This window comes from Schistocerca americana, chromosome 1 (genome assembly GCF_021461395.2).
Source record: "Schistocerca americana isolate TAMUIC-IGC-003095 chromosome 1, iqSchAmer2.1, whole genome shotgun sequence".
NCBI classification, from domain to species: Eukaryota; Metazoa; Arthropoda; class Insecta; order Orthoptera; family Acrididae; genus Schistocerca; species Schistocerca americana.
In genome coordinates this window covers 68349704-68638061 of record NC_060119.1, presented here as the reverse complement: position 1 = coordinate 68638061, position 288358 = coordinate 68349704, and the positions used below count along the sequence as shown (strand labels likewise).

Sequence of the window (288358 nt, the reverse complement as noted above, 5' to 3'; positions counted from 1 at the left end):
CTTTATACACAGTAGGATCATGTTTCTGTTACATGAATTGGTTTGCTAATGTGCTGTATGTGTATCCGAACACATTACTGTGAGCTTTATGACAGTCTTTCATATGAATGCTAAATGTCAGTCATTGGAAGTTAATAGACGTATGTCTACACATCTTAAATTAAATTCAGCAAAACAGAATGTTTGTAATGGTTCTTTTCATGGTCACTACGAATATATCAAGTTCAAAAGAATATTCAAATGAGTGTGAAATCTTATGGGACTTAACTGCTAAGGTCATCAGTCCCTAAGCTTACACACTACTTAACCTAAAGTATCCTAAGGACAAAAAACAAACGCCCATGCCCGAGGGAGGACTCGAACCTCCGTCGGGACCAGCCGCACAGTCAATGATTGCAGTGCCTTAGACCGCTCGGCTAATCGCGCTCGGCCGATTATATCAAGTATTTAACAGAAAGTCTCTGCCTTAATCTCACACATTCGTAAAACTTTTTTGGTAATTCCAGTAATTAAGGGAAGCGTGTACAGTATTCGCCACGTTGTTTTCGAGACATAGCTCATCCACGTGCATTTGACATCTTTTTGATTGGAAAAGTATCATTGAAACACTATTCTCCACCCACAGAGCTGTTGTGGTATCCACAACATCTTTCGAGGTTAAAGCCTAGAACTCTTCATAGAATATATCCTAAACAAATCTATCCTAACCCCCTTAACCCCCACCAAAAACCGACGAAGGAGATCGGACGCATTGTGACCAAACAGTCGGCCGATCACACCAGGTTACCTCGGTACCACTGTGAGAGCAGCCTTAGTCGTACGTTCGGCCGATGACTGGCATGGAAACTGCACCTGCCGATTATATGGTGCTGTAGGAATCCTGATGCGGGATGTGCTGGAAGTATTGATACTCCTTCAGGCCCGATTTTACAAAAGCTGGTAGACGTAAGTCATGTAGTCGGCTGTGGGAGCGCCGCACTTTGCTACACCGTGTGGAAGACTGCAGGACGTCATGTTGCGCTGTACTGCTCCCAGATAAGAATCGGGTCGGTGGCTGGTTCACATATCCACCGACAGCTTTCAAAGGCCTAGGAGAAGCTAATACCGCAACAATAATCAATAAGTGGGGAATTCCCGGCAAAGCTACAGAAAACTAAAAAAAAATTTACTCGTTAGCTACGGTACCCACAAATTAACTAAACATACACTACTGGCCATTAAAATTGCAACACCAACGATAAATACAGATGATAAACGGGTATTCATTGGACTAATATATTATAGTTGAACTGACATGTGATTACATTTTCACTCAATTTCGGTGCATAGATCTTGAGTAATTAGTACCCAGAACAACCACCTCTAGCCGTAATAACAGCCTTGATACGGCTGGGCATTGAGTCAGACAGAGCTTGAATGACGTGTACAGGTACATCTGCCCATCCAGCTTCAACACGATACCTCAGTTCATCAGGAGTAGTGACTGGCGTATTGTGACGAGCCAGTAGCTCGGCCACCATTGACCAGACGTTTTCAGATGGTGATGGATCTGGAGAATGTGCTGGCCAGGGCAGCAGTCGAACATTTTCTGTATCCATAAAGGTCCGTACAGGATATGCAACATGCGGTCATGCATTATCCTGCTGAAATGTAGGATTTCGCAGGGATCGAATGATGGGTAGAGCCACGGGTCGTAACTCATCTGAAATGTAGCGTCCACTGTTCAAAGTGAGGTCAAAGCGAACAAGAGATGACCGAGACGTGTAACCAATGACAACCTATACCATCACACCGGATGATACGCGAGTATGGCGATGACGAATACACGCTTCCGATGTGCATTCACCGCGATGTCGCCAAACACAGATGCGACCATCATGATGCTGTAAACAGAACCTGGATTCATCACAAAAAATAACGTTTTGCTACTCGTGCACCCAGGTTCGTCATTGAGTACACCATCGCAGGCCTCCTGTCAGCGTCAAGGGTAACGGCAACCATGGTCTCCGAGCTGATGGTCATCTCGACTGCTAGTGATACAAGTCCGTTGGGATCCAGCACAGCTTTCCGTATTACCCTCCTGAACCCACCGATTCCATATTCTGCTAACAGTCATTGGATCTTGACCAACGCGAGCAGCAATGTCGCGATACGATAAGGCGCAATCGCGATAGGCTACAATCCGACCTTTATCAAAGTCACAAACGTAATGGTGCGCATTTCTCCTCCTTACACGAGGCCTCACAACAACATTTCACCAGGCAACGCCTTCAACTGCTGTTTGTGTATGAGAAATCGGTTGGAAACTTTCTTCATGTCAGCACGTTGTAGGTGTCGCCACCAGCGCCAACCTTGTGTGAATGCTCTGAAAAGCTAATCATTTGCATATCACAGCATCCTCTTCCTGTCGGTTAAATTTCGCATCTGTAGCACGTCATCCTCGTGGAGTAGCAATTTTAATGGCCAGTAGTGTATATATTCAATAACAGAAAATTTCTTGTAGTTACATGGCGTACAGCCATAGTCGTTGTAAACCTGCCGGTATAGGTAACTACGTTATTTGAATAATACCAATTTTATCAAGTTTTAATTCTCTTCAATGAAGAGGAGAAAGCGGGTTGGTAGAAAGATTAAAGGCTTCTATTAGCAGGAGAACTTGTTTAATCATGTGATGGAACAAGTAACAGTAGTCTACAGGGAATAGATAGGTGATCCAGTATTAGAACAGTATTAAAAAGATATTTGGCGCAAGGCATTGATAAAATTCCGATGAATTTCTAATCTCGTTGGCGGAACAGACAACTTTTCACGTTAATATGTAGATTGTATGTATTTGCGAAACGTCATCTACACAGTTCTGAAGCCACCACGAACCGACCAGTGCGAGAGTTATTGCAAAATCAGCTTAACACCTCTCGCACATCCACGAAGATTGCAAGAATAATATACATAATAATGGGAAATTATTTAAAATGTCGATCAGTTTGGATTTAGGAATTCTAAACGCACCAGAGAGACAGCTCTGACGTTGGAAATGATAATGGAAGCAGGAATTAAGAAAAATGAAGATACGTTCACAGAATTTGTCGATCTGGAAAAAGGGTTATGTGAACTGATGTAAGAAGTACGAAATTCCGAGAGAAGGAGGGTAAGATATACGGAATGACGAGTAATATATAATATGTGCAAGATCCTAGACGGAACAAGAGGATTGTAAGACCAAGAACGAAGGGCTCGGATTACTAAATATGCAAGACACGGACACAGTCTTTCGGCACTTTTGTACAGTTTACACGTCGAAGAAACAGATGGAATTGAAAGAAAGGTGCAAGGGTGGGATAAAAATTCAAGATGAAATGATATCAATGGTAAGATTCGCTGATGGCATTGCTATCCTCAGTGACAGTGAAGAAGATCTGCAGGATTGGTTGAATGGAATGAAGATTCTACTGAGTATGGACTGAGAGTAAACCGAAGAATGACGTAACTAATGCGAAGTAGCAGAAATTAGAACAGCGAGAAACTTAAGATACGAACTGATCACGAAGTAGTCGACGTTTCTGAATTTTGATAGATGCGCAGCAAAATTGCCCATGACCGACGGAGCAAGGAGGACACTGAGAATGTATGTTTGGAGCATAGCAGTGTATGGTGGTGAAACATGGACTATGGGAAACCAGAACAGATGAGAATCGAAACATTTGAGATTTGGTGCCAGAGACGAATGTCGAAAATTAAGTTAAGTGGGCTCATAAGATAATGAATAAAGACGTTCTCCGCAAAATCAGCGAGACCCATCAAAGGAGTAGGGAGATTGATGAATCAATAAAAGCATATGTTTCAAACGACCGAGGGAGAAGAATCTACTTTTCATACTACTGACTTTTCTTCTAATTTACTAAGTTGATTTTTTTTTCTAGCGTGAACAGGGTTAGTATTACGCAGCATAGGGATAATTCATTTTGAATATACGCAACAGCTTATGATTTTAAGGATAGTGTCGTTCTTGTTTCATTTGTATCTTGAGTTTTCCACATTAAGAAGGTTCTCCTTCTTGGTGAAATCTACGTTATACAATGAGTGGACGACTGATAAAACTGACGAATGAATGAAAGGACACATCCCAAATGAACTTACTTTTATATCCATCCACTTATTCACAAAAAATTTAAATCATATTGCCTGTGCGCGACTTAAATACCACAGTTATGTATCCATTTGTAGGATACTGGCAAAACCATTCTGTTTACAAGGTCTCACGTCTACTGTGATTAATGTCTCAACCGCAAACACTGATTTAGGTGTTGGTTCATGCTAAGGATAAAAAAGATTTTAAAATTACAGAATCGTCTGGCGAATAACAGAAGCTCTTCTTAAAAAAGAGAGTTTATTTACGTCTGCATAATAGTGTTTTGTTCGGCAGTCTACTTAAATATGTGACCATCCATGTCATAATGCAATTTATATCAAGTTTATGTTCTGTATAACAATAACACTTGGCTTTGTGAATTCTCAGTAGTCAGGTAATTGTGTTGAACGCATTGTTATCCCAGTACAAATAGGCAAAGAGTAAATACGCATGCGAAACAGCACTTTCGCAACTAGTAATACATGTTAACACATTTTTAACTCCCATGTAATCCATTATCTTACGCATGAAATATCCACAACTCATATTCAAGTAATGGCATCCTCAAATCATTCAAATTTCCACATATCTTTCAGTTGTACGCCATAAAAATAGACATGAAAGAACAGACAACAATGAAACAATGGGTGGGGAACAGGAAATGGAGACAAATAACCAGAAGCACGATACAATACGGACTCCCTGATCAGGGAGTCTCCATTGAAAAAACAACGTTGCAAAAAAAAAAAAAAAAAAAAAAAAAAAAGGACAGGCAAGAGGAAGCCAGCTTCGTTTGGAAGACGAGGTCCCTAAACAGTCTTTAGAAGCCAGCTGTGTTTACAACGTAGGATGGAGCTCCGACCGCGGGTGCAGTCTGTCGAAGCCATTAGTCTGAACTCAAAACAGACAAACGCTGCACTAGGTGTGTTTGTTCTGTTTGAGCCTGTTTTTCTTTAGTTCGGCTACAGATGAGGGAATTCCGAAAACATCATCCCTACTTACTTCGCTTTCCTGAAGCTAGCTACTGATAGTAGTTATACGGACTAACGAAAACATTGCAGATCAAGTCGTGTGTGAAAATATTCGTGCATTACCGAAGATTTAAGGTTCTGAACCATTCTCAGCTCACACAGGCACGACACAGAAGTCTTCAGAGATTTAACGCCATATCGTTAATATCTAAACATAAAGCATTTGTTGAAAAAATGTCATCATTTGTTTTCACTTTAAAAGTCGATCAGCGGCATATGAGAAATAACCAGGCTACATCACACCTGTGTCGATTCTCATGACAGTATGTCCTCCCGCATTTTCGAAATGAAGTGTGCAAAACGCGTGTATTTCCAATCATATCTGAAGAAACTTCCTGGCAGATTAAAACTGTGTGCCCGACCGAGACTCGAACTCGGGACCTTTGCCTTTCGCGGGCAAGTGCTCTACCATCTGAGCTACCGAAGCACGACTCATGCCCGGTACTCACAGCTTTACTTCTGCCAGTATCTCGTCCCCTACCTTCCAAACTTTACAGAAGCTCTCCTGCGAACCTTGCAGAACTAGCACTCTTGAAAGAAAGGATATAGCGGAGACATGGCTTAGCCACAGCCTGGGGAATGTTTCCAGAATGTGATTTTGACTCTGCAGCGGAGTGTGCGCTGATATGAAACTTCCTGGCAGATTAAAACTGTGTGCCCGACCGAGACTCGAACCTGGGACCTTTGCCTTTCGCGGGTCCCGAATTCGAGTCTCGGTCGGGCACACAGTTTTAATCTGCCAGGAAGTTTCATATCAGCGCACACTCCGCTGCAGAGTGAAAAGCTCATTCTGCATATCCGAAGAAGTAAATTTGGTTTTCATTGGTTATTTATCAAGCTACTTATTGTCACTGATGAATGATGCAGGCTTTTCTTCAGACACGCAAATTCTCGAATGGGACAAGGATGGGGAAAGGAACCATCTATGTTGCTTTCAAGGGATACATCCCTGCACTGGATCTGGATATACGTGTTTCACGGATACCACTTTTAAAATAAATCAATATAGACTGGTTGAGATCTGATACTCTGTCTTCTAGGACGCAGGTGTACTTCCTCAACAGCTACTGAACCACCGTCCGTCTGTATGGTAATATCATAAGTGGTATAAAACTACGATCTAGTGTCCGAAAGAACATGTAAACATCGAATTGTGTGTGTACATTATTTTATTCATCGCATGAAGAAATCGGTATCTCCATCGTCACCTGGTGCCACATAACATAAAATTCGAGCTTAGCGATAAGCAGATCATCCACGTAGCATTGATTAAAATGTTGTTCAAGCACCTTCCATTTGACCGTGGTCTTGGTCTCTTTCTTTGTATTGGAATTAGGGAAAAAATCTTTCTTTGTCGACGTATAATCCATTCGCTTGGCTTCGCGTAATGTCCACATCGGTTCCATTTTCATCACACTCATAATACCTTCGCTATGTTCTTTGTGGTGTGTAACAGCCCAGCTATATACATTTGTTTAGTTCCCAGCAAAATATTAATTTTAAAAATAAATGATGAAAGATATTAATGCCAAATTATTGCTGAGTGTTGGAACGCAAGTGGGGAGAAATCTGTAATTAATATTGGTGGAAAAATATTTCTTTCATATCGTCGTCAAAGAGTTCCACGCCACCATCCGGTTTCGAGCTCCGGGGAAGCCAGTAACGTGGATGAGGGGGCGAAACCGACTGAGGTGCTGAATAATCACGCCAGAGGCGTGCGTCTAAGACCCGCCAATGTCATAAAGAAAACTGCTGAATGGAAGTGTGTCATTTATGTGTTCTCTGTTTTAAAATTTAATATTCTTTTGAGCTGGATCACACTCAGAACTTTGTTCCCATAGTCAGATGCGTATTCTAGTTAATTATCATATTCAGGGAAATTTGACTTTCGGCCCCTAATAGCGGCGGATCATTCGAATGAAGCTATTTAAAAATTTCATTCTTAAAATTCAACCACAAGTTGTAAACTTTACTGTATTCCGAACTTATTGCAAAGGAGAACCGCAAGAAGTGAAATGCAGGAAGGAAAGAAATGGTTCCACAAGACGTTCATCTGAAGTTTACACGTGTATGTCTGCTAAAACTAGAGTTTGATGAAGCGACAAATTGCTTAGAAGCAATGGTAACGTGGCTTTTCAGAAGTCTTACAAAGACACCTGGACGGAAAGAAACTCCATTAAATACGTTTTGACCGAAATTTTCAAAGCAGCTATTCAAAAGCTAACTAAGCCTTCTTATGGACACCGTTTAGATATATGAAGCGACATGTTGAAACAAAATGTTTAAGAATGAAAATCAAGATGAGGCCAAGTAAGGAGCCAGTAGAAAATGAATTGGAAGTAACCATCAAAATTGTCAAGAAATCATGAGTACAGTGTAAAACATACAGGAGTGGTTGCAAAAATGTTGCTGATTTTCCCTGAAACATATACTTAAGAGCTGCGTATATTGTACCGTCCCTTAGTTTCTACCACTGCTACCTCTTCTACTATCCGACATTTAGTAAGGCGAGCGCCAGCTACGTACGTATTGGACCCAGAATATCAGCTGTGAGTTCTGTGTGTTGATGAACAGCTCGTCAGAAGGCAGCCCTGATTTTGCTGTAGGCTTCATCTAATTTTTTGTACACGTGGCGACTGGAATTACTGTTATAAGCTATGTGGCAACATAATGTTCTATTTGGTGATGAATATACATAAAATAGCCATAGTTTTCAGAGCCTTACGAGTCTGTATTTGTTGTAATTTTTCTGTAGAAAACTGACAAAGAGAAAATGGCAACGTGGCCTACAATGTCCCGCTACAATTTCTGTTGTGGATTGGCAGGAGAGCCAACCTGTATGAATAGAGGAAGCCGAAAGGCACGCGTTTTAGCTCACCCAGGCTGGCGTGAGGTCTGGAACAGGACAAGGAAATTAAAACTTAGAAAAACGGACGCAGATGGTGGAATTCTTAACTTTAATCCATTAATGTTGAAGGTAGCTCTTGTCTCTACATTATTTACAATTCCAATAGCAACTGATAATGGCGCATTGCTAGGTCGTAGCAAATGACGTAGCTGAAGGCTAGGCTAACTATCGTCTCGGCAAATGAGAGCGTATTTTGTCAATGAACCATCGCTAGCAAAGTCGGCTGTACAACTGGGGCGAGTGCTAGGACGTCTCTCTAGACCTGCCGTGTGGCGGCGCTCGGTCTGCAATCACTGATAGTGGCGACACGCGGGTCCGACGTATACTAACGGACCGCGGCCGATTTAAAGGCTGCCACCTAGCAAGTGTGGTGTCTGGCAGTGACACCACGATTTCCGATACTTGTACCGGTGCAATTTAAGAAAGTTGTTCGCGTAGTGAGCTTTAAAGAAACATTAGTGTAGCATAATGTTTATTAGTTTTATAAAACGTTCCTTATCCTAAGTTATTTATGAAATAATTACTCTGTATTACTATATGGCAACAGCAAGGCATTATTGAAAGTGGAGCGCAGGGAAATTCCTTTCACCTCTAACATTCTGTCTATATGGGGGTCGTGAATTGAATGAATGTTCAACTTTGTAAAATGTTCCTCAGCTAACAACGAAGAAGTATGCTGAAAACAAAAAAAAAGTGCGAGCGGGATATTATAATTTTTGGCAGCTGCAAAGCGTCTTCCAATGAAGTAGAAAACAAACAGGAAGAGCATATTCTTACATCTAGAGAGATAATGTTCGGATTAAGAATGTCTGACTTAAGAAAACTTGCGTTCAACATTTTAGAAGTAAACCGAGTGCACCATAAATTCAATGCAGATGAAGTGGTAAAAGCTGTCCATCCAAAATAGTGACGGCGAATCAGAGGGAAATGATGAAAGTTGCAAGTACAAGGTCTAACAAAGAAGCCTGTGACCTGACGAGCAGCCTATGCGAGAAAGGGATAAAAGCCAACAGAATCAAAGAAGAAGAAATGCCGAACTACAGCTCCACCTGTGAAAAGGAGGTGTTTTGGAGAATCTGCGAGGAAGCCACCACAGAACCTCATTCATGAAACAGAGAAATGGTGTAACGAATGTGTGTGAATTCCTAAGGACCAAACTGCTTAGGTCATCGGTCCATAGACTTACACGCAACTTAAACTAACTTATACTACGAACAACACACACACACACACCCATGCCCGAGGGAGGACTCGAACCTCCGACGGGAGGGGCCGCGCAGTCCGTGACATGGCGCCTTAGCGCGGCCACTCTGAGTGGTGAAAAGGTATAACGAGTTGTGGGAGGAAAATCGACTAAAATAAATGATGAGATGCACGAAATGCAAAATGTGCATTCTTGCAAAGTGTACTTCAGTGGAGACGGGAGGGAACTAGAAGTGGATGCGTAAAGTCTCCATCGCCAGGTCTTCTACTTCTGTCTTCAATTGAATTAGAAATCCCTTCACAAACTTTAGAGAAGTTAGGACATGTCGCACTGGGAACCGTCCTTCATACGGTGAAGAAAAAATGGTCTGAGAGAAGAAGGGTATGTGCTGGCAGCGGGTGGAAGGGGCAATTATGTGTGGAGGAGGAAAACCATTTACGAACAGGTGGCGAAGCAACCTTTCGGTATCTCCAAGCCAACAACTGCATACGACGTTACTCATGAATCACTGTAAAGAGAATAGTCCAGTTCGTGATTAACATCATTGTCTCACACATCGGCCACCTAAGATCTGGTCCCAATCAAATGCTCAGATATTTAGCGCCTGGCCTACCTCGCGTCGCGACTCAACGACAAGGTTATCGGGTTGCACACTGTACCATTCAATTTCCAACGAAGACAAACTCAGCTGATACCACTAACCATAAATTTAGTGAATAGAAGTACTAAATACAGTAAATAAAGTAACTGACGGTACCTGTCGCACAGCACATTTGAAAAACCCGTACGGAAAACTATACGGATGTGAAGCGCACAACTCTCCGACTCCTGATGTGGGACGATAATGTGTATGACAATGGGTTTGATTTGGCAACTGATAAATGGATTCTGATGGAGGCTGGACACCATTTATTGGTGAGCGTATACAGGGTGAGTCACCTAACATTACCGCTAGATATATTTCGTAAACCACATCAAATACTGACGAATCGATTCCACAGGCCGAACGTGAGGAGAGGGGCTAGTGTAATTCGTTAATACAAACCATAAAAAAAATGCACGAAAGTATGTTTTTTAACACAAACATAGGTTTTTTTTAAATGGACTCCCGTTAGTTTTGTTAGCACATCTGAACATATAAACAAATACGTAATCAGCGCCGTTTGTTGCATTGTAAAATGTTAATTACATCCGGAGATATTGTAAACTAAGGTTGACGCTTGAGTACCACTCCTCCGCTGTTCGAACGTGTGTATCGGAGAGCACCGACATACGTAGGGATCCAAAGGGAACGGTGATGGACCTTAGGTACAGAAGAGACTGGAACAGCACATTACGTCCACATGCTAACACCTTTTTATTGGTCTTTTTCAATGACGCACATGTACATTACCGTGAGGGGTGGGGTACGCGTACAAACGTGGTTTCCGTTTTCAATTACGGAGTGGAATAGAGTGTGTCCCGACATGTCAGGCCAATAGATGTTCAATGTGGTGGCCATCATTTGCTGCACACAATTGCAATCTCTTGCGTAATGCATGATGTACACACCGCAGTACATCTGGTGTAATGTCGCCGCAGGCTGCCACAATACGTTGTTTCATATCCTCTGGGGTTGTAGGCACATCACGGTACACATTCTCCTTTAACGTACCCCACAGAAACCAGTCCAGAGGTGTAAGATCGGTAGAACGGGCTGGCCAATTTATGCGTCTTCCACGTCCTATGAAACGCCTGTCGAACATCCTGTCAAGGGTCAGCCTAGTGTTAATTGCGGAATGTGCAGGTGCACCATCATGCTGATACCACATACGTCGACGCGTTTCCAGTGGGACATTTTCGAGCAACGTTGGCAGATCATTCTGTAGAAACGCGATGTATGTTGCAGCTGTTTGGGCCCCTACAATGAAGTGAGGACCAATGAGGTGGTCGCCAATGATTACGCACCATACATTTACAGTCCACGGTCGCTGTCGCTCTACCTGTCTGAGCCACCGAGGATTGTCCACGGACCAGTAATGCATGTTCCGTAGATTCACTGCCCCGTGGTTTGTGAAACCCGCTTCATCGGTAAACAGGTAGAACTGCAACGTATTCTCTGTTAATGCCCATTGACAGAATTGCACTCGATGATCAAAGTCATCACCATGTAATTGCTGATGTAGCGACACATGAAACGGGTGAATGCGGTGACGATGCAGTATGCGCATGACACTACTTTGACTCAGTCCACCGGCTCTCGCAATGTCCCGTGTACTCATGTTTGGGTTCATGGCAACAGCAGCTAACACACCAACTGCACCCGCTTCTGCTGTGACGGGCCTGTTACGGACCCGCTTGCGTGCAACGACCATACCTGTTACATACAGTTGACGGTAGATGTTTTGCAATGTGGGCACGTTGGATGCTCTCTGTCCGGGTACCGTTCTGCATACACCCTGCAGGCTTCAGCTGCATTTCGTCGACACTCGCCATAGATGAGTATCATCTCCGCCTTTTCAGAGTTCGAATACACCATGGTCACAGTTCCTACAACACTACACTATCAGAGACTTCTGGTAACGCGGTGTACTACAGTTGGTCTGCGTGTGGATACGAATGCAGAATAACAATAGCAGCAAACGCTACATGCGGAAATTGCGACAGCTAGACCAAACCACAACAGTGCACTACAGCCACACTTGTAAACACGGTCGTCATCGTAAACATGTCCCTGCAGATGCTGCTCGCCGACCGTGGCCCGTGTTTGTTACAACACGCAACTGAACGTCGGAGGTTTCAAGCGTCAACTTTAGGTTACAATATCTCCGGATGTAATTAACGTTTTACAATGCAACAAACGGCACTGATTACGTATTTGTTTATATGTTCAGATGTGCTAACAAAACGAACGGGGTTCCATTTAAAAATCGTAGGTTTGTGTTAAAAAACATACTTCCGTGCATTTTTGTATGGTTTGTATTAAACAATTACACTAGCCCTTCTCCTCACGTTCGGTCCGTGGAATCGGTTCGTCAGTATTTGATGTGGTTTACGAAATATATCCAGCGGTAACGTTAGGTGACTCACTCTGTATACTAAATAAAAATTTTTGAACTATATGAAACAAAAACGTAAGTTAGTTACAAGCTACGGTGTGCACACACTTTATTCAACATGTAATCGTCTCTACATATTCGGATTTAGGTTATTACATGTTTGATATTCCTACCATCATGGGCGACGATGTGGCGTGGACGAATAGCAAAATTCTGCATGACCCGCTGAACTGTCGGAAAATGTATGCCGTCGATGATCTCTTGAATGGCTGTTTTCAGCTAAGCAGTATTTATTGCTGTACACCATGTCTTTTATACAGCACCACGAAAAGGAGTCGTATGTGTGACATCCGGAGAATATGGCCACCAAACGAGTCCTATGCAAGTGACCTCTGGGTAACCCAGAGCTAGAATACGATTCCCAAAGTGCTCCTCAGGGAAATCAAACACTCTCCTGCTTCGGCAGGGTCGATCACTGTCTTGCATGAACCATATCTTGTCGAAATCTGGGTAACTTTGGATACTGGGGATGAAACCATCTTCCAACACCTTCACGTGACGTTCGGTGGTCACTGTGCCATCAGGGAGTATCGCACCGATTATTCCGTGACTGGACATTGCGCACCACTCTGGATAGTTACATTCGTCGAGGCTTGCAAAATATCTGTCAACTTCAGCTGTCAGTTCTTCTTTTGAAGAGACTTTCCGTTCAAAATTTGAGATTAGGGAAGAGATGAAAGTATGATGGTGTCAAATCAGCCTAATAAAGTTGGTGTGACCACAATTCGTATCTTATATCACGTATGTTCACCATGGCAACAGCATTTGTGTGAGGATGCTTACTGCCTTGATGAAATGCGACTTTCTTCTTCTCCAACCCTGCTTTTCTTTCACGTATCTTTGGCTGTAGTCAGTCCAGGAACTTATGACGGTTCTCTAATTTTTTTTCAATAGTCTCCTCTTACAGACATCTCCTTCCCTTCAGTGATACCTCTTCTGGGTTCCTGAAGCATTTCGATACTACTTACGTGGTGTTGGAACCTACCGGTTAGAAATCTAACAACCTGCCTCTGAATTGCTTCAGTATTTTCGTTTAACCCGACCTGGGGCTGATCCCAAATCATCTAATAGTACTCAACAACTGGTCGTACTAGTATCCTATATGTGGTCTCCTTTAAAAATGAGACACACTTCCCTAAAATTCTCACAACGAACGGAAGTCGACCACTCTTCTTCCCTACAACAATCCTTAGATGCTCATTCCATTTCATACTGCTGTGCAACGTTACGCCTAGATATTTAGTCGACATGACTGTGTAAAGAAGCACAATACTAATACTTATGGGCTTGTTATTCCTACTCATCTGCACTAACTTACTTTTTTTGACATTTATATCTAGCTGCCGTTCATCACATCAACTAGAAATTTTGTCTAAATCATTCAGTATCGTACTCCAAAGATGAAGTACGCTGGACAATAGTATTTTCGTAGGCAGAACTTTAAATTACACACAAACTGGCCGTTGAAATTGTAATGGCGTACGGACTAAATGCAATGGGGTATCCAGCCGTGTTGAATTCCGAACAATTTGACCATCCCTCCAGGGATTCTTACTTCAGTTCCCCGTTATTCTACCACTTTTATCGAACACATCATCCTGCGTCTGAATTGCTTCAATTTCGTGGTTCAATTCGTCCTAGAGGGTATCCCAAACACTTGAGCAGTACTCAAGAACGGGTAGCGCAAGTGTTCTATACGCGGTCACCTTTAAGCATGAACCAGATTTTCCTAAACTTCTCACAATAAACCGAAGTCTACCATTCGTCTTTCCTACTGCCGTCCTTACGTGCTCTTTCAGTTCCATGTCACTTTCAAACATCATGATCAATTATTTAATAGACGTGACACTACTAAAGCTGCATTCTAACAGTCCCGCTCATCTATATTAACATAATTTTTTCTATATTTAGAGCAATCTGCCATCATCAGAAATACTAGAATTGTTCTTCTGTCCACCCACGATCGCTTGACGACGTACACCACATCATCAACAAGCAGCCAGAAACCTCTCCTCAAACTATCTGTCTGTTCATTCATATATAAAGAATAAAAGAGGCCCTACGACATTTCCCTGGGAAACTTCTGACGGTACCCTTTTATCTGATCACTCGCCGCCGAGAACGACGCACACAGTTCTATTACTTCAGAAGTATTCGAAGTACTCAAGTATATGGGAGTCAATTTCATATGCTAGTGCCTTCGGTAAGAGTCTCCAGTGAGGCATCGTGTCAAACGGTTTTCGGAAATCTCGGAATACGGAGTCTTTCTGCTGCCCTTGATTCATAGTTTGCGGTTAGTTAATCTGTCTGAGAGCTAGGCAGCTTCAGCCTTAGTTGGAACGGAAGGATCCTCTGCAACAGACTGATGTGTATGGCTAGTCCGGGTATTGTGCCATGCGATTTCCATATTTTCGGTAAACTGAAAGACAAACTGGCGGAGTGGAGGAGGGGGGGGGGGGGGGTGGAGGGGGGACGGAGATGGCACAGACTTTCCAAATACGAGAACGCTCACGCAACGAATCTCGAATGACGGATTGGATGTCTAACGAAGAGTATCTGAACGATTAATATAGCGTTTCGATCGTCATTTACAGGGACCTTGGTGGCTATTTCGAAACATTGCGCCATGCTCCTGTGTAGTGCAGCATTTAATAAAAGTTAATATATCAAATGCCATTAAATCAATTTGGTGTGCCCACTATCAAAGCATTTGACGGTTAGAGTAACGTGACTTTCTGGTCTGCATCGTATCACCCCTTTTCTACCGCCTGTGCAATGTAGCACCCTGTAGTCAGGTAACACAGTTTCATAAGCACCAAATCACTCTGCTACATTTTCACCTACATCTACTTAGATACTCCGAAAGGCTCCGCACGGTACGTGACGGGCGATGCCTTGCACCACTACTGGTGATTTCCTTTCCTGCTCCACTCGCAAATAGAGCGAGGGAAAAACGACTGCTTGTATGCCTCCGTATGCGCCCTAATTTCTCATAACTTATCTTCGTGGTCGTTACGTGCAATGCATGTTGGTGACAGTAGAATATTTCGGCAGTCAGCTTCAAATGCCGGTTGTCTAAATTTTCTCAACAGTGTTTCTCGAAAAGAACGTCGCCCTCCTTCCAGGGATTCCCATCTGAGTTCCCGAGGCACCTCCGTAACACTTATGTGTTGTTATAACCTGGCAGTAACAAAATGTAGCAGCCCTTCTCTGAATTGCTTCGATGTCTTCCTTCACTCCGAACTGGTACGGATAACATACACTCGATCAGCACTTAAGCATAGGTCGCACGAGCGTCCTATATGCGGTCTCCTTCCAAGTTGAACCACTCCTTCGTAAAATTCTCCCAATAACACGGATTCGACCATGCGCCTTTCCTAACATAGTTCCTTCCACCTCAAATCACTTGGCAACGTTAGGCCCAAACATTTAATCTATTCGACCTTGTCAACTAGCAGCCGAGCGGTTCTAGGCGCTTCAGTCCGGAACGGCGCGACTGCTACGGTCGCAGGTTCGAATCCTGCCACGGGTATGGATGTGTATGATGTCGTTAGGTTAGTTAGGTTTAAGTAGTTCTAAGTTCTAGGGGACTGATGACCTTAGATGTTAAGTCCCATAGTTCTCAGAGCCCTATTTTCTGTGTCATCCAGGACACTAGTAATACTGTATCCGAACATCGCAGTTTTGTTCTTTCTACTCACCATCATGAAGTTACATTTTTCCGCATTTCGGTCTCGTTGCTATTCATCACACCAACTGGAAAACCTGTCTTTGTGTTTCCACAGTCACTCAACTCCGACACCTTACCGTACACGACGTAATCACCAGCAAACAACTGCTAACTGCTGCCCAACATGTCCGCTAAATCGTTTATATATGAGGGTGAGTCAAATGAAAACCTTAAATTTATAATAACAAATCGAAATATCGCTCCGTTATCCTGTAATTTGGTAAGCGTGCTACAAACAGCGTGCAGAATGGCATGTAGGTCGCAGCATAGTGCAGATGCTCACACACCGTCGTAGTATCAGTATAATGATGACCGCCCCACTTACGACTTGCACCAGGGAAGAACAGCGTTCTGTTATTTGATATTTGTGTAGTGAAGGTGTGAAAACTATTGAAATTCATCGATGAATGAAGATTCGGTACGGTGATGCATGTTTCTCACAGCAGCAGGTCTACGAATGGAGTAGGAAGTTCACAAATGGTGTGACTTCAGTGGAAGATGCTCCTCGTTCGGGTCAGGCACAACGAGTTGTGACGCCACAGAACATTGTAGCAGTTGAAGCCTTAGTGAATGAAAACCGCCGAGTGACACTGAATGACATTGCAGCATGTTCATAGATTAGTCACGGGGCAGCACACCATACTGTGCATGATTTTCTCCAGTTTTACAAAGCGTCTGCAAGATGGGTGCCATGACATCTGACTCCTGAAATGAGAGAACGACGTGTTGATGCTTGTGAAGTACTTCCTCAGCGCTTTGAACGAGTAGGTGATGCCTTCCTTGCACGAATCATCACTGGGGACGAAACTTGGGTTCACTTGCATTAACCGGAAACGAAGCTAGCGAGCAAGGAATGCCACCATTCCTCATCACCAAAACCAAAGAAGTTTCGAACAGAACCATTAGCAGTGAAGGATTTGTTGACTCTCTTTTGGGACGAAAAAGGCGTCATTTTAGAGCATTACATGCCTACAGGGACCACTGTCACCAGAGCATCATACACAGATCTCCTAAAAAATCATCTGATGCCTGCAATCAAATCAATGCGACATGGATTGCTGTCAGCAGGTGTCCTTTTGTAACATGACAATGCAAGGCCTCACACTGACCGTACAACAGTTGCAACAGTTACAGACCTTCATTTTGAGTGTCTTCCTCATCCACCATACTCACCAGAACTTGCCCCAAGTGATTTCCATATGTTTGGACCACTCAAAGACGTAATGGGAGGAAAGAAGTTCCGTTCTGATGAAGATGTACGCTACTAGGTGCATGAGTGGTTGCGCGGATTACTTAAAGAATTTTTTTGTAAAGGATTTTATGCACTTTGTAGTCGCTAGAGGACTTGCATTGAGCGTGCGGGAGATTATGTTGAAAAGTGATACAGCTTTGTACCACTTCTGCACAATAAATAATATTTTAAAAAATATTCAGTGTTTTCATTTGACTCACCCTCGTACATAAAGAACAATAGCGGTCCCAACACACCTTCCTGCGGCGCTGCTGACGATACACTTTTCTCTGATGAACAGTCGCTGTCGAGGAGAACATACTGGGTTCTATTATTTAGGAAGTCATCGAGCCACTGACGAACTTATTCCATATGCTTCTACCTTCGTTGTTGTCATGAGGCGTAATGAAGGCCTGCAGGCTGTGTAGTGCTGTAGCTGGCCCTTTCTCCTGAATCCCTTCCATCGAGGGAAAAAGAGAGGACATTCAGCACAGGAATATTAAATGTGAGTGCAGTAGTAAGCGCACAGTATCATGAGTTCTCAGTGTTTGTCTTTCACGATAGTAATTAAAATTACAAAGGGCTGTCAGACAGGGGTGGTCGAGAGCAAACGACAGGCCTCCCTAGCAAAGCGGGACGCGGAGGAGTGGAGCAGCGCTCGAACCTCGGCCGCACGCACGATAAACAGCGGAAGTAATACGTCGCGAGCGCGCAGGAAGCTTTCGGCAAACATTTGAGCTCCAGGCCCTCAAACAAAGGCGTGCCTGCCGCCTGGCCCCGGATACCGCCGTCCGCCGTCTTAAATGGATAGCTCCGTCGCCACGCCTGAGGGCGCTTCCCGAAGACTACGCGTTCACGTCAGTCAGCGACAGGTACTTTGGCAATGCGGGATGCTCTCAATGGCTACAGTAGGAGAGATACACGGAAATATTATAACAAAACCCAAACATATTTCGTCAGGGACACCATAGCTACTGTACAGATATTCCTGGATGGAAGGGGCCTGCCGGCCGGTGTGGCCGAGCGGTTCTAGGCACCTCAGTCTGGAACCGCGCGACCGCTACGGTCGCAGGTTCGAATCCTGCCTCGGGCATGGATGTGTGTGATGTCCTTAGGTTAGTTTAAGTAGTTCTAAGTTCTAGGGGACTGATGACCTCAGATGTTGAGTCCCATAGTGCTCAGAGCCATTTGAAAGGGGCCTAAGACTGAGGGTATCAGAGTAAAAGTAGAAACGCAGCAGTCACTTTCAAGTATATTCTTACGAAGTAAGAGACAGTTTAATCCTCTCATGGTGGCTCACATAGATATTAGTGGTAGTGAGGTATAGACACAGCTGAAACTAAGGAAGATGGGTCACTTGAATCTCTACAGCACTCTACAGGGTTTTTCCGTACGAGTGTGCGAATATTTAACAGGCTACAGGAATGTTGCCCTGAACACATTCAGGTAGGGATCTCGGTACCGGAGAAGCCAGCTTAAGGAGATAATAGGCTAAAAATCACATTACTGTATACCTTTTTATTTATTTGAGTTAAACACAAATACTGTCATTGACACAATGAACGTACCATTTGGGATGAATCTTACAAAATGTGCTGAAACTGACGGCCATCAACCTCAATGCAAAAATGTCATCGGCGAACAAGATTCTGACGCACCCTGACATATATTCCTGGTGTTTTTCGAATCACGTCACAGGCACCTACAATTCTGGGAACTAATTCCGTCTCCGTATCAATTGGGGTCTCATACACAAGTGGCTTTAGATACCCCCATAGGAAATGATCGAGGGGATTGAGGTCAGGTAACCTCGTAGGCCATGGAATAGGACCTAACCTTGCAATCTAGCGACCAGGAAATACTGTTCCTACATTGCTCCATCGTATTGTACTGTACGTATCTGAACAACCCTGAGTAATGAATGCGTGTCTCGTTGATTCCTAGCACGGTCTGTCGTGGGACAATGTAAATATAACAGAGCCACCTAATGGACAAGTAAAATGAACAAACCAGCATTATCACATCATCGTGATTAGGCTCATCCTCCTTGTTTCCATACAGGAAATAAAAAATGTACATGTAAATAAACAGAACAGTACGTATAAACTTGTACACATGTTAAATGTAAATAGGCTGGGAAACAGCACTGCTAGACAGAGCCGTAGACGTATCTCCCTAAGCTGGCTCCTCCGACCTCAGGTAAGCTGCCTCAAACTGTTCAGTGGAGTATTCTCTATGCACTGTTACATTTTTGCACGCTCTTATGGAAAGACCATGTATACAGAATGTAGAGCCGAGATAGCTTCCCTTTTCATCGCATTATGACGCAGATCTCTTGAAGGAAACTTGTGCCCAGTTACTGAAAGAAAGGATTACACATGTCGACAAAAAGGATAAAGGAATTGCTCACAGAATTATCGTTTAGTACACATTGTGACCCAAAATCCCGCAAACATTTGAAAATACACTAAATCCCAGGATAACATATGTAGCGAATGCACTAAATCCCGGGATAATATATGTAGCAAATGATACTAGACACACACACCTGAAATCACATGTCGTTTAATGGCAACCGAAAATAAATGTAAAATCCGGCCAATTGATGGCGCTGGACCGACAAAGCCAATTTCACACCACGTTGAAAGACTAGAAGGTCACCGTGTGCTGTGGATTTACCACATCAATCGTGATCGGACTCTTTTTCATCGACGAAATGCAGGGTATTGGTTTTCAAATAGCGTGGCAGGTAAAAGTATGCCAACTGACTGAATCGCATCATCCCTATCGTGTCTGATAAACACCTGCTGGAAGGAACGACTTTTATGCAGTATGGCGCTCCACCCTACATCGCAACACATGTGAGACATATCTAGCGCTCATCGTTTTCTTAGTCCGTGTAATTATTGGCTGTAGGATAACCTGAAGTACCGTAATCGACCGACCTCGACAACACCCGAAGGTAAGTTCTCGACATACCTACTGATGCGCTGTACAGTGCTTTTTACCACGTTGTCTCTCGACTACAGGTATTGTTAGTGAATGATGGCCGACATGTTAAGCACTTGTTATAAAGAACATCGTCTTTGCCACAAATCGGTTGTTATGCTAGTTATTGATCTTGTATCGACTTAAGTAACATCTATTGGTCACTTTGTGCACATGAGTGGTTCCTGCAAAAACCCATATCATTTCAAGACGGTATGTGTGAAATTTTTACGTCTCTACGTACACTATTTCGTAGACTATTCAATTTTCTAATGCAAATGGACTTCTGGGGCACTCCGTACTTATCAACCATCTGTTATAGAATGACCACCTGACATCCGTAATATTTCAGTTTTGCACATCTAGCACAGTAATTTCAATTCCTTCTGACGTGATTTAAATAAGCTCTATGCCATCTATAGCAAGACAGCAATATGCATTTCTTTCCCTTTGGATTTTCGGTTGTCTTTCTCTATATGCAGGTGTGGACATTGCCAAAGACTCAGTGTGGTACATCGGGACGTTAATACAGAAGCTTCTTAGCCATGCTCCGTCTCACGCCTTTAGTAGTCAGTTTAAAGAAGTTTAATTCAACGTTATTCCTGCGGTCAAAGAAAAAACGCAAACGTATTTAGAACATCGTTGAGAGCATTCTGGCCAAATGATGAATGCAAGCCTGAGAATAAGAAGGTAAAGAAAATATTTTCTTCCGCCGTTTATCTGCCTCAACTGATATCCCTCAGCATGACGCTTACAGACGTAGCTCTGAACAGTAACGGAATTAAAAAGAGCGGTGTTCTTTGGCTCGGAGAAAAATATGTTATCACATTCAAATTCAAGTGCATAAGTTTAATATTCATTCATACATCTCCTTGATTTAATCAATTCCTCTGAGTAGTGAGAGCTACGGTCGCTAATTCGAATCCTGCCTCGGGCATGGATGTGTGTGATGTCCTTAGGTTAGTTAGGTTTAAGTAGTTCTAAGTTCTCCGTGACTGATGACCTCAGCTGTTAAGTCCCATAGTGCTCAGAGCCATTTGAGTAGTGAGACATCCAGCATATTAGGTTGGTGCGTAAGTTTGCAGTGTTTTTGTTTTGCATGTAGGCATTCCGGTTGCTACGGGTTTATTTATAGATTGTCATTTCCTACATATTCTTCTCTTTGAGATCAGTAGTGGGATGGCAGCCATGGAGGCAGCCACAAGCATTTGTGCCGTGTATGAGCATAATGCCACTGGACCGAACACGGCAAGAAAATGGTTTTCTCGTTTTAAGGAGGATCGTTTTGGCATTGGTGACTATCTACGTACAGGAGAAACTTTGAGGTTTGGTAAAGATAATTGAAACGCCTTAATCCACAATGAACCAGACCAGTCTTTGCCACCCCATATGTAAAAGCAGCGGCCGAAACTCGCAGGCCTGCCCCATGTACCTATGAGTGTTCTCCTTGCTCTCTGAACTGACATCAGTAAAGCGACCTATTTGCTACCTCAGGTCGGTGAGCTTTCCTTCGTCCAGCTGCAGCCATAACTGCCCGACAAAACATTCTATCAAAGGTAAACCCACACACGTCACCTAAAATTACTCCGTTCAATTAGATACCAATGAACTCAGCCCTCAACCACTGTCGGCCCTCTTTAATAAGCGTCACATTGGCCACAGTGCCTTCCTAACTACATATAAGTGTCCTAATTGCATACGTCCACCTAATTTGAACAATTAAAGTGAAAGAAAGGCTTCCCAAAGAACTTGCTGTCTTCCAACCTCCAGTGAATTTTTATAATACAATGCTGATTGGGTGCCACAGCAGTTCTTCTCGTAATTTGAAAATCACGAGCACTTAGTATCACTTAGTCATGTGTATGAGCAGAAAATTTCCCCGTCCAACTCAAAATAATGAGTTGTTGTGATTTAACGAAACATAGACCATGTTAAATTATGGAAAAAATCGTAGCACTATAATTTGTACTTATACACTGAAATTACCTTGTCTCATATATTATGTATGCGTTCATTGACACACGTCACAATTCAACAATTATTGCCAACATTGATTATGCACTATGCTCTAGGCACTATAACCTGCTCCCTGTTATCACATAGCAGACGAACATTCTGTGATTTTGAATGCTATTTCGTATAAATTCAGTTTTCTTCCTAGTACATTTTTCGAGAATTTTGCAAAACGATAAAAAATTTTTAAAAATGAAAAATTGTATGCAAAGTGCTAGTATATACTTACAATTTTATTTAAATTTATTACGAACTTAGATAATGATAATAAATAAGATACATAATAAATAGTGGATTCGTTTGAAGTTGTAAGTAAAGTTGTATTTAATGGAAGAAGTAAGATATAACAATAAATTTGGCTTTCATATGACGTGGCAGTTCTTTCCTTTGTGCCTTCTATGCGTTTGGTAAACATCTGCTACATATATTGTCTTGTCTGTGGTAATAATTATTAATATGCTGATTAGTTAGATTTCAATGCGCTTCCGAACATAGGGTAAAAGTGAAGATTGAGAGTTGATTTAACATGCCATAGTCAAGTGCATTAGGTGCGAGTGCCAAATAAAACTTCGAGCCAGTGACACCTGATGGAGTATTTGTGGGACGCTCAAGAGGAACCTTACGAACAACACACAAAAAATATAAGAATGAATGTTTCTTAGACTAATAGCCATCCTTACATTAATCAACAGAAGTGAATTATGGTTCGCTTAGAAGCGGCAAGAATACCAGATCCAGGCAGCTGAACTGACATTAGTTAACGCTGTGCGTCGCTGTACTGGAATAGACAGTTCAAAAAACAGTAACTTTAGGATGAAAGTAAACATATTATGAGTAGTAAAATTGAAGACAGAAAAGAAAATGCAGTAAATTTTTCAGCAGAATGTACAGTGGCGATGTACCTTACAAAGTCATCAGCATCATCTTCCCCCCCCCCCCCCCCTAGCATTGGGCCTTTGTTTCTGTTTTGCATGTTACGGTACTCAGCGCCGCTCGGTCTTCCGCGACTTCTCCCAACTGTCTTAAATCTTCTTATCTGAATAGATAATCTCTCTCCACTAATTCTTTCTCAATATCCAGTCCAATTTGTTCTATTTTCTTGTATTTTACTGAGTATATTGTTCAGCACTTTATTCTAATTTTCGAATTTCTAAGTCTGCTGGCTCTTGTGCATCTCTTTAGTGCCCTTCTCTCAGAAACTTTATCTCTGTTGCTTTTATGCGACGCCGGCCGGTGTGGCCGTGCGGTTCTAGGCGCTTCAGACTGGAACCGCGCTGCTGCTACGGTCGCAGGTTCGAATCCTGCCTCGGGTGTGGATGTGTGTGATGTCCTTAGGTTAGTTAGGTCTAAGTAGTTCTAAGTTCTAGGGGACTAATGACCACAGATATTAAGTCCCGTAGTGATCCGAGCCATTTGAACCATTTTATGCGACTTTGTTGACTTTTACCTACAACCCACGACTAAAATCCATAAACAAGCATCGCAACTGCCTTAGTCTTATGAAATTCCAGTCTTATTTCTTCCTTCGTTTTCGTTTTTAGGTGTCTGTTTATTGTTGCACATATATTTCCAACCTTTGTTAACTTCCTCCCATGTTTTCGTCATATTCACATGTGACTTCAAAACTTAATAACTAAATTGTTTCACTTATTTCTTTGTTCTGTTGTTGATTCTGGTTTTTGTCTCTACAGGCCGTCCGAAGTGGCCGAGCAGTTCTAAGCGCTACAGTCTCGAACCGCACGACCTCTACGGTCACAGGTTTGAATCCTGTCTCAGGCGTGGATGTATGTGGTGTCCTTAGGTTGGTTATGTTTAAGTAGTTCTAAGTTCTAGGGGACTGAAGACCTTAGCTGTTAAGTCCCATAGTGCTCAGAGCCATTTGAACCATTTTTGAAAGCCGCTGATTTCGCCTTGTTTTCTGAAACACAAAACTTATTTAATGAATGTATTCCCCTTTGTAGGTCATCTTCATTATCCACCATCAGTATGGCATATAAAACGCATTTCAACGGGGAATTACTGTTAGTCTTAATTCCCTATTAACGATCTCCTTCCGTCTCGGAATTTCATAATTTAGAGAGGAAAAAACTGTTCCTTTTTTCATATTCCGTATTTGTAGCTATAAGCTATGTTCAATTGCGATTTACATCTAATGTTACAGACGTTTAAAGCGTTTGTTAGAAGTTGTGTACATTCCTTTTCCTCATAATTATCCACAGTTTAACTGTATCAACGTTATCGAATACCTTAATAAAATAAAGAAACTATAAAGTATAGCATTATACTCTCTCTGTAGTATCCTGCCAACTCGTTTGATATAGGGTGTCTGGGAATCTGTTTTGTCGAATCGCTACACAATTCAAGCAAATCATATTAATGGAGTTTATTACAGAAAGTTAAACCGACAAAACTTTGTGTATTCCCAAAAGAGGTGCCGCAAGCAAATGGTGACATGCAAAGAATCAACGTCCTTTGGTATATACAATTTCAATGCAAGCAAAACAAAACAGTTTATAAGTCACTGCTGAGACGCTGGTACGATGGCTCGTCTTCCACTCAGGCCGCTGCAGTCGAAGAGTCGTCCTAGTCAGCGTAATAGGGGCTGACATAGTCTCACAGCTCTCTCTGCTCCTCCATTCTTCAACGTCGTGCTGGCACTTGCCGTTACGCCGGAACCTTCCTCCCCCCAAAACGACGGAACGTCGTCTTGTAACTGAGCGCGACAACGGCGGGTGAGGGCTGACAGTGGGCTCTTCGCTGGACCGGATCCATTGGCTGCAGGGCACGTCAAGCTTCCGGTCGCACCCCACCATCCGGCCTGCGCCCTGGTGGAAACGTCACCCGGGAGACGACCAGAAGTGTAGGCGTCCACCTCCTGATCCAATAACCAGATGTAGAAGGAGTCGGCTGCTATGGTGTGGGCGGGCCCAGCTCCAACAGTAGGACGAGAGGAAGCGGAGGCGTGAAGGCTCCGTCTCCGTGAGGTCGTTCCGCGGTGTCGTGGTGACACCCTCTAGCGAATGATGTGGCCGCGTTGTCCTCCGGATCTATGAATCTGGGGGAAGAGACACAGAAGGATCACCGTCATGTCGGCGCTGCATTCAGTCTGGACCTGCAAGCTCCACGTCGACAGACGATCCCGCCTCCCGCCGACCGTCTGCTGCCACTAACCCTGTCAAATACAATATGATGCGGCCCGAAGCGATACTTGCGGTCTTCCTTAGGCGCCGCGTGCTGAGGAAGGTGGAGCAGGTGCAACAGTGTCTGATGGCGGTGACCGTGAAACAATTCCGCTGGCGATGGTCCATTCCGTGGGTGCGAACGATAGGAGAGAAACAGTTGCAGTGCTTGATATCTGGTGCGGCTATCTGGTGCTTGAAGATTCTGACAGAACATTCCACTTTGCAGTTTGGCTGTGGATGGAACGGCGCACTAGTTAGACGCTGTATGCCATTGCGTTCACAGAATGTTTCAAATTCATTTGACGTGAACTGAGGGTCACCGTCTGACTCTATGGCTTCAAGTGAACCGTCAAACCAAGAAATAGAGGCCTACACCTGAAATGTGCTACTTGACGTTGTCGAGTTCATTGGTACAGCAAAAGGAAACTTGCTATACGAGTCAACCACAATCAACCAGCGTCTGTTCCAAAAACATCCCGCAAAGTATGTATGCACACGCTGCCATGATAATTGCAACTCAGGCAGAAAGGGAACTTTTTAAGTGGAGCTGACTGATTTTCCACATGTGCGTGACAATGTGACGTCATTCGTTCTATTTGGGTGCCCATACCCTGCCCAGCACAGTGTCGACAAGCTAACTGTTTCGTACGAACAATCCTCAGTGTCCTTGGTGAAGTAAATGCTACACTTCTTTTTGCAAAGCTTTAGGGATCAATACAGGTGTCTGTTGACTGTCATTTTGAACAAGAATCACACATTTCTGTATGTCGAGGCTATGCAGACGTGTTATGTATCGGCGCACTTCAGAGATCTTTGTGGTATGAGACGAGGAAGGCCAAGATGTGCGGACGTATCTTAGCGAAATGTTCAAATCTGAATCAGCTTCAATGGCCTGTGCAATTTTCCTATGGTTCAGCGGAAAAGATTGAAGCAATTCAGATTGCTGAGCATCGATGTGACAACATGCTGCAGCAGAAGCGTCAAAGTCTGCATGAGCACCAATCGGAAGACGTCAAAGTGCGTCCGTATTACCATGTTGAGCTGTCGGACGATGACAATCTCGTACTGGTAATGAGACAACAACAAAGCCCATGTTTGCACTTTTTGGGCAATTCATACAGGAACCAGCTTGTCTGATGAAACAAGGACTGCAAAGGCTTGTGAATCGTTACCAAGCAGAATTTTCTGCCATATGAATAGTGGTGGAATTTGGTGACACCATACACAATAGCCAAAGCCTCTTTATCAGTTTGTGAATAGTTACCCTGAACTTTGGACAACACTTTTGATGCGAAAGCGACAGTCCTGTCTTTATCACAAATTCGGTGCCAAAGCACTGCAACGATTCCGTCAGAGGAAGTGTCAACTTGCTGCACAACCAGTTTGTCAAAATCCAAATAACTAAGCATCAATCACTGAGCATGAATCTGTAAGTTTTTGAAAATCTACTTCGCACTCATCCTTCCAAACAAGGGGGACATTCTTGCGACGCCAGCGATGCAATGGAGCTGCGATTTCTGCAGCATTCGGTATGCACTGAATATAATAGTACATCTTCCCTAAGACCGAATGCAGTTCTGTGATATTACGAGGAACGGGCCAATCTCGTATGGCTAACAAGTGCGACTGGAGAGGATGTTCACCTTTACTGTTTACGACATGACAAAGAAACTACAACTCAGGTTTAAATAAAATCACACTTGTCCAGTCTGCACATCAGTGCTGAATAAGATAACACACGAAACAAAGCACATAAATTTGCAATATGATCTTCAGGTGTACTACCTGCTACAATATCGTCCAAATAGTTTGATCAGTTTGACACTTGAGCGATCAGCTGTTCCAAATACCGATGGAAAGTCGCAGGTGTGGACGCACTGCCAAATGCCAAACGCAAATATTTAAACAAGCCCAAACAAGTATTCACTACACACACTTTTTGAGATTCTTCATCTAGCGGTATTTGAAGATACATGTCACGCATATCAATCCGTCCATGAGATCCGCTAATCGCGGCAGGCGGGGGAAGGGGTAAGTACGTCACAGACTGTGGGTTGACCATAGACTTAAAGTCAACATGGAGGCGAATGGGACCTGAAGGTTTGGGGGGGCTAAACTAGTAGACTTCCCCGCTGACTAACTTATATGGGCGCAATAGCTCTGCTATCTTGCGATAGTTTTCAGCATGCACTTTGTCCCATAATGCAATGGGAACAGTTCTGGTCCAGCAAAATTTCAACTGAGCATTGCCTTTCAGAGTAATATCTGCAACAAAACTGTTAGCCTTGCGTAGACCTTCAGAAAAGTGATTCGGAAATTCTTCCAGTATGCTAGCTACACTGTTTTTTGCATCGATTGCAGACATTGACAACACATTGTCCTGAATCTTAAAGCCAAACAAGTCCAATGAATCAAGACTAAATATGTCTCGTAATAGCGTGCTTGTATCACTGTAAAAGTCATCGTTCGCATATGCGAGCGATTGATGGCAGGCAAAGTATATTTTCCAAGAATGGGAATATCTTGTCTGTTATGAGCCATCTGGTATGTGCTAGTTTTAGACAGGCGTGGTGAGCCTAACATTTCATATGTGTGATGATTCAGCAGTGTAACAGAGGTACTCGTATCCAACAAAAATTTCACACGTTTCCCGCGAAGAAGCAAATGAACAAATTGTTTCTTCGCCTGGCGTAGCACTGAAGAAACTGGTCGCTTGCTAACTTTGCTAATGCTTCTTGCACACTTTGAATATACTTTATTAATGACATGGGCCTTGTGACTCGATTTTTTTGAGTGGGCCGAATTCTTATGTTTGTTCCATCGCAATCATATGTATTGTACTTGTCCTTTCCTACCACAAGCATAACAGTGTGATTGTTGGGAGGGGCAGTCTTCACGATTGTGCATTGAATAACACCGAGGGCAAGACTTAATGCTGTTCGCCTGTGTAGCCATCTCTTTAGCGAGCTGATGAAGCGGTGTGGAGAGATGTTAATGCGGTGTTGCGATGTAGCGAGCCCAAGCTGCCGCTGCCGAATGGGCTGGTTGCAAAGAAGGGACCTGAGAAACAGCTGGCTGTTCAATCGTACTGATCTAGCATTTGTGCTACTTGCTGAAATGACGGATCGGACAGCTTCAAAATATGTTCTCTGAGTTTGACATCAGTTATATTGTACATGATCGCATCACAAAACATCACATCTGAATACAAAGCACCAAAATCACAATTCAATTTGCATTTCCTCGCCATACCCTGAAAATCTGGTACCACTAGCGATTAGTTTGTTCTGTCCGGTTTTTGAAATTAAAGAATTGATACCCAGCTGCTACCACATAATTGTTAGTTACATAACCTACAATCTGGTCATACGAAAGTTCACTCGGAGTGGCGTTACGAAATAACTCATGTAGGAGGCAGAACACAGCACTTGCTACCATAAACCGGAGACAGGGAAGTTTCACAGTACCTGGTACGTTGTGAGCAATTACGTGAGCTTCAAACTGTTGCAACCAATCGACCCACTCCTCTTGTTGTTCATCAAACTGGCGAACATGTGGCAAAGCACTTGGAGCTGTTGGAGGCGGTGCTTGGTCTGTCTGGCATGCAGCGTTGGCCAGCAGCTGCTGCACCGTGTTCAGCAGTGCAGAAATTTGCTGGGTCTGGAACCGAGACATCTGCATTAGCTGTGCTAGATCTACTGCTTGCTGCTGTGGCGCATGAGCTAGACTGCGTTTGTGAAAACAGCCAATGGACCTGCGAACATCCTTCATAGCACGAACAAATAGCACATGCAAATTGCGCTGACAGCACTATTTTACCCAAATGATGAGAGTTGTGCCTTCCGAAAAATGCCACACTTCAAATACTAAACGAAGTGCCGCGCTGTGCCGTGTACTTCCGAGAAGGACCGAGAAAAACCGAGTCAGGCCGAGCTTCCACCTGCACACTTTCCACACACTCGAAACACGATCAGTTTGGTTCAAATGGATCTGAGCACTATGGGACCTAACATCGGAGGTCATCAGTCCCCTAGAACTTAGAACTACTTTAACCTAACTAACCTAAGGACATCACACACATCCATGCCCGAGGCAGGATTCGAACCTTTGACCGTAGCAGTCGCGCGGTTACGGACTGAAGCGCCTAGAACCGCTCGGCCACCGCGGCAAGTTGTCGCCGGGCCAAGTCTATCCTATCCTTTCTGAGTAATGTGCAGTATGGATACGACTGCTCGCTCTCTGTACGTGGTATCATATGATACACTTCTCTCCTTCTTCAGCCTTCCCCACTCATCTAAGTAGCTGCAGAAAGAAGCTGTCATAAAGCTATAATCCGTTCTGTGTGTTCTCCAATTTCACACCAAATATCGGTAATCGATGTATTGTTTAGATATTGACTGCAGAACTTAAGGAAAATAAACTGATTAATATTAAGAATACAGTTTCAGTTTGCATAGCGATTTTTATTGGTTCAAAAACCATGCCTTTTTCTGGGGTAGGCCATTATCAGGTTACCTGAAGTTACAGTAGAAAATGGGCATAATAAATAAGGAGGCATATTCCTATCCTGAACTACTTTAGGCATATATCTCTTCATGATTTTTCCCTTGAAAATATCATAGTTACGTAGTAATATTACCTGGCGATGACTTACCCATATGATACGCGTCGTGTTTGAGCCAATGAGGAACATTGTGCAACCTCAGAGTGTTGTTTAATATTAATCGAATTATAAGATTGCTGTACCACTGCGCCACAAAGAATTGGAATAAAATTTATTGAAATTAACTTGTTACAATGTAACCAGCGGTGTAATCCTTCATCTGCAAACTTGCTGACGTTTAACTGTCTGTTGTAATAATGATATGACACTTTCCAACATGTCCATGACATTCGCAAACGGGTAACGGTCGCGCAAGTGTCTGAATGGACAACAAAGATAATTAAGATAATGAGCTACGCGTTATTGTCACGGTTGTACCAAACAAAGCATCCAGGTAACTTCACATAAGACGGCATGTTACTGCATAACCTTACATTTAGATTTAACTTCACTATGAAAGTTTAAACTATTTCAGTAGCCCGACTTAGACTGTCATTTCTATTACACTACTGACAAACCGGAGACTATTGCTAACTAGAAACGACTGACGCGCATTTTCTGACGATGTCCTCTGTCATCGACCGCCGGCCTTCCCACGCCTTCTCGCGTTGTCAGCTCTAAGAACAGCGCAAAAAGCTGCTGCGGAAATATTCCAGTATTAGAGATTTTCAGCAGCAGTTACGCCAGTTATGAGGCAGACATGGGACTACTAAAATCCCGTTGACTTCATGATCTGTCCAAGGGCACGTATCTTGCATTTCTCATCGACGTAATGTGTGGAATGAGATCGCTGGCTCAGTTCGTTCCTTTAGGTTCACCACTTGGTGATATATTTATACTATTCTTACATTAGATAGACTCTGACATAAGGACGACTTTGTGGAAACAAGGTTTTTGATTGACAATGTAAGCACATACGATATCTTCGACAGGTTAATGGCGTTAAGTCTTTCACTGCGAGGAAGATTTCAACTTACGATAAAAAACGGCTTTGAAATGAAAATTTAGTGAAGGTGGTATCGGTAACATTTTCCTTGTCCCGATACGCTGTAATCTTCGATGACACGGTTTTGTCTTCCAATACAAAACGAATTGTTAATATGAAAGTTTGGAAGAAGGATCGAAAAGTATTTTCAAGTTATCCCCATGAGTCCTAGAAGTCTAGTAAATAAAAAATGGATATACGTTAACGTGGTGGTTTTAATATGTAAGGTCAACATGTGGCTGTTTCTTGCTACTTTCATTGCCTCACTGTATATCTTACTTTTCTTAATCGCTGTATATACCTTGCTATAGCCCACGAGATCTCGCCCTAACCAGTTTCATTCCCTTTTAGTAACACTTAGCTCAGTGACGGAGTCAGTATTAAATCTTTGGCGAGTCGGTTTTCTGCTCATCCAGTAGCATTGGCTTCAATTTTAGAGGAAAGTTACCCACGACTACTACTACCATTACTTCTAAACTAATCTCGTTCCTGCAGTAAGCTGGCGAGTCACATTCGAAGCTGTAAGGTGTTGAGAATGAATTTGCTGTCGTCTGACAGTGACCCACGTGTTAAGCAGACATTATCATGTACCAGGTACCTGGTAAGATTGATCCCATTTATATTCTGCGACGATGTGTGGTATTACTTGTGGGGTTAGCTGACAGTGGTGATTCGTATCGTTTCACGTGTAGGTACTCAATCACGTGTTCCGGCGCAGTGGAGTAGTTGCAGATAGGTTGCTGATTCGGAACTGCCTGGATGCTGGTTACAGCATTACGTGTTAACTTTATTTGGTTCTTTCTAGGATAAATTCAAGATATTATCTCTCCTGAAACGTTAAGCTTTACATGGATGAGCCAAAACATTATGACGACTTGCTTAATAGCGTGTTTATCAATCTTTGGAACGAAATACATCAGCGATTCAGCGTATCAGGGCTCCGGCACTTTGTTGGTAGGTTTGCGGAGGTATGTGCTATTAGATGCCTACGGAAAGGTAATTCGCGGAAAATAACGGGCTATGAATTTGCGTACGCGGTGATGGTGCTCGATAGCGACCCACATGGGTACCACCGGATTTACATCAGGTTAATTTGGTCACAGAAGCATCAACGTAAGTTCACTTTAATGCTCATCAGACCGGTGTAGCACCGTTCTGGCTCCAAGACACGAACAATTATATTGCTGAAAGATGACATCGCCGTCGGCAAAGACACAAGCAGATGGGATGCATGTGGTTTGTAACTGTCAGCGATTCTTGGATTACTACCACAGGTCCAATGCAAACGCAGGAGAATGTCTCCCACAGCATAATACTGCTCCCTTGAGCCTGCGTCCATAGAGCGCTTCGAAATTCGACCGGTCGTTCGCTTCTAAGACTGCGTTAGTGGAGGCGACCATCGACCTAGTGTGGCAAAAATGTGATTCTCCCGAAAAGCCACACGTTTCCATGGATCGATGGTCGAATCACGATGGTCTCGTGCAAAGTGCATTCGTAGTCGATGATGTCGGTGCGTCAACATGTGAACACTCAGAGATGGTCTGCTGCGGAGCTGTATGTTCAACAATGTACGATAAAGAGCGTGCACCGAAACACTTGCCCGTGCACCAGCACAGTGCTCTTTGGGCAGAGTTCTATCACACTTTATAGAACAGACAAGCCTGTGCACACAACGTTCAGTGTAGACTCGGGAGCGTTCAAGCAAATACCACCTAGAGGTAGTTTCACTGTCCATCTACACCTTTCCGTGGACGCTCACGATAGAAACACGTGGACATTCGACCATCTCCGCCAATTTCGAGATCCTCGTTCACAGGATCTGCATAATAATAATCTGTCCTTTGTCAAAGTAGCTTATCGCAATGGATTTCCCTATTTCCTGGCCACATCTTCGGAGATGATAACCCACCCGTCTCTGTTCCGCATACTTCCTTTTACTACTGCGTCACGTGCCCGTAACGCCTCCAGGCGGTAGCTTATGTCGCGGCCGGCAGTGGCCACAATTTTTTGGCTTATCGATGTTTTTCTCGATGATCTGTGTTGACAGATTTCGTGATTGATGTTTTCGTCTGCTTTTGAACCACAATACTTGGAATGGTTGACTAAAATATCCTTACGGAATTCTGAAGTTTGTTTTTGGATGCTTTTGAAAATAAACTGCTGTTTAAACTCAGTTTTCAAGGAATTACAATATTTTACCGAGAAAGTCATAATTTTTTTTATACAATCAATTTGAGTAAGCCATTGTAGTTGACTGCCGTCTTATGGTCTTCTCTCGCGTAAAGTAATTGCTAAAATTGCAATCACTGTGATGATTACAACTGCAGTTACCGATCCATAGCTGAGCTTGTTTGTTGGTTGGGTTACAATAGAACCTTTCCATCCTCTGACGGTACACTGAACAAATTCTGTAACGATGACCTTCATGATTCTTGAACAACAGGAGAGGAATAATACGCGCCTCTTCCTGATAAAGCGCAATGAACGCTAAACACGTAACACTCAGTTTGTGTGAATCTGTGTTTTTACTTGCGGTTGCTAAATAAGGGGGGAATCTTCTTCAAAAATTAACGTGAAACACCAAATAAGAATACACGATTCTAGCTCTACTCTGAAACTTAACAGTTTATGTAGTAATCAAGAAGCTCAGTCGTCTCATCAATACATCAGTCATAAGTCCGTTTAATAAATTGTTCGTAAATTTAAATTGTGTGCTTTATTTGGCGAACATCGACAAAGGTTAGTCAAAAGGTACTTCAAAAGAATTCTTAACTGTTTATGTTGATGTCTCCCGCTGTTACATCAAAATTCTTCTCTAAATTAAGATCTTGGGTGGCTGGACAACCCCTGCAATACTGAAGAAAAGTCGAGAGTGCAGTAAGCATATTGGTAGTTGTATGACGTTTTAATTTCAGTTATAAATACATTATCTGATTAAAAGTATCAGAACACCTGTCAGGGGACAGTAATATGCACGTGTCCAGTTTTCACCTTTATGATGAATGCGGACACTGTCAACGAGATGTTTGAGTATCGTTATAGGAATCGAAGTCCATTCCCCCTGAAGAGTCTAAGCCAGAGTAGGAGTGATGTTAGGATCTGGATCGAAGTCAACTTTCTTACTAATTCCAAAGCTGTTCCATAAATGGGTTCAGATATCTGAGTAGGACAGTCCATTTCAGAAATTTATTGTCCACAAATGACAGAGTGTGATGATAGATACAATATTTGTCTTCAAACTGTTCCTCTGCTGTACGCAGTTCACAACCCTGTATAATCTAATAATATAGTTCCGTATTAGCACTTTCCTAAGAAAAATAAAGGGACCACAACTTCAATACGAAATGCACCGCCATTGCGCACAGCACCTCCCCCGTAGTTCACTGTTCTCATTATACATGCAAACAAATGCCGATATCCTGGCATTCACCAACTCAAAACCCTACGATAGGATGTCCACTGTGTATAGACTGATTCATCACACTAAATCAGTCGTTTACTGTCCTCTATTGTACAATAACTCGCTCTTTACAACTGTTCAATTGTCGCTTAGCGTTGACTACAGATGTGCGTGGGTTACTATGGGCTTGCTCGAGCATTATAACGTATACTTATCAGCGCCATACCTACAGTCATTGTACTAGCTGGATTGCTGGTAATACTTTGGAACCCAAGACTGATTCCTTCAGCAGAACTGAAGCAATTTATTGCCAACATCCTCCGTAATGCTCGAATGTCAGTGTTGGTCGTTCCACGAGGTCTGCCTGTCTTTGTGTAGGCGTGGTTGTTTTTTTAGCGATCCCACTTCATCATCGTCTCATCAACAGTCGACTTGGAGAGCTTTAGACAGCCTGAAACGTCCCTGATGGATTTGTAATACAGGAGACATCCAATGATTGGTTCGTGTGCGAAGTTCTTGAGCTGTCTTGGACGATCCATTCGCCTGTTACTGGTTCTATATTGACAACACAATACTCCCCTCCTCCTTTTATATATGCGATCCCTCTCGCGTGACATCTAGCGATCAATTCTGCGTAAGAAAGGGGTGTCTGTATTTCTGATCAGACATTGGGTGGTCTGAGAAGGTAACGTTATTGATGCAGTGAAAAAGGCTCCAAACTCTGTCCGGTACGATTGCCGCGAATATTCCATGATACAAAATCCAAGTGCCCGAATATCGTGCGTTTCTTCAAAAATAATGCGGGCAACATTCCTGAGGAATCGTCTTTAAGGAAATAATTCTTTAGTTTTTCTGCTATCAAGAGGCCGCGAAAAGCTTTCGGCGCTGTGTACGTAACGACCTCATAGTGATACAGATAGCCTTAAACGAAACAACGGAAGACCATTCTTTGGCCACGTCATTGTTGGCAAAATCTACAGAGAAGAACAATCAAAGCCATTATTGACACATTGTAAAGAGTTGGAACGCACAAATCAACCATTTAACAGCAGCATGTTATAGAATTGGGGTCCTAAAACACCATTTTTTGGCGAAATTCGATAAGAAAAATTTCTCATTACTTACTGGGATGCTCAATCCTACTTATTGAAAGCGGCAACTATTCTACGCGTATCCTATCTTTATTTAATCCATATAACGTCTGTGGTCCATCCAAAGTATCGCTGAACAATACAGCGACATCTACCAAGAAGTAAACAAAATAATTTCATACACCAAGAATGTGTTTCTCTATAGAGAAATGCTGTCGAACGTGCGTTGCCGCGTGAGCTGACGAGGTGGGGAACATGATTTACAGCTTTCAGCTTTTATAATGAACAATTTCATGCCGTGAAACGTGTGATTGTTTCATTGCTGAGTATATCTTCAGTTTCAGTACGAGGAAGACAAAACATTTACACTAAATCGAAAAAAAAAAATACTCAAGCAGACATCCATATTATCTCCGGCTTCCCTGTCATTAGCAGTGAATGATTATGTTCTGTCGTCATGCCTTGACAGAAATTGTTAGAAATTGCTGACAATGTGAAATGTGAGCCGATTGACATAAGAGGCGATATTTGGCAGAGGTCAATAAATAAGACTGACGCTGGTTGGGCAAGAAATCCAGACCTCCCAAGTCCGCAGTATCTTCCTCAGTATCTCTCCGTAAATATTACATCTCCCAGAATTTGCACACTCAATGTCCTGTGATGAGAAGATATTATTTTCCTCCTACAAAAACTTAGTTTCTAATCGGCAGTATTCTATGGCTGCAGAGAATTTGGAGAAGCACCTGGTTGTCTGCTATGCTCCAAAACGAAAGGAAAAGTGAAAATTGACATTTTAGCAAACAGGTGTAACCGGAAACAGTTTTCTTTTATAATTTTCAATTCAATAGGATCCGCAGCTGCGATGAATTTTTTGCACGATTTCTTGAAGCCTTCAGCTGCCGTTTTCTTTATTTCATGTACGATTGTACAATTTCGGCCTTAGACTATGTCATATACGTCGTTGCTCCTATGACATCATATTACGCTCATAAATCAGTTCGAGGTGTTCACGCGATTTTAGGAGCACTTAAACCTCGAACTAATTTATGAGCGTAACATGATGTCATGAGATCAACGACGCATATGACATAATCTGTTACCAAAACATCATCCGTAAAATGCTTGAAAATGACCTAAGGCCGAAATTGTACAATCGTACAGGAAATAAAGGAAATGGCAGCTGAAGGCTTCAAAAGATCATAGAAAAAAAGTTTTCTTTTACTAGCGCAGTACAGACTTCCAAAATAAAAACAAACTTAATTGCTCATTTTAATGGAATATTTGTGCTTGTAGTTCCTTTAAATTCGTATTGACACAGTATAATAACCTATGGCATAACCCAGAAGTTCATTTCGATTGAAATAACTGTTTTACGTGAAGTATTTAAGAAAGCTTTCTCGTGATATTTTCTTACGTAATGTAATCATTTTCACTACATAAATACGTTGATATTATATAAAAATCTGGGTTTACTAATTACATTACGTAATATCTACTTTTGCTGTGCACGTTGAACAATCTGCATCATTAGACTTCACTGACAGCTGCCCAAAACGCAATACACACATGGGTCATTACTTGATTATTACAGAGATTACCATACACTTCTAAATTACTTGCTACCATTAGCGAAATCTAGTGAATGGTACACAGTCGACATAGAGGCAAGAAATCTGATATACAGTGTGGCTGTAATTAAAATTTCACTACTACAGAGTGCCCCCATGGATAACGAGTGATAGTATGACAGTGAAACTTTGTGAAAAGATGTGTAAGGACGTGAGGCAGAAAAATAACGAACAAGCGATTGAAAGGAACTAATTTTAACTCCGCGTGAGAAGGTAACATTTCTTAACTGCGTACCATATTTATGTTCTGGGTTCCTGAATGTGACGACCATCGGTATGAAAGACAGCATGGAACGGCACTAGAGACCGCTCTACCGCTGCCCGAGACATCTCAAGTGCGACGTCGCTATCTCCCACGCTATGCTCATCTGCAACCTCCATTGTTAGTGTTCCGTTGATAAAACCTGTAATTCAGGTTGCCTCGCAGCCAGAAATCACACATGTTCTAACGTTGTGATCTTGGTGGTCGTAATATGACCAATGATTCGGTTTTCTCCAAATGTAGGCCTACTACGAAATAACCCAGTGACCTCAAGAGCGATGTGAGGTGCATCAGAACACAAGATACCAAAGCGCCTCTCTCCCATACATCAGCGATGACATGATGGGGAAGCCGATCACAGTAATGTGTGCTGTGCAGGATGATGGACCAGCACCGGCACCCAAAGGTAAGTCATGATACCAGCACCAGTAACAACGCAAATCCTGCAGTGCACAGTTTGAACATATTTGCAGTTGAATACTCATATCGAGAATAGTCCCCCGTCTGCACTGGTTTTAGCAGCGATTGTTTAATCATAATCACCATGTACTTTGAACACACAGGGAACAACGATTCTGTTGTCAGAGAGAAAATGCGTTCTGTATGAATGATGTGAACAGATGGACAGGTTTTGTTGCGGTAAACCAGTTAATTCTAGTGTGAGAAGATTGTTACGTACATAAATGTAGCAGATGGGTAACGTTCATAATCTGCTGACAAATTAAAACGTTTGCTCACGCACGCTAATAGGCGGGTTTCACGCGACCTCTGGGGAACAGTAAATCAGAATGCGATTTCCATGTATCCAACAGCGGCGGTCCGTTAATTGCCTGTAAACTGACATCCAGGTTACAATGCATCGTGGCGGCCTTAGCTTGTGTGGAAATCTGTGACGAATAGTAGAATATACGGAGAAAAGGTACGAATTCCGATGACTTTACAGTTAACAAGACACCAACGTTGTAGTGTTTTCTATCATAGCCAGTCACCTATGATTCACATTTATAGTTATCTTCCTATGTACTCAGTAGCTTAAATGTGAAATTTATGTTGACTGCGGTGAAAAACAGGAAAATACGACTAGCGGAACCAGCTGGAAGAAGTGGGGAGGCACGTCCATCAGGAACCTTGTTGGGATTAGGATTGGTGGATTGGAGATGTTTCTTTTTTAATGTAGGTGATAAATATTATAGTAAGTAGCCTTAGAGTCTCTTCTGAGAACCTAGAGTTTGTAATTGTCATGAAAATAGTGCGCAATGAGAAAGATAATGATCAGGGGAAAATAAACACATGGAAATGTTCGAGTACATTGATGTTTGTTAAAATTTACAATACGAGGGAAGATGCAAATCAATAAAATTTTATTTCTTGTACGTGTAAAATATAGTACGAATAACCCATGACTAAATGTGTGAGTGCTTTGGGGCTATAGAGGATACGAAATTACACTTATTGAACTACAAGATTTCGCCACAAATGCGCCTCCATCCCGGCAAGAAAGTCGTGGTGCACAGTGGGCATGTATAATGAAGAGCGCCTAGACGAGTCTCCACTCTCTCTACCCAGCTACGTCGTAAAGAGAGAATATTTCGAAATGGAAACCGGCTCTTCCGTAGCCAACCTCTTAAACCAATGCCGTCAAAGTGCAATGTCATTCTCATGAGTCTTTAGCTTCCCCTAATTATAACAACAACGTACACGGTACAGAAACTAGGAAATAACATAATTAACGTAAGAAAGGTATGTAAACAGAAAAACAGAACTTACTGAAATCATCAAAACCTCTATTGCACTACAATTTTCTCTCAGTCTGCCTGTAGGGCTGGAAAGGTATTCTCCTCGGAGAGGCCATTTTCCCACCACGAGTACTGACCGCTTTTCAGTTTACAGGTAGACTATACCAGTCTCTCGGTTACGCATGACCAAATACAATGACGGGTAAAAGTAATTAGTGTGCACCTTTTTTCAACCTTTTTGAATACGCGACCGCTTTCCAAGTGAAAATCTTCTGGGACCACCAGAACCATAACAAAATTCTGTAAGCGATTTCAAAGGCAACATTTTAAATTTTCTTTCTGTTGATTCTAGACTGATCGAGAAATCAACAGCAATGTGAAAAGAGGTAGAAGTGCTCTACGGGCAGAGATATAATTATATTTTTCGTCGCCGTAGCGGCGTAGGGGTGAGAAGGGGTCAGCGGGGCATAGTCACGCGTTTTCGGTCACTACACTCAGTTGTCTGAGTACGCTAGTACGGAGGTGATTATTTTCTTCGCGCTTCGCTCTAAGAGAGCATAAAACGGAGGTTTCTTTTCTATTGCGGCTGGGATCCCATAAGCAAGGCTTTGCGAGACTTCAGGGGGTCGCGACCCACAGGTTGAAAAACACTAGTGTAGAGTAGTAAAATTTAGCCAATACACTTGTCTAGGTAACATATTTAAGTGATTAACGTTGCGAGATCAGAGGTTAATATCAGTGCGAGATACGCCATTGCAAATGCGAAATGCTGCTACATAAATGACCGGTGTAGCCACCAGAATGTTGAATACAGATAGGCCAAAGAGCTTCATTGTCTTGTACAGTAGCTGGATGTAACTTTGTGGGATGGAGTTCCAAGTATGTTGCACCTGGTCGGTCAGCACAGGGACGGTCAATGATTTGTGGATGACGCTTGAGTTATCGTCGGATGATATCCGGTATGTGCTCGATTGCAGACTGATCTGATGACCAAACATGCCAAGGGGGCATGTCGACTGTTTCATTAGTATAATGGTTTACAGCACCAGTAAGTGTACGAGCACCTGGAACGCTACTCTTGGATGTCAGCACAACGATTCGGATCACAAGACTGACGTAAATATTTGCAGTCAAGTTGCGTGGAATAACCTCGGGAGTGTTGTTGCTGTCATAAGAAATCGCACCCCGAACCATAACTGATGTGTCGACAGAAGTGCCGACACAGTGTTATTTTGAGGGGGCCGATAGTCACGCTATCTAACGCAGACGGGCGTGAAGTCTGGAACAGGATAACTATTGAATGGTAGCAAGAAAAGTACGTAGCTGGAATATACTTAACTTTATTATTCCTTGTGATACATCTCTCTTGACTATACAAATGCGACTCGTAAGATACATGCACTGTTACAATTGGCGCCTTGCTAGGTCGTAGCCATGGACTTAGCAGAAGGCTATTCTAACTGACTCTCGGCAAATGAGAGGAAGGCTTTGTCCGTATTGTCGCTAGCAATGTCGTCGTACAACTGGGGCGAGTGCTCTATCGTATCTCGAGACCTGTCTTGTGGTGGCGCTAGGTCTGCGATCTCACAGTGGCGACACGCGGGTCCGACATGTACTAAATGGACCGCGGCCGATTTAAGCTACCACCTAGCAAGTGTGGTGTCTGGCGGTGACACCACAATAACTACAGGTGTTGGTCCATTGTGTCTAGCAATCAGACAGGCTGGTCATATGCTCTAAAAAGGCCTCATTCTAAGCAACACACAACCATCACTGGCATCGAGGCAGAACCAGATTTCATCAGAAAACATCGTCATCTTGCCCTCCAGTGAGCTCTCGCTTGATACCACTGACGTCGCAAATGGCAGTGGTTTGGGGTCAATGGAATGCACGCTACAGGGCGTCTGGCTCGAAGCTGTCCTTCGAGTAACCGATGTGGAGAAGATCGTTGTGTCAATGCTGCTCGAATTGCAGCTGCAGATCCTGTGAGATGCGCCACAGCCCAATGCCGAAAACGACGGCCTTCCCTCCAGGAGTGCCACTTGGCCGTCTGAAGCCTGGTCTTCTTGGGACCGCACACTCTCGTGACCACCGCTGCCAGCAATCGTATACAGCGACTACAATCCTGCCAAGTCTTTCTACAAGAGGTAACAGCCAGCCTATCGTAGCCCTATTACACAACCTCATTCAAACTCAGTGTGGTGCAAATAATGACGCCTTTGTCGCCTTAGAGGCATTCTTGACTAACATCAACTCACCACGTCCAAAGGTAACTAACGATCATGACAGTTACAGCATACGTTTGTAGCAAATCTGACATGCATCCCCACAGTGGAGCTGCTAGCGCCACTCTTATATGACTGGCACGAAAACCGAATAACCTTAATCTTTCATATGTAGAAACTTGCCAGCTTTCATTTGTGTCGCACAACTCCTTTTTGGTGTTGCAATTCTCTTTCCGTCGATGTGTTTCATTTAGTGTAACGTATGGAGAATTACCACACCAGCACAGCAGTCAAACACTTTCTATCGATAAAGTTCAGGACAATGTTCACAGCCGCGCGGTCTTTCACTAATTATTGAAAAGTATTGTGCAGGCGACTTTCGGGGAAGGGCACAGCCAATCGCCTTAAAACGTCGATATCGTACCGCTTGCTGTCCGAATTACATGCGGTGTGAACCAGAGGTGAACCCAATGGCATCTCACACCATCCTGCGAATGTTGAGGCTCTGTGGTGATCCGAATGACAGCTTTCGCGTTCTGTACGACTTCATACGCAATGTTATGTAGACATGGGCAACAGAGTTGTGTGGCAGATGTCACCATAGAAAAGTTGAACAAGATCAGAAATGATTGGCGAACAAGTTAACACAGAAAAAAGAAGATATATTTAGCTTGTATTTCTCCTAGAATGCGACGACTCATTACAAATATTGCAGCAATAAATAAAGCCCAGCTCTCAACGAGGATGAAGCTCTCTGAACTAAAGCCTGGATAATGGTGTCGGCACCGCAACTAGGCAGCATCTGCGTAGCGTGACGTAGCGAAGTGGCTCCGAGTCCGGGTGGGTGTTTAACTGCCGGCAGCCATCCTACATCAGGGCTGCAGAGGGAGGTCGTGACGCGGAGCTGCTGGAGGTATGGCTCAGCAAGTATGATCCATTGGGTCTGCTGGATCCCGCAAGAACACTATCAGCGTCTGATGGAAACTTCCATTCCGCTGCCAACTTTGACGTCTGTCGGGTGGTATCGACAGTTGGTTCTCCTCGGAGCCTCCACACAACATTAAGTCCACCGTGATGCTGTGCTAACACTCTGGAACGGTCTGAAAAGACAGTATAAGTCCCACTTCTGTGTCCAACGGTTTGCGAAAAGACGGTGTAAGTCCCACTATTGTGTACAATGTTTTGCAAGCGACACACTCGGCCCGCCCTCTGCGTTGTTGTGTCAGAGAAGCCGCAACTATGATTGCCGTGTTGACCGGCCGTGAAATTCCCTAAATCGATGCGCCATCCATGTGAATACTTATCTTACTGCTAAAAAGCCCGTTCACATACTGACATACTCCACTCGGGCGCTAGTCTCATGGTGCTATTGACATCGTGCATCGCATTGTGTACGACCCTCCTGAGACCATTGATTCCGTATTGGCTTGACAGTAGCGAGTTTGTTAGTAATGCCATTAGAAACATTGCCGAACGATAGACCATCTTCTGGATACATTATGATTCCGCTGTGTCGACTTACGATATACTGTGCACGGTGGCGTTTCTTCTTCTTACAGGTGTCGTAATGCAGTCTTCTCACAGAGAACTAATATTCCGAATGATAAACTCGTTGCTTAATCTTTCGTAGTATGCAGAATATAGATGGCATTAACCCTATTTGGAATGCGGCGCTGACCTGAAATGTTAATCTTCTGCATATCTAGCCGTGCTGTAGGTTTCATACCAGACTGACGGTTGTATCATGCCGTTACCATGCTGTTGCAATTTTAATGGCCAGTTGTGCTCATTAGAGCCGAACATTGCTGAGAAAGAAATCACCACAGGTAGGATCAAGAACAAAGAAGTGATGGCCTACCACTGCGGAATTGAGATGTTTTTTAACATTTTCAAATGTTGAATAAAACAAATTTGCTGTAGATGCGAAAGGTTCTGTCCACAAATAGGTGAATCTCAGTCCGTCCTTTTCCTGCACTGTATCCTGCGAACTATGGATGAAGGGTAACAGGCACATTCCATTTCCCTAGACTTCAGGGAAGCGTTTGACACAGCGCTTCACTGCAGACTGTTAAAGAAGATCTGAGCATGTGAATGAGGTTCTCAAATATAAGAGTGGCTCGAAGACCATCTAAATCATAGAACCCAGTACGTTGTCCTGAACAGCAAGCGCTCTCCAGAAACCAGGGGGTTGGCAAGAGTGCCCTGGGAAGTGAGATAGGACCGGTCTTGATCTTTAAATACGTAACCGCTGACGGATAGGACGAGCAGCAATCTGCGACTAAATTTGGATGACCCTGCTCTGTACAGAAATGTATCGTCGTCGAGTGCCTGTAGGACGATATAAGATAATTTTGAGATAATTTCTATTTGGTGCGACCAATGCCAATTTCCTCTAAAAGTAGAAAAATATACGATAATGCAGATGAGTAGGATAAACAATCCCGTAATCTTCGACTACGGTATTAGTGGAGAGCTACTCAACACAGTCACATCGGTAAAATATGTAGTCCTAAACTTGCAAAGGGATATGAAGAGGAACGAATATGCAAGGACTGTAATAGTTAGAGGCGAAGGCTAGAATTCAAGGAGAGTTTAGTTTTTATCAATATAGGAGGCCGCGTAGAGAAAACTAATGAGATCAGATCTTGAATACAGCTCGAGTGTTTTGAATTCCCACCGGGTCCGAACAAAGGAAGATGTCGGAGCAATTGAGGTACGTCCTGCTGAAGTTTAAAAACGATAGGTTAGTTCGACGCACGAATATTACAGAAAACTCCTCGAAATCAAATAGGAATTGCCAGACAGAATAAAACTTTTTTTCGCGGTACAATATTGGGTATGTTTAAAGATCCTGCATTTGCAGCCGATTGTAGAATTATTCTAATGACACCAACGGACGTCTTGTTATGGATCGCAAAGACAAGATAAGAGAAAGGTAGTGCATCGGTCAAGACGTGTTTGTAATATCTGTATTGGGCAGTCGTTCTAGCAGAGGCTCTGGCCGGTCTACTTTTGTGCTGTGTAGATTTTTCCTGTGAGGTGGTGCACAAATAAATAACAGCGTGCACTTTAGATTGTGAATCCAGAAAAAACACCCCAGTTTTAATTTCTCATGTTTACATATCCTGTCTACCGTAATTACAAAAGCGTATATCTAGAGTGTTACTATTAATTCCTTGATCAGTTATTTAGATCTGACTGTCGTTTCTTAATTAACCAATTTCTGTTACTACACTGTTTTCCTAATACTATACAGCCTTACGTAGTGGGTAAAACATAGGGTTGTGCTTGTTGAGTTATTAGGTGGTGCATTGGCAACTTTTAACAGGTATCAGCCTTCTGTCCTACAGCACTGAGACTTTGGGGCACCTGTGACAAATAACGTCACGATTCTGGTGCCACTGAATCTCTTTAAGTGGTTATGAGCACTATGGGACTTAACATCTTAGATCATCAGTCCCCTAGAACTTAGAACTACTTAAATCTAACTAACCTAAGGACATCACACACATCCATGCCCGAGGCAGGATTCGAACCTGCGACCGTAGCAGTCGCGGGGTTCTAGACTGAAGCGCCTAGAACCGCTGAGCCACACCGGCCGGCTGAGTCTCTTTAGAAATACGTAATCACTACCTCAATCGAAGAGCAATATCTGAACAGTTTGTCCTCAGTCGAGGGTCAATGGCGGACGGTGGTTTTTTCATGGATCTTCGGACAGATTGCGAAGGTGGTAACTGGCCATACGGAACTCCTTTGACGTCTTAGCAACTAGTATGAGGTACTGCTTAGCGTTGATAAAACACCTGAGCCAAATCGGACTGCCTCTTCCGTTGGACAGCCGAAACCGGAAAGTTACAGATGTTGGGTTTGCTCCTCATTGAGAGTTCTAGCGTTAGACCAGTGGCAGAGCGGATTAGGAAAGTGCAGACATGGCTGGAGAGAAGGGTCTTCTTGTCGATGTGGCTAAGGCTCTACTAGTGGGTATGGAAAGCAGTGGGTGAAAACTGGTGCATATCAAATCTAATCTCGGCAGGAATGTCGCTTGACGTCTGACAAAATATTCGGTACCCTTGCAATGGTGGCTGATTTGGAGAAGTTGTCTTGGAACCACGCCTCACTATTTTCAGCATCGTGCCGAAAGTAAATGGTGGTTTGGAACCGAGTGTAAGGTCTAAGGTAGTCTCTCAGATCGATCAGCGACCATCGCGAGTACGAACTATTCTTCATCCGGTAATGGGTGGAGACCAGTAGAACTCCTCAGTGAGCGACAGGCGGTTGGCATGGGACGATAAACCAAAACTGGCATAAAATTTCTGTTGTTTAAACATAAGCAGAAACTACGTAACATCTCTACTTGACCATTTATTTTGGTGTAAATAGCGAAAAAATATTTTTGGCCAAAACTATACACAGCAAGGAATGATTTTCTAAGACATACAACTGGATAATTTAAGAAAACTGTCGTGTGGATGGGACATATAAAAAAATACAGGTTTCTTGAAATACAAATGTGCCTTTATAGTTGACAAACATTAATCTGTTTACACATTGTGGTTATAAGATAGTAACATTAATTCGTAAATGAAATATTCAACTTGTGGTCAGTTAAACGTGATTCCAGATTTATCTTCTTGTCAAAATTTTGGCAAAAATCTGTATCCGCTGATTTCCTTCCTATTTTAGACCCCTAAGACACTCTGAAAAGTTCTCCAAGATCGTAAGCTTTTAGAAACTCGATGTCAGCAATCTGCATACGCATGGTACCTCTTACATGCGCTACAGGCATTTCGCCTTAATTTCTTTCAAATGTTGGTTTGAAAAACTTACATTCAGGTGTCAAGATATCTCCTGACGCCCTACAGTGAGTTTAATCTTTCAGTGTATTTTTAGAAACACTAAAATGATCTGCAGAAGCCCTGACACCTACAGTAGGTGGGCTAGGCCGGTGTGGCCCCGAAGTACGGTTATCCAAGATGGCGGCTGTGACCTTATTTTGATGAAGCAAGAACATGGCGTCACGTGACGTCTGCTGATGACGCGATTGACATCATTCAAGTCGGCTCACGTGACGTCAGCTGATAACCCGATTACTGTTACACAAGATAGCAGCTTTTGGCAGGAAAGTGCTACCCCCAACCCCCACCCCCCACTCCCCACCCCCCGGCAGGAAGTATGAGTTTTGGAGGGAAGACAGGTCAATTGGCCTACCTCTACTACCTTAACAAAATGGCGGGAAAGAAAGGGAATTCGGGCTATCTCTACTAACGCAAGAAAATGGCGGGAAAGAAGGGCAGTTGGACTACCTCCAATAACCTAAGTCAGCTGACCGCCACCTCTTCCTAGGAACTGGCGGGAAAAGGACTCGGCCTGTGCTGGATACGACTCTTAATTTAAACAACTGGAGGCAGTGTCGCCATCACGCGTGTTCGCCATGGGTTTCTGGCACGTCATCCACCTGGAAAATTGGCAGGAATTTCGGATTTTTCCCTAAGAGCTTACTCCTGCAGCTGAGGGGAGTTAGTTTGGTGCTGCCGCCAATAGAGGTTGCTCATGATGTCATACAATTTGAATATAAGTTGTTTAAATTCGTTAAGTTATTTAAATTTATATCAACTTGTTTAAATTTACTCTCTACCTACAGCATTAGGTCGGTGTTATCATCACAAGAGGCAGAAATATCAGTGCTTGTTGAGCTGTCAGCAGTTAGCGAGAAGTTGGTGCCAGAAAGGGTGGTTTAAATACCTGTGTTACATGCCGTAATTCAGCCATGGAGTGCATCTGTAGCTTACTTCATGAAGAACTGAAGCGAGCATTAATACTTGAACATATCAAGAGGTAGAATACGGTCCTGCAAATAAATGCTTTCCATTACTGATGCATTACAGAATGCATGGAAATATCTGTCTCTGCTGGAATTGACTGTCATTTCTAAAACCTACGTATAAGCTCTCACCACATAAGAGACAAATACCTCTGATCCACCAGACCAAAGAACTGACCTAGTTCACGAGTTCACCACTACAGGGAGCCACGGTAGGTCATGTTTTTCTCAGCTGCAATTCTCCCCCAGCCTCCTCAGCCCCCTAGCGATCTGGAGGGGGAAAACTGCTGGAAGTGGGATCAGTCTGTAATGGGTTGCTGGAGAGAGGAATTTCTTTAACAATTTATTTAGGGACAGACGTCACGTAGTTTATTTATTACACTGATACAAAACACTGACCCTGCTGGCGGTCTGGGGGGGGGGGGGGGGGGGGGAATTGATGTGAAAAAGAATCAGCTAGTTCTGGGTTGCTGGAGAGAGAAACGAGTGTACTTTATTAATTTTTTGAACAATTTATTTAGCCGTGGATTTCACCTAATTTATTTATTACATTAATGGAAAACACTCACACTGATGTGTTTGAAGTCACAATATACAGTTTACAGACCGGGAAACTACTCGTAAATAATGAATTACCCTGATGTACAGAAACCCAAACAACTTGTAAATTACCGAAATAATCCAGCACACACCATACAGACGGGCAAACTACTCGCAGATCACCGAAATAATGCCTGCAAACACGCTCACACCGCATAACACCCGAAAATAATTCAGTGCAGAAACACTCAGTTTACGTAAAAAACGCAACTGATCAGCGACTCGAACCCTGGTTGTAATGGATGGAAAGCCTAAGTGCACGCCCTAACACATGGAAACCATCCATTTATGGGAGAGGAAACTTAGGGTAGTGTACTTAAGTTACTTTGCTCAGCAAACTATCTCAATTATCCAACCTAATTACTTAATTAATCACAAAGATCGGTCCTAATTTCACAACTATATGCATATCACTGCACAAGAAACGCTTAAAATCGCAAAAACTAACTATACAATACAACTAGTGTTACACTTCTGGGAAAAAAAGTTTCGCAATACCATTCCAAACTTACGCAAATATCCATTCTAATGACATAATTAATCACAAAGATTCACCCTTATTACACAACTATATGCATAGCACTGTGCAAGAATTGCAATATTCCGCAAGAACAGACAACTAGTCTTATCCAACTGGGAAAAAATTATCCCATTCGATATCAGCGCAGAAACATTCAAACTAGCTATAACCTAGGGGGAAAATCGTTCTACTGACTAGGTTCTAGTGTTGGACAGAGATGAGTTTAAAAAAGTGTATTACTTGCAAGCAAATAGCATCTATCCCTGTTTGAATTCAGAGTTCGTTACACATACATACTGAAAGTCGCTCTAACCAAAGCAAATACACGTTATCACAGCTGATGGGAAAAAAAGCATCATAGTAGTGTGGTAAATCGTCATCCTAAAAGACTGCATTCTCATCCGTATACGGTCGCAAACTACAGGGTGCAGCTACTATAGCGACAATCTTGCGCCCCCTGTGGCCCAACGATGACCAGTGCCCCAGTCGAAAGCCTTGCCAAAATGCCTTGCCGTCATGCTGGACGGTGCCTAGGCGAAAGTCATACAGAAAAAAAAGGATGTGCTCTCCAAATGTTGAGGTGACCGGATACAATAAGAGTAAAATGCCATACTACACCTGATCAGTGCATTTGGGATAGGTGTTGGCAGCTGTATTACATTTACAAGCAATTTTAGAACACAGGAGAGGTTATTTCATGATTGCATGGACAGAACCGACATAAAATCGATAGAATTGCGAAAAATAACGGGGAACAAGTATAAATTGATCGAAAGTACACCGAAATGCAGGGTAATTTAGCAAGTACTTGGATATCTTCTGGTTGGGGCAGAACAATTTGGACATGGTTCAAATGGCTCTGAGCACTCTTGGACTTAACTGCTGACGTCATCAACTACTTAAACCTAACTAACCGAAGGACAACACACACATCCATGCCCGAGGCAGGATTCGAACCTGTGACCGTAGCGGTCGCGCGTTTCCAGACTGTAACGCCTAGAACCGCTCAGCCACTCCGGCCGGCATTTGAACATGAGACCAAGTGTGCGGCAGCAAGAGGAATCTGAGAAAACGTCAGCATTAAAGTAAAGGGAATCAGGGAAGGAGTCAACTTTTTCTGTCGAGGCAGCGTTGTACTGTATGTCTGTTGAGGTAGCAGTGATACAGAGAGTTGAGTACTGTATTTGGCGCTTTTCAGGAAGACAGAGAACCATCCACCTCTAAACTTACAAGCATCTACATTAAAGGGTAACAGGGAGTGGACGGGGTTATCGATTGAGATGGAGCTGTAACTAGATGTGATTTAATGGTGGATTTATGATGCATTGTATAGAGAGAGAATTTGCTGCAGGTCTGTTATTCCACTGTTCTGTCAGGATGCACAGTGACATAGCCCCCCCCCCCTTTGACTTGTATACAGCCCCGTGTCCTATATATGATTTAAAGCACTGTGTACTTGCGATCGTTAACGGTAAACCTGTCGCTGATCAGAGGACTTCCATCTCATGTGTGATAAAACGTGACACATTCCTCTAAACAAACTATGATTTATGCGATGAACTCAATCCCCCTGTCTCATATTGTGTGAAAAATCAGCTTTATGACTAAGTTAGTGATAGGTGCTTGTGAAGCAATGCAATCCCTGTGTATACATTTACCTAACGTATGTGCTGTTTACAGAGTTAGTGGCGGGGTGTCTGATAATTTTCATACGTCAGACGCTGCTGCTATGCGTTTGTTTCCTTGTAAGAGCTATTCTCCGTCAGTAACCATCTTTTATATAGGGCTGATGCAGGCATAGCATAATTTCAGAACTCTGATCGGATGTGAACAGTGGATGGTATACATTTCTGGAAAGTTATATTATGCTCGTATCACACAGAGCCCATGTTTTAAGGATGTAGCTTTTTCCTTTTACGGTTCGATAGCATAGTTTATCGTAGGGAAACAGGGAAGACAGTGTATGTCATGTGCTGAAATATGTTTGTTACATTGGAATATTAGTAACGCTACGTTACGTAAAAGTGATAGGTCTCAAACTCAAGTGATCTAACATCATAGCCCGTTTTAAGTGCGGAACGTTGTAGCCTTAGGAGTGCATGTGTTAATCTTCTCTCCTACCAGTATCTTCCAGCTACTGATCGTAGACTCTGGAATAATCCTTTAAAACTGATAGCTTGGTTGAATTACGTAAAAATGCTTCAAACTCCATCCGTCTGGTGCTCCATCGCACATAAAATTCATCCATGTCTTGTTCTTCTTAACCATCTGCTATTACATCACAACACTTTCAAATCTGTTACTATACATCGGTAAGGAGTGATAACCTCCTCGACATTGGCACATCTCGAGAAATCTTGTGCACTTGGATGGGCAAGGACTCAGCAAGCTCCATTCATTCATGAGACGTGGAATGTAGTGGTCTACATATGGTCAGTTGCAGATTAAATTGGTAACGGTTCTGGATGGTGGGTTGGTCAATGACAGTCTGAGGGGGGTCTTTCAGTCTCTAATTCTACCCTAAGACTGCGAGAATGCTCTGTGGCTTCCATCACCGTACAGATAGCTCTATGCTCGAGGTTTATAAAATGTGTAGAGCACTGTCTGATACACGCTGATGAGGTATGTGATCGAGAATTAACAGTGACTGGACGCACTGCACAGTCATCTATCCACATTTGCATTGATACTCGAAAATGGAGAAGGGATGGTTTAGCTATGGTACTGAAATTGGGAAACATGCTGTCACATCATTAGTCGGTGTTGAGACAGTTTGCTTGTCACGGCATCTCAATAAAAACGCCATAGGTCACAGCAGTCTACCTCTCTTATTAAGTAACTTGTAAAACTCACGTATGTCGTTGGCGTTCTCATCCATATACAGTCACAAGGTACAGGATGGAGCTGCTACACTGACAGTCTCGCGGCCTGTGCCTGTGCCCAGTTGAAAGTCTCGCCGAAATGCCTCGTGACCAAACTGGCTGCCGGCAAGGCGAAAGTCCCAGCCAGCTGCCGCCTACACTGATACGATGACGCGCTTCGCCAATACAATAGCATGTATAGAAATAACAGTATGGCTTTCCCCCAACTGCATCCTGTTCGTCTGAAAGTATAGTGATGCAGCCATCCCTAATGGCTATGAGGCACCATTCGCACAGGCCTCAACCCCTCTCGTTCTGAGATGGAAAACACTTCGTTTGATGTCAGGTAGTAAACTCGAGCATCGACGGGACAAGAGCCACAGAATCATATACAACTCATCCACTTTTCTGCTCTCGATTATTTATTTAACATCAACTTGATTCCTATAACAAAGCAACTATTATAAAAAGAACACTCTCGACTTTAGTAAATGTCCATTTTCCACGAAAATAGACAAAGTCTAGTTTGATTTAGTTTTATGAGCAAAATCTGTATAGTTTTTTCATGTTCAACTAATAAACTTATCGCGTGTGCAAAGAAACTTATGTGGAAACTCGAAAAAGAAAATAGAGCAAATCGTTTATTCCACACACAAATACAGATGTCGGGGATGTAGCTGATTCCAATTAACAACCTATAATTTACAAAGTGGAATAAGGCCTTTCTCCAATCTAGAAAACCGACAAACGTGTCTTCCATGTGCTAGATGCACAAACCACAATCGATCTTCTCTCAACTAAATAAAGAAGTCAATTGCGAAGAAGCAGTCAACGAAACAATTTACACTGTAGGGAATAATGGCCCAGCGCAAACACACGTCCATATTGAATCTTGTCAAATATCCAGTTGATCACGAAAGCTGTCCAACACATACTAATTATTAGTTCGCCTAGAAGACTACACGGTTAAGTCAACTACATTTCCTCATTGCAATAGCCCTCTCCATTCGGACGGTCCCTGTCGTTAGTTGGAAATGTGAATCATTACCACCACAGACCACGCATATACATAATCATCTTATGAAATCGGACACATATATATTTGATTGCTGTACTTGCAATTAAAACGCGATTGCGGTTTCAGTTGAATGACATTGAGCGAAGTATCAAATATACACCCAGCAGACGGCTGTGGCTCTGGAAATAAAAATATCTGTACCATTTTTATGAGTTGACACACTTCTCCCTTCACCATGACAGTAATGCACTTCAAATCCACAGGTTCCTTACGACTGGACACAGTCATTTCCTTTGCAGATGTATGGACACAAACACATACTTCATGCTCAAGGTAAACTTGTCACACATCCCCTACCACCAAGTAAAATACTTCATTAATAACTGATTGCCGGTGAGACGAAAAAATACTGACCAAAAATGAAACATGGGTGGACATGTCTAATAAGTTTTCTGGCGAGTGGTACCACTGTGTCCTAGAAAGAGAGACGTAATCGTCTTACAAACAGCACAATGATAAAAAACACTACCATCACAAGCTATCTTTCTTCTAAAGGTGCATACACGTATCCATGTTAAAAGCTATACCCGATTGACAAATCGAGGTACAGCATTACCTCTGAATGAGGTGGCTTTTTGCCCAAACAAATACCATGACATTGGATATAGATGTTGATCACTGGGGTATATATGTAGTATCGGACCAGAAGTACTGTTACATGTCACCGACAGTGCAAGCGCATAATATATTTACCCAATTTAGAAAGTGATACAGCGAAGGAACGTGGTATTAAACCTGAATTTTCAGCTCCCTCATGCCACCGCCGTTAGATATTTCTCCAGTATTTGCAATGCATTCTGTCTCGATGCCATGTCAGAGGTTCAGTGATGTATCGACTGGGCTATAGGCGATGCTTAATTGAGAAGGATAACAAACAGTGGATGATGTGCTGATAGAGGTTGTAAGAAATGTACAGTAGCTTTTCAGATCTCTAGCGCTAAGGTGTCTGTTAGAAATGCTGTCTGGGATTTGGAAACAAGTCATCCCATTCAAGCACATACCTACGTAGAGTCCTATGGAGAAGTCCTTTATTGATTACAGCCAATAGTGAATCATATTTCTGGCACTCTCATGTCACCTTTCTCGAACCTATCTCCTACAGTAAAATACCAACCTCTTCTCAGGTTGCCCCCATGGATCTTGCAACTGCTGCCATTTCTCCAGCTTTACATATGTGATCGTTCCAATTTATGTCGGAATTGAGTAGGAGTCGGGAAAATATATCTGCCAGCTTCTGCAACCAATGCAGAAATAGGCTAAGCTGCGTTACTGTGACAGGCATGTGTTTTGACCATTCGATGGAAATAGCAACTGTGACAAGGAATTTTGCTACTGCACAGAGGTGGATCCCCAAAGTACATCTAAGTACCACAGATCCGAGTCCATTCACATATATCTTGAAGTGCAGTACTGTGATGGCGAACGGAGGAGTGTGTCAAGTCATAAGATGCTATCTTCGTTATTCTATACCATCCAACAGAGAAATATTACGACCTATAAAAGCTCCACTAACTTCATCCGATAGAGAATTCGATAAGATTTTTATCGCATCTCTCTCCTCCCATATATCGAAAACAAAAGCCTCATGCATGCAGGCATCGAGCACATCTGAAGATCCTATTAAATATACATGTATTGCAAATAGGTTTCTCCGGTTTGCCGCCGGATCGTATTGTGTAAATCGCACAATATATCTTCGATGCAACTGCTCGACATCATCAGGTGGTGGTAGCTGCTGCTGTCTCTGCTGCAAGGCGGGGCTGATGATAATCGCGCTGCGGCGTCGGAATTTATCATGCCAGGAGCAGGCAATACGCGTGCGCGGGAAGACGCTCATAGTTGGAGGAAGCGGCGCTCCTGGTGCCCCCTACTGGGAGCTGCAGAAAGGCCATCCGCGCGTGCGCTATGAGCAATGACTGTGCTGCCGGACGCTCGTGCGGTTAAAGTCTGAACTAAATCTCATCTACGCGTTGCGTCACTTGAGGAAACGGAAGTTCTTGTTTTCCCTGTTTTTGATTTAATGGCAGCCAGTGCTGGATTCCAGGCGGCGCTCAGTTGAAAACCTGCATCCCTGTTGATAAGATTGTCCGCCGTGCGAATAGGTATGGCCTCCTTAATAACACAGTCCCAGAAAGATGACGCTGGGGATACAATTTCCGTGTGTTCGTAAAGCATGCGATTTCCTGTGTCCAGGCAATGCTCCGCTACCGCTGATTTATCAGGTTGCCCCAGGCGTGTATGACGATGATGTTCGACGCGACGTTCTTGTACGGTTCGGCATGTCTGTCCAATATAAGATTTTCCACATTGGCATGGGATTTTGAACACGCCACGTTTTCTGAGGCCAAGGTCGTCCTTTACAGAGCACAATAGATTCCTCAGTTTTGCTGGTGGCCGAAAAACACACTTGACGTCGTGCTTTTTGAGGATTCTTTCTATTCTCGAAGACATGCCGCCAAAATAGAGCAATAACGCTATTGCAGTAGGTGCCTCCGCATCTTCATTTACATCCCTGCTTCGAGTTTGCTGAGAAGGGAATGCATGGCATATCTGCCTTTCGGAATAGCCATTCTGCTGGAATACCATTCTCAGGTGTTGTAGCCCACCAGCTAGGCTTTCGGCATCTGAGACTACATGTGCTCTGCGCACCAAAGAGCACAGGACGCTACCGCGTTGTGCAGGATGATGGCAACTTGTAGCCTGCTAATATAGCTCTGTATGAGTTGATTTGCGATGGACGCTGTGTCCCAGTGTACCGTCAGCTCTTCTTCTGACTAAGACGTCCAGCAATGGTAAGATGCCATCCTTTTCCACTTCCACAGTGAGCTGTATATTGGGATGTAGCGAGTTCAGATGTCGGAGAAACACAGGTAATGTCTCTACTCCGTGGGGCCACACCACAAAAGTATCGTCTACATACCGTCAAAAATTAGGAGGTTTGAGACTTGCCGACTGCAGTGTATTTTCCTCAAAGTCTTCCATAAGAGAGTTGGCCACCATGGGAGACAGAGGACTTGCTATGGCGACACCGTCCACTTGTTCAAAATACTGGTCATTAAATAAGAAATAAGTTGAGGTAAGCACATGTTTAAATAATGCCATAATGTCTTTCTCAAAATGGCTGCTGATAAGCTCTAACGAGTCCTGCAGAGGTACTTTCGTAAACAAAGATATAACGTCAAAACTAACTAAAATATCCGCCGCCTGTAACTTAAGTGTCTTCAGGCGTCGTACGAAGTCCTCTGAATTCCGGATATGGTGATCACACTTGCCTGTGAGAGGTCCCAACAGTGTAGTAAGATATTTGTCCATAAAATAAGTAGGATCCCCGGTGTTGCTGACTATTGGGCGAAGAGGTGTCCCATCCTTGTGAATCTTGGGTAGGCCGTACAGTCTTGGGGGAACTGCAGCCTGTTGGCGTAGGCCTTTGGTCACTTTAGAAGGAATAGAACTCTTCTTGAGAAGATCTAATGTTTTTCTCTGTATTTTGCCAGTCGGATCACCTCTTAGCTTGCGATAGGCAGGATCGTCAAGCAGTGCCTACATCTTGCTGTTGTATTCAACTCTTGAGAGAAGGACAGTGGCGTTGCCCTTGTCGGCAGGTAAAATGACGAAGTCTTAGTATGCTCTCAAGTCTCGCAGGGCCTTCCTTTCTGCTGAGCTGATGTTGTACTTGCTCGGTGGGGGTCGTGTTGAAATTCGGCAAGTGTCCCTCCCGATCTCTTCTGCAACGTCACTGGGAAGCTTCAAAATTGCCTGTTCTATGCCAGCTGTGACATCTCGGATTGGAACTGTCCGTGGTGTTGGTACACAGTTCAAACCTTTCTCGAGCACTGCAACAGCTGCGTCGTCCAGGATTCTGCCCGTGAGATTAAACACGGTGCGTCGACGTGGTGCATTCGCTTCTTGCTGTTGGGCCTCGAGACGAGAATACTCGGACATTTGGCGGACCTTGGCTTGTTGTATTGACCAGACTGCTAGCGCCCAGGTAGCGCTGTCTACCCAATCCCATGATAACGCTGAGAGTTTCGAAGAGATTTTCAGAGGCAGTGATAGCAGTTTTGTGGACACCATGTGCAGTTCCCGTCTTGTATAACGTACTCTCTCTCTCTCTCACTAGGGCTGCACTCGCCCGTCGTTTAATTTTTCTCTGTATTTTGCCAGTCGGATCCTCTCTTAGCCGCAATGTCAATATGATGTTTAAATTTAGCAAACGTCGGCAAAGCATAAAAAGTCACATCTACCTCTACCTCTTCCTCTACCTTAAATATCAATCCCTGTCTGACGGTGTAATTTCTTAACTCTAAAAATTGAAACTTGCGAGGAAAATTACACTGTTCACCAGCTTTAGCACTCAAAAGCAAAATAAAATTTACTTGTGGCAAAAAGCTAACAGCTACTAACCTCAAGTTGAAGCAAATGACAGAGTGATATCTACCCTTCAGTCCAAGCACTGCATGCGTACACTTTTTAACTACAAACCCGAGAAACACGTCGTGGCCAATACTTCCCACCAACACTTACTTACTGCCGTTCCCTAAAGCCAAGTGTGCACTACGCGAAGAAAGCGGTTACCCGCATAGCAGAGCAGGCGTAGCATGCATATGGGGGTTTGTGGGTAAACACTAGACCATCATACCATACCAACGAAAGCCAACGGCCTAAATGCAACACATTCGTTGGCCGAGATTTGCGTAGTGAATACGGGCGCCAAATAGGACCCAACGAAGCGGTTGGCCTCGGTAGTTCGGACTGACTGCGGTAACATCTAAGCATTCGGGTAGAGTTGGTAGTAAAAAAATGGTTCAAATGGCTCTGAGCACTATGGGACTCAACATCTTAGGTCATAAGTCCCCTAGAACTTAGAACTACTTGAACCTAACTAACCTAAGGACATCACACACACCCATGCCCGAGGCAGGATTCGAACCTACGACCGTAGCAGCCCCGAGTTGGTAGTAGGACAAACGTGCTAGTGTGTACGCTGTACGGGATTGTCGTTGGTTCGTAGCGATTTTCTGTGTCTGTAGGCCGGATATGTATTAATCGTGTCTACAAAACATAGGAGTATTGGTGGAATACTGAGATGCCTCTAAAGCTGATAATTGTAGCGGGGCCGGGAACGTTTATTGGATCATACGAACTGCGATTGCAAAAATAGATTGACAAGATGAAGCGCTTCCAGTAAAATAATTTAGTTGTGAGAAAATGGCTTGGACGTTGTAGACAAGGAAGTGGAATCTTTATGGATATCTTCTTACTGCAGGTACAGCTCTTCAAACGTGGTATCATCTTTGCAACTTTACGACCTTCACAATTAAATGAAAATTTTAAATTTCTAACCCTAATTTGCAAAATATGTGAAAAAAGTAGATCATATTCCATTTCAGTTTCAAGATCTGACACTAATTTTGTCCCATCACACTGCTCCCAAAATTTTAAAAGGAAGTCGTCCATCAGCGTCGTTTCTCCTTCGACGTCTTTCACTGATGATCAGCTTATTGCAGTAAAATAAATGCTGCACATGCGGCGACTTCTAAATCTTCTCCTTCCCTCACAATATTGCCCGGTAAAAACTTAGGAAACCGATACTTTACAACAAAATGGAGGAACCCCAACAGGTAATCAGAGCCATGTACGATCTGACAAGGCCGAATCCATTGCCCCCATCCCCTTGGTTGGTGAGGTTGACAGGCCGGATGCGGAAGTTTGAGCCGTTATAGGAAACCATCCTTACGGTCAATGAAAAATAGCATGCAATAATCGAAGACAGATCAACCATATTACTATCGGGAGATATGTTTTTTCTAGCAATTCAGCAATAGGAAATGTCGATGTAGCATGATCAAACGGCAAGAAAATCAGTATTGATATTCCTGAATTACTTTCAATTATTAAAGTTCAAAAAGCCGATGCAGGAACATAAAGAGTGGAGACATATATACATAGTGGAAAGATCTCTATTATACTAGTGAGGCGATTAAAATGCCGATTGTAAAATAATTTAGGTGAAAGTAAGGATCAAATATGTGTCAAATTCGTTAAAAGGTGGCTTTTGCAATCCATCTGCCTCAGGATCTGTAATGGGAGAATGATTACGATAAAAATGGCAGGAGTAGGTGGTTAGTAACTTTCCTTATCATTCTACCGTAATACGAGGCTATTTCAATTTTCCAGCTAAAGAATGGGGGACTCACGTACCTGAAACTGATGCGAGAGACAGGGATTCATATGTAACGGATAAGAACGCCTTATTTTCCGAAAGTTATTTCCATCGATTAGTTACGAAACCAAAGAGTGACGGCAACTTATTTGAGCTCTTGGTATCTGAAACACCAACAACTGCCGAAATAGTGAAGGACAAATGAGGGAAGCAGTGACTGAAAGACAGTTGTAACAGCAATGATTACAGGTATTCAAAGGAATGTTAAGAAGAGCACGAAAGTATTTGTACCTAAACCAGTGCGACAAGAAATGAATTGCAGATGTCCTGATCAGTCACTATAAATATTCACTTACGGTGTGGAAGATGCAAGCGCATTTTGGTGAAATTGAAAATCATTGTATAATGTGCCTAGATATATAGGATGATTTAGCTGCCCCTGAACACCGGTTTTATGCATTCCGCAACGCATTTAAAAACCTCGTGCGACGGTTTCATATTCTCTTGCTCGCTACGTGCAACTGTTAGTCCCACAGAAAAAATGAACAGGACCTTTTTGTAGGAAATTTAATGCAGTACTGGGATACGTTTTCGCTGGAGCCGCGGTTTCTGAGATATTCAAGAAAAACGCCCTTGAAAGTCTCGTCTCGAAGTTTTCCTTGAATAATTTGAATGCTACTGCCTCAGATAAAAGCGTATCCTAGTGCAAAATTTGACTATGTTAAGTTTCCTAGAAAAAGATCCCGTTCAATTTTTCTTTACGGCTAATAGCAGGGGCAGCTGAATCACCATCTATCCGTGCTGCGGAAGATTTTGAGTGATCAGAAAAATCCGCTGTGCTGCAAACCGGTGTTACAAAGTTGTTCCGAAAGGAAAGTTGGTTACACTACAGATTTAAACCTAGCACCACTAAGGGGGGAGGGGCAAAAATTGCCCGCAGTATTTGTTTTAATTGTGTAATATATATATTTGTTACAGTAAAGAAGTAAGAATTTAGGTAGTGTTATAGGCCCTTTGCTGTTCCTTATCTATATAAACTATTTGGGAGACAATTTGAGCAGCCGTCTTCGGTTATTTGCAGATGACGCTGTCGTTTATCGACTAATAAAGTCGTCAGAAGATCAAAACAAACTACAAAACGATTTAGAAGAAATATCGGAATGGTGCGAAAAGTGGCAGTTGACCTTAAATAACGAAAAGTGTGAGGTCATCCACATGAGTGCTAAATGGAACGCGTTAAACTTCTGTTACACGATAAATCAGTCTTATCTAAAAGCCGTAAATTCAACTAAATACCTAGGCATTACCATGACGAACAATTTAAATTGTAAGGAACACGTAGGGAATGTTGTCGGGAAGGCTAACCAAAGACTGTGTTTCATTGGCAGGACACTTAGAAGATGTAACAGACCTACTAAGGAGACTGCCTACACTACGCTTGTCCGTCCTCTTTTAGAATACTGTTGCGCGGTGTGGGATCTTTACCAGATAGGACTGACTGAGTACATCGAAAAAGTTCATAAAAAGGCAGCACGTTTTGTATTATCGCGAAATATGGGAGAGAGTGTCACAGAAATGATACAGGATTTGGGATGGAAATCATTAAAAGAAAGGCGTTTTTCGTTGCGACGGAATCTTCTCACGAAATACCAATCACCAACTTTCTCCTCCGAATGCGAAAATATTTTGTTGACACCGACTTACATAGGTATGAACGATCACAAAGATAAAATAAGGGAAATCAGAGCTCGTACGGAAAGATATAGGTGTTCGTTCTTTCCGCGCGCTATACGAGAATGGAATAATAGAGAATTGTGAAGGTGGTTCAATGAACCCTCTGCCAGGCACTTACATGTTATTTGCAGAGTATCCATGTTGATGTAGATGTAGACGTAGGTAGTTGTAGAAAAATAGCTAGAGTATGTGCTGTCATGGTTTTACAATTCTTGTGAATTATTTAAACCTGCCTATTATATTTAAGTGCAGGCAGTTTTTGCGCTCCTCCACCCTTAGACTACGGTGAGACTACTTTTATCACTAAAACATTTCTCAATATGGCAGAAGGAATTGCAGCTTCTAACTGTTGGTACCGTTCTACTGTGTTGGCATTGTTATTTTGAAATAAATCTCCTTTGTTGTTCGATCAGTTGTACATTACTCGCAGTTCTGATAAAGTGTCCCATCATCATCAGAGGTTCCTCACAGATGAAGAGATGTCCGCTATAATATATTAAGGAAGTGAAGATGATACATTTGTCACATACGACAGTGACACAGCAAGTAAAAATGAGTCAAGTTCACGGAGTTCATCCCCTGATGAACAGCATGCAGCTGCTTCCAGGATCATTGTTACAGCAAAAAGCGGTAGGGAATATATTACTGCGCCTCCAAGGAAGTACGCAGATCAGTACTAAATATAGTGAATTTTTGTGAAGCTTTGACTCGTGAAGGCTTGACTTCTAGTGTATCAGAAACTTTCAGAAAATTTATTACTCCCAAGATAATGATTATCGTGGACTATACAAATCAAGAAGCTTGTAATGAGAACTTGAAACTTATAACCATAGATGAAATGTACGCCTTCATTAGTATTTTGATACTCATGGGCACAAATAATGACATCAGACTGCCTCTTGAGGATTTATGGGGGGAAGTGCTGGGAAATAATATGTACGTAGCTACAATGAGTCGTATTCGATGTGGAGAACTTCTATCCCTGATTAGACTTGATGATAAAGAAACTAGAACTGAAAGACGAAAGCAAGATAAGTTTTGCCCACTTCGTGAAGATTTCGACAAAGTTGACGAAATGTGTGTGAAATTCTACATACACAGTGCAGGTCTAACAGTCGATGAAATGCTCTCCCTATTTCGAGATCGGTGCTCCTTAAACGTCTTTATGAAAGACGAGCCTGGGAAGTATGGCATATTGATTAGGATTTTATCAGATGCACATACCCGGTATGTTCTAAAAATGGAGGTCTATGCAGGGATGGACGAACGACCTACCAAGGAACGGAGTACAAAGGCAGTTGTTAGACGCCTAGTGAATCCACTGGCAGAAGTGGAAGAATTTTAACAACAGATCGTTATTACACATCCATAGACCTAGCCGAGGAGATTTACACTAATGACAAGTTAACTTTGCTGGGAACAACGAAGAGTAACAGAAAACACATACCAGAACAGCTAAAGGTACCGTTTGAACCATTTGAAAACAAGAAAGGAAAAACAATTATCATCCTCAGCATATAGATAGATTCGATGATAGCCAAAGCACCAGTGGGAGCAATGTAGAATTCTTTGGTAACAACAGGTCTAGATGTCAGTATAATTTTTGTTTGTCAGCAAACCTCGAGCTCTTAGATGACGCCTATCAACAGCTATAGGAATAGATACTGAATGCTAGTCACTTAGGACTATAGTTGTATTCCGTATATTTTATGTTGTTTCATTTAAAAATATTTTCACAATTCTGTTTTGTTTCTTCACTACTGTTCACATGAATGCACCGCAACATTATGTACCTAATATAAAGTATTGTATAAGGGTCGCTCAAAAGGAAACGAGCCGGAGGCATAATTACAGAAACCAGAATGACATTTTCACTCTGAGGCGGAGTGTGCGCTGATATGAAACTTCCTGGCAGATTAAAACTGTGTGCCGGACCGAGACTCGAGCTCGGGAACTTTGCCTTTCGCGGGCAAGTGCTCTACCATCTGAGCTACCCAAGCTCGACTCACGCCCCGTCCTCACAGCTTTACTTCTGCCAGCACCTCGCCTCCTACCTTCCAAACTTTACAGAAGCACTCCTGCGAATCTTGCAGAACTTGCACTCCTGAAAGAAAGGATATTGCGGAGACGTGGATTAGCCACAGCCTAGGGGATGTTTCCAGAATGAGAAAAGTTTGGGAGGTAGGAGGCGAGGTACTGGCAGAAGTAATGCTGTGAGAACGGGGCTTGAGTCGTGTTTGGGTAGGTCAGATGGTAAAGCACTTTCCCGCGAGAGGCAAAGGTCCCGAGTTCGAGTCTCCGTTCAGCACACAGTTTTGATCTGTCACTAAGTTCCAGTACCTGTATGTTAGAAGTTTTGACCCTGGCTGTTGAGACACTTGTCCCACTGTGACACAAAGCGGTGAATGGCAGTCTCATAAAATTCCCGGGGCTGCGATGTTAACCTATTTCACACGTACAGCTGGACGTCGTCATCCGAAGTCAATCGTTTTCCCCTCAGAGCCTTTTTATGAGGACCAAAAATGGTGTAATCACAGGGAGATTTTATGAGACAGCCATTCACCACCTTGTGTCGCACTGTGACAAGTGTCTCAACAGCCAGGGTCAGTACTTTCAACACACAGGAACTGGTTTCTGTAATTATACCTCCGGCTCGTTTCTTTTTGAACACCCCTTATATGTTATGATAGTCGAATATGGGAGACCTCTGTTAAGAGCTCTCAGATAACAGGTGCAATAAAGTAAACTGAGATTGAAAGTTACCGCATCGCTTTTTGCAAATCGGTTGTCAGGAGCCACATTAAAGTCTGCATCCAGATGCCTGTTCTGAAATTACTCGGCATTACAAGTGTCCGATTTTCATCACCGAACTACTGAGACAAGAAGTCCCTGTAATTTATTTCTCATAGCTGGGGCTCACAATCACCTAAAATTTTGTTTCATGGTCCGCTATTGTCTGAAAAATTATCTATTGGCACGATCTACTTCTACAGTTTCGGCCCTGTGGGCATTGTTAAGACGAAATAATTTTGCTTTAGTAGATGCCAAAATGTAAAACCCACGTGACATATATCGATGCCATATTCTTGCAAACGCTATAAATTAGTCCAGAACCCTATTTTAAATTCCATTGAAACCATTCTTGAAATACTAGTTTTGTATAATTTCAATACCATTAGTTGGGGTCACTTTGACCATTGAGGTAGCTGTACCACACCTAAAGAGACGCGCAACAGAATTTCGGTACATCTTGAAATTTCGCGAATACAACGGTGTACCTTTGGAGATTTTATGGTAGTCATTGTCCTGTTGGGCAGCCAGACAGGACATGCCGAATGCTACTTACTTGTGTGGAAGTCAATAGGGATAGCAAGTATCATTAGCTAGTGTAGAAATTGCACTTCATATACAAAATGTGGCTATAAAGTAAATACATCCATAGTGTGCCGCATGTTCAGTATGATAAAAGGAATGATGTCACCTCACCATATCGAGATGAGGCTAATGAAAATATCCGTAAAAGCAGTAAGCAAAGTTCCTGAGGCTTTCTGCTTGCTGTGTCCCACGACATCGGATTTCATCCAAGCGAAAGTGAATTAACGTGTGGTTATAAATCTGCAAGAAAGAACATGATTGTTACAACTTACTTCCGAGTATGGATGAGTGATTCTCAAAGATTTGCAATAGTGGCATTGTATTCATTTGTAACCAATTTCGTGGATATTATAAATGTGTTGACAATGAGGAAGATGTGAAGAAATGCATAATTCCACGCAGGCAGCTAGACACACCCTAGAAAATTCATGTCCTCGAATAGTATTTTGGTGTCTTCACGATAATATAGGTTCTGACAGTCATGGACGTAGCCAACGTTTTCGTAAAGACATCTCTGTGATGGAGAGACCTTGTGGGGGTTTAGAGTGAGGCGATGGTGGCTGACAAATGCTTCAGCAGAATGTTCAGCAAGAACACAAGTCAGTCGTAGTGGTGTTCTTCAGTCCGAAGACTGGTTTGATTCAGCGCTGCATACTTGTCTGCCGTGTGCTAGCCTCGTCATGTCAGCATTCCTTCTATAACTCATGTCCATTTGATCCTACTTACTGTGCTCAAGCTTTGGTCTCCCTCTGCAGTTCTTTCCTCAAATATTCTCTCTCACCAAGTTGACGAGCCCTCTGCCAGCATCAACCGAAACCTTATTTTAGCAAATTTGTGCCTTATACCTGTCACACTTCCCCAATTCGATTCAGTAGCTATCCCTTCATTCGTCATCTGAGCTATCCAGCAAATATTCAGTTCCGTGGCACCACATTCCAAAGTGTCCGATGCTCTTCATACTTGAAACGTTATCCTTCACCGTTTCCCTTGAATCCAAGTCTGCATTAAAGACAATATCTTGACGAAAGACTTCCTAACATTTACGAGGAGAACACAGCAAATGCCAACCATCCACCGATTTCCCAGAAGTTCGATCAGTGGAACCGGAGTAAAAATAAGCGAACACGTTTCTCGTTTTATTCGTAGATACTCGGCCGTTTCTGAAAAAAACGACAGTCGCTGTTTTTTAGGTATTTTAGAAATGGTTCATGTGGCTTTTACCGTGCAATATAGCCAGACCAAATGCTGGCTCCGTGGTGAGCGTAGTGGTTTTGTAATTTTGCGTCTCCTGTTCGAAACCAGATTATTGTTTTAATTTATTTTATTTTATGTTGTTTTATTGTTTCCATCTCTTTACCCTTGTCCGTAGAAGGTTACTAAACGAATGTTTTTTATCCAATTAAGGATACAAAGCCATTATATTTGTTATAAAATTACAACTGGATTTCAGCATAAGTAATACACACTTATTATATAATTTATTATATATGTTGAGTGATTACAGATATTTCATTCTCATATAAATGTTTATATTAATTCTTATATTTCTTTCATATGTCTACTCTTCAGGAATATTTGATGTATTCCCGTCGATACCGATCGTACAATCATTCAGAACAAACTTCTGAACATCACGAGAAGAGTATGTCACGTTTGCCACAGTGACATTTCTTCTCATGAACCACTCTCGGAAAAGAAACGTCGTAAACACTATTGAAGATTTCGCTCGTTGGCATAAATTCGCAGCAACCCATGCGTAAGGGATCACTTTTTCGGAAAGTGGTGCTTGCAGTTCATTTTGAATCAAGATACACGACAAAAAATACACCATATACGATTTCAAATAGATTTCTCACCTTTTAAATTGATTCACCTGACGTAAAAGGACAAAGTTATATCAATATACGCTAGAAAACACTTCTGTGGTAATCTTCTACTGACGTGGCTATATACATATAAACTAAAATGAAAGTAATAACCAGGTTTCGAACACAGGGCGCAAGACTAACAACCCACGACGCTAACCACTGTGTCGCCACTTCGTCTGCAAAGATAGCGCACTCGAAGACATAAAAAGTATCTTGAAAATACCTCGAAATCTTTGGCGTTTTTTCAGAAACGTTCGAATGTGTACGAATAAACTGAGACACGTGGTTTCTTAGTTCGACCCTCTTTCATCGAGCAAAGTTTCTGGGAAATCGGGTTATAGCACTTGCGTTGTCTCCTCGTTAGACGTATAGTCGTTGTTAAGAATATTCTCCTTTTCAGAAATCCTTTCTTGCTCTTACGCCATAGTCCCACAGCGATCGCAGGGTCGGCGAGGTTCAGCGGGTTTGGCAGTGTTAGTGTGAGGGATGGCCGGATGCTCTTTCTGCCGCCACGCCGTACCTCCCAGGACGGAATCAGTGTACCCCAGCTGTCAGCGTCTAGTGTAGATCGTGAAATAGTGCTGACGTCTTTCACATGTCTGCTACGCGTGTAGCTGAGGCGGAACGTGGGGACCAGCCCGGTATTCACCTAGCAGAATGTGGAAAACCGCCTAGAAACAACATCCAGGCTGGCCGGCACTCCTGCCCTCGTCGTTAATCCGCCGGGCGGATTCGATCCGGGGCCGGCGCGCCAACCTAGTCTAGGAAACAGCGCGTTAGCGCTCTCGGCTACCCTGGCGGGTCTCTCCTTTTCATAAATCCATTTCTTATTATTTCCAACATGCAGTTTATATGGTCACTACTTCGGCTGTTGCTATTCATTTTTCTGCCCAAATAGAAAAAAAATAGATCGCATGATTTAATTAATTTACTTTCCATTAAAAATGATTTACTTTTGTTGATGTTGATCACAAAACATCAAGCCGTTATCCTTACCGCTAAACTGCTCGTCCCGGTATTTCACCATAGCTGACGGAATTGTAGTGTCATTGGGAAACCTCACAGTTTTCATATCTGCCCTCAAACTTTATTTCTCCATCCAAATATCTCCATAGTTTCCTTTACCACTTACTCAATGTCTAGACTGAATAACATCGCTTGTCTCCAACTACGCAATTTAAACCAAAAATACTGTTAGAACCCCTCGAACTCTGGGGTTTGTCAGAACGACCGAGAGGTATAGTTTGGGAGAGAGGAGTGACTCATGCCGAAGAGTGCAGAATACATGGACAAAAGTGTCATTAACTTTGCAGCACCGAAGGTACAAAGCCAGGCATCTCGGTGATGGCGCCTAGCGGCATGCATGCATGGCTGAACGCCATTGCCGGTGTTAGAATCTGCTGTGGTGGCGTCCGGCCGCTCGTCCTTGCAGACGTACTACACACACCACAGCTAAGTGGCCGCTGCGAGAATTGGCCGCGCTGGTAGCTCAGGACACGGAACACTGCTCCCTCAAGGTCAACTCGCGGAGCACCGAAGGGAAACTGCCCTGATTACGGCAGCTCCGGCAATCTGCTCGAGGCAGCTCGGTGAGTGACCGCCGACAGCTCTGCGCCCGGGAGGACGCGAGTTCGCACCCTGGCCCTCCCCCTGTGGACAACAGCTTGCAGTCTGCCAGACGATGTTACCAGAGAGCGGAGGCCAACATCCCCTTCCCACTCGCACCTGTACAATTCCAAGGTGTGGCCCACCCCGCAACAGTTATGGTGCGTCAGTTCAGTGAAGTTTTAGGGGTCCAGTTGGCGGCCGATGTCTGTCACCAGAGACCGTCGTGGGTTGCCTGCAACTTGAATAATCATTCCCTCCAGATCTAGATGCAGGCAGAATGGCGACACGACTGTCCAATTTGAGCCTTCAGGCTTGCTTGTTTATACGCCTTTTCCCTACGCCTCTGACCTATTCATCTGGACGGTAGGAGTGGTGTGCTCTTTAGTAATTACGACGTCAGCTTTCCTCAGCACCCTTCAGGCCCTACACACAGGTCACTAGGCGCTGTCGTATCTACATCGTATGGGATCTTCAAACCATGTCACTGACTCGTACTGCCCTGATTACTTCACGCTTGTGTACAGTGCCGGCTGGGCCGTGCCTTCTCCCCTGACAGCGGTGTCGTAAACCTGCCTCACAGAATCGTTTGCTAAATATCAACAACGCCATCGTCTGCCATCCGACGCTAGATTCGGGCCCTTAACTATTGTCTTCCTGCCATAGCTGCACGAAATTTACACAAATTCTCCAAATCTGTGCCTGTACTTACCCGTGGCGAAACGATAACTTCACCTAACGAAGTATAATAAATAAGAGTAAATACAGGGCAGTCCATTGATCGTAACCGGGCCAACTCTCTCACGAAATAAGAGTCAAACTAACAAAATACAATGAACGAAACTTGTCCAGCTTGAAGAGGGAAACCAGATGGCGCTATTGTTTGCCCCTCTAGATGGCACTGCCACAGTTCAAACTGATATCAACTGCGTTTTCTTAAATAGGAACCCATATTATTATTACCTAATCATGTAGTACGTAAAGAAATATGAATGATTTAGTTGGACCACTTTTTTCGCTTTGTGATAGATGGCGCTGTAATCGTCACAGACTTATCGCTCACAGTTTTAGACGAACAGTTGGTAACGAGTAGGTTTTTTAAATTAAAATACAGAACGTAGGTACGTTTCAACGTTTTATTTCAGTTGTTCCAATGTGATACATGTACCTTTATGAACTTATCATTTCTGAGAACGCATGCTGTTACAGCGTGATTACCTGTAAGTACCACATTGTTGTTGTGGTTGTGGTCTTCAGTTCTGAGACTGGTTTGATGCAGCTCTCCATGCTACTCTATCCCGTGCAAGCTTCTTCATCTCCCAGTACTTACTGCAACCTACATCCTTCTGAATCTGCTTAGTGTATTCATCTCTTGGTCTCCCTCTACGATTTTTACCCTCCACGCTGCCCTCCAATGCTAAATTTGTGATCCCTTGATGCCTCAAAACATGTCCTACCAACCGATCCCTTCTTCTAGTTAAGTTGTGCCAGAAACTTCTATTCTCCCCAATCTTATTCAATATCTCCTCATTAGTTATATGATCTACCCATCTAATCTTCAGCATTATTCTGCAGCACCACATTTCGATAGCTTTTATTCTCTTCTTGTTCAAACTAGTTATCGTCCTTCTTTCACTTTCATGCATGGCTACGCTCCATACAAATACTTAAAGAAACGACTTCCTGACACTTAAATCAATACTCGATGTTAACAAATTTCTCTTCTTCTGAAACGATTTCCTTGCCATTGCAGTCTACGTTTTACAACATCTCTACTTCGACCATCATCATTTACTTTGCTCCCCAAGTAGCAAAACTCCTTCATACTTTAAGTGTCTCATTTCCTAATCTGATTCCCTCAGCATCACCCGACTTAATTCGACACCATTCCATTATCCTCGTTTTGCTTTTGTTGATGTTCATCTTATACACTCCTTTCATGACACTGTCTATTCCGTTCAACTGCTCTTCCAAGTCCTTTGCTGTCTCCGACAAAATTACAATGTCTTCGGCGAACGTCAAAGTTTTTATTTCTTCTCCATGGATTTTAATACTTATTCCAAATTTTTCTTTTGTTTATTTCACTGCTTGCTCAATATACAGATTGAATAACATCGGGGGTAGGCTACAATCCTGTCTCACTCCCTTCCCAACCACAGCTTCCATTTCATGCCCCCCCCCCACCCTCGACTCTTATAACTGCCATCTGGTTTCTGTACAAATTGTAAATAGCCTTTCGCTCCCTGTATTTTACCCCTGCCACCTTCAGAATTTGAAAGAGAGTATTACAGTCAACATTGTCAGAAGCTTTCTCTAAGCCTACAAATGCTAGAAACGTAGGTTTGCCTTTCCTTAATCTAGCTTCTAAGATAAGTCGTAGGGTCAGTATTGCCTCACGTGTTGCAATATTTCTACGGAATCCAATTTCATCTTCCCCGAGGTCGGCTTCTTGCTGTGCTGGTACTGCGAACGGCTGAAAGCAAGGGGAAACTAGGGCCGTAATTTTTCCCGAGGGCATGCAGCTTTAGTGTATGATTAAATGATGATGGCGTCCTCTTGGGTAAAATATTCCGGAGGTAAAATAGTCCCCCATTCGGATCTCCGGGCGGGGACTACTCAAGAGGACGTCGTTATCAGGAGAAAGAAAACTGGCGTTCTACGGATCGGAGCGTGGAATGTCAGCTCCCTTAATCGGGCAGGTACGTTAGAAAATTTAAAAAGGGAAATGGATAGGTTGAAGTTAGATATAGTGGGAATTAGTGAAGTTCGGTGGCAGGAGAAGCAAGACTTCTGGTCAGGTGAATACAGGGTTGTAAATACAAAGTCAAATAGGGGTAATGCAGGAGTCGGTTTAATAATGAATAAAAAAATAGGAGTGCGGGTATGCTACTACAAACAGCATAGTGTACGCATTATTGTGGCCAAGATAGACACGAAGCCCACGCCTACTACAGTAGTACAAGTTTATATGCCAACTAGCTCTGCAGATGACGAAGAAATTGAAGAAATGTATGATGAAAGAATAGAAATTATTCAGATAGTGAAGGGAGACGAAAATTTAATAGTCATGGTTGACTGGAATTCGGTAGTAGGAAAAGGGAGAGAAGGAAACATAGTAGGTGAATATGGATTGGAGCTAAGAAATGAAAGAGGAAGCCACCTGAAAGAATTTTGCACAGAGCACAACTTAATGATAGCTAACACTTGGTTCAACAATCATAGAAGAAGGTTGTATACATGGAAAAGCCTGGAGATACTGACAGGTTTCAGATAGATTACATAATGGTAAGACAGAGATTTCGGAACCAGGTTTTAAATTGTAAGACATTTCCAGGGGCAGATGTGGACTCTGATCACAATCTATTGGTTATAAACTGTAGATTAAAACTGAAGAAACTGCAAAAAGGTGGTAATTTAAGGAGATGGGACCTGGATAAACTGAAAGAACCAGAGGTTGTACAGAGATTCAGGGAGAGCATAAGGGAACAGTTGACAGGAATGGGGGAAATAAATACAGTAGAAGAAGAACGGGTAGCTTTGAGAGATGAAGTAGAGAAGGCAGCAGAGGACCTAGTAGGTAAAACGACGATGGCTAGTTGAAATCCTTGGGTAACAGAAGAAATACTGAATTTAATTGATGAAAGGAGAAAATATAAAAATGCAGTAAATGAAGCAATAAGGAATACAAACATCTCAAAAACGAGATCGACAGGAAGTGCAAAATGGCTAAGCAAGGATGGCTAGAGGACATATGTAAGGATGTAGAGGGTTATCTCACTTGGGGTAAGATAGATAGTGCCTACAGGAAAATTAATTAGACCTTTGGAGAAAAGAGGACCACTTGTATGAATATCAAGAGCTTAGATGGAAACCCAGTTCTAAGCAAAGAAGGGAAAGCAGAAAGGTGGAGGGAGTATATAGAGGGCCTATACAAGGGCGATGTACTTGAAGACATTATTATGGAAGTGGAAGAGGATGTAGATGAAGATGAAATGGGAGATACGATACTGGGTGAAGAGTTTGACAGATCACTGAAAGACCTGAGTCGAAACAAGGTCCCCGGAGTAGACAACATTCATTTAGAACTACTGCCGGCCTTGGGAGAGCCAGTCCTGACAACACTCGGCCATCTGGTGAGCAAGATGTATGATAGAGGCGAAGTACCCTCAGACGTCAAGAAGAATATAATAATTCCGATCCCAAAGAAAGCAGGTGTTGACCGATCTGAAAATTACCGAACAATCAGTTTAATAGATCACGGATGCAAAATACTGACGCGTATTCTTTACAGACGAATGGAAAAACTGCTTGACAATGTACTGACGTATGTTGTCAGGCGTTGTCTGTGAATCACGATGGCAAATATCCTTCAACTTAACCCACAGGAAGCAATCCGGGGACGTCAGATCCGGTGAACTTGCGGGCCATGGTATGCTGCTTCGACGACCAATCTACCTGTCCTGAAATATGCTATTCATCACCGTTTCAATCACGCGCGAACTATGTGCCGGAACCGCGCGACTGCTACGGTCGCAGTTTCGAACCCGGCCTCGGGCATGGATGTATATGATGTCCTTAGGTTAGTTAGGGTTAAGTAGTTCTAAGTTCTAGGGGACTCCTGACCTTAGATGTAAAGTCCCATAGTGCTCAGAGCCATTCGAACCATCCATCATGTTGGAAGTACATCGCCATTCTGTCATGCAGAGAAACATCTTGTAGTAACATTGATGGATCATTACGTACGAAATGAGCATATATTGCATCATTTAGAATGCCATCGATAAAATGGGGGCCAGTTATCCATCCTCCCATAATAACGCACCATACATTTACCCGCCAAGGTCGCTGATGTTCCACTTGTCGCTTCCGTCGTGGATTTTCCGTTGCCCAATAGTGCATATTATGTCGGTTTACGTTACCGCTGTTGGTGAACGACGCATCGTCGCTAAACAGAACGCGTGCAAAAAATCTGTCATCGTCCCGTAAGTTCTCTTGTACCCAGTGTCAGAACTGTAGACGACGTTCAAAGTCGTTGCCATTCAATTCCTGGTGCATAGAAATATGGTACGGGTGCAATCGATGTTGATGTAGCACTCTCAACACCGCCGTTTTCGAGATTAACGATTATCGCGCAGTTTGTCTGCTACTGATGTGCGGATTAGCGGCGACAGTAGCTAAAACACCTACTTGGGCATCATAATTTGTTGCAGGTCGTGGTTGACGTTTCACATGTGGCTGAACACTTCCTATTTCTTTAAATAATGTAACTATCCGGTGAACGGTCCGGGCACTTGGATGATGTCGTCCAGGATACCGAGCAGCATATATAGCACACGCCCGTTGAGCATTTTGACTACAATAGCTATACATCAACACGACATCAACCTTTCCGCAATTGGTAAACGATCCATTTCAACACGGGTAATGTATCACTAAGCAAATACCGTCCGCACTGGCGGAATGTTACTTGATACCATGTATTTATACGTTTGTGACTATTACAGCACCATCTATCACAAAGCGATAAAAGTGGTTCAACTACAACATTCATATTTCTTTACGTTCTACACTAATATGTAATAAAATTTGGGGTTCCTATTTGAAAAGAAACGCAGCTGATATCTGTTTGACCTATGGCAGCACCATCTAGAGGGCCACCCATAGCGCCATCTGGTTTCCCCCCTCAAGCTAGACGAGTTTTGTTCTTTGTAGTTTTTTCCTTTGATGCTCATTTCGTGAGATATTTGGCCCGGTTATAATCAATGGACCACCCTGTACATGAATATTGTGTTTGTGTGTTGTACCTGAAGAACTCCTTCCTATGTCTCATTTGACGTGAAATAATGTTACAGGTAAGTGAACCGCTGGTATCGAACATGTCAAAAATGATGGGGAGAAAAGACAAGTGTTTTGTTAACTATCAATAAACGTTTCATTTGCCTTAGAGAAAGACCTAGTTGCAACAACATTGAAAATGTTTAATTTTTTTATTTTAAGTACTAACAGCACATACGTAAATCCTCACTCAGCCTTCAATATATCTCCTCCCGCTGTACCAAAACAGAACATTGCAGCTGTACATTCAACAAGTATATGGAATAACTCCTGTAGAATTTGAAGCCATTTTGACTATTCCTCGACCGTGACTGTCTGAAGAAATATGTAAAGGATTTTTTTTAATTACTGCTACCAGTCACAAACTGCACGATCCGTTACAGCCATACGGATAAGATGCCTGCCATCTCGACTGCTAGTGATACGAGAGCGTTGGGATCCAGCACGGCGTTCCGTATTACGTATTTATTTAGCGACATGTTTCCAGGGAATGCGTCATCTTCAGGTTAAATGGCATTACAGAAACAAATTTGCGATAAGGTATTACTTATGCTACATAGTCTTTCCATAAATGCTGTGGTCATCCTGTGGAAGAAGAGAAAACTTACTAAGAGGCGATGTCACTTTGGAAGCTGGACTGATGTTTGCACGAGAATGTTTCGTAACGGTCACTCACTTCGTTCTTCTGGCGTGGAAGTCTCGTTTTGATGCGCTGAGGTGTTTCCATTTCCGTAGCCCTCTTGGCATTCTTGGTCACTGTTCACAAATTTTCCCTAACATAACAGTAACTTAGAAACACGATCACAAACAAATCTGTTGTGTAGTGGACATACAGCCGGTTTCGATTTGACTATTGATTTGTCGATCTATGTGGTGTCAGATGTTTGTATGTCTTCTGGACGTCTTGTTACCGTATTACAGATATAGGGTGACGAAATACATTACAAATTGATCACCTGTTACAATATTATTGAACACATCATGATATAAAAAATGGTTCAAATGGTTCTGAGCAAAATGTGAATAAACATCTGATGGCATCAGTCTACTAGAACTTACAATTACTTAAACCTAACTAACCTAAGGATATCACACGCATCCACGCCCGAGGCTGGATTCCAACCTGTGACCGTAGCGGTCGCGCGGTTCCAGACTAAAGCGCCTAGAACCGCTCTTCCACAGCGGCCGACCAAAATAAACTATTTATTTTACATATTTCTAAGCTACTGCTGCGGCTAGAGTTAAACGACTGTCATGTTATATATCTTTTATTCTAAGAGTACTGTAGTGAAATTGGAAAATAAATGTGAATTTGTGAATCCTGTAATTTCATTCAAAATGGTTCAAATGCCTCAGAGCACTATGCGGCTTAACTTCTGAGGTCATCAGTCGCCTAGAACTTAGAACTAATTAAACCTAACTAACCTAAGGACATCACACACATCCATGCCCGAGGCAGGATTGGAACCTGCGACCGTAGCGGTCGCTCGGCTCCAGACTGTAGCCCCCAGAACTGCCTGGCCACTCCGGCCGGCGTAATTTCATTCAGGATTTCGTTATTCCCCATATGGCCGAGGATGAATATTTCAATTTCTTCCAAGATATCCATTTTCCAGCTCTTTTCTAAATTATCTAGTACTCTGAGATCGCTGTCTATTGTAACACTGTGTCCTGTTTCATTGATATGTTTCGCTATAGCTGATTTATTCAGTTTTCCAAGTCTGAAACAGTCAATGTGTTCTTTACATCGGGTTTCAAAATTTCTTCCGTTTTGGGCAATGTAATATTTGTTGCAATGACTGCTTTTTATAAATTCCTGCTTTGTTAAGTTTCTCCGTGGGATGTGAGATGTCATGTACCCGTTTCTTTTTTAAGCTGTTGTTGGTGGCAAAGGTAATCCTGACGTATGTTTTTATAAACAGCTCGTTTATTTTGTCTATGACACCTAAATATGGTAACGTTGTGTACATGTGTCTTTGGATGTTGTGTGAGGAAGCTGTGTCACATTGTTTGTCACATAACAACACTGTAGAGAGGCTACGTAAGGACATACACCCTGCACGAGGCAACAGAAATGTGACGATAATGGCATGACAATACAAGCGACTTCACGATCCAGTCACATTAATGTTGTAACCATCGCCTATGTTCGTCGTGAACGTGCAATGAGTACTCACAGACGGCACGCCACAGCACTAGTAGTGGAGGGCATATAAAGCGTGTCGGGGAACACGATAAACAGTGCAGTCGTTGTATTAATCGCGAAACGGAGCGATTAATCTGACGTCATACATGGGCACGATCACTGGCTCTCGGGCGAAGGGTGGAAGCATTTCGGAAACGGATTAGATTGTAAACAGTTCACGTGGTGGTTAAAATATATTGCGCACGGCAAACTGGTGCTATCCAAAACTGGCGAAGAGATGACTCTGATCCACCACAGGCCATAAATGACAGGGGTGAAAGATGGCTCCGGAGATGTGTACGGCAGAAGGAACATGCAACTGTGCTCACCATATGTCCCCCCATATACGCATCCGATGGCGCCTAAGGGCTGAGGATGACAGGGAGGCCATTTGGTGCCGTTGGGCCTTCAAGATCTGTTCGGACGGTGTTTTTTTTTTTCTGTAAGACTAGTGTGACTATCCCAGTTTCTTATCCAACTGGTTCCTGTATTTAATTTCCTATAATACGGAGTTTGCGCTGTATTTATAATTGATGTTTTCCGTAGAGATACAATGCAGTGCCAAATGTAACTAGAATTCATTATTATCAAATTTTGATTCAAACGTTCCATAACGAGGTCCCAAACCGACCCATAATATTGATTATATGTGTTGTAATATCTGTATTTGTGAAATTTACACTCAAACTTGGTCAATGGGCGCTATATCGAAAGTAAACGTGTCGGTGTCCGCCAGTTTCATAAGGTCTTTTGTCGGGTTTGAGTAGAAAGAGCGCTGTGTTAGTGGGACGCAGAATATTTTGGTGATCGCGAGTTGAACACTTAGATATACTTCATAACTTTGGATTCGGTGGGAACTTACGAATACCAAGTCGCTTTCACCGACTGATTGTTTTGTGTTAACGCAAGCTATATCTTTGTTTGTAAGCAGCCGTGGACTAAAATGATTTTTCTGCATAGTTTATCTGATTTTAATTATGTGACGAACATTTCTTCACTTGTCGTGATGCGTTTACTGATAATGAACTTTAGATTGCGACGTGAATGCTAGTGAAGTGTTGCGCTGTCAAACTTTTAAGGTTTTGCTACTCGTTCTTCGTGAAATAGTATCCAGCTTGATGCACCTACAAGTGTCTGGAAATGCTCTGCTGACAGTATGTAACTGTATTTACTTCAGTGGTTTGAACACAGATCAATAAAAGGACGTTGGGATAAGTTTTATGCTACGATTTACGGTTAAAAGTAATGCTGTAGGACCAGCGCCTATTGGTTTCTGAGAACCGAAACTGAAATATTAGCTCTTGCATTGCCCACAGCAACCCATTTGTCCAATGAAAGAGACACCTAGTAGTTCAAATGCAGACATACAGCCAATCCTGTTGCAACGTCGCACATCTTACTACTTTGCGTAATGACATGGCAGTACACACAGAAGCTTTTTGATGAAATACTGTTCAGTTCCACAGTAGCAAACCGGAATAAGGTAATTGTCTAACTGAAGACAGACTTCAAAAACTAGGCGCGTGTTGCACATTAAACAAGAGCAGTGGCAGCTTCAGAGTTTCGTTGTGTGCAGTCAGCCGTGCCTGTCGCTCACAAAGCTCGTAACACCCTTTTCTAACTGCTAATAATGCTAATATACTTGGTCTCGACTTTCTGCTGTATGTCGCTCGAGTCGTTACACTCACCTGTTCACGTCCTTCTTTCAAACTTTCAAAAGTATCACCGACAGCTTGTTAGTACAGGCTCTTTCAACTACGCAGCCATTAACGCAGCTAACGAACGTAATCCTTTCTGCGAGTTTGGTACTCTCCACCTTGTTAGAACGGCCGTTTCGAAAATAGCCTCTGTAGGCGGAAGATGCAACTACGCAACAGACACACAGAACTGTGGCAATGTGCGAAGTATCAAAAAGATACAGTCTCAATTGCCACTGGGTTAGGGAGCCTGTTTGTAGCATTAGTAATTTCGAGTAGTCACAGGAAACCCCATTAGTTCTAAGCAACGGCAAGTTCTGAATTAGTGTTCAAAGACCAGGCACAATATGCACAATGGATAAGAAGACGCTCATAGTGTTTAATAAATGCTGACATCAATGTCTGCCGCCGTTCAAGCCTCATACCGCAGCCTCCAGGAATAACTCCAATGACTTCAATTCAGTGTCCATCTGTATCCTCCGTGATGGAAAAAATTATCTTCACAATCAACGCTTACAAGATTCATGTGCCATTATAGGACGATGCACCTGTAATTCCCACCTCTGTATTTCTATCTGACCACATACAATCAGCCTATCCAGTTAACTTACAGATTAAAATACTTCGGACTACCATTCCACCATAACTTAACAGGGAAACAGCAGATACTAACTATATTCTGAATCTGCTAAAACTACTAATCGCCAATTATATGTGTTGCATCCGTGTACCATATTAGATTTCTAAATTGGCTTAATCAGATCAATCCTCTCTCATGACCTACGGTTCCAAATCTTCGAAAGCCACGCACTCCGCTTCGCCAACCTTGTCTATCCACCACTTCTCGCTATAATCGTGTACGAACTTACCACATTCCCTTCTACTCTGTTGCACTGAACTTTCATGTATCTTACACATCTCAAAACTTTACTCCAATCTCTATATTAATCTTTTACCTACAAATCCTTAACCATAAGCCTACAAGTTTAAAGCTGGCACTCTTTCCTGAACTAATCGCAAGTGCTCATGCAGAGATGTTAGCACTGTTCATGTCCTGATAATTACCCACAAACAGGATATATAATTCATGGAAAACGCGGTCTGACTTTCCATTAAGCAATAACCTGCAAGCAAAACTTCCGCAAGGTGCTCTCTGGCTCTGAGCACTATGGGACTTAACATCTATGGTTGTCAGTCCCCTATAACTTAGAACTACTTAAACCTAACGAACCTAAGGACATCACAGAACACCCAGTCATCACGAGGCAGAGAAAATCCCTGACCCCGCCGGGAATCGAACCCGGGAACCCGGGCGCGAGAAGCGAGAACGCTACCGCACGACCACGAGCTGCGGACTGCGCAACGTGCAATGGCAGTCTACCTGGACCAAAAGTGAGATAAATGCAGCTCACAGATCCAATTCGTTTCAGTAACCATTTATAAACAGGTAATAAAGTGACAGTATAATTCCTACTGACCAAAATTACGTGTTCCACATATGTCATCTCCATTGTCGGATGGTCTCGAAGTGCAGTCTCGAGTGGCCGAGCGGTTCTAGGGGCTTCAGTCCGGAACTGCGCGACTGCTACGGTCGCAGGTTCGAATCCTGCCTCGGGCATGGATGTGTGTGATGTCCTTAGGTTAGTTAGGTTTCAGTAGTTCTAAGTTCTCGAGGACTGATGACCTCAGATGTTAAGTCCCATAGTGCTCAGAGCCATTTGACCCATATTTTTGCAGTCTCGAAGTGCAGCATCGGCATTAAACTTATTTTATATGCTGAAAAAAGGAACACTCCAGGGCACAATGGAATCCTTATGCAAAATACGGTGCATATTCAATAGATACGTTGTCCCATGCGACCAAGTTTTGAAATTCCAACATGGATGCGGTTACACATGACAGAATTAGCAAACCATGGAAAGAGGTAAAGGATAACGAATTTCCATCAACAAATTAAATTGGTCCCATATAACTGAAGAAGAAGTTAAGTATACAATTCAGCCATGGTGACTGTGAATACACATTCCGAATGGATTACGTTTAAGTCCCTTTAGTGCATAATGTTAGAGCCACGCCATATAATTAACACTCACCACAAAATAACATCATTTAAAGTTGGGAGAGCAGCCGATAATGTAACAGAGGCCTGTTACTGAAGTATATTCGGATCACCACAAGTAAAGCAACTCAAAAGGTGGAGAAAGACCCAGATTTAGCATCGCAAAATAGTCATGAATTTTTCAGAAACTAGTCGCTTTTTGAAGCTCATTCGTGTCAAAGTAACTGCAATGCGCCGACGATGCTCGCCAAACCTGCCATCCTGCGCATATAACGTATAAATGATTTCGTACTTGTTACTAGTGTGCTCCCCACGTAGAAGACGAGACGAGAAGCGCTGAATCCTTTGAGTTCCAAACAGCATGCTGGACACAACCGAATTTATACACATCTTGCGTTCCGATTGAACGATTGTGGACAAAATGGGAAGTGAAGACACCACCCAGTTGAAAACCCAACAAATAATCACAATCTGCCTACGCCAGGAATATCCCAAGTGCCACAGGGCATCTCTACGTCTCCATATGTGACCAAGTTGTACCGTGTGTGCAGGCAGGTGAGTAATATATGAAATGTATTCATAATTGTGAATGTAGACAACCTTCAGCTGAATAATGGAATGAAGAAAATGAAAATTTACGCCACATTAGGGCATGAACCTGATAATCCACTTTACACGAGCGGTCATCCTAACCCGTACGACTCTTAGCCAGAATCCCAGTTTCATACGTCATAGTTCATGTATCACAACCTGGACTCGTACACGTTGTAGTGAGAGAGGACGAGTCACTCTCGCACTATTCTCCATATTCAAGGGTACAATGTCATTTCTCACACAAGACATCATGCTTGTGAGACAACAGGCAGTTATCAGCACGATCAGGTATGGAGTGAGGTGTGTACATTGTTAATGCATGTAGTATCTTTATGGTGGCTCCTCTTCGAATACTATTTATCTGGACTTGAGAACAAGCAGGCAGTTTCGTCATTTAACAGTAAATCATGCCGTGAACATTTGGGGTTTGAAAGTCATGTGGGGCTATTAAGGAAACGAATATCTCGAAGCACTTACTGTGGACAGGACGCTGGACCGAAGAAATTCTCTCACAGTATGCAGACAATGGACTCGGTCTAAGAGGTGGAAAAACGGCCTACCTGGACCTACCTGTTAGGTGCCTCTTGCCAGAGCAGTTACCGGGGGTGCGAAGAGAAATCTAGGTCGCCCAGCCAACTTGTAACAACAGCGTTGTTCCACCTTTTGAGAGCGAGGATGGCAGCCATAAAAATTCATGAATTTCCATGTTCAGCTGGGAACGGGCACTATTGTGGGAGATGCCTGGTGGTGACATCCTTAGACCTGTAAAGTCTTTTGGGAAGCCTCAGGTCTTCAAAACAATTAGTGAAGTAATGCAGCATTTACAGTGGTTCTGTCCTGATCCATGTTTTCTCAGTTGAGCCAGGGCCCCTGGTCGGATACAAAGCAACATTCAGGCTGTCCAGACAATGATCTCTATTATAAAAGTGTATTTCACTTCAGAACCATATGGAAACTCGAAATAACACACGGTTTAAAATATCAGGAGCACGTCTACAACTCCTCATTTGCGTGTCAACGATTGGCTAATTGTCCTAAAAAGAGAAGGATATTGTTAACTTTAACTAGGGTTGGCCAACGAGTAAAGCAGACGAGTTAGAGGGGAGACATGGAGCTCATGGAGTCTTGTGTTTGGCACTAAACCCTTGTGGGGGCGGTTGTGCGAGTGCTCTTGGACAGTTTACTGAGGTTTGATGGGAAACGACGACGGGAGAAACTTGGTCTTCCGAATCAAACTCCAGGCTGTAGTGCGTTGTCTGATTCAAACTCTAGTCTGGAGAGGATTCTGGTTTTGACATTTGTTATGAGTGGATTGCACAAGGGATACCTGTCCTGAGCATGGATTCGCACTAGCACTGGACTTCACTGGGGAACCTGTGTTGAGGATTTAGCTCTACTAACAGTTTAGACGTTTTGGACAGCTCGCTGAGCCGAGGGCGATCTCGTTCATGACTTGTCTGCTACACTGATGTTTGATGTCCCTGTGCAGACTGCCGTGTAAGTGAGTAAAATTGGTACTCCGTATGACTGGTGAACGGAAGTATCACGCGCTGGAATCTGCCAAGATATTTGGGATCCATTAGACAGCAATTGCAATCCATCTGATTGCTGGCCATGACTTCGCATATATCATGCCCACAGTAAGGATTTACAGGCGCCGCACATAACTGCTCTGCAGAGGCTTGAACCGCGACTGTCACCTGAGACATTGCCACACATTGAGAAAATAGGTATTGTATAGCTGCTGCAGCTTGTTGGGGTAAGCACGATCACAAACTCGCCACTTGTTCTCAGTTGCACCAACGCAGTATAACTTCTGTATACAATATATCCATCAAGGTCTATTCATTGTTAGATGATTTAGGATAGCGTTAACCATATTTTGAGCTAGGGTCAATAGTCCAGCCATACAAACCCTAGTCTTTGCCAACTAGCCACCACACAGGTTCACTAACTATTCATTCCCTACTTGAGCTGTCACCGAGCGAGGTGGCGCAGTGGTTAGACACTGGACTCGCATTCGGGAGGACGACGGTTCAATCCCGCGTCCGGCCATCCTGATTTAGGTTTTCCGTGATTTCCCTAAATCGCTCCAGGCAAATGCCGGGATGGTTCCTTTCAAAGGGCACGGCCGACTTCCTTCCCCGTCCTTCCCTAACCCGATGAGACCGATGACCTCGCTGTCTGGTCTCCTTCCCCGAAACAACCAACCAACCAACCAACTTGAGCTGTCATGGATCATATTTTATTTTTGGCATCTCGCGTAACATGTGTTCTTGTCCAGTTTTTAATCAACTAACTTGTACTATAATTTTTATAAAAGATCAATCCTATGTTGATATATTAATCACCCATCTATAGCCGACAAAAATAGGGGCAAGGTCACCATTTCATTAATGGTATTCCAGCATTCAAGTTCATGTAGTTTCTGGTAGCTGTGATAACCTCTAATGCAGGATATCAACAACAAACACAATTAAAAGCCAAAAATCAATTTAACAGATGCATGGCATAGGTGTTCAAGTGGAAAGTTTACTAGTCAAAGTGACTGCTGTCAGTGTGATAATTCAAATCATCTTTCACCTTCCAAAACGCACTGGAAGTCCAGTGTAGTCTTGGAATTTGGCGATCTTGATGGGATCCTGAATTGATGGCATCTTCTGTGACTGTCAGATGCCATTTCCATTACTAGACATCCGTATCTGCATGCTGAAATTCAGTTATTGCACTAAGGTAAATTAGATTTGCATAATCACAAGAATTTCTGGCACTTAATATCTTGGTAATTTGTAAATTTTGTATGTTGTTGGTTTTTGTTGTGATTTCTGTGTCAGTTGTTGATCGTTTCCGATGGAAAATAGCATTGTGTTAACATGTGTCATTTATCATATATCAGGGTTCTTTGTATTTGGTATGTGTTGTCAGCAGATTAGAATTAGTGGCCGGCCAGAGTGAATTTTAGGATAGAATTCTGTGGCACTGATACAAAGAGCAATTGAAATCTCTCGGGAGTAGAAAGCTGAATGCATGCTCACTAGAAGCAAGACAAGTTTGTTCCAAAGTAGAGGGAATATTCGAAACTCGTCACAAGTGGATCAATGTCTGACCGACACTATTGCTTAGGAGAACGTTACGGAGAATACTCAGTCGCATGTAGTAGCTGACCTTGCGCATATGTCGAACGCAGAATTTCCTGATCATGACAAGGAGTGCGAAGCTGAAACTGCAGCAGAGTTCCAGGTAGAATCTGCAGGCACGGCAAGACGTATCGCCAGTGGGAGTGTCAGATCAGATTCACGAACAGTGCGTCACAGAGAGATGGGATCGCTTCGTCTAGTCCTGGAGGTATTAGTGGAGGATCTCAATTTGAGGCCGTCATGAAATGCATGCAGGAAGCGGAGAAGAAGAAGCAGGAGAGAGAGAGAGGAAATAGCCACGAGGGAGATGAAGAAATTAGTCACTAACGAGATGCAGAACATAGGGATGGTAACTGAACAGCTTGTTCGAAGTATAGAGCAGGTGAAGAAGTAAGTCGCGGGTGTTAAAGAACAGGTAGAATGCGTCGAGAAAACATCGACAGAGATGCCAGAGGTCGCGAAAAAGGCAAAACGCGATGCTAGGGTAACAAATTTATTAACCCAAGGTCCACGCAAGAATGGTTTTTTAGCTAAAGAACAAGTATAACACGCTACAGCCGAGATATGCAAACAGAAGAGGTTCTCGCCACACTTTAAAAACGCAGAAGAAGGATTGTACAGAAAACACAAGAAAAGCGAGATCAAAATGCGCATCGAGTGGATTGAGAGCAAACAGGTAGAAATATCTGACGTGAAACTAGAGCAGACTTGGATCACTTCACAGCAAAATGTGCAGCATAAGACGTGCAGGAAACACGTCAGCGCGTTGCGTTGCGCAGTTAGAAACACGGCCCGGCCGGAGTGGCCGAATGGTTCTAGGCGCTACAGTCTGGAACCGCGTGACCGCTGCGGTCTCAGGTTCGAATTCTGCTTCGGGCATGGATGTGTGTGATGTCCTTTGGTTAGTTAGGTTTAAGTAGTTCTAAGTTCTAGGGGACTGATGACCACAGCACTTAAGTCCCATAGTGCTCAGAGCCATTTAAACCATTTTTAGAATCACGATCTGTTATAGTAGCACCCCCATGAACGTAGAAGGAGAGAAGCGCATGTATTACGACATGTCGGTACGAAATATGAGGCTATATCACCGGCACAAATTCGAATGCGGCAAGAGAGCACGCCTGCAGTCATAGGGCGCACGACAGAGCGCGCGCTGTCGGAGACGCAAAGTATGGCAGAAAGCGAACCAGAACACAATTGTGTACGTCTTCGGCGTACGGAAACATTACTCCGTGAACCTGACGTACAACAGGCGCCGTTTATAGTGCTCAAGGATCGTTTGGACACCGATTTATAACGCGTGTCCAGAACAAATGAGGGAAAATACGTTCGCAGGAAATGTCGAAGCAAATATTTCGCATCCATTCAAAATTTGCAAGTCTACAAAGAGGATAATAATACATTACATCAAGAAAATTGGGTAGCCCAGTAGGATAAAGTGCTACCGGCATCGTGGCCCCTGAAATACGAGCTCGAATTTATCTGCGCAACATATGCGCAGTGTTGTTGACAGCTGTCACTTATATAAAGAGTTCAGGAACGCGTTCATCAACACAGATTCGTCGCAAGATACGCAGGAAAGAATCAAGCAGGAGATTATCCTCGGCAATGACTTAGAAGTCTCAGGATTATGTTGTCCGATAAAGTTTTTTCAGTCGCTAAGAAACGATTTTCGGACCACCCTCAAAGTTCCAAGGAAATTGTGAGTCACTGTTACTGGTACTTCGCTACCAACAACCCTTCATCGGAAGATACAAAGATTCCACTGAATCCTTCAAGAGCTCGCTGCGCCATTTAAGACTATGGAAACGAGATACAAAACGCAGGAGACAGAAACCGAAACAATGACCGCATTTGACAAGGCTTATCAGAAAGAAACGACCACAGACGAAATGGGCGTGGTTATCGATTACTAGTAACAACTCGAACTGTAGAGGGGTAGCCGTCTACATGGGAGAACAGGAACAGAAGGGGCAATTACGACGGTATTTACAACGCACAGCAAAAAGGTAACCGGAGAGGACATCGAAGGCCAAACCACTTGCAGTGAGATACTGGTGAACCACAGCAACAAAGAAACAATTGGGTAAACAATAGTCGATGGCAGCAAAACAACCAGCAAGATCATGATAAACAGATTAGGCCACCAACCCGTCACAGGGGAAACGAAACAGAAGTTTATATCGAAACTGATGCTCGTCTGCTGTAGAAAGAACTGAAAACAAGGGCACAGGAACAATCACGACCAGCAACGTCAACATGTTAGAATATGAAGACTTAAGAGAGCTCTTGAATGAGCAAGAAGAGTCATGACATGACCGGACCTACATTCACGTCACCATGGGCCACATCGATCTGGCTGGAATTGTGGCGAAGTCGGAATCTGCGCACAGGCAATGGAATGCGAATCACGCCGGCCAGCGCTCACGCTGAAGGAAATGAAAATCACTGCCGCACAGAGAGGAAAGCACACGGAGATGTTGATACAAACGAGGTTGATGTTCGGCTACAAACGGCATATTCGGCAGGGATTTCCTGAAACAACCTCAGCCCTTACTGGGCGTAAGACGAGGAGAGCTCACATTGTAAACAGACGTTGTCAGGAAAATTACATTTTCTGGTCATGCAATATGGACGCAAATTCCTGCCGATTGCCACAACCTAAATTACACCACAAAATGGAAAGAAGATAGTAATCAGTTGTGTTGTGATGAGTGTTGTCGCACTCCGCAAGAAGTTGAACAAACTCGTAGGGAGATGCACAAAGCGATTGATAACATATAAGGGAATCTAAAAAAAAATGCCAATCAATGACAGGAAAGACCTGGTACAAATATTTCTTGAAAACGCCGATATATTCCTGCTGACAACGGGAGCTATCCGTAATTTTGAACATGCATTCCGAGTCCATGGAGACACGAAATTCTTCGTACCGTCCTACGACATCTCCCCTTGGCCTACTGTCACAAAGTGTTCTGAGAGATCAAGAGGATGCTAGACGATGACATCATTGAACCAACAACGTCCACGTACAACAAACCCCTCACGACAGTTGGAGGGTCCGATGTTTCAATCCGTTTGGAGCTGGATCCACGCCAAGTTTCAACCATCACAGACCCGAGAAACTGGAGGATCTCCTACAAAACATCCAAGGTGTAGTAGTATTTTCGTCCCTCGACTTACGGTCCAGTTTCTGAGAAATTAAATTCCACCCAGATTGCAGGAAGTAAATCGCATTCCTCGCCTTCGCGTAGATATTACCAACGCAAACGGTTACCATTCTAGGTAAATGTGTCCTTACCCGCCTTCGTCAGGAAACTTGATTCTGCCTTAAAATATTTCGTGAAACAAAGGATCACCACTTACATACACGATCCCTTAATCGGTCAACCGACGTGGAAGGGACACAATGCAGTATTAAGGGAAATGCTACAGATCAAGGAATGCGGCGAAATCGTATATTAGGACCCCACGAGTAGTTTCTTGTACATATATCATCACCACGGACAAGATAGAGGCGATAGCAAAATCTGCAAAGCAACCCTGACTAAGAAACATCTCCGTACCTTTCTCGGAGTCGCCAATTTCTACAACAAATTCATTCACGTGAAGAAACTAGCAACACCACGATTATGTCAGCTAACCTGGAAGAAGGCGCGATGGGACTGGGACGATGTGTGAGAAGAATTACAGTCCCTCAATACTGCGCTGGTCGCACGCCAGCCTCGCAAATGAATCTGCATGGTAACGGACAGCTCATACTCTGGTCTGGGCTTACTAATCTTCCGAGGATTTTAGCAAGAGGGGAACATAGTGCATATGACCATTGAATTTGGAAGCTGTGTCCTCAGCAAATGCGAGAGAAACTACTGGGTAAAAGAGTTGAAAGACTGGCGGTCGTGGTTGGTTTCGAAGAATTTCTAGTGTTTCTGTAAGGGAGAAAATCAAGAGTCTTCACAGATCACAAAGCCTTGGATTCCCTACGCGAGTAGAAGTTTCGAAATAAGAAGTTAATTGGATGGAGTACGATTTTACTATTATGAACATTCCACATGAGAAGTACAGCACCGTGGGTTCGCTGCCACTTTCACCTGTGGGATTGGTAAGAAATGGTGCAAACTCACTAGAAGAAAAACACTACAGGCTGTATTCTATTAAAAACGTGGCGTTTGAGAATTAAGTCACCACGAGCCTAAAGGATATCGTCAGGGAACAAGACATGGACCCAGCTGTGCTTGCTCCGAAGAAAAGGTTAAAGGATAGGATGGAAACTAAGGTCAGGCAATTCCACCTATTGGAGCGGGGAATATTGTTCTTCCACAGTGAAGGTGAAGGAGCACGCTGGTGAGCATGCATTCCTTGTGCACAAGGATATCTGGTACACTCACCTTAGCTATGCTCATTTTGGAGCCAGGATATTCTACCTGAAATTACGTACATTGTGCCACTTTAAAAATGTGGACAAACGAATTCGGAAGATTTTGGCAGTGTGCAAAACCTGTCAGAAATCAAAACATGATACGGTGACAATGCAGGTAGCTCTGCATCCCGTAATTCCAACCAAACTAAAACACCTGTCTCTGCAGCCGATTTAATGGGCCTTTTGTGCGCGGAGGTAGAGGATATAGTTACATCCTGGCAGTAGTGGAACTGACATCCTAGTATGTCACCTTAAACCCTCTGAATAATGCAACAGAACAAACAGTGCGCAGAGTCTTGTGCAAAGATTTCCTCATATATAAATGCTACGTAGAAAAGATTATCTCCGGCCATGGAGCTCAATACCGGTCAGAGAAATGGAATTCTATAATAAAGAAACACGGGATTAAACCGTTATACACATTCCTGAGGCGTCCCCAATCGTCCCCAGCAGAAAGGATAACCAAGGAAAACTTGGCCATACACTCTGCACGAAACGACATGGCACCTGAGAGGTTTTGCCACACGCTTTTTCAGGATGTGATGAATGAGTTGACACATGGAATAACTAAGATAGAATCAGTTGTGCCACAAATTCTACCCTGGCTGCAGTGGACGTGTTCGAATCTGCAGGATGACTCACATGAACACACGGGAACTCGAAACCTTGAAATCAAGGCTGTGGCTGTCTCTGAGCGCTATGGGACTTAACATCTATGGTCATCAGTCCCCTAGAACTTAGAACTACTTAAACCTAACTAACCTAAGGACATCACACAACACCCAGTCATCACGAGGCTTCAAATCAAGGAAATCTCTGGGTATTCACCACACCTGTCATGTGAAACCATTTACAGAATAGGAGTTTATAGTAGTTAGGTTACAATCAATTTCTACGTAGATCTTTAGGAGATCAGCTAATTTTAGATGATGCCGTGTAGCGTGGTCTACATTATACGTTTATAGAATTTCTAAAAGTTATGTACTTGTAATTGTCCTTGACTAGCTTATGGCATGGATCCTTGAGGTACGTGGTTGTTACACTGTTCTATGACCACGTGCATTGCCTGGTGAAAAACAAAGTCAGGATTGTATAGAAACCCGTCGTAAGTTCCAGCTCTTCATATTAACTGACACATTTCTATGGCATGATAACCTCTGCATGTTGACTGAACTGAGCCCAGGGCCCAACCTGCATTAATCTTTGTAACAAACTTCCATTCTGTCTTCCAACCACAACAGTGTGGTCTATTATCACGCTCCAAAAGTATAAGAATATTAATCAAGAAATGACTCCATTATGAACATCAAAGTCAGTTAATAGTCCTCACAGTACTGTCTTCCATAACATCAGTGTACCCCTTTCCCACGGTATCTTATGCACTACTCAAGAGGCTGGTGTACGTTGCTTCCCACTTGATTGCGGCCCTGGCACTGCACACACATTGGGTGCGTGGAGACGCTACGTTTTTTGGGATTCTGGGTCATCGCCAGTCATAGGATGAGGCCTTTCTCGAGATGTTTTGCTGGAGCGTAGAGAGGGCCATAGGCAATGCCCACGATGAGGAATGAGCATAAACAGTGCGAGTCACAGTGGTATGGCGTACCTTGGGTTCAGGAAGAGGAGGGTAGCGCGAGAAGGGGACCACTGGTGACGATAAAGAGTGATCTACACCGGAGAATTAAATTTACCTTTTTGTATTTTATTGCAGCACCGATTCAACAATTGGAAATTGGAGTCGTAACATGCAGAGCAACAAGTGAGTGGGAACCAATGTCTCAGATGTGTGAAAGCAGGAGCATGTGTCAGGAGACAGAGCATGTATGCAGACAAATGGGAGTGTGGTTTCAGACCACTTCGGCATTTTGCGACCACCCTGCTGGAAGTACCAAAAATAGGAGGATTTTACATAGCATAGTCATAATCTATGAGCAGGGAGGATTTAGAGGTAAAGTTGACAGGAGTTGGGTAAGGAGAATAATTTAATAGTAAGTGCTGCGTGGAAAGAGTATGTTGGGCAAGAGTGGATGCAGTGCCAGCCTGTCATAGGGGTAAAGCACGATGGGAAATGGTACTAACACAGCTCTCACACACAGACCAGAGACACTGCACGTCATATATTTAGGAAAAGTATAAATGCTAAGGATGTCACATTTAGTCTGTACAATAACACATTCACCTTCCTTTGAACCTTTTTGTTATTATCACAATTGTACAGGGGCTCACAATTTATTTGTTCTGGCTTATTATTGGGCTTTTATCTTAGATACAAGAAACCATGTACGTACAACTTCGTAAAACATTGGCACTGAAACGTACTACGAGGAATGCCAGGTTTTTAGAACTGTCAAACCCACTATAGACGCAGTGTGTGGGGCATCACGAAGCAATACCCAGCGACCGTCGACGGCGACCACGTGGCAGCCTGAAGGAGAACGCCTACCAAGTGGAGGGCCCGCAGTCAGCTCTGAATGAGAACTGGGACAGCTGGAAGACTGCCTGCCGCCTTAGCAGCCCAGCGTAAGTGGAAATAGTTGGGAGCTACGCCACGTGCCGTGGCTGCTGTAAACCAGTCAGCCCCAGGTGGCTTTGAATGGAAGCGGTCCTCTGGACAAGGGTAGTCCCCCATGATGCCACGTCATTTGCTTGTCAGCGTGGCGGACGGGTTGATCGCCGAGTAAATGACAGCCGACTGCAGTCACACACTGAGTGGTTATGAATGGGACTGCTGGACTGAAGGGCTCATCCCTGACGTCACGACACGCCATCGAAGGACCCCCAGACGATCTGGCGCCACAAAAAAGCCCATAGGCTTCCCCAGGCGCACACATCCCCTCTACAAATGGCTTGAAGAGACAGGTGGGCACAATCCAGACGAGTTGTGCCTACAGACATGTAACATAATGCAGGCAGGCACCGTCAGTGAGAGACACCAGGAGACGGGTTGCACGCCAACGCTGTCCCACCATCTAATCCAATTGGAGATAGAACTCTTTCAGCTACTGGATCAAGAGGTGAGACTGGTGCTGAGATGTCACCACCTGAATTTGAGATGCTGGCCTCCATGCAACCACACACGTGTCTCATTCCGTATCACCAAATGTCCTGTCGGTTGTGCCAGATACAGTGCCAGACTACCAGTCGCCACAAGGTCGAGGTGTTGCCAACAACCAGGTCGAGATTTTCCCAACAGCCCAGCTGCCTCGCTGATGTTGCCATGGACCAGAAGGGGGGGGGCAGAACCATCCGCTGCTGCTCCTACATCAAGTGCTGAGTGAGGTGAGCCCTCACTTTATCAGAAACTTGCTGCACATCGCTGCTTCAGCCAGTCCACTAAGCATTTGTGTGTTTAGAGCGTTGTTCTATCTGTGTGCCGTTGTAGATGTAACATGTGTCCCCAGGTAGCCATGTGGAAGGAGCGACTGGATGAATCACGTTCAGACATTCGTGTAATCCAGGACATTCTCTTGTAAGACTACTTTTTAACTGCTAACTCATTGTAGATAATATGTCAAGCGTTAGCTTAGTAACTTAAAGAGAGTGATTTTCAAAGGTGTTAGAGGCAGAAGAAACAATATTACACTGCCCTAGGAAATAGGCACAGCAGATGACATATGTCATTTATTTGGTTAGATTTCGAGTATGAGTGTGTTTCTTAAGCTATAGTTATTGTCCATTTATGTATCAAGGATGACTGAAGCCTTCGGTACGTCTGCGCACTGATAAATCACTGAGGCACAGAACGGTGCAAAATCCACGGAATCGTAGAGTGATTCGGGACATTAGTCGTTTATGACCTCAGAAATGGTATGAGTGAATAATAAAATAGAAAATCTGGTGTGAAGCGTTATAACCGCTTAGTATTGGTCTATCTGAAGGCTGTTGTGTAGCAGCGACCCTTGCTCCACATTCATTCTGAATTCAGAAATGTTCATCTGTGCGTCTTGCACGCATGCGGCTATGTGCGACGGAGTGACCCCTGAGATGAATGAGGTCAAAATAGGTTGTTTTTTTTGTTTGGTCTAGGTTGGGAAAGTCGCTCTCAACACTAATGTCATTTTCGTGATTCTGAATATTATTCGATGATTTCCTCTGTTTCATGTCACAAATGACTTTCCGAAGGGAGAAACTACACATGTGGAATCCATACATGGTGGGAGGCAGTGAAAGAGAATGAGTCACTATTCTCCATATTCAAGGGTTCAATATAATGTTGATCTTTCACCTAAGACATAGTGTTAGTGAGATGACAGTAAGTTATCAGCATGAGCAGGTGTTGATGGAAGCATGTACGTAGTCAGTGCATATGGAACTTTTAGTATGGCTCTCCCTCGAATTATATTTTTCTGGATTTTAGAACAAGTGGGCAGTTTCGTCATTTAACAGTAAACCTTGCAGTGAACTTGTGGGGCTTGAAAGCCACGTGTAGTTATTAGGAAAAGAAGCGTCACGAAGCATTTACTGGGGACAGAATGCTGCGCCCAATAATTTATCTCACGGTGTGCAGACAATGCTTTGAGTCGAAGAGGCAGAAAAACGGTCTATCTGGCCTTCTGCCACAGCAAGGGCTGGGGGTGCAAGAGAAATCCAGGTCGCCCAGCCAACACGTTATGACAGCATGATAACCGCCCTTTCTGAACAGGGATGGCAGTCATAAAAATTCGCGAGTTTCTTTGTTCACCATGGAACGAACGCTATTCAGGCCACGTGGTGTCACTCCTTGGCCTTTTCGGAAGCCTCAGGCCTTTAAAAAGATTTTAGAAGGAATGCGACATTAATGACGGCTCTGAAACAATTTATGTTAGGACACGAAAGCAACTCTCAGAGCTTAGGCAGGGCTCCTGGTCGGACACCCAGTAATATTCAGGTTATCCTGATTCTAATTTCCATGATAAATGTGTTGTTCACTTTAGAGTTATACGGAAACTCGAAATAACACATTGCCTGAACTGTCCCTGAAAAAAAAAAAGTAGGGAGCACAATGTCTCCTGCATTCTTCGCGGGAATTTGCAAATTAGGATTTGGTCAATGCTCCTGAAAAGAGAAGAATATTGTTACCTTTGATTAGGACTGACCGATGAGTAGAGCAGATGAGTTAGAGGAGAGACATGGAGCTCGTGGAGTCTTGTGATGGGCACGAATCCATTTTGAGGTCAGTTGCGTGATTGATCTCGGACAGTTTACCAAGGTTTGCTTGGAATTGAGGGCAGGAGATATTTGATCTTCCGATTGAGAATCCAGACAGCAGTGAGTCTTCTAATTCAGACTCCGGTCTGTCCTGTCTTTTGTTATGAGTCGGTTGCACCAGTGACCCTTGTTCTGAGTGTGACTTCGTATTAGCACTGGTCCTGACTGGGGAGCCTGTGGTGAGGACTAAGCTGTCAGTTAGGACCCCCGTCGTCTCGGACAGGACAGCTCGCTGAGCCGACGGCAGTCTTATTCGTTACAGGTCTTCCACTCTGACTTTTTATCTGCTTGTGCGAATTGCCGCGAAAGTGAGCAAAACTGGTTCATGGTATGATGAGCAAACAGGAGAATCAGACGTTGGAATCTGCTAAGATTTCAGGGCTCTATGAGAGAGTATTTGTGATCCATCTAACTGGTCGCGCATTGTGAGTTTGCATATTTCGTGTCTGCGATAGGGAATTACAGGCGTCCCACATCGCTGCTCTGCAAACGCTGGAACGACTACCGTCACCTGAGACAGTGTTGTACACAGGGAAAAGATCTACTATGTACCTGCTCCATCTTGTTAGGGGAAGCAAGATCACAATCTCGCCAATTGTTCTCAGCTGCTCGAACGCACCATAACTTCCGTGTAGAATAAATCCATCATGGTCTATTCAGAGTTAGATAATTTCAGATTGTGTAATTCATATTTTGAGCCAGAATAAATATTTCAGTCAGACAGGCCTTGGTCTTTGGCAACCAGTCACCTTGCAGGGTTGTTAACAGTTTGATGCATATTTGTGCTGCCATCAGATCATGTACTATTTTAGTCATCATGCTAAACATGTTTTTTCTCCAGTTTTTAATCAAAAAACTTGTGGTATAACTGTTGTAAAACAACAGTCCCGTGTTGATATATTAATTACCCATCTACAACTGACAAAAAAGAATGAAAGGGTCACCATTTCATTAATACTATTTCAGCCTTCAAGTTCATTTAGGTTCTGATAACAGTGATAACATCTAATACAGGCTGTCAACATCAGCCACAGTTGAAAGGCAAAAGTCAATTTGGCATACGCATGGGGCAGGTATTCAAGTGGTAGGTTTACCTGAGTGATAACTCAGAGTCGAATGTAGCCTTCCAAAACGTGCCCCAAGAGCAGTGTAGCCTGGCAGTATAATTACTGTGCAGGGGGAGGACGTTTCCATTGAAATTATATACGATATTGCAAGGCCTGTGTTGTTAAGAAATACGATACAATGTTCCTTCAGACACGCTTGCAGCAGCGGACCGTTGATACATGGACAGACGCTCCTAACGCAACGGCCGCCTTTCTACTTTATAGACAACCTATATCGACGAAACTTTAACGGCCTCCCTACACGTGACAGTGAAATCCTCGTAGAGATTTACCGTTTCGTGTTCCAGCTTAAACACATTACTCCTCCTCCCATTCATGTCAGGGTGCACCCCACCCTCTCCCGCCCCGCCAACCCCCTTCCCTTCGACATCCTCTCTTATACTGCAAATATCTGGTGGCGGGTCCTCCACTCCAGATGTTCCATCTCACGTCCTTCCTTCCCAAATCACTCATCCTCGAACAAACCTCTTCACCTTCTGTACAGTTCCTGTAGGGAAGAATGGTTTACCTGGAGGATGTTATACGAAGGAACCCAAGACGTATGACATAAGGTTGTGTTTCGTGCAACATTTGCAAATATTACGGGTTCAGAATTTTGTGGTGATAAATTTCTATACATTTTTGAACTATTTTTTATAAAATGTAGACGGTTAAACCATACTTTGTCAGCCGTGCGCCAAATTGTACCTAGAAGCAGAAGTACGATGCATGTTCAGAAAGTAAGTGTACCGAGACCGTAAGGGTCTTTGGTTTTTGTTGTTTCAAGTTGATGACACTGACTGGTAGAAGGAGTCCCCCGACTATAGCGTTCAGTTGCATGAAAGATGTTGACAACAAAATTCCACCAAGTGAGAGCCACCGAGTGTGATCCAGGTCCTACTCGCTGAATTTTTTTCGCTAACCAAAACCGTTTACGGCGAAGGTGTCATGAACCGAACGAGTTTGTTCAAATGGTGCAGGGCGTCTAGTTGAGGCAGATCAAAGGTTCATGACGAGGAGAGGGGTAGAATACCTTCCATTTTGACTGATGACTAGGCGCAAAAAATCGAGATAACTGTTCGTGAAGACCACTGATTGACAGTGGACGAAATTACTGCAATATTTCGCTGAGCTCCCTTACATGAGACAATCACATAAGTCTGGGATGCCGAGAACTACACGCAAAACGGGTCCCTAAACAGCTGTCAGAGCAGCACAAGGAAAATCAGTTCAGTAGCTCCCGTTAGTTTAATGAACTATTTGATTTGGAAGGAGAAGGTTTTCTGAGCTCTGTTGTGATTGGAGATGAAACATAGGTGGCTCATTACAAACTTGAGACAAAAACACAGTCATTACAGTGTCCTCACAGTATAGTGACACAAATTACCCTTCTGTCAAAAAAATAATAATAACATAAAATAAAAAATAAAAAAATAAACAATTTCGAGCAAAAAATCATAACCTCAATGTCTTGGGGCCCAAAAGTCATAATTTTTGTCAAATGTCTGCCTCGTAGGGAGGTCATCAACGCACAAAAATATTGTGAGACCCGAAAAAAGACCCAAAATCTGTGTTAAAAAAACCTTAGCCACTAAATAGCTATTGGATTCATTTTGTTGCTAAGTTTTGAACCACCCCTCGAAACCTCCTGACTTGGAGCCTTCAGACATTATGTTTACACTTCCCTGAAAGCACGCATGAGTGCAATTAAATTTTCAACCGACAAGCAGATGCAGAACGAGGTTCTGAAAGTGAGGAAGTGGCTAGCGAGAGAGTTCTTCGAGGAAATCATAAAAAGACTTGTACCACGGTTCATCACATGCAGTGTACGGGAGGGCGACTATGTGGGAAAATAGTCAGCAAGTGTATCAAAAGTATCGGGGAATTCTTTTCTAAAAAAATACAAAATGTAGATGTCTTATGGAACATGTGATATTTTCCAGTGAACTGAGTAGCTTTAATGTGTTAATAGTTCTATCTGTCTAGAACATGGAAATTTGTGTCGGTACCCAAAATCCACTACTAAAATGTGTATGTAACTGTCAACTGACTTTTGATAATACTTTTACTTACTGATCACTGGTGTGTACTAGAGTAGCAATGTAACAAACGGACAAGTGAATACAGTACTGAGAGGGTTTAATCGACTGCAGCCCTTTGGAACTTCAATAGAATGTTTATTCCTGTGTTCATGACCGTGTTGTACCTTGGAACATGTTTTCACATTTGAAGAAACCTTCATAGACAGCAGTAATTTCTGCAGCACATAAAAACTTAATGCCATCGTTTAAAAATGGAATACAAAATATTAAATTTCTCCTTCGTGCCCGGCTAGAGGCGAAAGCCCGGAAAGTTCATCAAGGTACTATACTTATTTCATAGAGTTTCTTAAGATCAATATTTTTATACCCTGAGCTGCCAACAGTCATGGGATAGCGATATGCTAACGTACAGATGGCGGAAGTATCGCGCACACAATATATAAAAGGGCAGTGCAGTGGCGGAACTGTCATTTAAACACTGGCAATTCATGTGGAAACGTTTCCGATCAGAGTTAACAGACATTGGACGCGGAATCGTAGTTGGAGCTAGAGGCATGCGACAGTTCATTTAGGAAATTGTTAAGGAATTCAATATTCCGAGATCGACAGTGTGAAGAGTGTGCAAATTTCGGGCACTACCTCTCACCACGGACAGCAAAGTGGTCGACGGCCTTCACTTAACGAAGGAATGCAGCGGGGTTTGCGTAGTGTCCTCAGTGGTATCACGCAGCCAACATCGCTTGAAATAACCGCAGAAACCAATCTGGCAAGTACGACGTTACGTAGTGCGCTGAAATGTGGCGTTAAAGGGCTATGGCAGTAGACGACCGACCCGAGTGCCTTTGCTAGCAGCACGACAACGCCTTCCCTCGGGTCGTGACCGTATCAGTTGGACCACAGACGACCGGAAAATGGTCGCCCCGTCAGATAACTGCCGATTTCAGTTGGCAAGAGCTGATGGTAGGTTTTAAGTGTGGCGCAGATCCTACGAAGCCATAGACCCAAATAGTATAAGCTGTTGGTAGTTTCATAATGGTGCGGGTGTGTTTACATGGGATGTACTGGGTTCTCTGATCCAACTAAACCGATCACCGACTGGAAACGGCTACATTTGGCTACTTGGAGACCATTTTCAACCATTCATGGACTTCGTGTTACCTAAAAACTAAGAATTTTTATGGATGACAATGCACCATTTCGTAGTGCCACAATTGTTCGCAATCGGGTTGAAGAACATTCTGGACAACTCGAGCGAATAGTTTGGTCGCCCAGATCTGCCGACATGAATCCCATCGAACATTTATGGGACATAATCTAGACGTCAGTTTGTGCACATAATCTTGCACTGGCAACACTTTCGCTATTATGGACGGCTAAAGATCCACCATACTGAAGTATTTCTGCAGGGGACTTCTAATGACTTGCTGAGTCCGTGCCACGTCGAGTGTCTGCACTACGTTGGGCAAAAGGAGTTCCGTCACGATATTACGACGTATCCCACGACTTTTGCCACCCCAGTGCATACCATTAACGTCATCGTAGAAGAGCGGCAATGAACAGGGAACAGCCTACCTTCAGCCTCATGTGCGAGAGAATATAAAAGGAACTATATCTGTAAAAAATAAGAAAAAAAACAACATACCATATTTAAACAGAAAATCGTGATTTACAAAATTTACTACATTCACCTAGCCAGAACATGACTGGCTCTCTGGATTCCGTGATTGTGATACAAAATTTCAGGACTTTTGAACTCCAAATGAATCAGATGCTCACGGAAGACTTAGGTTCAGAAACGGTTTATTCGAGACGTATAGGAGTATACGAGAAAGTTTCACATTTATATCTGGCCTACTGACGCTGGCAGAACTCAAAACGGATCTATTTCTAACGATTTCATTTATGGGTACAGTTTGCAGAAGGCGTTTAATCCCTGACAGTTCTTCAAACAAAGAATCTTAAACTCTATGCAAGCATGACAACGACACACCAAGTTTTGTACTCCACGTTAGAGCAATCCCAGTGCAGTTACAACACTGGCGACGGCAGTGAGAATAGAAGATTGTACTCAGCCTCGACTGTTGTTCCGTACACAGGAATTTTCTCATGAACCCTACAAGGAAAACTGCAGCAGGATCAGAGCAAGTGAATGAGATGTCTACCGAGCGTGTCCGCCACGTTAGGCAGGTTGCGTAACCGACTCGCTAGGCGGTGAGCGGGCAGTGCGGCACCGTGTTTTCGATTTTTTTCAAACTGTTGCATCCTTGAGCCACCGGTCCGCGATGTACGCTCCCCGGTTACAGAGATCGAGGATCACATTTTATTAATAATTATAATACAAAGTAATATCACCAGTAAGAGTTACATTTTCTGCAAGTACACCAAGTCCTTTCATCCATACATGTATTTTCTCATCGTTACTAACTTCCCTACACGAGCGTGTATACAACGTAAATGGCATACTACTATAAAGATACCTAGGTCTACTTTGAGTCTAAGTCGGTTATCAGCACCTTCCGTAACCAAAGTCAGCCGTTGTCTATATAAGAAGGCAGTGCACGATAGCGGAATCATTCTGCTGTGAGCTATATCTGCAACAGCATTGAAGGACTATGCCTCGTCGACGTATGTATCGTCAACGCCGCCACCGCATGCTTGTCTACTAACATATTCTTAGCCTGGAGAATAAACTGGGAGGAAATGGAACTGCTCAGGCTGTTATATTGGATGGACCTATATTCTACGATGGCTAGGATAAACCAACCACTACCAGAATTTCCAATAGCGACATCCAGAGTAAAATTAACCCTGCAGCCACGGAAGAATATAGGTCCATTCAATATAACAGCCTGGTAGTTACACCACTTCCTCCTAGTTTATTATCCAGATACGAATACGTTTGTAGACAGGCATGCGGTGGTGGCATTGACGATACATACGTCGACGAGGCATAGTGCTTCAATACTGTTGCAGATAGAGCTCACAGCGGAATGATTCTGCTAGCGTGCACTGCCCGCTTGTATAGACAACGGCTGACTTTGGTTACGTAACGTGCAGATAACGGACTTAGACTCAAAGTAGACCTAGGTATCTTTATAGTAGTATGCCATTTACGTTGTATACGCACTTGTGTAGATAAGTTAGTATTTACGAGAAAATACATGTATGGATGAAAGGACTTTGTGTACTTGCAGAAAATGTAACTCTTACTGGTGATATTACTTTCTATTATAATTATTAATAAAGTCTGATCCTCAATCTCTGTAACTGCGGAGAGTACATCGCGAACCGGCGGATCAAGATGCAACAAAAATGGTTCAAATGGCTTTGAGCACTATGACCTAAGATATTGAGTCCCATAATGCTCAGAGCCATTTGAACCATTTGAACCCTGAGCACTGAGGTCATCAGTCCCCTAGAACTTAGAACTACTTAAACGTAACTCACCTAAGGACATCACACACATCCATGCCCGAGGCTGGATTCGAACCTGCGACCGTAGCGGTCGCGTGGTTCCAGGCTGAAGCGCCTAGAACCGCTCGGCCACAACGGCCGGTCAAGATGCAACAGTTTGAAAAAGCAGTGTGGCACTGCCCGCTCAGCGCCTAGCGAGTCGGTGACGCAACCCGCCCGACTTGGCTCGGCGCCAGGCCGGCGCACCAGGGTATTTGCGCTGTTAGTAAGACTACAGCGCGCGTACGGGATAACGCCTGCCGGTTAGTGCCTTACAGCTATTTATGAAATTAAAATAATTTCGTTAATGGAATCACTGTGGCTTCTGTACCGTAGAATCAGATGTTAATGCTCAGAATCAAAGATTTTAGATATAGTTACTTACCTAAAAATTACGAACCTAACGAGATGGAGACTCTGATTTGTCGAAGCAATTTATTTTCCTAACTGAAACTTTATCGAAGCCTTCCTGTTTTTACTCCTGAAAACTTCATTCCAACCATTAGGCCCTAATAAGTCCAAGGCGGGGAAAAGCTGTTCAATTCTGTCTCCGCATAACAGTCGTGGGATCTCCACGAAGGAGAGCAACACTATCACTGAATAATGAGTTGCAGTCTCAGTAGGCCAGTTTCCTGCTTCGTGGAAATCAGACACATACAACTAGGTTTCACCTTCTTATACGAGGTGTGTACAACCAAACCAGTACCAATTCAAATGATCTTTCTTAATAACAGTTCCATAGTACAACCTTTCCTCTTACAAAATCTACCCTATTTTGTGGCTTCATTGTGATGCCTATTATTATGATATCTATGTCCACACGTAGTTTGTTTCATGCGAATTCGAGGTCTGACGCATCTCACGATACACTAAGGATACAAATGTCCTGGGATACCTCCTAAAATCGTGTTGGACGTCATTCTGCCCTGCGTAGGGAGCACTCGACCTGATATGGTCTCAACATGTCGTACAGAAATTCTGAGCCATCTTGCTCTACAGCAGTCAATAATTGCGAAAGCGTTGTCAGCGCATAGTGTTGTGCACAAACTGACCTCCCCACTATGTCCTGTAGTGTATGGTGAGATCATGTTGGGCGATCTGGATGACCAAATCATTCGTTCGAATTGTTCAGAAAGTAATTCAGAACAGTAGCTTGCAATTGTGGCTCAGTGGAATGGCGCATTGTCATCAACAAAAATTCCATCGTTGTTTGGTCTCCAAGTAGCCGAACATAACCGATTCCAGTCAATAATCGGTTCGTTTGAAACAGAGGGCCCAGTCTACTTCATGTAAACACAGCCCACACCATTATGCAGACACCACCAGCTCGCACAGTGCCATGTTGACAACTCAGGTCCATGTTTTCGTAGGGGACGGTAAAACTCGAACCCTGCCACCCTCTGGGCGCTGCAGTCCGGAACCGCGGGACTGCTACGGTCGCAGGTTCGAATCCGGCCTCGGGCATGGATGTGTGTGATGTCCTTCGGTTAGTTACGTTTAAGTAGTTCTAAGTTCTAGGGGACTGATGACCTAAGATATTGAGTCCCATAATGCTCAGAGCCATTTGAACCATTTGAACCCTGCCACCCACGCGTACCAACTAAGATCTGGACTCTCCAGGATCCAACCGTTATGGTCACGAGCCCAGGAGAGGAGCTGGAGTCGATATTGTTCTGTTAGTAATCGCACTCTCTTCGATCTTCTGCTGCCATACTCCATTAACGCCAAATTTCGCCGCACTTTCCTAACGGATACGTTCGTCGTACGTCCCACATTGATTTCTGCGGTTATTTCAAGCAATGCCGCTTGTCTGTTAGCGCTGACAGCTCTAAGGGAACGCCGCTGTTCTCAGTCGTTAAGTGAAGGCCGTCTCCCACTGCGTCGTCAAATGGAGAGAGTTAATGCCTGAAATTTGATTTTCTTGCCACATTCTTGACACTGTGGAGGATTGGGTTGGGTTGTTTTGGGGGGAGGAGACCAGACAGCGAGGTCATGTGTCTCATAGGATTAGGGAAGGAAGAGGAAGGAAGTCGGCAGTTCCCTTTCGTAGGAACCATCCCGGCATTTGCCTGGAACGATTTAGGGGAACCACGGAAAACCTAAAGCAGCATTGCCGGACGCAGGATTTAACCGTCGTCCTCCCGAATGCGGGTCCAGTGTGCCAACCACTGCACCACCTCGCTCGATTTGTCACTGTGAATCTAGTAATATTGAATTCGCTAACGATTTCCGAAATGGACTGTCCCATGCAGCTAAATCAAGCTACCAGTGTGCATTCGAAGTCTATTAATTCCCGTCGTGGGGCCATAATCAAGACGGGAAACTTTTCACATGAATCATCTGCGTACAAATGGCAGTCCGCCAACGCACTGCCGTTTCATATCTTGTGTGCGTGACACTACCGTCATCTGTATTTGTCCATATCGCTGACCCTCGAGTTTTGTCACCACACTGTATGTATCCAGGGTATAAAGGGTATAAGGGCATGTATTTCTGTTGGTGACAAAGAACAGTGTAGTGAACATTACATCTGTATTTACGTCAATTAGAGACTATTCATTACAACATTCATATGTCAGTTTTTTAGGTTCGTTAGTACCTCTAAGCACATATGAAAAAATCAAGCCATTCATGCTCATTTTCCTCTGGGCAGCAGGTCAGGTGTTAAAGGGTGGACGCGTTGGCGCAGAAACGTTTATTGTTTACTGACAGGCGTAATCCAACTAGAGGTGCCATTACGACTGTGCAGAAAACGTCACGTAGCAAATTATATGACGTGTTCCTGGGAAGAAAGACGCAGAGAAAAAAGAACAAACGCACTCCCGTGTCTACGTATTAAGGTACCACATGCAGAACTGTCTGCATTTATATCCGTTCTACATCTGCATCTGCATGGATACTCTACAAATCAAACTTAAGTGGCTGGCAGAGGGTTCATCGAACCACCTTCACAGTAACTTTCTGTTATTCCATTCTCGAACGGCACGCGGGAAAGACCAATACTTATATCCTTTTGAGCGAGCTCTGATTTCCCTTATTTTATAATCATGATCGTTTCTCCGTACGTAAGCTGGCGTCAACAAAATATTTACGCCTTCGGAGGAGACAACTGGTGATGGAAATTTCGTGAAAAGATCCCGGTGGAACGAGATACTCATTCGTTTTAATAATGCCCGCCCCAAATCCTGTATCATGTGCTTGACACATTCTCCCGTATTTCTCGATGATACAAAATGTGCTGCTCTTCTTTGAACTTTCTCGATACACGCAGTTAATCCTATGTGGCAGTATTCCACACCGCACAGGGGGGACGGACAAGCGCAGTGTAGGCAGTCTCCTTAGTCGATTTGTTGCATCTTGTAAGAGCTCTGACAATAAAATGCTGTCTTTGGTTCGCCTTCCACATAACATTTTCTATGTGCTCTTTCTTGTTTAAATTTTTCATAGATTCCTAGGTATTTAGTTGAATTTACGGCCTTTAGATTTGATTCATTTATCATGCAACCGAAGTTTAGGGAATTGCTTTTAGCACACATGTGAATGACCTCACACTTTTCATAATTTGGGGTCAGTGGCCATAAGGATATCTTTCGTAAATCGTTTTGCAATTTATTTTGATCTTCTGATGGCTTTACTAAACCATAAACGACAGCAACATCTACAAACAACCTAAGATATGAAACTTCCTGGCAGATCAGATTAAAACTGTGTGCCCGACCGAGACTCGAACTCGGGACCTTTGCCTTTCGTGGGCAAGTGCTCTACCATCTGAGCTACCGAAGCACGGCTCACGCCCGGTCCTCACTGCTTTACTTCTGCCAGTATCTAGCTCAGATAGCTGCTCAGATTGTGTCATAAATGCTTTATACAGATAAGGCACAAGAGATGGCCTATAACACTACCATGGGTAACACACGAAGTCACATCTGTTTCACTAGACGACTTTCCATCAATTACTATGAAATGTGGCCCATCTGACAAGAAATCACGAATCCTCATACATAACTTACACAATATTCCTCAAGCAAGCAATTCTAATACAAGCTGCGTGTGAGGTACAGTGTCAAAAGCCTTCTGGAAATCTACAATTGCAGAATCCTTCTGAAATCCCTAGTCAATAGCACTCAATACTTCGCGTGAGTAAACAGCTGGGTGTATATCACCGTCATAATATGTACTCGAATCTATCCTAAGATATACATGTTATACCATGAACATGATTAAAAGCGTTAGGTAGATCAATTTATTTTGTTTTGCATGTGTACATTAAATATACAGGTACTGGCAGATGGACATGATGCATTTTGGTAGGTTTCTATGCTGTGGTGTGTATTACGGCATGTTAAATATAAATTACATTGTATGGAATCGGAAAACATGTCTGTCTTTTGATGCAGTGCGTGTGCTAGTGGGGATCTGGATAAGAAGAGAATCGAAGCAATTATGATGTGGAGTTAAAGAAGTGTGCTGCAGATTTAGTGGATGGAAAGGATATGCAAGTTTGTTCCTTTCAATCGGCGGGTAAAGAAGCACTTTGAAAACTCTAACACAGAAGAAGGGGCATTAGACAAGATATGAATTAAGACGTTAAACGTTCATGGAGATACAGGTAAACGTAGTTAATGACATTAAACCACTCGGCAGTGCGATGACTTCGCAAAACATTTAGAATGAAACGTTTAGAACACATACCATATTTATACCTTAGTCACATCTAGCATACACAAACAAGTTAATGTATAGAAATGTTCTGAAAGAGACAACACTGCAGCATACGTTTCCCATTTTAAAGTAATAAATAATATGCTTCATTGTTTAACAAAGAAACAAGTCATAGGAGGAGGGGAATTTAGACAAGATTACCAGGTTATGAGAAAACTGGTCTTTTGTCACACCAGAATCTATTATTGATACCAGAGGTATCTTCTCTTCGGTGACGAAGGGAAACTGCAGTAAGATGGAAGTCTACAACGACGGACGAATGTGTAGCTCACAGGGTTCTCGATGAATACGTGCGGGTTTTTTCACCATGACCACCGTCAGCAAATGTAACTCATTCTGCACACGATAACAAAGGCGCCTTTGTTTCACTGTCGTTTCGCACCTGCCGATAGACTTCCGGCGCATTCAGAGTCAGAAGTTACGCTCATTAACGGGAGAGCTGCTCGTTAATTTTATGCCACACGGAGACACGACCCGCGGGGTCCTCCCGGTTCTCTGTGCCCATTCCCCGGCGAACGCAGTAGGCCGACGGAGAGATGGTGACGCAGGACGTATCGATCTGGAGCATGATACGGCTGCACCCGCCCCCGCCCCCCACCTCACCACCCCGCTATCCCACCCCTGTCCACACTCTCTGTCCACCACCCGCAGAGCTTCCGTTTGCTCGGTGAGGCGGCAAAACGCTGCTGGTGGTGGCTGCAGCTGGGTGGCTAACTGGGGCAGAAGTGACGTAACACATCTGACGAACAAGTCCTAGCAGATATCAGTAACATCGTTGGTACTGGGCACAAGTACATTCTGAGGCGAATAGCAAGCAGGATGCATGCAATCATATGTGACGACTAGTTTGGCCTTAGAAAAGGCGTAAGCACCCAAGAAGCAATAATCGGCTTCCGATTAATTCTTGAGAAAAGAGTAAGGATGGGTCAAGGCACAAATAATGCTTTCATCGACTTAGACAAAGCATTTGACAGGGCAGAGAGTTGGATGGTAGCTTTTTAAGATTCTTGGAGAGATTGGTATAACATATAAGGACAGAAAAATAACGCAGAGACTGTATAGAGGAGAAGTAGCTGCGATAAATTGTGGAGAATACCAAGGAAGAGTTACTACTAAGCAGGATGCACGACATGTAATCACAGAATTCGACTTAAGAGATGAGAAATGTGCTAATTTTGAGATGGATTGTGTATATTGGTTGTGTTCAGAGTGTTCTACGGCACAGACTGTAGTTCAACGAACTTCGCACTACGCGCGCTTGAGATTTAACGTATCTGTGGCAACGACTGAAAGGACTGCGAGAATACACCCTGTGTAGGCGATGCCACTCTTTGCTGATACAGCATCCTTAACACTTTGTTACTAACACATTTAACTATGGCTTGACAGACTGGAATAGAAAGACGTGCTATCGGAGGGGGATCTGATTGTATTCTTGCACGGCAGCCATTACGAAATTAGTTGGAGAATTAAGTTTATTTAAATGCTCAGGCTCAATAAAAATGCGAAAGTGGTTGTCTTGTTAAAGAGAACTATCGTATAAATAGTTATTCAAATGTGAGCAATTTCATCATTCTAACAACAGTGGAAATTTTTGATTCACGTTTAGATATATGCAGGATTAGACATTCGTCTCTGTGGCTTTGCGAGTGTTAGTTCGAACCTATACTCTTCCCGGGTTCGTCGCAACAGGCCATATTTGCATTAGAAGTGTAATTTACTACTTTCTCCCCCAAACATTGAGAAGACGACATTCATTCGACTCTGCTTTGCTACGAGTGTAAGTGTCTACGCATGTCTAAAGTGAGGAATAAACTTAAATATGCTTTTCAGGAGAGCGGCGTGCAACAGCAGCGGTGCAGAGTTTTGAGGCTACAGCTTGGTAGCGCTACCATTTGATGATTAGGGTAACTGTACGGACCTGCCACATACAAGTAAACATAGGCACAGCTGGACGCTGGTGAAAGCTTAGATCCACTCCTAATCAAGGCCAAAAACTTTTTGTGAACTACATTAAGATTTAACTTAACATTCAAGTAACATTCATTCCAACTGTAAAATCTGAAGTTTAATGTACCTTAAAATAAATCACAGTTTAAATTTCTCTCCCTTCATTTTTCTGTCGTCGAACAATTACATCAACAAGAAGCTAATACAAAGCAGAACTGCTCGCTGTCTGCTGTTTTGTTCAATGGATATATTCAGAGAGCAATAGATAAAGCTAGGGAGAAAATAGAAGCTGATGTAGGAATTAAAATTCATGGTAACAAAATAAATCTGTCGACATCTAATGATATCACAGTGTTAAGTGAAAACGGAGAAAAATTAGAAGTGTTTCTGGACCACATGGATACCACAGTTAGCTCTTTCTGTAATATTAAAATTAATAATCGGAAAACAAAAATATTTGCGGTCAGCACACATTAACACCTTTGGACGGTGCCCAATGCCATGAGTGGCTGGAGACCGTCGATTCCTGTTCCTGCACGGGGAGTAAAACTACATCAGACTGATGGTCAAGAAAGGTCGTTGGAAGTCAAATACATCATGCAAAAGCTGCTTTTAACAAGAGAAGAAAGCCTTTCACATGCATCTCCATAGACAACCATGCTAGGAAAAACGTCAGAAAGACGATTGGAGTGTGTTGCTGTACGAAAGTGATACATGGACTCTCGGAGTAGCATAAGAACATAAAATAAAAGTCTTCCTGATACGGAGCTACCGCAGACTGTTCAAGGTCTCCTGGATAGACATTATGTGAAAGGACGAGGTGCTCGACAGAGTCGAGGAAGAGAAGCCTTGTCTGCTGGAGGTAGTCGGACAACGAGGGACACACTGGCCGGCCATCTCGTGAGATGTGATGCCACCGTTGAAAGTACCAGTAAGGGGACAGTAGAAGAGGCAGACCGAGACTGGAATACATCAAGCAGCAGCTGCACCACCTATACCGCTCTCAAGAGGAGGGCCGAGGACTGTAATGCATGGCGAACTGGTGCTAACCGTCCTGGTGGTTAAAGACCTAAGAAGAAGAAGAAGCTAGAAAAAAAATGAGACGGTCAGACCTTTGATTATATCACACTGACGTGCATTACTTAAAGAGTTGGTATGTCAAAAATTATGAGAGCCGTTTTTTTCAGAAAATGAGTTTGCAGTGCTACTGTGTTCTCAGTACTCCGATGCATATCCGTAGAGTTGCTCCAAGTGCTATATCATGGAGAAATTGTTTCACACTTTCGTTACCAGATAGCACACGCTCTTTGCGGCAATCCGTGCTTCCCTCTGCAGTTTGAAGTTCCGTGCATCAAGGTCTTTTCCACTTAATTGAAGCACAGTTCGTCTGGTAAGCAAAGGGCATGTAAGCTTTTGTTTCTACTAATAAACCATCGTTGTGACGGAAACTGCTAATTCACATTTCAAAGATAGAAAAATACAACTGATGAACTGAACAGACGAAAATAACAAGAGTCTGGAAAGCTCCATTAAAAGAGTAAGCCAAGAGACAGTGTTCTCGATGAACAGTCACCAAACAATTAGGTTAGTAAGTCTTATTAATGTTTCAGAAATATAAGTTTCTTGCATTTATTTCTGTCAGTTAATATGTTGAAACTAGTACTCGTGATGTCACATTCAATCTTTGAATTCAGTTCTTATTGTGAACTAACACCTGGTACGTTGAGACAGAGGAATAGAAAAGTGTAAATGTGTTCTATAGAAAAAACCTGGGTGACATACAACATGTAGTACTTTACATGAAAGAGGAGCCACATTTATTCGGCTGTGAAACAGGAAGGCTTATTGATGATGTGGTCGTTCCTTTCTCAACAGCACAGGGAGCTCTACAGTAAACTTTGAAAATTTTTTTCCGAAGAATGTAACTGTATGAGAAACATAAACCAGTTTTAAGACATGTTTTTCCTTGAAAGAAATTTTTTTCAACTCCGGAACAAGAGTTAAGGGATACGAAAATTTTTCTTCTAGATTTGAAATTCCTGCTCTAGCTCTGTGCTTATGTTACTACAAATAAAGCGTAGCTCATCAGTACTGATGGTGTTTGAAAGTAAAACTTCTTATTGGCTCTTAGAACTAGTCAGTTCCCTAGTACGTCATACTGGAAGTTAATCGTAAATTACTTATTTCATAACTCTTGTTCTCATTTTTTGCAGTGATGGCATGAGCAGCATTATCTGGTTTCCCCTGAATAAATTCTTAACTTTTTGAGAGACTTTATATCTTTAGGATAAGAGTAGGTTATGCGCCAACAAAGATACATCGTTTGTTGTATCTCTTGACAAATACGACACTTTTGCAGTTAGAACACCTCACATTCCTACTTTTCAGTTGTTATTTAACGTTTGAAACCGTTGGACAGTCACCAGTATTTGTACTGTAATGGTTTTTTTGTCGAGTAACCAGCTTTCTGCCTGTTTTGATGCGACCTACCACGAATTCCTCTCCTGTGCCAACCTTTCCACCTCAGAGTAGCAATTGCAACCGGCGTCATCAACCATTTCATGGATCTACTCCAATCTCTGTCTTCCTCTACAGTTTTTACTCTTTACAGCTCCTTCTGCTTCCATGAAGTTATTCCCTGATGTCTTAACAGATGTCCTGTCATCACGTCCTTTCTTCTTGTCGGTGTTTTCCATATATTCCGTTCGTCATCGATTTTGCAGAGAATCTCCTCATTACTTATCTTATCCGTTCACATAATGTTCAGCATTTGTCTCTGTTGTGTAAGACTTCGTATACAATGACGTGGATACGTGAGCCACAGAGTGGTGGAGCAAGTCTCATCGTAGGAAAGCTAGGCAGGAGGAGAAATGGTTAGTGAACAATATAACACAACAAAGAGAAGATTTACTTAATTTGTAGTTCTCCAAGCGAACGAAGACTGATGACAAATGATGCTGAAGGAAACAGAGTCCAGCTATTTCAGTGTCAACAGAAAGAGAGCCTCTGAAGAAAATCACGAATTATGGTATCGATGCGTAGTGGCTAATAGTGCAAGTGGGCTGGGTCGCTGTCACTGGCCATCTATATCGTGGCAGCAGGAGGCGCTCGTAATCCAGAGCCGCTGGAGTCGTGGATTACTGGGGGTGTTCCATCGTGTCCATCAGATCGCACACGAACGCTGTCGGCGTCAGACGCAAACTTGCTATTCCTCTACGAACGCCGGTAGGGTGGCATCGATGCGTGATGCCACAGTGTGTAGCACCTCACCTAAAATGCTTCTATTCTCTTCTGTTCCGGTTATCCCTCAGTCCAAGTTTCACTAACATAAAAAATCTGTGCTCCAAACGTACATTACCAGAAAATTCTTTCTCATATTAAAGCCTATGTTCAATATTAGTAGACACCTCTTGGCCAGGAATGTACTTTTTGTCAGAGCTAATCTACGTTTTATGTCATCCTTACTCCAATGATCGTGTGTTATTTTGCTGTCTTGCACGCACGATTCCTTAGTTTTGTTTACTTCGTGATCCCCAATTCTGATGTTTAGTTTCTCACTGTTCTCAAATCTGCTACTACTTCTCATTACTGTCAATTATTCTTAATCTATATTCTGTACTAATTAGACTATTCATTCCTGGTTTTGGTTCTCCAGTCTTAGTGCTTCGCCATGGTTCTTGTACCTATCACACATCACACACAGTTGCCTATAGCTTATCCCTATATTTCTTAGAATTTCAAACATCTTGTACCATTTTCTTTGTCGAACTTTATTTCCAGGTCAACAGATAAGACTTTTCTTCAGTCTTGATTTTGTTTTCAACGCTTACGTCAGAACAGCCTCTCTGGTGACTTTACTTACCTTAAAGCCAAACTGATTAGCGTCTAACACATCCTCAAATATTTTTTCAATTCTTCTGTATATAATCTTTTGCACCATCTTGGGGGATGTCTGAGCGTTAAGCTGACTGTGCGATAAATCTCGCACTTAGCGGCTCTCGCTATCTTCAGAATTGTGTGTATCGTGTTTCTTCCGAAACTCTGATGGTATATCGCAAGTCTTATACATTATTCACATCAGCGTGAATAGTCGTTTCATCGCCACTTTCCCCAATGACATCAGAAATTCGTGGAATGTTATCTGTCCCTTCTGCCTTATTTTATATTAACTCGTCCAAGGCTCTTTTAAATTCTGATTCTAATGGTGGACACACATCTTCCCTATCAACTTTTGTGTCTTCGTTAATCCCATCGCCAGGCAAGTCCTTCCTCTCATAGAAGTCTTTAATGTACTCTTTCCACCTACCCACTCTCTCATCTGCATTTAATAGAGGAATCTCCACAGCTCTCTTAAAGTACAGCCCTTCCTGTTAATTTCACTGAACGCTGTTTTGACTTTCCTGTATGCCGAGTCCGTCCTTCCGAAAATCGTTTCTCTTTCGATTTCTTCACATTTTCCGTGCAGCCATTTCGCCTTAGCTTCCATGAACATCTTATTCATTTTATTCCAAAGTGATTAGTATTTCTATATTCCTGACTTTCCCGCACATTTTTGTGTTTCGTTCTTTCGTCGATCAGATGAAGTATTTCCTCAGTTACCTATAGTTTCCTCACAGTTATCTTTCTTCTACCCATATTTTTCTTTCCCACTTTTAGAGATGTCCATTTCTGTTCAGCTGAACTGCCAATTGAGCTATTCATTATTGTAGTATCTATAGCCTTAGAGGATTTCAAGCGTGTTGGTGCATCCGTATCCCACTTCTTTGTGCAGTGAATCTTCCTGATTAGTCTCTTAAATTTCAGCCTGCTCTTCACCATTACTAAATTGTGGTCGGAGTCTATATCTGCTCCTGATACACCTTACAATCCAATATGTGATCTAAGAATTTCTGCCTGGCCATGATGTAATCTAACTGGAATCGAACTGCATCTTTCGGCTTTTACCGTGTGCAGCTCTTACACATGTGGGTCTTGAAAAGAGATTCCTGTGTTAGTAGCAGAAATTATTCCAGAACTGAAAAAGTCCTTCTCCTCCCTCATCCATGTTACCAAACCCATATTTTTCCGTAACCCCGGCTTTTACTCCCTCCTCTAAAACCGTGTTGCAATCCCCATCGCCATTAGATTTTCAATGCCTTTGCGTATCGAATTACCATTTCAATATATACTCTCTCTATGTCTTTATCCCCTGCCTGCGACGTCGGTATGTATACCTGAACTCTGGTTGTTGGCGTTGATTTGCTACCGATTCTGATGAGAACTACCCTATCACCCAACTGTATACAGTACTTCACTCTCTTCCCTTCTTTCCTTTTCATGAATCCCACTCCTGTTATACCATTTTATGCTGCTGTTGATATTACCCTACACTCGTTTGTCCAGATATCATTGTTTTCTTTCCATTTCATTTTACTGGCACCCAATGTATTTTGATTGAGCCTCAGCTATTTCCTTTTCAGATTTTCTAGCTTCCCTACCACGTTAAAACTCCTCACATTCCACACCATGACTTACAGTATCTTACCATTTCATTCGATATTTAGTATTATTCTCTTGGTCACGTCCACCCACGCAGTTCCCTCCCGGTGATTAGAAGGGGGGGACTAGTCCAGAATCTTTTGCCAATGGAGGGATCATCTTGACACTTTTCCAATTACAGGCCACATGTGCTGTGGGTACACGTTAGGTGCCTTTGATGCAGTGGTTTCCACTGCTTTCTGCATCCTCATACCGTTGATCATGGCTGATTCTTTAGCCTTTTACGGACAGTTGCCCACACCAAGGCAACAGAGTGCCTTGAAGCTCTGTGTGTTTCTCCGCCCCCTCTGAGAAGACCTTTGGCATTATGTGGGTGACTTCTTACGCCGTAAATCGTCGGCCGCCAAAGGTGATGTGTTTCATTCAAAATTTAAGCGGTGGCTGGCTTCGACTCCAGAACCGTGGACGTTTTTATTAGTAGGCGGAACGCTACCCCTATATCAACGGTGCCATATTATGGTACATTGACAATAGGTAAAGATAGCGCTCTGGTGTAGACGCCTGCGAGACGCAGAACGGATGCCTTATCATCCTTCCCCTTATAACGTCATTTCGAGTCCATGAGGAGGACTACATGGTAAGCACAACCGTCTCTGGATGCTGTCATCTTTATAGTCCTAGGAACCGCTACCTCTCTTTGAAGAAGCTGCTCGGCTATCCCCACGTGGCTGCCTTCACATCGTTCCATTTCTCACACAAAGAAAAAACCCGCGGCGGTACGGAGAATGTAAACCTTTTCCTCTCGTTAGTCACGCCCATTGACACCTCAGCTACTAAATCGAAAGTTACCGTAATTACATCTGTGCAAAGTAGTACCGACTGAGGTGTGGTTCCTTTTAAGTGTGACGATTAATGTTTAGTATAGTAATGTATGTACTTACAGATGGGGTGGGATTTCCTAGAGATAGCATAGTAAATTATCAGAACACATACGTGTGAGCAGATGCAATTATAGAGGTGACTTATCAGTATCGGTTCAGTATCAACGTATGGGCAGCGGTTGTCGGTGACAGATTCACACTTCACCAAACAAATTAACGGATGAGGCTGTGTTTCGCCTCTTTCTGCGCTATGAATTACCAAAGTTATTGGAGAACGTTAACTTTGCAGAAAGACAACCATGGCGGGACACAAGGACATTTTCTGTTGATCTCGTTACTTTACGTCATAGCAATGTTTCATAAGCTACTCATTGGCGGAGGAGGTCCAAAAGCGTAGTATCCCCATTCAGCGGACTTCAATTATGTTTCCGTCTACGTGGGCAGTTAAAGTTATTGGTGTATGCTCAACTCTTCGACAACGTGCAGTATAGAAGAGCCTGTGGGAAGTGCATATGATGCAGTAGAAATGGAGCCAGGTGTATATGAAACAATACGCGATTCACTGCGAAGAAAGAGTGAAGTTACGTGTCAGGATGTGTAATAACCTCACGCGGAATTGCCTGTACAATATTGTGTACATGTGAGTGGCAGACACACAGGAATGAGTGGACAGAGTAGGGCATATCATAAAGTATTAGTTACTATACATAAGGTTATAATAACATGTCTTCTAGTTTGATCAGTGCTGCCTCCTGTAGGAATGTGTGACACTGTTTTAAATTCCCGTGTATGCAATAAAATAAATAAAGGGAAACCTGAACTAACGTCTACAACAAATTGAATCCAGCGAAGTCCACCTGTAAAAGATCATCCAGGGTTCCAATTAAAATCCCTAAGTGATGGTCCAGAACCATACGTGGCACCGTCTATACCACCCTACGATAGACTTACTCTATCAAGAGCTTCGTGTAATATCATCAGATCTTGCTATCCCTCAACTAATGCCGTTGAGTTTGCGATATCTGCCGGCCGGAGTGTCCAAGCGGTTCTAGGCGCTTCAGTCTGGAACCGCGCGACCGCAACGGTCGCAGGTTCGAATCCTGCCTTGGGCATGGATGTTTGTGATGTCCTTAGGTTAGTTAGGTTTAAGTAGTTCTACGTTCTAGGGGACTGATGACCTCAGATGTTAAGTCCCATAGTGCTCAGAGCCATTTGAACCATTTTTAAAAAAAAAATTATTTTTATTTCTATTTATTTATTTATTTATTTATTTATTTATTTTTTTTTTTTTTTTTTTGCGACATCTGAAGCGAAGGTTAGTAGAGCTGAGAGGTTGAACAGACAGATTTTCGATTAAAAAGAAGCGTTTCTTGTGTGGAGCCGGCAACCCCGATTTCCTAGTACAGTACCCAGAGAATTGAAATATTTATGGCGCTACTGTAAGCTGGCTGTTTGTGCGGAGATATTGGTTTATCTGCGTTACAGCTCGCAAGCGACTGACATCTGGTTGCTTAGCACGGGAAGTCATTGAGAAGACATGGACAGAAGAGTAACAAATACAGTGCGCATGACGTGTCAAAACATCTACTTCCTGTAAACTATTGACCCACGCGACTGTGTTATACTCAGCTGATGAATAAACCAAGGCCGCTGCTGTAGAGTTCCCTATGTCTGAGTGAGCACCGTACAAAGTACAGGTTATTTTGATGGTAACAAAAATCGAAATCGCGAACGCTTCCAGCGCTCACTGTACATCTCTGGTTGTTGAATCTAGCTGCGCTTCACAGACTGTCAAAGAATATCATCAAATACATCTAATGTTCATTGTAGAATCCTCCCACGTGTACGTAATAACTAAATTTTCTCTATGATATTATTTTGCTTCCTTAACGTGACAGTCATATGTCATACACTTTTCCCGCTATTATGCGGGCATAAATAATTATAAGTTGGGCACAGGGGAAATTCGAAAAATAATTTACTTAAAAGGATATTGGGTATTTGCGAACGCTCAATATTTTTAATGCATACTTCCACAGCCGTATAAATATCCTGAATGTAGTCATTTTCCGTGCGTTTTCGCTTCAATATAGCTACTACGTTTTCATATTTCAATGTGATACTTAGGCCACCAAAGTGACAGAACACCTATAATATTGTATTTTCTCCATTTTACATACACACTTCACATCTGGGAAGTTGAGCCTGTACCAGCTATGGTTGTCAGAATCTTTCGTTAGGGATTCCTTTATATGTTCACGTCACCCAGATTCGTGAGTAGAATATAACATGGAGTAAGCATGTACCAATATACATACATCAAAAAAAGTTTTGCATCACCTCGGATCCCAGAGTTCCGGAACCTGTTCAGATAATTGGAATAGAGATCAACACAAATATCCAGAACGAGATTTGCACTCTGTAGCGGAGTGTGCGCTAGTATGACACTTTATGAAACTTCCTGAGAGGTTAAAACTGTGTGCCGGACCGAGACTCAAACTCGGGACCTTTGCGTTTCGCGAGCAAGGGCTCTACCAACTGAGCTACACAAGCACGACTCACGCCCCGTCCTCACAGCTTTACTTCTGCCAGAACCTCGTCTCCTACCTTCCAAAACTTTACAGAAGCTCTCCTGCGAACCTTGCAGAACTAGCACTCATGAAAGAAAGGATATTGCGGAGACATGGCTTAGCCACAGCCTGGGGGATGTTTCCAGAATGAGATTTTCACTCTGCAGCGGAGTGTGCGCTACTTTGGAAGGTAGGAGACGAGGTACTGGGAAAGTAAAGCTGTGAGGAGGGGCCATGAGTCGTGCTTGGGTAGCTCAGTTGGTAGAGCAATTGCCCGCGAAATTCAAATGTCCCGAGTATGAGTCTTCGTCCGGCCCACAGTTTTAATCGGCCAGGTCGTTTCAACATGAACATCGTTTCCGCCCTTTCTATTGCTCATGAAAACCACACACTGCATGTTATACCACCATACAGTGAGGTCAGCAGAGGTGGTGGTCCAGATTGCTGTACATTCCGGTACCTCTAGTACCCAGTAGCACGTCCTCTTGCATTGATGCATGCCTGTTTTCATCTTGGCACACTATCCATTAGTTCATGAAGACACTGTTGGTTCTCAACGTCGATTCGCCGTAGATCCCTCAGAGTGGCTGGTGGATCACGTCGCTCATAAACAGCCCTTTTCAATGTATCTAATTCATGTTGGATGGGTTTCACGTCTGGAGAACATGCTGGTCACTCTAGTCGAGCAATGTCGTTAACCTGAATGAACTCATTCTTTGTCGTCCATGAAGACTAACGTCCCGCCAATATGCTGCCGATATGGTAGCACTATCGGTCATAGGGTGGCCTTCCATGACCACCAGCGGAGTACGTCGGCCCCACATAATGGTACCCCAAAGCACCAGGGAGCCTCCACCTCGCTGCACTCACTGGACAGTGTGTCTAAGGCATTCAGCCTGTCCGGGTTGCCTCCAAACACGTTTCCAACGATTGTCTAGTTGAAGGTGTATGCGACACTCATCGCGAAGAGAACATGATGCCAATCCTAAGCGGTCCATTCGGATTGAAGTTGGACTCATCTGTACCGTGCTGTATGGTGTCGTGGTTGTAAAGATGGTCCTCGCCGTGGACGTCGGGAGTGAAGTTGCGCATCATGCAGCCTATTGCGCAGCAGTTTGAGTCATAACACGACGTGCGGTGGCTCCACGAAAAGCGTTATTCAACATGGTGGTGTTGCTGTCAGAGTTCCTCCGAGCCATAATCCGTAGGTAGCGGTCATCCACTGCAGTAGTGGCCCTTTGCCGGCCAGAGACAGGTGTGTCTTCGCCAGTTCCTGTCTTCCTCTATCTGCTCCATAACCGAGCATCATCGCTTTGGTTCACTGCGAGAATCCTGGACACTTTCCTTGTTGAGGGCCCTTCCTGACACAAAGTAATAATGCGGACGCGATCTAACCGCGGTATAGACCATCTAGGAATTGTTGAACTACAGGCGTACGGTCCGTGTACCTCCTTCCTGGTGAAATGACTTAAACTCAGTGGATGTCGGATCCCCTCCGTGTAATAGGTGCTGCTCATGCATAGTTTTTTACATCTTTGGTCGGGTGTAGTAACGTCTCTGAACAGTCAAAGCGACTGCGTCTGTGATACAGTATCCACAGTCAACGTATATCTTCAGGAGTTCTGGGGACTGAGGTGATACAGAACCTTTTTTATGTGTGTATAACAAAATCCTTTGATAAATTCGCTAAAAGGGAATAGTATCGGCAAGGGGAAATACTGACTAACATGACCAACAAGAGCGGCATGGAAGAAAGATGGAAAACGTACTTCTCACAACTATTCGACTGCAACGATCCCCACAGTCTTACTTTAAATTTGAAGAACCTGTCACAGTTGATGTACGAGCTTGTGCTGGAAAGTAGTGGCTCAGTATTTTTATGTGAAAGCTCTGAAAGATTTCGTAAATAAAATAAGCGTTATTGACATCCTACATCTTTATTTTTCATGTCTACGCATTTCAACTCCCTGCTGCTAGACGACTCCGTATTGTAGCTTGTGACATGGCGGTGTGTGCGGAACAGCAAATTGTAATCAAGATTCGCATCTGAAGTGTTCGACCACACGTGGAGCAGTTTACCAGTGTCAGACCACCCTTCAGCGCAACGACAGCTTGTGATATTTCTGGCTTTGGAGCCATTACATTCCTTCCCGAGATTCACTCAATAGATTGGCTGAAGTTACAGAAGATTACGCAAGGCATGAGGGATGGATTGGAGGGAAGGCAACAGATGGTAAAGAGGGTAATGGTTCCGTGAGAAATTGCCGCAGTTTAAGCAGGGGGGCAATCTGATTGGCTGCCAACGCAGGTCCCAGGGCACTAAATTCTTACATTCACTTATTAATATCTGACGATGTGTAATTCTGATTTTATTGTCTGTCATGTTGAATTAACTCTGAATACCAAGCTGTAAACTACTTACCTCAGTATCAATTTTTAAAATAATTGTTGTTAACATTACAATGACGATATTCAGACTAAGCACTTGGCGCACATTAAGCTCCCTCAAAAAGTGTGCCCCGATCGATGCGCGCTGCCTGTTCAGTCTTCTGTGGGGTACCGCCAAGCGCCGATTACGTCAGCATTTCCCCTCACACGTCTCCGGCCACCGTAAAGACCGGCCTTATCATTTAGAGTTTAGTTCACCATTTTCAGCAACTGGTTTTGAAGAACGCTGATTTGAAGAAATAGGACACTAGCTGCTCTCAAAGTTGTTCTTTTACACATCTGGTGTTCTATTTCTTCACATTGGAAATCTTGTTCTTCCATTCAAATTGTACCCCTAATTGCAATCGGACTCCTTCTTTTGTGCCACATATACTTGCTTCACACAGTCAAAGAGGAAGATTGGATCTATTCAAAGCTCAAAAAGTAGTAAGACCCCTTCACACAGTGAAAGTAAAATTATGTACTACTACAATTGCAAAAGAACAACAGCAAATGTGTAGAAAAAATTAGTGTATGTATATATAATAGAAACATCGGCACTCGATATTGTCATTTTGATATCGATGTATCGGAGAAGATCGCACTATATATAGATATATATATATATATATATATATATATATATATATATCTATATATAGTGCGATCTTCTCCGATACATCGATATCAAAATGACAATATCGAGTGCCGATGTTTCTATTATATATACATACACTAATTTTTTCTACACATTTGCTGTTGTTCTTTTGCAATTGTAGTAGTACATAATTTTACTTTCACTGTGTGAAGGGGTCTTACTACTTTTTGAGCTTTGAATAGATCCAATCTTCCTCTTTGACTGTGTGAAGCAAGTATATGTGGCACAAAAGAAGGAGTCCGATTGCAATTAGGGGTACAATTTGAATGGAAGAACAAGATTTCCAATGTGAAGAAATAGAACACCAGATGTGTAAAAGAACAACTTTGAGAGCAGCTAGTGTCCTATTTCTTCAAATCAGCGTTCTTCAAAACCAGTTGCTGAAAATGGTGAACAAAACTCTAAATGATACGGCCGGTCTTTACGGTGGCCGGAGACGTGTGAGGGGAAATGCTGACGTAATCGGCGCTTGGCGGTATCCCACAGAAGACTGAACAGGCAGCGCGCATCGATCGGGGCACACTTATATATATATATCGATATTTTATCAACAGCCCTAGACTGAAACAATGGGTTGAACGGTACGTTTGGCGATACAGGTCGCACAAATAAAATCCCCGATGCGTGGAATACAATACTGTATTCAAATAAAGCAGAGCAGAGAAGTTCAGGGTAACAGCGTATACGATTTTTGTAAACATGTTTTGTACAAAACTTAATACAATAGGACTGCGACTAATTGCTGAATAAAATGTGAAACGAGCGACATTGTAATGGAACAAAGCGTCTTAGGAGTTTATGGCTTTATCTGTTTTTTGGGTTGACAATAAAAAACGCCACTAGAATCCCTTATCATAACTTTTCATATCATTTAGTAGAATCAAGAGCCTTATTCATCTCCTCAATTATCTTACAACCTCAATTCAAGAACAACAAATTCTCGACCTCAGCTCTATCACTGCACTGGGACAACCACATCTATACACAATATTACGTAGGTGAAGTGTAAGAGTAGCTGTGATTTCTACCTTGAAGTGGCAGAACACGACTAAGTCCCTCGCATAGCCTGCATTTCCACTGCAAAAAGAGGCCGTTTTATGTTATTCGTGGTTACATGGAGGAGGTTAATGAATAAATAATTAATGTAGAGAAGGAGTTTTGATTCGGACACAAACTAAAATCATTGTATGGGACACATAACTCAGTTTGTATTTTGCCTGATGGGAACTGTGAAAACCCTTCCTTTACATCTATACTCATTTCTCACTTCACAAACCCATTTTCTTACATACATGACATCACATGACATCCCTTGTGATGATGTTTTTGAAGACTATGTTCCTTGTAGGAAGTTTTATCAGAGAAGTGAGGCTATAAAACCTGTTAGTAAGGACAGTGCACTATCGAAAAGACAACTGTGAACAGTGTTAGAACACTGTATGACTACGTTGATTCTTGAACTGTGATTGAATTGTATCTGAACTGTACGTGATCCTTGAGCTGGGTCCACACTGTCACGAACTAGTCTTAGGAAGTGCTACGCAATGCTGAGTATCGTATAAGTAGAACCTAAGGGCTCCACATTAGCGAGCGCAAAGCAGCGTTAAGTAGAAATACTGTGCGAGGTTCTTGTGTTGCGTGAGGATCACTGCTCATCTCATGGGGCTAAGAGATGACGCTACGCAGGAGGCAGCACAAAGAGGCTACTTTGGAAGCAGCCGAGCACAACGGGCGCGAAATGCACACGTCAGCGGAGTCGCGCGAACAGGCGATTCAGCGGTCCTGAAAGCTGTATGTCATGCCTGTTTCAGCAGCAGAGTTTCATGGCAGTAGAATGCACAATAACGCAGATTAATGTTACGCATGGTCAACGTAGTTTAATGTACGCAGTGGAGAGTAAAAAACACTAAATGGTCTACAAGCGTTTGCAGGTATAGTCTAATAATTGCTGTATTTAGAAACGCCTATACAAAATTTGTAAATTTCCTCAACTTTAAATTAGCTGGCGAAGGGGAGGGATGACATGATCTTAGATATAGGAAAGTGGGGCAAATTAATTATGATTCAGATAAGGTACAAGAATTTCAAATTGATATTATTGCCTACGGACTTTCAGGTAAGCAAATAATTATACATCTTAAAGGAAATGTAGGTTCTGTTTTAAGTAAGTGCTTTGAAAATGAAAATTATGTCCTGCTTGACCACAATGAAGTAGTAAATTGGAATGAAGGTGACAGAGAAATAGGAAATGGCGTCGACATTTCAAATGAGCCTGCAGTAAAATCGGTTTGATTAAGGCATGCTACTGCATCAGCTGGTACATTGCCAAATGTAAATGACTGCAAAGGTAATAATGTTGAGGAACAAACCAGGCTTTATAAGCAGAAGTAAGGTCACTATTAGAATCACTAATGCAATCATTTACAACAGAAATCACAAAGAAGCTATATGCAGGGCATGAACCAACTAATTAGAAGCTAGATGAAAGGCAGAGTGAGTTCAATAAAAGCTTTAAGGCAAGGTTACGATATCAATAGCATACGAGGATAAAATTATCAAAGAGATATTTACACGAAGAAAAGGATGTTTTAGGAATTTAAGTGAGTATAGAGAAAAAATAAATGATAGAATAAGTGAGCACGTGGACATATATATATGACGAAACAAATGTAGTTGTAACTAACACGAAGCTTTACATCGTGAGGTTTTGAAACAGGTGGCACACCAAATGAGATCTGTAACCATTCTGACAGAAATAAATAGTGTAAGTACACCAGCACTGTGTCTGTAACTGGGAAACAATGTAAACTTAACAGTTGTTAGCGTAGAGTCAGTTCGAAAAGACGAAATGTAGGTATGTGAATACTGCAGCTTTGGACACGAAAACTAATGAAGCTGTCGAATCAGTAATTCAAGTTAGTGAACTCAGTACTATTCTACATGCACCTTGGGAGGTATTGACTGATTCAGTGTCCAAGGAATCATCCCAGTGTAACCGTAATATTTCCAACGTAGAGTCCGTTTGTAAAGACAGTGCAGTTGTCATTCAAATAAATCCGAGAGGATTCGCAAGACATGCAAAGAATTTTAGAAAAGTAAATAACAAAATTGTGACAATTAACGTAACTAAACTTACCAGAAGAATTAAACCGAAAGTTAAACCACAGTGTGACTGGGGAGAGAGAATAAGTAGCATTAGTCAAAATGGCGTAGCAGATTGCGTCACTGTAGACAATGGTTGCACCCTGTCAACGGAATGGCACTTACAGTCACTGACTAACCTTCACGCGGCTGTTGGAGCTAAGAATTACGATTACGCGGACACAACAAGAAACTTTCCAGTGGGTTACGTGTTAGTTTAAAGTCACAGAAGTTAAAAAAGTGCACACAATTTTGCTTGCAACAAATAAAGTATGAACACCGACCTCAGAGGGAATTTCATCCTTTGCAACGCTAGGTGACCCACGATCACCAGGCACTCGAGTTATTGGCAATGTTATTTAATTTTCTTTTCATAATGCCTATCTTCCTCTTCATCCATTGAGAACTAGATCCATCACATTTATCTTTCTTCTCTATATAAACGAAAAATAAGTTCTAACATATGGGAGAAGTTTACAGAGTAGGAAGGTAACGGGTATTAAGTAAAGATTAAAACAAACTGATGTCATGTAACATGTTATTTCTTGACTGGGAGTCATCAGGTGAACAAAAGAGTTATGTTTTTTTTTATTCCAGTTCCTGATCACAATATAAAGTCCGTCGACGATGACCGGTTTGAGCCAGTAATGATCATCATCAGATCTGTTGACTCAAACGGGTCATCGTCGAAGGATTTGATACTGTGATCAAAGAGTGGAATAAAAAAAAAGAGTAACAATACCTGGATCACTGTTTACAGTCGCGACTATGTCTCAGCTGGGGAAGAAAAATTGTATTTGATGATATTATGCCAAAATCTGACACTGATTGACAATGAGAAGATACACGTAGTATTTAAACCAATCTGTGTAGCCAAACTGCATTTAACTGCAGTTAGAGAAAACAGCAGCAAAACGAGTCGTGTTAGGAGAGATTTTGATAAAGATTACGTGTAAGTCAGCCAACTATGTGAGAATTATGGAATTCTTAGGAGGTTTACGGCGATGTGTGATTTCCGCCAGTATTTAAGGATATGTTTCCATAAATACAAAATACGGAGTTAACAATAAGGCCACATATGAGGTTGTATACGGTACATAAAGAATTCACTAATGTGCCACTCATACAGGAATGTAACGCACATTACAAAGGTCATGACTATTCAACAAAAGAATTAACTCGATGAGAGACAATTCACTTAGCCTCATGAGAAGCATCGCCCTTTCATAAAGAAAGCTTTTATTGCCACTAAAGTAATATAATGAGGAAAAATACTATGAGAAAATAGGCTATGTGCGCACTCACGGAAAAATACTTAATTTATAAACTCTGTTCTAAATTATAACGCTTAGAAAAATTTCCACTGCTAGTCACAACAAAAGATTGTTTGTTTGTCACACGACTGGTTTCCGGCTTGTGCCCATCCTCAGTTGTTCATACATTCGCGTACATGTTTATGTTGCTGGAGATCACCGGATAAATACAAAAAAAAATTTACTGGTAGCTAACCAGATACAAGTAGGACAATTGTAAGTGGCAAGGCAGCATTTGTCGACAATACAGGGTGATTCAAAAAGAATACCACAACTTTAAAAATGTGTATTTAATGAAAGAAACATAATATAACCTTCTGTTATACATCATTACAAAGAGTATTTAAAAAGGTTTTTTTTCAGTCAAAAAAAGTTCAGAGGTGTTCAATATGGCCCCCTCCAGACACACGAGCAATATCAACCCGATACTCCAACTCGTTCCACACTCTCTGTAGCATATCAGGCGTAACAGTTTGGATAGCTGCTGTTATTTCTCGTTTCAAATCATCAATGGTGGCTGGGAGAGGTGACCGAAACACCATATCCTTAACATACCCCCATAAGAAAAAATCGCAGGGGGTAAGATCAGGGCTTCTTGGAGGCCAGTGATGAAGTGCTGTGTCACGGGCTGCCTGGCGGCCGATCCATCGCCTCGGGTAGTTGACGTTCAGGTAGTTACGGACAGATAAGTGCTAATGTTGTGGCGCTCCATCCTGCTGAAATATGAATTCTTGTGCTTCTTGTTCGAGCTGAGGGAACAGCCAATTCTCTAACATCTCCAGATACTGTAGTCCAGTTACAGTAGCACCTTCGAAGAAAAAGGGACCAAAAACTTTATTGGCTGAAATGGCGAACAAATGTACAACTAAATGAAACTTTATAGCCCCCTTAATTCGCCGACAGATAGTGTTTAGCTCTGCCTTTTGTCGTTGCAGAGTTTTAAATTCCTAACGTTGTGGTATTCTTTTTGAATCACCTTGTATATCTGTACTTACATAAAGATAAAGCACCATTGTTATAATTCCTCTGTGGTGAAAGTTTTTCGATTTAGTTCCAGAATTGTTACCATTTTCGCGGCCATATCTCAGTTTTATAATGTTAAGCTTCGTATTTCACTATTACGACGTGCACTTTTGAAATACATTGTGTTTACATACAATCATGTGGGCTATGGTCAAAGGGATAAAGATGAGAAAAATTTGCAGCGTACGAGACCGTTACGGCGCGTCTGAGTCTTGTTTCAGTCTTTACGTTTTACGCATTTTCCGTCCAATTCCAATACCTACGTTATTTAAACGTAAGTTTCATCAAATACATGTAAATTAACACAAGTTAATAGTCATTTTGATGAAAAATTCACACCTTCTTCGTGCCACCCTGCTGTTTGCCCTGCGGGTTTGTTAGCAATGCTCGACTATAGGTGATAAACACGGAAATATTTCCTCTGGATATCTGTGTTATGGTTCTCTGATCGATTCCTATTACAGGAGCTGAACTTTAGGAACTCTCATTGTTTATTCCCTCATCACCGTTTGTTTTCATTATTTTACTAGACGCAAGTATCCGGCTGTTAAGCTGTATTAATATTTGATGGCCAGTATAACATTCAACATGAATAGTATATCTTTATCGTCCTAGGTTACAGGATAGCGAATATAAAGTTTGCCATTGCCTTCACTTTCAGTTTCTCATGCTGTGGAGGCTTTAAATAAGGGCATTAGTCTGGCCACAGCGCAGCCGCTTGCCTAATGTACAAACACTGTGTCGCCTTAAGTTGGGGCGAACTTTTGGCGGATTTGCAACCAGACCCCGGGGGGAAGGGCTGATAAGGCCGTAGAGCGAGTAGCCAAGTTTGGGGTCAGTCGGAGGTCGCGGCACTTAGCCAAGTCCAGGGCGCTCTTCAAATGGCTAACTGCCCGCAACTAGTCTAGATACTGTACGGCGAAGTACGCAAACTAATAAGATCCCCCTCTAGTTTCTGATCTCCCTTCTCCCAAGAGAAGTCCTTCTCAGTCTCGTAAACAATGGCACTACAGAATACCAGCGGGGGCTGCGAGAGTAGTAATGCAAGGGCTAATATGAGCAATAAATTGTTTAATTTGATCTCTGTAAAATAAGTTCACGCGATGCAACAGAAATATACTGTAATATGATGATTCGAAGTAAACGCAATTGTCGACACCCTTACTCTCTTACGGCGTAATACACAACAGGCGTCAAACAGGTAGAAGTAGGGCCCTATTAAAAGGTTAGCCAGTTGTTAAGCACAACCCATCCGTCATGTAAGGAAATAAATTTCACTGACGATTTGTAAATTACTTATATTTAGGGTATCTATTTTTATTTAGCTAATATTATGAAATACATCTGTTAAAAGAAACACATACGACGGCAAAAATAAATAAATACAAAAGACGGCTCGCAAATAGGGAATTAAACGGGTGGAACTGAAAACTTTAGATGTGATGTATATGCAGATACGAATAAATAATTACAATTTCGGAAAAATCGGATGATTTATTCACAAGAAAGATCTGCACAAACTGAGCAATTCAATAACGCGTTAGTCCCCTTCTGGCCCTTATGCAAGCAATTATTGACACTTCTACTGAGTAGTATTGCTCCAGATCTCTCCAGTTGGGACGTTAGATTGTCAGTATACTGAGCTGGTGGGATGGCCCTGCCCATAATGCGGCAAACGTTCTCAATTTGGAACAAGATACGGCAAACATTCTGCCCAAGTTAATGCTTTCGAAAGCAGGAATTCAAGCAGTAAAAATTCTCTTTGTGTGCAGGCGAGCACTATTTGCTGAAATTTACAGGGTGACAATTATTTAACTACACGAAAATTAGGAAATTAATTACAAACTACGGCCTGCACACACTTTATTCAGCAAGTAAACATCATAAAATATATTCGTATTTACGTTATGACATGTTCAATGCACCTGCCACCATTGGCGATGATGTGATGCAGACGAATTCCGAAATTGTGCATGACCCGAGGATGATGACCTCCTGAATGGCTGTTTTCAGGTCAGCAAGGGATTGGGGTTTTTTCTGTACACACTGTCTTTAATATAACGCTATAAAAAGGAGACGCATGTGTTCAGATCCGGAGAATACGGCGGCCAATGGAGGCCAACGCCAGTGGCCTCTGGGTACCCCAGAGCCAGGATACGGCCCCAGGACGTCAAACACCCTCCTTCTTCGATGGGGTTGAGCTCCATCTTGCATGAACCACGTCTTGTCAATATCATACTCACTTTGGATAATGGGGATGAAATCATCTTCCAAAACCTTCACGTACCGTTCGGTAGTCACCGTAGCATCAAGGGATATCGCACCGATTACTCCGTGACTGGACATTGCACACAGCACAGTCATCCACTGAGGGTGAAGAGACTTCTCGAACCAGAAATGCGTATCCTCAGTCCCCCAAATGCGCCAATTTTGCTTGTTGACCAACCCATCCAAACGAAATATGGCCTCGTTGCTAAAGTAAACCGTACGAATTCCGATCACCGCCCGCGGCCAACAGTGGAGGTTTAACGTCCTAACGCAACCTTTTTAATAGCTATGACTGTTTTATTTCATATAGGCTACTATAATTCCTAATAACTTCCATATTCAGGGATGCTGCAACGCCCTTGTGATCACTGATTCCCTGTTCTGCACTTACAGAGTCGAAAAGTTCGGGTCTGTTTGTTATCTGTAGGTCCAAGATGTTACCTCCACGAGTCGGTTCTCTGTTTAATTGCTCGAGGTAATTTTCGGATAGTGCACTCAGTATAATGTCACTCGATGCTCTGTCCCTACCACCCGTCCTAAACATTTGAGTGTCCCAGTCTATATCTGGTAAATTGAAATCTCCACCTAAGACTATAACATGCTGAGAAAATTTATGTGAAATGTATTCCAAATTTCCTCTCCGTTGTTCTGCCACTAATGCTGTTGAGTCGGGAGGTCGGTAAAAGGAGCCTATTATTAACCTAGCTCGGTTGTTGAGTGTACCCTCCACCCATAATAACTCACAGGAACTATCCACTTCTACTTCACTACAGGACAAACTACTACTAACAGCGACGAACACTCCACCACCGGTTGCATGCAATCTATCCTTTCTAAACACCGTCTGTACCTTTGTAAAAGTTTCGGCAGAATTTATCTCTGGCTTCAGCCAGCTTTCTGTACCTATAACGATTTCAGCTTCGGTGCTTTCTATCAGCGCTCGAAGTTCCGGTACTTTACCAATGCAGCTTCGACAGTTTACAAATACAATACCGATTGCTGCTTGGCCCCCGCATGTCCTGACTTTTCCCAGCACCCTTTGAGGCTGCTGCCCTCTCTGTACTTGCCCAAGGCCATCTAACCTAAAAAACCGCCCAGTCAACGCCACACAACCCCTGCCACCCGTGTAGCCGCTTGCTGCGTGTAGTGGACTCCTGACCTATCCAGCGGAACCCGAAACCCCACCACCCTATGGCGCAAGTCGAGGAATCTGCAGCCCACACGGTCGCAGAACCGTCTCAGCCTCTGATTCAGACCCTCCACTCGGCTCTGTACCAAAGGTCCGCAGTCAGTGCTGTCGACGATGCTGCAGATGGTGAGCTCTGCTTTCATCCTGTTTGTCTGGCCGTATGGCAGGCGATAATCAGATTGATATCCCACCGCTGTATGGAGCGTCTTCAGACACATCTTCGCATGTAATCGGGGTTCAATTCGAAGCGCGACTCTCATCACTTAAGACAATTCTACTCTAGTCAATAAGATTCTAGGCCGAATAAGTCTCGGAAGACGCCCAGGCGGCGGTGGAATACCAACCTCACGGTAGCCCGCCATATGGCACGAGACCCAGGAGTGGTCGTCTGGGGTGCCATTTCATTTCATAGGAGGCCCGCTTTGGTTGTCGTCAGCGGCACACTTAGAACACAACCGTACATCGATAATATTCTACGGTTCGTCGTGTTGTGAATGTATAGCTATTCTGGGCTTACATTTCAACAAGATAATGACCGTCGCCATACGACGACTGTTTCTACCGCTTGCGATAGTGTCTGCCAAAGTTTGTGGGACAAATGTTGCATGGGACAACGGGGGCAATAATATGGCCTTGGCTTTTTGTTGCTAGGTGGAGTCGCTTCAGAGATATGAAGGTCAACATTGCTCTTTTAAATGGGATGCTATAGTTTGGTACTTATTTTCTGACAGCGGCTATCAAGACGAATCCAGTGATGTGTAACAGTAAGGTCTTTGAAGGTCAACGAAGATCAGTAAGGTGGCATGAACGTCCATTTACAGAAGGTGTTCGAAGTGGTGGCCATTGGTATAAATGCAGTGCTGCAATCTTGCTATCAAGGATTCAGTGGTATTCCGTATCACTACGGCACTTCTCTCTCCTATATCGTGCAAATAGTAAATATTCGCCGAATATGGCGTATCCATCCAAGGTGCCAGTGACATGTAAACACCATTCGACGGCTTCTCAATACACACTAATTGGAACGGTAAGACTAGTATCGCCGAACCAAGCAAGTGTGAATGAAGTACTCCTTCGAAGAACAAGTCGATATGCTTCACATTTACGGAGAATGCTAACGAAATTCAGTGAGAGCTAGAGATTTATACGCTGAAAGATATTCTCGACGTAATCACCCTACACGTCGTACATTTATAAATGTCTATGATAAACTTAGAACAACTGGATCTTTAATGAATCGGAAACATATCTGACAAAAGGAAGTTACTAACGAAGTAACGGAAATTGGTACTCTTGGCGTTGTGGCTCGAGATCCTTGTGTTAGTTCCCGTCGAATTGCTAGGGAATCAGGCTAGAACCAGAGTAGTGTTGTTCGTGTTCTGCATCGCAATGAATATCATCCATGCGCTATCACTCTTTACCAAGAATTAACTGGTACGGATTGTGTGCGTCGCATTGAATTCTGCCGACTGGCTGAACTTCGGATTCAGAGGGATGACGCATTTACTAATTTGATTTTATTTACTGACGAGACTACATTCACGAACTATGGAAATGTTAATTTGCGTAACATTCATTATTGGGCAACTGAAAATCCATGTTGGCTGCGGCAAGTTGCACACCAAAACCCGTGGTCGATGAATGTATGGTGTGGCATTCTAGAGGACTGATTTATAGGCCCCTATTTCATCGAAGGGAATTTTAATGGTAGGAAGTACACCACATTCCTGCAAGAAACCTAACGAACAAGGAACGGAATGTGGTATCAACTGAATGGGTGTCCGGAACATTTTTCGTTGGTGGCTAGAAATGAGTTCCAGAGACAGTTACCAAATCGTTGGATTGGACGCGGAGGAGATCTATCGTGGCCGGCTCGTTTGCCAGATTTGACGTCTCTGGATTTTTTCTTGTGGGGATTCGCTAAATACATTGTTTATAAAGACGTTCCAACTACACCTGAAGATATGCGAGAGAGGATTGTCAGAGCATGTGCTTCGATAAGTGCCCACGTGATAAGGAGTACCACTCAATCCATGATAAGAAGAGCGCAGCACTGCTTTGATTCGAATGGTCATCAGTTCGAACACCTTCTGTAAATGGACGTTCATGCCACCTTTGTGACCTCCCCTGACTTTCATAGAGCTTACTGTAGCCCATCATTGGATTCGTCTCGATAGCCTCTATAAGAAAATAAGTACCAAACCATAGCAGCCCATTTAAAAAAACAAAGTTGTTCTTCATATCACTGAAGCAACCCCACCTAGCAACAAAACCAACGAAATATTATGGCCCCTCTTGTCCCATGCAACTTTTGTCCCACAAAGCTTTCAGTTCTTACCATACTTTCGGAGTTATTGTTGGTGGGAATAGTTAATGACTCACCCTGTATAACTAAGTGACCCAGAGCTGCTCTTCTCTCTTCGGAGTTGTCTACTCTCCGTTGTCGTCCGGTCATTGGCGGATTATACTCGGCCGGCTATTGGCCGCGGCGAAGTCCGTATCTTCATCATCAGCGCCGCCAGTGGCGCTGGTGGAACTCGCGCAAGTGGCGAATCTCTATAGCACTGGCGCCTGCTCGCATGCTGTGATGCTTTTGCTCTCGCTGTGTCTTGTTCGGACGGCACAGCAGAGTTGATGCATAGTACCTGAACTACTTCGTTTTACTGCAGAGATTGTCTTTTTCGCCTCATGTCGCAGGTTAGCATCTGGAACGAAAGAAGATCGTAACAGATAACGTGTGAAAGTGAGCCTGAGCATCAACTAAAATGAGATGAACGTAATGTACAGCGGACACACAGAATAACAAACAGGTGGAGTTAACACAGAAGTAACTGTGTGTTTTATTGCGTTGTTGTTTGCATGGCAGTTGAAGACAGCGACTGTTTAAGCGAAAAAATATACAAACAGGAGACTACATTAGTAAAGCTGACAAAAGATCTAAGATATGGTTCAGGGAATAGACTCCTACATCCTCGTAGGGGACTGAACCTTCTGTAGCCATTTTCTTCCCAAACGTTTACGTGTAGGCCTGTTTCAAACTAACTGCTGCCTTCGTATGTTGCTGATGCCACTACAGTGAATACGCCCACACCTGGAGACATTCACCTCATATGTGCCAGTGAGGCAGCACACAATCTCTTAAGCACGAAGGAGCCACTGCGAGCCCATTACAACGAAGCAGTTACTGGTTACGGAAGGATGGAGAACTATGTCGTCCGTGTCCATTCAAATAACAAGCAATCACTAAAGCACCAGTAAATTTAAATCTAGCCACACCCAAGAGTGAAATATTATTTGAAACTTTCGCTGCATTGTACTATGAAGAAAATAGCGGCGCTATCACAGGTATACATTCTAATCATTTTCTGTGCAAAATATGCAACTGTTAAACATGAACAATTAACATCAGTTGCTACGTTTTATAACAGGGTGGATTACTTCAGTACAAATGTCCCTCTGGACTATTTATTTGTTTCGAAAAGTATTTTACAAGCAAAGAGTATTTACATACCAAAGTAAGACTACTACGCCTAACACACCTACAACAATACTCCATCGTTGCAAAAGAGGAAAGGAAAATTGGTTAGAACTTCAGCCACCAACTGTAAACTTATACTTTCGGTCAGAATATACAGTATATGAGAACCTGTTATTCAGGAGCTGTACGGTGGTCGAATTAAAACACGATATATGTGTCCAATGTTTTAGAACCTATTGTAGTACCGAAAAACTTTTAGGCAGCCACGAGTGCACTATCTGCCACAATGTTCGCTATTCTAGTATTTATTAATCCTCGTTGTGAATGCTATATAGCTTTCCAAGTGCCGGTAATTGTAAATATGTGATATGCAGTCACAGGGGATCACCTACGAGGCGCCATGATGTGATGGTAAGATTTGTCCAAGCTGAACTCCGACAGTTGCAGGCAAATGCGCCAGTGCTGGTCCACATTGCTTTCAGCATAATGAAATTCGTCACATGCAGTATTGAGTAATCTCCATGAAAGGTAGCGTGGCAGGAGTCAGAGAGGAGGCTTGCTCCCCGAACTGCTGCATCTTTCGTCAATAGTCTGTTTCCTGTGGGCGCCATACGAAACAGTTGTCTACATAAACTTTGCTATTTACCACGCCATATCTGAGTCCCCCCCCCCCCCCCTCTCTCTTTCTGTCCGTCTGTCTGTCTCTCTCTCTCTTTCTCTTTCAATGTCGTCAAAGCAATATTTGACGTTTAATGCCATGCGAGTGGGTTTATTGCCATCTTAGGAAATGTAGTGCAGTGTTGCCAGTACTGCCTGTATCTATAAATGCCAATGCTGACCTTAATGGGCTTCGTAGATATTATCGATAAACGTTATCTTTGGCTACACCGTAAACATTCCTTTATAATCGTGACACATCTGTTCAGATCATCGCGAAACATATGCAACTGCTCACAGTTGAAACAATAGAATTTATTTTGTAAGTTGACTCTGCTGTAATTCGTATCGACCACAACACCAGTGGCTACTATTCAATTAGTGATATGCCGATAACGTTATTCCTATGAACGGATGTTTATTTAGTGATTGTGACGGTGGGTAGTGGTAAGGTTTCGGACTATTTATGTATCTCTAAAGACGTCTACAGAAAGGAAGCAGTTACAGAACAAACGGGAATCGAACCAAGATTCTATTAGTAGCTAAGCAAACCGTAATTGCGTAAAAGGAAACGGATGCCAGCCTAATTAGACAAAATTATACCCAGTATTACCATGGTTCATAAAGGAAGTTAACTTCTGGGACTGACTTTGCTTGATGTTGAACTTCTGTTTTCCTGATAATGTACAAGACAGCAGCACAGTTTAACCAATAATGTACCAGGAATTTGATCTGAACTTCACAGGAGGAGTATTAACACGTTTAGGGAACAAGGGCTCTCAATGGCGTTTACTACCTGTATATTAAAGCAGGAAGATAAAGATAATTATACGTAAATGTTATTAACGGCGGAGCACTTTAATTTGGGTAAGAGGATCTTTTGTCAGTTTAATTATAGGAAATTACTACTATTGAAATAGTTATGAAGTAATTGAATTTTTTATACTGATTATTATTTGCATTCACAAGAAACATTAATTTGCTTTATTATTAAGCTCAAATATGACACGTAATACCTCGATCTAATACACTCAGTGTCTCAGATCGAGGCTAAACACTACAGTCACAACGAAATATGGGAAACGCTGTTAACCACGTAGCACATGAAGTTGTAACACTACTATTTCAGTAACATAAATCTTTGAACTGAATACTTCAAATCTCCTCTTAGTAATTTTACTTTGATGAAACTTGAACTGTCCATTTATGAAACCTTTGAGGAGTAGTTCAGAACTTATGCTTACTAAACAATTATTTACTTCACAACCGCACAGTCTATTAACTTTTGTTAAAGAAGATAATTGCTTTTCTCTTCAGTAAAATAGGATACTAGGATTTAAGGTAGTACTTGGGATAAGACCATCTCTAGGTAAACGACAACGGGAAAATTACGGTGACTTAACACAAAGTTTATAGAATACAAAACTGTTATCGAAAACTAAACCACATATTTGGTCCATGCACTTACAGAGGACGACTGAAAATTTGAGATAAAGGTGGTGGCAGTGTCGATCTCCTGCGCTATTCAACAAGAGGCGTCAAAAATATCCTTGGCTCTTCCTGTGCAGCAAGCCCTGAAAATTCTCTTCTTAGCGACGGATTGTCAGAGTGTAGAGCTAATCAAAGTATTCCATGCATAATAAGCAGAACTACTTCCGCATCCGAGGCAGTATCATAAAATGTAAAAGTTCTTCTCGGCTGTTTCAGTTCACAAGATGCACACGCGTTGCCTGCTACCCATCAACTGACTCACGCAACACAGGAACTCAAACTTCGACCTCCAGATCCACCACTTCCATTCCCGGCTAGCCAGTTACGTTGCGGAGGGACTTGTCTCCTGGTTCTACGCGATTACAAACCTAATTTAAATTGTTCAAATGGTTCTAAGCACTATGGTACTTAAAATCTACTCTTTTACAAAGAGTACTGTACTGCATTGGCTCCTTACTTAGCTTGCATCTATCGCGAATCTCTTGCCCAACGTAAAGTACCAAGCGACTGGAAAAAAGCGCAGGTGACACCTGTATACAGGGTGTTACAAAAAGGTAAGGCCAAACTTTCAGGAAACATTCCTCACACACAAATAAAGAAAAGATGTTATGTGGACATGTGTCCGGAAACGCTTAATTTCCATGTTAGAGCTCATTTTAGTTTCGTCAGTAGGTGCTATACTTCCTCGATTCACCGCCAGTTGGCCCAACTGAAGGAAGGTAATGTTGACTTCGGTGCTTGTGTTGACATGCGACTCATAGCTCTACAGTACTAGCATCTAGCACCTCAGTACGTAAATCAACAGGTTAGTGCTCATCACGAACGTGGTTTTGCAGTCAGTGCAATGTTTACAAATGCGGAGTTGGCAGATGCCCATTTGATGTATGGATTAGCACGGGGCAATAGCCTTGGCGCGGTACGTTTGTATCGAGACAGATTTCCAGGACGAAGGTGTCCCGACAGGAAGACGTTCGAAGCAATTGATCGGTGTCTTAGGGAGCACGGAACATTCCAGCCTATGACTCGCGACTGGGCTAGACCTAGAACGACGAGGACACCTGCAATGGACGAGCCAATTCTTCGTGCAGTTGACGATAACCCTAATGTCAGCGTCAGAGAAGTTGCTGCTGTACAAGGTAACGTTGACCACGTCACAGTATGGAGAGTGCTACAGCTTGTGCAGGCTATCAGCAGCTGATTGGCCTCCACGGGTACACTTCTGCGAATGGTTCATCCAACAATGTGTCAATTCTCATTTCAGTGCAAATGTTCTCTTTACTGATGAGGCTTCATTCCAAAATGATAAAATTGTAAATTTTCACAATCAACATGTGTGGGCTGACGAGAATCCGCACGCAATTGTGCAATCACGTCATCAACACAGATTTTCTGTGAACGTTTGGGCAGGAATTGTTGGTGATGTCTTGATTGGGCCCCATGTTCGTCCACCTACGCTCAATGGAGCACGTTATCATGATTTCATACGGGATACTCTACCTGTGTTGCTAGAGCACGTGCCTTTACAGGTACGACACAACATGTGGTTCATGCACGATGGAGCTCCTGCCCATTTCAGTCGAAGTGTTCGTACGCTTCTCAACAACAGATTCGGTGACCGATGGATTGGTAGAGGCGGACCAATTCCATGGCCTCCACGCTCTTCCGACCTCAACCCTCTTGAATCTCATTTATGGGGGCATTTGAAAGCTCCTATCTCTGCAACCCCGGTACCAAATGTAGAGACTCTTCATGCTCGTATTGTGGACGGCTGTGATGCAATACGCCATTCTCCAGGGCTGCATAAGTGCATCAAGGATTCAATGCGACGGAGGGTGGATGCATGTATCCTCGCTAACGGAGGACATTTTGAACATTTCCTGTAACAAACTGTTTGAAGTCATGCTGGTACGTTCTGTTGCTGTGTGTTTCCATTCCATGATTAATGTGATTTGAAGAGAAGTAATAAAATGAGCTCTAACTTGGAAAGTAAGCGTTTCCGGACACATGTTCACATAACATATTTTCTTTCTTTGTGTGTGAGGAACGTTTCCTGAAAGTTTGGCCGTACCTTTTTGTAACACCCTGTATAAGAAGGGTAGAAGGACAGAATCTCAAAATTACAGACCAATATCCTTAACATCGGTTTGTTGCAGGATTCTCGAACATATTCTCTGTTCGAATATACTGAATTTCCTTGAGACAGAGAATTTGCTGTCCATTCATGAGCACGGCTTTAGAAAGCATCCCTCCTGCGAAACGGAACTCGTCCTTTTTTCACATGATATCTTGCGAACTATGGATGAAGGGTGTCAGACGGATGCCATATTTCTTTACTTCCGGAAGGCGTTTGACTCGGTGCCCCACTGCAGACTCCTAACTAAGGTACAAGCATATGGGATTGGTTCCCAAGTATGTGAGTGGCTCGAAGACTTCTTAAGTAATAGAACCCATAAACGTTGTCCTCGATGGTGAGTGTTCATCGGAGGTGAGGGTATCATCTAGAGTGCCCCAGGGAAGTGTGGTACGTCCGCTGTTGTTTTCTGTCTACTAAATGAGCTTTTGGATAGGGTGGATAGCAATGTGCGGCTGTTTGCTGATGATGCTGTGGTGTACGGGAAGGTGTCGTCGTTGAGTGCCTGTAGGGGGATACAAGATGACTTGGAAAGGATTTGTGATTGGTGCAAAGAATGGCAGCTAACTCTAAATATAGATAAATGTAAATTAATGCAGATGAATAGGAAAAAGAATCATGTAATTTTGAATACTCCATTAGTAGTGTAGCGCATGACACAGTCACGTCGATTAAATATTTGAGCGTAACATTGCAGAGCGATATGAGGTGGGACAAGCATGTAATGGCAGTTGTAGGGAAGGCGTATGGTCGTCTTCGGTTCACTGTTAAAATTTTGGGATGATGTGGTTCATCTGTAAGGGAGACCGCTTATAAAACACTAATACGACCTATTCTTGAGTACTGCTCGAGCGTTTGGGATCCCTATCAGTTCGGATTGAGGGAGGACATGGAAGCAATTCAGAGGCGGGCTGCCAGTTTTTTTTATTGGTAGGTTTTATCATCACCCAAGTGTTTATCTATCATCTCCGTAACGCTTTCGCGATTACTAAATGATCCTGTAACGAAGCGCGCTTCTCTCCGTGGGATCTTCTCTATCTCTTCTATCAACCCTGTCTGGTCAGGATCCCACACCGGTGAGCAGTATTCAAGCAGTGGGCGAACAAGTCTACTATAACTGATAACAGTGGTTCACTACTAAAATGCTTCTCTCAGAAAACAGTTCCGAATAACATTTATCAGATCAAGTTACACTGTTCCATTTGCCAGTAATTAGTATTTTCTGTTGATTGTGTTACTGGAACGCCTTACTACGAGTTATTTGAAAATCGGAAAGGTCAGTGCTACCACCAGTGCTTTGTTCAACTAGTGTCATTCCGCCTAGATTCCCCAATATTTGCTTCTCCAGACATAAATTACGCTCCTTAATAGCAGCTGTATTAAATGTAATACTACATATTAATCCCGCACCTGTCAAACCAGTGCTTTTTTGATGTTCAGTAACTGAAACGGCATGCCACATTCAGTCTCATTTTCAGTCAGTAACGACGAAAGCGGCAGTATTACCTCATTACCTGAAGACTATTGGATTACATGGTCTCAGAGCACTTCCCTAAAATGACCAAAACTTAAACAGAAACGACATGAGTAGTTTTTAAGCAGTTCTTCCAATGGAAATAAGAGAACGATCCATTTTTATAGATGAGTAACCGTCATCCTCTAGCAGTATTGGGTATTCCCACTCTGTGGGCGAACAAATTGCTCGTGTCATCACTGGGTCTCGTCCTTGGCGTTTGGTATTGGAGCTACTTACGTAGTGTCCTACTCCCACCCATAGAATTAACACACCAGACCAATTTAGTTTAATATATTTGGACATCATGTGCTATGTCTTCTACATGCCTTTTTTTTCTTGACGTATTCACTTCTCCTTTTGTTTCGTCCAAATAACGCCAAACAGAGGATGTAGGAATGTAATTTGTGCATTGTTTATTCTGGGCTTTTCGATTTGACGAAGTGTTCCAAAGTGATTCTCATTTGAAAGGACTAACATTGACGTCCTTTTATGAAACGTGACTTGCCTTTCAATCCATGTGTTCAATTTGTTGCACGTCGATACTGCCTCTATGCATCAGTTTGTTTTCCAACGGAGCAATAAAGCTACCTAAATTTAAAAGTGTCTTGTATGTTGTATGGTTTTGTTATTAATTGATACTCTTGAATAATTTATTGTTACACCTATTGCATTTGTTTTACCGTCTCCAATTTTCTAACTGTAGTTTGAGAGATTCTCCTGAATTTAATACACAGGTCTTTGTAAATCTTCTTCATTTTTAGCCATTACAATTGTTAAAGCACATTACTGACTATCAGTAAAATGAAAACGAGACAAGTTGGAAAAAGTAGGTAAACTATTTAATATTTTAAAAATAATTGCATTACTATCAATACAGTGTGTTCATAAATGAATATAGGGGTTTTCACGTTTTATAATAGTTATTTGTAGACTTAGAGAAACCTTTTGACAATGTTGGCTGGAGTACTCTCTTCAAATTCTGAAGGTAGCAGGGGTAAAATGCAGGCAGCGAAAGGCTGTTTACAATTTGCACAGAAGCCAGATGGCAGTTACAAGAGTCGAGGGACTTGAAAGAGAAGCAGTGCTTGGGAAGGGATGAGACACGGTTGTAACCTCTCCCCGATTTTATTCAATCTGTATATTGAGCAAGCTGTCAAAGAAACAAAATAAAAATTCGGAGTAGGTATTAAAATCCGTGGAGAAGAAATAAAAACTTTGAGGTTCGCCGATGACATTGTAATTCTGTCAGAGACAGCAAAGGACTTAGAAGAGCAGTTGAACGGAATGGATAGTGTCTTGAAAGGCGGATATAAGATGAACATCAACAAATGCAAATCGACAATAATGGAATGTAGTCGAATTAAGTCGGGTGATGCTGAGGGAATTAGATTAGGAAATAAAACAGTTAAAGGAGTTTTGCTATTTGGGGATCAAAATAACTGATGATGGACGAAGTAGAGGGGATATAAAATGTAGACTGGCAATGGCAAGGAAAGCGTTTCTGAAGAAGAGAAATTTGTTAACATCGAGTATAGATTTAAGTGTCAGGAAGTCGTTTCTGAAAGTATTTGTATGGAGTGTAATCAAGTATGGAAGTGAAACATGGACGATAACTAGTTTGGACAAAAAGAGAATACAAGCTCTCGAAATGTGGTGTTACAGAAGAATGCTGAAGATTAGATGGGTAGATCACATAACCAATCAGAAGGTACAGAATAGAATTGTGGAGAAAAGTAGTTTGTGGCACAACGTGACTAGAAGAAGGGATCGGTTGGTAGGACATGTTCTGAGGCATCAAGGGATCGCCAATTTTGTATTGGAAGACAGCGTGGAGGGTAAAAATTGTAGAGGGAGACTAAGAGATGAATACACTAAACAGATACAGAAGGATGTAGCTTGCAGAAGGTACTGGGAGATGAAGAAGCTTGCATAGGATTGAGTAGCATGGAGAGCTGCATAAAACCAGTCTCAGGACTGAAGACCACAACAACAACAACTACAATAGTTATTGCATTAAACTTACAGTTATAAACGATGTGTCAAATGAAAGAGCAACTCAAACAGATGTGTTTTGCAGCAATGCGCATGCGCAGCGTGCAATGTTGCCGCCGCAATCCACTAGACAGCGGTAGTTGTGAAGATGGCGACTAGTGAACAGAAAGCGTTTTGTGTGCTGCAGTTTGCAAACACCGAATCTGTTGTTACTGTGCAACTAGCGTTCCGGCTGAAGTTCGGTTGTGATCCTCCAAGTGATAATGACATTCGTAAATGGTATAATCGGTTTGAAGTTACTGGCTGCGGTTGTAAAGGGAAGAGCACAGGACGACCAAGAGTTAGTGAACAGACTGTTGAGCGCGTGAGAGAGACATTCAGTCGTAGCCCGAAGAAATCAGTCCTGCAGGCAAGTCGTGAATTACAGGTTCCAGTGTCGACTGTTTGGAAAGTTTTCAAATGGTTCAAATGGCTCTGAGCACTATGCGACGTAACTTCTGAGGTCATCAGTCGCCTAGAACTTAGAACTAATTAAACCTAAGGATATCACACGCATCCATGCCCGAGGCAGGATTCGAACCTGCGACCGTAGCAGTCGCCCGGTTCCAGACTGTAGCGCCTAGAACCACTCCGGTCGGCTGGAAAGTTTTAAGAAGACACTTACAACTACGTTCTTACTGTTTACAGTTACTACAGACTCTGAAGCCGGCAGACCATGGATTATGTGCCAACTTCGCAAACGAAATATTGTTTCATGATGATGAATATTTTCTGGATCATGTTGTCTTCAGTGATGAATCGAAGACAACATGTTAACACAATGTGCGCATCTGGGGCTCAGAAAATCCTCACGATGTGGTAAAAATGCAACGAGATTCCCCTAAAGCTTTTTTGCCGTATCCAGGCAGGAAGTTTATGGGCCTTTCCTTGTTGGTGAACCTACCGTATGTGGCTCTTCTTACCTCCGATGCACTATACCAATGGCTCTTCACTCAGTTGGAAGAAGATGAGCCAGAGAACCTCATTTTCCAGCAAGATGGCGCGCCACATCAGTGGCATAGCGAAGTACGCGATTTGTTCAACTTGCCTCTACCCAAGCGCTGGATAGGCCTCAAGGGGCCCAATGACAGGGTTTGCTTTGCATGGCCTCCACGTTCACCCGACGTAACACCATGTGATTTTATCCTTTGGTGTTTCATCAAGGATCGTGTGTATGTGACTCCGCTACCAGCAGACCTCCCTGAATTCTGAAACTGGATTGAAGTAGCTGTTGCTGCAATCACTGTAGACTCGTTTGGGAGAAACTCGGCTTTAGAGTTGACGTATGCCGTGTGACAAATGGTGCTCATACTCAACATTTATAAGGATATTGGTAAAACTGTTTGAGTTGCTCTTTCATTTCACATAGTATTAGAAAGCGTTAACGCCCAGATACTCATTTATAAACACCCTGTACATCTATCCGACTGTGAGACATGATTGTATTGTATTGTATTGTTTGTTAATCGGGGACCTAGAAACGACGGATAGGATCCGTCCTAGCCGCAGCCACAGTGCTCCACAACCCCACGACGACTACCGCAGTCCACTTCACCCCTCCGCCGCCCCACACCGATCCCAGGGTTATTGTGCGGTTTGGCCCCCGGTGGACCTCCCAGGGAACATCTCACACCAGACGAATGTAACCCTCATGTTTGCGTTTTAGAGTAACGGAGGTGTACATGTACGTTGAGAACTTGTTCGCGCAGCAGTCGCCGACATAGTGCAACGTAGGCGGAATAAGAGAAACCAGCCCGCATTCGCCAAGGCAGATGGAAAACCGCCTAAAACCCATGCAAAGACTGGCTGGTTCACCGGACCTCGACACTAATCTGCCGGACGGATTCGTGCCGGGGACCAGGCGATCCTCCCCGCCCGGAAAGCCGTGCGTTAGAGCGCACGGATAACCGGGCGGGCGTCAGACATGATAGTCACTGCCTTAATGGAGTAATGTTTGTTGTTGCCTACGGAGCGGTGACTGTACCCAAGTGTGTATCTTTTCGTCCGCAGCAAATCTACAGCTGTGAATGTCTTCAAAAATAAGGAAATCGCACGGCGGGAGATCGGGACTTCATGGAGAATGTGTCACCCCAAGCAAAACTTCGTCAGCGTAGTCGAAAAAACGTTAGCAAACATGTGGGTGGTCCTATATCCTCAATACAGTCCCGATCAGTCCCCATGCGAATTCCATATTTTTCGACGCTTGGAGAAAAATATTCCTGAACGTCGATTTGCTTCGAACGAAGTGGTGCACGTCTCGGTACAATAGTGGTTCTATAAGAAACTACAGACATTTTTCCGTGAAGGCACTGACCGTCTTGTCTCGCAAGGAGGAAGCGTAATGGGGCTTACTTAATGAACAGTTTAGTTACTTCTTCCAGCTGTCTCGTTTTCATTTCCTCAGCGACGTGTTTTTCCAACTTTTGGTTGTCCTCATTCCATTCTAGGAACAGTTAGACAATATAATTTTATTTATTGTTTATCTTATACGTCTAGTACCGTAGAACCAGATTGAGGAGCAAATTTCCAAAGTCATGGATTTTGTCAGTACATGAAATTATAACATAAAGTAATAACATAAAATAAAATGATTATGAACCCAAAAAGGCAAGCCATATGTTTAAGTAAATGCAGTCAACAATATAACAGAGGAATCAGCTTAATTTGTCAAGGAAATCGTCGACAGAATAGAAGGAGTGACCCATGAGGAAACTCCTCAGTTTCGATTTGAAAACGCGTGGGTTACTGCTAAGATTCTTGAATTTTTGTGGTAGCTTACTAAAAATGTATGCAGCAGTATACTGTTCTCCTTTCCACACAAGAGTCAAAGAAGTGCGATCCAAATATAGATTGGATATTTGCCTAGAATTAACTGAGTGAAATACGTTATTTGTTACCAAGAAACGGCAGTAAAGAATATATATACTGAGAAGCCAATGTCAGAATACCTAGATTAGTGAACAGGCATCGGCAAGAGGTTCTCGAACTTAAATCACTCATTGCCCAAACTGTCCCTTGCTGACCCAAAAATATTCTTTGAGAATGGAGGAAATATAAAACCATACGACATAAGCGAATGAAAATGTGTCAACTAATTTTTGACTAGAATGATCACTTACTTCAGATACCGTTCGAACAGTAAAAATGGCAGCATTAAGTCTTAGAGCAAAATCCTGAACGTGGGATTTCCTCGACAGTTTACTATCTATCTCAACACCTAGAAATTAGTTCAGTTTCACTAATGATATGCCCATGCCGTGAAATTAAAACGCCGGGTTTTGTTGAATTCTGCGTCAGAAACTCAACAAACTGCGTCTTACTGTGATTAAGCGTTAGTTTATTTTCTACAAGCCGTGACCTTGTATCATGAACTGCACTATTTGAGAGAGAGGCAATGTTGCACACAACATCCTTTACTGCCAAGCTAGTGTCACCAGCAAACAAATATTTTAGAATTACCTTTAATGCTTCGCACCACACTCACACCCTACATCACGGACCTTTTCCTTTCTGTTGTTAAGGTAAGAGGTGGTGAACCTATTGTGAGCTGTTTCCCATAAGAGAGCAATGTTTTGTGATCAACACAATCGAACGATATACTTAAATAAAATACTATAACAAGCGTTCGGGAGTATTTTCTTTAATCCATCCAGTTCCCCACAGAGAAAACAGAATATAGCATTTTCAGTTGTTAAACCTCTTCTAAAACCAAACTGTAGGTTTAAAGCAAATTATCAAGCATAAAATGATAAATTATCCTTATATGTACAACGCTTTTAATAACATCAGTAAACACTGATGGTATAAAAATAGGTCGAAAATGGTCTGCATTATCCCCTTTTCCATTTCTATAAGGCGGCTTTACTACTGAGTACATTAATCGTTCAGAAAACACTCTTAAAGGAAACAATAAGTATAATAAATTACACTACTGGCTATTAAAATTGCTACACCACGAGGATGACGTGCTACAGACGCGAAATTTAACCGACAGGAAGAAGAAGCTGTAATATGCAGATGATTCGCTTTTCAGAGCATTCACACAAGGTTGGCGCCGGTGGCGACACCTACAACGTGCTGATATGGGGAAAGTTTCCAACCGATTTCTCATACACAAACAGCAGTTGACCGGCGTTGCCTGCCGAAACGTTGTTGTGATGCCTCGTGTAAGGAGGAGAAATGCGTACCATCACGTTTCCGACTTTGATAAAGGTCGGATTGTAGCCTATCACGATTGCGGTTTATCGTATGGCGACATTGCTGCTCGCGTTGGTCGAGATCCAATGACTGTTAGCAGAATATGGATTCGGTGGGTTCAGGGGGGTAATACGGAACGCCGTGCTGGATCACAACGGCCTCGTATGACTAGCAGTCGAGATGATAGGCATCTTATCCGCATGGCTGTAACGGTTCGTGCAGCCACGTCTCGATCCCTCAGTCAACAGATGGGGACGTTTGCAAGACGACAACCATCTGCACGAACAGTTGGACGACTTTGGCAGCAGGATGGACTATCAGCTCGGAGACCATGGTTGCGGTTACCGTTGACGCTGCATCACAGACATGACCGCCTGCGATGGTGTACTCAACGACGAATCTGGGTGCACGAACATCAAAACGCCATTTTTTCGGATGAATCCATGTTCTGTTTACAGCATAATGATGGTCGCATCCGTGTTTGGCGACATGGCGGTGAACGCACGTTTGAAGCGTGTACTCGTCACTGCCATACTGGCGTATAACCCGGCGTGATGGTATGGGATGCCATTGATTACACGTTTCGGTCACCTCTTGTTCGCTTTGACGGCACTTTGAACAGTGGATCTTACATTTCGAATGTGTTACGACCCGTGGCTCTAGCCTTCATTCGATCCCTGTGAAACTCTACATTTCAGTAGGATAATGCACGACCGCATGCTGCAGGTCCTGTAAGGGCCTTTCTGGATACAGAAAATTTTCAACTGCTGCCCTGGCCAGCACATTCTCCTGATTTCTCACCAATTCAAACGTCTGGTCAATGGAGGCCGAGCAACTCGCTCGTCACAATACGTCAGTCACTACTCTTGACGAACTGTCGTGTCGTGTTGAAGCTGCATGGGCAGCTGTACCTGTACACGCCATCCAAGCTCTGTTTGACTCAATTCACAGGTGTATCAAGCCAAAGTTATATGTGTGAGTGTGGGCAACATGGATACCCGCAAGGCCCACGAGAAAGACAGGCCGCAGCGCGTACCTCACGAAAGTAGTCCTGAACTCACTCGCTCACTCAGCTCAGCAGACAAAATGAGTTTCTAAACCTTTTAACTCGCAGTTGGGCGTGTAAGTACTAACGAGAATAGCTTCTTCCACTGGAATCTGCTATTATGAAGTCGTACTGATTAACAGTACTACAGCCAAATTTAATTTAAGAGCTATACTCGATATAAATGGTATATTGGCTTGTTTATAGCATTTAGTCTCTTCTGCTTAACAGTACTCATAACTCGCTGGAGGTGGTGCCATATACAACTGATAATCATTTTAACACGATTTTATTTTATTGTACGTCAGTACAGCCATAACAGTTTATAAGTAGGCCCATGGAATTCCAATCATTATTGGACTAATAACAGTAAGATTTTTTTAATAGCGGATTCCAGTAGAGATTCTATTTTCGTTGGTACGGACACGCTTAGTTACGAGTTAACAGATGTAGAAACGTAGTTTGTCCGCCGATTTGAGCGACCGAATGAGCCATGGACTACTTTCGTGACATACGCGCCGTGGCCAGTTTTTCTCGTAGGCCTCGGGATCCACCGAACAACACTAAAATGTGGCTCACACGCACACGTAAGTCCAATGTCCGAAATCGATGACATAGGGCAAGCTATCAGGGACGCAGATAACTGGAGCATGCTTAAGCGCATCACTGATGAAATACCTAGAGCATTACACTAGATTTGCAAGCAGCAACGACCATATACAAGGTCACGATCGGAAACACAATAAACACGACAACATACTGCTTGGGACAAAAGAGATTCAAACACTGATACGGATACAGATGAACATATAGACACAGATGATGACATGAACACTCCAATACAACCAGATACGTATATAGCATAGTAGTAGATCACATGACTGCAACAATATTACAAGCAATACAAACATGGAGTTTATAGATAACTTGGTTGTAAGGATAAAACAAAGAATTTTCCTGTTTGTACAAGTAAGATCAATATTGTATCATTATTTTCAAATATGTAAATGCGTAAATTGTGAAATGTATAAGCTGCAAACTGTAAAACTTGTGAAGTTTATAAACTTGAGCATAAACGTTCATATGCGGTATAACAACACGTAAATACACAAACACAAGCTCAAAACATAGATAAGAATTGCCCTTTGGCGAGACAGGCCTCGAGGTCACCTCCCGAGGCTCCGCTCCCACTTACGGCGGTGTTATGTGGAGGAAGCAATTCTGTAGTAACAAATAGTACTGTCATAACATATACACAACTCACGTAGGGCTAATATCACAACACACATACATATAGTAGTAACTATTGTAGAACGGAGCATGCTAATTTAGGTGAGACTGGCTCGAATTGTGAACCAAAGACCTCCCACTCGAAACAGCCAGGTAGAGGGACCTCTCTTGCTATCTAAATATTTACTTTCGTGTATTACTTTCTTCTTTAGAATTCGGTGATTTTTACCAGTTGTACTTCAAGTATCTTGTGTTTCCTAGTTTAGCATCTTTAATTAACAATTTAATTATATAAAAACGGAAAGGTCCTAAAATTCTGAAAACTGTCTATTTTTAAATAACAAACGACCCACTATTATTGCCAAGGTGTTGGCACACTGTGTAATGTTAACAAATAAAAAACCCGACCAGTTCGATCTTAGTTTTTATATTTTTCTGTGCTGCGAACATCAGCATTTCTCTTAGAAACAAGTAAAATAGGGATTTTATTATTCAGTTCATATACATTTATGAGCAATATCCCGTGTAGGATAGTGCTACGAACTCCTTTTATAAAATGAAATCTGGCACTCGGGTGTGAGAAAGTGAATGCTCCAAATGGGTTTGCTTTCAGAGTGTTTCAGTTCTTGCGCTGCAGATATCAGCTGCAGAAAACAATGAACTCTGAAGTAGGTAAGAAATATTTATTTTGGGAAAAGTATAAAAAACCAATTAACATACTCAATGGGGTTCAGTACCATTTGGGTTCTGTCTTCAGAGCTGCTTAACTTTTGATCGTCTCAGCTTATATTTCCACCCTATTCATTTTTTTATCTTTCTGGTGTTATTACCTGACATATTATTAACCGTATCATGTTGTTGTTGTTGTGGTCTTCAGTCCTGAGACTGGTTTGATGCAGCTCGCCATGCTACTCTATCCTGTGCAGGCTTCTTCATCTCCCAGTACTTACTGCAACCTACATCCTTCCGAATCTGCTTAGTGTATTCATCCCTTGGTCTCCCTCTACGATTTTTACCCTCCACGCTGCCCTCCAATGCTAAATTTGTGATCCCTTGATGCCTCAGAACATGTCCTACCAGCCGGTCCCTTCATTTTGTCAAGTTGTGCCACAAACTCCTCTTCTCCCCAATTCTATTCAATACCTCCTCATTAGTTATGTGATCTACCCATCTAATCTTCAGCATTCTTCTGTAGCACCACATTTCGAAAGCTTCTATTCTCTTCTTGTCCAAATTAGTTATCATCCATGTTTCACTTCTATACATGGCTACACTCCATACAAATACTTTCAGAAACGACTTCCTGACACTTAAATCTATACTCGATGTTAACAAATTGCTCTTCTTCAGAAACGATTTCCTTGTCATTGCCAGTCTACATTATATCCTCTCTACTTCGACCATCATCAGTTATTTTACTCCTTAAATAACAAAACTCCTTTACTACTTTAAGTGTCTCATTTCCTAATCTAATTCCCTCAGCATCACCCGATTTAATTTGACTACATTCCATTATCCTCGTTTTGCTTTTGTTGATGTTCATCTTATATCCTCCTTTCAAGACACTGTCCATTCCGTTCAACTGCTCTTCCAAGTCCTTTGCTGTCTCTGACAGAATTGCAATGTCATCGGCAAACCTCAAAGTTTTTATTTCTTCTCCATGAATTTTAATACATACTCCGCATTTTACTTTTGTTTCATTTACTGCTTGCTCAATATACAGATTGAATAACATCGGGGAGAGGCTACAACCCTGTCTCACTCCCTTCCCAACCACTGCTTTCCTTTCATGCCCCTCGACTCTTATAACTGCCATGTGGCTACTGTACAAATTGTAAACAGCCTTACGCTCCCTGTATTATACCCCTGCCACCTTCAGAATTTGAAAGAGAGTATTCCAGTTAACATTGTCAAAAGCTTTCTCTAAGTCTACAAATGCTAGAAACGTAGGTTTGCCTTTTGTTAATCTTTCATCTAAGATAAGTCGAAAGGTAAGTATTGCCTCACGTGTTCCAACATTGCTACGGAATCCAAACTGATATTCCCCGAGGTCCGCTTCTACCAATTTTTCCATTCGTCTCTAAAGAATTCGCGTTAATATTTTGGAGCTGTGACTTATTAAACTGATAGTTCGGTAATTTTCACATCTGTCAACACCTGCTTTCTTTGGGATTGGAATTATTATATTCCTCTTGAAGTCTGAGGGTATTTCGCCTGTCTCATACATCTTGCTCACCAGATGGTAGAGTTTTGTTATGACTGGCTCTCCCAAGGCCGTCAGAAGTTCTAATGGAAAGTTGTCTACTCCCGGCGCCTTGTTTCTACTCAGGTCTTTCAGTGCTCTGTCAAACTCTTCACGCGGTATCTTATCTCCCATTTCGTCTTCATCTACATCCTCTTCCATTTCCATAATATTGTCCTCAAGTACATCGCCCTTGTATAAACCCTCTATATACTCCTTCCACCCTTCCGCCCTCCCTTCTTTCAAAAAATGGCTCTGAGCACTATGGGACTCAACTGCTGTGGTCATAAGTCCCCTAGAACTTAGAACTACTTAAACCTAACTAACCTAAGGACAGCACACAACACGCAGCCATCACGAGGCAGAGAAAATCCCTGACCCCGCCGGGAATCGAACCCGGGAACCCGGGCGTGGGAAGCGAGAACGCTACCGCACGACCACGAGATGCGTGCCCTCCCTTCTTTGCTTAGAACTGGGTTTCCATCTGAGCTCTTGATATTCATACAAGTGGTTCTCTTCTCTCCAAAGGTCTCTTTAATTTTCCTGTAGGCAGTATCTATCTTACCCCTAGTGAGATAAAGTTCTACATCGTTACATTTGTCCTCTAACCATCCCTGCTTAGCCATTTAGCACTTCCTGTCGATCGCATTTTTGAGACGTTTGTATTCCTTTTTGCCTGCTTCATTTACTGCATTTTTATATTTTCTCCTTTCATCAATTAAATTCAATATTTCTTCTGTTACCCAGGATTTCTATTAGCCCTCGTCTTTTTACCTACTTGATCGTCTGCTGCCTTCACTACATCATCCCTCAGAGCTACCCATTCTTCTTCTACTGTATTTCTTTCCCCATTCTTGTCAATCGTTCCCTAATGCTCTCCCTGAAGCTCTCTACAACCTCTGGTTCTTTCCGTTTATCCAGGTCCCATCTTCTTAAATTAGCACCTTTTTGTAGTTTCTTCAGTTTTAATCTACAGTTCATAACCAATAGATGGTGGTCAGATCCCACATCTGCCCCTGGAAATATCTTACAATTTAAAACCTGATTCCTAAATCTCTATCTTACCATTATATAATCTACCCGATACCTTTTAGTATCTCCAGGATTCTTCCATGTATACAACCTTCTTTTGAGATTCTTGAACCAAGTATTAGCTATGATTAAGTTATGCTCTGCGCAAAATTCTACCTGACAGCTTCCTCTTTCATTTCTGCCCCCCCAATCCAAATTCACCTACTATGCTACCTTCTCTCCCTTTTCCTACTGACGAATTCCCGTCACCCATGACTATTTAATTTTCGTCTCCCTTCACTACCTGAATAATTTCTTTTATCTCATCATACATTTCATCAATTTCTTCATCATCTGCAGAGCTAGTTGGCATATAAACTTGTACTACTGTAGTAGGTGTGGGCTTTGTGTCTATCCTGGCCACAATAATGCGTTCTCTATGCTGTTTGCAGTAGCTTACCCGCACTCCAATTTCTTATTCATTATTAAGCCTACTCCTGCATTACCCTTATTTGATTTTGTATTTATAACCCTGTATTCACCTGACCAAAAGTCTTGTTCCTCCTGCCACCGAGCTAGGTGGCGCAGTGGTTGGGCACCGGACTCGCATTCGGGAGGACGACGGTTCAATCCCGCGTCCGGCCATCCTGATTTAGGTTTTCCGTGATTTCCCTAAATCGCTCCAGGCAAATGCCGGGATGGTTCCTTTCAAAGGGCACGGCCGACTTCCTTCCCCGTCCTGCCCTAATCCGATGAGACCGATGGCTTCGCTGTCTGGTCTCCTTCCCCGAAACAACCAACCAACCAACCTCCTGCCACCGAACTTCACTAATTCCCACTGTATCTAACTTTAACCTATCCATTTCCCTTTTTTAATTTTCTAACCTACCTGCCCGATTAAGGGATCTGACATTCCACACTCCGATCCGTAGAACGCCAGTTTTCTTTCTCCTGATAACGACGTCCTCTTGAGTAGTCCTCGCCCGGAGATCCGAATGGGGGACTATTTTACCTCCGGAACATTTTACCCAAGAGGACGCCATCATCATATAATCATACAGTAAAGCTGCATGCCCTCGGGAAAAATAGCCGTTCGTCTTTCCGCGCAACCTGTTTTTGTCCTTCTTCAAGACATACCCTAAAACAAATATACACACCTCAAAAAATGTTTTACATCACCGTGGTTCCCAGAACTCCTGAAGATAGACGTTGACTGTGGATATTGTACCACATATGCAGTCTCTTTAACTGTTCAGAGATGTCACTAAACCAGCCCAAAGATGTAAACAACCATGCATGAGCTACGGCTATTAGACGGAAGCGGTCCGACAGCCGATCAATTCCAGCCTTTCCACCAGGGAGGAGGTACACGGCTCTCATTGTCTGTAGTTCAACCATGCCTACACGGTCAATACCACGGTTCGATCGCGTCCGTATCGTTACTTTGTGCCAGGAAGGGATCTCAACAAGGGATGTGTCCAGGCGTCTCGGAGTGCACCAAAGCGATGTTGTCCGGGTATGAAACAGATACAGAAAGACAGGATCATGACCCCCTCAGGCCGCCCAAGCGCTACTACTGCAGTGGATGACCACCACCTACCGATTTTGGCTCGGAGGAACTCTGACAGCAACGCCACCATGTTGAATAACGCTTTTCGTGCAGCCACAGGACGTCGTGTTACAACTCAAATTGTGCTCAGTAGGCTGCATGAGGGCGCACCGTCACTCCCGACGTCCATGGTGAGGTCCATCTTTGCGACCACGGCATCATACAGCGTGGTACAGATGGGCTCAACAACTTTCCGAGTGGATCGCTCAGGATTGGCATCACGTTCTCTTCACCGATGAGTGTCGCATATGCCTTCAACCAGAAAATCTTCGGAGACGTGTTTGGAAGCAACCCGGTCAGGCTGAACGCCTTAAACACACTGTCCAGTGAGTGCTGCAAGGTGGAGTTTTCCTGCTGTTTTTGGGTGGCTTTATGTGGGGCCGTCGTACGGCGCTGGTTGTCTTGGAAGGCGCCTTAACGACTGTACGATCTGTTAATGCCATCCTCCGACCGATAGTGAAACCGTATTGGCAGCATACTGGGATACAATTCGCTCGCCCATCATGCACACCTTATAAATGAGTTCGTTCAGGATAACGACATAGCTCGACTAGAGGGGCCAGCATGCTCTCCAGACATGCATCCTATCGAAAATGCCTGGGATAGATTGAAATGGGCTGTTTGTGTACGACGTGACCCACCAACCATTCTGCGGGATGTGAGTGGAATCGCCGTTGAGGAGAGGGACAATCCGGACCAACAGTGCCCAGGTGAAACTGTGGGTAGTATGCGACGACGAATACAGGCATGCATCAATGCAAGAGGACGTGCTACTGGGTATTTGAGGTACCAGTGTGTACAGGAATCTGGACCACCACTTGGTGATGTTGATCAGCTCTGGGCTTTTGTTAACTCGATGTAGAAACTCGACGTTTGTCACTTTTAGAGTCCATGATATTATCAACATACTTCTGCATAGGCAGAGTTCAAAAGCTTCGGGTCTGCAGTGGCTGCCTTTGTAAAGGTCCATGTTTCCACGCCGTATAAGAAAACCATGGGACCTGAGCAGCCACATTTTTGTGTTCATGGTACGATAGTGACTCTTCAAGGCTGAGCTCATCGAGCCGAAAACACTCCTCGCCTTTCCGATGTGGCACTTTATCTCATGCTTGTTGTCCCACGCTTCGTTAATGATGGTGCCCCCATACAGTCACTGTGAAACTCGCTCTATGCTTGTGCCATTGATGCACAGATTCACACCTCGAATGTTCTTCCTGCTGATGGCCATAAATTTTGTTTTGCCTGTGTTGATGTCCGAGCCGTATTTCTTGCGTGTCTCAGGAATTTTTTTATCAGCTTCTGCAGCCCTTCCATTGTATCCGCAAACACCACGGCGTCATCTGCATAACGATAATTGTTGAGTGTGACCCCATCACTGAGATTCCTTCTTCCACGTCTAGTAAGGCATCTTTGAAGATGTATTCTGAATACAGGTTAAAGCGTATCGCTGATATTATTCAGTCCTGCCTGACGTAGTATTGTCACTTTTTCTGATTGGTCTTGATCTGTTCTCATGAGTGCACATTGGTTCCAATATAATATTATATATTATTCTTAGATCTTTTCATCAATTCCTGTTTCCTTTAGTACTTCTATCATTTGTTCATGCTTCACACGATACAATGCCTTCTGATAATCAGTAAGGCAAGCTAATACATCTCAACTGATGTCCACATACTTTTGGAACAATACTTGTACACTAAATACTGATTCTCTTGTGCCAACTGCATATAGAAACCTGAGCTAGTTGGGCGCTATTTTGCAACCAAAAATCTTGTATATTCACCTGTGGATCACTTTAAGAAACAGTTTTAGCAGTTGGTTCATTAAACCGATGGCACGGAGGCAACCGCATATTGTGGCATTCGGTTTCTTAAGTAGAGCAAAGAACTCTGATGTAAGCCATTTTGGAGGGATTTTCCCCGGTGAGTTAATGTGTTTGAATGTTTCTGTAAATGGTTTTACTTTTTATTTATTGAGTAGTTTGAGAAATTCTTCTTCTTGCCGCCTGACACAGCTGCTTTCCCTTCCTTCATTTGATGTATGGCCGCTTCCACTTCACTTAATAGGATATCTGGTCCCTCTGTGTCTAATATCTATGGTTCTTGCCTCCTCTGGTCATCTTTGAATAATTGTTCTAGATATTTCTTCCAATCTCTCATATTTTCTTTCTTATTGATTATGAGGATGCCACTGTCATCTACTAGCTTCTCACTGTTTGATTTGCGATATTTTCCTGTTGCCTCTGACCTTTCAATGCACGTTAAAATCGTCCTACCTACTCTGGTAAAGCTCAATTCGTGCATATAATTCAGTTTTTTTCTTCTGTTTGACTTCTCTGATTTTCTTTACGATTGTATTCTGTATCGCTTTGTATTTCACCAAATTAACTTTTTTCTACCTCCGTTCTCCCATGAGGTCCAGAGTCTCACTTGTCATCCAGGTTTTCTTCTTTGACTTCTTGTACCGGTACCGCTTCTTGTAAATGTGTGAGTTATTCATTGGTGTCATCCCCACTGTTTCTGCATTTGTTGTTTAGGGCTGTCTTGACTGTTTGCTGTACGGTAGCATCTTTCACCTTCCTCAGGTCGTATTTTCGTGATATACTGTAGGCAACATGTTTCATTCTGAGTTTGAAATTTCTTACGAGTGGCATATGGTCTGATTGTATGTCTGCTGACATCTGTGCTATTTCCGTCTCTCTAGTTCACTAGCATGACATCAATCTGATTCCTCACAGTTTTTCTTTGTTTGTCCAAGGGCAATATCCATGTGTATAACTTACGTTGTGGAAGCTTAAACCGTGTATTCATCACCAATAGGTGATTTGTTTGTGCAAATACTTCCAAGTCAGCTCTTCGGTTGTTCCTATCCCGAAGACCAAAGGGTCGAACGGAGCTTGATGTTTTTCCTGCTCCAAGTTTTGCGTTTAAGTCACCAATAACTATGCTCGGGTCTTCTCTTTTTAGCTTCTTCAGAATATGGTTGATGCTACTGTATAAATTTTCGACTTCCTTATCTGGTTTGCGAGCTGTAGGTGCGTAAAATTGAATAATGTTAAATTTAAGTGGTCTAGCTTTGATTTGAGCTAACAAAACACGTTCTGAGATTTGGATAACACTGTCAACACATTTTGTGACTCTTTTGTTTAGTATGATTCCAACTCCAAGATGATGCATATCGCTGTCTGTACCTGAACAGTAAACTCTGTGATCATCTATGATGATGTTCCCAGTCACTGGCCATCGCCTTTCTCTTATTTCCAGTGTTTCAAGAAATCGTATCTCATTACTATGAATACTTTTTATACATCAGAAGAACGCTCGGTGCTCTGGAACGACCTCAGTAAAGTAGCATAGAGAGCATCGTGCTAGTTAAGAAATATGTGAAAGGTGCATGGAATATGAATGTTAAAAAAAGGAAATAACAAATAAAAACTAAAAATAAAACATAAGAAAGAGAAATACACAGAAACAACCACAACACATTACGGTGAATCGAACGGAACGGTGAATGGAACGGGTTTTGCGGGCCACTGAATACAAGGAAATGACTTCCGACCTCTCCTCCCACGAATATCACATCTGCAGACGAAACGGAAACATTTGGTTTATAAGGAGAATCCATTCGAAATTTTAATGATCTGACTCCATGAACGTCACAGAAGCCGCTAAATTACTGTTACGTCTATGATTAAGACGCCAATATAAGAGAAATAAATGATTCTAAAACTTCTAGTTCTAGGTAATTAGGTCAAGAATGTAACAGAAAAAGGAAAGACATGAATCCGAACAGGAAGACAAAAAAATGGTTGAAATGGCTCTGAGCACTATGGGACTTAATATCTATGGTCATCAGTCCCCTAGAACTTAGAACTACTTAAACCCAACTACCCTAAGGATATCACACACATCCATGCCCTAGGCAGGATTCGAACCTGCGACCGTAGCGGTCACGCGGTTCCAGACTGAAGCGCCTAGAACCGCTCGGCCACAATGGTCGGCAACAGGAAGACATTCTAGGGCAATGAAATTCTGCGCTGTGAAGGTCATTGAGTGCCAAACAGATAGGTTGAAGAGCGGAAGGACAGTCGGTGAACCGATACTACAGAGCGGTGTGCAAATCCGTCGCAATAAAGTTATATGTGGAAAAGGCTAAATGACAAGCCCCACTCCCTATGCAAAAAACCGCGTGGTAGCGGTGTGTCGGTTTTTAATATGCCGGAGGTAAAATTGTACGTTTGTACTCATTAAAAAATAATTGTTTTTACTCGGATGTGAAGCGCTCTTGTGATAAAATGCCAAATGAATGTGTTTCTAACAACCGCAGACAGAGCATTCCATTTATTAAGCAAAACAGCACTGGTTTTTAACCGCAAAATTTTTGAGACCTAGCTCTCATAAAGTGCGCGTTAATTGATGTTAAATATTGTTTTGCTCACCGTCGTCATTTTGCACAACTATCGCTAATAATCACGTGACTAATAACCCATACACAGTCGTTGAGTACCCAACAAATAGATCTGGTATGTACGTGTTTGTCGCTCAGTATTTCTTTGGCTCGTTACGTCATTCTACGGGTGTATACGTATGCGAGTGTTTTCTACGAATTATCTTTGTGTTGTAATACGTGTATATTTCTATTGTATATTGTCAAACCACATTTTATGAAATATGTTTATATTTTATTAATAGAATTAAGTAGGAACAATTAATATTTGTCATGTTGGAAATAACTGTGGTAGCAGGGAATGTCTGCACCAAAGTATTGCTGGCAAGAGAGATCGCACATTGGTATAATTTGAAAAAGGACGGAAAAAACAGCGTATGGTTCAAATGGCTCTGAGCACTATGGGACTCAACTGCTGTGGTCATAAGTCCCTTAGAACTTAGAACTACTTAAACCTAACTAACCTAAGGACATCACACACATCCATGCCCGAGGCAGGATTCGAACCTGCGACGGTAGTGGTCGTGCGGTTCCAGACTGTAGCGCCTATAACCGCTCGGCCACTCCGGCCGGCAGACAGCGTATGGGTACATACTTAGAAAAGGTAGGGAAATACCGCGCATTGATACATTTTGTAATGGTAGCAGGGATTGTCTGCGCCAGAAAACATTGTTGGCAGGAGAGACCGCACTTTAGCGTTCGTATGAATCAGTGGTAAGCGAGATGTGAAGCGAGTCGGTAATAGGTCTGAAGCGAGAGGTTGAATGGAGCGGTGTGCCTGCCAGCCACTAGCTATGATTTACAAGAGATTATGAACGGATGTACAGAGACATCAGCTAACTATTATCATAAGAGCAACTAATATTATTGAATTAATTTTTTGAGAAACTCAAGACTACTGAAGGTATGTTTGCGCATTGCTAGTTGTAAGATTATTGTAAAAGGTAAGTCCCATTTGAACGTTTGTAAAATCATTTCATTCAGAATATAATTAATTTTTGCTAGCAATATTGGGTTACTGATTATAATCCATCTCAAAAACCATCAACGTACAACTTCGAAAAATTTTATTGTTGCCAAGAAAAAGGTTAACTCTTACGTAACTTCAGTCAAATTAACTAAAGAATAACGTCAGCTTTGGTAATAAATAAAGCCACTTATTATGACAGCCCACCAGCAGCTAATAGAGTATAGTAAAACAGAGTAACTATATTCATATCGCAGTTCGATGTAGCAGTCAGATGGCGATCCAGTAACAGTAAAAAAGGTAAGGAACAGTTTTGGCTTACTGCAGGTAACGACTGAGGGCCACGACGACGACACATTGTATGTTTCGCCAAAATAAGCAGAAGATAACTTTTAATAAGTAGCATTTAAATTTGTATGCGAAGACTGAGAAAGAGAATTAATTTGAAAGGGAAGGTTTCATTTGTTATTATTAAGCAAGAGGTAGAAATCCTAAGCGAAGGGTTCATAGGTTATTGTAAAAGGGAAGATTGCGTAAGAAAGAGATATAGAGGAGTAGGGAAGGTTTCAGTGTAAAGTCATAAACTTGTGTTACGTGGAAGGGCATTTAGCTAGGAGACTGATTCGAGTGCACTGCAAATACCTTGCGGATCACTGCTAGGACTCCAATCGAGACAATATAAATATGCAACAGAATATAAGTGAAAAACTGTACTAAGCAGGAAAATGCCGGAGGTATTCGATTGAACAAGCGCTCACAACTTTTAAGGTATGCATTTTAGAGCATATATTTACTGGACATTTTATTCTTGTTTTGGTCCATACTACCACTTCCCAAAATGCGGAAAGCAAAGAGCTTGCAGTAGAAAGAATTTGTTTCACAGTATCAAAAATCAAGAACTGCTCATAGTTCTTAAGGTACGAATTTTAGAGCCCATTTTTAGTTCGATTTTTTGTTCCGAATGATCATTTCTGCCGTATCCCTGAATATTGACTATCACTTCTGAAATACACTGCATTCTAAATAGATCCGAAGAGATGTAGAACACATTTCGTTCTCCTCTGATACACGCTAGCGTCAGAACAGGATTCAAAATACAGCTGCATTATTCCATTTTTTGGTTCAAAGAACTGATTTAGACACAATGAAGTCATATTTCACGAATCTGGCGACACCTTCATGGAAGTGAACAAAATAGTGCAACTGAGTGCGCGAAGGATTATGTACTCAGTTCGTGTTTTCACTCTGCAGCGGAGTGTGGGCTGCAATGAAACTACTGTGTGCCAGAGCTGGACTCGAATACAGGACCTTTGTCTTTGTACTGACGGAAGTGAAGATTGTAAGGACGACCATGAAGCCTGCTTGGGCGGCTCACTCCGTAAAGCACTCGCCCGCGAAGAGCTAAGGTCCTGGCTTCGATACGTGATCTGGCACAAAATCTGTATCTGACAGTAGGTTTCAAACATGTACATGTCTATACTGTTCAGGCTCAACAATTTCGCATGATCTAAAAGGGTTCGAAACAAGAAAAGTCCACCTCATGCTGAGCCCAAATTGAAACATACACGCAGACTCAAGGATTTATGTAAACTATCCGCATCCTTGTACTGACAGTCATGGAAATATAGTCAGTTTATTAAAAGTGAAAAGTTTTCCCTACCAAAAATATAAGGCACGAGTGATCTAATTCAATTACACTTCTCAGGTTGTAAAGAAACCTATACAGTTAGTAAAGGACGTCCTTTAAATATGACAAATACTGACTTCTCACATCTTCATCGTAATAGTCTGCTAATAAGGGGAAAGAGAACGATTGCCTAATATAATTATGCAAAAAGGAAGTACCTCTTGAGGAATTCACCCCCGATATTATTTTGTCTCAGCTTCAACTGCAGCCATCGGCATAGTTCTTGAACCTGGTATAGAAGATTGCGACAGCAATAATGCCGATGTGTAAAGCGCAGAGAAAAAATAGCTTCTGCAGTGTTTTACAATTATTTAGTGTGGTAATAAACTGATTGTGATTCCTGTTATTTACTGATGCGTTTTTATGAAATATTACTTCGTGCAAGTAGATAAATAATACAGTGATGTCTTCCAAAAAGATGTAAGTGCAGCTATATTTGCTTTTCTGTTAGTTACTAAAATATAATAATCTTTAAATTAGTCAGTTATGCATTAAGATTTTCTAGACATCATCATGAGTTAACTAATGCAGTGAAACAATACCTTTGATGGCATAATTATTTGTGGCTTAAAGAAGGAACTAAAAATACAGTTTACTGAAAGCTAGCGAAAAGGTAGTTAAAGGGTTTTTACAATATTCTATTGTCAAGCCCGAACTGAATGCCATGTCATCGTTGTCGACGGTCTCGTTCAAATATGGCCATACTAGATGTCTGAAAAGTACTTGCTTCAGTGTCAGCCGCACAATGTGCGGATACTATATATCACATAAATTCTCCATAAGCAACTTACCAGTTCTACTTTCATTTCGTTTTGAAGTAACTCAGAGCCGTAATGTGCTAGTTAGCAGAGAAATGTTACGAATCAATACAAACTAAAAAAGAACAGGAAATGTAGTACCTACAAAAATGTAGGCTCGATAGGTTTGCGTTTTTAGATAATTTATGCATGTATCTCCTCTTAGCGTGATGTTAATAAAAATGTATTAGTCAGAACATTGAATAATACCCGCAAGCACGTGGCAATTGGCACATATGTTAGTGATAAATCCTAGAAATTTCTCACTAGGCTTGTTTGCTGACGACACAGTTGTTCACGGGACAGTTTCGTCATTTGTCGTACAGACTTAATGTTAGTTGCAAGAATGGCAGCTCCCTTTCAATGTTCATGTAAGTTTATTAAATCGTATGGATAGGAGAAATGTTATTGCAGTGTTCGAATTCACTACAAATGGTCTGTAGACATCCGCAGTCTTTATCAGTAAATAAGTATGCTTACGATGTGAAGAAATTGTTGCTCGCCAATAAAGGAAACAGCGTACAAAAAGACGGCTATCCAATATCGACTACACCTCGAGTGTTAAAGATTCACATTATTTCGGATTAAATGAAGCCATTCATACAACTCCGAGGTGTTCATTCACGTTTGTTACCGGTCGGTTCATAGGGACGAGAGTTTTACAGAAATGATATGTAAACGTAATTGGGAATATTTTGACTGTACAAGATCATAAATTCGGAATTCGCTGTGGAGGATATTTATAGAATCAATATCTTCGGCAGGCCACAGAATGGTTCTGGTTCGACCGTAAGTACAAAGTAAGGGAGATTGATGTTCTTACATACACTATGTGATCAAAAGTACCCGGAAACCCCCCACCCCCAAAATATACGATTTTCATACAAGGTGCATTTAGCAGCCACCTACTGGCGGGTACTCCCTATCAGCGACCTCAGAAGTTATTAGACAGACATCTTGAGAGAGCAGAGTGTGGCGCTCCGCGGAACTCACGGTCTTCGAACGTGGTGGGTGAAGGGTGTCACTAGTATCATACGTCTGCATGCGAGAATTCCACTCCTAAACATCCGAAGGTCCACTGTTTCCAATGTGATAGTGAAGTGGAAACGTGAAGGGACACGTACAGCACAATAGCGTACAGGCCGACCTCGTCTATTGATTGACAGTGACCGCCGATAGTTGAAAAGGGTCGTAATGTGTAATACATCTATCCAGACCATCACGCAGGAATTCTAAACTGCATCAGAATCAATTGCAGGTACTATGACAGATAGGCGGGGTATGAGAAAACTTGGATTTCATGGTCGAGCGAGTGCTCATAAGCCACACATCACGCTGGTAAATGCCAAACGACGCCTCGCTTTGTGTAAGGAGCGTAAACACTGGACGATTGCACAGTGAAAAATCGTTGCGTGTAGTACCGAATCACGATACACAATGTGGCGATCCCATGACAGTGGCTGTGTATGGCGAATGCCCGGTGAAAGTCATCTGCCAGCGTGTGTAGCGCCAAGAGTAAAAATCGGAGGCGGTGGTGTTATGGTGAGGCCGTGTTTTTAATGGAGAGCACTTGCGCCGCTCGTTGTTTTGCGTGGCACTATGACAGCACAGGTCTACAATGATGTTTTAAGCTCCATCTTGTTTCCCACTGTTAAAGATCAATTTGGGGGTGCTGATTGCATCTTTCAACACGATCGAGCACCTGTGGCGGAGCGGCTACAAGAGATAACGTCCCTGTAATGGATTGGCTTGCCCAGAGACCTGCCCTGAATCCTACAAAACACCTCAGGGATGATTTGATCCATTATAAATGGTTTTTTTGAAAGCCTGCGACTGTAGATACAATAGGTTTGTTTATAAATAAATAAATCTTCTGCTACCAGTCACGATTTTCTTTATTTTACTATTTGCACGACGCGCTTCGAGAAATAATTCCCATTTTCAAGTGCGTTTTTATGATGTGTGTTAAGCCATTTCTTTTGATGTCGTCAGTGTGTGTGAGTCTGCTTCACTTTGTTGACTTTTACTGTAATATATAAGAAACGCGATTTTTAGTTGGGTGTCAATATTTTCTGTGAGGTTAGTGGCTAAAGTTTCAGAACAATTTGTACTTACAATTTTCTAATGGTCCATTTGTGTAGAGAGTCACACACACTTAACATCACACACAACTTGTACATTTTACACATCGAAAATATCTGATATAAACAAAACAGTTACAAAGATCTTCTTGTAGGTGGTTCACAGAGATAACATTATAGGTCTTCCACAGATTATGATATGCTTTTGTACAGAGGTTAATTTATCTTTACAATTTGGCTCATGAATTACTTATACTGATTTTACATTTGTGCTTATTTCTATGTTTTACTATTTTTATTTAAGTATATTATCAAAACATCTGAAGAAATTCACTGATTCATTTTCAAGTTTTTCATTTAATATTTTCATATTTTCTATAATGTGAATATATCTCCAGTTCTTCAAGCAAATCCATTTTATGTCCTTTATCTAGTCGGTGGAGTACTTTGACATTTTGCTCTATTTTTCCACATGGGTGTCCTGTATTATGTATGTGTGTTGCTATTGCTGATGTAGCGTGTTTGTTGTGGGTGTATGCTCTAATGTGCTCTGTGTACCTGGTGTTGATATTTCGGCCTGTTTGTCCTATGTAGAACTTGGAGCATTCCTGGCATGTTACCTTGTATATTCCAGAGTCTGAATATGGATCATGATTACACTTTATATTATGTATTAGTTTTTGGTGTAGTTTATTGGATGTAGAAAACCCAATTTTTACTCTGTGATTTTTGAAAATATTTGCAATCTTCTGTGATACATTGCCTATGTATGGAATGCTAGATATATATTTGTTTTTCTCTTTTTCTTCTGTGGTGCAGTTTGTACCTGGGTTTCTCTTCATTTTGTCTAAGATTGTGTCAACCATGGAAGCATTGTAACCATTGGCAACTGCAATCTTCTTCACTGTGTTTATTTCTTGTTGCATATTTTCTTGGTTCAATGGTATTTTTGTTGCCCTATGCAGCATTGACCTGTAAGCTGCCTGTTTATGAATATTTGGGTGACATGAGGTTGCAGGGATTGTGGTGTCAGTCATTGTGTTTTTCCTATAAATTTTGAATGTGCATGTGTTGTTGTGTCTTGTAATATTTAGGTCCAGAAAGTTGATACTTTTATTTTGCTCATGTTCCACTGTAAATTTGATTTTCTCATTTAGATTATTGAAATGATTAAGAATGTCTGTGATGTCTTTGGTATCTCCTTTCACTAACAGTAGTGTGTCATCTACATATCTCCTATAAAATTCTATTTTCTTTAGGCAGGGTTCTTGGCTGTCAAATAATTTTTGTTCTAAGTGATTTAAGTATATGTCAGCTATGGTACCGGATATACATGATCCCATTGCTAGGCCATCTGGTTGCTTATAAATGTTGTCATTAAAGGTAAAGTAGTTGTAACTTAGGGTTAGCTGAAGGAGTTCCATAAATTCTACAATCTCTGTGTATGAAAGTTTCTTGTGTTGCATAAGGTTCTTTTGTATTACTGTTAGAGCTTCTTGTATGGGTATGTTTGAATAAAGGTTGGTGATGTCAAGTGATATAAACTGTGCATCTTGGGGGAGCTTTCTGGTTCTTAGTTCTTTGGCTAGAATCGTGCTGTTTTTTATGGCATATGTTGTTTCATATGTATAATTTTTCACCAGTATGTTATTCAGTTTTTGAGACAGTTTGTATGCTGGGCTGTTTATAGAGTTGACCACAGGACGTATCGGGTATCCATTTTTGTGTATTTTTGGTTGTGCTCTTAGGCGTGGTGCTTTTGGATTCATACATGTAAGGTATTTCTTTTCATTTTCTGTCAACAGGAAATGTGTGTTCTTTAATTTTTCCTTAATTTTACTTTGGAATTGTTTGGTTGGGTCTTTTTCAATGTGCTGAATGTTATTAGCAGCAAAAAATTCATTTGTTTTGTCTATGTATTCTTTTTCTTTCATCACAACTAATGTATTACTTTTGTCTGACTTTACAACTATGGATTGGTTGTTTTCCAGTTTATTGTTTATAGATTTTAAAGTTTTTGTATCATTTATTGTATATTTAGATCTAAACTTATCTTTATTCATTTCTTTCTCAAGAAGCTTGCTTACTTTGTGTCCTATTGCTGCTTTTGTATTTGAATTTAATTTTGCAGCATCTGCTGCACTTTTAGTTGCAGCTATAACCTGTTTCAGTGTATGGTTGTTGAGGTTAGGTTCTACGTTGTATTTTAGTCCTTTTTGGAGTAGATCGTTTTCTCTTTGGTTGAACTTTATGTCAGTGTTGTTTACCACTCTACTGTAAAATGTGTGTTTGTTTTTGTCAGTTATCTCAAGGTTGGATCTCTTGTCTTGTTTGGATGTCAAGGTCTGTAGTTTCTTGTTATGTGTGTTGCAAATCGTCAAGTACTCTTTGTCGACTACTTCCTGGATATGCCTGCAAATTCTGTCATAAACTGTAGGTTCCATGTTGTTTGCTGCTTCTATCTGCATGTTGAGTAGCTTTCTGTTTAGTAAGTCCTTTTTCTTATGTAGCTGCCTTATTTCGGTTTTCAGCCAGAGTTTTTCTGCTTTATGTTTTATAAGTTTTGCTATGTTGCTGCTAGAACATATTTTCACTTTTATATATTTCGGAATTATGCCTAGTTGTTGACAGTGCTTGTTGAATCTTATGTGTGCAACTGTTTTTAGTACTTTCATTTTGAGGTTTTTGTATTTATATATAGCTTTCATTGCCTGGCTTGGCACTAATAATCTGATTTGATCCATTATAAATGGTTTTTTGAAAGCCTGCGACTGTAGATACAATAGGTTTGTTTATAAATAAATAAATCTTCTGCAACCAGTCACGATTTTCTTTATTTTACTATTTGCACGACGCGTTTCGAGAAATAATTCCCATTTTCAAGTGCGTTTTTATGATGTGTGTTAAGCCATTTCTTTTGATGTTGTCAGTGTGTGTGAGTCTGCTTCACTTTGTTGACTTTTACTGTAATATATAAGAAACGCGATTTTTAGTTGGGTGTCAATATTTTCTGTGAGGTTAGTGGCTAAAGTTTGAGAACAATTTGTACTTACAATTTTCTAATGGTCCATTTGTGTAGAGAGTCACACACACTTAACATCACACACAACTTGTACATTTTACACATCGAAAATATCTGATATAAACAAAACAGTTACAAAGATCTTCTTGTAGGTGGTTCACAGAGATAACATTATAGGTCTTCCACAAATTATGATATGCTTTTGTACAGAGGTTAATTTATCTTTACAATTTGGCTCATGAATTACTTATACGCACTTGAAAATGGGAATTATTTCTCGAAACGTGTCGTGCAAATAGTAAAATAAAGAAAATCGTGACTGGTAGCAGAAGATTTATTTATTTATAAACAAACCTATTGTATCTACAGTCGCAGGCTTTCAAAAAAACCATTTATAATGGATCAAATCAGATTATTAGTGCCAAGCCAGGCAATGAAAGCTATATATAAATACAAAAACCTCAAAATGAAAGTACTAAAAACAGTTGCACACATAAGATTCAACAAGCACTGTCAACAACTAGGCATAATTCCGAAATATATAAAAGTGAAAATATGTTCTAGCAGCAACATAGCAAAACTTATAAAACATAAAGCAGAAAAACTCTGGCTGAAAACCGAAATAAGGCAGCTACATAAGAAAAAGGACTTACTAAACAGAAAGCTACTCAACATGCAGATAGAAGCAGCAAACAGCATGGAACCTACAGTTTATGACAGAATTTGCAGGCATATCCAGGAAGTAGTCGACAAAGAGTACTTGACGATTTGCAACACACATAACAAGAAACTACAGACCTTGACATCCAAACAAGACAAGAGATCCAACCTTGAGATAACTGACAAAAACAAACACACATTTTACAGTAGAGTGGTAAACAACACTGACATAAAGTTCAACCAAAGAGAAAACGATCTACTCCAAAAAGGACTAAAATACAACGTAGAACCTAACCTCAACAACCATACACTGAAACAGGTTATAGCTGCAACTAAAAGTGCAGCAGATGCTGCAAAATTAAATTCAAATACAAAAGCAGCAATAGGACACAAAGTAAGCAAGCTTCTTGAGAAAGAAATGAATAAAGATAAGTTTAGATCTAAATATACAATAAATGATACAAAAACTTTAAAATCTATAAACAATAAACTGGAAAACAACCAATCCATAGTTGTAAAGTCAGACAAAAGTAATACATTAGTTGTGATGAAAGAAAAAGAATACATAGACAAAACAAATGAATTTTTTGCTGCTAATAACATTCAGCACATTGAAAAAGACCCAACCAAACAATTCCAAAGTAAAATTAAGGAACAATTAAAGAACACACATTTCCTGTTGACAGAAAATGAAAAGAAATACCTTACATGTATGAATCCAAAAGCACCACGCCTAAGAGCACAGCCAAAAATACACAAAAATGGATACCCGATACGTCCTGTGGTCAACTCTATAAACAGCCCAGCATACAAACTGTCTCAAAAACTGAATAACATACTGGTGAAAAATTATACATGTGAAACAACATATGCCATAAAAAACAGCATGATTCTAGCCAAAGAACTAAGAACCAGAAAGCTCCCCCAAGATGCACAGTTTATATCACTTGACATCACCAACCTTTATTCAAACATACCCATACAAGAAGCTCTAACAGTAATACAAAAGAACCTTATGCAACACAAGAAACTTTCATACACAGAGATTGTAGAATTTATGGAACTCCTTCAGCTAACCCTAAGTTACAACTACTTTACCTTTAATGACAACATTTATAAGCAACCAGATGGTCTAGCAATGGGATCATGTATATCCGGTACCATAGCTGACATATACTTAAATCACTTAGAACAAAAATTATTTGACAGCCAAGAACCCTGCCTAAAGAAAATAGAATTTTATAGGAGATATGTAGATGACACACTACTGTTAGTGAAAGGAGATACCAAAGACATCACAGACATTCTTAATCATTTCAATAATCTAAATGAGAAAATCAAATTTACAGTGGAACATGAGCAAAATAAAAGTATCAACTTTCTGGACCTAAATATTACAAGACACAACAACACATGCACATTCAAAATTTATAGGAAAAACACAATGACTGACACCACAATCCCTGCAACCTCATGTCACCCAAATATTCATAAACAGGCAGCTTACAGGTCAATGCTGCATAGGGCAACAAAAATACCATTGAACCAAGAAAATATGCAACAAGAAATAAACACAGTGAAGAAGATTGCAGTTGCCAATGGTTACAATGCTTCCATGGTTGACACAATCTTAGACAAAATGAAGAGAAACCCAGGTACAAACTGCACCACAGAAGAAAAAGAGAAAAACAAATATATATCTAGCATTCCATACATAGGCAATGTATCACAGAAGATTGCAAATATTTTCAAAAATCACAGAGTAAAAATTGGGTTTTCTACATCCAATAAACTACACCAAAAACTAATACATAATATAAAGTGTAATCATGATCCATATTCAGACTCTGGAATATACAAGGTAACATGCCAGGAATGCTCCAAGTTCTACATAGGACAAACAGGCCGAAATATCAACACCAGGTACACAGAGCACATTAGAGCATACACCCACAACAAACACGCTACATCAGCAATAGCAACACACATACATAATACAGGACACCCATGTGGAAAAATAGAGCAAAATGTCAAAGTACTCCACCGACTAGATAAAGGACATAAAATGGATTTGCTTGAAGAACTGGAGATATATTCACATTATAGAAAATATGAAAATATTAAATGAAAAACTTGAAAATGAATCAGTGAATTTCTTCAGATGTTTTGATAATATACTTAAATAAAAATAGTAAAACATAGAAATAAGCACAAATGTAAAATCAGTATAAGTAATTCATGAGCCAAATTGTAAAGATAAATTAACCTCTGTACAAAAGCATATCATAATCTGTGGAAGACCTATAATGTTATCTCTGTGAACCACCTACAAGAAGATCTTTGTAACTGTTTTGTTTATATCAGATATTTTCGATGTGTAAAATGTACAAGTTGTGTGTGATGTTAAGTGTGTGTGACTCTCTACACAAATGGACCATTAGAAAATTGTAAGTACAAATTGTTCTCAAACTTTAGCCACTAACCTCACAGAAAATATTGACACCCAACTAAAAATCGCGTTTCTTATATATTACAGTAAAAGTCAACAAAGTGAAGCAGACTCACACACACTGACAACATCAAAAGAAATGGCTTAACACACATCATAAAAACGCACTTGAAAATGGGAATTTTTTCTCGAAACGCGTCGTGCAAATAGTAAAATAAAGAAAATCGTGACTGGTAGCAGAAGATTTATTTATTTATAAACAAACCTCAGGGATGTTTTAGAACGCCGACTTCGTGCCAGGCCTCACCGAGCGACATCGATACCTCTCCTCAGTGCAGCATTCGCTGAAGAATGGGGTGCCATACCGCAAGAAACCTTCCAGCATCTGATTGAGCATATGCCTGCGAGAGTGGAAACTGTCATCAAGGCTTAGGCTGACCAACAACATATTGAATTCCAGCATTACCGGTGGAGGACGCCACGAACTAGTAAGTCATTTTCAGCCAGGTGTCCGAATACTTTTGATCACATAGTGTAGGTTCAGTTACTCATGGTACGCGAGGCAGATTTTTATCGGCTATGCCATTTTTCATATGAAGGTCAATCAAATTTGAAACGCCATTTATCAGTACGTACTTACCACGATACATGGAGGCACTCCTACTAATAAACCCAACCGTGCACAGTGACGTGATCTACCTCAGGCAAAAATATCGAATATTAGAATTTTTGAATCTTAGAATTTTAGAACACTGGGTAATCGTTCAGCAACATGTAGGCATCTGCCCATATAGATACGTATGTTCATTCTATGAGAACTGTGCAGGATTACATCCAAAAATAGGACTACTAATTACAGAAGAGCCATGTCGGGAAAAAATTATCACATCATACACAAACGTAATGTATTAAGCTTCTATAGTGAGATCTCCTACACACCCATACCTGTGAAACAGCCACAGACATTATGGCCACAAGTCTGCAAAAATAATCACGTTTCAGGGTTGGCTACAAAACTGTCAGAACCATCTGGTTGGATGTAGTCGCAGATACCAAATCCATTTCGTAATTCCGATAACCAGGTAACGAAAATTGTACATTACTTTCTTTGTAACAAACCTACACTACTAGCCATTAAAATTGCTGCACCAAGAAGAAATGCAGATGATAAACTGGTATTCATTGGACATATATACTAGAACTGACAAGTGATTACATTTTCACGCAATTTGGGTGCATAGTTCCTGAAAAATCAGTACCCTGAACAACCACCTCTGGCCGAAATAACGGCCTTGATACGCCTCGGCATTGAGTCAAACAGAGCTTGGATGGCGTGTACAGGTACAGCTGCCCATGCAGCTTCAACACGATACCACAGTTCATCAAGAGTAGTGACTGGCATATTGTGAAGAGCCAGTTGCTCGGTCACCATTTACCTGAAGTTTTCAATTGGTGAGAGATCTCGAGAGTGTTCTGGCCAGGGCAGCAGTCGAACATTTTCTGTATCCAGAAAGGCCTGTACAGGTCCTGCAACACGTGGTCGTGAATTATCCTGCTGAAATGTAGGGTTTCGCAGGGATCGAATGAAGGGTAGAGCCACGGGCTGTAACAGACCTGAAATGTAACGTCCACTGTTCAAAGTGCGGTCAATGCGAACAAGAGGAGACCGAGACGTGTAACCAATGGCACCCCATACCATCACACCGGGTGATACGCCAGTCGCGGTGGTCCCGCGGTTCTAGGCGCACAGTCCGGAACCGCGCGACTGCTATGGTCGCAGGTTCGAATCCTGCATCGGGCATGGATGTGTGTGATGTCCTTAGGTTAGTTAGGTTTAAGTAGTTCTAAGTTCTAGGGGACTGATGACCACAGATGTTAAGTCCCATAGTGCTCAGAGCCATTTGATACGCGAGTATGGCGTGGTTGCACGACGTGGCTGCACGTTCCGTTACAGCCATTCGGATACGATGCGTGTCATCTCGACTGCTAGTGATACGAGGCCATTGGGATCCAGCACGGCGTTCCGTATTACCGTCCTGAACTCACCGATTCCATATTCTGCTAACAGTCATTGGATCTCGACCAACGCGAGCAGCAATGTCGCGATACGATAAACCGTAATCGCGGTAGGCTACAATCCAACCTTTATCAAAGTCGGAAACGTGATGGTACGCATTTCTCCTCCTTACACGAGGCATCACAACAACGTTTCACCAGGCAACGCCGATCAACTGCTGTCTGTGTATGAGAAATTCGTTGGAAACTTTCCTCACACCAGCACGTTGCACGTGTCGCCACCGGTTCCCACCTTGTGTGAATGCTTTGAAAAGCTAATCATTTGCATATCAGAGCATCTTCTTCCTGCCGGTTAAATGTCGCGTCTGTAGCACGTCATCTCCGTGGTGTAGTAATTTTAATGTCCAGTAGTGTATATGTGTGTAGAGTTGGCCAGGGATGAATTTGGCAACATTTAATATCACGGCGCTACGACGGCCAGATTGGAAGCGATTCCATAGCACGAAACATTACATTTACACTTGCTTCATATGACAGTGCATCTACTACTCAACGACAATAAACACCAGCAGACACGACTGTCAGGAGTATCGTGTTCGGCAACACTCGATACTGAAACCCAAACGTCTAAAAAATTATAATGTCACCCTTCAAAACTAAGTGTGAATAGTATTGCCTGATGAGTGAAAACGACTCCATATTAAACATCTCACTCTAATTTGCTACGTCTGTGCAACGAGAACCTCCGTCCACATAACATGGCATATCTATCGGTACCTGCCGAATATCATGTCCTCCACTGACATTGGTTCTGTTGATGCAACATGCAGGAGCAAGGAGTGAGCACACGGCTTTCCTGTCGATTGTCAATTTTCGTTACCTGGAGGTGTTACTACTCGACAGGCAGGAAAACGCGCCAGTGCGTGTTTTCTAATTACCTCAGTTTCAGTTTCAAGGTAAAAATTTCTAGAGAAAACAATTTGTTTATTGGTCTAACAGAACATCGAAAAGAGAGATAACAATGTGCCACCGGGAGGGCTGAAGGACAGGAAGGAAACCATAAAACAACATGAAATATAAACAGAAAAAGAAAAACAAGTGGTTAATTACTAGGCTAAGATGATCAGACGTTCTATCCCTGGTAAGTCTTACGGTTTTTAAGTGTCACGTATCTGTTATTTACCCTCTGGTAATGCTTGTTAATATGAACTAAGCCAGACCGCACCGTGAGTTGGAGTCTATATGAGACTAGGTCTCCTAAAGGACTAATAAATCGCTGTGGTGTAAACCAAACTTAAGAGTTCGAGACAACATTTCTTTTTCTTACTTAGCGAGGCGTACTTGCGATCAAATGGTTCAAATGGCTCTGAGCACTATGGGACGTAACATCTGGGGGCATCAGTCCCCTAGAACTTAGAACTACTTAAACCTAACTAACCTAAGGACATCACACACAGCCATAACCGAGGCGGGATTCGAACCTGCTACCGTAGCGGTCGCGCGACTCCAGATTGAAGCGCCTAGAACCGCTCGGCCACACAGAGCGGCTATTGGCGATCATTCCACCCTGTCTTACTGGTAGGAAAGGAGAGGGCCAGTACTGATACAAAGCATTTTGCTCCATTCGATGTAAAAAGCCTTTTGGAATATATAAGTTGAAGTAGATGTGAAGCGTTGTTATCTGGTGACGAAGAGCCACAGTGGCGCCAACAGAAAGTCGTAATAACTCTGTGTGGTCTGTGCACCTCCGTTCTTCTAGGAGACCTGTAACAAGCGAAGAGGCAATATGGGAGGTACCATCCACAGGAAAATGTCCGTGTGCGCATTATGCCGCTATTGCTGCTGATTATGGGCTTAAGGAGATTAAACGTCTAAGGTCATCAGCCCCCTCATTAAAAAAGGAAAATCAGTTCTTACACAAGTCCGCATACACTGTGAATAATTTAGTGAATAAAACCGTCTAGGTCGCTTAACAAATTTCATTACTACGCCATTCCTCCTGTGTCATCACAATGAATTTCTATTTAAAATTATAGGAACAAAGAAAAAGGCCGCCTTTTTTTGCTATACTTATTCAACGTATAAGAGTTTATAAATTAAAAGATCAAACATATTGATAAAAGTTTACTCATGAGAAATACAGAACTTCGAAAAGTCAGTGTCAGTATTAATCACGCAGTCAGCAATAATCAATTAACAATATTGCTCCCCAAACCTATGCATAGCAGTAAGTTACAAGTTACAGGCGGCACTAGTGTGTGGAACGTTGCCCTCAAATTCTGTTAACACCATTTTTATTTCTTATTTTTTTCTCTTTCATGCTCGTAAAAGGACAGACGATATTTGAATTACAAATACTCGAAGTCAAATAAAAATGTTGTTAGTATCTTTTTAATTTCTTATTTTCTCCTCATTCATGCTTATATAATGACAGACGATATTTAAATCACAAATACTCGAAGTCACATAAAGAAAAACCTAACTCAAAAGAGTATAGGCGCCTACTAATAGAATAGCCAACTAGATGACTAGAATCATGTTGTCAGTTAAAGCATTAAGTAGGAACAGGTTTTTAAGATTGACACCGAACTTTGTTTTCCAAGTTCTAAAGTTTTCTTGGATTTAAATTTTTTGTCTTTCGATTTTTAATTTCTTCTAGCTAGATATACGTAGGGTGACAATTATTGAAATATATGAAAAAAAGGTAATTTAGTTACAAACTACGGCGTGCACAAACTTCATTCAACATGTCCGATATGCCTTCAATCGTTGGTGATGATGTGGCGCAAACGAATAGCGAAAATCTGCATGACCCTCTGGAGCGTCGGAACATAGATGTGTGAATGACCTCCTGAATGACTGTTGTCAGTTCAGCAATGGTTTTGGCGTAATTTCTGTGCACCTTGCCTTTAATAGAGCCCCACCAAAAGGAGTCGCATGTTTCATATCCGGAGAATATGGCGGCCAATCGAGGCCCATACCAGTGGATTCTGGGTATCTCAGAGCCATGATGTGTTCCTCAAATTGCCCTTGCAGGACATCAAACACTCCCTGCTTCTAGGGGTTGATCTCCGACTTGCATGAAACACATCTTGTCGAAATCAGGATCAAAAATGGTTCAAATGGCTCTGAGCACTATGGGACATAACTTCGGAGGTCATCAGTCCCCTAGAACTTAGACCTACTTAAACCTAACTAACCTAAGGACATCACACACATCTATGCCCGAGGCAGGATTCGAATCTGCGACCGTAGTGGTCACGCGGTTCCAGACTGTAGCGCTTAGAACTGCTCGGCCACTCCGGCCGACGAAATCAGGATCACTTTTAATAATGGGGACAAAATAATCTTCCTACACCTTCACGTGACATTCGGTAGTCACCGTGCCATCAAGGAATATCGCACCGTTTATTACGTGACTGGACATTGTACACCACGTAGTTACCCGTTGAGGGTGAAGAGACATCTCGATCGCGAGATGAGAATTTTCAGTCCCACAGAGGCCGTAATTTTGTTTATTGACGAACCCATCCAAATGAAAGTGGGCTTCGTCGCTAAACCAAACCACACTGCGCATACTAATTTCCAGCATGCGCCCGCTGCCAACCGTGCAGCTTGAACTTCCTAACGCAAAATGGGCAGAAGTTTTAACGATTTTATTTCATATAGTTCAATAACTGTCACCCTGTCTCTCATTACGTTGGTTAAATCCTAATTGCAGATATATTATGACGGCAGTAGCCGAAACGGCATAATAAAGATATTTATTAAGCGTGTTAGTCACCACAAAAATGCAAACGACTTCTCTTCCTCCATGGCAACGCAAGGACCCACACAGGTCTGCGCACAATAGAAGACCTCACAAATCTTCATTGGACTGGATTTCCTCTTGCAATCTACAGTCCGTTTCTTACACCTTCCGACATTTATCTGTTTGGCCTAATGGAGGCTGCATTCTCCAGGAAGCGGTACGTGGACGATGGTGGGGTCATTGATGCACCAACACGCTGGATCCAACGTCGACCAGTAGGGCGTTACCACGTAGACGTACATGGCCTCCCAGTAAGGCTGTCACACTGTACGGAGACTATGTCGAAAAATAGTGTTTTGTAGCCACAAGATTGTGGATTAATATGTTGCATTGAATCCTGAATAAATACAGCCCGCTTTCACAAACTAATATTATTAATTACTATTTGTACGAACTACTCTCATTACATATTGCCTTGTGGCATTTCATGCACGTACATTCTCCTTCTAACTCATGCAGAGAACATCTTCTTCCACTGAAGATTGGAATTTTTTCTCTCATTCAGTTGCACTGCGAACATTGATTAATTTACAACATGGCTTCGTCTCTGCACACAGAAACTGCTAATTCAATTATAATTTTGTATTTTCAGCTCCTTCTTTGTTGTTGCAAAGATTGTTGTTCATTGCCACTAACAAGTCGGAAAGTTCTTCTCGACTACAAGTTCACTCTTTACGCACCTGATAATAGTGGCTGGCTGCACCATAACACAGTCTTTACAAAGATTTACTAACTTTATGTGAATGTCCTTTGCCATAAATTATCATTTATGCGCGTCACGGTTGTCATACCTTCTAGCGGCACTTTGCGAAACAAGGTTCTTCCCACTATGGACTGAAATGAGAAGACATTACTAGTGTTACCCAACGCCCCCTAGACACTGCTGCTTAGTTGCTCTGCTGGCGCTCCACCATTTGACGGTCGGCGCTTTTCATGTGTTGTCTCGACCATAGTGTGTGCATTTATTTCCCTCATTATCCTTCAGTCTCCAACGCATGGCAACTTCCCTGCTAGTGGGTAGGAGCTTGAACATACTAGTACTCGCGCTCAAAATAAGCTCTCATGTCAAGTTATCGGGCGATTCGCGTACCTACAAAGAACAGGTATATACGCTAAAGAACGCAGATAGAATTGACGTATTGGCCAAGAGATTAGCAGATAGGTATTCAGATAAGAGAGGCATAAGCTACTGCAGAAATAAATTACCACCATGAGACAGAAGCAAGATCAAGGCCTTGAACTGTTTGCCGATAGAACTCATACAAATTCGTACCTGAGACGTACTCATACCGTGGAGCCGGGCCAAGGGACAAAGATGTGTTAAGGGGGGTAGGACGTCAAATGGGCCGACTTGGATCAGGAGAGGCACTACAGGACATTTTAATTTCCAATGTATATACTTTTACAAATAAATTCTCAAAACTTTGTCAGCATGACCAGGAAGGATTCAGGATTGACATTGATAGCAGTAGGAGTTCAAAAACATAAGAAAATAATTTTTTACTAGTGAAATTTCATCATTTTTTCACTTACTATTGTCTGCATTTGTTGCTATAGGTACACTTTTCTTCGTAAGTAAGAGATATTTTTCGATGAATTTTCGGCAGAATGAAACCATACCTTCAGGTATACGAAACTCTAGAATTTGTTTAAGGAAAAACGAAAGAGTTATTACATTTTAAACTACTTGTTTAGAAAAAATTCAAATTTTACAGTTAATTATCTCAATTTTTAACACAGTTTTTAATAGATTTGGAAAGTAGTAGAGGTTAATACACCTGTAAGTATGGTTTGTAAGCTGTGCAAAATTCATCGAATACTCTCTCTTACTTACGAAGGAAAGTGTACCTATAGCAACAAATGCAGCCAATAGTAAGTGAAAATAGCCGATAGTAAGTGTAGAGTTAAGCTGCCGAAGTTGCATCCGGTAGATTAAATCGAGGGCAGGGAAGATTTAAAAATTGATAGGGCCTTACGACTTGCCAGATTTACGTAATCTTCACACAGAGCGCCAGCTATTCGCAACTAGTATTCCACATTCATCTTCCCGATGCGTTCTATTCTACCCTATTTTCGTCTTTCCTATTGACCCTTGATCGAACAGTGGTTGAAGGAGCGTTGTGCCTTGTACACATCTTGCTATCAACAGACGTGACAATTAGTAAACGCGCAAAAAACGCGTCTAACGGGGACTCAAAACACTTCAGAGCGCCACGAAATGAGCCAAGTCGTTAGCACTCATGAGAGCGAGTTTTTTTTTTTTTTTTTTTTTTTGTTTTTTTTTTTTTTTTGCAAGACCAGACACCGACGCGGAAAAAAAGCGTCTAGCGCTTATGAGAAGAGCAGCAGATCATCATTAGTATGATACGATAGTGCAGTATCTGTGTTGTTCCTTCGGACATGTATGCAATATTATTGCATCGTAAATCTGAAAAAGACAGGCGGTGCAATATCCTATTTATCCGCCGACACCTGGAAAGCGACTTTCAATTTAAATGTCTCCCTGTACGGGAACCGGTATGCATGCGACGGCATGCGTACCTAATAAGTTCCAAGACGCAACCGATAAAAACGGGATTTTCCGGTGCTCATACCTCGGGTTCAGTTGGCGATAAAAAGATATGGGCAAGTATTTTGGACGGCCTTTGCGCTAGTAACCAGTTACATAGTTAACGAAGAATCGTCTGATTGTCACTATCGTACAGTACAGGGTCAAAGTATGAATATTACACACTTCTTCCCGCTTAGGCAAATGGAGCTAACCTTTTGGTTCTTTTTGCATTTCGTGTGGTCTACGACGGGCTTCATGCGACTTCGAAAGACACTATTAGTTCATGGGTGGTTCCATGGAAAACAGCACAAAAAGGTTTTTTTACTACGAGTATATTTCCGCCTTCACCAGTGAACCAAAACCAAACTTAGCATTCCATGGTGGCTGCGCATAGCAAATGGCTGAAATTGTTGCGATGCAGATCTACGAGCCCGATCTAGAAAAACCTTGAAAATTTTCTCTATTCCTTATCCGGTTGCAAGATACAGAGGCAAAATGCGATATGAGGCGAAAGTTAAATAATAACGAACCGCATCAAATTGCCCAAATTTTAACGGTAAGTTCTCCTGTCATTTATCTACCGGACCCCTCCCTCCTTCAAAATTCTTTATCCGTCATCGACAAACGTTCCAAAACATGTTTTTTTGGGTGCCAAAACCCAGCAAAAGTTCGGAGACAGCTTTGCACAGTAAAAGGCACTAATTTTTACGATGTATTCCTCAGATCACGAAATCATAGTTTATAAAGTGACGTAGTGCGGAAAAATATGCTGTACAATGTCTCCGTTATCATATGGGAACATAATGTTGTAGTACTGAAGCACATGTAAAAATTTTTTGTTCATAAAGTCTGATCTGAGACGAAAAATTTGTTTTGCGTTATAACAATTTCATACACTATGTGATCAGAAACATCCGGTCACCTGGCTGAAAATTACTTACAAGTTCCTGTCGCCCTCCATCGGTAATGCTATTATTCATTATGATGTTGGTCCACCCATAGCCTTGGCAACAGCTTCCACCCGGCAGGCATACGTTCAATCAGGTGCTTGAAAGTTTCTTGGAGAATGGCAGTCCGTTCTTCAGGAAGTGCTGCACTGAGGACGGGTATCGATGTCGGTCGGTTAGGCCCGGCACGAAGTCGGCGTTCCAAAACATCCCAAGGGTATTCTATGGGATTTAGGTTAGGACTCTGTGAATATCAGTCCATTACAGGGATGTTATTGTAATGCTACCACTCCGCCGCAGACCGTTCATTATCAACAGGTCATCCATCGTGTTGAAAGCTGCAGTCGCCATCCTCGAATTGCTCATCAACACTGGGAAGCAAGGAGGACCCTGAAACATCAATGCAGGCCTGTACTGTGATAGTACCACGCAAAACAACAAGGGGTATAAGCTGCCCCCATGAGAAAAGCGACCACACCATAACACCACTACCTCCGAATTTTTTTGTTGGCACTACACACGCTGGCCGATGACGTTCACCGGCCATTCGCCGTACGCACACACTGCCATCGGATCTCCACATTCTGTGCTGTGATTCGTCACTCCACACAACGTTTTTCCACTGTTTAATCGTCCAATGCTTACACTTCTTACACCAAGCGAGGCGTCGTTTGGCGTTTACTGGCGTGATGTGTGGCTTATGATGAGCCCCTCGACCATTTAAACCAGTTTTCTCACCTCCCGCCTAACTGTCATAGTTCTTGCAGTGGATCCTTGATCTTGATGCAGCTTGAAATTAATGTTTGATGGTCTGGATAGATGTCTGCCTATTACACATTACGACCCTCTTCAACTGTCGGCGGTCTCTGCCAGTCAGCAGACGTGGTCGGTCTGTAGGCTTTTGTGCTGTACGTGTCCCTTCACGTTTCCACTTCACTATCACATCGGAAACAGTGGACTAGGGATGTTCACCAGTGTGTAAATCTCGCGTACAGACATATGACACAAGTGACAGCCAATCACCTGACCACGGGGGTCCGCTGAGCTCCCAATTCTGCTCTCTCACGATGTCTAATAACTACTGAGGTCGATGATATTACGTACCTGGCAGTAGATGGCAGCACATTGCACCTAATACGAAAAAGTATGTTTTTGGGGGTGTCTCGAAACTTTCGATCACATAGTGTTTAATACATTTCGTGACAAAATTCCATAATTTACTGCCCCCCAGGAAACTTCTCGCACTCGAATTAGTCTAGGGACCGATAACCTGCTGAAACCTGAAGTGGGAAGCTCTGAGATGATTAGCGACTCGTGGAACTTATATCGGAGAGACAGAGGCCATAGGAGGGGGAGTGTTCATTGCAGTTAACAAAAATTTTGTCTATATTGAGGCTCAAGTTGAGCGTGACAGTGAAGTTAACCGGTAGCGCAGAAGAAGTCTAGCTGAAACCAAGGTAATCATTGGATATTTATACCGGCCACCCGATTCTGCTGTGACAGCTCTAGAGTCATTCAAAGCAAGTCTACGGTCAGTAACGCTCAACTACACAGATCATGCCATACTAGTCGTAGGTGACTTTAACGTACCGAGTATAGTGTGGGATGTCTATGCACTCTTTACGGTGGGTACAGGCAGACATTCGGACAAATCACTTTTGAACACGGTATCCAAAGACTGTCTTGAGCAGGTAGTTCGGCAGCCCACACGCAATGGAAATAACTTAGACGTTGTAGCTACAAATAGGCCGTACCTTATCGACGTCAGTATAGAAACAGGGATTAGCGATCATAATATTATAGCAACTGTGGTTACGAAAGTTAATAAGTCAATTAACAAGGTTAGGAGGGCGTATCAGCAACAAGAGCTGACAAGCAGTCTTTAGCGTCTCATCTAGACTGTGAAGTGACACCAATTTGTTCCAGTGGGATGGTCGTAGAGGAATATTTATCTTCAAATCCTCCACACCACGATTTACAATCGAGGTGTGGAGGATTATGTATCTAGTGAGTGAATTAAGGAGAGAAAAGACCAGCCATGGTTTAATATCAAGATACGGAAAATGCTGAGGAAGCAGAGGCTATTGCACTCTCGGTTCAAAAGAGAAAGCGCGTATGGCGATAAGCAAAGGTTAGTAGGGATTCGTCCGTTTGTGAAAAGACCTACACGCTAAGCATACAACAGCTACCATCGTCATAACTTATCTAAAGATCTAGCTGACAATCCGAGGAAATTCTAGTCCTATGTAAAATATCTAGAGCCTCCATCGAGTCACTTATTGCACAGTATTGTTTGACAGTTAAAGTTAACAAAATGAAAGTCGAAGCTTTAAATTTCGCGTTTAAGAAATCGTTCAAGCAGGAGAGTCATACGAGCCTGCTGTCGTTTGACTATAGAACAGACTCCCGTATGGATAACATAGTGTGAAGCATCCCTGGCTTACAGAAACAACTGAAGTAATTGAAAACACACGAGCCACCGGGTCTGGATGGAATTCCAGTTCGGTTTTTCAAAGAGTACTCTGCAGCACTCGCCCCTTACGTAGATTGCATTTATCGCCAAACTCTCACCCAGTGCAAAGTCCCAAGTGACTGGTGAAAAGCGTAGTTGACTCCTGTTCTCTTACACAAGAAGGGCAAAAGAAGGGACCCGGATAATTATAGACCAATATCCCTTAAACGGGTTTGCTGCAGAATTCCTGAACGCATTCTCAGTTCGAATATCATAAATTTGCATGGGACCAAGAATCTTACGTCTACGAATCAGCATGGTCTTAGAAATCATCACTGTTGGGAAACTCGGCTTGCCCTTTTCACACATGATATACTATGGACCACGGACGAAGAACAAGGGGGGCGTTCCATATTTCTAGATTTCTGCAAAGCGTTTGAAATGGTACCCCTTTACAGGTTGTTAACGAAGCTACGAACACATGGAAAAGGTTCACAGATACGTGAGTGGCTGAAAGATTTCTTAAGTTATAGAACCCAGTATGTTGTCCTCGACAGCGTGTGTACAACAGACACAAGGGTATCGTCAGACGATGCCCGAGGAAAGTGTGTTTGGAAGGTTTTTGTTCTCTATATACATAATTGATTTGGCGGACGTGGTGGGCAGAAGTCATCGGTTGTTTGGTGATGAAGCCGTGGAAATCGAAGCTGAGTAACTGTAGGAAGATAGAAGATGAGTTAGACAAAATTTCTAGTTTGTGTGATGAACGGCGGCTAGTTCTAAATGTTGAAAAACTGAAGTTAATTCAGGTGAGTACGAAAACGTTCGGATACAGCATTAGCAGTGTCCTGCTTGACTCAGTCACGTGGTATAAACATCTGGGCGTAATGCTGCAAAGCGATATGAAATGGAAGTTATGACACTCCTACCGTCTACTACTGCTATACCATAACCTCGGAACTGGAGGCAGTTTGCAAACAGAATTATTTTGTTAGAATAGTAATGGTATAACCAAACAGAGCAGTGTTACACTCTGAGACGAATTTTATTATGTTGACCGTGCTGTACCTAACGGGAATGGCTTATCGAAAATGAAAGTCAGAATTACGTAAATATTCGAACTGTACGAACAAAATTTTGCCTATCAGTACTGTTCAACTGATAAAGAAAACGATCGCCAGCCTAACTAGGCTAGAGAATGATTAACATTCTCGTTTAAGAAAATAGTTATTAGTAATTTTAACGAATAAACACAACCTATACTTGGTCACACGCGAGTGCAATGAACTCTGATACATACATATGTTTACGGTAAGATTGAAACTAACAGTTAGAGCAGTAGAAACTATTTGCAAAATTATAAGAGATACCGAAACACCCCATTACTTTCAGGCTTTAAAGAAATTATGGTTTTTTATAATTAGTGGTCTTTCCATTACTAATTACCCAGCATTAATACAATATGTTATTAATATACACTTCCTATACACAAGAGAGACAAACACTTAGAAATCATGAACATATAATTTTCTACTATTGCAGTTTCCCACTTTTACTACAGCGAAACACAATGTTGACAAAATTACAAGAAACTGACTCACCTTTTAGAATTTACTACAGACTACAATGTGATCATTTACTTTATAAGCCTCAGTCTTAAGAACTTTTAATTTTGAAGTTGGCAACAGCACTTTAATAAGCAGTTTTAATAGGAATATTTCCAGCAAACAACATTTACTTTAACTCACTCTCTTGCCACATTAACTTTAACTTTCTTTTTACTATGTTGAAGAGGCATTAATGAGCAAAATACTGGGCTTTAATGTTCTTTTAGTAAGGACACTCGGATATCACTTTAGCTCAAACGGAGAGGAACCTGAGAGGTGTTATGATTAGGAAAAAAATCAGGGTAGGTACATAAATTCAGATAAAATTTACCTTATATTTGAGCACACTAACACATCCATTAAGCTGATCCTTCACTGTACACCATTATAGTATTCCGATGTAACGATTGCGCAATGTGGTGGCAACTGCATGTTGGTAGGTGGAATTGCAGGTAGAATTGCTGGACTCTGTCATTTCTTGGTGGCGATGATAGATACAAATTCCAGAATAGTTCCAGCTATTTATCCATCCATACGAGGCATTGGACAGTAGCAGAAAAAGCCTCTCTCGGAACCAGGACAATATACCACTTTTACATGGCAGTGCACAGTTTGGTAGCTTGTCCCCGACTCGTAGCTTGTCCCCTACTCGTAGCTCGTCCCCGACTGACTATCAGTTCCACCTTTTCTACCTAGGCCAACCACAACTCGCGCGCGCTACACAGTTCCGTTCCCGAGGGGAACCACAACAACTTTTACATACGGAATAACTAAGAACCCAAGTGAGTATCAGCAGTTTACATAACAGTAACCAAACACATTAAATAAAACAGAACATTTGCACATACTGACATTCAAAAAAAAAATTATTCACACAAAAATTACAATTACATACAGTAAGTTTTGTTCTCTCCAAATGGGACAAAGAGTTTAAATGAAAGATACACTACTTTGCATTGAACCAAACCATGACATCAAAGTTTGTACAAAGAAAGTAGTATTCAATTTTGTGTTATCTATTCAATCAAACACATTTACAGAAGCTCAATGATGTAACATTAAATGAAACAAAAGCAAAATAATTCCGTAGAGTATTAGAGCTATGGTGTTACAAAGTCTTGTGAGGATTGTGGTAAGGAAGGCGAATAGTAGTCTTCGGGTTACTGGGAGATATCTGAGAAAGTGTGGTTCATCTGTGAAGGACACCGCATCTACGACGCTAGTGCGACCCATTCTCTAGTACTGCTCTAATGTTTGGGATCCGTATCAGGCCGGATTAAAGTAAGACATCGAAACAATTCAGAGGTGGGCTGCTAGATTTGCTACTGGCAGATTCGAACAACACGCAGGTTTTAGGGACATGTTTCGGGAACTCATATTCTGTAACCAATGCACAGTATGACGATTGCCAAGACAACAGAAGGAAAACAGACACGTAAATGACCGGACGGGAAAGATCATAATTTTGAGGAAAATAAAGTTGGGCACCCGGCAGATTAGAATACGGACCTCCTGTTTTACAGTCCAACGTCATGACCGCACAACCACTAGTGTTGTTCCTGCGATTCGCTCGATATTGCACATCTTGATATTGGGCCATTCACTGTTTCTATTTTTCTTCTCTTTTTTCACATTTCAGTACACCTTTCAGTTTTCATGCTTACCTGTGTTGAGTTTTTGGTGAACTATCCAGTGGGCCAATTTAGCACTAAATCTAAGGGAGGGCGCGAAGGGGAGTTTCCCTTGTGAGAAACCAATTGCAAACACGGATGTAGGTAGGTTTGTTCCATCTACATGAAAGCATTTCTTCAGGCATATAAGATGATTTGAAAAACCCCTCCCAGAGTATCGATAACGCAAGCTGCACGGCGCAAACAGCACTCTGTTTTGCACCAGGTGATATGAAAGGTGTCAAGCTGCATCACTATCATCCCAGTGTGAACCAGGTGAGTCACATCCACTACATCTGCATCTACATCTGTATGGATACTCTGCAAATCACAAAAAATGGCTCAAAAAGCTCTGAGCACTGTGGAACTTAACGGCTGAGGTCATCAGTCCCATAGAACTTAGAACTGCTTAAACCTAACTAACCGGATATCACACACAACCATACCCGAGGCAGGATTCGAACCTGCGACCGTGGCGGTAGCGCGGTTCCAGACTGAAGCGCCTAGAACCGCCGGCCACAGAAGCTAGCCTGAAAATAACACTAAAGTAGCTGGCAGAAGGTTCATCGAACCATCTTCGTAATAGCTCTCTATTAGTCTAATCTCGAACAGCACGAGGAAGAAAACCAGCACCTACATCTTTCCGTGGGAGTTATGATTTCCGTTCTTTTATTATGATGATCATTTCCCCCTATGTAGGTCGGCATCAACAAAATATTTTCGCATTAGGAGGAGAATATTGGTGATTGTATATTCATGGGAGGATTCCGCCGCAACGGAAAACGCCTTTGTCCTAATCATGTCAACCGCAAATCCTGTATCACGACCGTGACGTTCTTTCCCCTATTTCGCGATAATACAAAACGTGCTGCTCTTCCTTGAACTTTCTCCATGTACTCCCTTAACCCGACATGTTAAGGATCCCACACCATGCAGCAGTGCTCCCAAAGAGGACGGACAAGCGTAATGTAGACAGATTCTTTAGTAGATCTGTTACATTTTCTACATGTTCTGCCAGTAAAACGCAATCTTTGGTTTGCCTTCCCCACAACATTTTCTACGTGTTCTTTCCAATTTAAGCTGCTCGTAATTATAATTCATAGGTATTTAGTTCAATTTGCGGCCTCTTGATTTGACTGATTTATCTTGTAACCGAAGTTTAAAAGATTCCATTTAACACTCATGGGGATGACCTCACACTTTTTGTTATTTAGGGTCAATTGTCAATTTTCACACCATACAGACATCTTTTCTAAATCCTTTGCAATTTGTTTTGGTTTTCTGATGACTTTACTAGACGACGGAATCAATTGGAAACAACGCAAGACGGCTGCTCACATTTTCTGCTAAATCGTTTATATAGATAAGGACCAGCAGAGGACCTATAAAACTGCCTTGAAGAACTCCAGAAATTATTTCTGTTTTACTCGATGACTTCCCGTCAGCAGCTACTAACTGTGACCTCTCTGACAGGAAATCACTAATCCAGTCACATGATTGAGGCCATATCACACAAGCACGCAATTTGACTTCAAGCTGCTTGTGAAGTACAGTGTCAAAAGCCTCCTGGAAATCTAGAAACACGTAATCAATTTTAAACCTCTCCGCAGTAGCACTCAACACCTCGTGTGAGTAAAGAGGTAGTTGTGTTTCACAAGAACGATGTTTTCTAAATCCGTTTGACTGTATGTCAACTGACAGTCCTCTTCAATGTAATTCATAATGTTCGAACACAATATCTGTTGCAATATCCTGCTATATAAGACATTAATGGTATGAGTCAGTAACTTAGTGGATTACTCCTATTAACTTTCTTACGTATTGATGTGACCCGTGCAGCTTTCAGATCTTTGGGTAAGAGTACTTCCGTCGAGCATACTATTGTATATGGTGGTTAAGTCTCGACCTATTGCGTCAGCATAGCATGAATGGATTTTGATTGGTATACAATCTGGACCGTAAGACTTGGTTTTATTAAGTGATTTAAGTTGCTTCACTACCCCGAGGATATCTACATCCAAGTTACTCGTGCTGGCAGCTGTTCTTCATTCGAATTCTGCAATATTTAATTCGTCTTCTTTGGTCAACAGATTTCGGAAGGCTCTGCTTTGGCAGCACTGACATCGATAGTATTTCCATTGCTATCGCGCAGAGAAAGTATTGATTTGTTATTTGTATGCGGTCCGCCGATGCAGGTTACTTATGCATCGTCTTGTGAGTCAGATCGCCTACCGTATAACATATTTTATCGCCTTAGAGAGAACCGCTTCTTAGGTGCAACAGGACGAATGGAATCTCTCCAAAGAAGTGACTAATAAGCCAAGTAAAAGCACTGACTATTGGGCTGGAACTAGTAACACAAAAGAAACACTTAGTATTAACTGGTAACAGTAGGTTCAGTAGGAGAAAAGGTTCAAAATTAAGAATTAATTCAGAAAATAATTCTGTTCGCAAGACTGCTAGAAGTAAAAGTATGAAAAATGATTTGTCAGCTATATAGATCGACTTAACGTGAAATTGAGAGGCAGTCAGTACGAATGACAGAGAGGAAACTGTATGTACGCAAATTGGGACGGAAATGGTCGTAGTAAATTTTACTAAGAAGTACTACCTTCTTATCGTATAAAAACGATCAAAATGGCTCTGAGCACTATGGGACTTAACATCTGAGGTCATCAGTCCCCTAGAACTTAGAACTACTTAAACCTAACTAACCTAAGGACATCACACACATCCATGCCCGAGGCAGGATTCGAACCTGCGACCGTAGCGGTCGCGCGGTTCCAGACTGAAGCGCCTAGAACCGTTCGGCCACACCGGCCGTCTATAAAAACGATCGTGATCAGTACTCGTTTTAAAATAGTTTATTTTTAATTTGCAGTTCGAATCAGTTTTATAAATCTACATACCGGTTTAATCGTTGATATTCACATAATGAGAAAGAAAGAAGTCCCTAAATTATGCTCAACTTTTGAGCTGTTGGTGGATCTTAAGATGAACATTTCTTACGACCGATATAGTTAACCAAAAGTAAATATAAATGTGATTTTCCTGTAAATTTTTGAACGAGTATCCATAAGGTCCACTTCAAATAAGTGAGAAGATCACGTTGACGGCCTGTATGGCCGATAATTCGACCAGAAAAGTGATGGAAGAAGAAATGCAGTTTAATGACGAAGAAACTGGTGATCAAGTAAATAGTGTTACTAAATACCGGTTACTAAATACGTGTTCTCTCTTCTGCAGATTCTTACAGTTCAACTTCCCTCTGTCTCTGCAACCATTTGGCCTTACTTTCTCCTTAAGAGTTACAAAACTTTCATTCTAGGTTCCTGTAATCGCCAGTCACGTCTTCTTCGTAATCGATTCCTTCATGCTAAAGCCTTCTTACACTTAAATCAGTCACTCTTCTCTACATAACTATAACCCCATCAACATATCCTATGAAGACTTCATAGGTACATTAAGGACAACGCCATGAACGGAATGTACTTCATATATACTACCTTATGTTATTTCAGAATGATGCGTGAAAAAGTAATAGAAAGCAGAATGGCCACTTGTGTACAATCTCCTGTCCATCTTATGGAGGAAGCACTATTACAGTACATCGTCGAAGTGAGGAAGATAGTGAAAGTGGATCTAGACCAGCAAATTGTATTCTTGAACAAGACAGCTGTATTTGGAACGATCTAGAAAGATATGATTCGAGGAGATTCGCCAACTACCATCACTTGTTTATCGCAAGCGGAAGACTTTACGCCTTTATTTTCGTCAAAATAGAGTTTCTCTGAGCAAATATTCCAATCGAATGAACGCGTCGTGACGGTAGAAAAATCCCCTTCATACCATTCTGCATTTTTACATCATCTTTGAGGGCTGAGACCTCTCCATGCAAAGAACCGTTACCCGTTAACAGCGGTTATGGAACGACGGTCGTGGAGCGGGACGCTCGGTCCGTCGATGCTAAGTCTGGATGGGCCCAAAACCCCGGGGCGTGAGGACGCAAGAGGCCGTAATTCTGTAGACAACGTTTGGTTTACGTTCATGGACTGGGGAAGCTATGAAGTCCGTCTGCGGCTGCCAATAACCTCCAAGAGGTGGTGTCGTCACTGAAAGCAAGATTTTTCATCTGGTTAATGCAACGGTCGTCGTCTGGCGGGGCCAATCTCCGGGTGTTGTAGAAGCTATTTATGACTGTGTGGAAACGTTTCTCTGCATTATTTGCGATCGGATTTTTCCTTGCGTTGTGTTACTGGGTCCTTGTATGATCGTGTATTTGAACGCCCTGCTGACTGACTTAAGGCGCATGTCGTAAGAAAAAAAATTGGGCTGTGGACCTTCTGCAGGTCACTGTGTGGATAAGCACGTTGTAAAATGTCTAAATAACCTCGTATTGTCTGGCGGAGAGATGGAGTGAACTGCGGCCAAATTTATGGATGACTGAACTGCGAGATTATGTTAATGTTCAGCCGGTCGGGATGGCCGAGTGGTTCTAGGCGCTACAGTATGGAACTGCGCGACCGCTACGGTCGCAGGTTCGAATCCTGCCTCGGTCATGGATGTGTGTGATTTCCTTAGGTTAGTTAGGTTTAAGTGGTTCTAAGTTCTAGGGGATTGGTGACCTTAGAAGTTAAGTCCCACAGTGCTCAGAGCCATTTCAACCATCTGAGCCATGTTAATGTTCGCTAATATCTGTTGTTTTAGTACGTAGGCATATTTAACTTTAGTCATTGTTATTGTTTATACAATCTTGTGTGAAGAAGTTTCGTCCCCGTGGCATTTAAGTGCTCTAGTCAATTATATTTAAGGTAGAGCTAGAGTTTCTATTTGTTAATCCGCCTAACCACGACTGATATCGGTTGCTCGGTCTGTCTGTAATGTAGCGTCTATTGGGTAGTGACCGTTGTTGACTTGGTCTCCTCAGCTTGTGATTCCCATGTTGATACTAAGGCGGTAGTTCTGCTGGAATCTCATTTGCAGAAGTTATCAGTTCTTGTGAGCACAAATAAAGCTAATCTGTAATTTTCGTCCGCTGGCCAGCAACCTTTGGTTAATGATTAAAAACATTTCTAACTGGTCTTCGTCCAACCTAGTGGCTCGTGTTAGACGAGTTCCCTTTCCGCTCCGGGTAAATGTTTCCTCCTTCTGGTGAAGCCATCCTCTTTCCCGAGCCACGCTGGGTTAAGAGTTGCCCGAGCGACTATTGACGCTCAATGTTCGAGGAGAATGAAATAAGAGGTTAATTATCTACTCCAGCGTGATGCCCAAGAAATACGAAGCAGTTCTGGATAACCTAAGTATTGTACACTATTAAGATCGTTGTAGGTTAGGAGAAATTGCTGTTTGGCAAAATTTAGCCCTCTGTGTTTGTAATCCGGCGTATTCCACGATCCAACATTGTTGTAGAACTGAAAGACTTGGTTTGGATACATTTGCTGAGACGTGACTTAATAATTAGCTATTGATGTAAATTGCTTTAAATGAATCTTCTTTAATCTGTGGTTATAATTCTTAATGAGTGATCGCCCTTAACGGTGTAACATTTAATGTACATCTGATTGTCCCCGATGTCACCTACTGACTTCATTCAGAGATTGTAAAGATGATCCTTGCTCAAGTTTATGGGACTTTATCGTTTATGGTCTTAAATTTATGTTTGTTAAAAAGGAATAATCTTAGATTCCTATTGTTTATTAAGTAATTCTTAAGTTATATAGCAAATATTAACAGTGCAAATATTCTCTTGTTGTTACACTTGCTTATTCTGTGGTTTGCACTGAAGGGTGTGACAAATGCAATATCTAAAGTGAAGCGTTGGGGCGAATTAATCCTTTACCTTATCAGTAAAGATAACTGACTGTTTGTCGCTTATTATTTAAATTGGTTGGGAAAATAGTTTGATTGATCCCGTAGAAAGAGTACATCAGTTAGGTTTCATGTACTTTCGGTATCCTACCAACCATTTCTAGAACCCATTCTATTTTCGAATCCTGTTGTACTGCGTTTTCATTAAGCAGCTTGTCACAAAGTTCCGGCCTATTATTGAATGTGTAATATTTTCATACGTTTTCTGCCATTGTGAATAATTCACGTTTACTGTACTGGGACAAAGATGCATTAGCATGCTTCAGGAGTGGTGGATAAGATCCCTGACTCTGAGTTTAATGTAATCTGTGGTGCGCTTGGTCGCCAGTCTCTTGTGCAGCCCTGTGGATTTCTTGTTAGAGACGTAATAGAGACTAGATGTGTTTTAAAGAAGAAGATTTAATATTTGTGAATGTGGGAGAAATCATTTGGAATACGTCGTCGTGGCGACGAAAATCTCTCTATAAAGCGATTTTATTGACTGTATTTTTGGAATGAAATATTTGTTTGTCAGAACTATCAACTGAATGAAATGTTTGTCGCTTGGATAAATAATAATATTCATAATTTGCCTTCATTTGATCTCTTTGTTTTCATTATGTCAGAAATTACGCAGCTCGTTGTAATGTCTGTAGTTTTTGGAATGACAGCATTTCGCAATTGTTAGAGTCTTCTATTACAATAATCAGACTCATTCTTAGTAAGGCTGTTTCTGACAAGCAGGAGGGAGGAGGAAATTAGTGTTTAACGTGCCGTCGACAACGAGGTCATTATATACGGAGGACAAGCTCGAATTAGGGAAGTGTTGGGAAGGAAATCGGCTGTGCCCCTTCAAAGGAACCATCCCCGCATTTGCCTGAAACGATTTCGTGAAATCACGGAAAATCTAAATCAGGTTGGCCAGAGAGGGGTTTGAACCGTCGTCCTCCCGAATGAGAGCCCAGTCTACTAACAACAGCGCCGCCTCACTCGGTTTTCTGCTTATCAAAGAAAAGTTTATGGTAGGTAATTTTTCTTTATCTGCTACATTTGGTCATTTAAACTTGCTTGCGAAAACGTCATCAAACAGGACACAAAATAGCATTCTGAGCAGGAGGGTAGTGAAGTTCCTTTCAAGGGAGACCTGACTTCACGTTATTGTGAGCAAACTATACGTCGTTAGAATGGTCAGGTGTTATGCTAAGGCCTGCCGGGGTGGCAGAGCGGTTCTAGGCGCTACAGTCTGGAGCCGCGCGACTGCTACTGTCGCAGGTTCGACTCCTGACTCTGGCATGGATGTATGTGATGTCCTTAGGTTAATTAGGTTTAAGTAGTTCTAAGTTCTAGTGGACTGATGAACTCAGAAGTTAAGTCACATAGTGCTCAGAGCCATTTGAACCATTTGTTATACTAAGGAAGGAAATTAATCTACAGCGTACTGTGAATATCATAAAACCTCTTTTTCTGTGTCGAGCAGTATTTTATTTCGTTCATATTTCTAGTCAGACATTGCACCTCATGTTACGTAACTTCCGCAACGCTCTTCAGTATCGAGTGTCAGTTAAATAATTCCAATTAAGGACTTAATTTGTATTTTTATCATTTAATTAAATTTATTTACATTAACTCAAATTTCATATATATTTAAATTTTGCTTTAAGACACTGTTCACATGTCCAACGAAGCTCTAACAGCCTGTTTTGCACAGCAGTTGAATACGATATCTAACGCACACGTTATACGAGAGAGAGTTTCAGGAAAAAGTATATTCAGTATTTCACGTATAGATAAATTTCATAGAAAGCCTAAATATGATAGATTACTGCTATTCTCTCGTCATCATCTCGATTCACGAAAATTCTCGATGGTGCTGCGTATAATGTCATGGCTACATGTTTCCCTAAATGTTCGGGACGTGCTTTATCAGCGAGCAGCCCTTAGCTAACCAAAATCTGATACTGTTCCGTCGCTTCGGGGCTGCACAGCTGAGTGACTCCTCCTTACATAGTTTCCCAGAGAGCGATCTGCAACAGCCATCTGCCGCGCTTCCACCGAGTTTCTGCCGTATCGGATTCCCTATCTGCTCCGCCGATAGTATGTAGTGCCTTTTCGGATTTCACAAGCTAATCCGCGCCGTTCCTAGACTGATGTATTAAGGTACGTGCAGCCTTGTCCGAAAATTTCAAAAAATCTGTTTTTGTTTTAGCTTAAAATGTTTTCTGTGATTTCTAATTTATTGTAGTGCATATCCAAAGTTCCCCATAAACTCCGTTACCGACGCGAAAACCATTCGCAACGGAGAGCAAATTGTCGACGGCTCGACCATTGCGGCAGCATGTAATTATCTCGACGACCTAACAGGAGGTATGGAAAACGAAGGTGATCCAACTAGAGATCGATCTGTTAACAATATCTGCACGAAAGTTAACAAAATGCGTACCGAGGGAGAACAGCAGCGGAAGACGAAAGCTTCCACAAAGGCCCGGAGGACCGCAATGGCCACGAAGAAGATGGAGAGGACAAGCATTTGTATCTGGAGCGACTGGTGTATGGTCCAGGAGTCGGTGACTAAAGGTATTTTTAACTCAACTACAAAAAATATATAACCCAATAATTTAAACCCATTTTTGACGTAATTTGAGAATAGCTTATAGTGTTGTCATCGGAATTTGATACCGGCATCCTAAATTACATTCTGTGTCACGTACGTAGCTATTTAACGACATCTTCAAAAGTCTATTTTTGGCGCACGCTTTTATTTCGATTTTTTTAACGATGACAGTGACATTTGTTTCAACAAGACACCATTTTGTTAGAACTTAACATTTTGCAAATTATGGTAAATATGCTGTTAGAAAATATACTTACACAAAATTATTTTCGTGGACGTTCTGTAGGAGGGCTTCGGGATATCTTGTCGAAGCCCAAGAGGTTCTCCTGGTTCAGCAGTTACAGGGAGCGCCTGATGTAGATTTATTGTAGACAAAGGTATAAAAAGTTATCTGTATCGTCGGATTTACCATTGCTTTGTATTTTACTTAAAAAAGAATGCGTTCAAAGAGGCTATCTCCTCTCAATAGCTTCGGTATGGGAGACAAGGACAACGACTGCCGAAATTGTTGCTCGATATTGTATTGCCGTCCTCCTACTATAAAAAATATTCACTGCAGATCGATAACTCAAGATTATTTGTGTTGTAAATGAACCTCAAGGTTTTTAGCGTGAAATACTTTCTCAAAGACAGAGATCCTCCGGAAATAAAAAGATCTCGTCCCGCAATCTTTATCTTGAAAGTGAGAGGCAACTAACGAAATTACTACGAGGGCGATTTCAAAGGTAACAGCAAACAATTTCTTGCCGATACAAAAATGATGACATTCATTTTTTCACACTGCTGACTAAGACCTGGTAGTCAAGGAAGGCAGGATTCGCTTACGACTGGTTCGCTTTTGCAGTTACACACATTTATATTGAAACGGCAATTCCAGACTCAGCAGTAAATAGATATCACATGGTATTAATGAAAGAATAAATAGCTGTCTAATTAATAGTGTTTTCAGTCCGTTACAATTTAGCAAATGAGCATAAAATACAAACACAGCAAATACTGTTTTAATAACAAGCCAGTGTGATGCCAATTAGAATTTTAAGGGAAGTAGCCACAGTCACGGCTGAAGGCATTTAACGCCAAGAACGGCAATTTAAAAGGAGTTAACAAACACACTGTAAAACAGCAATGTAATAGCAACGGTTAAGTTTAAAAAAAAACAACTGATCACCAAATGGGTAAGACAAAATGATGGTACACTTGGGACCACAAACATGTAAACCTTCTATAACGCCAAAAATGGCAATGATATATAAATTTTTAGAAACATACAATAAAACAGTAAATACAATAATATTAGACAAGGGCCAGTCACAGTCAGTGCACAAGGAATCGACCTCGGAGTAGGTCCGGCAAAAAACACTACTGTGAGCGATGAGATAGGCAGCCAAGAGTTGCATTCACTTCACAAGATGGTAACTCAGCCTAGTGGCAGTCTAATGATATTCTTGCTGAGGCAACCCGACGTCCAATAAACCAAATTCAAAGATGTAAAAATACGCCAAAGCTGGAACCGATGGTCTGGACTCTGTCCACAGAATACTGTGCTTAGAGCGCCTGGAAGGAGAAAGGAATCGCTACCACCAGAGTAGAAGAATCGCCAACCAACCAACAATCAAGATAGCTGTCAAAACTACACGCCCCACAGGACATCAGCGGCAAGGCATGGAAACGTACATTGACCTTACATACACCCCCCCCCCCCCCTCCCCCCAGCGCAGGTAACTGGGGTATTAGCGGCTACGAGGCAGGAAAAACACCGCTGGTGGAACTTAACAAATAGTAACAAACTGAACACAATAAAAGGTAATTAGAAGTCCAGGAAAGCTAATCAGATCCGCCTTCCCTAAGCGCTCCACTCCCTGCTCTTCGCCTTGGCAACACTATGAGCAGCTACACGAACCCAAGTCACTGGAGGATCATATACTCTCACACTGGTGGAGATTTCTCTACTTGAATCGAAATGTGCTCAACTTAAAGCTTGCAGGACCCGGTTTCCGGCGAGGTCGTTCACCCTCGCGACCATAGGCCGTCGATCCAGCAGTCCATGCGCGCCGCCAACAGTCCCGGTGTGATCTCACACTGCGTGGACCTGGCTCCTCCTGGGTCCCCAACCGAACTGCTCACTGACAGGACTCAGAAGAACCACAACGTCGCCCCAAAGATAGGGCCATAGTTACTACATATCGATAACTGCCGCTGCTGCCACTAGCGGAGAGGCAACCCTTGCAAAACCAAGTGGCACTAGTCAACACGAGAAGAAGGCAAACAACCACAACCACATTAAATAGACGATACGGTCTGGTCTCCAGCAGAGGACGGAAACCTACAAAGAGCACCAACGTGAGCCACAGCATGGCTGACTGACGCGTCCTTTCAATACACTTCTCCCCCCTACCGTTGTACTCGCTCTTTTGTTCCATTCGAATGAAGAGTGCTCTACAGGGGATATAGTACGATCTATAGTCAGTCTCCTAATGATACCAAGAGACGCAGTGGCGATGTGGGGGCTTGTGTTGTCTTGAAGGAGAAAAGCGTCTCTAGACAGAAGTCCTCTGCGACGGCTCCGTATTGCTGGCTTATTCTCATTCCTCAACATGGCGCTGTATCAGGCACTGTTCACTGGAAAAATGAAATGAGGATATGGCATCGTTGGCTGGGAGGGCCCTATTCGGGGAAGATCGGCTGCCAGGTCAAGTCTTATTTCAATCAACGCCACACTGGGCGACGTGCGCGGCGTTGATGAGGATGAAATAATGTTGAGGACAACACAACAACCAGTCCCTGAGCGGAGAATATCTCCGCCGTATCGAAGCCGGGCCTGCTTGCATGAGAGTCGAGAAAGTTACCACCCAGCTAAGCAGGCGGACACTATCGGCCAATTGGTATCCTAGAGGAGGGTGAGACGAATTTTCTCACCTGAAGGTTCAGACTTGAATTTCGTCTTGGCTGAGCACTGTCTTTTGCTTTCTGGCTCACGGTGCTGCACCCAGGTTTCGTCTCCTGTGACGATACGTGTCAGAAAGCCCTCTTCTTCAGTTATATAGCAACGGAAGCGATATGGCAACCTCAATAGGAATCACACTGTGCTCACCAGTGAGCATCCTAGGCGCCCATCTTGCACGCAAGAAACGGCACATGGGAACCTCATCACTAACAATGGTGAGAGCGGACGCGTCACTGGTGCTCAGTTCCCTGGCTAAAGTTTCTACACAAATACGCCGGTTCACACGAATTATGGCGTCAGCGCGTCGCACATTCCATTCAATTACGGACATACTGTGACAACCAGAGTGGTTGCTCATCTGTAACTGATGTACGTCCACTTTTAAAGGGAACTACCCACTCCTCCACTCTTCTCTCACTAACGCAGCTATCTCCATATCTTTCCTACATTCTTCCATCGATCTGTCGAGATTTTACGCCCGCCGACAACTAAAATCGTACTAGTTCTCTCTGATCCTCTACGGCGCACACAGCTAGGGGGGCGGCCATTTTTTTTCAACTGCCTTTCCTATTCAGCTTGTCATGCCATCTGTTGGCATATGCAGGAACGTTCTCGATGAATGCATCTTCTCTTCCGGGGAGTTTTAAATGCCTGACATGTTAATTTCATTTAATATTGATAGTATGCTGTTACTTTCTAAACTACCCCATTGTAACAATGTCTTGAAAATGAAATATCGTTTGTATCGCCGTCCACAGCGCGGGCCAGGTCGCGGTGGCTCTACACAGCGCTTGACAGTCTGGTGGCACAAAGTGAAAGCACCAGCAATCTGAAGCCCGCTGCGGCTGCCGTGTGCCGCAGCGGTAGACAAGACCTTATGTGTGGTCCGTGTAGACATTGGCTCCGGATCGTGTTTACCTGCCGGAGTTTCTAGCTCTGAGTCTTAGCCACCATGTAGCGGAAGCAGGGCAGACGGCTGGAGGTTGGCAGCGAGATGAGATGGAAAGGATGAGGCTGGTGAAGGCAGTGAAACACTGGGACTACAACGCTTGTCATGCGGATATCATTTGGTTGGGGCGGCAGATGGTGTTTCCTCGGTACATCCAGAAAATAACATAGACGGTAGCCAGGGGAGGAAGGGGGGGGGGGGGTGCTGCAAGAGAAATTTTTTTGTAACGGTTGATAACGCAAAATAAACAATGTGGCACAGCAGAGTAACTGATGAAAGACGAATATGCCATCAGGAGAGGACGTTACCTAAGAACTTTCCCGACGTGTCATTAGTAGGCCTCTCAAACCGCCAACTTTCAAACATCGTTCAGGTGCACCAACAAATATAGACATCACCCTTTCAAATTCCCGAGTCAGTGACAACACAGGAACCAGTAAACTCTGTACTGGACTTAGAGTAAGTGACGATAATCTCACATATTTCATAATTCCAGACGAAGAGAATGACTTGGACGCAAGCATACATTCGGGACGCTTATACAAGCTACACAAAAGCGAATTTGCAACTTGTAAAGACACAGTTCCACATACAAACACTGGAAGGAATTGGAATTGATGTTGACGCCGAAGCCAAAGAATGGTTGCGAGCATTGCAGTGGCTCAAGACAAGGCGATCCCAACAAGGGTGTATAGTTCACTGTAGTTCCGCCCTACAACCCTTAAGACGCAGAGCAACACAGGCTACAAGACACTACCAGAGATTCTTAGCGGAAACAGAACGAAAAAGACGCCTGAGTTTCTATCGAACGGTTAAAGAACAATATAAAGGATTACTAAACCAAACAAGAGTAGAAAAATGGGAGGCATGCGTCACGAACTAATTGATAAGCTATGTTTGTGGTTTTCCACACAAACCCGCGACAAATAAGGTTCATTCACCAATTCTGTTATCAACCTTGAGACAATATGATGGCATGGTCAGAGTGGACTGGCAGACATCAGTGCTGTTCCTGCTCCAAAGTCTGTTTCTGGACGACAAGACGATGCGAGACATAGATACCATCAGTATCTTCCCACTGAATCACTAGAGCAACATGTAAATAACATAGCTGTTATTCCGTTTGCTCAGGAGGAAGTGTGGTAGCCAATAATGATATTAAAGAAGAAGAATGGACGAGCGACTGACAGGTTTATGCGAGAAGTGTTGCACCAACTAGCCGACAAAATTGTTCTATATAATACAGTGTTATGGAAAGAATGCCTCTGGCATGGACATGTGTTCGGAATCTGTACAATCTCGAATATCATTATAGTAAAAGAAGGTAAGACAACGAGACCAGAAATTGAACATCTTATAGGCCGATCTGCCTGGTAAATGCTCTAGCCAAAGTACTGGGAACTTACTGTCCCGCCGCCTGAGTGATTGCAGGCTGGTAATACGCCTAAGTGCCTCTAATACTGTTCCGGGAAAAGGAAATCCACCGATGATGTGACTTCAGATCGTGAACGCCTGAAACGAAAACTACATTATGGGCACAAAGGTTAACCTAACTGGAGAATTTGATAATTTACGGTGTCTTGCCCAGTTCCTGAGACCAAAGCAGTTAGACTGCGCCAACTGATGAATATAATGTGCAGACATGCAGGTGTAGTTGGAAGCACACGCGGCCAAAGACACTGCTAGCTAAGGCATAGCCACCTATGGTAAACTAACATACGCAAACAGCGACAAAAGTCCTTAAGCCCCTACATATCAGCAACACTGACTGGCAACTACCAGCTGCTATTAGAGCCGACCAACAGGCCACAGCAGGGACACCGACGAGCTCGCCCACAGACGCACAAACAATCTGCCAACACTCCCTCACACTGTGTTTCCGGTATATGACCTATCGGACACAAGATCGATAACAAAACTGTTGCAGTTTGCTGACACTGAACGAGGACTCTGTACCAGCACCCAGCGCCAGCCGCCGAGCAGCACAAACGCACAACGTCAAGGTATCGACATGCATGATACCCACTACCAACAAAGCCTATCCTTGCACAACCTATCGCAGGCAGCAAGACAACCGCTACTGCTCTTACCACCCGACCTAACTTTCGCAGAGGTTTTTTTCCCTTGGCTCTTGCCTTGGCACTTTTTTTCCTCTGCCCTTCAAACCGCTACCCTTCGTCAGATTTCGACCAATCTATCTCCAGATGATCGCGTACGCAAACATTGCAGTACCCACATCATGCGATACCTCACTTTAGTGAATACTAACCCTTATGCAGAGATGGCAGTAGACCTTTTGTGTTGGCCATCATGCCGGTGTGGGCACGGAGGAGCTCCACCTCCATTAAAAAAAAAGGTGTAGTTGGAATGGCCGGTAAAGAAAATTGGGAAAAACATCACGAAATGCCGCCCACAGGGCTCCGTTTCTGACGCAGCTTCAGAATATAACAAACGCCAGTGGCAGTGACGCCTACGCAGACGATCTCCTAATTATGAAATCTGCCAGCACTACAGATATGTGAGAGGATAACTGTAGGAAAGCTCTTGGGATATTGTCAGGGGAGCGGTCAATTCCGACATGTCGAAACATACCCTGAAAATTTTTATGCAGGAAGAATATAATGATAGGAACACAAACTCAAAAGTTTAGATGCTAAGATACACTGCAAATATTTGTTTAAAATGTTGAGTATTGCCAAATTGTAGCTCGCCAGGATGCTAGATAAACGCACACGTCTCCCATAGCTGTAGCAGACAGCGAAAGCCCAATACGGCAGGCACACGTCCCTGCACGACGGCAGGTCGCTGAGTAGATAACACGGCACGACGTGATGGCAATTTTCAAAGCGAATTTCAGTCTCCGTTGATAGTTTTCTTGACGCAGTTTTTCACAGTTACTATTCATTTGAATCTGTATCTGATTTAATATCCATTGCCATTGCGGTATTATTATAACCATTCATAATGGAGAAAAAAATAATTTTATTTGTATTGTCTTCGTATAAGCTTGACAATAGAGTCTGTCTCTGTGCAGGTTCTAGAGAGGAATTCAGTTAATGTTTTCCACCTTGCAAAGATGAAATATGGAGAACGTGGTATGCAGTCGAAATCATCTACTTCCCCTGAAGACCTATATACGTGTTATTTATATTGGAAATTTCTTGGACATTCATTCGAGTGATGTTAACATTTCGTTAGAAAATGAGGAAATATTAAAAGAATCAGAAAGTAAGTCTGACTATTCCATCATTGTTGTTCTAATCCTGATTGTCGTGATAATTGAAATCTAGTACAAAAGTACAATACGTTTGCAGACCGAAGAAAGCTTTTTGGTTAAGCGGAGGAGGGAGAAACCGCTTGAAGTTAAACAGTCTCCAAAGCTGGTTTCGTTTCATAAAATCTAAAAGTGAATCATAAATTGTGGCAATTATTGAACTGTATGAAATAAAATCGTCGTACCTTCTGAACGGTTCCAAATGCAGCTTTGCCTGCCGAGCTGATGATAACTAGTACGTGCATTGTTGTTTGGTTTAGCGACGAAGATCACTATCATATGGATGGGTCAGTCATTAAGCAAACTTGGCACATTTGGAGCACTGAGATCCCACGTTTCGCGATCGAGAAGTCTCTTCACCCTCAACGAGTGACTGTGCGGTGTGAAATCCCCAGTCACGGAATAATACGTGCGATGTTCCTTGATGGCACGGTGACTACCAAACGGTATATGAAAGTTTTGGAAGACGATTTCATCCCAATTATCGAAAGTGGCCGTCATTTCGACAAGATGTGGTTCATGCAAGGACGAGCTGCATCGCATCGAAGGAGAAGATTTGTTTGATGTCCTGGAGGAGCTCTTTGGAAACTGCATTATGGTTGAGGGGTACCCCGAGGCCACTGGCATGGGCCACGATTGACCGCCGTATTTTTCGGATAATATGACACGCGACTTCTTTTTATAGGGCTATATTAAAGACAAAGTGTACAGCAATAATCCCAACCACTGCCGAACTGACAACAGCCATGCAGGTCATCGACATCATCGATGATCCGACACTTCAGGGCGAGAGGCAGAATTTCGCAATTCATCTGCGGCACATCATGGCCAATGATGGCAGGCATATCAAACATATCATAACCGAGATCCGAATATCTGTAGTGACCTTTACATGTTGAATAAAGTGTGTATACGCCGTATTTTGTAATTCATTTAGGTTTCCTTTTCATATAGTTCAATAACTGCCACCCTGTATAAATGGAAGAAATATCTACACAAAATATGAGACATACATCAAAATGAAACTCAAAAAAGTATGAAATACCAACTATTTGAAAGATGTAGAACTCCTCGTGACATTGATTGCGCCGTTACCAAGGGAGATCTACGAGCCCTGGCCATTTGAATTATAACCGAGATGAACATTACTGGTTTACAGGCTCCCTCAAACTGATTAAACAGTTCCAGGAAATTAGACGGAACAGGAAGTCACAAAATTATGAGGTTTACTTCAAGAAACAGCGTAGAGAAGATGTTACCAGTAGGTAATACTGTAGAGAAATACGTAACTGACGTGAAGACTAAGCTTTCTGTTATCCCTTAAAATGCTGTGTACAAAAGCAATGAGTCAGGTTTCGAGCAAGATCTATGTGCAAACAGCACTTTATCGCTCCGAGCGAGGAAGAGGCTAAATCATTACTGCAGTCAGTGAATGCTATGACACATTTTGTATACAGGGTGGTCCATTGACAGTGACCGGGCCAAATATCTCACAAAATAAGGATCAAACAAAAAAACTACAAAGAACGAAACTCGTCTAGCTTGAAGGGGGAAACCAGATGGCACTCTGATTGGCCCGCTAGATGGCGCTACCGTAGATCAAACGCGTTTCTGCGTTTCTTTAATTACGAACCCTCATTTTTATTACATATTCGTGTAGTACGTAAAGAAATATGAATGTCAGACCACTTTTTTCGCTTTGTGATAGGTGGCGCTGTAATACTCACAAACGTATAAGTACGTGGTACCACGTAACATTCCCGCCAGTGCGGACCGTATTTGCTTATTGATTCATTACCCGTGTTAAAATGGACCGTTTACCAATTGCGGAAAAGGTCGATATCGTGTTGATGAATCGCTATTGTGATCAAAATGCCCAACGGGCGTGTGCTATGTATGCTGCTCGGTATCCTGGACGACATCATCCAAGTGTCCGGACCGTTCGCCGGATAGTTACGTTATTTAAGGAAACATGAGGTGTTCAGCCACATGTGAAACGACAACCACGTCCTGCAACAAATGATGATGCCCAAGTAGGTGTTTTAGCTGCTGTCGCGGCTAATCCGCACATCAGTAGCAGAGAAACTGCGCGAGAATCGGGAAACTCAAAAACGTCTGAGTTGAGAATGCTACATCAACATCGATTGCTCCCGTACCATATACCTATGCAGCAGGAATTGCTTGGCGACGACTTTGAACATCGTGTACAGTTCTGCCACTGGGTACAAGAGAAATTACGGGACGGAGAAAGATTTTTTACACGCGTTCTATTTAGCGACGATGCGTCATTCACCAACAGCGGTAACGTAAACCGGCATAATATGCACTACTGGGCAACGGAAAATTCAGGATGGCTGCGACAAGTGGAACATTAGCGACCGTGGTGAGTTAAGGCATGGTGTGGCACTATGGGACGAAGGATAATTGGCCCCCATCTTATCGATGGCAATCTAAATGGTGCAATGTATGCTGATTTCCTACGTAGTGTTTTACCGATGTTATTACAAGATGTTTCATTGCATGACAGAATAGCGATGTACTTCCAACATGATAGATGTTCGGCACATAGCTCGCGTGCGGTTGAACAGCGAATTTCATTACAGGTGGATTGGTCGTCGAAGTACCATACCACGGCCTGCACGTTCACCGAATCTGACGTCCCCGGATTTCTTTCTGTGGGGAAAGTTGAAGGATATTTGCTATCGTGATCCACCTACAACGCCTGACAACATGCGTCAGCGCATTGTCAGTGCATGTGCGAACACTACAGAAGGCGAACAACTCGCTGTTGAGAGGAATGTCGTTACACAGACATCGTTACATCAGACAACGTTGACAGACATCATTTTGAGCATTTCTCAGAAATGATAAGTTCACAAAGGTGCATGTATCACATTGGAACAACTGAAATAAAATGTTCAAACGTACCTACGTTCTGTATTTTAATTTAAAAAACCTACGCGTTACCAACTGTTCGTCTAAAATTGTGAGGCATATGTTTGTGACTACTACAGCGCCATCTATCACAAAGCGAAAGAAGTGGTCCAACTAAAACCTTCATATTTCTTTACGTACTACACGAATATGTAATAAAAATGGGGGCTCCTATTTAAAAAAAACGCAGTTGATATCCGTTTGACCTATGGCAGCGCCATCTAATGGGCCAACCATAGCGCCATCTGGTTTCCCCCTTCAAGCCAGACAAGTTTCGTTGATTGTAGTTTTTTCGTTTGACGCTTATTTCGTGAGATATTTTGCCCGGTCACGATCAATGCACCACCCTGTATATCTGTCCCAGTGGTAGGTATCAGTGGATAATTGTTTCAGTAGCTTCATATCTATTTTCAGAAACCCAAAGGCAAATCAGAACATAAAATTTAAAAATGGACTGTTTAGCTGCAAAAATAGGGTAGCCCATATGGCAAAATCAGAAAATACCAGGCGTAAAAAATAATTCATTGCCTTAGTTGGACTGCGTGGCTCCCCGCTTCGGAGCTTCGAGTTCTCCCTCGGGCATGGGTGTGTGTGTTGTCCTTAGCGTAAATTAGTTTAAGTTAGATTAAGTAGTAGCTTAGGGATCGATGACCTCAGTAGTTTGGTCCCACAAGAACTTACCACAAATTTCGAAATTATTTTAGTTGCACTCTTTGCCTAGACTGACGACACCTCTGTCTTCAGGTGGATGTCAAAGAGACTGTTAATTTAATTCAGATTCCATCCGGAATCAATAGTGTGATTCCGTCTTTCGATAAATTTATTTTTAGAAACCTCAAAGCATTGTTTTTATTTTTTAATTGTCAAACAATATAATATGCGACAGCTCTGTCAGTGCAAGTTTATCAGCGGAACAGTATTTCTAAACATTAGTCATTTATGAATTGTCGGTTTGCATCAACACCTCTTACGAATTTGGACAAGTATGCCTGTAAAGCATCACAGTATACAGAACAATGGCTACGACCAGTTCTCCCCAGATACCAACTCCGTTTAAATAGCGGCAGTTGGTTAAAGAAGCTTTGAGCTGCCTGTAATAAGGATATATGAGCGCACCACAACGTAGTGTTAAGCAGTAACACCCCTGTAAGGTCCTAAAAGAAAGCGTCCCCTTGACAATATTTCTGACGAAAGGAGATGTTATACTTGGGGTAGATATTGGGAATATATTTGAGGATATCGAAAATTTTTCTTCTCAGAAATTATTAATCACTGGTTACGCTGCAGCAGTTCCCCCGAGGCACGCTGAATGCAAGGCGATCGAAGGCACGCCTATAAACGGTGTCAATTTGAATCTGGAGGAAAGAAAAAATCTATGAATGTTGCTAGGCAACTAAGAACGCGAGTTTAGAAAAATTTATTTTTCTGTAACTTGCGATTGTTTGAGTAAAGTCGTTAAATTTTCACCGGAAAAGGGCAGTCATTTGTTAATAACTATTTTTCAAATTAACTTATCTAAATAATCATAAGTGTTTCACTTTGGAATATTATTTCAAAGCCATGATTAAATTTTGAAATATAAGGATTGAAAATTGTTGGAATAACGCAGCTTGTAGTTTTGAAAAAACACATTCCGAGAGCAACGCTTAAGGAGTTCTAAAATATGTTAAAGACATGAAAATACGAAAAAATTCTACTTTTAGGAAATTCTTAAAATTAAGCTGCTATCCCAGGACGCACCTGTCGTACTGTTGCAGTTGTTGTAGAAATTATTTTCAGTAGGTTACCATAGAACGATTGAAATATCGGTCGTGACAATTCCGTGAACGCACAAAATTTCGCAGTTCTATTTCGCCCTTCTCCTAGCAGTCGTGTTGATTTCATAGGCATTCCGTATAAACTTACTATCTGATATAACAACTTCTGGGCAGTTAGTATAAGCAATGATTATTGGGGAGCCTAAGTCTCCAGGACTACATTCTTGCAACGTGATATCTGCATCGCCAATTTAGCGTTTAACATGTTGAGAAATAACAGAAAAAACGGCAAGAGAATTTATAGCTTTGCCCATAATTCAAATCAAAATCGTGGTCACTGTCTTTCAGTTCCTTAACAGACGCACTGGCTCGTCCGGAACTGCTCTCAGCCTCATGTATATTGTTTGGATGCTTAGATGATACACTGCTTCGACGACGCATTTGATTCTATGCTTTCGTACCTTTTCTGCCCGAGTGCACTTTCTTATCAGTCAGTTGAAAGATCAAACTGTATATTTTATGATCACGAATACATTCTCAAAAGTCAATACCGCACACAAAAATCAAGATTCTATATCTTCTTTGTATGCGTTCTGACACTTGCTGGCGCCAAGCTGACATATTGTTGTTTTGAAATCGTTCTAACTATGCCCAGACATTACATGGGATATGGAGCAATACACTACCTGTCGGGGCATGGTCCATATCCTAACTACTTCCTAAAACTACGACAGCACACCTGAGACACTTGTAAATGTGGAGCAATCGGCACCCTTCACAGACAGCATCTGGGAATGTGCCTTTACGCAAGATGCTACAAACCTTGACAAGAATGTATTTGGCAATACAACAGTCCATAATGTAGTAAGGAATGAGGAATTATGCCACAAGGTGTCGGGGCCATCAGCCAAAATACGAATATGAGCTTAGGAACTGCATGGCAGGCAATCAACCAAGAAGACCCCATACATCGTGACTACGAGACGCAGCATGGCAGAACATTCATCTGCAACATCCTTCCTGAATCAGTGAGGTGATGAGCCTCGCGGGGAACCAGGGTAGCCAATCTCTGCACTTTAGGGGGTGGAGCAACACAGATCCTGAGGGTGCTGAGTTGTGCCGGCGCGCTGGGGACTAACTATGCAGACAAATTATAGAAGCTAGCTTGGTTCTGATATCAAGTACAGTAGCTAATCGCATTAAAGTGTGCTAAACTGCTATGTAGTGTAGTGTTGAACTGCAGTGTAGCTCAGAATTATACGAGGCGTGTTTTTTTTAAGTAAGTACGGTTTTGAAACTAAAAAAAAAAGACTTGTTAAGCTATCTCAATAATTTTATTTTTACATGAAAGCCTGTACCTTGATCTACTTTTCCACATAATTTCCGTCAGTACTGAGGCAATTGTCATAACTAGACCACGGATTTTTAGGTCGTAAAACAGTGTGTTTTAGGCACCTAAAATAGGCTCCTCCAGTAGTTCATTTAGGCTATATAAAATCTAAAAGAGGCTCTAATAAAAATGATGCAGAGAAAATAAAAATAAATTTAAATACACAGTGTTGACAGTATGAACATCTTATTAGTCATTAAAACAAGGAGAATGAATATACACACAGTTACAGAGCGCAGCAATCTACAACATTAATGTTGAACATAACTCCTAATAGTTTTGAGTTCCTGCAAGATAAAGATCTCCGTAAAAAGCTGTGGCAATGGTTTAATTAATACATTTGTAGTTTGAAATATTCTGACCATAGTTGGCTTCACAATAAATGACAAAAATCTTTTCTAGGTTTTCTAGTGAAAACCTGTGGCGCTTGTCAGTCAGAATCAATTTATACGCTGAAAAAGAACGTTCTACATCAACAGATGTGACATGGGCGTACTTCAAATGGCTCTGAGCACTATGGGACTCAACATCTTAGGTCATCAGTGCCCTAGAACTTAGAACTACTTAAACCTACCTAACCTAAGGACATCACACACATCCATTCCCGAGGCAGGATTCGAACCTGCGACCGTAGCAGTCCCGCGGTTCCGGACTGCGGCGCCTACAACCGCACGACCACCACGGCCGGCCGGGCGTACTTCATTTTCGGCACATGCTGGACAGGAATGCTGTAGTCAGAAGCGCTGGGTTTTCCACTAAGTATTTCGGCAGCTGCACACAACTCCGTCAGGCCAGTGTTCTTCTGCAAAACCGTTTACATTTTTGCCCGTACTTTTTCCCCTACTTCACCTCGCGCTTCATTAATTTTCATTTTGACTTCTGCAAGCAAAGAAATATTGTCGTAGATAAGTCTCCATCGGCCTTCTAATTGTGAAATTATTCTTGCCATAATTGTGTAGTGGGCCCTGATAAGTCCCGTTTTAAAGAAGAATCTTTGAGTAACTCCATTGCTGCAGTTACGGATGCAGCATCCTCCGGTATACTTTCAACCACCTTCTGGACAGCTGAAAGATGCGTACTATAGTATTCTGCTGCTATCAGCCACGTGCCCCAGGGGGTCATAACAGTGGCGGCAATGGGACATCTGGAAGCTGTTCTTTGAATGCCTGTATTGTTGATGGTGTCTTAACAAACATTTTCTTCACCATAGATATTACTATATTTACTTTAGGAAACTGTAGCCTTACTTGCTCTGCTATGCGATTGATCCCATGCACTACACAAGTTACGTGCAGCTTCGGTGGGTAGAATACTTTTAATAGTTGAAACGCTGCTATCATATACGCAGCAGCATCAGAGACGGCCAGAAGCACCTTATTCTCATCCACTCCGTTTGGGTGTAGCACCTTAAGCCCATTGTTTACAAACTGTTCTATTGTTTACTGGTTAGTTTTTGCAAGCTGTTTTAAGTCAATCAAATGAGCCCTGGATGGAGGATCTGGATCTAGCTTGTCAATAATCAGGTTTGCAAATGGTTCAAATGGCTCTGAGCACTATGGGACTCAACTTCTGAGGTCATCAGTCCCCTCGAACGTAGAACTAGTTAAACCTAACTAACGTAAGGACATCACACACATCCATGCCCGAGGCAGGATTCGAACCTGCGACCGTAGCGGTCTCGCGGTTCCATACTGAAGCGCCTAGAACCGCACGGCCACTTCGGCCTGCCAATCAGGTTTGCAATGTAACGGCCAAGACTGTCAGTAGTTCCATCTTCCAAAAATCCATATACAAGATTCTCCGACATCTTCTCGGATTCTGTACAATGCAACATTGTAAGCTGAATCCACATAATTCTTACGTAAAGTTGAATCTGCAGGAATAGACGGATGGCAGTACTTCTGAAGACAACCTCTGAAAATATGGTTTTCTAGTTTCCGAAAGGGGACGTTTGCTGCCACAAGTGCATGACACAAATCACTGCAGAACTTGTTTTTTTTCGGAGGATTCATCAAATTTATTGGTTAAAAGAGTTTGCTTCAATTTTGACTTTCGTTCCACTTTAGCTTTATTGCGATTCCATCTGCATACTGAGTTAAGTGAGATTTCTTAACACTCGAAACCCAATACGAGAGAAAAGGGAAATGCAGTTTAGAATCGCATATAAAGAGTATTTCGTATTACTGAAGGATAGCGATAAAAAAGAGTCCTAAGTGACAGGAAAATAAGAAGTCTAAGAGAAACACCAACTAAACTCCTTGTTGCATGCTTGGCAGAAAACAATTTTCCCATCTGTTGTATAATGTGGAAAATTTTGAAGCCACTGCCTTATATGAGTAGACATTGAACTAGCTGTTTTCGACATGGCGTAGTATCCTCACACAGAAACTAGAATTTATTTAGCACTTAGAACGCCAGTAACACTTAACACGTCGGTCGCTACACATTGTACTGATTTCTTTTAGCTGGGAATAAATGAACGAAGACCTGTTTTTTTTCCCTTTTACTGCGGTGCATGGGTTGGTTCAAATGGCTCTGAGCGCTATGGGACTCAACTTGTGAGGTCATTAGTCCCCTAGAACTTAGAACTAGTTAAACCTAACTAACCTAAGGACATCACACACATCCATATCCGAGGCAGGATTCGAACCTGCGACCGTAGCGGTCACGCGGTTCCAGACTGAAGCGCCTAGAACCGCACGGCCACAACGGCCGGCTCGGTGCATGGGAGCGGTAGGGGAAGTACCGTACTCGTTGCTGGACGTATGGCACCTGACAGATGGTCGCCCCTTCTGAACAAGCGAATGGAATCTACCGGGGCTTCAGATGAAAACATCTGACTACTGGCAAATTATTTTTCGAACCGGAAAATTCACGTATAATACCTTCCACGAAACAGAGTAGTTTGATAGGACTGCCTGTAGACAGCAGCGAGAAAATCCGCGAAGGGCAGTAATTTAGCTATAGAGGGCGTCTACGATTAACATTGTGATTTTTTAGTCCGTGCTCAGCTTAAGGCCAATGAAACTAATGGTATTCAGTTTAGTTAGTCATGAAACGCATAAGTACCAACTTATTTGCAAATTGGAGCTTAGGAAAAAAATAGGTTTTAACCTAAAGATCCGTGATCTATTTTTTACATATGAATAATAAAACACCTATAAAGAGTATTTGGTATTAACAGGTATAGCGATATAAAAGAAATAAATAAAGACCGAAGTGTTAGGCAAATACGAAGCATGAGCGTATGTCAACTAGCCACCTAGCTGCACGCTGGGCAGAAAATATTTTTTCCGTCTGTCGTATAGCGTGGAAAAACTTGGAGCCACCGTCTTGTATGATGAAATAGGCACTTTTTAGGATATTAAAGCCGAGATAGGCAAAAATAGGCACTAACGTCGAAATAGGCTTTTTTAGGTCCTATAGAATTAACGCTGTTAAATGTAAATAGTCATGAAACGCATATGAACAAATTTTTATGCAAATAGGAAGTCAGGAACAAAATAGGTTTTTACCTAAAATCCGCGGTCTAGTCATAACGTCCTACCAGTTTTTGAATACCCTCCTCATAGAAGTCTGCCGCCTGACTTGTTAACCACTGCATCACCACTGTTATGACTTCGTCGATTAGCCGAGCCGTCTAAGGCTCTGCAGTCATGGACTGTGCGGCTGGTCCCGGCGGAGGTTTGAGTCCTCCTTCGTGCATGGGTGTGTGTGTTCGTCTCTAGGATAATTTAGGTTAACTAGTGTGTAAGCTTAGGGACTGATGACCTTAGCAGTTAAGTCCCATAAGGTCTCATTCATTTTTTGACTTCATCACCGTCTTGAAGACGCTGACCGCCCAGGTGTTTCTTCAAGTGCAGGAACAGATGGTAGTCACTGGGCGCAAGATTGGGGCTGTACATCGGTTGATTTAGAGCTTTCCATCGAAAAGATGTGATGAGATCTTAGGTGTGATTTGCCACATACGGACGGGCATTGCCTTGCAGCTAAACCATGCCCTTCCTGAACTTCCATGGACTGTTGCTTTGATTCTAGTGTGACGTAGGCCACCCATATTTCATCGCCAGTAACAATTTGGCTTAAGAAATCATCACCGTCGTTGTGGTACCGCTCAAGGACAGTGAAAGCACTGTCTAAACGTTTGGTTTTGTGCATCCGTCAACATTTTCGGTACCCAACGTGCGAACAATTTTCGGTAATTCAAGTGCTCGGTCACAGTGCCATACAAAACACTATGAGGAACATTAGGAATGTCATCCCGCAGGAAGTATATCGTAAAGCCTCTGTTTTCCCTCACCTTATTGTCCACTTTCTGCACCAAACTTTCATTAACGACCGAAGGACGCCCACTCCGTTGTTCATCATGCTCGTTTGTGCAGCTGTCTTTAAATGCTCTCACCCACTTTCCTACCATTCCATCACTCATAAGGTTTTCTCCGTAAACTGCACAGATCTCACGATGAATATCGATCGCTTTTAGGCCTTCAGCACTAATAAATCTTATAATAGCCCGTACTTCACAGTCGGTGGGACTCATGATTAACGTAGGCTTCTTAAACACTCAGTAAACAACGTAAACGAGGAAGAGTCAGACTGTAATGGCGTCAGTGCGTAGATTAATGTACAGGCTTTCATGTAAAAATAAAATTAATGAGATATCTTATTACGTCTTTTTTAATTTCATAACGGTAGTTAAATAAAAAACACGCCTCGTAAATTACAAAAATTGATCTAACAATGGAACCAGGTATAGAACGCCAGTCTCATGTACTCTCAGATGAAGATATAACTGTGCGTCAGATTGCCAAAGTGCAATATCTACAGCTCTTTAAAACTACTGTTTCTGAACGTAGGTATTTTATGTGCATTTTCTCTTTTCCCACAAGCACCATCATGCTTAGTTATACTAAATTTTTGGAAGTTATGATAGAATATTACGTGCTATATTCATGCCAATCCATGTGCCATATTTGGTCTAACTTGTATCTAGATAACAGATTGAAAGAAAATAACAAATAAGTAGGTAAATATTACGACATTTCTATAGCAGGGCAGAAGACTAACTTTTGCCGCTGAGTGTATCTATAGCTGCATGTGTGCTGGCATTTTTGTGCCTAACGAAGTGTGTCCATGTGCGTTTGTATTGCCAAAGAACTGCTGACAGTGGTACTTGAACTAAAAAGGACTAGCGATTCCGTGCGGTTTTTACATTGTAGTATAATTGTAATTGGACTGAAAAGGCACTGCGTGGCTCTGGAGTGTCTAATTGTATCATATAGGCATTGTAATTCTTTCACCTTTTTAAACATGTTTGTACGCCAGCTTGTTGTGTCGATGTAGATTGTATTGTTCACATGTGTTGTCTGTCTGTTGAGTGGGTCAGGTGTTTTCTGTAGTTGGTCTTTTATTGCATTAGCTGATGAGCTACAGTTGTGCAATAGCCTGTCGTATTTGTGTCCCCTTTAGAGTTAGTTTCTATAGGCTGAAGCCACAATACTTACGAGTGATAAGAACGCTGTATATCTGTCTTAGGTTAAATATTATTCTATGTTCTTAATGCTCCTTCGGCTTGTGTTATTGCTGTGGGAATAGTACATGCTTTTCTTTAACAAAAAAGTGTTTCGTTCGAAGTAAACTGTCTGCCTGGTTTATTTATTTATGCTCTCTGTTATTGTAAATTGTTGTTAATAAGACAAAGCCTTTCGTTAGAAACCCACAGTTACACAACTCCAAGCCGAACATTGTTCCCACTGGAAACATGTGCCATAATATGATAGATATATTAAAGAGACTCTTGACAGAGTGACCAGTGGAAAAATTGCTTCGGCATCAAGAATTGATTAACTAAGTCTTGGATGAAGAATGAGGGGAGAAGAGTACGTAGATCATTTCCCTAACAGAACTTGTACCTCATGACTTAATCTTTCATGCTTAGATGTTTCATGCAAAGACTGCAACACCCTGTATGTATAAATAATCTAAGGGACAAAGCCTGGATCGTCAAGAGGCATTAGCAAATGAGATAGATACATATACCGGAGATTTTTAACGTACGAAAACTAGAAAAAGGATGGAGTAATGTTCTACAGATAACTCTCGCCTAACGATGAAAGCGCCGCAACTGATAATTTTGAGCAAGTTAACCAAATAAATTAGCTAATTTGCTTTACATTGTAACTGAAAAACTGAATATTGGCACCAAGGCAAAAAATTTGAACGTCGAATATCAGGAATAGTAAAGGGAACAATAGGTGCTATAAGTATGAAATGAATGATAATGAAAATCAACAAAGCAATGACTGTGGCATCAACATATTTCCAAGATTGCTGTGCGAAAGGGTATTAAAAGTGGGAGGTAAGTGCAGAACCAGATGTAACGAAAACATAATTTTTTTCTTACGGATAAGTCTTCATTTTATATGAAATGCAGCAGCTGATTTTTTTAGAGCCAGAAAAATAGGTCTCAGAGAACGCAAAACTAATAGTGATAGCTTTCACTTAGGATGTAAAACTACTGGTTAATAGACTGGGCGAAGGCAAAAACTTGGCAGATCAAACAGAAAATGAATACAACGAATGCTAAACACAAATCTCGTTATTTAGAACTAGCTCTTCAAAGAGCTACTAATTTTTTCTACCCCATCATCACACGTATACCGAGAAATGAAATTTGTCACAAATAATCCATCACAGTTTGAGAAAAACAGTGTTGCCTATAACTACAACATTAGAGGGAAAAATGACGATTATTAAAGCTGTTAGTGGCTGAGAAAGAAGTTCAGTATGAGCATTTGGCCAATGCCATAAAGTGTCTGGTAGGTGGCAAAGCAGGTATTGAATCAACACCTAAAATCACTTGTGCGTGACAACTACTTCTATTCCATAGACGAATTTCTATTTAAAAACTGATACCAGTAAAATACGTAAGTAAAATAAGAAAAGAGAAAGAGAAAAAAACACGATTTTTAATTATAGTTGCATGAGTAGGACTAAAAAATAATTTGCTCGTTATTGGTAACCCTAATCACCAAATATATCGAGTAAACTGATTCGTGCCACGTCATTTTGGCAAAGAATCGTTCAGGTAATCTATGGAGCCTGTAACTAACTAATTAACTCGCGGAATTGAGTGAAAAACGGTGATGTGTCTCGGAGAAGTTCATTTACCCTTAATCCAATTTTTGTTCAGAACGTCGATGAAGGAGATGGACGCGGATTATAAAACCGATAATGGAAATTCGGAATCCATCTGTGTCGTTGCGACACTGTAAAACAGTTAGGTATTACATCCGTAAGATCGGAAACGTTGTGGTTTGATCACGAAACTATCATGTCGAGCACTATGCCTAGTAGTAATGCGAGTGTTCTGACATCACTTTGTTTTTATTGGAAGTGAGATAATAGTTTAACTTCACGTCAATGAACAGAATTTTGGAGACGGAGCAGCAGCTCGTATTGGAAAGGGTGCGGAAGTAAATCTGCCGTTCCCTTACAAAGGAATCATCCCAGCATTCTTCTTATGTGATTCACAGAAGACCTAAATTTCGACCGATGATTTGAACCGCCGCCCCGAAGAGTACGAGTCCATTGCGCTGAACACTGCACCATGTCGATCGCACACTGTGTTGGGGCTAACGGAAATTAAACTGTGTAACACGTGACATTCGGAATATTAGCAGATAAGATAGTGACAGAACAGGAAAATGTGTCTCTTAACTACTAGCTGCAACATTTGGACACGCATAAATTCCATGCCAAACAACGGGACCGGATTGGTTCTTGAAATCAATTTTTAAATTATAATTCCTAATCATCACAGTAACACATGTTTCAAAAGTACTGTTGCAGTAAATGTCACTGCAAGTGGGAGATCCCTGTTTGTTAATGATTGTCAACTATCCTACTTCCTTTTACAGTGCATGGTTATCAAATAATTAATATTCACAAGTCATTTTGCAAGCGAAACGCATACCAAACTTTCGGTGACTCTGCGCTGGTACGTTTGCATAATGCAAATCACTTAATTTGTTCCTATGGAACTTGCTGAACCTCCAATTTACTTATGTAATCAAATTGATCGCTCTGTACACTTTGGGATTAGTCCTCTCTCTCTCTCTCTCTCTCTCTCTCTCTCTCCCTTTCTCTCTCTCTAATTTAGCTCCTTCCACGTCCTCTATGATTCGGATTGCGTTCAGAACTGCAGCTATGGCTGAAGTCATCAGACTTTAAATTAAATGGCGCGTTTTCGCCTTGTTACAACGTTCCAAAACCTGCCACAGGTAAAAAGAGAAGGAGATAGGTCTCTTTAAGATCCCTCCATCTAACGCCAACAGAAAATATGAAATACACGACTATTACTGCATTCCTCACTAAAGGTAACATCCCTATTGGGTTTCACATTGCTCTGTATTTCAATTGCTCATTGGTCGGTACCATAGACAGAAAACAGTAACACTGGTTTGAGAGGTATTACGATAAGTTCCAATCATTTTTCTTGCATTAGAATGTACAGTTTATTAGCACTGCTAAAGACATAATTCATTTAATCTTTTACGTAGCCAACAACGAGACACGGACCAAGGTATGCGTCTGCCATACGTATCAAATTCGAAGACAGGCTTAGTTTTACTGTATTTCACTGTCGTGAAAAAGCTGCATATTCCAAACGATCGGCCAATATTGAGAGACATTAGTTTGCACAGCTGCCAAAGTATTGGGTTCATATCCAGTGGCGACCTGCGTTCTTCGAAGAAACTAAATTATTATCGTGGTATACATGCAGCATGATGCCACTGTTCGCCACTCGAAGCCTCTCCTCATCAGAAGCCACATCTCAGTGTGCAGCATGTGCTGTTATTTTGGTCAGGTAATAATTAAACACTCTCATTTATCAAAACTGCAATCAGCATAATGACTTTATAGAGTAAGGTACCCAAAAATTTCATGAAATGAACTACACCAGACTGAGGACGTGTTTCCGAAGACAGGAAAGTACAGTAGAATGTCACGGCGCATTTTTGCCAGTTATGATACCTGGAAATCTGTGGAACATATTGTTTGGAACATAGGTAATTAATTCGAGATTTTTGATGATTGTTGAACGTCATTGGGAAATTAAACGTTGCACTAGTCCGTGCTTCCCCGCAATTTTTGTGGGCTATTGTATGTGTTATTCCAACTTATTGTGATCCTGGTTTCGTGCCTTAATATCATGGCTTTCTTAATCAGACATATACGGCAAGTATCCAAACACTGAGCGATAGTAGAGATTAGGCCGCAGTTGAGACATTTATATGGTTGTCTTAAGAAACACCTACTTCCTCCAGCAGCCCACAAAAAAAGCAAAGAAACCAAAAGAACATGAAATGTATTTGCAGTTGTGAATATAGACAGCGATCAGCAGTGTAGTGGAATGACGACAATGAAAATCTGTGCAGCACCGGGACACGAACCCGGATCTCCGGCTTATAGCGAGCAGTCGCCTTACCATTTGGTTATCCGAGCAAGACTCATGCCCAGACCCAAGATTCCGTATGTCGCCAACCATGTGTCCACAACCTGTACTCGTACATACATTATGTGCAGGGGAGACATTTTACTAGAAAGCCACTTCCCGATGCCGACGGATAAATAGGTTATTGCAGTGAAACTTCCTGGCGCATTAAAACTGTGTGCAGGACCGAGATTCGAACTCGGGACCCTTGCCTTTCGCGGGCAATTGCTCTACTATCTGAGCTACCCGAGCGAAAGGCAAAGGTCTCGAATTCGAGTCTCGGTCCGGCACACAATTTTAATCTAACGGGAAGCAGCACCCCGCTGCAAATTGAAAATCTCATTCTGGAAACATCCCCAGAGTGTGGCTAAGCCATGTCTCCGCTATATCCTTTCTTCCAGAAGTGCTAGCTCTGCAAGGTTCGCAGAAGAGCTACTGTGATGTTTGGAAGGTAGGGGACGAGATACTGGCAGAAGTAAAGCTGTAAAGACGGGGCGTGAGTTGTGCTTGCGTAGCTCAGATGGTAGAGCCCCTGCACGCGAAAGGCACACAGTTTTAACCCACCGAGGAGTTTCATATCAGCGCACACTCCGCTGCAGGGTGAAAATCTCGTTCTACGTTATAGCAGTGTCTGTACTATTCCGATTTACGATGCAAAGTTCATTCAGACATGCATGCAGTGCCTGTGTTGTTTTGAATTACAATTCGTTTCACTTCACAGTGTAATGCCAAGGTACTTAAATGCTGTCATGGATTCCAGAACTTTACCAAAGTTGTTGTTATTTGCCACCATTGTATCGTGTCGTATTGGCATTATAGGGCAGATCGCATCATTTAATCGGAAGTTACATATGTGTATGAAGTGGACATGACGTTTAAATTGATTCGCATTTCCCTACTGTCACTCAGTGTCACCAGCTTCACGTAGGCAAAAGGTTCCCCATGGAACCCCAACAGCACCGTTAACGTAAGATATACTCTTACAGCGTGTGTGTATCCTGGACATTACTGATCCTTCCTTTCGACGCACCCATCTTTGCACTTGTTTCTGTCTGGTATCGTTTTAAATTTCTATTCTCACCATATTTGCCAGTTGATATAATACAGTTAAATTTTAGGTCGCAACATGCTGAAAAGTATACCAGGAGAAACTATATAGGAATACTGAAAGCTTATCGTTAAAACTGGAACTGTGGGGGAAGACGACCCCAGTCTTGGAGCGAGTGGGCGACAAACGCCAAACAGATGGTTTGATGTTGTTTGACCGAGAAGGATGACATCGGCACTGGAAATCTCCAGACACCTTGAGACATTAAACTTCATGTTACATTAATTGTGTGTGCGGACAAGAATAAATCATAAATCTACATCTACATCCACACCCTGTAACGCATTGTGATTCCCATACCAGAGGGTGGTTCCCAACATACCACATTTTACGATTTCATCACGTTTTATTCGCTTGTGGAACTTCGGATGGCTGTCTGCTTAACAGCATTTGTGTCCGCTGTTATCAGTCACACCTTGTCTTGCGTGTTTTACGGGGGCAATACTTGGCTTCACAGTTTACATGCCTACACTCCTCACTTGCTACTTGAAATTCTGAAAGAGTTCATTCGCGGGACAGTTGACGTCTGTCACCAGGTGTGTGGCAGATCACGTTTCTCACCATTTCGTTGATGCTTTCAGTTGATAGTTCACTGTTAGCTGTTAGACCTATTTAGGCCGGTTCACATGCACTTGACCAATGCTATGAGATGTGTCCCACAAGTATTTTATAACCAAACTCCTGGAAATTTGCTAAAAATACCCAGTGTACTTCCATTGGGTCTAAACCTCAACCGAATCATGACGAATCTATGGGATCACCGTTTCTTGTTGTTTTTGGTAAATAGTATTGCTAACAGTGTGCCGTTACTTTTTTTTCTGCAGCCTGTATTATTACACAGATAAGTTTTCACGAAGTCAGTTTATGACAAAATGCCAGTACATTTGTTGTGTTATTCTTAACACGCGTATTCTATCAATTAACAAACGATCTAGTTCATCAAGCATTCGAGACTTTCATCTACTACTTCTGAGGCATCAACGTACTGTATCATTCTGATTTTTCATTAAATCACTATTTTCTTTTTTTGAGTCGTCACTCTTCTGACTTGGGTTTTTGCTGCCTGCCACGAACTTCTCTCTTGTGGCAGTCTCTTCATCTCAGAACAGCAATTCCAATTCCACGACCTCAGCTGCTTGTTGGTGTATACCAATGTCAGCCTTGACTCACATGTTGTACCCTCTACAGCTGCCTCAAGTTATAACTTGAATCTTAAAACATGTTCTATCACTCAATCCCATCTTGTCGCCAGTGTTCCCTTCATGTTCCTCTCCTCCCCGACTCCGTGGAGAACCAACTCATTTCTTATCGTATCATCACAACTAATTTTCAACATCCCAGAACGCATCGACACCCACAGTCAGTGACTCATTCAGTGCTAAGTTCCGAACGTACTTGTTCTCAGAAATACTTCCCTGAAATTATAGCTGAAGTTTGATACTAGTAACATCTCTTAGCTAATATTACCCTCTTCGGCTATGCTAGCCTGCTTTTTATCTGCTCCTTGCGTTGTCCGTCTTGTGTTGTATAGTTTTCAAACCTGTACAATTTTTCATCCGGTTCTTGAACACCAATTTTGATGTCAAGTTTATCGCTAATCTCATTTATGCTACATATCATTGCTTTCTCTTCGGTTTATTCCCAGTCCATATAAGACCATGACAGCCATCTCATTAGCAAATCTTATCACTAGTATCTTTTCACCCTGAATTTTATTATCCCACACCTGAAACATCATTTCCGTCATTGCTTCTTTGCTGCATAGATTAAACAGTAGGGACTTTTTGCACCCTTTTTTATCGGGGCAATTAATTATTGACTTATAAGTCTTGTTGTTCCCGCTTGTTTCTTGAACATTGTGTGTATTACTACTATTTCACTGTATTTTACGCCTATTTTACCAAGAATTTCGAGTGCCTTGTACCTTTTCACTGTGTCTGATACTCTTTCTGGGTCGGCAAATTGAATTTTCGTAAGTCTCACTTCCACTATCATGTGCAATCTCAGCAAGTCTCATCGTCCCCTAACAGATACTCACTTTCCTTTACCATTCCTGTCTGAAATATTCTCGTCAGTAACTCGGATGCGTTGGCTGTTACGCTGTCTCCACTGCAATGGACTGCAACAGTGCTCCATTTACCACCGTCTGAAACTTAGGGACTGCGTGGTGATATTTGTCTGAAAGTTTGGAGATACGTCTAGAGACTCTTTGATCTCCCAAACCAACTGCGATAATCGTTTGGTTGCCACTTCCTTCAATGTGTTTAGAAATTCTAAAAAAAAAATTGTATATCTTATCTCCGTACCTTTTACAAGCATACCTCAACGTCTTCTGATTTTTGAACAGTGTATTTCCCAATGCTGGCTGAAGTTTACTGCAAAATTCAATTACCTCTCTCACTACTACTAGCATTGCTACTACTACTACTACTACTACTACTACTAAAACTATTATCGTACCCATATTCTCCTGAAACTCTTGTTTTGTTCCCTCGTCCACTACACCGTTCCTATCCGCCATGTTCATTACATTTTTATGTCCCATTACATAATTTACAACGCTTTCAATGCCCTATCATATTTCCTTTCTTTCCCTATTTTCCACTTGGGACGTTGGCCTATGTACCTGAAGTTTTGATTATGGCGTTGATTTCCTTTCGATTATGATGAGAACAATGCTACTAGTGAACTGCTAACAGTAATTAACTCTCTGCCATTCTTCCTTATGCGTGACCAATTCCACTTCCATTTACAACATTTTCTGCTGCTGTTTATATTGCCTTACACCCGTCTGATTATAAACACTTAACATCTTGCATAATCCCAAACTAACTGTATCGTTATAGATCCCACTGATGATGCATTTGAACAGGAAAGGCGAAACGCGTATGGGATAAATAAAGTAACTAGCAGCAAGAAATGGTAGTGTTATGTACAAAACAAGTATCTTGCATTTCACTTCACTGACCCGCACCATATCTACACGGAGCCTTCGCGTTTTCCTTTTCAGATTTACAAATTACTCTACCAGATTCCGACTTCCGAGTTTCCTTGTTACTACACTTGGAATATTACCCTTTTGTTGGTTAATCAATCATTTTCTCATGGACACCTCCTTCTTGACAGTACCCTCCTGGGCATCCGAAGAGGGGACTGATCTAGAATCTTTTTTCAATGAAAAAATCATCATCACTTCTCTTTCATTTACACTCCACATATTCTGTGGATACACATTATGTGCATTTGAGCAATGATTTACATTGGCTTATGAATCCTCATGCCGTTGACCATTGCTGATACTTCGGATGTTCCACGACCGTCTCACGCCTCAAGGGCGCAAAAGGGTTTGTTCGCTCAGTCCCCCTCATTCGAAAGACTGTTCACAGAACTGGGATAATTCCTTACTCCGAAGATATTTTATTCAAAATTTGTATAGCATCAGGAATCGAACGAGAGATCCAGGAAATTTTGATTACTTGTCCCGTTGCTCATAGTGCACTGTTCGATTTATGTGCTTTTTTACAACCTACTGCAACCCTCTGGAGTGCAGCGTATCTTTTGAAACTTAATCCACGTCTTGGATCCAAAATTAATGTGGGGAAGGCTAAACGGAAGTGATGGTCCATTTTTGTCTTGCTCTGATCACCCCGCCATCTTGTCCGCCGCTCATCCACGGTCGTTGCACCCCACGGCAATGCTTTTCAGCACTTTTGCAATGTCATGGAGCACGCCTTCCACCACGTTCATACCAATCTCTGTGAAGGCAAGGGGATGGCGAAGCTGTCGTTTAACGGAGACCATTTCTATGTCTCGACCACTGCACCCATCGACTATTCGATACTGCGATCAGTATAAAATGAGTATTGTACATTACTATGTATGTCAGATTCCAAAAACAAAATCTTCTTTTTTGGAAAGTTGATTATCTAATAAAGCATTTGAACCTTTTGAGGCATCATCAGATTATGTAATATACTACACACGTTAGATACGGCGTGGACCTTAAACACACCAGCATCAGCAAACGTAGAAGTGCACAAATAGGACCAAACTTACAGCTCTCCGGTGCTATTGTGTTTAAGGTACATGCCCTGTCTCGCACGTTATCACGAATGCTAATTTTCAGAATACACCACAACGTGATGGGTGGAACGGGTTATTAAGTTATCATTATTTTGCAACCTAGACTATTTTCTTTTTGAAATAATTGGTAATGGTTGCTGTACCCTTCAGTCAATGGAGTCGCAAAGATTTTCCTACTTGTGTGTTACTAAATCAGTAGCTCATGATTTTCCAGGGTGTTTTTTTAAACTTGAGACAGATAAATATTTCGGAAACGATGTGCCTGTTATTACAATAAATAATCTTTGCATTTGACCGTACATTTAAATTACTATGAAAATGTTAACCTTTATGTTTTAAAGATCAATACTGATGTTCAAATGTTGTCTGAGTGTCGTAAATGGACTGTAGAGTACAAATAATATGGCTTGAGATTCACATTTCTGGCAAATGAGTTACTTTTATGGTAATCTGGTTTTCTGTTGAAACTTCCTGGCAGATTAAAACTGTGTGCCCGACCGAGACTCGAACTCGGGACCCTTGCCTTTTGCGGCAAGTGCTCTAACAACTGAGCTACCGAAGCACGACTCACGCGCGGTACTCACAGCTTTACTTCTGCCAGTACTGGGCGTGAGTACCGGGCGTGAGTCGTGCTTCGGTAGCTCAGTTGGTAGAGCACTTGACCCGAAAGGCAAGGGTCCCGAGTTCGAGTCTCGGTCGGGCACACAGTCTTAATCTGCCAGGAAGTTTCATATCAGCGCACACTCCGCTGCAGAGTGAAAATCTCATTCTGGAAACATCCCCCAGGCTGTGGCTAAGCCATGTCTCCGCAATATCCTTTCTTTCAGGAGTGCTAGTTCTGCAAGGTTCGCAGGAGAGCTTCTGCAAAGTTTGGAAGGTAGGGACAAGGTACTGGCAGAAGCAAAGCTGTGAGTACTGGGCGTGAGTCGTGCTTCGATAGCTCAGTCGGTAGAGCACTTGCCCGCGAAAGGCAAGGGTCCCGAGTTCGAGTCTCGGTCGGGCACACAGTTTTAATCTGCCAGGAAGTTTCATATCAGCGCACACTCCGCTGCAGAGTGAAAATCTCATTCTGGAAACATCCCCAGAGTGGGGCTAAGCCATGTCTCCGCAATATCCTTTCTTCCAGAAGTGCTAGCTCTGCAAGGTTCGCAGAAGAGCTACTGTGATGTTTGGAAGGTAGGGGACGAGATACTGGCAGAAGTAAAGCTGTAAAGACGGGGCGTGAGTTGTGCTTGCGTAGCTCAGATGGTAGAGCACCTGCACGCGAAAGGCACACAGTTTTAACCCGCCGAGATGTTTCATATCAGCGCACACTCCGCTGCAGGGTGAAAATCTCGTTCTACGTTATGGCAGTGTCTGTACTATTCCGGTTTATGATGCAAAGTTCATTCAGACATGCATGCAGTGCCTGTGTTGTTTTGAATTACAATTCGTTTCACTTCACAGTGTAATGCCAAGGTACTTAAATGCTGTCATGGATTCCAGAACTTTACCAAAGTTGTTGTTATTTGCCACCATTGTATCGTGTCGTATTGGCATTATAGGGCAGATCGCATCATTTAATCGGAAATTACATATGTATATGAAGTGGACATGACGTTTAAATTGATTCGCATTTCCCTACTGTCACTCAGTGTCACCAGCTTCACGTAGGCAAAAGGCTCCCCATAGAACCCCAACAGCACCGTTAACGTAAGATATACTCTTACAGCGTGTGTGTATCCTGGACATTACTGATCCTTCCTTTCGACGCACCCATCTTTGCACTTGTTTCTGTCTGGTATCGTTGTAAATTTCTATTCTCACCATATTTGCCAGTTGATATAATACAGTTAAATTTTAGGTCGCAACATGCTGAAAAGTATACCAGGAGAAACTATATAGGAATACTGAAAGCTTATCGTTAAAACTGGAACTGTGGAGGAAGACGACCCCAGTCTTGGAGCGAGTGGGCGACAAACGCCAAACAGATGGTTTGATGTTGTTTGACCGAGAAGGATGACATCGGTACTGGAAATCTCCAGACACCTTGAGACATTAAACTTCATGTTACATTAATTGTGTATGCGGACAAGAATAAATCACAAATCTACATCTACATCCACACCCTGTAACGCATTGTGATTCCCATACCAGAGGGTGCTTCCCAACATACCACATTTTACGATTTCATCACGTTTTATTCGCTTGTGGAACTTCGGATGGCTGTCTGCTTAACAGCATTTGTGTCTGCTGTTATCAGTCACACCTTGTCTTGCGTGTTTTACGGGGGCAATACTTGGCTTAACAGTTTACATGCCTACACTCCTCACTTGCTACTTGAAACTCTGAAAGTGTTCATTCGCGGGACAGTTGACGTCTGTCACTAGGTGTGTGGCAGATCACGTTTCTCACCATTTCGATGATGCTTTCAGTTGATAGTTCACTGTTAGCTATTTAGGCCGGTTCACATGCACTTGACCAATGCTATGAGATGTGTCCCACAAGTATTTTATAACCAAACTCCTGGAAATTTGCTAAAAATTCCCAGTGTACTTCCATTGGGTCTAAACCTCAACCGAATTATGACGAATCTATGGGATCACCGTTTCTTGTTGTTTTTGGCAAGTAGTATTGCTAACAGTGTGCCGTTACTTTTTTTTTCTGCAGCCTGTATTATTACACAGATAAGTTTTCACGAAGTCAGTTTATGACAAAATGCCAGTACATTTGTTGTGTTATTCTTAACACGCGTATTCTATCAATTAACAAACGATCTAGTTCATCAAGCATTCGAGACTTTCATCTACTACTTCTGAGGCATCAACGTACTGTATCATTCTGATTTTTCATTGAATCACTATTTTCTTTTTTTGAGTCGTCAGTCTTCTGACTTGGGTTTTTGCTGCCTGCCACGAACTTCTCTCTTGTGGCAGTCTCTTCATCTCAGAACAACAATTCCAATTCCACGACCTCAGCTGCTTGTTGGTGTATGCCAATGTCAGCCTTGACTCACATGTTGTACCCTCGACAGCTGCCTTAGGTTATAACTTGAATCTTAAAACATGTTCTATCACTCAATCCCATCTTGTCGCCAGTGTTCCTTCAAGATCCTCTCCTCCCCGATTCCGTGGAGAACCAACTCATTTCTTATCGTATCATCACAACTAATTTTCAACATCCCAGAACGCATCGACACCCACAGTCAGTGACTCATTCAGTGCTAAGTTCCGAACGTACTTGTTCTCAGAAATACTTCCCTGAAATTATAGCTGAAGTTTGATACTAGTAACATCTCTTAGCTAATATTACCCTCTTCGGCTATGCTAGCCTGCTTTTTATCTGCTCCTTGCGTTGTCCGTCTTGTGTTGTATAGTTTTCAAACCTGTACAATTTTTCATCCGGTTCTTGAACACCAATTTTGATGTCAAGTTTATCGCTAATCTCATTTATGCTACATATCATTGCTTTCTCTTCGGTTTATTCCCAGTCCATATAAGACCATGACAGCCATCTCATTAGCAAATCTTATCACTAGTATCTTTTCACCCTGAATTTTACTATCCCACACCTGAAACATCATTTCCGTCATTGCTTCTTTGCTGCATAGATTAAACAGTAGGGACTTTTTGCATCCTTTTTTATCGGGGCAATTAATTATTGACTTGTAAGTCTTGTTGTTCCCGCTTGTTTCTTGAACATTGTGTGTATTACTACTCTTTCACTGTATTTTACGCCTATTTTACCAAGAATTTCGAGTGCCTTGTACCTTTTCACTGTGTCTGATACTCTTTCTGGGTCGGCAAATTGAATTTTCGTAAGTCTCACTTCCACTATCATGTGCAATCTCAGCAAGTCTCATCGTCCCCTAACAGATACTCACTTTCCTTTACCATTCCTGTCTGAAATATTCTCGTCAGTAACTCGGATGCGTTGGCTGTTACGCTGTCTCCACTGCAATGGACTGCAACAGTGCTCCATTTACCACCGTCTGAAACTTAGGGACTGCGTGGTGATATTTGTCTAAAAGTTTGGAGATGCGTCTAGAGACTCTTTGATCTCCCAAACCAACTGCGATAATCATTTGGTTGCCACTTCCTTCAATGTGTTTAGAAATTCTAAAAAAAAATTGTATATCTTATCTTATCTCCGTACCTTTTACAAGCATACCTCAACGTCTTCTGATTTTTGAACAGTTTATTTCCCATTGCTGGCTGAAGTTTACTGCAAAATTCAATTACCTCTCTCACTACTACTAGCATTGCTACTACTACTACTACTACTACAACTAAAACTATTATCGTACCCATATTCTCCTGAAACTCTTGTTTTGTTCCCTCGTCCACTACACCGTTCCTATCCGCCATGTTCATTACATTTTTATGTCCCATTACATAATTTACAACGCTTTCAATGCCCTATCATATTTCCTTTCTTTCCCTATTTTCCACTTGGGACGTTGGCCTATGTACCTGAAGTTTTGATTATGGCGTTGATTTCCTTTCGATTATGATGAGAACAATGCTACTAGTGAACTGCTAACAGTAATTAACTCTCTGCCATTCTTCCTTATTCGTGACGAATTCCACTTCCATTTACAACATTTTCTGCTGCTGCTTATATTGCCTTACACCCGTCTGATTATAAACACTTAACAACTTGCATAATCCCAAACTAACTGTATCGTTATAGATCGCACTGATGATGTATTAGAACAGGAAAGGCGAAACGCGTATGGGATAAATAAAGTAACTAGCAGCAAGAAAAGGTAGTGTTATTTACAAAACAAGTATCTTGCATTTCACTTCACTGACCCGCACCATATCTACGCGGAGCCTTCGCGTTTTCCTTTTCAGATTTACAAATTACTCTACCAGATTCCGACTTCTGAGTTTCCTTGTTACGACACTTGGAATATTACCCTTTTGTTGGTTAATCAATCATTTCCTCATGGACACCTCCTTCTTGACAGTACCCTCCTGGGCATCCGAAGAGGGGACTGATCTAGAATCTTTTTTCAATGAAAAAATCATCATCACTTCTCTTTCATTTACACTCCACATATTCTGTGGATACACATTATGTGCATTTGAGCAATGATTTACATTGGCTTATGAATCCTCATGCCGTTGACCATTGCTGATACTTCGGATGTTCCACGACCGTCTCACGCCTCAAGGGCGCAAAAGGGTTTGTTCGCTCAGTCCCCCTCTTTCAAAAGACTGTTCACAGAACTGGGATAATTCCTTACGCGCGAAGATATTTTATTCAAAATTTATATAGCATCAGGAATCGAACGAGAGATCCAGGAAATTTTGATTACTTGTCCCGTTGCTCATAGTGCACTGTTCGATTTATATGTTTTTTTACAACCTACTGCAACCCTCTGGAATGCAGCGTATTTTTCGAAACTTAATCCACGTCTTGGATCCAAAATTAATGTGGGGAAGGCTAAACGGAAGTGATGGTCCATTTTTGTCTTGCTCTGATCACCCCGCCATCTTGTCCGCCGCTCATCCACGGTCGTTGCACCCCACGGCAATGCTTTTCAGCACTTTTGCAATGTCATGGAGCACGCCTTCCACCACGTTCATACCAATCTCTGTGAAGGCAAGGGGATGGCGAAGCTGTCGTTTAACGGAGACCATTTCTATGTCTCGACCACTACACCCGTCGACTATTCGATACTGCGATCAGTATAAAATGAGTATTGTACATTACTATGTATGTCAGATTCCAAAAACAAAATCTTCTTTTTTGGAAAGTTGATTATTTAATAAAGCATTTGAACCTTTTGAGGCATCATCAGATTATGTAATATACTACACACGTTAGATACGGCGTGGACCTTAAACACACCAGCATCAGCAAACGTAGAAGTGCACAAATAGGACCAAACTTACAGCTCTCCGGTGCTATTGTGTTTAAGGTACATGCCCTGTCTCGCACGTTATCACGAATGCTAATTTTCAGAATACACCACAACGTGATGGGTGGAACGGGTTATTAAGTTATCATTATTTTGCAACCTAGACTATTTTCTTTTTGAAATAATTGGTAATGGTTGCTGTACCCTTCAGTCAATGGAGTCGCAAAGATTTTCCTACTTGTGTGTTACTAAATCAGTAGCTCATGATTTTACAGGGTGTTTTTTTAAACTTGAGACAGATAAATATTTCGAAAACGATGTGCCTGTTATTACAATAAATAATCTTTGCACTTGACCGTACATTTAAATTACTGTGAAAATGTTAACCTTTATGTTTTAAAGATCAATACTGATGTTCAAATGTTGTCTGAGTGTCGTAAATGGACTGTAGAGTACAAATAATATGGCTTGAGATTCACATTTCTGGCAAATGAGTTACTTTTATGGTAATCTGGTTTTCTGTTGAAACTTCCTGGCAGATTAAAACTGTGTGCCCGACCGAGACTAAAACTCGGGACCCTTGCCTTTCGCGGGCAAGTGCTCTAACAACTGAGCTACCGAAGCACGACTCACGCGCGGTACTCACAGCTTTACTTCTGCCAGTACTGGGCGTGAGTACCGGGCGTGAGTCGTGCTTCGGTAGCTCAGTTGTTAGAGCACTTGCCCGCGAAAGGCAAGGGTCCCGAGTTCGAGTCTCGGTCGGGCACACAGTTTTAATCTGCCAGGAAGTTTCATATCAGCGCACACTCCGCTGCAGAGTGAAAATCTCATTCTGGAAACATCCCCCAGGCTGTGGCTAAGCCATGTCTCCGCAATATCCTTTCTTTCAGGAGTGCTAGTTGTGCAAGGTTCGCAGGAGAGCTTCTGCAAAGTTTGGAAGGTAGGGACAAGGTACTGGCAGAAGCAAAGCTGTGAGTACCGGGCGTGAGTCGTGCTTCGGTAGCTCAGTTGGTTAGCCGTCACGGTAGCTCAGCGTGTTCGGTCAGAGGGTTAGCTACCCTCTGTAATAAAAAAACTGTGTGAACGGATCAGCAAACTACCTGAACGGATGTCATGAGACGTCCGCGCCGAACATATAAACAAAAAAAAATAAAAAAAAAAAAAAAAAATTTGGTAGAGCACTTGACCCGAAAGGCAAGGGTCCCGAGTTCGAGTCTCGGTCGGGCACACAGTTTTAATGTGCCAGGAAGTTTCATATCAGCGCACACTCCGCTGCAGAGTGAAAATCTCATTCTGGAAACATCCCCCCGGCTGTGGCTAAGCCATGTCTCCGCAATATCCTTTCTTTCAGGAGTGCTAGTTCTGCAAGTTTCGCAAGAGAGCTTCTGCAAAGTTTGGAAGGTAGGGACAAGGTACTGGCAGAAGCAAAGCTGTGAGTACCGGGCGTGAGTCGTGCTTCGGTAGCTCAGTTGGTAGAGCACTTGCCCCCGAAAGGCAAGGGTCCCGAGTTAGAGTCTCGGTCGGGCACACAGTTTTAACCTGCCAGGAAGTTTCATATCAGCGCACACTCCGCTGCAGAGTGTAAATCCCATTCTGGAAACATCCCCCAGGCTGTGGCTAAGCCATGTCTCCGCAATATCCTTTCTTTCAGGAGTGCTAGTTCTCCAAGGTTCGCAGGAGAGCTTCTGCAAAGTTTGGAAGGTAGGGACAAGGTACTGGCAGAAGCAAAGCTGTGAGTACCGGGCGTGAGTCGTGCTTCGGTAGCTCAGTTGGTAGAGCACTTGACCCGAAAGGCAAGGGTCCCGATTTCGAGTCTCGGTCGGGCACACAGTTTTATTCTGCCAGGAAGTTTCATATCAGCGCACACTCCAACAGTCTGGCATTAGCTGCCGCAGCGGTCGCACGCTCCTCAAGTTTGCTCCGTGAACGTTCAGTGTTTACGTCAGTGTTTTCGTGTTTTGTGCTCGTTTATTGACGTTTTGCACGTGAATTAAGCGTTATCAATTGAGCATTTGGTCTTCTTTCGTGTCATCTTTCTACGAAGTGCCGTTGGGATTTCGGCGTTGTCCGAGATTTCTTCGCTGCAGAACACCATGGCAAACTCAGTGAGAAAAAACACCGTGATTTTCACCTTCGACAAGTACACCCGTCGAGTACAGCCCTCTGCACTTTAAATACACGACTGGATTACCGAGGTAATTGGCCTTCATTCTGAATCTGTTCATACCATGCAGCTGGACTCTGATGAATACTGCATTTTTGTAAAGTTTAACGATTCCGCGAGTGTAGACCGCTTTCTGGCAAAATTTGGTTATGAAACGGAATTTATACACCGTGATGGTACTAAAAGTACTGTCAAACTCCGGAATTCCGAGTCTGTAATTAGGAATGTTAGGGTTTTGAATATTCCCATAGAAGTAGACAATTCGAAAATTAAAGATGTCCTTTCAAAGTATGGGGTTGTCAGGCAAATAGTCAACGAAAGGTGGGCTTCGCATTTCAAGCTGCAGTGCTTTAACGGCATTCGCTCCGTGGAGATGGAAGTGAAAGCAAACATTCCCTCCCACATCTTTGTTGACGGGCACAAGGCGCATGTTATGTACTCAGGACAAACCCCTACATGTCATGTATGTAACGAGTCTGGTCACCTCCGTCAGGACTGCCCTCGCCGTGTATTTGTGCTAACAAATAACCTTACGCAACGCCGGAAATTGACACTCAACGATTTGTTGCCAGCCAGTAATACAACAGAGCCAGCGGCGGTCGTGGATCCTGTTACTACCTCTGAAAATGTTGCACTTAATGTTAATGACTTTCCGTCTTTAAAACCTGCTTTAACTGCTGAAATTCCGTCCCGTGACAGCGAGATTCCCACAAAAAAGCGTCCTCTAGAGGACACTGAAAGAAATGTTGATGAGGACTCTTCCTGTGAAACACCCGTTGCCAGGAGGCCGAAGCCCAGTCCTGAAGATCTGTTGGAAGTGGAAAAAGGAGATGGAATGAAGGTCGATGTGGCTCCCACTTCCGCACAAGGACATACACCGCCACGAACAGATAGTGACGCAGCGGGTAGTGATTTTTCACGGAAATGTGACCCTGAGCCTGAGGTCACGGCTGAAATAACCGCATCAAGTGCACAACCCATACAGTGCGAACCGTACGAGGAAGTACCAGGTAAAGAACCTGCTGACTCCGAAGCGCAACGCCGCGCCGAAGGAGGAAATACACAACATCACCGCCTCGCCAGCAAAACAACACAACAGACACCACGCCGGAACCAAACATTGACGACTCGCAAGCCACGGCCGTTGCCCCATTTAGCCACCGCCGGCGGCTGCGACAGACACCGGGCCTTGCTGTCACGCGTCATCAAGCGAAAGTCACACCAGAGAAGAAAGACATCAAGAAAAAGAATATCAAATATGAAGTCATCAGGTCCAACACTGACGAGGAGAAAGAGAATGGCCACAGTGACTTACAGCAATGCATTGTCAGGATTTCAGGATACTTTTCTTCTTAAGCTATTTGTTTAAAAGCAGTGCAAATTTTCTAGGCAGTTAGTACATGTAATGGGCACACAGCTTGTAAAGATCGTGTCTTGTAGGGAAGCACGTTTGCTGCTATAATCATACCGAACCTCATCCCAAATAGCTTCTTCCGGTATGTCTGTGCTGCAAGCTTATAGCATTACTACTATTAACATTAATAAAATACAGTCACCCTTGAAATTGGCAGCACTAAAGGAATTCTTGTACCAGTCCGGAACAGATATCGCGTTGCTACAAGAAGTTGCGATAACGGAATTTCGGATCCCAGGCTTTTTTGAAATTGTTAATGTTTCTACGGAAGCCAATATCGGTACAGCCATTCTTATAAGGGAAGGCATTCCGGTGACTGAAATCGAACGACTAGAATCAGGAAGAGCCATAGGCATAAAACTTTTCGATGTGACAGTGATTAACCTTTACGCCCCATCAGGAACTTCCCACAAATTGGATCGTGCGAAGTTTTTTCAAGATGAACTGATTTATTTATTGAGGAAAAATCCGTGTTCTCTTATATTAGGTGGAGATTTTAACTGTGTTTTAAACCAGAAAGATCAACAACCCAACTTCAACTACTCGCCACAGTTAAAAAAATTAGTAAGTGATCTACACCTTAAGGATGTGTGGGAACTTCAGCACCCGACGTCAGTCGGGTTCACGTATATAACCAGCCACTCCCGCAGCAGACTAGATAGAATTTACGTGTCACCAAATTTGCAAAATTATTTATTAAACGTTGAGACTATTCCAGTGTATTTTAGCGATCACAGTACACTTTTAACTTGCTTTAATCTAAGTGTACAACCAACCCGTCGATTCAGAGGCCAATGGAACTTAAATATCTCTGTATTAACTGACGAAGAACTGGAACAGGAAATAAGGTTTGCGTGGACTATGTGCCTCCGCACAGTAGAAAAGCACCCAACAGTCATAGACTGGTGGACAAGGAGGGCTAAACCAAGGCTGCGGAAAGTTGTCATGCAGTATAGTGCAGCCAGGCACAGGGAGTTGAGGAATACAATGGAGTTTTATTATAAAGTTTTAAGAGACTTATATCAACAGGCCCATGATGACGTAATTCGTCTAAATGATATCAAAAAAATTAAAGCCAAGTTATTAAGCATTAAACGGCAACAGATGGAGGGACTCAAAATTAAATCGAAAGCCACATCAGTCGTAGCAGATGAAACAGCTTCTCTGTATCACTTGGTGCGGCATGTTAAAAACAGACGTCAAACTTTAATTGATGAAGTCCAGACGCATACTGGTACGAGGCTCACATGCCAGAAACAAATACTGGACGAAGTCCACAGGTACTATGAAACCTTATATGCCCCTACCACAGTGGAAGATGCAGCTCTCGAGGACTTTCTCACTATTTTAGGTCCACAATTGTCGGGAACAGACAACGCTGACATCCTGTCACCTATTACTAAAGATGAAGCGCATGAGGCAGTGCGTAACTCACCTCTCAACAAATCTCCGGGACTTGATGGCCTCCCTGTGGAGTTTTATGCCCGCTACTGGTCTATAATTGGGGACAAGATCACTTCCATGGCAAATGAGGTCCTGAACGGAAAACCGGTCCCTGCAGAGTTTAAGGAAAGTAAAATAGTACTGATTCCTAAGAGTAAAGGCAAAACCAACTTAAACAATTTTCGGCCTCTTTCGCTACTTAATTCTGATTACAAAATAATTTCGCGTATTATCAACAAAAGACTCTCTGCCTTTTCCAACAAATTATTGAGTCATCACCAATCTTGCTCTCCGACCAGAACGATATTCGAAAGTCTATCTGCATACAGAGACGTCATTGCAATTACCTCAGTGACAAGTATAAAATGTGTTTTAATCTTCATAGATTTCAACAAAGCTTTTGACCGCGTTAGTCATAGATACCTCTTTGCGACGCTGTCAAGAATGGCTTTCCACCCCCAGATTGTGAACATGCTAAGGAATATTGCAACAGGTGTAAATGCGAAAATAGCAATCAATGGCCAAACATCTAAACCCATACAGATAAGGCGAGGGGTTCCACAGGGCAGTCCCTTATCAATGTTTTTATTTTCAGTATCTTTAGAGCCCTTCCTCCGCACTGTCCACGAAAGATTAACAGGCATAACATTGAGTGGTGAGAAAACTGTCATACGAGCTTATGCTGATGACGTGGGCGTTGTAATGAGGAATAAGGAGGAGACAGTTACACTGGAAAGAGAAATCCAAAGATATTGTCTAGCGTCGGGAGCGACAGTAAATGAAAACAAAAGTCAAATATTGAATCTACGGGGCCTAGATCACCTTCGACTGGCATGGGCAAAACAAGACAACAAACATAAAACTTTGGGAATCACCTTAATGGCATGTCCGATGCGGATGGCTGCTTTTAACTGGACGGAAACTAGGAGGAAAGTTCATGGTGCTGTAATGGAGAACATCCATCGAACTATGGACCTGGTGCAAAAAGTCAGATTCATCAACTCCTGCGTTTTGTCTAAAGCGTATTTCACTGCGCAGGTATTTCCAATCCCTAAACTAGTAGCGAAAGGGATCATGTCCACTGTTACCAATTATTTATGGAGAGGAGACATATTCAGGGTTGGTGCGACTACGGTTATACTGGATGTCAGAAACGGGGGCCTCGGTTTGGTGCATATTGGCAATAAAGTGTCTGCTCTGTTCCTCAAACGGACTTTCCATATACTCAGAGAACTTCCACAATGTATAACCGCAAAGCTCTTTGAGGCTGTGACACCCCATAGCCTGCAAGCACCGATTGATGTGCGAAGGATTAATGCCCGTCTGCAGTATGTGAGGAATTTTTTCCTCGAAGCAAGTTATCTTAGTGACGAAATCAGAAGCAACACACGTATCACAGCGCGCGACATCATACTTGAAAGGAAGTTAAATGAGGGTAGAAACAAAATTGAAACGAAATTCCCAAATTGTGACTGGAAAGCTGTATGGCGGAACATCAACTATGCCGGGCTATCTACAGACGCTATTTCCGCATGGTACAAAACAGTTAATAATGTCATCAGCACCAACGAGAGACTATATGGGATCGGTTTAAACCAGACACACCTTTGTGGAAAATGCAATCTGGTGGATACACTCAGCCACAGATTCACCTGTGGTGGCAATGTGCATAACTGGAATTGGATCAGGCAACAAATCGCCTTTCTCACCAGATCCTCTACGCAATATATAACGCCGTCGCTCCTCCTGAGACCGGACATGACATACTTTCCGAAATTAAAAACCAACGCCATTAGCTGGTTACTGGGAAAATATGTTAGTTATGTCATCCACACACTTGGGTCGGACAACGAGATAGAATTCCGCGTTTACATGAAGTGTGAATATGCAAAAATCAGCACGTATCGCAACCACAAGAAGCACTATGGCAACATGCTGAAGATCATTTTTGAAAGAATGGGTGTTGGTTAGATATGTGAAACCACTACAACACCTTGAACGAGAACGAACAGAAGAAAATTAAAAGTCACTTGGTTCCTTATTATTATTTACTTTAACCTTGCTTCCGGAACTTTTTTTTTTTTTTTTTTTGTATGTGTTTAATTGGATTGTATTTAAACTGGTTCATAGTCAAGAAAACTGGTATTAAATATGCTATTATTTTTTATTCAATGGACAGTTTACAAATTAAACAGTGAATTCAACTTTGTAGACAAACCCACTGATTGGGTGACAATAATTGGCACCTAGAATAATCTCAGTTATCTTGAGCAAAGTTTATACTGTAACCACTTTTAAAGTTTGTTTTACCATTATTACTGTATTAGACATATTTAGCATATAACTAGTTTAAAACTGGTTCTTTTTTTAATGTTGCAAATGGTTTAATCATTAATTGTACTGTTGAATACTTGAAATGTATGTTTTAGTAAAATACAATAAAAAAAAAAAATAAAAAAAAAAGTTGGTAGAGCACTTGACCCGAAAGGCAAGGGTCCCGTGTTCGAGTCTCGGTCGGGCACACAGTTTTAATCTGCCAGGAAGTTTCATATCAGCGCACACTCCGCTGCAGAGTGAAAATCTCATTCTGGAAACATCCCCCAGGCTGTGGCTAAGCCATGTCTCCGCAATATCCTTTCTTTCAGGAGTGCTAGTTCTGCAAGGTTCGCAAGAGAGCTTCTGCAAAGTTTGGAAGGTAGGGACAAGGTACTGGCAGAAGCAAAGCTGTGAGTACTGGGCGTGAGTCGTGCTTCGGTAGCTCAGTTGGTAGAGCACTTGCCCCCGAAAGGCAAGGGTCCCGAGTTCGAGTCTCGGTCGGGCACACAGTTTTAATCTGCCAGGAAGTTTCATATCAGCGCACACTCCGCTGCAGAGTGAAAATCTCATTCTGGAAACATCCCCCAGGCTGTGGCTAAGCCATGTCTCCGCAATTTCCTTTCTTTCAGGAGTGCTAGTTCTGCAAGGTTCGCAGGAGAGCTTCTGCAAAGTTTGGAAGATAGGGACAAGGTACTGGCAGAAGTAAAGCTGTGAGACCCGGGCGTGAGTCGTGCTTCGGTAGCTCAGTTGGTAGAGCACTTGCCCCCGAAAGGCAAGGGTCCCGAGTTCGAGTCTCAGTCGGCACACAGTTTTAATCTGCCAGGAAGTTTCATATCAGCGCACACTCCGCTGCAGAGTGAAAATCTCATTCTGGAAACATCCCCCAGGCTGTGGCTAAGCCATGTCTCCGCAATATCCTTTCTTTCAGGAGTGCTAGTTCTGCAAGGTTCGCAGGAGAGCTTCTGCAAAGTTTGGAAGGTAGGGACAAGGTACTGGCAGAAGCAAAGCTGTGAGTACCGGGCGTGAGTTGTGCTTCGGTAGCTCAGTTGGTAGAGCACTTGCCCCCGAAAGGCAAGGGTCCTGAGTTCGAGTTTCGGTCGGGCACACAGTTTTAATCTGCCAGTAAGTTTCATATCAGCGCACACTCCGCTGTAGAGTGGAAATCTCATTCTGGAAACATCCCCCAGGCTGTGGCTAAGCCATGTCTCCGCAATATCCTTTCTTTCAGGAGTGCTAGTTCTGCAAGGTTCGCAGGAGAGCTTCTGCAAAGTTTGGAAGGTAGGGACAAGGTACTGGCAGAAGCAAAGCTGTGAGTACTGGGCGTGAGTCGTGCTTCGATAGCTCAGTTGGTAGAGCACTTGCCCGCGAAAGGCAAGGGTCCCGAGTTCGAGTCTCGGTCGGGCACACAGTTTTAATCTGCCAGGAAGTTTCATATCAGCGCACACTCCGCTGCAGAGTGAAAATCTCATTCTGGAAACATCCCCCAGGCTGTGGCTAAGCCATGTCTCCGCAATATCCTTTCTTTCAGGAGTGCTAGTTCTGCAAGGTTCGCAGGAGAGCTTCTGCAAAGTTTGGAAGGTAGGGACAAGGTACTGGCAGAAGTAAAGCTGTGAGCACCGGGCGTGAGTCGTGCTTCGGTAGCTCAGTTGGTAGAGCACTTGCCCGCGAAGGGCAAGGGTCCCGAGTTTGAGTCTCGGTCGGGCACACAGTTTTAATCTGCCAGGATATTTCATATCAGCGCACACTCCGCTGCAGAGTGAAAATGTAATTCAGGTTTTCTGTTCCCTACGGGGTTTATTGCCTTGAGTGCCGAAACCAACGGAATGCACCATTTCGATGGCCGCCCTAGAGCACCTCCACTTGGTGCTTTGTTTACACACGGAAATCACTCACCATCCGCCGTAACTTTCGTGCTGGCCCTACGCGGATACCGGTGGAATACATACCCCAACCGTTGTGATAAGGGAAATGTCAATCATGCGATAGTGACAGGCGGACCTGGGATGGATATTCGCCGAAATAAAGCACCCCAACCGTGAGAGGCAGGGAGACTAACCTAAATAACGCTAATGTATCGAAATCGAGCATCCCTTTGGCGTTAACTGAGGGGACTCAAGTAAATCAAGCACCACAGTGGTGAAAGGCAAGGGATCTCGCCGCTATCAAGCAACCCGATGGAAACAGAAAACTATTACAACAACTTCGTTGTTCTTGTATCACGCCAAATATAGTTTGTAACCAGATAGGGAAACGGCTACCCATATTGCACTGTACAATAGAGTCTGCAACACGTACGTAAATTTCGAACATAAATGTCAACCGTTAGAACACGCAGGTTTACATTTACATAGTAAATAAAATGTAGATGGAAATGAATCGGTTCTTAAGAGAAACATTTAATATTTGTCGCTTACAGTGCCCTTTACCACGAAAGGGTAACAATGATTTGAGTAAATCGTAACTTTTTGGCGTAGGAATCAAACATGAAATAAAAATGGGGAAAATCAGAAGTTGACCACGCCCATACACGATGGTTTCTTACGCGGTGCTCAGCTGTAGCACAGCCAGAGTGCTCTTTACAAACGTCATCCTTTAATTCAGAACTTTTTTTCGTACGATGCGTCTTTTTCCAGTTGTCTCAGTTTAAAACAAACACCGTGTATAATTACTGGTTTCTAAAAGCTTTTAATTTGTATCATTCTTGTTGTTCTTGTATTATTCAGTTTGAAGGCTGGTTTGATGCGGCTCTCCAAGCTACACGGCCTCCTGCAAGTCACTCACATCTGCGTAACTAAAGCTACGTACATTCACTTGGGCCTGTTCACGTCACTCAAGCTTTGGTCTCAGTTCACAGTTTTGAACTACACCTACATACATAACCAAATGAACTATTTCTTCTGTTACGGAAGCTTTGTCACGAATTCCTTGTTTCTCAGATTTGATTGAGTTCGTCTACATTACTTATTCGATGCACCCACCTAATCTTCGTCATTCTTCTGCTGCATAGCATCACTTGTTAAAATCTTGTATTCTCTTTCTGCGTGACACGTTATCGTCCATGTTTCCCTTCAGTACACTGCTACACTCTACACATATGCTTTAAAAAGTATTCCAACACCCAAATTTTATCACGTGTCACGACACTTCTCTATTTCGGCGAACATCTTCTTGCTATTAATAGTCTGCATTTTATGTCTGTTCCACTCTTGGTCGTTTCAGCTATTCGGGAATGCCGGATTAAACTGAAATTGTTTGCTTATCTGTTCGAACATCACGATTCCGACCACTCAAAGAGTAATTCAACTCTGACTCCGGTGAAGCTACCCAAAGCGGGCTCTCATATTCTAATCACCGAATAAGTGCAACGGATATTCAATTCAAGTTTACGGCGATTTGGCGCAATATCTACAGCCGACACCGAATAGATTGCTGAGTCGGTCGAAAGAAGTCAAATTCTGGGACGACTGTTGATTGACATATTCACTATCGTATGTTTTTTGATGAGAGCAGACAAAATATTATAAATACACTCCTGGAAATTGAAATAAGAACACCGTGAATTCATTGTCCCAGGAAGGGGAAACTTTATTGACACATTCCTGGGGTCAGATACATCACATGATCACACTGACAGAACCACAGGCACATAGACACAGGCAACAGAGCATGCACAATGTCGGCACTAGTACAGTGTATATCCACCTTTCGCAGCAATGCAGGCTGCTATTCTCCCATGGAGACGATCGTAGAGATGCTGGATGTAGTCCTGTGGAACGGCTTGCCATGCCATTTCCACCTGGCGCCTCAGTTGGACCAGCGTTCGTGCTGGACGTGCAGACCGCGTGAGACGACGCTTCATCCAGTCCCAAACATGCTCAATGGGGGACAGATCCGGAGATCTTGCTGGCCAGGGTAGTTGACTTACACCTTCTAGAGCACGTTGGGTGGCACGGGATACATGCGGACGTGCATTGTCCTGTTGGAACAGCAAGTTCCCTTGCCGGTCTAGGAATGGTAGAACGATGGGTTCGATGACGGTTTGGATGTACCGTGCACTATTCAGTGTCCCCTCGACGATCACCAGTGGTGTACGGCCAGTATAGGAGATCGCTCCCCACACCATGATGCCGGGTGTTGGCCCTGTGTGCCTCGGTCGTATGCAGTCCTGATTGTGGCGCTCACCTGCACGGCGCCAAACACGCATACGACCATAATTGGCACCAAGGCAGAAGCGACTCTCATCGCTGAAGACGACACGTCTCCATTCGTCCCTCCATTCACGCCTGTCGCGACACCACTGGAGGCGGGCTGCACGATGTTGGGGCGTGAGCGGCAGACGGCCTAACGGTGTGCGGGACCGTAGCCCAGCTTCATGGAGACGGTTGCGAATGGTCCTCGCCGATACCCCAGGAGCAACAGTGTCCCTAATTTGCTGGGAAGTGGCGGTGCGGTCCCCCACGGCACTGCGTAGGAAAAAAATGGTTCAAATGGCTCTGAGCACTATGGGACTCAACTTCTGAGGTCATTAGTCCCCTAGAACTTAGAACTAGTTAAACCTAACTAACCTAAGGACATCACAAACATCCATGCCCGAGGCAGGATTCGAACCTGCGACCGTAGCGGTCTTGCGGTTCCAGACTGCAGCGCCTTTAACCGCACGGCCACTTCGGCCGGCTGCACTGCGTAGGATCCTACGGTCTTGGCGTGCATCTGTGCGTCGCTGCGGTCCGGTCCCAGGTCGACGGGCACGTGCACCTTCCGCCGACAACTGGCGACAACATCGATGTACTGTGGAGACCTCACGCCCCACGTGTTGAGCAATTCGGCGGTACGACCACCCGGCCTCCCGCATGCCCACTATACGCCCTCGCTCAAAGTCCGTCAACTGCACATTCGGTTCACGTCCACGCTGTCGCGGCATGCTACCAGTGTTAAAGACTGCGATGGAGCTCCGTATGCCACGGCAAACTGGCTGACACTGACGGCGGCGGTGCACAAATGCTGCGCAGCTAGCGCCATTCGACGGCCAACACCGCGGTTCCTGGTGCGTCCGCTGTGCCGTGCGTGTGATCATTGCTTGTACAGCCCTCTCGCAGTGTCCGGAGCAAGTATGGTGGGTCTGACACACCGGTGTCAATGTGTTCTTTTTTCCATTTCCAGGAGTGTACAACAGTCATGGTTTTAGAGCTATGTTTGTTACTCTCTTAATGTATACAGGGTGATTTTTTCCAACGTGTGTAAGCTCTAGGGACTGATCGATGAGAGAATACGGAACAAAAAAATGTTCCAATGAACTTATCTCCGGAAATCTATGATTCCCTTGCTAGAGACCATTTATTCAACATACTCTCTTACAAAGTATACTTTCTAATACGCACTGCCCCATGCACCTACAGTTACAGTATGCATGGTTTCCTCCTAAAGGGTGGTACTGTTCCTCATACGTTATGCCCTAGCGCCCTCTAGTGCCATAGTAACAGGTAATGTTGTATCCGATTCACTTCTCTTCCTGACTCACATTGTAGTGGATGTGATACAGCGCTGTACACAATGATTCCGTATTCGAACCGAGAGCTGGTCGTCATGGGGTTTACTTGCGAAAAGGCAAGTGGCAACGGGTGGCGGGCAGAATGTTGTACCAGAAGACCTATCCCCGCTGACGACAACTATAGTGTTCAGTGTTGTCAGCAGTGTTACGCCGTTTGTCTGAGACAGGGTAGTTTCAGGGAGAAGGAATTCATGAAGGACGTAACCAAAATGTTCGTACACCAGACCTGGAGGAAAATATGGTTAACACTGTGGAGGGCCACCGCCGTGTGAGAACAGGGCAGTTACCCCGCCTGTACAGGGTAAGCCAGAAGACGTTGTGGAACGTTATCCAGGACAATTGTTACTACCCTTATCTCTAACAGCGTGGGCAGGGCTTACTAGTGAAAGATTTTCCTCATGGAGAGCACTTTTGCCACTGGTTTCTTCACCAGACATCATGATTCCGGGATTTGTGTCATCGATCCTATCCACGGATGATGCCACCTTTACGTGGTCAATGAATCGAACAAGTGGGTCCAGCTGCATGGCCTGATCATTCGCCGGATTACAACCCTTGCGATTTCTGGTTATGGAGCCATCACAGAAGTATCGTATGTGCAGAACCGACTGCAGATTGGGAGACGCTGGAATAGAGTATTCTTGCTGGCTTTGACACTGTTCGGATACAGCCTGGCAGAAGTGAACATGTGAGATAGAACATGCTATGGCGCGTACACGCAGGCACATGGAAACCATTTTGAACACATTAACTGTGGCAGCGTGGAACAGAGCGTTATTACCGCACTCTCTGTAACAATGCAGTGCAGTTATTGTAGCGGTCTTCAGTCCAAAGATTGATTTGATGCAGCTCTCCGTGCTACTCTATCCGATCCAAGCCTCTTTATCTCTAAGTAACTATTGCCATCTACATCCTTCTGCTGTATTCATCTCTTGACCTCCCTCTACGATTTTTACCCCACTTCCCCACACACACTTCTCGGCAGTACTAAACGGGCGATCCTTTGATGCCTCAGAACGTGTCCTACCAACCGATCCCTTCTTCGAGTCAGATTGTACTACAAATTTCTCTTCTCCCCATTTCTATTCAGTACCTCCTCATTAGTTACGTGACCTCTCCACCCTATCTTCAGCATTCTTCTGTCTCACCACATTTCGAAAGCTTCTATTCTCTTCTTGTCCCAACTATTTATCGTCCATGTTTCACTTCCATACACGGCTACACTCCATACAAATATTTTCAGAAAAGGCTTCCTGGCACATACTCGATATTAACAAATTTCTCTTCTTCAGAAACGCTTTTTTCCCATTGCCAGACTGCATTTTATATCCTCCCTACTTCGACCATCATCAGTTATTTTCTTTCTAAAATAGCAGATCCATTTACTACTTTAAGTGCAGAATGAGATTTTCGCTCTGCAGCGGAGTGTGCGCTGATATGAAACTTCCTGGTAAATTAAAACTGAGCAACGGACCTAAACTCGAACTCGAGTCTCGGTCCAGGACACACTTTTAATCTATTTTAAGTGTCTCATTTCCCAATTAATATAACTGCCTCCGCATCACCTGATTTAATTAGACTATCTTCCATTACCCTCTTTTGCTTTTGTTGATGGGCATCTTATATCCTCCTTTCAAGACACTGTCCATTCCGTTCAGCTGCTCTTCCAAGTCGTATGCTGTCTCTGACAGATTTACGATATCATCGGCTAACCTCATAGTGTCTATCTCTTCTACCTGGATTTTAATTCCTACTCCATATTTTTCTTTTGTTTCCTTTACTGCTTGCTCAATATACAAATTGAATAACATTGGGGGTAGGCTACAACTGTCTCGCTCCCTTCTCAACCATTGTTTCCCTTTCGAGTCCCTCGGCTCTTATGACTGCCATCTGGTTTCTGTACAAATTGTAAATAGCCCTTCACTCTCTGCATTTTACCCGTGACACCTTTAGAATTTGAAAGAGAGTATTCCAGTCAACACTGACAAAAGCTGTCTCTAAGTCTACCTTTACTATAGACGTAGGTTTGCCTTTCCTTAACCTACCTTCTTTGAGAAGTCGTAGGGTCAGTATTGCCTCGCGTGCTCCTACATTTCTCCAGAATCCAACTGTTCTTTCCCGTGATCGGTTTCTATCAGTTTTTCCAATCTTCTGTAAAGGATTCGTGTTAGTATTTTGTAGGTGTCACTTGTTAAATTGATAGTTCCGTAATTTTCACAACTGTCAGCGTCTGCTTTCTTTGGAATAGGAATTATTATATTATTCTTGAAGTATGACGGTATTTCGCCTGTTGGATACATCTTGCTCACCAGATGGAGAGGTTTTGTCATGGATAACTCCTCCAAGGTTATTAGTAGCTCTAACGGAATGTTGTCTATTCGTGGGGCCTTGTTTCGACGTAAGCCTTTCAGTGCTTTGTCAAATTCTTCACGCAAAATTATATCTCCCTTCTCATCTTCATCTACGTCCTCTTCCATTTCCATAATATTTCCCTTAAATATATCTACGTTGTATTGACTCTCTATATAGTCCTTCGACCTTTCCCTTCTTTACTTAGACCTAGTTTTCAATCTGAGCTCTTGATATTAATGCTGGTGGTTCTCTTTCTGGAAAGGTCTCTTTAACCTTCCTGTAGGCATCATCTATCTTACCCCTAGTAATCCATGGATTCAAATCCTTGCATTTGTCCTCTGGCCATTCCGACATAGCCGTTTTGCACTTCCTGTCGGTGTCATTTTGTAGATTTTTGTATTCCCTTTCGCCTTCTCTATTTATTGCATTTTTATATTTTCTCCTTTCATCAGTTAAATTCAATAGTTCTAGTGTTACCGAAGGATTTCCACCAGCCCTCATCTTTTTACCTTCTTTTTCCTCTGCTGCATTCACTATTTCTTCTCTCAAAGCTGCCCTTCTTCTTCTATTGTATTCCTTTCCCCTGTTCTTTTCATTCGTTCCCTAACGCTCCTTCTGAAACTCTCTACACCCTCTGGTTCCTTAAGTTTATCCAAGTCCCGTCTGCTTAAATTCCTGCCTTTTTTCGGTTTCTTCGGTTTTAATCTGTAGTTCATATCCAATTAATTGTGGTCCACATCTGCCCGTGCATTAGTCTTACAGTTTAAAATCTGGTTCCAAAATCTCTGCCTAACCATTACATAATCAATCTGAAACCATCCGGTGTCTCCAGAATTTTGCTTCGTGTACAGCCTTTCCTCATGATTCTTAAGCCAAGTGTTAGGTATGATTAAATTGTTCTCTGTGCAAAATTGTACCAAGCCCCTTACTCTTTCATTCCTTTCTCCCAGTCCACATTCATCTACTTCTTTTCCTTCTCCTCCTTTTCCTACTATCGAATTACTGTCGTGCATGATTCTTAAATTTTCGTCTTCTTTAACTATCTGAATAATTTCTTTTAGCTGATCATACATTTCCTCTGTCTCCTCCACATCTTGGCATATAAACTTGTTCTGCTATGGTGGGTGTAGGCTTCGTGTCTATCTTGGGCTACAATAATGCGTTCACTATGCTGTTCATAGTTGCTTATCAGCGTTACTTTTTTTTATTCATTGTTAGACGTGCTCCTACATTGTATGATTGAATAAACAGTCTCTGGTACGGACATCTTGCACATTCCTGACATAAGTTCGTGATACGTCTTTGTTACATATCCTCTCATCCATCAATACCTAGATATTCTACACTGTGGAAAAACTCGTCCTGTATTAGTACTTTACATTCTTAATATTATTAATCACATTCTTAAAAACACTTTCTCCTTAGATGTACACATTGAGGCCATATCTATATATCTACATACGTAGATGGCAGTAATGGCAGTAGTATCGTATACACAAAGTACGAAAGGTCAGTGCATTGGCGGAGCTATCGTTTGTACTTAGGTCATTCATGAAAGAGATTTCCGACGTGATTATGGCCGTATGACGGGAATTAAAAGACTTTGAATATGGAATGGTAGTTGGAGATAAACGTATGGGGCATGCTATTTAGGAAATCGTTAGGGTATTCAGTATTCTGACCGAACGAGGTGGCGCAGTGGTTAGACACTGGACTCGCATTCGGGAGGACGGCGGTTCAATCCCGCGTCCGGCCATCCTGATTTAGGTTTTCCGTGATTTCCCTAAATCGCTCCAGGGAAATGCCGGGATGGATCCTTTGAAAGGGCACGGCTGACTTCCTTCCTCAATCCGATGAGACCGATGACCTCGCTGTCTGGTCTCCTTCCCTAAACAACCGAACCCTAAGTATTCTGAGAATCACAGTGTTAAAAGTGTGCCGAGAATCCCAAATTGCAGGGATTAACTGTCACCATGGACATTGCGTAAAGGCCCAGAGAACTGACATTTGCTTTGAGTTTTCAGTGTTAACAGTCAAGCAACACTGCATGGAATAACTGCAGAAATCAATATAGAAAGACCGACGAACATTCTTGTTAGGACAGTGCGGCGAAATTTGCTGTCAGTGGGCTTGCGAGTGCCCTTGCTAATAGCACCTCTCCTGGGCTCGTGACCATATCAGTTGGACGCTACACGATGGAAAACCGTGGCTTGGTCAGGTGAGTCTCGATTTCAGTTGATAAGAGGTGATGGCATGTTAGAATGCGACGCACACTCCACGAAGCTATGGATCCATTTGGTCAGCAAGGCAGTGGACAAACCGGTGGTGACTCCATAATAGTGTGGGCTGTGTTTACATGGATTGGACTGTGTCCTTTTGTCCAACTAAACCGATCAGTGATTGGAAATGGGTATGTTGGGCTACCTGGAGATCATTTTCAGCCATTCATGGATGACAATGTGTCATGTCATTGGGCCACAACTGTCTACGATTGGTTTGAAGGGCAATCTGGACAGTTCGAGCAAATAATCTGGCCCGACATGAATCCCATGGAACTTTTATGGGACATAATCGAGAGGGCAGTTCATGCTTAAAATCCTGCAGCCGCAACACTTTCGCAATTATGGATAGCTGTAGAGGCAGCAAGAACCAATATTTCTGCAGGGAACTAGTTGAGTCCATGTCATGGCGCGTTCTTGCACTACGAGGAGCAAAAGGAGATCCGACACTATATTAGGAGGTATCATATGACTTTCGACACCTTAGTGTAGGTGTGGTTTGCTACTTCTAACAGGTGTGTAAATATTTATATTTTTGTAATACGAGGGCCTCCTGATACGTAATGCCTCCGAATTTTTTATACAAAAGTTCTTAAGGCCTTTTAAGTAAAAAAACATCGCTAACATTCTACATCCTTACATTTTATGCCTACATATTTTTTACTAAACATCGTCACACTGGCGACGTGCACGTTTCTTCCTACGAGAAGCCAGTTTATTGATACCGTCCCTGTAGAATGTTTGACTTGGTTGACAGAGTCACAACCTCACCTCTGCTTGTGCCGCTTCACCACTGTCAGAATGAAGTCCTTGAAGTCGTTCTTTATGTCTTGGAAGCAGTTTAAAATCGGATGGAGACAAGGCCCTCCTGTGTGGTCTGGCATTGTGTCAACCTGTGTGGTTGAAGGAGAGGGAGAACCAAGTGTGGAAGAATTTCTTGAATTCGAATCTCGATTGCAGCATGCTGTTTCTTACGGACCGACATTCCAACTTAACACACCGCAATGTTACATGCTATGATACAATTCGGTATTCTCTATCGGCAGGGGACTGCAAATATGTAGACATGAAGAATATAGATGTAGAATCTAAATAACTTTTGTTTCATTTAAAAATCTTTAATACTTTCAAAATAAAAAATTGGGAGACATTACTTTTCAGCATGCCCTCGTACATATCATTACTGAAAATCATCATCGACAACAATAAATTTTAACAACCACCAGAAATAGTTCCTTCTCTATACAAAACCTCTAATTTTCAGTGTTCCTGTTTTCCATTTTACTATAAAAAGAGTAAGAATAAACACAGTTCCTATGCAGTGGCTACAACATTAATGGATGCAATATTCGTTTAACAGCGCCAACCAGTGACTACCTTACTCAATTTTACAGTTCCACCAGCGCGGTTGCAAAATTTATTTGAAACTGCTCCATTCACTGGATGTGATATCTGTTTAACAGCAGGACAAATGCATCTGTGGTCAGTTTGTACAAATTTGCATTTATGCATTGACCCTTACTTTATACACTCCTTATATTCATATACGTGAGAACAGTGAGAATCCTAACATCAGAATTGGGGTCACGAAGTATACGAAGTACTGGGATTGTGATACCTAGGAAGCAGAACAACCCATGATGGACAGACATATAAAGCAGACCAGCACTGGCAAACATGGCATTCCTGGCCAAGAGAAGTCTGTTAGTATCAAGCATTTCAGTAAGAAATTTCTGGAAACGTACGTTGGAACATGGACAATGGGAAAACTGGAACAGAAGCGTATCGAACCATTTGAGATGTGATGTTACAGACGAATGTAGACAATTGGGTGGACTGGTAAGATAAGGAATGAGGAGATTCTCCGCAGAATCGGTGAGGAGGGTGATATATGGAAAACAATGACAAGGAGAAGATACAGGATGATGGGACCTGATGGGACGACATCAGGGAATAGCTTCGATGTTACTAGAGTGAGCTATATAGGGTAAAAACTGTAAAGGAAGACAGAGAATTCATACACCAAATAATTGAGGACGTACGTTGCAATTTCTACTCTGATGTGTAGTTTGGCACAGGAGAGGTATTACAGACAGGCTGCATCAAAGCAGTCAGATACCTGATGACTTAAACAAAAGCCTCTTTCCAGTTCTGTCACTGATTAATGTGAGACACACCAAATTTGCACTGATTCTAGATGTCTTCCTCACGAATGTCAAAGACTCCGCCCGGATTTGGGCAATAACTGTACCTTAAGTCCCAACCTTCTACTTCTCCGTTAAATAATGCACTTCTGTTTAGTAAACACAATACGTCTACATAGGGTACCTGACACATCACTGAGTCCAATACTAATAGAATCTTCCTTTACACCAGACACTAACTGACATAATAAACTACGTACCAAGTATCTACAGATTAGCAGTGCATCCACAGATTCACTAATGTTGAAATACTTATTAAAATACTGTTTAAAATTGATACACATGTTAACATCTCTTTAATAATGAAACTGCGGAAATTTCTCCGCATATCCTGTGCTCAAAGCTGAAATACTAATCTGAATACTCCTGACAGTTTAAATGCATTTCACAACCAGGTTTCCGATCATCGCACATTCAATAAGACCCAGGTAGTTATTCTTATCCATTGTTTTAAATTTAACGTGGTATTTAGATCCCCTTTCAACAACTACACCTCTCAAAAAATCAACAGCAACTCTCATTGTTTTTACCTCTGCCCAACATTTAGAAAATCTTACACACAACTGGATGCAGACTGCCCACTGGATCACACTCAAGCATTTCGGGTAACTCTAATTCATCTTCAACCATCCCACTCTTAACCACAGGTTTAACGTCAATAAATACATTAAATTCCAATTGAATTCATTTATCAGACAGATTTTCCACGATAGGAGACTGACTTCTGTGGTCAATAACTTCTACTTATCCAGTTACTAACTCAATCATTAAAGTTTCTTGGTTACTGCTTACCGCAATCATTTCCTTTGATGCAACTGTAGATACCTTATTTTTAAAGCTTATTTGAGAACTCTTTACTACATCTTGCCTAATTTCCGGAATATATTTTCTTAAGTGGCTGATCTCGCTTTTTAATCCTTTCTTGTTAGATAAGTTTTGCATTACAACACTTTCGGCAGCTGGTTAGTTTAAAATTGAATTTCAGATCTTAATTCCTTGTTCTCAGTCTCTAACTTGTTTCCTAACCTGACATATTAGAGTATAATTTTTCAGTACTAGGTGCTAACCTGTCAAACTTGACAGCCCTGCCCCCTAAGATGCCAACTGACTCTGACCATAATCCCTTAACATTAGCGTCGATGCAACTTCGAGCGATTATGTTCTTTTGCGGTTGCGTTGCGAGGTACCAACCTTGCTTTGGCACCTCACTCTCCGAACACCACAAATTCGGTTTTCAGTTATCTTTCAAATAAAATTAAATCTACACTAATTATTAGCCTCAGGTCGATTACCACATTCCCGGACTATGACTCAAACGATCTCAGTTTACCAGTAAGAAGCACGAAGTACTGGAAGACATTCTATATATTGTATGAAAGTTTTCATAATATACGTAATGAGCCTTGAATTCCCTATCTGACCTGGCATAACATGGAGCATTGTGTCTGTCAGGAATTCACACAAACCAGATACTGACGATTTGTAAAATTTGATTATTTCTTCAGTAGCAGTAATTGCATCCGAACTGTCTTTATCTGTCTGTCCTTGGTCACCCTGCTGTCACCGTATACGGCCTATGCCAACATGGCCTGGTACTACTATCCCAAGGGCTTCAGACCGCTGCGTGGTGGCGAATTATTCCTTCTGGAACTAGTTTTAAAACAAATTAATACACGGTTTCTACTGAACCTGTGACTTAGTCTAGTCACTCAGCAGCTTTATTCTTTACATCTTCCTAGCTTTATTACTTGTCAGTGGAATTAAAACAAACATTTGAACGATCGACATTGGTGGATCGTTACAACCCTTGCGTCATTCAAATTTTTTGATGGTAGAATATTTTATTCATATTCAGAAAGAGTTGCAGCCCTCACTATGCCGTCTTTTTATGGACGAAATACTCACTTAAACTCTTCATCAATGTTTATTCAACTGAATTAGTAAATTTCGTATACCAACTTCAGTGTCTCAGCTCAGATGCTAATTCCGTCAGCGTTTAGAGACTTAAACCGATTACATTCCATTCTGTTAGTCTTACCTTGATTAGAGTTTAGCTAATAACCCCTGTTCAAGACAATATCTCCTATGGCCAACTGCTTTTCCAAATCCTTCGTAGGCTACAAAGTTTTCGACAAACCTTTTAGTATTTTAAACATTAATTGAATTCGCAATTGCGAATAAGAACCATCATCAGCTGAAGAATGGAATGACGACAGTGAAAATTTGTGCAGGACCTGGACTCGAACCCGGAATTCCTGCTTATCGCCAGAGTTTACCTTATCGTTTTATTTTTTATTTTTTATTATCAGAATGACTTGGTGTTCTCATGACACTTCAGTAGATCATAGTCAAATCATCATCTAATATAAGCTGAATATCGTAAAAAAAATAAATTGTAATAAAAGAATAATAAATAAAAGTGGGAAGGAAACCGAGAACGTAGGCGAGAACCCACCACCGAGCTCAGATGATATGTATCACCATCTGTTTTTGTGTGGTTCTTAGTAATTTTTAATTTTGTTCATTATTTTGTGTTTTATATACTTTTATAATTTATAATAGAATCTAAAAGTAGAAGGAAAACGAAACTAGATTACATTGGAAATAGCAAACTAAGAAAAAATCCCAATTTGACTGCAAGGTTTGTATAGGCTAATGTGTAGCAATACTTCATCTATACACATTTTACAATAGAACTGGAGAGCTGCTAAGTCGAAACACAAAACAAAACGAACATGGAACCCAGGGGAGGGCAAGCCGAATCAATCAGATAGGAACATACTCTCTAGCTTTCGAAGCATTTATCCCGTTAATCCCGACTTGCGGGGTCTGCTGTTTTGCTACATCTCCTCGATTTCTTCGTGCCGTTGACATATTCTGGTTGTAAGCCTACAACACTCTTCAGTCTCTCTCTGTGTTTTTCCATCAAAAGGCGTGTGGCATGGATAGGACCGATGGTGGTGCATCCCTTTACAAATCCACACAGGGTTTAGTGTTACAGGGACTGAGTCTGCTATAAGTACACGTTCAAAGATCTTTAAAGTATGACAGAGGAGTCGAATAGGGCGATAAGTCTAACAATCGTTCACGTCCCGTTTTCCGTTTCAGATTGGAACTGTTGTGCTAGTTATCCATGCTTGTGGAAGCTGTTTTTCAGTGATGATTCGGTTGAAGAGTAAGGCAAGGAATTCTGAAGCAGGCTCTCCGAGCATTTTCCATGTTTCCGCTGGTAGGTCATCTGGGCCAGGTGCTTTTCCATTTTTCGTCTTGCTGATGGCAAGCATTACTTCTTCAGGTGTAACTGAGGTAACTGGTCCTAAGGTAGGATCAGGACTACTAATTGGTGGATGCGTAAACCATTTGTTGCTGGTGTTATGAAAGTAGTCTACCCAACGCTGGAGAATTGATTATTTATCTCTTAACAGTTTGGCGTCGGCTCCCTTGATATGCATCACGTGTCCAATGTCCTGAGTTGAATGGTGACGTGACTTAGCAAGACGGTAAATGTTGTTTTCTCCCGATGGCGTGTCAAACTGATCATGAAGTGTCTGGTAATACATAAAATAGGAAAACATCACAGATAAATTAAAGTAACCAGCATCTTGACGACGGGAAACAAGATTCAACATGTTGGCGAAGAGGTCTCGATATCGAAGCATTCGCAAGTATGACCAATAGGCAGTGATCGTCTATGCATGAAGTTCATGTGATCTTCCCCCTCGCCTTCTACAACATAATGAACAAAGCGCCCCAGCAACCACATAACGGTATGGGTTTCCGACCGTGGAAAAGAAACAAGAATCCGGACGCAACTCGATGTCCTTCGTGTATGCAGTCTCAGAAGATCGATTAAGGAAGGCCAATTGTGTCCTGATCCAAGACCAGTTTGCCATGTGACCTGCACAAGTAAATCGATGTCGTATCGTATCTGGAGACGTATAACGACTATATAAATCCGTGTCACTAAGCCCAATACAGAAATCAAGTTATTTACTACCTTATAACACGAGGACGCAACGCGCATCGGCAAAATCGGAAGGGGATGAACTTGAGCCGCATAATATGTATCCAGTATTCAGACTTTCTAGAGCAGAGTAAGAGAACGCCCTCCATGCTCTAGTACCGCTCCCTGAATTTTTCCGTAACAGACTTCCAGTTGAGTGCCGCCATTTTGGGTGGACAACGATCAATGATGATACCGTCAGACGTATGTCGATCCACCGCAGTAGCCCATGGAACAATCGCGTCATCAAAACCTCCCAAGGGAAGAAGCTTTCAGTTTCCTTTATAACGTTTTGCACCTGAACTCCGACAAAAATCATCGATTACAGACTTCAGTGGAGGTATCTCAGCAGGATTGTGAAGTAGAACTACCACGTCACCCGTGTGTGCACGAACAGCTGAAGTCCCGCCGGAAAGCGTCCAAACTGTCAGCTGGGATGCAAGTATCCGAAGTAGGGGCTAAAGAGACAAATCAAAGTCACTGACAGCGGGCTTCCTTGAGGCACTCCCTTATGGATATTTATTGGTGCTCAGTTGACCATTAACAACCACCGAAGCCGAAATTGCCGTAAACAGATTTGAGAGCACTCGCCGTGCGTCAACAGTGAAACCAACTGCTTCCAGAATCAGGAGTATAATGCCGTGATTAACACGATCAAATGCCTTATCAAAGTCTAGAAAAGAAAGGGCACAAGGTACGGATGTTACAGCAGCAACCAAAACCACGTCACGAATATGACTATAGGTGTAAGAATGGTACGACCTGGTACGCAGCTTTGATGTTTTGCGACAATCGTCTCCATAAGAGCCGACATCCTACTTTTAACTGCCCTCACCACAGTCTTATAATCAAAGTTTAACAAAGTAAGTGGGCGAAAGCTATCAGGGGAAGCCGGTCCAGTGGGTTTCTGGATTAAACCATTTTTTCCCACTTTCAACGAAGTCGACACTAATCAACCCTATAACAGTTCATTCAAAAGGGACGTAAAGGTAGCACCCAACAACGGCCAAAAGTGAACGTAAAATTCCTTTGGAAGTACATCTAGACCCGTAGACTTTTGAGGAGCCGATTCCACAATAACTTTGTATCCTTACTTAGGCTGAAAGGCAGCTAAGAACGTCGCATTATGTTCAGGTGTAATTGTCGTATCCAAGACGCTGACAAGTGGATCGTAAAAGGTTTCAGTGGACTCATCGATGTCGTAGATGTCAACATAGCACCGGTGAAAAATACGTACAATATGCGCCATTACGATACGTTCATCATTTGTCGTGAGAGAATGAATACAAGCGCGTCAGCGACGGGTCTGGTGCTGAAGCAAATGATATAAGGAAGTCAGTTCTTCTATCTCCAATGAACGCGGCCTTGTATTCTCTTCAAGATCAACAATTTTGCCATTACACGCCTAACATCCGCAATTCGTAGAGTTGCGTGCCCCGAAGCAGCATAGTGTTTACTCAGGATGGAATAGTAATACACTCCTGGAAATTGAAATAAGAACACCGTGAATTCATTGTCCCAGGAAGGGGAAACTTTATTGACACATTCCTGGGGTCAGATACATCACATGATCACACTGACAGAACCACAGGCACATAGACACAGGCAACAGGGCATGCACAATGTCGGCACTAGTACAGTTTATATCCACCTTTCGCAGCAATGCAGGCTGCTATTCTCCCATGGAGACGATCGTAGAGATGCTGGATGTAGTCCTGTGGAACGGCTTGCCATGCCATTCCCACCTGGCGCCTCAGTTGGACCAGCGTTCGTGCTGGACGTGCAGACCGCGTAAGACGACGCTTCATCCAGTCCCAAACATGCTCAATGGGGGACAGATCCGGAGATCTTGCTGGCCAGGGTAGTTGACTTACACCTTCTAGAGCACGTTGGGTGGCACGGGATACATGCGGACGTGCATTGTCCTGTTGGAACAGCAAGTTCCCTTGCCGGTCTAGGAATGGTAGAACGATGGGTTCGATGACGGTTTGGATGTACCGTGCACTATTCAGTGTCCCCTCGACGATCACCAGTGGTGTACGGCCAGTGTGAAGATCGCTCCCCACACCATGATGCCGGGTGTTGGCCCTGTGTGCCTCGGTCGTATGCAGTCCTGATTGTGGCGCTCACCTGCACGGCGCCAAACACGCATACGACCATCATTGGCACCAAGGCAGAAGCGGCTCTCATCGCTGAAGACGACACGTCTCCATTCGTCCCTCCATTCACGCCTGTCGCGACACCACTGGAGGCGGGCTGCACGATGTTGGGGCGTGAGCGGAAGACGGCCTAACGATGTGCGGGACCGTAGCCCAGCTTCATGGAGACGGTTGCGAATGGTCCTCGCCGATACCCCAGGAGCAACAGTGTCCCTAATTTGCTGGGAAGTGGCGGTGCGGTCCCCTACGGCACTGCGTAGGATCCTACGGTCTTGGCGTGCATCCGTGCGTCGCTGCGGTCCGGTCCCAGGTCGATGGGCACGTGCACCTTCCGCCGACCACTGGCGACAACATCGATGTACTGTGGAGACCTCACGCCCCACGTGTTGAGCAATTCGGCGGTACGACCACCCGGCCTCCCGCATGCCCACTATACGCCCTCGCTCAAAGTCCGTCAACTGCACATACGGTTCACGTCCACGCTGTCGCGGCATGCTACCAGTGTTAAAGACTGCGATGGAGCTCCGTATGCCACGGCAAACTGGCTGACACTGACGGCGGCGGTGCACAAATGCTGCGCAGCTAGCGCCATTCGACGGCCAACACCGCGGTTCCTGGTGCGTCCGCTGTGCCGTGCGTGTGATCATTGCTTGTACAGCCCTCTCGCAGTGTCCGGAGCAAGTGTGGTGGGTCTGACACACCGGTGTCAATGTGTTTTTTTTTCCATTTCCAGGAGTGTATTTATAGGCTCTCAGAAAGTCCCGCGCTTTCGCAGCACAGAAATGTATCATAGTTTGCCTGAGCCTCGGTTTTGCCTGTGGACCGAAGAGTACAATTTGACTGGTCGCCGCGCAAAATTGGGAGTTGTGGCCACAGCACAGTGATCCGTGAAGGAAGGTGCTGTGACTTCAACATTAAGAATACTATCGCTTTGGCAGTGTAATAAGTAAAACTTATCTAACCTGCTCCTAGAAGTCGCAGTAAAGTGGGTAAAATTTAACCTACGTCGGGTATTTACATATCCAGACATCTTAAGGAGCAAACCAATTCATATAATTCACGAGATAAATTAAAATTGGGAGACTGATCCGCAGGACTCAATACACAGTTAAAATCACCACCCTAAAGAAGACCAGTAGGACTCTTACGCAACAGATAAGCAATATCCTCCTCATAAAAACGCGAACGATCCACTGCTCGACCAGTGCCAGAAGGGGCATATAAAGGAACCAAGGTATGATTAAAAAGCTGACAATCTATGCCCCTGCTAGAATCCAACATTTCCACCTCAGCAATAGGAATGCCATTGCGAAAGAATGGGGCGGTCCACGTAGAACATTTGGGTGCTACATTATAGTTCATACGAAAATCGGGTAAGGAGAAATTACTAAATAACACCTCCTGAAAGAAGATTATGTCCGCATATGAACCATAAATGAACTGACGCAGCGAAGTCACTCGCAATTCTGATTCCACGCGATTAACGTTTGAGGAAAGGGACGTGTAGGCGTGGGTCATTGATCAAAGCTACACAGGGATGAACGGAACGTATTGCGCAGAATTCGATAGACAGCTGAACGTCAAGGTCCATTGCGGTGTCCACAGATGAACCAGACCGCGAGAGACCAGAACCTCCATCATCACAACCTTTATTCTTACATTGCCTACGTGCCACCGTACGGTAAGTTGTATACGCTGTTTGTATCGGCTACGTGACAAGACGGCCTCTGCAGACGGAGGTGTGGGAGGGGTTATAGGCACAGCCTCCTGTCCATCAGAACAAGGGTCATGTACTGCAGGTCCAGTCACTAAGGCTGAAGCATTCTGTGGAACTACCAATGCAACAGGTGATACTTGGTCGCTAATTTTATTCTCCTTAGGAGTTGTTGGAGGCGGCAAATTCGGGAAACCGTCAGCGTCTGGAGACGAAGGAGGAGATGGACATTGCGTTGTCTCAGACTGTAACGGAGGACAAAAAGGCAGCTCAGGAGGAGCCACTTCGTGAGCAGGATGGAAGCCACAGTAACTTCGTCCAGTCACCGTACCACGGATGGGAAGTATCGTAGCATCGAGAGGAGTAGGGGACACAATCGGTGTAGAGGAGGTCGCGGCAGGAGGGACAGCCAAATCCTCATCCTCACTATCTTGAGTGCGACGTCGCTTGTTTGTCACTGCCGGCCGGTGTGGCCGAGCGTTTCTAGGCGCTTCATTCTGGAACCGCGTGATCACCATGGTCGTAGTTTCGAACCCTACCTCGGGCATGGATGTGTGTGATGTCCTTAGGTTAGTTAGGTTTACGTAGTTCTAAGTTCTAGGGGACTGATGACCTCAGATGTTAAGTCGCATAGTGCTCAGAGCCATTTTTTTTGTTTGTTTGTCACTGTTACGGGTTCTATCCTGGGGGCAACTGCATTATAAACCTGTCGCGGAGGGTAAGAGCGGAAATTCAGTTACACGATTATCAGAATTGAATTTTTGTTCATTATGATCTGAAGCAGATGCAGGTCAGACGTCGGGAGTGGAAGGAACAAGATCTGCAACCATCAATTTGCTACGCTGCACTAATGAAGGCTTTAATAGAAAAACTCTCCGCCAGCAATTATACCGAAAGTGTTCACTTTAATTACATAGAAAGAAGGTTCCCTCTTGACCAGTAAACATGACACGAACGCGATAACCATACACCAGTAAATGTGATGGAATGTTACGTTTGACATTCATTTCCACGAAACGAATTCCACTATAACACTGTAATCTGTTTTGAGTAGACCACCGTTCACGACAGGCTTTCTTCACCTTACCATAAAGAGTCAATACGTCCTTTAGAATGTTGTCATCAGCCTCCGGTAGTGGGTTGAACACTCGAACATTGGTATAGTGAATTTCAGCATCTGCGAGCGACACACTACTAACGGAATTATCGAGATGCTTGAACGGGATTTGAGAAACATGTCGTGACAATAACCCGTCAACGTGAAGGGGTATATAAATTTCACGTAAAATATGTACTATTCTGCGTCAAAATAAGCGGTGTTTACATGAATTGTATCTACAAGCCAATCATGGATTTCTAGAGACCCGGCTGCACATGTCGCATTGTTTCATCGAAAGTGAAGCTTACAGTTCCTTTTCGTGGAATACACGTTTAAACCATAGTAGCTATAACGGAGCGGCCGACGCCGCTGCAGGTAGACGAACACAAACAGAAAGTAAGGCGGAGCGTAGGAGGTACGACTCACTCGGCAGACAGAACAACACTAACGAGGAAAACTTCTCGCAAGCTACGCTGCGGCAAGTGAAATAAATAAGAAACTTCCCGCTCGGCGCTCGAAACGGAACTCTCGTTTGGCTATCAGTGCAGTACTCACAGCCAGTCAGACCCAAACTTCCATATATCGACAAACACGCGTCTACGACATGTACTTCCATTACGTACTTTATGTGATCAAAAGTATCCGGACACCCCCAAAAACATACGTTTTTCAAATTAGGTGCATTGTGCTGCCACCTGCTGCCAGGTGCTTTATATTAGCGAACTCAGTAGTCGTTAGACATCACAAGAGAGCAGAATGGTGGGCTCCGCGGAACTCACGGGCTTCGAACGTAGTCAGGTAATTGCGTGTCACTTGTGTCATACGTCTGCAAGTGAGATTTCCACACTCCTAAACATCCCTAGGTCAACTCTGTCCGATGTGATGGTGAAGTAGAAACGTGAAGGGACATGTACAGCACAAAAGCGCACAGGCTGACTTCATCTGTTGACTGACAGAGACCGCCGACAGTTGAGACGGTCGTAATGTGTAATAGATGGTTCGAGTCTTCCCTCAGGCATGGGTGTGTGTGTTTGTCCTTAGGATGATTTAGGTTAAGTAGTGTGTAAGCTTAGGGACTGATGACCTTAGCAGTTAAGTCCCATAAGATTTCACACACATTTGAACTTTTTTTTTTCTATTAGGCAGACATCTAACCAGACCATCACACAGGAATTCCCAACTGCATGAGAATCAATTGCAGGTACTAAGACAGTTAGGCGGGCTATGAGAAAACTTGGATTTCATGGCCGAGCTGCTATTTACAAACACACATCAGGCCGATAAATGGCAACCTACGCCTCATTTGGTGTAAGGAGCGTAAGCATTGGACGATTGAACAGTGGAAAAACGTTGTGTGACGAATCACGGTACATAATGTGGCGATCCGATGGCAGGGTGTGGGTATGCCGAACATCCGGCGATCCAAAATTGTTAAGGCTTTCGTGGCCACTTGTTGACAAACTGCCTATAGGCTTCTGTCTCGGATTCTTCGGCCGACGTTCATCTAATGATTTTTCTGACGTTTCGCCTGCACGAGTGGCTGGCATTGTCAAAGCTTCACCCTCCAGTTCACCACCGGCAATGGAGGGTGAAGCTTTGACAATGCCAGCCACTCGTGCTGGCGAAACGTCAGAAAAATCAATAGATGAACGTCGGCCGAAGAACCCGAGACAGAAGGCAATAGGCAATCCGGCGATCTTTATCTGAGAGCGTGTGTAATGCCAACAGTGAAATTCGGAGGCGGTGGTGTTAGGGTATGGTCGTGTTTTTCATGGAGGAGGCTCGCACGCCTTGTTGGTTTCGTGGCACTATCACAGCACAGGCCTACATTGATGTTTTAAACACCTTCTTGCTTCCCACTGTTGAAGAGCAATTCAGCGATGGGTACTGCATCTTTCAACACGATCGAGCACTTGTTCATAACGCACAGTCTCTGGTGGAGTTGTTACAGGAGAATAACTTCCCTGTAATAGACTGGCCTGCACAGAGTCCTGACCTGAATCGTATAGAACATCCTTGGGATGTTTTCCAACTCCGACTTCGTGCCAGGCCTCACCGACCGACATCGGTACCTCTTCTCAGTGCAGCACTCCGTGCAGATTGGGCCGCCATTCCCCAAGAAACCTTCCAGCACTTGATTGAACGTATGCCTGCGAAAGTGGAAGCTGTGATCAAGGCTAAGGGTGGGGCAACACCATATTGAATTCCAGGAGGGCGCCACGAACTTGTAAGTCATTTTCAGCAACGTGTCCTGATACTTTTGATCACATAGTGTATATTCCCCTCCATGTTAGACGCTGTACTTGAAAGTTGTATGCCCGGTATCGGCAGGTAAATACAATATTGCAGTGCCTCTGTTATTCTGATTACGATGCTAACCTCCTTTGGATATGCATGCGTGACCTAAGGAACTTTGCATCATAATCAGAGTTACATAGGCTATACTACATCGTGTTTTTATATTTGCTTTCTTCTACTTGAACTTATAGCTTCATTCTAGATTTTCCTTTTGTTTCGTTTGCATTCTTCATATTCGAGTATAACCAAAATTACTTACGAGAATACATTTAAACAGGACTGACGCACCGGTCTTACAAGGAATCCTCCCTCTTGAAGCGTATGATTCGTTCCGAAGATGGAGTTTAGTTGATTAAGTTTTTGTTGCGTGTAACACTGTAACATGCCAAACACGGTAACTGTCTGCTTTTCTGAGGATTATATTTCGTATTTTTCGTATCGACTTTCAAGCAACTATTAATGGACAGGCCTAAGTATTATGAAAACTGAAGAGTAATTCCATTCTGGACGCACACAATGGCATTAATCTTTTGGTGTATTTATTTGGTACTAAAACCCAACAGAAATTAAATATTGATCTAGAGCATGCTATGTGGCCCAGATGCTTTAAACGGCACAAGGAGCCGTCTTTATTGGATTCGTGTCATCCGATAGGCCGTTGCGCGTGCTGAATACCATATGCTGTGTGTGTGTGTGTGTGTGTGTGTGTGTGTGTGTGGGCGGTGTGGGTCATTCGGACGCCGACGTATTGGGAGAGATTCGTATATTTCGCGCTGTGGCACTCTGAACTGTCGTGTGAAATAGTTCGAATTGGACTCAGTAGCACGTGTCGTGCGTTTATTTTTTACAGTGATTATAGTGCCACTAAGTCACATAACATGGAACACGCGTGAACTCGTTACATATGTTACACAACTGAGCAGTAAGGGTTTCACATTTTCACATTCGTTACAGAACTATGAAACTTATAGACTAATAATTACAGCTGTTATGAGTAGAAAGTTTTTAAGATAGTTAGTAACTTCAAATACATGTGGCACGGGCAAGCCATTAAGGCTTATTTTCCCCTGGGCGGCAGGTCAGGCACTGAAGAGTGGATGCGTGGACGCAAAACGCTTATTCTAACTATACTGACAGGCGTAGTGCATTTGGTGGAGTAGATACTACTGTGCGGGAAACATCAGGCAATAAAATATGCGATGTCTTTGGAGGAAGACTGTTAAAAACAGAGAAAAAACTGTTAACAGACTGATCTGGGTACATATTAAGGTATCAGTGGTCACACTAACTGCACGTATACTCCTAACACTCTCTATAGCTTATTAGGACTATTGTTTGGAAATACTGTTGTTAATTGGCAAGACAGCCAACCGACTATGAGAGGAAGCCGAAAGGCACGCGTTCAACTCACGCAGGCTGGCGTGAGGTCTGGAACAGGTCAAGGAAATGAAACTAACAAAAAACGTACGTAGCTGCTGGAATACTTAACTGTAATCCATAATTGGTGAAAATTGCTCTTGACGGTACATGTTTTACAGCATCAATAGTAACTGGTAATGGCGCCTTGCTAGGTCGTAGCAAATGACGTAGCTGAAGGCTATGCTGACTATCGTCCGTGATGGCTGGGTGTTGTGTGCTGTCCTTAGGTTAGTTACGTTTAAGTAGTTCTAAGTTCTAGGGGACTTATGACCACAGCAGTTGAGTCCCATAGTGCTCAGAGCCATTTGAACCATTTTTGACTATCGTCTCGGCAAATGAGAGCGTATTTTGTCAGGGAACCATCGCTAGCAAAGTTGGCTGTACAACTGGGGCGAGTGCTAGAAAGTCTCTCTAGACCTCCCGTGTGGCGGCGCTCGGTCTGCAATCACTGATAGTGGCGACACGCGAGTCCGACGTATACTAACGGACTGCGGCCGATTTAAAGGCTACCACCTAGCAAGTGTCTGGCGGTGACACCACAAATACCTGTATCACACTATACTAAAAACATGAAAAAGAACCTATCTGGGATTATTATTATTGTTATTTATCTGGGATTATTGTTATTTGTTCTCAGAGGATTTTTCAATCTTTCAACGTAGGAGCTTACTGCGCTTTGGATGTTTCTGGTCCCTTAAAATACACTGCAATAAAATCTGTTGAAACTGTTGTACACTGTTTGGCTGTATAAGCGTTATGTCAGATCAAATGGCCGCGCAGGATTAGCCGAGCGGTTTAGGGCGCTGCAGTCATGGACTGTGCGGCTGATCCCGGCGGAGGTTCGAGTCCTCCCTCAGGCATGGGTGTGTGTGTTTGTCCTTAGGATAATTTAGGTTAAGTAGTGTGTAAGCTTAGGGACTGATGACCTTAGCAGTTAAGTCCCATAAGGTTTCACACACATTTGAACCTTTACAGATCAAATGAGATGTCATTCGTTGATTACCATCCTTGCCATAGGAAGATTTTGAAATCATATACTTCCACAATATCCCCAAAACAGCCCACATGTAGTGATTAATTGATGACGGTGAGGACGACTGAGCTGTAGTAACAATGGGTAAGTCATAACTGTCGACAAATGTGCTCTCCCAGAGCTCAATGCATTTCGAAGTCGGGAGTAAACCGACTATTTCAATATTTTCCTGCCGTTTGGTGCATTTAACCTCCGTTAGTACCAAACTACGTGAGTATACATCTGATCGTTACAACAAATGTATGTTACTACGAGGGAAGTTGAGAAATAAGTTTCCCCTGTCGACTGTGGCAGAGTTGTGTGATATGGGCGAAAGACAACACGGAAGGTGAACGCTCACGTGCAAGACACCGATACACCATTGGGTAGAGGTCGACCGCGATCAAGGAGATGGCTCTGTCGCAGTGCCTGTGCAAAGCAGGGGCCAGCCGCTCGGTCTTTTGCCGGAGCTATGGAGAGAAGGTGCGTTTTGGAATCGTGGTCGTGGGCGGAAGTGAGAGATGTTTTCCGCTATGAATGGGCATGTGGAGTGTCAGGCACAGAAATTCAAAACCGCCTTGTTGAGGTGTATGAGTCAGGTGTGATGTCGAGGCAAATAGTGCGGAGATGGTACCAACAATTCCGCGATGGACGCCAGCAAGTGCAGGACACACCGAGATCCGGACGGACCCGCACGGCCACTACAGATGCAAATGTCACGAAGGCGGATGACATGATTAAAGCGAACCGGCGTATCACCATCGATGGAATAGCGGCAGAACTTAGCATCGGACATGAGCGAGCTCACAAGATCATCCACCACATTGTTCGATACGGGAGGGTGTCAGCACGATGGGTCTGCAGGTAAAGTGCTACTCACCGTTTTGTGGGACGCCAAAGGATTTTTGTTGTTGGACTATCTGGGCGATGCAATCATCAATGCTGCACGGTACTGTGCCACTCTGTCGAAATTGAAAGAGGTTATTCGGAAAAAGCGGCCCGGCCTGGTCAGATCTGGCGCTCTGCTGTTAGATGACAATGCGAGACCACACACGGCAACGGCAACGCGAAACCATATTGCAACTCTTGGTTGGGAGCGCCTACACAGTCGCCTTACAGTCCGGATCTCGCACCAAGTGACTTCCGTCTGTTTCCTGCATTGAAGAAGACTCTCGGCGGAAGGAGCCTAGGCAGCAATGCTGACGTCAAACAAGCCGTTTAACGCTTCTTCCGTATGCAACGCCCTTATTTTTTCCTGGAAGGCTTTTTGAAGCTTATAAAGCGGTATGATAAATGTCTCAATGTACTTGAAAATTATGTAGAAAAATTAAGATATGTCTGACCTTCAATGTCTCATTCTCTTTCTTTCCTTTCACACAAAACTCTGACCACAGACGATAGGAGAAATTTATTATCCAACTACCCCACGGACGTACATAAAGCGAAGTTAGTACCTCATAATTACATGTGTAAATTACACCATTCTTTATTGTCAAAGATCTATTTGTAAGTTTGCACATTTCCTGTTGAGAAGTAAAAGATGATATTTGTATTAATTTGAGGCCTTAATTTGGTCAAAGTTCTGCTTAATGTTACTTGCTTATCGGCATTACTTTTATGTGTAACAAATACCTGAATTGATCATGTCGTGATATCGATCACTAGAACAACCACAGAAAAGTGATTAATGAAGGTTATTCTAGTGGGTCTTAGTTAATCTGTTTTTCACTACCACGTATTTGTAACTGTTTCGTTATGTCATCTTGATGAGGCTTCAGTTGAGGTTTTCAGTAATGGGTTTCGGAGTTGTTTGAAGGCAGTTTCCAAATCACAAGAACTGTCTGACGAATTCTGTGAAACTATTGTCTCATGATTAAATGTTTCGCTAACGTTTCTGTTAGTGAGTTTACAAACAGAATGTCGAAACCGGTTCCACTGTCAACAGCGTAGAAAACATGCGATGAAATTGGTGAACCACCAAAACACTGTGATTATATTTCCAAACCTTCCAGAACTCCGTTTTCCTTCATTCCAGAAGGGTCCAGGAACAATTTTGAGCCGGTGGCCTTGGCGTCGTCATACATTGGTTTCGCATTCTTGCTGAAATTTGTCTTTAGTTGCAAGCACAGTGTTCCGACTTGGGCGTAAGGTGATCAGCCCTCTTCTTTTAATGGCCACACAGTGGAGGTGAACCGCGACCTACAACAAGAACTGGGAGGAAATTGGCTCAAAATTTGCAACCAGCCCATAATTGCAGCTTCAGCGTTGATCATCAACAGATTTTGACATATAAGGGATTTTGTGACGTGTGGTAAGTAAGAGTGAGTTAAATTATACTAAATTATGGTAACAATCTCAATGACCAGGTACTGCCATTTCGCTGCCTCAATGGTCTGTTTGTGAGCGGACGCGATGTGATGGTCTACGAGAAGCAATTCTCACTTGTCTTCGCTGTTTCCGCAACAAATGAAACAAGTCTGCAAAGCAGCATGCGACAACTCATTGCTTTACATATTTTAAACCGTTAAGGATGACAGTAGTAAAGGTATCCTTGGCATTCCCCACTAAAAAAAAGATGCACAAATATTTTCCTCTAGATTATGTTCACCTTCGTCAGCACATTGTCTGGACAGCTCTTTCTCATCCAGAGGAAAACGATTTATTTATGTTTCGTCTGCATCTGTATAACAATGGCAATAGTACTTCAGATCAAGAATCCACTTCCCTAAGTATTTTTCTGAAACGATCTTCGTGGAGAGTTCTTTTCCCAGTGCCTACAAACGCCCACCTGTCGTGCACTCAATTAATTTACGAGCAACAATATGTTGATTTCAAATATCTGTTTTGAAATTTATCTTTAGCTTTCACTCATCTGAATGGTTTTGTGACAACCCACCACGATTTACTCTCTTGTACCAATGTCTACACCTCAGAGTAGCATTTGTACCCCATGTTTGCAATTACGTGGTGCAGGTGATATACCTTCACCTACAGTTATAACCCTGTACAGGTCCCTATAGTACCTAACAAGTTATTCTCTCTTACCTAACACTTGCACTATCATCACGTCTCGTCTTATTCTCACTGCTTCCATATACTCTTCTCCGATTCTGCGGAGAATCTCTTTCGGTGCTACCTTATGGGACCACCTAATTTCCAACAAGCTTCTGTAACGAAGAAGGACGGAAGATTACAATTTAACGTGCTGTTGAAGATAACATCATTACAGGCGCCATCCTTCTATTATTTTGTAAACTCATTATTTACGTACACGAGAATGCAAAATTCTTAAAGCATCCAGCTGCCATAAAATTCCTCGCACACGTAAATATAGGCATTAATATTTACAAGAACATGTTTGGTCATCATAAAAATATTAACACGGTAACATCAATAAAAAGAAGAAAAGAAAGAAAGAGGCATAGAGACTTATGTAAATGTATGCTCAGGAAACAATTCATCATCACTGTTAAAAAAGTATGAACTTTGGATCTCGTGTGTAAATTTTGGTAACGTATGGGGAAATGATTGCGGTAGGTGAGCATTTGTACAGTACATTTATTTATTACATATGAAAAACTCTTGGTGGACAGAAAGGAACATGTAAAAATTTGTACTTTCACTGACTGACACACACATTCTGCCATACGTACTAGGAAACACTTGGAACGATACATTAAAGGGAACCGCACACGTGCTACATGCACTGGCAACACAGCGTGTGAACAGGGGAAGTAGCTGTCTGCACGTGGATGTGAGGCTGCTATCTCCTGACATCTTGCTGAGCCGTCTCCATAATCAACAACCACATCAGCCCTTTGTATCCTATTACTATACTCTTAAAGGCAGTTTTCAGCATGTTTCGAAATTTTTTCATTTGTTCACCGTCACGGGCTTGTTTGAGGTATTCCACATCCATACATAACTTTATGTCTGTGAAATAACCCTTATCGTGAGGGATGACTATCTTCCGAAATTCCTTCACCAAACAAGACGAAGTAAATGTTCCATAATTCGAATCAAGAACTGCTGCCAACATGACTGGCTCAGGAACAGGTATCGCCCGTGTATCGAAGGAAAAGATCAATTAATAAAAGACAAGACTTCCGGTCAATATTGTTACTTGTTAGAGTTCTTTAAGAGAACGCTGATAAATATAATAGCTCCTTACTTAGTAATTATAGCAGACTGCGGTGGCCGCGCGGTTCTAGGCGCTTCAGTCCGGAACCACGGGACTGCTACGGTCGCAGGTTCGAATCTTGCCTCAGTCATGGATGTGTGTGATGTCCTTAGGTTAGTTAGGTTTAAGTAGTTCTAAGTTCTAGGGGGCTGATGACCTAAATGTTAAGGCCCATAAAAATTGTAATGATATAAGACCGTTCACTCGACGGAATATCCGTACCTAAAGGCTGGAAAGTTGTACAGGTCACATCTGCCTTCAAGAAAGGACATGGGAGTAAACCGTTGAATTACAGGCCCATAACACTGACGTAGATTTGCGGTGGAATCTCGCAACATATTCTCTATTCGCACATTATGAACTACCTCAAAAATTATCTATTGACACATACTCAGCACAGATTCCGAAAATATCGTTCTATTGCAAAACAACCAGCTCTCAGTTCTCATGAAGTAATGAGTGCTATCAATAGTGAATCTCAAATAGATTCACATTTTTGGATTTCCAGAAGGCTTTTGATACCATTTCTCACAGGTGCCTTCTAATCAGATTACTTGCCTGTGGAGCATCGTCTCTGTTGTTCGACTTGAACCGTGATTTCCTTTCAAAATGGTCCCTCCTGCGGGAGGTTCGAGTCCTCTCTCGGGCATGGGCGTGTGTTGTTCTCACGATAGTTTGGTTTAAGTTAGTTTAAGTAGTGTATAAGTCTAGGGAACGATGGCGTCAGCAAATTGGTCACTTAAGAACTCACACACATTTTAACATTTTTTTCCTTTCCGAAGGTTACAGTTCTTACTATTTGACGGAAAGCCATATTATAAAACAGTAGTGACATCTACGTGTCCGAAGAAAGTGTTATAGGCCCTTCCCTGTTCCTAATCAATGTACATAATTTGGAAGACAATATCAGCAGCCATGGTAGATAGTATGCAGGTGTGTTGTCTTTTACAGTCTGGTCATGTAATCAGGAGGTCAAAATCAATTCCAATACGGATTACGCAAGATATGTGTACGGTAGGAAAAGTGGCAACTGAGCGTGAACAATGAAAGGTTTGAAGTCATCCATGTGAATACTAGGAATAACAGTTGTGAACAACATAAATTGGAACGATCACATCATAGATAATATGGTGGGGAAGGCAAACCAAAGACTGCGTTATTTGGCAGAACACTTAAAGATGGAACAAATCCGCTACAGCCTACACAGCGCTTGTCCGTTCTCTGCTAGAGTTACTGCTGTGGGCGTGGTAACTTCGCCGGATGGGACTGACAGAGAGTTTCAAAGAATGGTAACTCGTTTTCTGCTATAGCGAAATAGGGGAGAGAGTGTCAAGTGTATGATACGTGATCTGGGATGGCAATTATTAAAACAAAGGCAGTTTTTTTACGGCTGGAACTTTTCACGAAATGTCTATCATTAACTTACTCCTCCTAACGCGAAAATATTTTGTTCACGCCCACCCACGGAGGAAGTAATTACAGTCGTAATAAAATAACGGATGTTAGGGCTCACATGGAAAGATTTAAGTGTACTTTTTTCCCCTCGGCTGTTCACGAGTGGAGCGGTAGAGAAATAATGGCAATGTGGTTCGATGAATTCTTTGTCAGGCACCTAAGTGGAATTTGCAGAGTAGTCACACATATATAAATGTAGCTGACGAAATTACCATTTAACCACATGATAACATTATGCCAGGTACTCAAATATTGAGAACAAATTTGAGCTCAGCCATAACTGCAAGTGTGCCTGTGAAGCATGGTGTAAGTTAAGTTACGTTTTTTTGGCACAGATGCGTAGCCCGTAATGCAATTCAAGGCAACAGTTCCTTTGTGCTGATAGTATTATTGATGGTCTTACAAGTTCGTCTAGTATTTCTTGCCCGTATCAGAAGATATATATTTTCTCATATAACTCCCCATTTTATAGTGGAATACTTCTGTACAGCCCCGCCGTTTCTTTCATTTTTCTGCATATCCCTAATTATCAATTTAGTTGTTATATTGAGTTGTGCCACTGCATTGGAGATAACTTATCTCGATATAACAGTATTTTGTGACACATCTTAACTTGTAAAAGATTTTCCCAACATCTACAGGGGTGACCAAGCATTCTGTAGCCCTTACACGAAACAGCTGTGCAGTGATGCACTCCACTTTGTTCTATAAATCACCATTTGTACGCTTGATGTAGAAGGTCGTGCATTTACGTCGGATGTTCACGAGGCCAAGACCGCCTCCATCTGCAGTAAAAAAGTCAGAATTATTTGACGAGACAAATAACTTTCCACGTTTCTTCGTACTTATCAAGAGAACAGGATACAAAGGATAAAGCAAAACGGCGCTATTTAGGGAGTTCTAGATGTTGTTTGACATGTTTGCAAGTATTTATTTTCTCGAGGAAATAAATGTATACGTTCTGTAATGTTTGTATGACGTCTTTCCTATTCTTCGAGTTCTAAGAAGTGTTAAGAATTTATCACATTAACTCTGACTAGAACTTCCATCATGAATTCTGATTACGTCAGTAATAGAGTGTATTATCGTTGATATTAACTACGTGTTGTTACAATATTCCGATTTTTTCGGAAGAATAGTCCCTCATAAACTCACTTTCACCGTTCACATGAGAAACTGCACAGCAGGCAGCTCTTACGAGTAGTTTTGGTGCTGACGTGTAATGACCATTTGAAACAGTCTAGACTCAGGACAGGAATAAAATTCCAGGGGCGCCGAGTAGTCAACTGGTCCAAGAAAGTCGAACGTGTGTAAGGGCCTTTAAACAGCCAATTTTCTTGACAGCCGTCCAGCGTTGCCTACACTTCTGAGAAGGGACTCAATAACACCACATGTAAGACATCTACATCTACAACTACGTGATTATTCTGTTATTCACAATAAAGTGTTTGGCAGAGGGTACAATGAACCACCTTCAAGCTGTCTCTGTACCGTTCCACTCTCGAACGGCCCACGGGAAAAACGAGCACTTAAATTTTTCTGTGCGAGTCCTGATTTCTCTCATTTTATCGTGATCATTTCTCCCTATGTAGGTGGGTGCCAACAATATGTTTTCGCAATAGGAGGAGAATGCTGATGACTGAAATTTCGTGAGAAGATCCCGTCGTAACGAAAAACTCATTTTAATGATTGCCGCCCCAAATCACGTATCATGTGTGTGGCACTATCCCCCCTCTTTCGCGATAATACAAAGCGAGCTGCCATTCTTAGAACTTTTTCGATGTCATCCGTCAGTCCAACCTGATGAGAATCCTGCACAACTCAGCAATAGTCCAGAATAGGGTACATAATCTCTTTAATAGACCTGTTGCACCTCCTAAGTGATCTGCCAATGAATCGCAGTCTTTGAATAGCTTTACCCACGACATTATCAATGTGATCATTCCAGTTTAGGTTATTTGTAACTGTAATCCCTAAGTATTTTGTTGAATTTACAGCCTTCCGCTCTCTGTGACTTACCACGTAATCGAAATTTAGCTGATTTCATTTAGTTCTCATGTAAATAACTTCACGCTTTTCTTTATTCCGGGTCAATTGCCACTTTTCGCACCATACAGATATCTTATGTAAATCATTTCGCAAGCCGTTTTGGACATCTGATGACTTTACAAGACAGTAAATGACAGCATCATCTGAAAACAGTCTAAGACCTACTCAGATTGTCCCCTATGTCGTTAATATAGATCAGGAACAATAGAGGGCCTATAACACATCCTTGGGCAACACCAGATATTAGTTCTGTTTGACTCGATGACTTTTCGTCTGTTACTAAGAACTGTGATTTTTCTGACAGGAAATCACGAATCCAGAATAGGCACGCAGTTTCGTTAGGAGACGCTTGTGAGGAATAGTATCGAAAGCCTTCTGGAAATCTAAAAGTATGGAATCTACTTGACATCCCCTGTCGATAGCATTCATTACTTCATGAGTATAATGAGCTAGTTGTGTTTCACAAGAACGGTATTTTCTGAATCAGTGCCGACCATGTGTCAATAAATCGTTTTCTTCGACGTATTTCATAATGTTGAAACGTAGTATAAGTTCCTACGCCCTACTGCATATCGACGTTAGTGTATGGGCCTGTAATACAGCTGGTTACTCCTCCTTTCCTTTTTGGGTATTTGGGTGACTTGAGCAATTTTCCAATTTTTCGATTCGGAACTTGATGTGAGCTCGCGGTTGTATATAATTGCTAAATACGGTGCTATTGTATCAGCATTCTCTGAAAGGAACCTGACTGATATACAAAGTGGACCGGAGGCGTTGCCTTTATTAAATGATTTAAGCTGCTTGGCTATACCTAGGATATCTGCTTTATGTTTTTCATCTTGGCAGTTGTTCTTGATATGAATTCCGGAATATTTACTTCATCTTCTTTGGTGAAGGAGTTTCGGAAAACTGTGTGTAATAAATATGCTTCAGTGGCACTGTCATCAGTGACTTCACCGTTGTTATCGCTAAGTGAAGGTATTGATTGCGTCTTGCCAATGGTGTGCTATATGTATAACTAGAATCTCTTTGGGTTTTATGTCGGATTCAGAGATAGAGTTTCGTTGTGAAATTATTGAAAGCATTTCGCATTGACGTAAACGCTATATTTCAAACTTCTGCAAAACTTTGCCAATCTTGTGGATTTTGCGTTCTTTTAAATTTGGCATACTTTTTTCGTTGCTTCTGCAATAGCTATCTGACACGATTTGTGTGCCATGGGGGATCAGTACCATCACTTATTAATTTATGTGGTATATATCTCTTAATTCCCGTCAATACTAACTCTTCAAAATCATTCCACATCTTTTCTTCGCTTACATGATCAGAACGGAACGAGTGGAGACTGTCTCTTAAAAAGGCGTTAAGAGCATTTTTATCAGTTTTTTTAGATAGATACTCATAGGGTTTCTTATTGATGGTTGTAGGTGTTACAGCGTTGAACCTAGCAGCAAGTGCCTTGTGATCGCTAATCCCTGTAATCGTCACGATACTCCCTATTTGTCGAGGATTATTTGTCTTTAAGACGTCAAGCATGCGTTCGCCACCATTTACACTTCGAGTGGGCACATGAACTAATTGTTCATAATAATTTTCTGAGAAAGCATCCATACTATTTTGGATAACGTTTTACGCCTGCTGCCGACTTTAAACGTGTAATTCTTCCAGCATTTCGAGGGTAGATTGAAGTCACCACCGACTATGGTTGTATGCGTGTGGTACCTATTTGAAATGAGACTCAAGTTTTCTTTGAACTGTTCAGCAACTATATCTTCGGAGCCGGGGATCGGTAAAACTATCCAGTTAATAGTTTAGTCCAATTGTCAAGTATAAATTCTACCCATACTATTTCGCAGGATCTATCTACTTCAATTTCACTACAGGGTAACTACTTTGACAGCAATAAATACTCTACCACCAACTGTATTTAATTCATCCTTTCTGAACACTGTTCGATTGCTTGAAAAATTTTCTGCTGAACTTATTTTCGCATTTATCCAGCTTTCTGTATCTTTAACTATTTGAGCTTCAGTACTTTCTGCTAGGGCTTGGAGCTCTGGGCCTTTCCCAAAATATCTACGACAATTTACAACTACAATATCGATCGCTTCTTCAATTATCTTACTGTTTTTATCCGCCCCCTTTTAGACGGATGCCTTTCTGTGGGTTCTCGAGACCCTCTAACTTAAAAAGACACTCAGTCCGTACCACAAGGCCCCCGCTACTCGTGTAGCCGCTTCCTGTGTGTAGTTGACTCCTGACCTATTAAGCGGAACCCGGAAACCCACCACGCCATAGCGCAAGTCAAGGAACCTGCAGCCTACACGGTCTGAGAACGGCCTGATCCTCTAATTCAGATCCTCCACTCGGCTCAGCACCAACGGACCACAGTCGGTTCTGTCAACGATGCTGCAGATGGTGAGCTCCGCTGTAATCTCGCAAGCAAGACAGGCAGTCTTTACCATTCTGCTAGCCACCCGAAACCGGAGAGAATGTCCTCTGAACCAAAGCAACACACGTCATTAGTACCCACATGAGCCATCACCAGAGGTTGGTGTACCCTGCACTGTTCATGACATCCTGAAGCACCCTCTCCCCATCTGTAATAACTTCCCCAAATATGCAAACGGAGTGCACACTGGCTTCCTTCCCCCCTTGGCAGCCTTGTACCTAATGGGCCCCATTACGCGCCTAGCGTTGCAGCTCCCAACCACCAGCAAACCCACCCTCTCTGAGTGCCCAAAACTTGCATATGGAGGAGCTTCCTCTGGAAAAGGGTGGACGACTGAATCCGGCTTAGAGACTTCGTCAGCCACAGATAACTCCGAAAACCTGTTCGTGAAACAAACTGGGGAGGCCCTATGATCGGCCCCTCATAAAGTATTTCGCTGTCTGCCAGATTTTGGAATGATCTACCATTCGATCACACGTGAGGGATCAACCTCAGTGAGGACAGTATCTGGGACGGCCACAGCAGTGGACTGATCGGGAGGCACATGGGACGTGCTCGACGTCCATCGCATCCCCGCATCCAGTTCCCTACAGTGATGTCCCTTAGCAGCAGCCTCAAGCTGTGTGACGGAGGCCAACACAGCCAGGAGGTGAGAGCGAAGGGTCACCAACTCAACTCGAATTTGTACACAGCAATCACAGTTCCTGTCTATTACTGAAGTCGCTCGTGTCTGAAGCTCGTAAAAATATATAACAAACGAATGGTGTACTCACCTTATTAGCAGCAGGAACTCAAGTTGCTCTCTCGCTGACGGTCTAACCAACACTGACGGACACTTCGATTTTCCACGGTTGATGAGCCACCTACATATAGTCCTGTGATCCAAATGTGTATTTTCAGCAATTTCTTCCTCAACTTAAGGCCGACATGTGATAATGATACGTTTCTTTTTGGCCAGGAATGCTCTCCTTTCTCGTGCTAGTCCACTTTTTATGTCCTGCTTCCTCTTCTGTCACGTTTTTCTTTGTTCGAAAGTAGCAGCATTCCTTAACTTTGACTACATCGTTGAACCGAATTTTGGTGCTACGTTTGTAAATGATCTTATTTCTGCAACTACTTGTTACTTTTGTCTTTCTGCGTTTTACTCTGTCTGCCGGGTGTGGTCATTGCATCGTTCATTCCATTCAACAGGCCCTGCAAGTATTACATTCACTGACAGGACAAGTTCGAAAACATATTCCCAGACCAGCGACTTATCATATGGCACCCCATACCCTCTCACCCCTTCCTTTCACCCTGGCATACACTACCTCGTGTCGGTTTACACTACTAAATTTGCTATAAAAACTATACACATTTTGCACTTTGGCATCACAGCGTACATCACTACATGTGATAGTAGCTGTATTAAAATTTATTGTTGTTGCGCTCCTGCCGCCCCAGGCGGTGGCTTGTGTCGCTTGGATGTGCAAACCGGCCCTGTTCACTGAAGATAGCAACATCATCACCGAATCCGTTCATTATTGGACTTCGATTCTCATTTTTGTCTCTTCATTTTTGTACATATTTTTTTTTTTTTTTTGCCCGCCTGTCCCTATCGTTTACATCTGTTTCAATCAGAATTTCAACGCTTTGCCGGTATTTTACACTGTCCAACGCTTTTTCTAGATCGTTAGATCCTAAGAACATCTTTTGAGATTTGTAAGCCCCTCTCCCTCTGTCGAGCACAATATCAGAACTGCCTCTCTGGTGCCACTACCCTTTCCAAACCAAACTGACCTTCATCTAACGGGTCCTCAATTTTCTTTCCGTTCTTCTATATAATGCTGTTGTCTATAACTTTTGTGGTGCTATTTGATCTTGCTATCTTCGGCATCACGTGAATAACATTTTTGCCGAAAGTCTCCGGTCTTCTAGATTCTACACACTACATTGAATAGTCGTTTCGTTGCAATTTCCAGCAATTATTTTAGAAATTTCAAAGGAATGTGGTCAATCCCTTCAGCCTTACTTGACTGGAAGTCTTTCGAAGTTCTCTTCAACTCTTGGCGCCAATGCTAGATCCCATACGTCTTCCACACTGCAATATTGGCACGAATTTCAGTGTAGTGTGTTGACAATTTTTGGGAAGCTCAACTGCGTTTCATTATGTGTCAAATTTTCAGTGTTCCAACTATGCCATTTATGTAAATTGATACAATAAGATAGGGGTTTTAGTGTCGGTCACCACGAACTTCCCCACACTGACTGTATCAAATTCACACTGCAAACTTATAATATTTTACGGCTCCATATGTCCTGAATGACCGAATCCACAAAACGTGACTCCAGTCATGCCTGATAGTGAAACGATAAGACTTACTGTTTTTTTACAGTTTTGGGAGAAATCCATAAGGGAAACAGGTTTACCAGTATCACTTCAATTATTCCATTTTTTCGGTATTTCGTTGAAATTTATCACTTTCATTAATATACTGTGGTGAAAATTAATAACGTGTTGATCTTTCTGTGTCTTCACCAGACAGCAGTAAATTCCAGAGGGCCCCACACTTAATGTTGTCACTTGGCTAATAGATCTACATCTACATACATACGACGCAAGCCACGGTACGGTGCGTGGCCAGGGGTACTCTGCACTACAATTAGCCATTTCTTTTCCGGTTCCACTCGCAAGCACAGCGAGGGAGAAACGATTGTCTGTATGCTTCCGTTGTTGTTGTTGTTGTGGTCTTCAGTCCAGAGACTGGTTTGATGCAGCTCTCCATGCTACTCTATCCTGTGCAAGTTTCTTCATCTACCTGCACATACTGCAACCTACATCCTTCTCAATCTGCTTAGCGTATTAATCTCTTAGTCTCCCTCTACGATTTTTACCCTCCTTGCTACCCTCCAATACTAAATTGGCGATCCCTTGATGACTCAGAATATGTCCTACCAAACGATTCCTTCATCTAGTCAAGTTGTGCCACAAATTTCTCTTCTCCCCAGTTCTACTCAATACTTCCTCATTAGTTATGTGATCTACCCACCTAATCTTCAGTATTCTTCTGTAGCAACACATTTCGAAAGCCTCTATTATCTTCTAGTCCAAACAATTTATCGTCCATGTTTCACTTCCATACATGGCCACACTCCATACAAATACTTCCAGAAACGACTTCCTGACACTTAAATCTAAACTCGATGTTTAAAAAATTCTCTACTTTAGAAACGCTTTCCTTGACGTTGCCAGTCTACATTTTATATCCTCTCTACTTCGACTATCATCAGTTATTTTGCTCCCAAATATCAAAACTCATTTACTACTTTAAGGATCTCATTTCCTGATCTAATACCCTCAGAATAATCTGATTTAATTCGACTACATTCCAATATCCTCGTTTTGCTTTTGTTGATGTTCGTCTTATATCCTCCATTCAAGACACTGTCCATACAGTTCAGCTGCTCTTCTAGGTCCGTTGCTGTTTCTGACAGAAATACAATGTCACCGGCGATCCTCAAAGTTTTTATTTCTTCTCCATGGATTTAAATTCCTACTGCAAATTTTTCTTTTGTTTCCTTTACTGCTCGCTCAATATACAGATTGAATAACATCGAGGATAGTCTACAACCCTGTCTAACTCCCTTCCCAATCATTGCTTCTCTTTCATGCCCTCGACTCTTATACCTGCCATCTGGTTTCTGTACAAATTGTAAATAGACTTTCGCTCCCTGTGTTTTACCCTTGCCATTTTCAGAATTTGAAAGATAGTATTCCAGTCAACTATGTCAAAAGCTTTCTCTAAATTTACAAATGCTAGCAACGTACGTTTGCTTTTCCTTAATCTATTTTCTAAGATAAGCCGTAGGGTCAGTATTGCCTCACGCGTTCCAGCATTTCTACGGAATCCAAACTGATCTTCCTCGAGTCGGCTTCTATCAGTTTTTCCATTCGTCTGTACAGAAGTCGTGTTAGTATTGTGCAGCCGTGGCTTATTAAGTTGATAGTTCGGTAATTTTCGTATCTATCAACACCTGCTTTCGTTGGGATTGGTATTATCATATTCTTCTTGAAGTCTGAGGTATCTCGCCTATCTCATACAATTTGCTCACCAGATGGTAGAGTTTAGTCAGGGCTGGCTCTCCCAAGGTTATCAGTAGTTCTAATGGAATGTTGTCTATTCCCGGGGCTTTGTTTCGGCTTAAGTCTTACAGTGCTCTGTCAAACTCTTCATGCAATATCATATCTCCATTTCGTCTTCATCTACATCCTCTTCCATTTCCATAATATTGCCCTCAAATACATCACCCTAGTACAGACCCTCTGTGTATTACTTCTACCTTGTTGCTTTCTCTCCTTTGCTTAGAACTGGGTTTCCATCTGAGCTCTTCATATTCATACTAGTGGTTCTGTTTTATCCAAAAGTCTCTTTAATTATCCTGTAGGCAGTATCTTTCTTACCCCTAGTGAGATATGCCTCCATACCGTGACATTTGTCCTCCGCCTCCGTATGGGCCCTGATTTCTCTATCTTCCTTACGCGCAATGTACGTTGGCTTCAGTAGAATCGTTAGACAGTCAGCTTCATGTGCCGGTTCTCTAAATTTTCTCAATAGTGTTTCTCGAAAAGCACGTCACCTTCCCGCCACGGATTCCCACTTGAGTTCCTGAAGCATCTTGGTAACTTTTCCGTGTTGTTCGAACCTGCCGATAACAAATCTAGCAGACAGCCTCTCAATTGCTTCGATATCTGCCTTCAATCTGACCTGGTACTGTTTCCTACCACTCCAGCGGTACTTAAGAAGAGGTCATACAAGCGTCGTATATGCGGTCTCCTTTACAGGTGAACTACTCTTTCCTAAAACTCCCCCAATAAACCGGAGTCGACCATTCACCTTCCCTAACACAGTTCTCACATAATCGTTCCGTATAGCTTTGCAACGTTACGTCCGACATTTAAACAACTTGTGTGTCAAGTAGGACACTAGTAATACTGTATCCGAACAGGGTTGATCTTCCTACTCATCCACATTAACTTAGATTCATCACACCGACTGGAAATGTTTTCTATATCGTCTTGTATCTTCCTACAGTCACTCAACATCGACATCTTACCGCACACCACGGCATCATCAGCGAAAACAACCGCAGATTTCTATTCACCCTTCCCACCACATCATTTTTTTATATAGAGAACAACAGCGGTCCTTTCACATTTTCCTTGGGCACTCCTGACGATGACCTCATCTCTGATGATCACTCGCCGTCGAGGACAACAACCTGGGTTCTGTTATTTAGGAAGTCTTTGAACGACTGACATTTCTGTGAACTTATTCCATATGCTCGTACCTTCGTTAATAACCTGCAATGGGGTGCGGTGACAAACGCTTTCCGGTAATCTAGAAATGTGGAATCTGCTTGTTACCTCCCAAATGGCTTGTTGGGGGGTTGTTTTGGGGAAGGAGACCAGACAGCGAGGACGTCGGTCTCATCGGATTAGGGAAGGATGGGGAAGGAAGTCGGCCGTGCCCTTTCAAAGGAACCATCGCGGCATTTGCTTGGAGCGATTTAGGGAAATCACGGAAAACCTAAATCAAGATGGCCGGACGCGGGAATGAACCGTCGTCCTCCCGAATGCGAGTCCACGTCGCTCGGTCCCAAATGGTGCACGTACCAAGAGCCATTTTATTCTTTCGCTGCCAGACATTTAAAAAGCCCATCCATCAGCCAATATTTGCGTCTGCTGCCCACGTAGGGTGCTGAGAGCCGCAAATAAATGATGCATCCCGCATAATGACCATATTCACACATTCAATCGCCGAGACCAAGACTTAAGCGACCGCACGCCAACACTCCGTCAGTTCTTGATCAATTGCCTCACGTTGCCAGCAATTTATATAGTCACCGACCAATTCAAGTGGGCGAAGAGTTAACGCCGAGTGGAGAATTTTAGTCCAAGTATTAGTGGACCACAATATCGTTGCACCTGGGAGTGCGGTTTTAGGTGCTTCAGTCCGGAAATGCGCGACTGCTACGGTCACAGGTTCGAATCGTGACTCGGGCATGGATGTGTGTGATTTCCTTAGGTTAGATTTAAGAAGTTCTAAGTTCTAGGGGACTGATGACTCAAGTGTCAAGTCGCATAGTGCTGAGAGCCATTTGAACCATTTTTATGAACACATAGGAGTAAGGGTGCTTTGGTCGGTTTATCGTGAGTCAGCGCGTTATCAGTATTGACAGTTTACGCACAAGTGACCTCAAAGCATGGATACCGCTATGCGCTTTCCTTGTTCACCACTATGTCACCTCGTGTTTCCTATAACAACCAAATGGAATAATACCGTGGTTGAGCAGTATCTGTCTGTTGAGAAAATGTGTATACAATCTCTAATTGCAGTCTCTTGTGACTTTAGCTAGATTCGATAATGACAGAAGTTGAAGAATTGAATTAAAATTTATGCTATGGCTGGGACTGGAACGCCGCTCTCCTGTTTATTAGGCAGAGGTGGTAATCATTACACCACCATAGCAATTTCGGTAACAGAGCTGCATTCACTACTGTTGTACTGTACCCTGTACCACAACTAGTCTGTTCCTTTCGTGTTGCACTGGCAAATAGTGCGAGGGACAAACAAGTATCTGGATGCCTCTGGATGCCTTCTGAAACCATGCTCATTCGTAGACATAAGCTTCTCAGTCTCAAGAGAGTTTATTGTATTCGAACTGAGAAGGATTCTGCAGCAAGCAGAAGTTAGGGATATTGGTTTGTAATTTTGCGAGTCCGTTATTTACCCTTCTAATATACTGGAGCCACCTGCGCCTTTTTCCAGTCGCTTGGGACTGTGTGCTGGGCACATAAACTTACTTCACGCCTTCAGGCAATAAATCTCTCAAACTGTTTTACAGATAACGTAATATTTGTTTAAAGACCGTAACTGACCTAGGTTAGTCTGTGCATCTGTGTTATCCATGCTGCTACAGTGATGTAATTGTTAGCACTTTTGCCTAGTACGCGGGTGACTTAGGTTCAAGTTTTGTCCGTGGCACAAATTTTAATTCATTTCTTCGGCTTCTGTCATTATCGAAGATAAAGTTGTGACTCATTGTCTCAACAAAACTGTAATTCCATCGGTTCAATTAAATTTGTTATCATTATCTACAGTGTCAAATTAGACTATGTCCACAACTTTTACATAGGACACCATCAACACAACAAGGCAAAAGCTGAGTATGTTTCTTTACGTACATTTCTAAGGAGGTCATCTCATTTTGGATTTTGTATGTTATCGATGTGCATGTAAGGCAGAGAGCAAGTTATGTTACTGATAAACAATCTTTGGTCTTGCTGTGGCACCGTCTTTGCGTCTGCGCACTCCGATACATTCTTAGTTCAAGTGTGGTAAGTGATGGACATATTTAGTAGGTACGTGTTGTCTGGTGATGGTGTCTGTTAGATGAAGAAAGATTTATTGTAAAGGACAGCAAGGGTGAATACGATGTATACATTGATAGTTGAAAGGAATAAAAATTTTTAATATCGTATATCTTTTTGAAGAGTCGAAGTGTGAGGTAAGATTGCAGCACTGCGCACCTGATTTGTAGAAATGGTTATTGGCAACTAAGTTTGTTTACTTCCTCAGAGCTGAGAGGAAGACCATCACACTTCCCTCAATCATACATTAAGATTTCAGTGGAATAAGCTGTTTGATTGTTACAGAATTTCTTTGCTAACATTGTAAACTTTTCAAATCGTTGTTCACTTTGCGAAGCATAGTATTGTTCAGACCAATGTTATGTGTGAAGATCATGAGAAGGTTTACTGCGTCTTTTTGAATACGTACATCATTCTAAAATCGTGGTCCTGAAATATCATTTCTTAGGAATAGTTACTCTCTTCATCCCACTGTTTATCGTCACACATTACCACGTTGCGCCATGTGGTATGCAACAGTTTGAATATAGTTTGGAAATTTTGTCTCGAAATAGAAATCTAACTTAGCCGCTGCCTACTTGCTGTTTGCTGTTGTGCACTCGAGAAATCTGCAACAGTGTTGTCAAGACGCGAGGTAAGTGGAAATTTTGATTAGGGAAAGATAATTGCTTTACTTTTATCGAGAGTATAATAAAAGACAAGTAGCATTCAGATCAGTTATAGTTCAGCTCAGATTAGGTTCTCCTTAGTCAAAGGTTAGCATACGAGTTTAAGTTGTGTAACAGTTTTTGGGTACGTAGTTTTGGTAAGACATAGGCTTTTGTACATTTGGGGGGGGGGGGGGTTAATGTGAGCTAAATTTCACACAGAAACATATAGTGGGGAGGTTACACATTATTTTAATAAATTACCGATGTAGATTATCTCGACAAATGATTGTTCCTGTTTGTAATGTGTTGCCCTAGTTATCCCATTTCAGATATGTTGCCCTGTGACGAGACCGAGGCAAGCATGCAAGTAGATCACTTTGCTGTAGCCGGGGGGGGGGGGGGGTTCACTTGCACCTGCTGCTACCTTTACATTGGACACCTAGTTTATTGGTAAATAAAACCGTCCCCATATTGAGCCACTAAGTATTTTTGTTTTATGTTCGCTAAACAAATATTACGTTGGATGGAAAGCAGTTAGAGGAATGTACTCTTTAGGTTGCTGTTTAATGATGACCGAAATCAAATTTTGTGTCTCTTTTCTGCACGGGAGGCCACTCACGCGCTACGAGAGGGAGCACAGCATTTAAATGACGGAACATTTAGTCCAATATGAATGCGGACAGTGGAATTAAATGATCATACGAATCTAATGAGCCATTGGTGAACGCCAGCACACAATGGCGACAGCGGTATTGCTTCCGCGGTATTGCGTACCCTCGATGCCAAACAATGTGAAACGTGGCGGAGATGTGGCGGCCATCGGCTGCCGGCTGAAAGCGTTTCCGGACAATGCTCTAATTCGCCAAAGGGCTCTCTCAGCACAAAGCTATAAAGTTATTTCATGGGAATACCGATGAGCGGCATTTATTGTATTTCTCGAATCGTCTTTAGAACGTAACATGCATTTAATAATCCTCTCTGAACCTACGAAAATATAACGGTATAAAATGGAGGTAATGTGCAAAAAAAATGGCTCTGAGCACTATGGGACTCAACTGCTGAGGTCATTAGTCCCCTAGAACTAAGAACTAGTTAAACCTAACTAACCTAAGGACATCACAAACATCCATGCCCGAGGCAGGATTCGAACCTGCGACCGTAGCGGTCTTGCGGTTCCAGGTAATGTGCATTTAACACCTATTGCATCGTATAAAATTTAAGTACCCAGGTAATATCGCTGGAGGAACGTTCTGGACAAGGAAGCCCTAAGGAACGAATACATAAACTTGACATAACCTATCAAAAATCGTGCACGATCGACTACTGAAAATGCCATTTAATGAACACTTAACAATGAAAACACCCTCAGACTTCGCGGTAAGATGGCCCAGTGGATATAGCCCGTCAGAAACCGAACATATCTTTTTTTTTTTTTCTAAATCTTACGGGACTTAACTGCTAAGGTCATCGGTCCATAAGCTTACACACTACTGAACCTAAATTACCCTAAGGACAAACACAGACACAGACACACACACAGACACACACTCGAACCTCCGCCGTGAACACAGTTCAAACATGAAAACAGGGAGAAGAAGTACTGGACCAAAATAGAAACAGCAAACAGTCCAAGTTTCACGAATGCAATACTGAGCGACGCAATTCAGCATCGGCGTCGCGATTAAGTGGTCACGGTGTAGGACTACAAACAGACGAGCCGTATTCTAAACTCGCTCCTGTAATTTATTTCTATTTCCTCTCAGAACATTATGAACTGTCCTTCCGTTCATTGCAATGGTTGTTCTCCTCCTGTAGTCTTGGCAGTTCTCATACTATACGAGGGTTGTAGAATATGAGTCGTGTGGTAGGAGTACGTTACCTTCGCAAGTAAATGTGGTGATTAGTGACAGTATGTGAGAAACATAGATGTCTCACATAAATGAAAACAATGAAAACAACAAAGAAACGCGTGTGAACTCTTTTGCAACACAGGAATTCAAGAATCAAATCTTCGAAAATGTAAAACAACTTCAAAACCGTTGAAAAGATATGTTTTCCGGATACCAGAGAAACTATGATTGGTGAGTGACAAACTATTATGTTATGTGACAAACTATTATGTTTTCATCATATCCTTGGCAGTGATCGCTTGCAAATTCACACGAACACCTAAACCGAGCAAGGAGTTATATCACACTCACTTACCAGGTGGGCAAATTAGGTGTGTCAATGAGAAATTCCTGTTGCTGTTGTTGTGGTCTTCAGTCCAGAGACTGGTTTGATGCAGCTCTCCATGCTACTCTACCCTGTGCAAGCTTCTTCTTTTCCCAGTACCTACAGCATTCTATGTCCTTCTGAATCTGTTTAGTGTATTCATCTCTTGGTCTCCCTCTACGACTTTTATCCTCCACGCTGCCCTCCGATACTAAATTGGTGATCACTTGATGCCTCAGAATATGCCCTACCAACCGATCCCTTCTTCTAGTCAAGTTGTGCCAGAAATTTCTCTTCTCTCCAATTCTATTCAATACCTCCTCATTAGTTATGTGATCTACAGAGCTATTCTTCAGCATTCTTCTGTAGCAGCACATTTCGAAAGCATCTATTCCCTTCTTGTGTCTTGGAGAGATTCCTATCATGTGATATTCGTACTGCCACTAATGCCGTGTATGACGCAACAGACGTGTTCCCCGGCGGAGGATTCGGTTGACTTATCGCCTTGCCAGCAAACGTTCACGAGTACCATACGAAAGCCACTTCCTTTCGGCTGCTAATAGAGACGCAGCCACAAATTTGAATCCAGCGTACAGCGAAAAAAAAAAAAAGAAAGAAAGAAAGAATGGCACGAATGAGATTTGGACACGGCTCTACCGCTGGGATATCCAACACCGTGACCACCTAACTACGACGTCCTTGGCTTTGCCAGGATGCAGTGTGTTGTAGGTTTTGTCCTTGGACTGTTCACTGCTTCTATTTTGCTTTCTTTCACAATTCAGTTCCCCTTGTTCCAATTTTCATGCTTGATCTTTGTTCAGTTTTTGACAGGCTGCCTATTGGGCCCTCTTACCAGTAAGTCCCAGAAGGGTGCGACGGGGACTTTCCATTGTAACAGCCGAGTCTCAAAGTTAAGTGTGCAGCCGAAAACCTATCCCTAAACGTAAATTAAGACCCCCTCGAAGACCTGGAGAGAAAAGAGCGTACATTATTAGGTCAGTAAACTTAGTGAAGTAAAAATCTTGTAGTAATGAATGGCTCGGCCAGGATCAGTCATTCAAAAAATGGTTCAAGTGGCTCTGAGCACTATGGTACATAACATCTGTGGTCAACAGTACCCTAGAGCTCAGAAGTACTTAAACCTAACTAACCTAAGGACATCACACACATCCATGTCCGAGGCAGGATTCGAACCTGCGACCGTAGCAGTCACGTGGTTCCAGACTGAAGCGCCTAGAACCGCTTGGCCACAGCGGACGGCTGATTTGTCGTTAACTGGAAAGTTAAAGATAATTACGGCGATCAGAGGTTGGAAAAAGCACTCACGATGCAACAACACAACACAACAGGACAGTGAGTGCCTTTATACCAGTTTCCACGCAGGAAGTGCAAACGCCTTATTTTGCTACTCGTGTTATGAAAAAAACTGTGTACTTCCGTCGTGACTGTTTATATGTCTGAGCCGTGTGCGGCTCGCGTTCATGCACTTTTTCCATGGCATTTTGTCACATCGAGTGGAGTCTTGTTTCTTCCTTACTCACTGGCGTAACGAAGTTTCTGGCTTGCCTCCTTGAGTGGCGGCAGCAGCGCTTATGGGTACTACTACTGCCGTACTATCTTTGGTGGTGGTGGTGGTGGTGGTGTGTGTGGTGGTCAGTCGGTTGGGACGGAGCAGCAATGAACACTCCACGGCGCAAGGCCAGGCCGGGACCGCTGGCGGCGTGCATGCGCTGTCGGATCGTGAGGCGCTAACTGTGAGAGCAACAAGGTTCGTTGCTTACCCAACCTGCAAGCTGAAGTTGAGTGATCAGTTAACCTGTTATGAAACCTCAACTATTGTAACATCTCTTCGTTCAATTGAAGGTTGTTGCTTCCTAGGCTGCCCGGGCTAGCAGCAATATATGATGTGTTGGATGTGGCGAAATCTCGCAGCCGTTTTCCTATATAGCGATTAATTATTAAACTGACTGTTACTTGCCAGTGAAGTGCACCAGCGGTATTTTCTGCCTTGTGGCCGTCAACGCCCCAGTTACCCGCCCTGGTCGTTAGCATATACACTCCTGGAAATGGAAAAAAGAACACATTGACACCGGGGTGTCAGACCCACCATACTTGCTCCGGACACTGCTAGAGGGCTGTACAAGCAATGATCACACGCACGGCACAGCGGACACACCAGGAACCGCGGTGTTGGCCGTCGAATGGCGCTAGCTGCGCAGCATTTGTGCACTGCCGCCGTCAGTGTCAGCCAGTTTGCCGTGGCATACGGAGCTCCATCGCAGTCTTTAACACTGGTAGCATGCCGCGACAGCGTGGACGTGACCGTATGTGCAGTTGACGGACTTTGAGCGAGGGCGTATAGTGGGCATGCGGGAGACCGGGCGGACGTACCGCCGAATTGCTCAACACGTGGGGCGTGAGGTCTCGACAGTACATCGATGTTGTCGCCAGTGGTCGGCGGAAGGTGCACGTGCCCGTCGACCTGGGACCGGACCGCAGCGACGCACGGATGCACGCCAAGACCGTAGGATCCTACGCAGTGCCGTAGGGGAACGCACCGCCACTTCCCAGCAAATTAGGGACACTGTTGCTCCTGGGGTATCGGCGAGGACCATTCGCAACCGTCTCCATGAAGCTGGGCTACGGTCCCGCACACCGTTAGGCCGTCTTCCGCTCACGCCCCAACATCGTGCAGCCCGCCTCCAGTGGTGTCGCGACAGGCGTGAATGGAGGGACGAATGGAGACGTGTCGTCTTCAGCGATGAGAGTCGCTTCTGCCTTGGTGCCAATGATGGTCGTATGCGTGTTTGGCGCCGTGCAGGTGAGCGCCACAATCAGGACTGCATACGACCGAGGCACACAGGGCCAACACCCGGCATCATGGTGTGGGGAGCGATCTCCTACACTGGCCGTACACCACTGGTGATCGTCGAGGGGACACTGAATAGTGCACGGTACATCCAAACCGTCATCGAACCCATCGTTCTACCATTCCTAGACCGGCAAGGGAACTTGCTGTTCCAACAGGACAATGCACGTCCGCATGTATCCCGTGCCACCCAACGTGCTCTAGAAGGTGTAAGTCAATCACCCTGGCCAGCAAGATCTCCGGATCTGTCCCCCATTGAGCATGTTTGGGACTGGATGAAGCGTCGTCTCACGCGGTCTGCACGTCCAGCACGAACGGTGGTCCAACTGAGGCGCCAGGGGGAAATGGCATGGCAAGCCGTTCCACAGGACTACATCCAGCATCTCTACGATCGTTTCCATGGGAGAATAGCAGCCTGCATTGCTGCGAAAGGTGGATATACACTGTACTAGTGCCGACATTGTGCATGCTCTGTTGCCTGTGTCTATGTGCCTGTGGTTCTGTCAGTGTGATCATGTGATGTATCTGACTCCAGGAATGTGTCAATAAAGTTTCCCCTTCCGGGGACAATGAATTCACGGCGTGTAGTTCGACAGCCTTTTAAGTTGTTTGGTTCGTATTTTGCTTGGAGCAGTTATTGTTCCCTTGACTGCTTTTAGACGCCAGTTTCTGAAGGTGTAGTGCTGCCTATATCCTCGTCTTCCGCCGATAATTTCCATCGTTGGGCCGTTGGATAGACAGAAGGGTATTGGTTAAATTGTTGGTTGGTCCTTGGACTGCCCGTAGTTTCGGTTTCCATCCAGTTACTTAACTTCAACTCATGGCTGCTTCTCTCACCTCAACTTACGTTTCAGCTACCTTCTCAGGCCGACCCTTGGAACACTTCTGAGCACCACTTGTTCTGTTTGTTTTAGACTGTGATTTTCATTTTAGTTTGAAGTCTGCTGTGTGGCTTTCGGCTATGTATTAATTCAGTTACTTTAAATTTCAGCTCTGTTAAATTACAATTTTGAAGATTTATTTTATTTCAAAAAAGTATTTTTTCCTTAAAATATTTGTATATGAAATTGTTTGCAATCCAGGCCCTAAGCCGTTAGTTGTTCGATCTTACACGTGTGGCCTTCCGCCGAGGATTTACGTGAACCCCTTTTAATAAGTCCTTCAGCCCTGTGTATTTTTAAAGGACAATGTTTTATAAGAAAGTAGGAGTTAATTTTAAATTGTTGGTCTGACTTGGTGTTAAGGCCTTCAGCCGTTTGTTTCAAATTTGTTTGTGGCCTTCAGCCCTGCGATAAGTTAATATTTCATTAATTAGACTTTTGGCCGATCTGTTGTAAGTTTAAAAGGAAATTTCTTGGTTAAAAAAATTGTTTATTAATGTGTTTTAATTATAGTTGTCATTTAGACGTGTAGTGTAGGCCTTCAGCCGCTAATTGTTTTCAACTGCATGTTTTCTTTTTAAAAAAAAAATTTACCTTCTGTTTTTAATTGCTTTTGAATTCTAAGCCAGGCCTTCAGCCGTATTGTGTAGTTGTGATCCTTTAAAGTAATGTGTAAATAAATGGTTCTTAAACAAATGAAGTTGTGTGTTTGATTGTGCAATTCACAGTAACTCTTCACGGACCCATCTACAGTCGTAACCTTATCCTGTGCGCTCCCTAAGTACTTACCAACCAGGGTTCAGTGCCTTATATGCATCTACTAGTTTCATAGTAAATTCGACACACTGTAATACTACTTTCGTGGAACCCTGTCTTTATATAGCGATTTCCACCACGAATCTATGGTGCTGTGGAAGTTAGTGCTTTTGTCGGGAGACTGAATCCACGTGTACTAAAGTGCTGAGCGAAGTGCAGCATCCTGCAAATGTTGGGCATTTACTGTACAGGATGGGAGCCGCATCTGTGACAGTTTTACTCGCCACGTGTGTGTATAGTGATTAGAGAGTGCGAGAGGTTGTACCTCAGTGTCCACTGGAGCTGCGGCGCAATCTCTTGTCACGTAAATGTGATAAGTTCGACTGTGTCCTGTGGCGTAGCAATTATTGAAATCAATGTGAGTGGCATGGAGCTGTACGCAAGTGTCTATTAAACTGATGTCATCTATTACCGTCTGCAGTGCTTGTGGCTGTTGTATCGCGTCGTGTGGTCGTCTGAAATGAAATACCCTCGCTCCTCCCCCCCCCCCCCCCCCCCCCGCCCTCCCCATGGTACTGTGACGCCGTTGTGATCTTGTGATAGTGGCCACGCAATGCAAGTAAGAAATTGTTTGTCTCTGACGGAGCACAAAAATTTACAAACAACGCGTCTTCGAAAGAGGAGGCTATGCCGCTTCCCTTCGGCGATCTGTAAACATTTTAAAAATATAATGTTTGGTTCACTAAAATGGCGGTCCCGCATTTGGATGTTGGACTGAAAACTTGGTAGGCACTCGACACTAGCCGTGTTCACTTCTTGCAGAAAGGCTACGTCAGTTTCAACCGTCTTTAAAAAATCTATCAAAACCTCTCGTTTAAAGGAACATTCAGTTCTACTGATGTTCAGAGCTGTAACGACAGAAGCATTCTGTAACCCTGTAGGACACATTAACTGAGGTGATACCTCGTAATACAGTGTAGGACCTCCTTTTGCCCGGCGTGGCATGGGCTCTACAAGTCGTTGGAAGGCAGAAATATTGAGTCGTGCTGTCTCTCTAGCCGTCCGTAACTTCGAAAATATTGCTGGAGCAATATTTTGTGCACAATCCGACCTCTCCATAAATGTTCGACTGGTTTCATGTCGGGAGATCTGGGTGGCAAACATAAGTATTTACAGTCATTGATCAGCTCAGTTGGACTAAATAACCCAGTCCATTACATATAAACATAGTCGATACCATTATAGAACAACTATCTGCATACACAGTCCCTTGTTGACAACGTGGGCCGATGGTTTCGTGGGGTCTGTGCCTTACTCGAACCCTTCTGTAAATGGGAATACTCTGAAACGACCACTGATTTTCCAGTCATCCCTACAGCAGAGCTGCTGCAGGCGATGTCGAGCTGTTATGAATAACTCTCGCGTCGGTTGTCTGCTTCCATAGTCTATTAACGCCAGATTTCGACCCACTGCCCTAACGTATACGTTCCTCGTACGTCCCACGTTGATATCTGACGTTATTTCACGCTGTCTTACTTGTCTGTTTGCACTGACAACTCTATGCAATCGCCGCTGCTCTCGGCCGTTAAATGAAGGCCGTCGGCCACCGCTTTCTCCTTGGTCAGAAGTAAGGCTGAAATTTGGTATTCTTCGCACACTCTTGACACCGTCGACCTTGGAATTTTGAATTTTTCTAACGATTGTCGAAGTGGAATGTCCCATTCGTCTACCTGCAAATACCATTCAGAGTTCAAAGTCGATGAATTCCCTTCCTGTGGCCATAATCGCGTCGGCACCTTGTCACGTGAATCACCTGAGTATAAATGACAGCTCCACCTTTGTGCTGCTCTTATACTTTGCGGAAGGGACACTGCTGTAATCTGTATATGTGCATATCGCTATCCAGAGTGACCTCAGTGTAGCTACAATAAGAACACTTATGTAGGGGGAAATTCAACGTCTGCTCCTGCACCGTCTCCCCCCTCCTATTCTTCCTCCCAGTTCATGGTAGTGAGATTTTCTGTGTCGCAGCTTGAGCAACAGTTCGTCTTTTCGGTTCACTCGGGGCTTTCGTCGGGAGAGTGCCGCCACGGGCGCTGGGGCAGGGCCGCCGTGCAGTCCTCGCTTTTACGCTTTACCTGTGTTTATAACCCTCACGCGTAGCTTTCTACCACATGTTACTCCCCGTTTCTGCTCCTCCGCAGAATTCATTCTGGAAACATCCCCCAGGCTGTGGCTAAGCCAAGTCTCCGCAATATCCTTTCTTTCAGGAGTGCTAGTTCTGCAAGGTCCGCAGGAGAGCTTCTGTAAAGTTTGGAAGGTAGGAGACGAGGTACTGGCGGAAGTAAAGCTGTGAGTACCGGGCGTGAGTCGTGCTTCGGTAGCTCAGATGGTAGAGCACTTGCCCGCGAAAGGCAAAGGTCCCGAGTTCGAGTCTCGGTCGGGCACACAGTTTTAATCTGCCAGGAAGTTACTTGAATGCAGGTTAATTCAAGGAAGGCGGACATGAAATCGGGATCACCTCTTACAAATTAAAAGTGCACAATAATATTAAATCAGTATATTATATGCTTAACTCATACAAATATGCTTACATTCGTCAGCACACGCAAGACGTCCCTCTAGACACATTCAAGACAAAAGAGGAAGTGAAGTCGACTAAAAAATTAACAAAAGAGCGTATCTTGTCTCTTTAGATCATTCTGTCATAAATTATTTCTTTGCAATCTAAACCTACACAGAGAAATTATTATTTTACGGCTACATGATAAAAAATTTGGCACTGGGGACGCTATATTGCCCCCCAAAATGTTTATGTCATAAAAAATGTTCGTATTTTTTGACATAAATATTTCCACTTTCATGTCCACAGTGTTCACACGCAGATTTTTCTTTCACAGTTTGCATATGTCACATCGTTTATTTAAATCGTTAAATTACTGAGGTGTGTTGCCCACCAAGTGTAATACAGATGAGGTTCAAGGTATACAACCACGAGTTAGTCCGGAATATTTGAAGTCCCAGGGGTGTCAACTGTTCGCTCCCCATTTGGCGCGGCCGTAGGGAAACCTGGGGAAAACCTCGGCGGAGCGACAGACTAACTGCTTTGGTCACTTTCACTTAATTGTTTCTGGAATGTCATTGGAGTACAGGATGTGCATACAAATATCTTTGTTGCACTATGCAAAAAATGAGGTCATTATAACACTTGATGATCTACGCCGCGACGTTTGGCTCGCGACGGCGTCGGTTGGTGTGTTCGGTGGTCGGCGTTCGCGGCGGCTGCGGAGAGGTCAACGCCCCCTCGACTCCAGCGTATCTCTCGCCGTCGCGGAACGTCAGAATCAGCTGATCGGCTGCACCGTTGGCGATGCGCTTCTGTCTCGGCCGGGCGTGGCGGAGTGGGATGATATCCGCCCCCCGCTCTTTTTGGCAGGAGTCAGCTCTGCTACGCATCTCCGACGTAGTACATGAAACACACACACAACCAACGTAATATTTGTTTCCCGCCGCAGATGGTTACGCTAGTGGGAAAGGAGAATTTATTAGCGCGGCAGTTGTTGTTAAGTTTTCGCCAGTTTCCGAGTGTCAAGCTAGCACTGTCTTGCAGAATACATGACATGGATCTTCTCCCGTGAATGAAGTTTCGATGCGCCACTGTTTCCATTACACGTCAGTTTTTGTCTTGATAAAATTATTTATGTTTTCGCCGCACTCGCAGGCACTGGTGAGTGTCCCAATACGAGCTTAGCACAAACATTCGCCGTTTCTGCGGTCGGTGTTTTGCAACAGTCCACGCATCGCATTCCAATCTCGCATTGTTGTACTCGCTGAAATTACAGTCTGTCCCAAAAATATTGACTGTGGGTTCACTTCACGTTAACAGTTCACATTTATAAGCAAATTCACAGTTTTTCGTGCGTAATATTGGCGTTTGGCGTCCTCACCGCTGTTGAACGTTCAATACTAGCACTTCACTGTCCATATCACAGTTTCACCTTCACAGTTTTTCACACTGTTTAAAGTAACTGTTTCGATTAGTTCACAAACACTAATGTATTTCATTCAGTCTGAACTGGATTTTGGCTTGTGCTGGATTTTACCAGTCTCTCGCACTACTTGTCTCTTTTCCTTTTCCACTTAGAGTCGTACTTGCCTTCAGATTTTTTGACTATACAATTGTATTTCCGTCTCATCTGAGGTCAGTCCCCATGTCATGTCTGCCCACTCATTGCGTACTTGCCCTCCAGAGCCAGGCTCGACTTAACAAAACCTTGCCTCTCGCATTATTGTACACATTTTATAATCTAGGCCTAGCGTGCAAGTTCCTAGATTAATGTTAGATTTGTGACTTTTGTTTGCACTACAAATTCGTGCAAATCTCTGCCTTAGCAGATGGCAATGTATTTTAACAGTGCTTAGCGGTAGTCGCATTTACTGATTTGCTTTGTACCTTGTCCACAACACATGAGGTACCTTGGGTGATGTACACCCTGCACTCATGTTGTTTAGTAAATTATGATTGAGCATATTTCAAGATCGGTATAGACATAAATACATGGAACAACATATACACTATAATATTGAATTTCATAAGTTGCATTACTACTACAGTTCAAAAATATTCATGACACACTAATGAAAAATTCTTTCATCATTACATGCTGGTGAATTTTTTTTTTAAATATTTTTAAAGCATTTTTCAACATGAAATTTTTAACATATTCTTAAACCTACGTTCATTTTTTTTCTTCAGAATGCAATTGTTTAAAAATACTATTATTCCTTAACATCTACAAAATTGAATCGTACTAATCTTGTGTGCCTCATTGTCTTTAAATGTTACACAAAATCTGAACATTTACTCATAAAAAATACACTATAAACTTAACCTATTATTCACATATGTAAACGTTGCTCTACTGAGCAAACTTCTTTAAGTCTTTGTCAGTATTTTTTTTCTTTTTTCCTTGGTATCTGCCTCCTTCTTTGACCACGGGATGGTGTAGTTTGCGTGACAGAAAGTATCATGAGGTACTACTTCGATGTTATAGGTGTAGCCCTCGATAACACCGAGTTTTTCCGAAAACACATTCTCATAATCTGTAAGTAGCTGAGTCAATTCGTTTTGTTGTGCTTCAGTCAAATGTTCTGACTCCCTAACTTTCATGGCTATCAGTTTCCTTTTTTCCTCTTTGTCTTCAGTAATAAATTCTTTATAATACGCTTGTCTTGTACTTAAGTCAGAATATAAATTCATTACCTGTATTCCTTCGAATCTCGTTTGAAAGCTCCGGCAATATTTACCGAGCACTTCCCGTGTCCTCAACAACGGCAAAACTACACGTCTATCCTCATTCATAAGGCTTATTTCCCCGCACAAGAGGTCGATTTTTGCGTCCCTCTGGCGTAAAAATTCCATCCCCAGGATGCAAGCAACACCTAATCCCTTAACTACTAGGAACGAGCTTTTCATTGCTTCATTTCCTACCGTAAATTCGACTTGCACCTGGTGCTTTATGATATGAGATTGTGCACCTATTGCACCTGTAACACGACCATTCTTCACTGGCAATACTGGTATTCTATTATTTTGACTCAAGTACTTGTAAAAATTTGCGCTCATGACATTGGTTGACGCACAGGTATCGACTATTATGGGTATTGGTGCTCCATACATATCTGCTTGCAATATAGCCTGCACAACACTTTTGTCGGTTCGGTTACATGTCTGCGGTATGTCTACAAGTTCCTTTTCTATTTTTGTTCCCTCATTGTATCTCAACATACAAAGTTTATGGCTGTCATCCCTGAATGTGCCCTCACTACACCATCCTGCAGCCAACAACGGAGAGCGTATTGTGGCTGTCTTTAGTTTAACGGATGAGCATTAGTGGGTTGACAGTTGTCTGTCACTTCCACTAACCTCACATTGTGGTTCTGGTTATTGTTGTTGCTACTGTTGGGTTGGCCGCCCTGCCTCCCCAATGGTTTATTTTGATATTGTGTATGGCTCTGGTTTTGCGGTGGTCGGTTGTAACTCCCTGACATATTCTGTGACGGGCCTGGGTTGGCGTTCCATTGTGGCGCTGTGTTTTGTTGCCACTGTGGTGTCGGTTCGTTACGACCACGCCACTGGTTTCGGTTGTTGCGCCATTGCGGATTGCCGTTACCATTATATCCATTACTCATGCGTCCATAATGATGTCTCTTTCGATTTTGACGATTATAACTGTTGCCGTTATAACCATTGCCATTGTTTGTGCCTCGATTCTGTTGCCGGTGCTCTTGCCTATTCCCGTTACCATTTGGTACTAAGTTACTACCGTTACTGCGGATGCCATTGTAATCGGCTTTTTGTTGATTACAGCCTGCATGGTTCCACTTGTTTTCGGTTTTCCTATCTTCGATCAATAAGTCAACAGAATCCACTATTTCCATGAATTGTTCTATATCGTATTCCGGCACATTGATGAAATATCTTTTAATTTCACTGGGCAACTTCATTTTTATTAATCTGATTATGTCACGATCGGACATTGGCTCGTCCCAGTACCTGGTTTTGTTTATATACTTTTCGAAATATTTGCGTAACGTTCCCATCTTAGGATTGTACATTTCTGGACTGTACAACTCCTTTCGTAGTCTTTCTTGGACGCTATCGGACCAGAATTTTTGCAAGAATGCACCTTCAAACTGTTGCATCGTTAGACATTTTTCGGACACGTCGGTGGCCCACAGTGCCGCGTCACCTTGAATAAAGGAGACCACGAACTGTATTCTTTGTCTTTCCGTCCATGTCCTGGGAAACACATTCCTAAAGCTCTTAATAAATACAACAGGGTGGACATTTCGTTTTTCGCTATAGAAGGGTTGGAATGTCCTGTGTTTTATTACATTGTCCTCTTTTTTGCACATCTCATTGCTACATTCTGGGACATTCATCACTTCGTGATGTGCGCTGCACGGTATCGCACGTTGTTCGTGCTCATAATTCGCATTAGGTTGCGGTTGCGCACTCGTACCCTGCTTACCGTCAGCGTTATTATAGTAATCAGTACGCGGAGTCGGATTCATGATCTGTCCGCCACTGTTTACATTGCTTTCTAACGCAGACAGTCTCCGCGCGACCTCCTGTTGCCAATTTGGCAACTCCGCTGTCACACGGGATTTGATCTCTGTTAATTCGGTATGTAGTGCAGCAGCGCTAGCGTCAATATTTACACTCGCGGCCGCAGTCGCTTGTTCTACAGCTGTTTTTACGTCGCTTACAATCTTTGCAGATATCTCGCGATCCTTTACTTCTAGCCATTCATTTAATTCTTTTTCTACTTTTTGAGCTTGCACTTCCAAATATGCGTCAATACTTTTCCGTGCATCTATCTCCACATTATCTACGCGGTTGGTTAAAGTCTGGACATTATCTTCAAGCGTAGCCTGCGATATCTCTAATTTTTGCATTTCGCCGGCTAAGCTTTGCACAAGATCAGGCATTTCTTTGCACGCGTCCCGCATCTCGGCTAGTTCGCTTTGGATCCTATCTAGTTTTGCTTCATTGCGCTGCTCTT

The 288358-nt window shown here is 42.7% G+C and overlaps 2 non-coding genes across 2 annotated transcripts; both read left to right on the top strand.

Annotated features, from left to right (window-relative positions):
* Positions 1–230217: 230217 nt before the first annotated feature.
* On the top strand, positions 230218–230292 carry Trnas-cga. Its single transcript has one exon. It is a non-coding gene; the product is annotated as a tRNA-Ser (tRNA).
* An 824-nt stretch (positions 230293–231116) lies between these two features.
* Positions 231117–231191, top strand: Trnas-cga. Its single transcript has one exon. It is a non-coding gene; the product is annotated as a tRNA-Ser (tRNA).
* The last annotated feature ends 57167 nt before the right edge of the window (positions 231192–288358 follow it).